Raw genomic sequence first — 288,358 nt, 5'->3', positions numbered from 1 at the left:
AAGGGAAATCATGCCTCACGAATCTACTAGAATTCTTTCAGGGAGTCAACAAGCATGTGGATAAAGGTGATCCAGAGCATATAGTGTACTTAGATTTTCAGAAAGCCTTTGCCAAGGTCCCTCACCAAAAGCTCTGAAGCAAAATGGGATAAGATGGAAGGTCCTCTCTGGGATAGGTAACTGGTTAAAAGGCAAGAAAGAAAGGGTCTGACTAAATGGTCAGTTTTCAGAATGGAGAGAGGTAAATAGTGGTGTCCCCCAGGGGTCTGTACTGGGACCAGTACTGTTCATCATACTCCTATGTGATCTGGAAAAAGGGGTAAACAGTGAGGTGGCAACATTTGCAGATGATACAAACCAACTCAAGTTACAGAGTGGTAGCCATGTTAAGCTGTATCAGCAAAAAAAATGTGGAGTCCTTGTGGCACCTTAGAGACTAACGAATTTATTTGGGCATAAGCTTTCATGGGCTAAAACCCACATCCGATGAAGTGGGTTTCAGCCCATGAAAGCTTATGCCCAAATAAATGTGTTAATCTCTAAGGTGCCACAAGTAAACCAACTCAAGTTAGTTAATGCCAAAAGAGACTGCAAAGTGTGGCAAAGGGATCTCACCAAACTAGGTGACTGGGCAACAAAATGGCAGATGAAATTCAATGTTGATAAATGCAAATTAATGCACATTGAGAAACATGATCCCAACTCTACATCTAAAATGATGGGGTCTAAATTAGCTCTTACAACTTAAGAAGGAGATCTTGGAGTCATTGTGGATAGTTCTCTGAAAACATCCACTCAATGTGCATCGGCAGTCAAAAAAGCAAACAAAATGTTGGGAAATCATTAGGAAAGGGAAAGGGATTGTTACCCCAAAATCTCTGTGTGGAATAATAAGGAGGTGACATATACAACAGGTTCAACTCCTACCAGCATCTATCAGCTGGGAGAATTAGAAATCTGTGTGCCTCCCGCCCATGTTGCATTGAAATAAAGGATAGAAAGAATATAACCTTAAACAGAAAGCAGATTTATTAAGGGATAGATACAACTGGGGGGAAAGTCACTATGGGGAACACTACAAATACCCATGAATAGATTCCAGCAAGGGGGCATAAAGCCCAGGCCCTTAAACTGTCCCTTGGCTAAACTAAGAAATGTCCGAAAAATAATTACTGTCTCTCTTCTAGCTGCAGGTGGAGGACACCGGCAACGGATGGTCGGTCTCAGGATCTCTGGAACATCGGAGGATCTGGCTCTCTACTGCCCAAGCAGGAGATCAACAGATCTGAGCGGATAGCACAGCCTTCACTGGACCCTTTGGTGGATTACAGGAGTCAGGTAAGTATCAGAGTCCTTGACAGATGTTAGTAAGCGAAGTCTTGATCTAATGCCGCACAAAGAACCTGGACATGGCTGCCTCGATGGTGGACAGCACCTGCATCACCACTAACAGTCCCTTATACGCTCTCTGAGGCGCGCATTCCTGAGGCACACTCTGACAGGCACCGCTCCCAACCGGTTCCTGCCAGTTCTCTGTCCCTCAGGTTCCGTGAGGAAAACAGAGTTTTGGCGGGAAAATACCATGAAGAAAGGGTACCATAACGGCGTTCAAACCCTTCCTATCATATGCGTCATCTTGAATTTCTAAACTCCATTTTGAATTGCAGCAACATTCATAACAGAATATGACCATGTACCAAAATCACCTTACAGGATAGGTAAGAAGACAGAAATGTAATATTGCCTCTCAATAAATCCATGGTATGCCCCATCTTGAATACTGGAGCTGGTCTGAAAAAGATATCCTGGAATTGGAAAAGGTACAGAAAAGGGCAACCAAAATTATTAGGGATATGGAACAGCTTCCGTATGAGATGAAATTAATAAGACTGGGTGGAGTTTTCAGCTTGGAAAAGAGGTGACTAAGGGGGGATATGATAGAGGTCTATAAAATGGTGACTGGTATGGAGAAAGTAAATAAGGAAGTGTTATTTACTCCATCTCATAACACAAGAACTAGGGGTCACTAAATGAAATGAATAGGCAGCAGGTTTAAAACAAAAAAAGGGAGTATTTCATCACAGAACACACAGTCAACCTGGGGAAACTCTTTGCTAGAGGATGTTGTGAAGGCCAAGACTATAACAGAGTTCAACAAAGAACTAAATAAGTTCATGGAGGATAGGTCCATCATTGGCTATTAGCCAGGATGGGCAGGGATACAAAACCATGCTCTTGAAGTGTCCCTAGCCTCTGTTTGCCAGAAGCTGGGAATGGGCGACAGGGGATGGATTGCTTGATGATTACCTGTTCTGTCGATTCCCTCTGGGGCACCTGGCATTGGCCACTGTGGGAGGATAGGATTCTGGGCTGGATGGACCATTGGTCTGATCCAGTATGGCTGTTCTTATGACCAACAGAGGGCAGACCCAACCAGCAATATGTATATTTGGTGCACTGAAAGGGTTAACTTTCCAAAGCTGACCAAAATGATTAGTGAAAGTGTTTTGGAGCAAAAGAATTAAACAGAACAATGTGAATGAAAATTGGGAGCTATTGTTTAAGGAGCTTGTTAGATGGGGCATAACCCCCGTTACATAATTAGCTGAACTTGCAATGGCCTTCCACTCAACTCGCTGACATTTCTCTGTCTGTAAATGTGGTAACCGTTTTTAAATCTAGATCCAATCAATTACAACATGTCAGGGAACATTTTAGGCATCAATGGTCTGATCATTGGGTTGATGGCGGTAAACAAGAGATTCCCATACGGCTCCCACCCTCCCTCTCTCTCTCTCTCTCTCTCTCTCTCAATGTCTCCCCCCGCCCCGCCAACAGCCACCCTCATCCTCTCTCCCCTTTCTGCCCCTGCATCCTCTGCAAACTTTCAAAGACGGATGCCTCGTGCTGGCATTCGCTCGTGGGGATGTTGCCTAGTGGTCAGGGTTTCAGCCCTTCGACATGCGGAGAGGAAGGGCGCGGCAGATGGTGGGGGAGCCCAGGGCCTCCCACAAGGTCTCACCCAGGCCACTCTGAGGGCAACACAAGGGTGTGACACTTCCTACCAGCCAGTTATTGTCCAAAGTTCAGAGTTTATCACAGGAGGCTCTGAAGGGTGTCAGCTCACTGCTTGGCACCTCTTCACAGCTGGGCATGGCATGGCAGCTCTCTCCCTCTTGGGGTGGCAGCTGCCTCTGTAATGCTGACAGACCCTGGTTGTTGGGACCTCTGGAGCTTAGTGCATGAGCCTCTACAGCATGAGCTAAAAGCCAACTGGCTGTTAGCTAAGACTGTAGAGCAGACTCATTTTATCTTTCTCTCTAAGTGGTATCGGTGCCACTAGATGGGACACACCACCACACCCAGAAGGTGTGTGGGTTACATACTTCCCCTAGCTGAGGAAGCGCGTCCTGAGCTTCAGAGACTTCCCAGTTGAAATCCCAGATGACCCCTGTAATGATGCGGCCTCTGGTGGGACACTACTGAGAGTATCAATTCAGGACAAATTGCTTGGAGCAGGACAGTCACAGCCCAAGGCTGGGTGTCCTTTACTATTAAGGCACGCCAAACCAGCCAAACAGAAAGGACTTTGTTTTTACCCCACTGGCTAACGAGAAGTCATACAAGCAATTCCCTCAGATACCCCAGTTCCCTTGTATCACCACCAGCACCACTCCTTATGAGGATGAATGGTTATGAAAACCAATACCAATGCAGAAAAGGACCTAGGGGTTACAATGGACGAGAAGCTGGATATGAGTCAACAGTGTGCCCTTGTTGCCAAGAAGGCTAACGGCATTTTGGGCTGTATAAGTAGGGGCATTGCCAGCAGATCGAGGGACGTGATCATTCCCCTCTATTCGACATTGGTGAGGCCTCATCTGGAGTACTGTGTCCAGTTTTGGGCCTCACACTACAAGAAGGATGTGGAAAAACTGGAGAGAGTCCAGCGGAGGGCAACAAAAATGATTAGGGGGCTGGAGCACATGACTTATGAGGAGAGGCTGAGGGAACTAGGATTGTTTAGTCTGAAGAAGAGAAGAATGAGGGGGGATTTGATAGCTGCTTTCAACTACCTGAAAGGGGGTTCCAAAGAGGATGGCTCTAGACTGTTCTCAGTGGGAGCAGATGACAGAACAAGGAGTAATGGTCTCAAGTTGCAGTGGGGAGGTTTAGGTTGGATATTAGGAAAAACTTTTTCACTGGGAGGGTGGTGAAGCACTGGAATGGGTTACCTAGGGAGGTGGTGGAATCTCTTTCCTTAGAGATTTGTAAGGTCAGGCTTGGCAAAGCCGTGGCTGGGATGATTTAGTTGGGGATTGGTCCTGCTTTGAGCAGAGGGTTGGACTAGATGACTTGGTGAGGTCTCTCCCAACCCTGATATTCTATGATTCTATGATTCTAATACTCCAGTAAAAGAAAAAGGTTCTCCCGATCCCAAAGGACCAAGCCCCAGACCCAGGTCAATAGACGAGTCAGATCTTACCCACAAATCACGCTGTTGCCAATCCTTTCGAATCTAAAATGTAAAGGTTTATTCATAAAAAGAAAGAAATATAGATGAGAGTTAACATTGTTAAAGGAACAGTTACATACAGCAATGGCAAAGTTCTTGTTTCAGGCTTGTAGCAATGATGGAATAAACTGCAGGCACAAATCACGTCTCTGGAGTACATCCACAGATTTGGATGGGTCATTCAGTCCATTGTTCAGAGCTTCAGTTTGTAGCAAAGTTCCTCCAGAGGTAAGAAGCAGGACTGAAGACAAAATGGAGGTGTTTCCCGGGCCTTTTCTATCCTGTGCCATGTGGAAGGACCCCTTTGTTCTTACTGTGGAAAATCACAGCAGCGAGGTGGATTTTGGAGTCACATGGGCAAGTCACGTGTCCATGCAGGGCTCAGTTCTTTACAGGTAGAACAACCATTGCTCACATGCTACCTTGAACGTTCCCAGGAAGGCTTCTCATATGTGGATTGGAGTCTCCCAAGGTCCATTGTCAGTTAAGTGTTTCTTGATTGGGCACTTAATCTGAAAATTCCTTTCTCAAGAAGCTGACCAAATGCTTCACTAATGCTACTTAGAATCAAACACAGTGAGATACAAATACATAACCAATACTCTTAACTTCAAATACAAAATGATACACACATACAGACAGCATAATCATAACCAGCAAATTACAACCTTTTCATAGACACCTCGTTTGACCTCCCTTGTACAAGATTTGGTGCAACTATAGGACCTTGGTTGCAACAATGATCTATACGGTAACAGTTCATGTCAGTAACGTCACAACCCCCCACTTGTAACACTGACAGACCCCAGTCATCAGCGGGCAAGATCAAACTTGGGACCTCTAGAGCTTAGTGCATGAGCCTCTATAGCATATGCTAAAAGCCATCTAGCTATTAGTTAAGGTTATAGAGCAGACTCATTTAACTCTCTCTCTAAGTGGTCTCAGTGCCATTAGATGGGACAGAACACCACACCCTGGTGCAACAGGAACAGGTCCTCCCTTCCCTCAGGGAGAGGGACCTTCAGGCAGTTGCTGAGGGAATGATCCTGCCTTCCTTCAGGGCCTGCAACGTAGAGGTCCTTCCTCTTGCCTGGTCTGCCCACAAGTCCTCGTCCAGTCTGTGCACCCCCTGCAGGTGTGATGGAGCTGGGCTGGCTGAGGCCAGAGCAGCTCCTTAACCCCTTGTTCCCCAGTGTGGGGTTTGTATTCCCAATCACAAGTCCAAAGAGAGGGGAAAAAACCTTGAAGATATAGCTTTCCATACTCTTATTAGCTAACAGGCCTAGCAGGGCCTGAGGGCGTATTTTTCCAAGGAGAGCTTTTTGTTATCTTGGGTATGCTGATCTAATGCTGCAGATGGCGACTTTAGATGATGCTTCATGCAGCAGGGCATTCTTTTGCCCTGTGTTGTCCGGGCTTTTCTGTTGCTGGATTCAGGAGGAGGGTTGATGAGATTCCACTCTGCTGCCTGCAGAACACTGCATTCTAATCAAAAGTATGTTACTTTGGGTCCTGTTTTCCTTCTGTTCCTGGAAGGTGATGTTTGGAAGTTTTTCATGGAGCATGAAACAAAGTCCGAGTCAGTATTGGTAAATGTCCCCAAAACACGACTTCAGCCTACCCTGCATCAGCGAGATCCAGCCTCTTAATTTCTTTGGTATTGATTTAAAGTAAAATCAGTGTTACTCACACACCTGCATAGGATGTGCATGTGTGAATCCTCCAAGGGCAGAAGTGAGATGGAGTGTACATGAGACTTTATGAGTGATATCGAAGCATTCCACAATGTTGGAAATCATGGCCTTGTGGACAGACAGAAACCAAAGTGGGGGATTCTTTCTCCCTCCCACCATGGCAATACAATGAACATACCCTCTGTTTCATTTCATTGGAAGACACTTCCACACCTGCGGGGTCAAGCCTGCTGCCTTGGACTGCGGGTGCTGCAAGTGGCCAGCAGTGGGCCAGAAGGAGGAGGACCATGCAGGAGCTTTTGGAGATAGGGGCAAGGAGGAACAAGGAGCACGTTGCTTTCAAAAGTTCCAAGGAGGAAAGGGACACGGTCCAGGAAGAGAGGAAGAGCAGGGAGCAGGACTGATTGCTCAGAGAGAGAATGCAGGATATGGGGGCCAGCAGGGTGGTTCATCCAGGTCATGTCACAGCGCCAGCACCAGTGCATGTGCCAGCTGCTATGTCTGCAGGTGTGCAGGTACATGTAACTATGACAGTGGAATGGTGTTCCTGGTCCTGGCTCAGAATGGTTAGAAGATGGAGTTTGTGGCAGAGCTAGTGAGCAAAATTACAGATGGGGTTTCGGTTCCCAACTATTGACAGTTGTGTGTCTCAGAGAAAGATCCTCTAACCCCTCTCTCCAAGAGACGTACCCTTGTCTCCAAAACCAGTGAGGTGGCAGAGCGCCTACTGGTTTATGCCATATACTACAGATTTTCTGGCCAGCCTTGAACTCTCCAATTCCCTGATGAATGTTCTTCTGACACTTAATGGCTTTTATATTTTTGCTCTAGCAATTATTCAGACACTCAGCCCAATAGGCCAGATCCTGCTTCCATGTGGAGCCTCACTTTCCTCCTCTCTGAAGTGGGGATAATCCTAACCAACAATTAGACAGTGTTTGATCCTCAGATCTTGCTTCCCAAATCCCTGCCCTCCTGGTCCAACACCGGCCTCTTCCCCATTTCCCCAAACTTCCATATCTATGCTAGTGCCTGTCTCATCCCCCAACTGCAAGGTCTCATACACGGTCTCCTTCCAGCAAGCTGAAGCTGCCCCTGGCTCTGGAGCTGGAATCGCATGTCCTGAGAGCTTCCCTTGCATGGTGGATTCACCGTGGGCATGAGAAAGGACAATACCCATATGCAGGTAGAACATCAACCTCCACCTCCATCCCAGCAGCAGGATGGCCTCTGGTCCCTGCTCCCTCGGACAGCTGGAGCTACTGAGAGGTGGGGTTGGAAGAGCATGAGAACAGCCCATGAGGTTAAAAAATGGCAGGGAGAGCCTCTTCCCTCCATGGGACATTACGTTGTCCCTCCGTGGGCAGTCCTTTCTTTCTGCAGGCTGTGCTTTGGTTCCTGGACTCTGCCCAGAGGCCCAGCTCCCATCCCTAGCAGCTTGGCTGTTCCCTACCCTGCTGTGCACCAGGCCCTCTGCAGAGAGCTGCTCTGGGCAAGGACTGCAGAGCCAGCTGTCATCCTTGCAGGTGTAGCCCCAGGTTCCATAACCCTGACCCATGATCTCCCTCCGCTGACAGGCTCTGAGCAAGGCCTGCCCAGAGAACATGGATGACGAGTTCTAGATCCTGCTGACAGCAGCCCCCAGCACAGACAAACTCCAGCACATCTTGGAGGTGAGCAGAATGGGGAGGGGCAGCAGGGGTTTTACCTTAGCGCTGGGGACTCCTAGAAAGAAGAGACTGGAAAATCCATGTTTCTATTGGATCCTTCCGAGTATGCATTCGTGATATAAACTCACTGGGTGACCTTGGGGTTAACTCACTTCTCCCTTACGGCATCAGTCTTCTGCCCTATCAAATCTACCCTGGGGAATAAGGACAGAAGACCCGACAATCACCTTCACCTGTGGGTGTCTGGCCCAGGGAGCCTAAACCAACTGGACTATCTGCCCCATCACCTAAACTGCCCTGTATTTTCCTCCTAGGGCCTTAAATGCTCAGCCTGACCCCTTCCCGGCTTGTCCCTGACCTTTAAAGGACTATCCAAGGCCCCCCCCCCATACCTGCTCCCCTTGGGGTCTCTCTCCTGGCTGAGCACAGGCTGCCCTTATATCTCTCAGCAGGCCTGGGTCCTAGTCACATGCTGATTCTTGTCACGTGACCCCCACACTTATTCCCTTCACCCTAGGGAGCTGCATAACCTGGGCTAGGTGCAGTTGAGCACCAACCCCTTTCCTGGCCATCTCACCCAGGGACAGGTTGAAACTGGAAACCTGTGGGCTAACAGTAACTGTTTGCTCCCAAAGGTGCTGAAGACACAATGGAAGAGGAAATCCTTTGGCCTGGATTTAAATTATTCCAACTGAAAGTGAATGAGAGAAAATAGATGCAGAGTTATCTTCCTAGCAGCAGAAAATGTGGAGATTGATAGACGTTAAGGTCAGAAAGGACCATTATGTGCATCTAGTCGCACCTCCTGTATAACTCAGGCCCTAGAATGTCACCAAGTGGTTCCTTCAGCCAACCATAGCATGGGACTGAGCCAGAGCATGTCTTTTGGAACGACGTCCACATGCATTAGAGGCAGCTGGCTAACAGAAAATCTTTCTTCTGCAGTGACGTGGGATTAAGGGGCATGGAGGAAAAGACATGGAGGCTGTGATTAAAGTTAGGGCAGCGAGGCCAGGATAACTGGGACTAGGTCCCAGGACTGGCTATCACAAGACCTGCCATTTTCTATTCCTGGCTTTGGGACCATGAGCGAGTCTCTTCACCGCTGGGTGCCTCGGTTTCCCCAACTATCAACCAGAGCTAATCAAGGTTTTGTTTGTTGTCCCCATTTTACAGGGTGGGAAACTGAGACACAGTTGGGACCTGGCTACACTACAGGTCTGTAGTGCATTTGTAAGCTGCTGACCCCCACATGTTGATCAGAGCCTATGGACAAGACAGCTCCTAAAGGTGTGTTTGTTCTGTGCTTATCCCCTATGTACCAGCAGGGCTGGACGGCCTTTTCTCACTGTGCTGTGGGGAGCAGGTCCTGGGTACTAACGGTCTGAAGAAGCTCTCAAGGACTAATTTTTTAACATAATTTTTATCAATGAATTGGGAGAAAACATACAATCACTGCTGCTAAGACTGGTGGGTGAAAAAATACTGGCAGAGTGGTAATTACTGATGAGGAGAGGGCAGTGATACAGATCAATCTGGGTCATTCAGCAATTGGACCCATTCAAAGAAAACAAGTTTGACCAGAGCCAAATGCAAGGTCCTATACCAAGCAAGAAGGCATGCCGGGCACACCTACAGAATGGGGAAGTGTATCCAGGAAAGCAGTGACTCTGAAAAGGATTTAGAAGCCATAGTGGAGAAGCCACTCAACATGAGCTCCCAGTGTGATGCTGTGGTGAACAGGGCTAGAGCCATCATTAGACGTATGAGCAGAGCCGTGAGTACTATAGGGAGATGATACAGCATCAGGGAGGCTGATACTGGAATACGGCATCCGGTTTTGGTGTCCTCGTTTGGAAAAGATGTTGAGAAATTGGAGCTGGGGCAGCAAAGAGCCACCAAATGTTCTGAGGGCTGGAGAAAAATGCCTTCTAGAGCGCTATTGAAAGATCTCAACCTGTTTAGCTTATCAAAGGAAGATTGAAAGTTGACTTCATTGAAATGTTGAAGTGCCTTAATGGAGAGAAAATATTGGGTATTAAAGGGCGCTTTAATCTAGCACAGAAAGTCATAACAAGACCCAATGGCTGGAAGGTGAAAAGAGACAAATTCCTATTACAAATAAGGCACAACTATTCAACAGCAAGGATGATTCACCACAGGAACAAGCTACCGAGGAAAGTGGTGGATTCTCCATCTCTTGATGTCATTTAATGAAGACTAGACGCCTTTCTGGAATGTGTTTGCCCAAAAGTAGCTATTGTGGTATGCAGGAGGCCTGTGATATGCAGGGGGTAAGATTAGATGCTCTAAAGGTCTCTTCTGTCCATAAAGTCTACTAATTTCGGAAAAACTGAGAGTAGCATTGGGAGCAGCCTCTGATGTTTTACTGTCTAGCCAGCTTGCTTCCTAGTATGAACACTCATTGAGTGGGGTGATCCACAGGGAGTAACTCAAACCTCCAACGTGTCTGGTCAGCGGCAGGACATTAGCACTGCAGGGGAGGGGTGTGTGTGTGGCAGTGACATCACAAAGGCCTTTTGCAGGACCTCAGCCTATCGGTCAAAGGTGGTGGGGAGGTGGTGACCTCACAGAGAGATGCTGACATCAGCCAGGCAGGACAGGGGTGCAGGGCCAGGGACACCTTGGAGACCCCTGTAGCTTTGCTTCAGCAAGTCTCCTTCTCGAGGTCTCTCTTTAAGGACTGAGAGAGTATTAAGGTTCACATATGTGAGCGCGAGGAGGAACCTCTTTCGAGTTTTCTCCTTTCCTTTTACTGATTTTACTAGAAAACAGACATTCCTGTTTAGAAGGTAAGAGCCTCCGAGTGGTTTGGAACCTGTTCAGTCTGATCCACCTGGTGCCAGCTGAATTCTAGGCATGGAAAACACTAGTTTAAGGTGGCAGAATTTTATTCCTCACCTGGGATTTTTTCCCTTAGAATCACTGGGGACATTAGGGTTTCTCCTTTTTGTTTTACCTTTTCCTAGATCTCTCCCTCCTTTCTCTTCATCTCTTACTTCTTTTCTCCTTTCCCCTGTTCCCCTCCCACCACCAGGAGGTGTAGAGTCTGTGTGTGTGTGTCGCGGGGTGTGTGTGCTCTGCAGCTCCCATTGTGGGAGCTCCACCCAACAAAGTGGGGCTGAAAGTCCTCTGACAGTGATCCCCACCGGTGACCTGGGCCAACCTTTGGGCTCTCTGGTAAGAACCCTCAGCCTCCCGCCCCTCAGTGGCTGCCTCCATCCTGGGGCCACTAGATGGAGACGCTGTTCTAGCCCCAGGAGTTGGAGCCTGCCTCTGGGCAATCTGCTAATGCCTCACATCCTGTTGGTTTTAGGTCTTCGGAAAGTTCTTCTAGGAGGGACAGAGAAGATTCTTCCTCCGGACGGCAGTGCTGGCCATCCACGACCCCCTGCTGCGTGTCAGCCAGGTTGGGCTGGTCCTGGCCTACTCCCTCTTGGGGGAAGCTCAGCAGCTGATGGGGGACAAGGTAAGCAGCTGCATTAGACTCAGGAGATTGGGGCAGGGCCCAGGCCTCATTCCCATCCTATCGCCATTCGCTGGCCTGGCAGCAAGGAGCCTGGTGGGGAATGAGAGCGAGAGCAGGTGCTACTGGGAAGGGAGATGAATTCACCTCCATGAGCAGGAGGGAACCAGCTTGTCCCCGGAGCAGCTCCAACACAGCTCTTTAGCAAGGCTAATTAATGACAAGCATTACCACATCACAGACTTATTTTCTTTGGAAACGGTGCTTTTGCTCTTGGGAAGAGCAGACGAGTCCCCTAAGTGCCATCTGCGAGCCTCTCCTGTCCAACAGGGCCTCACCGAGCTCCCGGTGACCTAATGTGTGTGTCAACCAAGCCACCACCTAGAGAGAACGGGAGGATTGAGTCAGCAGGGGCTGCTGATCTGCCCCATTCACCAGGGCTGCCATCCTGTAGCTTCAGCATTAGTGTCTGGGATGACTTGGGGCAAGATCTCGACCTCCCTGCAACCCACTTCACTGCTGCCAGAATCCCTCCTCCCCACCCTGCTAGAGCCCCCTCCCTGCCCAACCTGGGTGGGGGTGGAGGAGAGGGTTCTGGTAACTCGATCTGTGTTTTGGAGGTGGAACAGCTGTCAAGGGCACTGAGGGGGAGGTGGCAGGAGCTCACCCCAGAAGGAGGGGGGTTGGCACTGGAGGTTACTAGAAAGGACAAGAAGACTCCATTCTGGGGTTCAGGAGGTAAATCCATCCCTCAGTGGTGGGCAGGTGCTGGGTGGAAATACTGCTGGTTCCAGGTGCCCTTAATTCCCCATGATTCCTCGGGGCGTTTGAGTCTCTGACAGGTTCTCGTTCCCTTGCAGCAGGAGGACGTCACGGCCAAAGTGATGCACCAGCTCCGCATCATCCGGCTCTTGCGCCAGGTGCCTGAGGCACTGCAGGGGCTGTGCCTCTGAGGCCACCAGCAACTCCCGCTCCCTGCTGCAGGTACTGCTCTGGCTCACTGTAAATGGGGAGCTAGTGGAAGGGGAAATGGAGCCCCCTGACACTCACTAAAAGGGAAAGTGGTGGATTCTCCATCTCTTGATGTCATTGAATGAAGACTAGATGCCTATCTGGAATGTGTGTGCCCAAAAAGTAACTATTGTACTATACAGGAAGCCCGTGACCATGCAGGGCGTTAGAATAGATGCTCTAAAGGTCTCTTCTGGCCATAAAGTCTACTAGTTTTGGAAAAACTGAGTGTAGCATTGGGAGCAGCCTCTGATTTTTTACTGTCTAGCCGGCTTGCTTCCTAGAATGAACACGCATTGAGCGGGGTGATCCACAGAGAGTAGCTGAAACCTTCAAAGTGTCAGGCCAGCAGCAGGACATTAGCACTTCAGGGGATGGGTGGGTGTGGCAGTGACATCACAAAGGCCTTTTGCAGGACCTCAACCTATTGGTCCAAGGTGGTAGGGAGGTGGTAACCTCACAGAGAGATGCTGACATCAGCCAGGCAGGACGGGGCGCAGGGCCAGGGAAACCTCAGAGACCCCTGTGGCTTTGCTTCAGCAAGTCTCCTTCTCGAGGTCTCTCTTTGAGGACTGAGAGAGTATTAGGGTTCACGTACGTGAGCGCGAGGAGGAGCCTATTTCGAGTTGTCTCCTTTCCTTTTACTGATTTTACTAGAAAACAGACGTCCCTGTTTAGAAGGTCAGAGCCTCCAAGAGGTTTTGGAACCTGCTCAGTCTGATCCATCTGGTGCCAGCTGAATTCTAGGCATGGAAAACACTAGTTCAAGGTGGCAGAATTTTATTCCCCACCTGGGATTTTGTCCCGTAGAATCACTGGGGACATTAGGGTTTGTCCTTTTCGTTTGACCTTTTCCTCCATCCCTCCTCCCTTTCTCTTCATCTCTTACTTCTTTTGTCCTTTCTCTTGTTCCCCTCCCACCACCAGGAGTGGTGTGTGTGTTTGTGTGTGTGTTGCTGGGGGTGCTCTTCACCTCCCCTTGTGGGAAGTTCATCCAAAACTGTGGGGTTGAAATAGTGCTTGGACTCCATTGACACTAGATGCTGCCATCCTGTGGCTTAGCATTAGTGTCTGGGATGACTTGGGTCAAGATCTCAACCTCCCCGCAACCCACTTCACTGCTGCCAGAATCCCTCCTGCCCCCCCGCTAGAGCCGCCTCCCTGCCCAACCTGGGTGGGGATGGAGAAGAGGGTTCTGAGAACTTGAGCTGTGGTTTGGAGGTGGAACAGCTGTCAAGGGCACTTTTTGAGGGGGAGGTAGCAGGAGCTCACCCTACAAGGAGGGGGTTTGGCACTGGACGTTACTAGAAAGGACAAGAAGACTCCATTCTGGGGTTCAGGAGGTGAATCCATCCCTCATCTGGTGCCAGCTGAATTCTAGGTTCCATAACCCTGACCCATGGTCTCCCTCCGCTGACAGGCTCTGAAGAAGGCCTGCCCAGAGACATGTATTCCGTGCTGAAGAGCTTGCTGATAGCAACCCCCAGTACAGACAATCTCCAGCACATCTTGGAGGTGAGCATAATGGTCAGGGGGAGCAGGAATTTTACCTTAGCCCTGGGGAGGCCTGGAAATGAGAGACTGGATGAGCCACGTTTCCATTGTGTTCTGCTACCTGAGAGCCATCCGTGGTCAGGGCAGTCAGTGCAGGGCAGTGTTGGGGCCCTTCCAGCTTCAGGGATAGAGGGAAGGCGCTGGTACTCGACAACAGGGCTCTGCCTGGTTCTGTTGAGCACTAACTCCAAGGCCCCAGGCAGGCTTGTGGAGTGAGAGCATCAGACCCCTGTGAGGTCCAGGAGAAGGCCCTCTGAGAAGAGCACTGGCTCCTTCCTAGGAAGCTGCTGAGATTCTCAAGGAGGGATTCATCCCTTCTCTCCCATGGACACAGAGGATTGTAAGGAGCAGGGCGTTGTCCTTTATCCAACAGAGACCTGTCCTAGCTCTCACCCACAAACCTGGGAGAGAGCTGGGCACTTGACCGGATCCTACCCCTGCACTTGCCCTGATACACTTTCTTCTCCCCTTCTGCCTTGGCTATTAGGCTATGGCTCTATGAACATGAAACAAACAGGAACTTCTTCTCTATCTCTAAGCCAAACTGGTTTATCAAGTCTGACCCCTCAACATATTTCAGGGGGCGTATTTGCAGTACATGTATAGAACTCATTATTCCCCACTCAGACCTGGTCACGCGGATTCGACGGCGTTTCTGCGGGTGATCTGACGGTCCCGTGCCTTTGACGTAGCTGCCGCCGAATTGCCACCGAAAACTGTCTGCGCTTGCTGCGCTGGTGCCTGGAGCCGCCCCTGCAGGGCAGGCAGCCCTATGAAGTGGTGCAGCAGCTGGCATACTCCCCTGCATGTGCTCTAACCCAGCCAATATCCGCCCACCTCCAGAGCTCTCTGCCCTGGCTTCTAATCAGAATGGCCCTGTCTGGCTCCCGGGTACAAGAGAAGGGACCAGCCCCTTCACCAGAGCCTAACAGGTCCTTCTTCATTTGATAGAGTTACAGGGGAGGGTTGAGGGTTGTTCCTGGGCGGCTAGCGGGGCTGTTTTGGAGCTTTGATTTATTGCCTTCTTTTAATGTTTTATCTTATCCAGAGTATCTGGAGAGACATTTCCCTCCGTGCTTTACATACAATTTTATTGTAAACCCTCAGTTGAAGAGTGTCATGTTCAGGGTCATATTCAGGGAAGGGCAGAGGCTGGTGGCGGAGGAAGGTCTCCCAGCTTCAGAACGGCCAGGTCTGCTTTTCAAGTGAACGTATCAGTATTTACGACTGCATTGCCCCCTAGACACGTGTGATAAATGAAGGCGGGGGTAGCTCCCTTTTATGGACACCCAGCCAGCCAGTTAGCTATAAAATCCCTGTTAGTAGCTGTTCTCTACTTGCTTTATCTGTAAAGGGTTAAAAAGTCCATAGGTAAAAGGAAGAGAGTTAGCACCTGACCAAAAGAGCCCATGGGAAGGCTAGAACTTTTTAAAATTGGGGAAAAAACTTTCCCTTTGTCTGTCTGTGTTTGTTCTCCCGGAAAGCAGGGACAGGGCTGGAACTAGGCTGTAAAAGCTTGTGCCAGGTATGAAAATCATCAGATCATACCTAGAAACTACTCTTTTGAAACCCCAGATATGTAAGTAGATCAGGAAATGTCTAGGAAGACGTGATTAGGTTTATCTCTTTTGTTTCTTTATGGCTTGTGGACTCCTCTGTGTTAACCCCAGGTGCTTTTGTTTTGCTTGTAACCCTTAAGCTGGACCTCAAGACGCTATCTTGATGCTTAATCCTTGTAATTGTTTTTTTTTAAACCTAGCAAAAAGCGTAAGTTCCAGATGTATTTTTCTTTCTTTTTCTTTTTAATAAAATTTACCTTTTTTTAAGACCAGGATTGGATGTTTGTGTCCCTAAGAGGTTTGTGCGTATGTTGTTTAATTAGCTGGTGGCAACAGCTGATTTCCTTTGTTTTTTTTTTCTCAGCTCTTCCCTGGGGAAGGGGGGTGAAAGGGCCTGAGGGTACCCTACCGGAAGGAATTCCCAAGTGTGCCTTTCTGGACTCTCAGAAGGGGTTTTTTTTGCATTTGGGTGGTGGCAGCATCTACCCATCCAAGTTCAGAGAGAAGCTGTAACCTTGGGAGTTTAATACAAGTTTGGCGTGGCCAGTATTAATTTTTAGAATCCTCACGGCCCCCCACCTTCTGCACTTGAAGTGCCAGAGTGGGGAATCAGCCTTGACATGGTGGCAGAGCGGTGGGATCATTTTGAACCAGAAGCACAGACCTCAGGATTTTAAAAGGACACATTTTTTCTTTTGGCAGCCTGCAAAGCCAGGGAGGTTTCTTTTCTTTTCTTTTCTTTTCTTTTCTTTTCTTTTCTTTTCTGCCTGAGGGGGAACAGGCACAAAAAGGGTTCAGCCTGCAAAGCCAGGGAGTCCAACATGCATTTTTTTTTCTAGCTTCGTGGCAACAAAATAGCCAGGCTAGAGTAGGGCAGCCCTGTGCATGAGGTTGAGGTCGGGCACCAAAACTCTAGAGCAACCAGTCTTCCCAAAGCGGCATGCCATGGAGAAGACAGACCCAGACCAAGCCCAGACATCCAGCTCCATGATGGAAATTCAGGGAGGGGATGGGGGAATGGAGAATTCCCAACTGAGAGCCTGGTGTCAGGACGGAGGGATGCAATGAGGTGGGAGGGGCAATGGCAGAAACCCATCCCAAGGTGGCTCTTTGGGAGGAAGAGGAGCCAGAGGGGTTGGCAGAGAGCCCAGGGCTGGGAATACATGAACGGACCCCTCAGATCGCCTCCTGTTGCAGCAAGCAGGGGTCACTGCACAGATCTGCCCTGATGTCACCTCACCTACTGCCATGGATCCATATGATTAGTGCTACACTCTGGCTTTGGAACAGTCTCTCAGGAAGCCCTTTGATGTGCCAGACCCCCTAGAGGTCTCACTCTTCCTGCAGGGTAAGACCCATGGCTTCACTGCCTCCTGTGACTGGACCTCTGGGCCTTCAGCACTCCTGCTTCACACCAGGAGCAGTGTTCAGCGAATCCAGCTGAGATAGACTCCTGATGGAGACTTGTGTACACTTCAGGGATTAAAGCACCTCACCAAGCATTTGCAGTGACATTCAGAGCATTGACTAATTAACCAGGGTGACGGCCTGTCCCAAATTGGGCGGGACAGTCCCGAAATGCAGAGTTCAAGTCCCGGTCCCGGGCTGAATGACTCCAGGACAGCATCTCCCTCTGGGTCATTTGTTGCTAGTTGTCAATGCCCGGGCAATTGGGTTTGCCATCTTCAGTTCAGCAGGGGTGCAGGGTGCGGCAGGGGGCTTAAGGCAGGGGGTTGGGCTGCAAGAGGGGTGCAGGGTGCGGCAGGGGGTTGGGGTGCAGGGTGCGGCAGGGGGCTCGTCGGGGTCAGGGAGCGGGGTGCAGCAGGGGGTTGGGATGCAGAAGGGGTGCGACAGGGGACTCAGGGCAGGGGGGCGGGTTGCAGGGTGTGGCAGGGGGCTCAGGGCAGGGGGGCGGGTGCAGGAGGGGGGCGGGGTGCAGCAGGGGCTCAGGGCAGGGGGTCAGGATGCAGGAGGGGTGCACGGTGTGGCGGGGGTTCAGGGCAGGGGGTTGGGGTGCAAAAGGGATTCAGGGGGCGGGCTCTAGCCCAGTGCGTACCGGGGGCAGGGCAGGCTCCCTGCCGCACCGCGCCGCTCCGGAAGTGGCCGGAACCTGGGGGAGGCGGGGCACAAGGGTCTGTGTGTTGCTGTTGCTTCAGGCACCGTCCCCAGCAGCCCCATTGGCCGGGAACGGGGAACTGCGGCCAATGGGAGCTGCAGGGGGCGCTGCCTGAAGCAAGAGCAACACACAGACCCCTGTGTCCCCCCTTCCCCAAGTTCTGGACACTTCCCAGGGTGGCGCGGGGGCAGGGAGCCTGCTCTTCCCCTGGTGCGCGTCAGGCCGGAGACGCTCTAGGTAAATGTTGGGGGAGGGTGGGGGGGCCACGAGGACCTTGCGGTACGCAGAAAATACCCGGCCCACGGGCCGCGTGTTTGAGACCCCTGGATTACAGCATGACGGTGCAAAACTCATTGGTCCCAATGAAGAAAGATCACTGTATAAACAGGGTGTCTTGCCATGAAACTTTGGGTTTGTCCTGCCAAGACTTCCCTGGGGCATCGTGTCATGACCAACAGAACCTGGCTCCTACCTCCCCGTGACCAACCTAGCTGGCCACTAGATTGATCCAGACTCTGGACTGGTAACTATAACATCACCTGGCGGTGTGTGTGTGTGTGTGTGTGTGTGTGTGTGTGTGTGTGTGTGTGTGTGTGTGTGTGTGTGTGTGTGTGTGTGTGTGTGTGTGTGTGTGTGTGTGTGTGTGTGTGTGTGTGTGGTGATTAAATACATATGCTAATTGTTGTATCTTTAATAAATGTGGCGTATTGCCTTTTCCCCTGAAACAGATCCCATGTGCTTCTTATAAGCATAACAGGGTGGGGTGCCTTACCCTTAGCAACCCTAATCATAACTCCAAGTGGCCTACCTACAGGAACCCTAATGCTAGGTCAGGGAGCCATACCCATAGGAATACTAAAACGGGGCAGAGAGCCCTAGCCATAGGAACCCTAACCCTAGGTCAGAGAGTCCGAAACACAAGAACCCTAACACTAGGGAGGGGAGCCCTAGCCAGAGAAACCCTAACCCTAGCCTGGAGAGCCCAAACCGTAGGAACCCTAACACTATAGTGGGGACCCCTACTCACAGGAACCCTAATCCTAGTGTGGGAAGCCATACCCATAGGAACCCTAACCCAAACTCCAACTGGCCTATCCATAGGAACCCTAACCCTAGGTCAGGGAGCCATACCCCCAATGGGTATGGCTCCCCACCCTAGTTTTAGGGTTCTTTTCTGTAGGGATCCCAGTCCTTGGGTTAGGGTTCCTATGGGTATGGTTCCCCAGTTTAGGGGTAGGGTATCTATGGATAGGTCACTTGGAGTTAGGATTACGGTTCCTATGAGTAGGCTACTTGGAGTTAGGGTTAGAGTTCCTATGGGTTGAGCTCCCCTCCGTATGATTAGGGTTGGTATGGGTTGTGCTCCCCGCCTAGAATTAGGGTTCCTGTTGAAAGTGTTGGGGTCCACTAGGCATAGCTACCAGGTAACTCGGGAGAGTGGAAGGCCAAAAGTGCCGATGAAGCTCTTTTGCTCTGGGCCTACCTGAACCACAAGACTCCATCTTGTGAACTCTCACCTACTTCTGTGCTAACTGCTTACATGTTGAAGCAGAAATGTATTGGTCAGCTTTTCTAGCAGACAGCTGCACTAGCAAACATAGGGGGAGGAAAAGGCCTGCTTTGTCTTAGCTTGCAAGCCTACTACGTAGAGTCTACAAGGTCAAAGATAAGCATGGGAACTTTTCTAACTGTAACTGCTTAAGGAGGGAGGGGTAAGGGGGAAAAGCCAGAACAAAGGCTTACACAGAAACTGCTTGGAATATAAAATGGGACACATGCATGTATGTGTTGCACTTGATTTGAGACATGCTGGTCTCCTAGTGCCATTTCAGAGCTCTGAAATAAACTTGGCTTGCTTTCTCCCCTCGGTGTCTTTATTGGTGCCAAGCACACCGGGCGACAAACCCTGTTTGCCATCTCGAGGCCCATCTGGGCAGGCAACAAAAGGGCTCTCCACCCCAGGGTTAGGGTTTATATGGGTAGGACTCCCCACCCTATAGTTAGGTTTCTTGTGGGTAGGGCTCCCTGCCCTAGGGTTAGGGTACCTATGGGTAGGCCACTTGGAGTTAGGGTTTGGGTTCATATGTGTAAGCCACCCCAGAGTTAGGGTAGCGCTGGTGGCATTTTACAGTGCTGAGAATGAGGGTCCTATCTTTAATTTCATGGCCTCCTTCACCACAAAGAAGATCTTTCTTTTCTTTGCAGTGTGGGGTCCCAGAGACAAGCTCAGGCTGGCTCCCCCAGATCCAGAGTAACCTGCGGCCAGCACTCCGTACACCAGCATGTATTTAGCCCCATCCAGCCCTTGTACCATTCCCCTCCCATCTGAAGAAACAGGGCCAGCAGGTTAGTGCATCGGGGCCACGCAGGACTGAGGGGGGAGAGCATTTGGGGGGGTTGGGGAGCTGCCGGCAGCTCCAGTGCCTCTGATGAACCTGGCATTGCTTGTAGCTAGGAACAGAGGCCCCTACCCTGCTGATGCCAAGCACAGCATCCCAGAGGTTCAGCCATGCCGGTCGCCCTGAGCATATCGCCCTGGTGCTCCCTGCTCTGCACTGGATCCCCCAGAACGCAGTCTGTGCTGATGCTCCCAGACCCCATGGGACGGGATCTGGCTCGCTGAGATACACCTCTCCCTCACCCACCTTGGGGTGCCTGCTGCCAGAGCTGTGAAACCACCAACCAGCAATGGGCACTACTGATCAGTGACCACAGCAGCCAGGCCCAGCCTGGGGAGCTCACCATGGTGAGAGACACGAGACCTCGGATCTTATGGAGCTCAGAATTAAAGCCAGACGCTGCTTCTCTCGGCAATAGACGCACCCGTACTCATATGCTCACACGTTCACACACACGCTCACACTGACCTGCCCCCAAACACACACATTAAGGACTGGTCAACATCTAACCGAGTGATTGAGTCCTGCATGCCAGATGAGCGGAGAGTGATATTACTGTGATAAGAACATAAGAACGGCCATACGGGGTCAGACCAATGGTCCATCTAGCCCAGTGTCCTGTCTTCCAACAGTGACTGGTGCCAGATACCTCAGAGGGAATAAACAGAACAGGACAATTATCAAGTGATCCATCCCCTGTCATCCAGTCCCAGTGTGTTGTGCTACCTTAACAGTCTATCAATGTAGGATTTTAATGAATGGTCTGTTTTGGGGGGTTTGTTTGTTTGATTGATTGTTTGTTTTAGTGCCTCAATTCAGTGGGGAGAATTAAATAATTGTCGCAAAACTTGTATGTATCTTTAAAATGAGCTAGTAAGAGACCTTAAGGAGAAGGGAAACTGATCCTTGGTTTAAATGCATGAATCTTAGATTGCAGAGAATAAACATGTTTTTGAAAATTCATTCTCATGATGTCAGGCACTTTTCTAAATATATTATCTAATTCCAGGCTCTATCATGAGTCCGCAAAGATGTACAAGATGGAGCAATTCTATTGGAAAAAGGCAAATATAGTGCCCATCTTTAAAAAAGGGAAGAAGGAGAATGTGGGAGACTACAGACTGATCAGCCTCACCTCAATCCCTGGAAAAATCATGGAACAGGTCCTCAAGAAATCCACTTTGAAGCACTTGGAGGAGAGGAAGGTGATCAGGAACAGTCAACATGGATTCACCAAGGGAAAGTCATGCCTGACCAACCTGATTGCCTTCTATGATGAGATAACTGGCTCTGTGGATATGAGGAAAGTGGTGAACATGATATATCTTGACTTTAGCAAAGCTTTTGATACGATTTCCCACAGTATTCTTGCCAGCAAATTAAAAAAATGTGGATTGGATGAATGGACTATAAGGTGGAAAGAAAGCTGGCTAGATTGTTGGGCTCAACAGGTAGTGATCAACGGCTCGATGTCTAGTTGGCAGCTGGTATCAAGCAGAGTGCCACAGGGGTCGGTCCTGGGGCTGGTCTTGTTCAACATCTTCATTAATGATCTGGATGATCGGATTGATTGCACCCTCAGCAAGTTCGCAGATGACACTAAGCAGGGAGGGAGAGGTGGATATGCCGGAGTGACCTAGACAAATTGGAGGATTGGGCCAAAAGAAATCTGATGAGGTTCAACAAGGACAAGTGCAGAGTCCTGCACTTAGGACGGAAGAATCCCATGCACCGCTACAGGCTGGGGACCAACTGGCTAAGCAGCAGTTCTGCAGAAAAGGACCTGGGGATTACAGTGGACGAGAAGCTGGATATGAGTCAGCAGTGTGCCCTTGTTGCCAAGAAGGTTGGATATTAGGAAACACTCTTTCACTAAGAGGGTGGTGAAGCACTGGAATGGGCTACCTAGGGAGGTGGTGGAATCTCCATCCTTAGAGGTTTTTAAGGCCCAGCTTGACAAAGCCTTGGCTGGGATGATTTAGTTGGGGTTGGTCCTGCTTTGAGCAGGGGGTTGGACTAGATGACCTCTTGAGGTCTCTTCCAATCCTAATCTTCTATGATTCTATAACTATTGCTTTCCCCAGACTTGTGGCCACTTAGCATAGGATTTTGGTGTGCCACAGAAGAAGCATTCAGAGGTGGAGTAAAAGCTCCTGGCAAAGTCATGTTGCACGAGTTGTACCCTGGTATGAAGGCCATTTAACTAGACCTGCCTGTTGAGGTCTTACTAGACAATGTCAACATTCAACTCCAACAAGAAGCTAGTCCTTACTTTTGCAAAAGAATCTTTCGTCTGTTATACAGTTTGTCCTTCCATTCTCCCTCTCCAATTCAAACCATGCCCTGCTAGTTAAAACCCCAGAAAACAGTGTCTCCCATATTTCTGTGTAGGAAGTCTTCATTTCAGGCCCACTGAGAGAATATTGTGGCCTCTCATGATGCTACTAAAGTACTCTTTGAAAGGAGTCATGCCAGTCTTCTGGGAGAGCATGAGTAGTGATAACATCTTGGTGCAGCTGCTCTGTCAGAGATGCAAACAAACAAACAAACAAACAAAAAAGAATCAAAACAAAAACAAACAAAACCCTGACCTTTCTCATAAAAATAGTGGGTTTCCCGAGTGCCCCAGCTAAAATGTCCCCACCTTTCACTTTTAGGTGAATGAGTGTGTTGGCTGTTGTCTTCCACCCCAGAAGTGGCTGCATTTCAGAGGTACTTTCCTCTTCTTCTAGAAAGGATGGTGTTATACTTTGAATATTGTATGGTAAAGAGCACTTGGATGGGTGTGGCACTCTGTACCCCAAAGCAACACCCTGGAACCCCCATATTCACCAATGTCAGGTAATTATGATAGGTTTCATACAAAGCATGCCATATAAGGTATCATATAAAAAGTCATGATCTGCTGATACCCATTGTTCTGTCCAAATCTGTATATCATTAGTGTGTATAAGTTATAAGATGATAAGATTTTTCTGTATGGTTGTTACCAAAATACGTTACAAGCTGAAGAGTCTCTGCGGCCAGGTGGGTGTTGACCGCCCATTAATCAACTGTGTGATGCAACTACACAACGGAAACTGCTCGATCACTGTGATTTGGGGACTGCTTGATCACTGGGACTCAGCAAAGCCCATCAGGACGTGCCTGGGCTAGTGTCTGTGAGGCCCGTGGGCCAAGGGTATAAAACAAGGGCAATAGCATCATGTCTTGGCCTTTCTCCCACCCCCACTTACGCTGGAAGCAATGAAAATGCTGGAAAGGCAGAAGACTTGAACTGAAGGAGATTGATCCCCAGTGAAGCTTGTGTATTAAGAACTGTAACATCCAGTTGGGTGAGAAAACTACTTGATCTAAATATTGCCTAGTGTTATAAGGTTTAAGATTTAGATTGTGCACTTACCTTTTATTTTCTTTGGTAACCATCTCTAACTTTTTATGCCTACCACTTATAATTACTTAAAATCTATCTTTCTGTAGTTCTGTTTTCTATTTTACCTAAAACAGTGTATTTTGCTTGAAATGCTTAGGAGTTCTCAGCTGAGTTACACAGGCATATGCATGTCCTCTCCACATTGAGGAAGGAGCGGACTGGGTAGTAAACATACATTGGTCAGGCTTCTGACCAGGTCTAGACGGTACAGCTCTGGAGTTCAAGGCTGGGGAGAGGGGGGGAGTTGGCTGGTGCCTTTCTGTGATTCATAAGTGTCTCTCTGAGGATTCATGCAATCTAACTGGGTGTGGAACTCCATATACCGGTGGCTGAGTGGGGCAAGGAGGGGTTTGCTGCTTGTCACTAGCAAAGCGTTGTGAGAGACAGATCAGGCTGGAGAGTATCCCAGCTCCAGGCTGTACCCTGGGGATCATGTCACAGTGGGATCCTTTATCAGTGATATTTGGAAGAGAGGCAACAGACAACAACAGTCATTCTGCTGATGCTGCAGTGATTTTGGGGTAATGGGATAGTTTGTCAGCCATGCACCTATTCCCCTGGCTGTCAGGCCAGTAGGCCAGCCATAAAATGCACAGGGTAGGGAGGAAATTATCAGGGGGTAGCCGTGTTAGTCTGTATCCACAAAAACAAGGAGTCCGGTGGAACCTTAAAGACTAACAGATTTATTTGGGCATAAGCTTTCGTGGGTAAAAAACCCACTTCTTCAGATGCATGGAGTGAAAATTACAGGGTAGGGAGGAATCTCTTTATCTCTTGATTTATAAAATGCGCTTCCCAAGCAGCTTTTTGGAGCTGGGCAATGTCTGCTTGTATGTCTGGGAAGCACCTAGCACATTGTGGCCTCTAAATAAATAATACTCTGGGTGTATGTATGAAGATTAAAACATACGCTGCTCACTGTCTGCTGCTTTCTGCAAAATGCTGCTAATTGCTGCCTTCCTCTCGCTCATTGACTAGATGAGCCTTATGCACTTCCTGAAGGTCAGCGGAACAATTCTCCCTAATCTAAGGCACCCTAGCTCTGTGCGCATTTGTAACCAAAGTCCACTTCTGAGGCAAAACGTTCATTGACTCTGTGGGCTCAGTTTAGAACCGATTCCTAATGACTTAGCAGGGAAGACGTCCTGTGGTAGCTGGTAATGAGACTTAAAACTGCTTCTCTGTTTCTGCAGATCTCTGTACTTCAGCTCCCTGATGTTTATATGCAGGGAAAGATCTTCCTGCAACCAGACTCCTTGTGTGCTGATGCCGTCGAGGTGGGCTCCCCATCCCAGATCCGACACATCGGAGACCAAGGTCACTGAGGGACACAGGCCTGAGAATGGGATCCCCTCCAACACCGATCGGGGTTCCGTCTTCCACATCAAGGATGCCAGGATGTGTGATGGCTCTGTGACCACCTGGTCCAAGTCGTGCCTGCCTGGCACATAGACCGAAGCCAGCCATACCTGCAGCGGTCTGAGACGCAGGCGCGCATGCTGGACACGTAATACATGAACCCCAGACCGTTCACGCAGGCCAGCAGGTGGCTGAGTAGGGCTGGCGGCTGGGACCCTGGCTGGCAGCGGGATGAACAGGCTGAGCGGGGCCGGCGGCCAGGACTCTGGCTGGCAGGAGCCGGCAGACGGAAGGTGGCACGTGAGCCGATTTTTTTTTTAATGGCAGCTGCCGCTGAGCCCGCTGCTGGTCTGGGGTTCCGGCCACCAGCACCTGCCAGCCAGGGTCCCGGTCGCCGGCCTGCTGCCGGCCCCGCTCAGCCCACTGCCGGCTGAGTGAATGGAACCCCAGGCCGGCAGCGGGCTCAGCGGCGGCTGGGACCCACAGTCTGCCATTAAAAAAAAAAATCGGCTCACGTGCCATCTTTGGCACGCGTGGTGTAGGTTGAGGACCCCTGTTCTAGTGTATACTGTGTGTACTGTACTTTATGGAAATTTTCACTATATGCGATTTTCCTCTTTCGCGCTCACTTTAGAACCTAACCCCTGCGTAAGATGTGACTCCGCTGTAGTGTAAAAAAATTTTTTTAGGCACTGCTTTTTAGCGCCCCCAAATCTTGGCGCCCTAGGTGGTCGCCTAGTTCGCCTAGTGGTTCCACCGGCCCTGCTGAGCGTGAGCCCTAGTTCCAGTTCTTTCTTGCCGAGAGCAAGGAGGCAGGAAATGGGGTGGGAGAAGGAGACTTTGTGCTGTTTCTTTTCACCTGTGTTTGCTGAAATGCCGATTTTCTGTGTGTTCTTTTTCCCCTCACTTGTCCTCCAGGGACTCTGGTTACAACTCATATGTGTGATGAAGTGGGGAGTTTGCATAAAGTTTTGTATGAATGCTCCATGTGCCCCTCACCAGGGTCTCTAAGCAGCTTCTCATTGCTGCCCATTAAAGCTCCTTCCCCTTTTGGTCTCTATGTTCTGGGGCAGCTGCTCTCCTCAGGGACACTGCGCCGGCTTAGGACAGGTGCATGGCAAGATGGAGATTGTAACTTCTTCATCCCAAATGTAAATAAAATTGATCTGTGACAACCAGTGGCATTGGGCTTGTTTCTTAAAGTGCAGAATAACACATGGACACACTCCACCACACTCAGTGGGGGTGTGCCATGGTGCAATGCCCCCTGGTGACCAGGTTGGGCAGTACATGGTGAATAACTCTCCCATTGGGACAGTGACCCTTGCTGGCCAAGTGGGATAGTGCCCTTTGTGTATCTCCATGTGGTGTCCAGGTGTGGCAGTGTCCTATGTGCATCCCCACCACCCCCACTGCAGGACATGGATCAGCGGGCATGTCACACGCCCCGTGAGTGCCCAGCCCGGACCAGGGAATCTAATGATCCAACCACCGGACCAAATTCAGTGATGAATCCTGGTCATGTGCCACCTGAGGCAGGTTGCGCATATGCTAAGAACCACAACCACTGTGACAGTGACCCCTGGTGGCCTGGCAAGCAAGTGCCCTGGAGGTGCCTCCCTGTTGGAGCAGTGACCCCTGGTGGCCAGATGGGGCAACGCCCTGTATATATTACCCCCACCCACACCCCACCATTTCTGCAGCGACCCCTGGTGGCCACTGAGGGCAATTACCTGTTTGATCCACCCCCACAATTGTGGCAGTGACCCCTGGTGTCCAGGTGAGGCAGTGTCCTGTGTATATCTCACCCACTGGGGCGGTGCCCTCTGTGTATCCCACCCTCAACTCAGGGACTCCTGTTGGCCAGGTGGGGTAGTGCCTTAGGTGTATTCCCCAACCCACCCCAAGGTGGCAGTGATCCTAGGTGGTCAGGTCGGGCAGTACCCTGGGTAATGTGGCAGTGACCCTTGTTCCCGGTGTGTATCACCGCTCCGCAATGGGGACTTGTCCACTGATGCCAAAATGGGGCAGTACCCTGTGTATATGCCCCCAAAGGAGGCAGTGACCATTGCTGGCCAGCTGGGACAGGGCACTGTGTGTTTCTCCTCCATTTGGGCAGTGACCCCTGGTGGCTAAGTGAGGCAGTGCCCTCCGGTTATTACCCCCCACACACAGATAGTGACCTCTGCTGGCCAGCTGGGGCACTGCTCTCTGTGTATCTCCATCAATTGGAGGACTGTCCCCCCAAGTGGCATGGTTTGGCAGTGCCCTATATGTATCTGCCCCACACCATTGTGGCACTGCCACCTAGTGGCCAGGAGAGGCAGAGCCTGCATGTATTCCCACCCCATCATTGCAGTAGTGACCCCCTGGGAGCCGGACAAAACAGTCCATGCTATGTGGCCTCTGGTGGCCACTAAGGGCACTGGCCTGTGTGAACGCCACCACCACCACCACCGTGGCAGTGCCCTGCATGGATTCCCATCCCACCACTGCATTAGTGACCCCTGGTAGATAACATAGTGCATGCTGTGTGACCTCTGGTGCCAGGTAGGGCAGTGGCCTGTGTGAATTACCTCCCCCGACAACCATTGCGGCAGTGCCCCCTGGTGGCCAGGCAAGGCAGTGCCCTGAACATATTCCCCACCACCGCTGCAGTGCTCTCAGGCGGTCAGTTGTGGTAGTGACCTGTGTGTACCCCACCTGTTGGGCTGTGACATCTGGTGGCCAAATAACACAGTGCACTCTGTGTGACCCCTGGTGGTCATTTAGGGCAGTGGCCTGTGTAAACCCCCACCACTGTGGCAGTGCCCCCTGGTGGCACCACCTCTGGGTTAGGCACTAGGGTTGGTAATACGGGTGCGGATGGGTCCACGCTGTACCCAGAAGCACTGGAATGGCTGGTGTTCTGGGTAGAGGACTCCACCTGGTATTTAGCTGTGACACTCTGAGCACCTTTACCAGTCCTTTAGAAGAGCTCTGCCTGGCTCAAAAGCTTGTCTCTCTCCCCAAAAGAATTTATTCCAATAATAGATATTACGTCCCCGTCCTGTCCCTCGGCATTCTGGGAACATGTGAGTGGCCACCTTCACTGCCTTGGTTGCTGCAGCTCTCCAGCCCCCCTCCACCCGCCAATCCTCCCATCTTCCCCTGACCCCAATCTCCCAGGGCACCCCACCCAGGGTCGGCTCTAGGCACCAGCAAAGCAAGCAGTTGCTTGGGGCGGCAAATTTGCAGGGGCACAAGAATCCAGCATGGGAGCTGAGAACCAACAGGGGGCCCTGGGAGCTGTAGTTCCTTAGTTAGCTCCCTGCCTATAGAGCCAGCCCTGGAGCAGGGAAAGAACTACATTTCCCAGCATTCCCTCAGCCGCAATTAACAGGAAAGGGAGGGGGAAGGAGTGTGGAACTGAAACCTCACGCTGCAGCTTGCTGTGAATGGTAGGGGCAGAGCCAGCTCTAGGTTTTTTGCTGCCCCCCAACCCCAGCGCTCCCCCCGCACCCCCATGTTGCCCCCGCCCTGGACTCTCCCCCGCCCACACCCCCTGCTGCCCCAGCTCTGGCCCCCATCTGCACCCCCCTGCTGCCCCAGCCCTGGGCTCTCCCCCCACCTGCATCTCCTGCCACCCCAGCCCTGGGCTCTTCCCCCCCCCCTGCACCCACACCTCCTGCCGCCCCAGCACTGGCCCCCATCCACATCTGCTGCCGCCCCAGCCCTGGGCTCTTCCCCCCCACACCCGCACCCTCTGCTGCCCCAGCTCTGGTCCCCACCTGCACCTCCTGCTGCCCCAGCCCTGGGCTCTCCCCCCCCCCGCACCTCCTGCTGCCCCAGCCCTGGGCTTCCCCCCCCCCCGCACCTCCTGCCACCCCAGCCCTGGGCTCTCCCCCAAAGAAAGAATTGGGTGGACTAAATGGACAGTGCACCTCTCTATCTGAAGCCTAGCAAGGGAGGTACGTGGATCCCACTAGAATTTAAACGGAAAAGTAAGGGAGGGGAGGCTCTACTAGGACCTGGGCAGCTTTAGATACAGTACCAGGCACGTAGGAGGATTTACACTTCTGAGCCATGGAAGCAGAAATTGACTTTTCTTTTCCAGATATAGCTAATATTCAGAAAGGGAATCTAGCACCTGCCTTCCAGATTTGAACACCCTCAAAATTCAGGAGTGCTCAAGCGCAGTTTGGGCAGCTGTTACTTCATTTCTCCCAAATCAAATATACTGATCCACTGTAACTTGCTATAGAAAAAGTAGAATAAATTGAGCAAGAAATGCTTCCCAGTGGTTATTAGGACTGAAATTGCTATTTTCAACAGCCATTGCTTGTTTTTTTAGTTTTTTTTTTTTTAGTTTTAGTTTTATTTCTTTGAAAGGAAAACAGTAATATTGCATTGGCAAATTCCCCATAGAAACAAAGAATGGAACAAAAGAATAATAAAGGCACCTCAACTTTTCCTCATTTATGTAGGACAGTCTTATAATATGCATCCAGATATCCTCCAGTCACACAAGCTGAAAATTGTTCCACTTTACTGCAGTTCTGTTACCATATGGGAACCAATCCTGTCTGTGTTCTGTGCACATCCAAAATTCCTGCTGAATGACCCGCCCTGGGAGCGAGTTACCAGTGACCCAGGGCTGGGGCGGCAGGAGGGTGCAGTGGTGGGGGGGGAGGGGAGAGAGAGAGAGAGAGAGCTCAGGGCTGGTGAGGGGGGTGGGGGTTGGCAGCCAAAAATTTTTTTGCTTGGGGCAGCAAAAAATCTAGAGCCGGCCCTGACCCCACCTGCAAACCCTACGGAGCCTGGGGTTGGGGGGCTCTAGGCAGGGGAGGGGAAATCCCAGGGCCATAGCTCGATAACCCTGTGAGGCTACCCCTGCAAGAAGCAGCAGGGTGGGGAGTGAGGCAATGCATCATGGGAGATGTAGTGTCTCCCCTGCCTCCATCTCCCATCAGCCACTGCGGGCCCCATGGCACCATGGGAGATGTAGTGTCTCCCATGCCTCCATCTCCCATTAGCTGCTGCCAAGCCGGGCCCCGCCTTCCCATTTCTAGAGCGAGGGGCCGGTGGTGCGAGGCCGAAAGCGAAAGCTACTGTGACGCTGGGGAGGGGCCACCCTTGCTGGGAAGCCCCCCCCCCGGGAGATGTCTCCCTGTCCCGAGCGCCGCTCTGCACCATCCCCAGTGCGCGCGGGGGTGCAGGGTCCAGCTTGCTGCACTGCAGCACGGACCCCCCCACGCCGCCCCTCCTCACTCCCCCCACGCCCCAATACCTGCCAGGTGCCCCCCGTCTCAATGCCGCCAGGCCTCCCCCTCTCCACTAGCTCCCAATCCCCCAGGTATGGAAGAGGAGCAACCTCCGCCCACTGTTCCCGTTGGGAATCTGTTAGAGGGGTTACTGAGTGCTGTCACTTCCGGTCACTGTTCCCAGTTGGACTCTAATATTGAGCGCACTGGGGCAACATAACTTCCGGTCACTGTTCCAGGTTAGACTCTAATAGAGAGAGCACCGGAGCAATATAACCTCTAGTTCCCCCTGCGAGCTCCGTTTGCGGCTCTTGGGGGATCGGCGGCGCCCTAGACCCCGCAGCTGCGGCCTGGCAGTGCCAGGGAGCCACCCCGTGGGCTCATCTGGCTGTACTGCCTGCGCTGCCCGTTCCCCAGGGGCTGGGCCAGGCCCTGGCCTGGGAACACCCAGCGCCTGTGTGGGGCCCTGCTCGAGTGCACCAGGGCTTGCACCAGCCCAGCCAGACCCTCTAGGGCAGGGGTCCTCAAACTGGGGGTCGGGAGGTTATTATATGGGGGGTTGGAAGCTGTCAGCCTCCACCCCAAACCCTGCTTTGCCTCCAGCATTTATAATAGTGTTAAATGTATACAAACGTTTTTAATTTATAATGGGCGTCGCACTCAGAGGCTTGCGATGTGAAAGGGGTCACTAGTACAAAAGTTTGAGAACCACTGCTCTATGGGCCCAGTCATGTACAGGCCACGCTGCTGCCCTCTGAGCCCAGAGCCCTTGGGAATCACTCTCCACAAAGTCTGCAGCACAAACAAGTGTCCGGGCGCTGTTCATTAGCAGTTGAGGCTCCTAAGGGCACCAAAACAAGCAGCCATCAAAGCTGTGCAGGGAATTGGGGTCAAGTGTTGGCACCATCAGCATGACCGGTTGAGCCCCTCTGCAGGGCTTTTCCTTCACAGGTTCAAAGGCAGGAGTGTGTTGTCATCCCTGGATTACAAACTGGGAAACCAAGAACTCTTTCTAACAGCCCTTGACTAGCATGTGCTGTGTGTGATGGAGGCTTTACAGAGCAGGAAGCTACTTCACTGCCTCACCCTGTTTGCTTTTCTTTTTCATTAGCCTTCTCCCTAGGGCAAAGCATAGAGGTTCTCAATAAAGACAGAAAATCGCTTGTTTCATAGTAAATCTGCAAATATGTGACCAAAAATCCTCCTTATTTAGAATAATATGGAAACTGACCCTTGAAATTAAAATGAAGACACTGGGTTTGATTGTTAATTATTCCTGCCCCCAGTAATAAAACTTTCAGGGAAGCTCCATATTAATCAATTGTTTATAAAGGACACATTTGGGGGTTAGGCAGGGGAGAGGCATCTGGAAACCTAGAGGGAGGCAGCAGAGCACATGCATGGAGGCAAAGACTTAGGCACGTAGGGAATTTGTGCTGCAGAAACTTAGGCACTAAGCAGCCAAGTGAGCTAAGGCACCTACAGGGTTGGGCAGCAGCCAAGCAGCAGTTTTGTGGGTCTCAGCAGTGCCTAAAAATGGGACTCAGGCACCGAAGTACCTTTGTGAATACCACCCCATGTCCCTATCCTAGGAGGCCAACAAGTACCGTTCTCCCACTTCTAACAGAGGCGGTAACTGAGGACCAGAGACACTGCTCAAGCTCACTTCCAGCAGAGTTAGGAAGAGAAGGTCAGTCTCTCCTGGGGCAGACCCAAGTCACTCCCACTTAGCCATTGCCTTTTGGAATGACTGTGCCAAATCTATGTGCTTAGCTATGCTGTCTGTGCAATGGAGCTACCCCTGCCCAGCCACGTGAACGGGGCAAGAGGCTGCAGGAAGAGCCGAGCATTGGGCAAGTCTCGTAAAGCAGAATGTTCAGAGGGTTAGGGCGCTGGGCCAGGGATCGCATATGTGGGGCAGCCCCTGAACCTCTGCTGTAGAGGGGCCAGGGAGCAGAGGGGCCAGGGAGCCATAAGAAAATGGGTGGTTGTGTTTGTTCTTTATGCTTTAAAGCAGCAAAAAAGATTTTTAACTTTGGTGACCCCTCCTTTCCAGGGTGTTATAATTCAGCAACCACTTGTCCAATTCACATCAAATTTGGTAGAAATAGTTTACTTCAGCCCCAGATTTAAGGTTCCAATTTTGAGGCTGATAGGATCTTCCTGTAGTTTATAGATGTAGGGTCAAAAATCAGGGTTATAAAGGAAACTATTAGAGTCTTAAACTATGGAGTGACTATCATCACTCCATCATACTGGGATGAAGCAGCCTCTTCCACAGTGGGAATGACTCTGCTCCAACCGGGATGTGTATGAGGCTAAGCCGGCTGGGTCTGAGAGGATAAGCACATTGCTGTGTGCAGATTTCCATAAGGACTCTTTAATTTCATATCACCAGCTAAATGCTAATGGTGGCTTTCTGCTTTACAATTTCACTTGCATCTTCAGCCTTGCTACATGCAGGAGAAAAGAGTAAATTCTGCTGCTGTTTAAAAAACATCACCATAAAAGTGCACAAGGACAGATGATACTGAACTGATTCTCTTTTCCTAAATTATTTTTGCTTTATACTATAACTTGAATTCTTTCATTGTAAGGCACCTCCCGGACTAAGGGTCCATTTCACTGACTGTGAGAAGCTAGAAATGTCCCAGTGATCCTGTAACTGCTGGGAAGTTTCTCCTGGGCTCATGAGGTACGTGGCAGGAAGTTCTCATCCTTTAATTTGTTTTTAAAATGCTCCTTTTTCCACTTGAAAAGCTTCACTAATGACTTTAGATGCTCTGTATTTATCCACGTGACCCAGACCCAGAAATTGCAATGCCTTTTCTCACACTGCATTATAAAAACAGATACAAAATACATTTGTTCTTCTTGGCTACTTTCTCTTTGTAATTTTACAACCAAAAAGTTAGTGATTTTTGTGATATTTTTCAATGAATTTTGCAAATGCTAGTATTAAGGCCTTTGTCCAGAATATTGGACTGTAATTTGAGATGGTGAACAGTGAAGCCGAGTTTTGCTATGTCTTGTAACCTGTCTTTTGACAAAAACAGTAGCAAACACGCACATTTTGATGCAATTATTAATTAGCACATGTCCTAGGGTTCACATTGTGCTCAATGAATTTGTATCCCAAATTACAGCACGTTGCTCACTTGGAATTTGTTTTTTCTTTTCCTTTCTTGTGTGTGAATCAAGTTACAATGAAGATGAGGATTTCCTTCCACTCGCATTGTGCCATGGGCAACCCCTCTCTGTCCAGTTACCTCCTTTTCTTTTTTACGGTCCATGTTTCTACATTGGAATCAGGTAGGAAGCCTCTTGTCACAGAGTGTCTTCTACTTTCTCTCAACAGTTTTAATACCATTGATCTTTTGTTATTTTGAAACAATTCATAATAAGAGCATTTTATGTAAATTTGAGAAAGAAAATCTTTTTGGGGGGGGCAGGGGAAGATATTGATTTTTCTCCCTTTTTACTCCCCTTGGTCTCAGTGTAACCTGTACTCAGTGGACTTTTACATCATATTTCACCTTAAACTTTCCTCCTGTCTCATCTTAATCTTTTGCGACTCTACCTATCACTATTGAATATTTTTATTAATGACTTGGATAATGAACTGGAGCGTATGCTGATAAAATTTGCAGATGACACCAAGCTGGGAGAGGTTGCTACAACTCTGGAAGACAGGATAAGAATTCCAAATGACCTGGACAAATTGGAGAATTGGTCCGAAATCAACGGGATGGATTTCAATAAAGACAAGTTCAAAGCACTTCACCAAGGAAGGAAAAATCAAACGCACAGCTACAAAATGGCAAATAAATGACTAGATGGTAACACTGCTGAAAAGGATCCGGGGCTTACAGTGGATCACCGATTGAATATGAATAAGGCTATGAGTCAGTCATGGAGGTCATGGATTCCATGATTTTATGGGACCTCCATGACTTCCTGAAAATTATGATTCAGCTCCGGGCGGCAGAGCTAAGGCTTCAGCCCTGGGAGGTGGAGCTCAGGCTCCAGCCCCATATAGCGGGGCTTGGGCTTCCATGATTTATTGTTTATTGCCCACAGCCTGCCCGTGACTTTTAGTAAAATACCCATACCAAAATCTTAGCCTTAAATATGAGTCAACAATGTGATGGAGATGCAAAAAAGGCTAACTACGATTTTAAGTGATTATAAGTAGCAGGCATAGAAATCAAAGTTGGTTACCTAAGTAATAAATATAGAAATGCAGTCTAAATTTTAACTTTAACAGACTAAGTAAGATTTGAATCAAGTTGTCTCTCACCCTAACAGATCCTACAGGTAGCTTACAGTTCCTTAATACACGGACTGGACACCCTTCCAGCCTGGGACCATTCTCTTCCAGACGATCTTCCAGGTGTTGAGATGGAGGTGGCGGGGAGAGAGGCCAAGAGATGATGTCACTGTCTCTCTTTTATGCTTTCTTCAGGATGCTAGAAAGATCCTTGCTGTAACGTGAGTTAGGTTGCCCCATTGCATATGTGCCTTCTACAAGAAGTCTCTGAGATAGAAGGCTGGGTGTTGATGAGCCATTAACACCTGTCTGGCCAGCGATGGCGGCTTCTTTGTCCCTACTGAAAGTCCAGCTGTGGGCATCTCTCAACCTCATAACATATTTCAGTAACATGTATAGCAATACTTCATAACTTCACATACAATGATAGTACATAAAATCCACAGCATATTAAGGTCCAACAGATCCACACTTTTAAAATGATACTTCACAAGGCATACTTTTTACAAAACAAACCATAATCACATGATAATAGTGAATATGAGGGGTCCAGTGTGCTAATTTGAGGTAAAGAGTGTCACACTGATCCATCCCATCTTCCATTCCTTGTTGGTTTTTTGCTTTCTCTTAATAGTTTGAGATGCTTGCTCATCCAACTTGGTCTGTAACCCTTCCCTACAAATGTTTCCCCTTGCTTGAGATTCAGGCTTCAGATAGTTTCTGCAACTTTGACTTAAAGTAATTCCAAGCCTCCTCCACAGTCAGATCCTTGAGTTCCTCAGTCTAGTCCAGTTCCCTAATTCCCTTACTTTTTTTAATTTGCTCTTTTGAAATTAAGAACCCTAATTGCAGATCTATTTTTTATCTTTCCATTTAGTTTAAACTGAATTAGCTAATGATCACTTGAACCAAGGTTGTCTCCTACAACTAGCTGTTCTAAGAGGTCCTCACTACTCATGAATGCCAAATCTAAAATAGCATCAGCTCTTTTGGTTTGGTGGCTATTTGGTGAAGAAATCCATCAGCTATCACATCCAGGAAAATCTGGGCCCCACTATTATTAGTAGCACTTGTCCTCCAATCTATATCTGGGAAGTTAAAGTCTCCCATAATCATAAAAAGGTCTCTATCCATATCCAAATCAGATGTGTGGGGGGAGGGGGTCTCTAGCATACCCCAAGCACTATCCAGGGGAGCCTCTGGTAGCTTTCTTCTCCAAAGTGATTTTGACCCAAACAGACTCTGTTTTATGCATTCCATCACTTCTGATTTCTGTACAGTTTAACTCCTTATTAATATACGATTCTACTCCACCACCTTTGCCTTTATTTCTGTCTTTCCTGAACGGCACGTACCCTTCAGTTCCTGTACTCGACTCATGACTACTATTCCATCATGTTTCTGTTAACCCTATAATATCTGGTTTCACTTCCTGCACTGGTAGTTCTAGTTCCTCTATTTTGTTACCCAGGCTCCTTGCATTGGTGTACAAACATCTTAACTGTTGCTGCTTGGCTTCACTCAGATTCCTCACCCGATTGAGTACAATTATTCTACTTACAGTATTGCCTACCTTACTGTTAGCTTCATTGGTATTGGCACTATCTTTCCTCTTACTGTCCATTCTCCTACATACTGCTCTTCCTTTCCCCACTGGAGTATTCTCTCTTGACTTTCCTGCCGGTCAATATTAGAATAAGGCATGAGGATTACATGAGCATCTCCCAGCAGTCTCCCCCCGAGGTCCTAGTTTAAAGCTCTTTTAATCAGCTGTGCCATCCTCCAGTCTATTTCCCTCCCTATTCAGGTGGAGTCCATCCCATGAGAACAGTCCTCTGTCCGTGAATGCATCCCAGTCATGAAATATCCCCAAACCCTCCTTGTAGCACCACTGCCTGAGCCATCTGTTGATCATCATAATCTTGTCTTGCCTTCACTCTCCTCCTCTAGGGCCAGGCAGAATCCCACTGAAGATCACCTGAGCCTCCATTTCTTTAAGTGTCTTCCCCAGCTTGGCCTAGTCTCCTTTGGTGCATTTCAGTGAGAATCTAGCAGTATCATTTGTTCCCCATGTGAAGGACAATCAGTTAATTCTTTACTGCTTCCATTAGAATTCTTTTCAGCCTCCGGTCCACATTCTGTAACTTAACTCCTGGCAGACAGCACATTCGTCTGTTCTCCGGATCAGCTCTGGTGACAGGCCTGTCTGTTCTTCTTAGTAGGGAGTCCCCAGTCATGTAGACCTTGCTTTTCTTGGTTTTGTTGTGATTTTCTGGCCTTCCTCCCAGGGCCAGCTCCAGGGTTTTTGCCACCCTAAGCGGCGGGAAAAAAAAAAAAAAAAGCCGCGATCACGATTGGCGGCACTTCGGCGGCAGCCCCACCGCGCCGCTTCATTCTTCGGCGGCAATTCGGCGGCAGGTCCTTCCCTCCAAGAGGGACTGAGGGACCTGCCGCTGAATTGCCGCTGAAGAGCCGGACGTGCCACCCCCTTCCATGAGCCGCCCCAAGCACCAGCTTGCTGTGCTGGTGCCTGGAGCCGGCCCTGCTTCCTCCTGTTCCTTCTGATTGCAAGTCCTCTTGTCTTTTGTTCACACTTGCAATCTTTTGTGAGTCATCCTGTATCCTTCCCCTCTTCTTATAGGACTAGCCGTTCTTCTCTTCTTCCTTGACCTCCCACCTTCTGTGACTGCCTGCTGTGCCCCTTCTTCATTTTCCAACTCAGCAAACCTATTCCTGAGCTCTATTTCTCCTTCATTAGCCAGTCTTTCCCTCTGCCTGGTTCTCATAGTCACATGCTTCCAGTGGCCGCATTCCTCACCCAGCAGTTTCCCCTCAGAGTTCATCAGTGCAGCTTGCATCTGCCTGTCTTGACTTTTCCCTTCAGCCTTCTCTTGTTTTCCCTCCACCATCTGCTTGAATCCCCGTCAAAACTCAACAACCATAGTTTCCACTTGCATCTCCAAGCCTCTGATCTTCTCTTCAATCTAGTCTAACAGGCGGCACTTCATACAAACCAAGCTCTTTTTGTGTACCCGCTTCCGGATAATTTACATCCTGCAGCTTCCACATCTGATTGTCTTCATTGTCTCACCCATTCCTTGTCTCATTACCATTGCTGCCTCTGTATCTGTCACAGCCTTCCCGCCTAAGCTCCTGTCAAGGAGAAAATAACAAATCCCCAAACAACCCCCCCCCCCCCAAATAAACACCAAAGCAAAAACAGACCACTACACACTCCCTTCCCCAACCTCCCACTCAAACGCCCCTGTTTTCAGCTCTGTTTGCTGGTTCCTGTGCCACTGGATGGCTGCTTGGGTGCCTTTATAGACCCCCAATCAGAGAAGCCCCACTGCCTAATCAGGGAAACCCTGCCCCCTAATCTGAACTCTGCTTCTCTCACAAAAAACTATGCCCTACCAGCCTCTGCAAACTGAAGAAAAAAGAAGAAAAAAAAAAGAAAAAAACCCACACAAAACTACAAAAACTCACTCACTGTTCCCTATGGAATAGGTGCTTGCCTCCTTCCTTCTCCTCCCACTGAACTCCCACTCAAACTCCCCTGTTTTCACCTCTTATTTATTTATTTACTTATTTTTGCTGGCTCCTGTACCAGCCATTGGATTGTGTTATAGCTTTCTCTGCTAAATTGAGCTCATTATCAAGTCATTCCTTAATCTTCTCATAGCTCTTCTCTGAACCCGCTCCAATTTATCAACATCCTTCTTGAATTGTGAGAACCAGGACTGGACACAGAATTCCAGCAGGGGTGTCACCAGTGTGAAATACAAGGAAGTTCTGTGACCTGTGTTACACAGGAGATCAGACTAGATGATCACTTCTGGCCTTGGAATCTATGAATCTATGATGCAAAAGTTTGAATTGCACATTACACAAATAAGTCAAATATATGAAACAGAGTGATTTGAACTGAATGTGACTGACACATGCTGTAAATTCATTTTGTGTGATGTGCTACCAAGCAGAGAATGTCATAAGTGGAAGGGGTAAAGAAGGATTTTGTACTATATTTTATTGTTTTTCAAATATCTATATTTGAAAGGATACATAGCAAGTTACAAATATAAAACAAAGTACTTTTTTTTTTTCAGTTTAGCTTGTCACTGGGGAAGGGGTTTAAGGCAAACTGAAAAAGGTCACTATTATACCAGAATAAGGGGGTCCACATAGGAGTTATACCAGTATAATTACACCTGCATAACCAGTAAAACTTTCCCATGTAGACCAGGCCTTAAGCTCCACAGCATGTCACAGACACAGCCTCTCCTTTCAGGTGTTCTGTATCATCCTTCTCTCTAGAGGCCACCTGCCTCGGTTCCAGTCTAGCAAACAGTCTTCCACAGGTTAATTGTTCTGGTTTCAGCCATTAACCAGCTCACAACATTTAGAGACAGAGATCACCCATTTTTTAATTCTCTCTGGATTGGTATTGACTAGGAAAAGTGGCTGAGTTTAGCTCAAGGGTTAGCTAACATGTGCTAGCTAAGCCTGTCCTAACTTGACCTGTTTTCCAGTGCAGATACAGTGAGACACCATTAGCTCAGTTTTAGCTGGTCAAGTTGCAGCCTAGGCAGTTGTGAGAGATCACCATTCATTACCTATGAAAGCAATCCAGCTCCCCTCTGGTCTAATTTTCTGTGTGTCTTGGTTCCTTTAACAGTGAATTTCAAGGTGATTGGACCTGATCATCCCATCATGGTCTCTGCAGGTGAAGATGCCCTGTTACCCTGTCACCTCTTCCGTAACACAAGTGCTCAGGAGATGGAGGTGCGCTGGTACCGATCCAAGTTCTCTGAACCTGTCCATCTGTATCAGGATGGAAAAGATCAGGCTGAGCAGCAAATACCAAATTATCAGGGAAGAACAGAGCTGCTGAAGGATGGTATTGTGGATGGAAGCGTTGTCCTGCGTATACGCAACATCACCCCCTCTGACCCTGGGCAGTTTAACTGTTTCTTCCGATCAAGCAGATTTTATGCGGAAGCCACTCTGGAACTGAAGGTGACAGGTCAGTAACTTGGGCTGCTAATTTGAATTCCCAGCAGAATAATAATTAATTTTGATGTGGAACTTGATGTGTCTCATTTTCATGCGAGTATCCAGAATTCACTTCTATCTGCCAGTTATTTCCCATCAGTTGTTCAGGAGCCTATGCCCTGGGCATAAGCTGACAGATTTCAATGTGTGTCTCTCCACACTCTGGGTGTTCTTTTCACATCTTTGTTGTGCAAGAACTGTGAGAAAATCTATAAGTACCTACATGGGAACAAATATTTGATAATGGCTCTTCAGTCTAGCAGAGAAAGGTGTAACACAAGCTAATGGCAGGAAGTCGAAGCTAGAGAAATTCAGACTGGAAATAAGGCATAATTTTTTAATAGTGAGAGTAATTAACTATTGCAGTGGTTCTCAAATTGTGGTCCGCGAGCTCCATTCAGGTGGTCCACAGATAGTTCCCTCTAAGGCCGCACATGAGAGAATGAAGGGCCACCCACCCAGGCGTGACTCCACTAATTAGGTGCCTGGACCCTGGAGAAGACACACATGTAAGGTGAGGTTGTGGCCTTGGGGGGAATAGGGGGTAAGTGGGAGGGGGGCAGTGGGGTGAGAAGAGGAGGTGGGAGGAATTTGGGACGTACAGGGCTGCAGCGGCCAGAGAAAGGCGACTTTCCCCAGCTCCAGGGCTGCGGCTGCTGGGGAGGGAAGGCCCTCCTTCCCAGCCTCAGCTCTCTGGCTGCTGGGGCCGGGGAGAGACCCCCCTCCTTCCCAGTCCCAGCTCTGTGGCTGCTGTGGTGCGGGAGAGACCCCACTCCTTCCCAGCCTCAGCTCTGTGTCGGCTGTGGTGGGGGAGAGAGGCACATCCATCGCATTAGAAAGGTAACAATACTGATATTAAAATATGAGTTGTGTGCTTTTATTTGTAGAACAAAAAAAATGTTAATTATTATTAAGGTGTTTTTTTATCCAACGCACTTTACAATAGTTAGTTAATGGTACAACAACTTTTGGAAAGATTGTTAAGTGGTCCGCTGAGACCCTCAGCAATTTTCAAGTGGTCCCCAAACAAAAAAGTTTGAGAACTATTGGAACAACTTACCAAGGGTTGTGGTGGTGTCTCCTTCACTGGCAATTTTAAAATCAAGATTGGCTGTTTTTCTAAAAGATCTGCTGTCAGAATCATAATGGTCCCTTCTGGCCTTGGAATCTATGAATCTGTGAATGAACCTATGAAAGACTTTTAAAGACTATTAGACCTTTAATTTTGGAGAAAACAGCAAGAGGAGATAAAAAGGTGAAGAAAAATGCTTGAAAATCAGCTCTTGTTTCTTGCCACACAACTTCTAAGGGTGTGTGCAGGAGAAAGAGAAACATCCTTTTCTGATGACTTGAAGTGTCCATCCTAGAAAGGGCTGGAAACTACAGAGAGAGCAGCATCTACATCAGCAGGACCAGATCTTTTATTTCTTCTTTTGATTATGTTTCTTTGTCTTTGACCTACACTGACTGAGATCCAAATCCACTTTGGGACTCGTGTGAAGTGAGGGGTTTCCCCTGGAAAAATACTCAGGGCTCAGAGAGGGGGTAGCTCCAGGTTATTACAACAAAGGCAATGCAGATTCTTTGATTAGAGAATGAATTGTCAGTTGCCTCCCTGCCATGCTTTGTGGGGACATTCTATGAATACTTGAGAGTCCCCAACCCAACTCCCCCCAGTGTGCAAACAAGGCCTAGCAGAGCCCCGTATGATATTGCTAGATACAGTATTGATTTCTGGGAGCTGTAGTCTTTGAGGTTAGAGAACTAGCAGGAAGGGTAAGCGCATCTGTATGTGCTGAGGCCAGGGGCTGCTGCAGCAGCTGCTTCTGGAGCTGTTTGATGTTGGATTTCACTTTTTTGGTCTCGGCCTCCACTGCTCAACAAAGTGGTGACTAGGATGGCTCTCCTGCCCCTGAATCCACCTGTACCCTTTCTTCAATGCCTTGGAGAGCTTCCAATTGCTTTTAATGCTTGGATAATAGTATCTGAGTATGATGTCCTTGCAGTTAATGACAGAGAACTCTCTGAAGTAAGAAAATGTGCTTTGCTTATTTAAGTGCCTTGGAGCAGAAGGGCAGCTATATGTTACACTCTTCCCTTCTGAATAATAAATATGATACAGCACTCTCTGCATTAATTTTTGTGTGTGTCTAAAGTGAATGTGGTAGCTGCATGCTATAAATTCCACCAGCGTGGAAACCAGGGGAATTGACAGATCAGTATATTGCTGCTTTAAGGGAACTGATTGTCACATGTGATCTTTGGCAACATGGCAGATGAAATTATTTGAGATCGGCTCATGGAGAAAACAGCAGTGCCTCGTATTAGAGAACATCTACTGCTTGAACCAGAATTGAAATGGCAGAAAGCTGTAACCCATTGCTAATCACATCGAGTCAGCAATGGTGGAGGTGAAAATAATGAGCTCAGGAACAGCAGGTGCGATGCAAGCTGTGCAACCACTACATCTGGACTACAACAAGGCAGCTAAAAAATTACAAGGGCAATGTAAATGAGAAGTAACATGCCCAGTGATTTCAAAACACACAAGGAAAAGAATGTCACCACTGTGAATGTAACACCCCACTACAGACTACACAGGGATCGGCAACTTTTGGCACGTGGCCTGCCAGGGAAAGCCCCTAGCAGGCTGGGCCAGTTTGTTTACCTGCCGCGTCCGCTGCTTTGGCCGATCGCAGCTCCCACTGGCCGCGGTTCACTGTCCAAGGCCAATGGGGGCTGCGGGAAGGGTGGCCAGCATATCCCTCGGGCTGCGCCGCTTCCTGCAGCCCCCATTGGCCTGGGACAGTGAACCGCAGCCAGTGGGAGCCGCGATCAGCCGAACCTGTGGACGTGGCAGGTAAACAAACCAGCCCAGCCAGGCCCGCCAGGGGCTTACCCTGGCAGGCTGTGTGCCAAAGGTTGCCGATCCCTGGACTATAGTGGAAAGCTTGCAGAGGGAGCTCAGTGGCCTGCAAAAAGAGCGGACATTTCCCTAAGGTGTGCTAAAGCAACCCATCCTAATCAACAAGTACGTGCGGTTACCATGCCAGAGGTTACTGCATTGGGTGTGGATGGAAGCAGCTCCACAGACACTGTGGATAAAATAACGTGTGCTGTTCATGTCTCTGCTGCAGCAGGAGTGAAGCCCCAGGTGGTGGAATGAATGTTGAACACTGGCTCAGCAGTTTCTATACTACCTGAATTGATTTGCTTGCAATACTTTGGACATGTATCAGTTACTGAACTGAGCTTACACCTAGTGTGCTACTTGATGAACCGCATCCCTGTGCTTGGTTGACTACCTGCAACCCTGACATTTGATACATAATGTGTACCGGCAGAATTCTGTCCTATGCCTAGGGGTACTGCTATCCTAAACAGTGATTTGTTTCCCTCACTAAACATGTAGGCAGGCAATGGGCACATTGCTTTTACCCCACCTGGCTCCACTACAGCACAAACTCTGTTCTCTGCTCTTAACGAGGATGGTACAGAGGAGCCCCAGTGGCTGTGCATTTGGATTTGCTCACGAAATTAAATTTTGACCTCAAGTGACAGCTGTATGACAGAATTTCCCTCTCTACCATTCTCCGTCAGGGATGCTGTAGCACAAGAGGTTAAAAAATTAGTACAAAATGGTGTTATTGAAGAGATTGCATCATCTGAATGAGTCTCACCAATAGTAGTGATAAAGAGAAAGACTGGAGGTATTTGTCTTAGCATAGATTTAAGGGAGCCTAATAAAGCCATTGTGATTGACAGCTATCCACTCACACATAGAAGAAGCATTGGTGGATCTTTGTGACACAAAGACATTTTCTACTCTCGATCTACAGAATGCATATTACCAAGTTATACTACAGGAGGACAGAGAGATCTCACAGCATTATTACGCTTGAGGATCTATTCCACTTGAAACATGCACCATATACGGACTTGTATTGGCACCCAGCATTTTCCAAAGAATAATGTCAGTGATTCTGAAGATTCAGCCTGGAATATTATTTGGATGAAATTATTGTGTTTGGGAAGACTTGCGAGGAACATGAAAAACATTTCCATGCAGTACTAAATAGGGTGACCAGACAGCAAGTGTGAAAAATCAGGACAGGGGGTGGGGGTTAATAGGAGCCTATATAAGAAAAAGACCCAAAAATCGGGACGGTCCCTATAAAATCGGGACATCTGGTCACCCTAGTACTAAACCACATCAAAACTGCAGGGCTGAAACTGAATTTCGCCAAATGCCAATTCTGACAAACAGAGTTGTTATTTCTGGGGCACATAATTTTGGAGACCGGATTGAAACCTGACCTGGACCACATCATGGTGGTTAAAAACCACCACCTCCAAGAGACACATAAACCTTACATGCTTTCTTAGTTTTTATGTCATGGTGTTTATTCTGAACAACACTTCAGTCACCGTTACAAACATACTCCAGGGAATCTCGAGCTTGGCCTGGATGCCTGTTGCACAAGTTGTTTTGAAACAGTGAAAGATTTGATTGAAAATAGTCCAGCACTTGCATTGTTTGACCCTGCCTCAGACTACAGACTGGGAGCAACACTTACTCAAATCCAGGATGACAACATGGAGGACACTGTTGCATTTGCTTGAAGAACACTTACAGAAGCTGAGAGGAAGTATTCATCTGTTGAAAAGAAAGCACTTGCTTGCTATGGACTATGGAAAAATGGAGAACTTAGCTCTGGGGCCAGACTTTCAAGTCGCATACAGATCATAGCTCTTTGACGACACCGTTAACTTCTAAAGGACTTGGATGAGTGGGAGGCCAGATTGCTAGATGGTCAGCAAGACTACTGTCTTTCATGTATGTCACAGAATAAAGGCTGGGAATTCAAAATGTGATGCTTGTCCTGCCTGCCCTTGCCGACAGATGGTGACAATGTAGTTGCACTTATAGCAGGCACCCCCACATCCGTTACACAAGAATAATTCAAAGCTGCTTACTTAGCATGCCCCATTCAACAAAGATTGCAGGAACAGCTGATAACAAAATGGCTACACAACCCCAAATGCTTGATCCAGCTTTGCCCCTTTACTGTAGCGTACTCAAAACAATTCTGTACTAGATGGATGGGTATTATGAGGTACTGACTGGTTGATTGTACCCGACACACTGCAGACAAAATTCATACGTCTGGCACATGATACATATCAAGGGACTGACAGAATGAAAGAGTGTCTATGTGACCTGTATTGGGGCCAAGAATGCATGCTCAGGTTGAAGCAGCTGTAAAAACATGCATTACTAGCCAGTTACATGACAAAATGGTGGTGATCATGTGCCACCATTACAGCCTGTTCTTCTTCCAGATGCCACATGGGAAAAGCTTGCCATTGATATTATATGTCCATTATTATATTTATATGTCATCTCTGTTACACTCATCAAGTTCATGTCGATTGTCTTTAGCAGGGAAGGGAACCTGAAAAATTTGTGTTGGACAATGGAACACAATTTTCTTCACTGGAATTTGAAACCTTTCTGGCAGAAGGGAACATAAGTGGCTCTGTGGATATGGGGAAAGTCGTGGACGTGATATAGCTTGACTTTAGCAAAGCAGTCTCACACATTCTTGCCAGCAAGTTCAAGAAGTATGGATTGGATGAATAGACTATAAGGTGGATAGAAAGCTGGCTAGATCGTCGGGCTCAATGGGTAGTGATCAACGGCTTGATGTCTAGTTGGCACCCGGCAACAAGCGGAGTGCCCCAGGGGTCGGTCCAGTTTTGGGCACCCCCACTACAGAAAGGATGTGGACAAATTGGAGAGAGTCCAGCGGAGGGCAACAAAAATGATTAGGGGGATAGGGCGCATGACTTACGAGGAGCGGCTGAGGGAACTGGGGTTATTTAGTCTGCAGAAGAGACGAGTGAAGGAGGATTTGATAGCAGCCTTCAACTACCTGAAGGGGGGTTCCAAAGAGGATGGAGCTCGGCTGTTCTCAGTGGTGGCATGTGACAGAACAAGGAGCAATCATCTCATGTTGCAGTGGGGAGGTTTGGTTGGATATTAGGAAAAACTATTTCACTAGGAGGGTGGTGAAGCACTGGAATGCATTACCTAGGGAGGTGGTAGAATCTCCATCCATAGAGGTTTGTAAGGACCAGCTTGACAAAGCCCTGGCTGGGATGATTTAGTTGGGGATTGGTCCTGCTTTGAGCAGGGGGTTGGACTAGATGACCTTCTGAAGTCTCTTCCAACCCTAATCTTCTACGATTCTATGACACTTTAACATTACATGTAGAAAATAATCATGTATTACAATCAAATTGATTGAGAAATTGAACAATTCCATAGAAGTTTGAAAGACAGTCTGGAGACAGCTATGCTGGAAAGAAAAGTGTGGACAACCTTCACTACGATTACTTTTAAATCTACAGGGCTACATGCCATGCCACAACACAAAAGTCACCTGCTGAATTATTGCACGGTAGAGAGATGCATACTAAATTAAACATTGCTGGATTACACGGGCCTATATCTGATATATCATTGCTGCCGGATATCAGACAAACAGTTCAATGAAAACCACAAAAATATAAGATGCAGATAAATGCTGTGGGGTCAGGGAACTGAAATTCAAATGTGGCTTGTTTATAGAAGTATGAAAACCTGGAATGTTAGGAAAAGGAGAACCCAGGTTCACTTCCCCACTGAAAATTGTTTCTAAAAAGGACTATGACACTCTGTACCTCAGAGTAGCACTCTGGAACTCCCATATTCATCACTGTCATAGAATTATGATACGTTTTGTACAAAGTTTGTAAAGTCTTGATCTGTTGAACATTAATATCCTGTTGGATTGTATGTGCTATCATGGTATAGGAAGTTATGAAGTTTTTCTATGTATGTGTTACTGAAATATGTTGTGAGGTTGGGAACACTCACAACCAACCTTTCAGGTGCAACAATGGAGGAGGCAGACAGGGGTTAATGGCTCATCAACACCCATCAAGGAAAGGATCTCAGAAACTGTATACAATGGAAACTTCTCAGAGAGAACACGTAGACAATGGAGACTGCTTGACCAATGGAGACTACCTGATCCCCACACCACAGCAAAGGATTTTTCCAACAAGCTGGAAGAAACTATAAAAGAGGGGAAGTGACATCATCACTTGGCCTCACTCCCCCCCACAACTCAACACCTGGAAACATGTTTGGAGGACAAAGACTTTGTATGTGGGAGGGCGGTTTCAGGCTGGAAAAGAGTCCCAGCCTGTGTATTGAGGAACTATACTATCCTGTTTAGTTTATAGAACTCAGATTGTGAATTTACTTTTATTTCTTAGGTAACCAACTTTGATCTCTACATTCGCTACCTATAATCACTTAAAATATATCTTTCTGTAGTTTATATTTTACCTAAAACAGTGTGGTTTGGTTGAAGTGCTTGGGAAATCTCAGCTCAGTTTACATCGAAGCAGGGGCAGTCTGGGTAATGAACTTATTCTGGTTAGGCTTCTGACCAGGGCAAGATGGTACAGCTCTGGGGTGCAAGGCTGGGGAGCTGGGGGGAATTGGCTGGGGAGCTGGGGGGGAATTGGCTGGAGCCTCCCTATTGTTGGTTCATGAATGACTGGGAGAAGCATTCATGTAACTCAGCTGGGTGTGTTGCTGTCTATGGATGGCTGTGTAAGGGTAGTGCCTGCCAGGGGTATGTGGCTTGACACAGCATCACAGTGTGAGGGGCACCCCATGTTGGAGGGACAGAGGGCTCAGTGGTCCCACAGTCCATGTTGCACCCCAGGGACCCCGTCACAAGGACCTCACGCTTACAAGCTGTCAGATGGTCAGTCTGGAGCACTATTCATCTTGCCCCTGCTTACTAAGACATAGTGCAATGTTTCAGACTATCTAACTAGCCCTTTGCTGCTGACAATACAGGATAACTGACAGGATATTGGGCCTGACGAACATGCTGTCAGAGTCTGACAGCATGCTGTATTGGCTAGAGACTGTGTTCTGTAATTATTAAAGGAACAGTCTTCTATTATAACTAGAATTCTAATTACAGTTACATAACTACTTCTTAGTTATTGTTTATTTGCTAATTACATAATTTATGTTTATTATAGTAGCAGGTTATTGGATTAGTATTACTGCCGTAAGATTGAGTTTGTTCTAAGACGAGGGAAATGTGGTGTTGCTAGATCCAGCATTGATTGCTGAGAGCTGTAGTCTTTGTTTAGAAGCCAACAGGAAACAGGAAGTGAAAATATGGGTGTTGCTTCATTGTTGTCTTAATAAACCTTGTTGGATTTCACCCTTTTGGTCTCAGCTTCCACTGCTCACCAAAGAATGAGATAATATTCAGTTAGGTAATAAATACACCATGATCTCCCCAGGCAGAGCTGCCAAGCAGCTCCTGGTGCCTTTTCACAACGAGGCTGCCAGAATGTGACTTAGGGCTTTCCTACACTAGGGGGGCTACAGTGGCACTCTAGCTATGTCGCTGCAACCCCATAGTGCAGATGCAGACTAAAGCGATGGCAGGGTTTCCCATTGCTGTAGGTAATCCACCTTCCCAAGCAACAGGAGCTAGCTCAATAGAAGCACTCTATTGTAATTCTTCACACCCCTGAGTGACATAGCTGTGTCAATCTACATTTTAAGTGTAGACCAGGCCTTAGAGCCTCTGGCCTTCTCTGCATGGGAAAGTTGTATCAGTTTAAATTAAATTGGTTTTTAATCCAGTTTATTTAGATGAGTGCGAACTCCTATGTGGACGCTCCTACATCCGTTTAAAGCAGGGGTCTCAAACTCAATTTACCTTAGGGCCAGTGCCAGTCCTCAAATCCTCCCAGTGGGCCACTAGTGTCACTGAAGATGGTGTTCAGAAAAGAAAACGTTTATATTGTATTTTTTTATTTTGAGTTTCTTAGAAATAATAAAACTGTTATGCAACTTTAGACAATTCTTCGCCTGCCAGAGAGTTTTTAGTGTTTGCCAGACACCTGGCAATGCTTCAGTTCTGTCAGTTTGCTGATGTTTGGCCTCAGTGACTGTGCAGTTGAAACCTTCAGGATTACAGCAAGGTGTGCATCAGATAGTTGTGTTCGGTATTTTGACTTGTTTATATTCATTGTGGAAAAACGTGATGCTGCCTCGATGGCTGACTCTGCCCGGCAACTAATGATGCTGCCTCCATGGCTGATTCTGCCCGGCAACTAATGATGCTGCCTCCATGGCTGACTCTGCCCAGCCATTAGTGATGGTATCTCTGTCCCTCTCCCCCAGCCAATGGAAGCTGCAGGGGCCGCGCCTGCAGCAAACATTGCTGGCAGCGTGTCTGCATGCGTTTCTCCTCCACAGGCCGCAGTGGGGAGGTTCTTGGGCCACAGATGGCCCGCAGGCCGGGACCTTGAGACCCCTGGTTTAAAGGCAGCTATCACTGGTTTAGTTAAACCTGTTCCAAACTGAGTTAAAATAAACAATAAAACAAAAGGCCTCTCTTACACAAAAATCAGTTTCATGTGGCTTTTTGCACCAGTTTAACTAGATGGTTTTCAACTTACACCTTGTGTTAAATCACTGCAGCTTCACAAGGTCTTTGTTTAGCAACGTAGTCACGAAAACCTGCAGCAGCCCATGGTGCTACAGCCCAGGTCTACCCTAGGAGTTTGTTCCTAGTAGCTATGCCAGAGTACACTGTCTTCAGATGTTGATAGATATTTGGCTGTGTGTGTGTTCTTTCAGCGTGCTTTCCAGTTCTGCGCAGATAGCAGAGACAGCAGGCTGTGATTGAACCACCCAATAAATTCACAGACTCGGTTTTCAGCAAAGGAACTTGGTCAGGTTTATTGCTGACGAGGCATGGTACTATTGCCCTGGCTCAATGGTTACAGGTAAACTAACACATGTATGCCTGTGACAATGGACCAGCTCAGTGAATGGCCCCGACTTTCCATTTTCCCCTCGGCCAGACAAAGACACCCCCTCTGAGATACATCTTTATACACATGTTGCCTGCCCAGAGCTGGGCCCCGAGATGGCAAACAGGGTTCGTTGCCCGGTGTGCTTGGCACCAATAAAGACACCGAGGGGAGAAAGCAAGCCAAGTTTATTTCAGAGCTCTGAAATGGCACTAGGAGACCAGCATGTCTCAAATCCAGTGCAGCACATACAAATAAAATTTTCCCTTTTATATTCCAAGCTGTTTCTGTGTAAGCCTTTGTCTGTTACTCCCTCTTACCCCTCCCACCCCTCCCTTCTCTAGCAGTTACAATTAGAAAAATTCCCATTCGTCTGCTTATCTTTTGGCCTTGCAAGGCCTGTTTACAACAGTCTGAGCAAAACAGCAGCTGTATGCTAGAGAAAAGCTGACCAGTACATTTCTGCTTCAACATGTAAGCAGTTAGCATAGAAGTAGGTGAGAGTTCACAAGATGGAGTTTTGTGGTTCAGGTAGGCCCAGAGCAGAAGAGCTTCATCGGCTCTTTTGGCCTTCCACTCCCCTGAGTTACCTGGTAGCTATGCCTAGTGACACCAACACACAGATACAAACAAGTTACTCATTACTCCTGATGTACCAGGGTGCCACCCTCTGACGTATTAGGGTGCCACCCATTGATGTATCCAGGAGCCACCCATTACCTTGTACATGTTGGTTCGATCAAAAAATCTCTATCCATCATGCTGTCATCTTGACTTTTTCCTTAAGATGGGTCAGCGTGTTCCTGTTCTCTTTGGGGAACGTGCTTGCTATCGAGGTGTTCTGGTGCCACCTTTCTGGAATGTGTTTGCATATATTTGTGCCTAACACTACTTAGGAATGTGTGTTTCTGCAATATCAGCCCTATTCGTGCCAGATTCTGTCTGCTTGCAAGCAGGCAAAACCCGACTTTGCTTCTTTGCTTTATATCAACAAAACTACTTTAGTTCAGGCTAGGATGACCAGACAGTGAAAAATCGGGATGGGGTGGGGTGTAATAGGAGCCTATATCAGAAAAAGACCCAAAAATCGGGACTGTCCCTATAAAATCGGGACATCTGGTCACCCTAGTTCAGGCCTCAGGCCTCACACCAGGCCTCTGATACAAGGGCTTATGTTTCAGGCCCTCTTCCTACTACATAAACTATACCAGCAAAACGGTCCTGGTGGTTTATACCGGCAAAGTGACTTTGTACCACCTTATTTCACCCACCCTGAGCAAATCAAGTTTTACGGGGAATGGTCACAGCTTTGCCAGTATAACCGTATTTACACTAGGGGTATCTTGCTTTCTAGCATTGCCAGGCAACTGAGAGTATCTTCCTTATGAGTGTGCTACAGAATTCAGGAAACAGAGCAGGACCAGGGATATAAAGTTTAAACCAGAACTCTCGTTATAACATGACAAGATGGCTCCTACAAACTTTCAGCATACAGCATCTGCGTGTATCTCCTTCATGTGAGAGACCCCTGATAATGGGAGGCCTTCTGGTGATTAAACAACTAATTTTAAAGAGACTATAAATACAATATACTGCTGCATCACCCTTGCTTCATTCTTTAAACTTGTCCCAATAAATAACTGAACTTCTCAAACAAACAGGCCAGAGGCATGAGTAGAGAATTACAGCACTGATTGCTGTTAAATCTTCACCTGTATGGGTCTGAGACTGTTAATGCTTAACCTGCTGGCACTTATTTTTACCACTGGCGCAATCTGTCATCTCTGTATGGGGGGAGGGATAGCTCAGTGGTTTGAGCATTGGCCTGTAAACCCAGGGTTATGAGTTCAATCCTTGAGGGGGCCACTTAGGGATCTGGGGCAAAATCAGTACTTGGTCCTGCTAGTGAAGGCAGGGGGTTGGACTCAATGACCTTTTAAGGTCCCTTCCAGTTCTAGGAGATAGGATATCTCCATTAATTTATTTTATTTTAATTTATTTATGTCATCTCTGTAGACAATTGTCATACGAATCCTGGTCGCAAATGTGTGTGTGAGAGAGAGAGCGCGGGGGGGGGGGGGGGGGGGGGGGGGAGGCAATAGGCCACATGTCCTCCCCTTCCTTACTAAGGCTGTGGAGTAACTGCTCACCTGCTACTGCAACTTGGCACTTAAGGTTTCTAATCCTCAGCCCCTCATACATTCCATAGAGTCATAGATGTTAAGGCCAGAAGGCACTTTTATGATCATTTAATCTGACCCTCTGTATGACACAGGCCAGAGAATTTCTCCCAGTGATTCCTGCATCCAGCCCAGTAACTTATGGGTGAGCTAGAGCAATTATTTATTAATTTATTTATTTTTAAGGAAGAGACTTACAATTCTGATTGAAGGACTACAGGAGATGGAGACTCCACCATGTCCCTTGTTCCAGTGATTTAAGTACACACATTGTGAAAAATTTCCACCATATTTTGTCTGGCTTCAACTTCCTGCCACTGGAATTATTTCCTGGAGCTCACAGCCAGTTTAGTTGGGCTGCTCGCTCTGTTCAATGATACGCCTTATCATTTTATCCTGGAGGTCTGGAATGTGTTTTCCAAAAAAGTAACTGTTGTGCTATAAAGGAAGCCCATGATATGCAGGGGGTTAGATTAGATGCTCTAAAGGTCTCTTCTGGCCATAAAGTCTACTAATTTTGGAAAAACTGAGTGTAGCATTGGGAGCAGCCTCTGATGTTTTACTGTCTAGCCGGCTTGCTTCCTAGAATGAACACGCATTGAGTGGGGTGATCCACAGAGAGCAGCTCAAACCTTCAAAGTGTCAGGCCAGCAGCAGGACATTAGCACTTCAGGGGATGGGTGGGTGTGGCAGTGACATCACAAAGGCCTTTTGCAGGACCTCAGCCTATTGGTCAAAGGTGGTGGGGAGGTGGTGACCTCACAGAGAGATGCTGACATCAGCCAGGCAGGATGGGTCTCAGAGCCAGGGAAACCTCAGAGACCCCTGTGGCTTTGCTTCAGCAAGTCTCCTTCTCGAGGTCTCTCTTTGAGGACTGAGAGAGAATTAGGGTTCACGTACGTGAGCGCGAGGAGGAGCCTTTTTCGAGTTGTCTCCTTTCCTTTTACTGATTTTACTAGAAAACAGACGTCCCTGTTTAGAAGGTAAGAGCCTCCAAGCGGTTTTGGAACCTGTTCAGTCTGATCCATCTGGTGCCAGCTGAATTCTAGGCATGGAAAACACTAGTTTAAGGTGGCAGAATTTTATTCCCCCCCTGGGATTTTGTCCCGTAGAATCACTGGGGACATTAGGGTTTGTCCTTTTCGATTTACCTTTTCCTCCATCCCTCCTTCCTTTCTCTTCATCTCTTACTTCTTTTGTCCTTTCTCTTGTTCCCCTCCCACCACCAGGAGTGGTGTGTGTGTGTGTGTGTGCGTGTGTGTTGCTGGGGGTGCTCTTCACCTCCCCTTGTGGGAAGTTCATCCAAAACTGTGGGGTTGAAATAGTCCTCGGACAGTGATCCCTACCGGTGACCTGGGCCTTCCTTTGGGCTCTCTGGTGAGAACTCTCTGCCTCCCGCCCCTCAGTCTCTACCCTGATTGGTTGAGCAGGGGGTTATTGACAGGGAGGAGACTCAGGTCCTTTTTGTTCTCTTTTAAGAACAAGTAAATAAGTCATAACCAGTCATCTGTTTGACGAATTTTGCTGCTTCTCTACATTAATTGTCTCGGCACTGTTCATGAACTGTTGTTGGTCTGGAGCTCATTTGAGAGCACTTTATTCAGGCTCTGGCTTCGGCAGGGATGGGGAGGGACCAAAAAGGCTGGTTAGTGAGAGGCTGCCTTGACCCCAGACTCACGCCTGCTCCCCGCTCGGTTCCAGGCTGTCCAGGCTCCTGAGGAGGTTCAGGAAGAAGGCTCTGCAGGTGGCCCCAGAGCCTGAGGGAAAATGCTGCCATCTTCCCCAGGAGCAAAGCGGCTTCTCCATCCCTGCTGGCGGGGAAGGAGCTCCCGGCCGAGCGAGGAGGTGGAAGTGCCCAGCCTTCTGGCAGAGGAAAGCCGCTCCTGGCGCAGGCGCTGAGGTGAGAGAGCCACCAGCCAGGCCGAAATGGAGCTGGCCCAGGATGCGGCTGGGCAGGCAGGACCCAGCCCAGAAGGGGAGCCGGGCAGGGTGGCTCTGTGGCTTGTTGTGTGGGAAGCACCGGCCCCAAGAGCCAAGCCCTGATTCTCAGCAGGAGGCATCGCCCTGCCTAGTCCCTCAGGACCTTCCAGCCTCCCCAGGGCAGGAGGTGGAGGATCCCTGTCGCAGCACCAGCAGCTCGGCCCACTCCCCAGGGGACAGCAGCAGCACCTGGGACTCAGGCAGTAGTGAGGCCGATGGGCGCTGCTGCTTTGTTCCAGGTGAGGAGCCAGGCTGGGCTCAGGGAGGGTTGAGGAGGAGGCTGTGAACACCCTGGGCCATGCACTCGACCAGTACTATGGGGGCGGGTCCCCAGCCCAGGTGTCTGGTCTGAGCCACGTGAACCCCACTGACATAGATGCTGCGATCCTGTGGCTTAGCATTAGTGTCTGGGATGACTTGGGGCAAGATCTCAACCTCCCTGCAACCCACTTCACTGCTGCCAGAATCCCTCCTGCCCCCCCTGCAAGAGTCCCCTCCCTGCCCTACCTGGGTGGGGCTGGAGGAGAGGGTTCTGAGAACTTGAGCTATGGTTTGGAGGTGGATCAGCTGTCAAGGGCACTGAGGGGGAGGTGGCAGGAGCTCACCCTACAAGGAGGGGGTGTTACCAGATGTGCCCATTTCTTTGGGGTATGCTCATTTATTCGGGTTACTCTTCTGGGGAAGGGGGTTCTGTAATTCTATCAATGTACTGCTTGTGTCACTTGTGTTTTCATATGAAGCTCTACTTCTCCCTTCTGCAAGTCCCCTCCCAGTGGAGCTATCCTGCAGGACCTAGGCTCCCTAGGGCTGGGTTACTCCAGCCCCAGAACCGGATGAACACCCACACACCCACACATACATTAACAGAGCAAGTGTGAGCGGACCGGGTCAATCAGCACTGTCTAGCTGACCCCTATATGTCTCTGGACTCACTGGGCTGGATGAAGCAGCACTTTCAAGCTACCTCTCCTTATATGCCCCTGGGCTCCACGGACTGGGTCAAGCAGCACTTTCAAGCTGTTACCCTTATGCGTCCCAGATTCAGCACGTCCCTATCCCAACTCCCCCAACACAATTGTACTGGCAGTAACCTACTTGATGAGCAAACCCCACAGTATTTTGGGCGCTGCCGGGATCTGTAGCTTAGGTAAAAGAAGCGTTGCTGTAGAGTGAATGGGGGAAGCTAAAAACACAAAAGAGTAAAGTTCAGCAACAGAGAAAGAAGCAACCAAGTTAACCATAAAAGTTATTTATTGAATAATAGTGATAACTACACAAGGAGAGCTAAACCAACATAACATACATTATTAAAGGTTAATACCTAAGGTAGAAAGGAAAACACAGAGAGAGAAAGAGGGGGGATCTCACCCACTCCATGAGGCTTGAACTGGTTGGGGTTCCCAGGTGATGGTGGTCGCAGAGGGTCCTGAATGCTGGAGACAGGCAGAGCCGCCAGCACGATCAGTCAGGAGAAGATGGAGTTCCAGTGGAACTGATGCATAGTTTGGATCTAAGCATCAGAACCCTGACTACAGGGTGAGTAGGGATTTTTGTAGAGAAATTGCAATTGTTCAAGGGAGAACACTAGATTTGTTTATAGGTAAACTGATGACTCAAGGGTTTTCTTTAGACTAGACAATAGGAACTGATCACTCTTGGCTATGGGTGGTGTTTTCTTCCAGGGAGCTCACAATGCAACTAGGCTACTTCAGTATTTGCATATCAATTAAGGATTCATTACTAGAATTGGTCTGATAATTGCTGAGCCGGGTGTGTGCAGCCATAGGTTCATTAGCATCTGGAGCAGAGATTCCCATGATGCAGTGCTTCCCTGCTTTTTCTGGTCCCAGAGTTCAGTGTGGTTCTCTGTTCTCCATTCTGTATGTAAATTGAGATGTCTTCCTGTCTCATCTTTCATGCAGATGAGGCTAGGGGAGTTGTCTCTGCTCTCCATTCTGTATGCTAATGGAGATGTCTTAGGCTATGTCTACACTACAAAATTAGGTCGAATTTATAGAAGCCGGTTTTATAGAAACCGGTTGTATGCAGCCGATTGTGTGTGTCCCCACATAAAATGCTCTAAGTGCATGAAGTCGGCGGACCGCGTCCACAGTACCGAGGCTAGCGTCGACTTCCGGCGCATTGCACTATGGGTAGCTATCCCACAGTTCCCGCAGTCTCCGGCGCCCATTGGAATTATGGGTTGAGATCGCAATGCCCGAATGATGCAAAACAGTGCCGCGGGGGGTTCTGGGTACATTGCGTCAGGCCCCTCCCCCTCCGTCACAGCAACGGCAGACAATAGATTTCCGCCTTTTTACCTGGGTTACCTGTGCAGACAACATACCACGGCTAGCATGGAGCCCGCTCAGCTCAGCTCACCGTCACCATATGTCATCCGGGTGCCGGCAGACGTGGGACTGCATTGCTACACAGCAGCAGCAGCTAACTGCCTTTTGGCGGTAGACGGTGCAGCATGACTGGTAGCCTTCATCGGCGATCGGGATGCTGGTAGCTGTGGGGCTGGCAGCCGTAGGGCTGCATTGCACCAGTCCCTTGCCTTTTGGCAGTAGATGGTTTATTACGACTGGTAACCGTCCTCGTCGGACAATCATGGCTATCAGTCATAGTATATTATTTTCTGCCAAGTATTGTCTGCTAAGCACCCAGAAGAGGCCGAGGGCGATCTGGGTGCTGGCAGACATGTGGCTGGCACACGTGGGGCTACATTGCTACACAGCAGCAACCCCTTGCCTTTAACCGTCCTCTTTGGACAATGATGGCTATCAGTCGTAGTATACTATTTTCTGCCAAGTATTGTCTGCTAAGCACCCAGAAGAGGCCGAGGGCAATCTGGGTGCTGGCAGACATGTGGCTGGCACACGTGGGGCTACATTGCTACACAGCAGCAACCCCTTGTCTTTTGGCAGTAAATAGTATATTATGATTGGTATCCGTCATCATCATACTGGTAAGCACCCAGTATTTGCTGCCAAGCACCCAGAAAATGCCGAGGGCTATCAGTCATGCTGCACTGTCGTCTTAAGATGTAAAAAATAGATTTGTTCTGTATTCATTTCCTTCCCCCCTCCCTCCGTCAAATCAACGGCCCGCTAAACCCAGGCTTAGGAGTTCAATCTCTGGGGGGGGGCGGGGCATTCTGTGTGACAGTTGTTTGTATTTCTCCCTGATGCACAGCCACCTTTCTTGATTTTAATTCCCTGTACCTGTACGCCATGTCGTCACTCGCCCCTCCCTCCCTCCCTCCCTCCTTCCCCTGGTCTTTCAGATACTAGTTTCGCGCCTTTTTTCAGACCAGACGCCATAGCTAGCACTGGGATCATGGAGCCCGCTCAGATCACCGCGGCAATTATGAGCACTATGAACACCACGCGCATTGTCCTGGAGTATATGCAGAGCCAGGACATGCCAAAGCAAAACCGGGACCAGCCGAGGAGGAGGCGATTGCAGCACGGTGACGAGAGTGATGAGGAAATGGACATGGACCTAGACCTCTCACAAGGCACAGGCCCCAGCAATGTGGAAATCATGGTGTTACTGGGGCAGGTTCATGCCGTGGAACGCCGATTCTGGGCCCGGGAAACAAGCACAGACTGGTGGGACCGCATCGTGTTGCAGGTCTGGGACGATGCCCAGTGGCTGCGAAACTTTCGCATGCGTAAGGGCACTTTCATGGAACTTTGTGACTTGCTTTCCCCTGCCCTGAAGCGCCAGAATACCAGGATGAGAGCAGCCCTCACAGTTGAGAAGCGAGTGGCGATAGCCCTGTGGAAGCTTGCAACGCCAGACAGCTACCGGTCAGTCGGGAATCAATTTGGAGTGGGCAAATCTACTGTGGGGGCTGCTGTGATCCAAGTTGCCAGGGCAATGAGAGACCTGGTGATATCAAGGGAAATGTGCAGGACATAGTGGATGGCTTTGCTGCAATGGGATTCCCAAACTGTGGTGGGGCGATAGACGGAACCCATATCCCTATCTTGGCACCGGCGCACCAAGCCACCGAGTACATAAACCGCAAGGGGTACTTTTCAATGCTGCTGCAAGCCCTGGTGGATCACAAGGGACGTTTCACCGACATCAACGTGGGCTGGCCGGGAAGGGTACATGATGCTCGCGTCTTCAGGCACTCTGTTCTGTTTCGAAAGCTGGAGGAAGGGACTTTCTTCCCGGACCAGAAAATAACCGTTGGGGATGTTGAAATGCCTATCGTGATCCTTGGGGACCCAGCCTACCCCTTAATGCCATGGCTCATGAAGCCGTACACAGGCAGCCTGGACAGGAGTCAGGACCTGTTCAACTACAGGCTGAGCAAGTGCCGAATGGTGGTGGAATGTGCATTTGGGCATTTAAAAGCGCGCTGGCGCAGCTTACTGTCTCGCTCAGACCTTAGCGAAAAGAATATCCCCATTGTTATTGCTGCTTGCTGTGCGCTCCACAATATCTGTGAGAGTAAGGGGGAGACATTTATGGCGGGGTGGGAGGTAGAGGCAAATCGCCTGGCCGCTGATTACGCGCAACCAGACACCAGGTCAGTTAGAGCAGCACAGCAGGGCGCGGTGCGCATCAGAGAAGCTTTGAAAACTAGTTTTGTGACTGGCCAGGCTACGGTGTGAAACTTCTGTTTGTTTCTCCTTGATGAAATATCCGCCCCCCCACCCACCCGGTTAACTCTACTTCCCTGTAAACCAAACACCCCACCCTCCCCTACCCTCCCCCCTTCAAGCACCACTTGCAGAGGCAATAAAGTCATTGTTACTTCACATTCATGCATTCTTTATTAATTCAGCACACAACTAGGGGGATAATTGCAAAGGTAGCCCGGGATGGGTGGGGGAGGAGGGAAGGAAAAGGACACACTGCACTTTAAAACTTTAAAACTTATTGCTCTGGAAATCATCTAGGGTGGAGTGACTGGGTGGCCGGAGGCCCCCCCACCGTGTTCTTGGGCGTCTGGGTGAGGAGGCAATGGGACTTGGGGAGGAGGGCTGTTGGTTACACAGGGGCTGTAGCGGCGGTCTCTGCTCCTGCTGCCTTTCCTGCAGCTCAACCATACGCAGGAGCATATCAGTTTGATGCTCCAGCAGCCGGAGCATCGACTCTTGCTTTCTGTTTACAAGCTGACGCCACTTCTCCTCTTCAGCCCGCGATTCAGCACGCAACCTCTGCTCTTCAGCCCGCGATTCAGCACGCCACCTCTCCTCTCGCTCATATTGGGCTTTTCTAAAATCAGTAATTGACTGCCTCCACGCATTCTGCTGTGCTCTGTCAGCGTGGGAGGCAGTCTGTAGTTCAGTAAACATTTCGTCACGCGTCCTTCGCTTCTGCTTTCGAATATTCACTAGCCTCTGTGAAGGAGAAACATTTGCAGCTGGTGGAGGAGAAGGGAGAGGTGGTTAAAAAAGATACATTTTAGAGAACAATGGGTACACTCTTTCACGTTAGATTTTGCTGTTCACATCACACAGCACATGTGCTTTCGTTACAAGGTCGCATTTTTCCTCTTATATTGAGAGCCTGCAGGTTTGGTGTGAGAGATCACTCACGCAGTGCCAGGCCACAGATTTCAGCTTGCAGGCAGCCATGGTAAGACACAGTCTTTTGGCTTTTTTAACCTTGTTAACAAGTGGGGATGGTTTAAAACAGTACTGCTCTCATTAACCATACCAAGCACCCGTTGGGTTGGCCATTTAAAATGGGTTTGCAATGTAAAAGGAGGGGCTGCGGTTTCAGGGTTAACATGCAGCACAAACCCAACTAACTCCCCTCCCCCACACACCCAATTCTCTGGGATGGTCACTTCACCCCTCCCCCCCACCGCGTGGTTAACAGCGGGGAATATTTCTGTTCAGCAGAGCAGGAAGGGGCACCTCTGAATGTCCCCTTAATAAAATCGCCCCATTTCAACCAGGTGACCGTGAATGATATCACTCTCCTGAGGATAACAAAGAGCGATAAGGAATGGATGTTGTCTGCATGCCAGCAAACACCGGGACCATACGCTGCCATGCTTTGTTATGCAATGATTCCAGACTACGTGCTACTGACCTGGCGTGGTAAAGTGTCCTACCATGGCGGACGGGATAAGGCAGCCCTCCCCAGAAACCTTTTGCAAAGGCTTTGGGAGTACATGAAGGAGAGCTTTCTGGAGATGTCCCTGGAGGATTTCCGCTCCATCCCCATACACGTTAACAGACTTTTCCAGTAGCTGTACTGGCCGCGATTGCCAGGGCAAATTAATCATTAATCATTAAACACGCTTGCTTTTAAACCATGTGTAATATTTACAAAGGTACACTCACCAGAGGTCCCCTGTGTGCCCACAGGGTCTTGGGTGAGTTCGGGGGTTACTGGTTCCAGGTCCAGGGTGATAAACATATCCTGGCTGTTGGGGAAACCGGTTTCTCCGCTTCCTTGCTGCTGTGAGCTATCTATGTTATCTCCATCCTCATCTTCCTCGTCCCCCGAACCCGCTTCCCTGTGTCTTTCTCCAGTGAGGGACTCATAGCACACGGTTGGGGTAGTGGTGGCTGCACCCCCTAGAATGGCATGCAGCTCCGCGTAGAAGCGGCATGTTTGCGGCTCAGCCCCGGACCTTCCGTTTGCTTCTCTGGATTTGTGGTAGGCTTGCCTTAGCTCCTTAATTTTCACGCGGCACTGCTGTGCGTCCCTGTTATGGCCTCTGTCCTTCCTGGCCTTGGAGACCTTTTCTAATATTTTGCCATTTCGTTTACTGCTTCGGAGTTCGGCCAGCACAGATTCATCTCCCCATATGGCGAGCAGATCCCGTACCTCCCGTTCGGTCCAGGCTGGAGCTCTTTAGCGATCCTAGGACTCCATCACGGTTACCTGTGCTGATGAGCTCTGCATGGTCACCTGTGCTCTCCACGCTGAGCAAACAGGAAGTGAAATTCAAACGTTCGCGGGGCTTTTCCTGTCTACCTGGCCAGTGCATCTGAGTTGAGAGTGCTGTCCAGAGCGGTCACAATGAAGCACTGTGGGATAGCTCCCGGAGGCCAATAACGTCGAATTCCGTCCACACTAACCCAATTCCGACCCCCTAAGGCCGATTTTATCGCTAATCCCCTCGTCAGAGGTGGTGTAAAGAAACCGGTTTAAAGGGCCCTTTAAGTCGAAAGAAAGGGCTTCGTTGTGTGAACGTGTCCAGGCTTAATTCGATTTAACGCGGCTAAAGTCGACCTAAACTCGTAGTGTAGACCAGGCCTTAATCTTGTCACCCTTGTCAGGAGGGGGTCTAGGTGTGTCACCCAATGCCCTTCACTGCTCTCTGCAAGTTTTTTCCTCTGATGGGTTTTAGTTTAAGCAGAGGTGGTGGGGGGGGTGTCTTTCATGAGTCAGGCTGGATACTGCACCCTGGTTCCCCAAGAACACAGAGGTGTCTGGTATCAGGGGGTTGGCACTGGAGGTTACTAGAAAGGACAACAAGACTCCATTCTGGGGGTCAGAAGGTGAATCCATCCCTCAGTGGTGGGCAGGTGCTGGGTGGAAATGCTGCTGGTTGCAGGTGCCCTTAATTCCCCCTGATTCCTCGGGGCTTTTGAGTCTCTGACAGGTTCTCGTTCCCTTGCAGCAGGAGGACGTATGGCCAAAGTGATGCACCAGCTCCGCATCATCCGGCTCTTGCGCCAGGTGCCTGAGGCACTGCAGGGGCTGTGCCTCTGAGGCCACCAGCAACTCCCGCTCCCTGCTGCAGGTACTGCTCTGGCTCACTGTAAATGGGGAGCTAGTGGAAGGGGAAATGGAGCCCCCTGGCACTCACTAAAAGGGAAAATGGTGGATTCTCCATCTCTTGATGTCATTGAATGAAGACTAGATGCCTTTCTGGAATGTGTGTGCCCAAAAAGTAACTATTGTACTATACAGGAAGCCTATGATATGCAGGGGGTTAGATTAGATGCTCTAAAGGTCTCTTCTGGCCATAAAGTCTACTAGTTTTGGAAAAACTGAGTGTAGCATTGGGAGCAGCCTCTGATGTTTTACTGTCTAGCCGGCTTGCTTCCTAGAATGAACACTCATTGAGTGGGGTGATCTGCAGAGAGTAGCTCAAACCTTCAAAGTGTCAGGCCAGCAGCAGGATATTAGTACTTCAGGGGATGGGTGTGTGTGGCAGTGACATCACAAAGGCCTTTTGCAGAACCTCAGCCTATTGGTCAAAGGTGGTGGGGAGGTGGTGACCTCACAGAGAGATGCTGACATCAGCCAGGCAGGACAGGGGCGCAGGGCCAGGGAAACCTCAGAGACCTCTGTGGCTTTGCTTCAGCAAGTCTCCATCTCGAGGTCTCTCTTTGAGGACTGAGAGAGTATTAGGGTTCATGTATGTGAGTGCGAGGAGGAGCCTCTTTCGAGTTGTCTCCTTTCCTTTTACTGATTTTACTAGAAAACAGACGTCCCTGTTTAGAAGGTAAGAGCCTCCGAGAGGTTTGGAACCTGTTCAGTCTGGTGCCAGCTGAATTCTAGGCATGGAAAACACTAGTTTAAGGTGGCAGAATTTTATTCCCCACCTGGGATTTTGTCCCGTAGAATCCCTGGGGACACTAGGGTTTGTCTTTTTTGTTTGACCTTTTCCTCCATCCCTCCTTCCTTTCTCTTCATCTCTTACTTCTTTTGTCCTTTCTCCTGTTCCCTTCCCACCACCAGGAGGTAGGTGTGTGTGTGTGTGTGTGTTTGTGTGTGTGTGTGTGTGTGTGGTGTGTGTGTTGCTGGGGGTGCTCTGCATCTCCCATTGTGGGAGGTCCATCCAAAAATGTGGGGCTGAAATAGTGCTTGGACCCCACTGACGCTAGATGCTGCCACTTTGGTCGTTGATGCTCCAGTTGGGTGGGGGGTGGGGAAGGCACCTCCTAGGGGGTCCAGGACAGTGTGTCTGGGTCTCTTTGCTATGAGCTGCTGAAGGAGTTGGGGGCTGAAGTCATCAGTGAGAGGGGGGAGTGTGGGCCCAATCTGCCCTGGGTCCCGGAGGTGGGAAGGGGGCACATTGCCCCACCATGCTCCTGTCCTTTCCCCAAGTGGCGGCACGCGTCACCCTGTCCCCTTCGCTCCCTGGTGCAGGGACCCCCAGGGACTCAGAGGAGGAGGAGGAGGAATGGGTGGACGTGGCCACAGAGGAGTCTGCTCTCAAAAACATCCGAGAGCAGCTCCAGGGCCGAGAAAAGGTGCAAAGGTTCCCCAGCTGTGCTGGAACCGAGATTGTCCTGCCCCTTCCCAGCACCCTGACCCCCTTCAGAAGGTCTTGTCTCTGATGATCCACCCAGCCCTAATGGGGACCTTTCTCTACCATGATCTGGGACACCCAAGATGGGGGTATTTGTCACAAACCAGCTGGGTCTCCTCCCCCCACAGGTACTGTCCCAGGTCCTGACCCTGCTTGTGTAGGAGTTGTGGGTGATTTGGACAATGGGCGGGTCCCCACTATCCCCCATTCAGGCCTGAGTCCTGCAGCTGGTGTGGGTGGGGCAGGGAGGTCCCTGGCTAATTGACTCTCTCTCCCCTAACCCCACTCCTGGTGGGTGCAGGATGAGGCCTAGCAGCTCATGTTCCTGCACGCCATCCACCTGAGTGTCTCCCTGCACAGCAGAGAGGGCAGGACACATTGGAGCCGCACTGCTGCAAGGCGGCTGTGGTGGAGAGGATTGTGGTGAGTGAGACGCGGTGCCCAGCAGCTGGAGGGAGGACAGAGACATGGGAGGGGCAGGGGTCTCCCCGGGCCAATGGATGGGGGATGGCTGGTGCTGGAGGGGCAGCTGAGGGCAGGGATTGCTGGGGTGAAGATTGGGGAGAAGAGACAGGAGAAATTCTGAGATTGGTCACTAGTGGGCAGGAATCGGAGGAGCGGGAGGCAGGTGGGGGGATCCTGCTGGCTGTGTGGGGTGCTGCCTGTATAATCTCCTCACTGGCAAGTGTCAGTGAGGCCAGAATGTCACATGCTACTTTGTCTCCTTTAGGTCTCACAGGAGCTCATTGAGGCGCTGCCTGATAACTCTCCACCCAGCGGCGTCCTCGCTAACTCCCTGATTGCTGTGGGCAACCTCAGGTACCGAGACCCTCCCGCCCGGTTCCCCTAACCCTGGTGCTGCTCAGGCCCGGGGCTGGGAGTCACTGCCACTCCCACTCCCAGCTCACCTCCCAAGGGTGACACCTGTGGCAGAGGTGGTGGGAAGGTGCACTCTCTCCTGGCTGGGCTGTTCTTTTCACTCCAGTAACATTGCAATGGCTTTGGGGAGAGGCTCACTCCCAGGATCAGATACAGGAGGGGCAGCAGGGTCCAGGGAACAGGCGCTATTCCTGCCCTGCCACTGTCTGTCTGGGAAACCTTGGCCCTATCATTGGTGGCTCAGTTTCCATTTTCGACAGCCTCTGCCTAGTTCCCTGCAGCTTCGCGGCCATGTTGGTGCCAGTCCCACCCCCGCACTGCACAGTCTAATACCAGCTCCTCTCTCTTCCCAGCACCATGACACCTGCCCTTGAGCCAGAGCTAGAGACCCATCTCCTTCGAGCTGCCCTGCATGCCGTCTTCATCCCTGGGCACGCAGAAGGACACCACCCAAGTCCAGGTAGATCATGCTAAAGTCATGGATTGAAGAGCCAGCTGTCATCCTGCCATGAATCCTGGCTAATTGCCAGCAGTGGGATGTGAATGCGAGAGGCCAGGATATGTTTTTGGGGGTCTCACCAGTGCTTCCCAGGGACCCCTCTTCCCATCCCATGGCAGGTGTAGCCCTACTTTCCCTAACTCTGACCCATGGCTCTCCCTTGCTTTGCAGGATCTGCATAGGGTCTTGCTACACCTTGTGGATGCCATGCTGGGGAACCTGCTGGCAGAGTCCCCAGACACCGACAGGCTCCACTGCATCTTGGAGGTGAGCCCGATGAGAGGGGTGGGGGCAATTTTTCCTTCACTCTTATATCCATTTTACAGTCTGTCCTCCTAGCTGGGTCCCCAGTAGCCCGTCCTCGGTCAGGGCAGTCAGTGCAATGCAGTGTCAGGCCCTTCCTCCTTGAAGGTCAGGGGAAGAAGCTGGGACTTCAAGCCAGATCTCTGACTGGTTCTGTTGAGCACTAGCCACAGGGCCCCTGGCTGGCTTGGGGAGTGAGAGTCTGAACCCCTCCTGTGAGATCCAGAAGATGGTCCTCAGAGAAGAGTCACAGGCTCCTTCCTAGAGAAACAGAAGGACCCCAGAGAATCAGCCCTTCTCTCTGACGGGCCCTGAGATTCCTGGGGGGATTGTGCTGACACTCAGTCCCTTCACCCAACCAAGGACTCGAGAGGCAAGGAGGGGTGGGGATCTGTCTCCTTCCTGGTGAGCTGTTCAGGAATCAGGCGTTCAGGGAGGATGGGACCAGCCCCGACACCGAACATTGTTCCAGTCTACAGAGACAATGACAAGTTGTGACCTGCAGGATACAAGCATCATCCTGGGGGCAACAATGCCCTTCTAAAGCTCTGCAATCAACGAATCAGATAGGTCACCCTGCGCACAATATCTCAGCTCCCTGGAGATTGGGGTGGGGGGGGGGTTCATTTGCACAACACGTGCACCTGCCCATTGATCCTGAGCTGCCTCCTTTCCCCGCAGCACATAACTACTGGATGGTGTCCAGGGTGTCGCAGGAGAGAGCCAAGGCCATTAGGAGCAGCACGGCCCTGCTCCGACTCACCATCACCCTCCCTGAGTTTGACGTAAGTGACCTCTGACCCCAGCTTCCTGACTCCAGGTGTAGGCGGGCTGTCTCCAACTGGCTGTAGGATCTGCTGCTGAAGGGGCTGTGGGTTAAGATTGTTCCTCTTGGGGAGGCAGAGGCAGAGCAGAGCTTGGCTGGAGTCAAGTTCTTCTTGTCCTGGTTAAGTGGTGACTGGGCTTTTAAGGGGACCATGCTCCAGGTTCATGCCTTCCTGTCATCCTGGAGCAGCTGGGGAAGCAAGTCCTCATGGAGGGCCTTGCCCATATCCCTGTTCTCCAGGCTCCCTTGGGGGCAGAGGAAATTAAGGGTCTAACTCTAGCTTCTATCCTCTAGCATCTCCTGCAGAGGGCCTGAGGGGAAAAAGAGAGTCCTGGCCCACGGGGGACTGGGAGCTGACAGGAAAATGCTGATGGAGTCCCCTCTCCCTCTCCCTTCCATTAGAACTCAGCAGAATTCCCCAGGATGGGTCACCACGTGGCACAGCTGGCTGTGTTGATCAGTGACCCAGCCCAGGACATCAGCCGGCAGGCCAGGGAGGGGGTTTACCGGCTCTACCAGCTGCTGCTGCACCAGAGGGGTAAGGAACCCAGCTGGGAAATGGCACCCGATAGAAGAGTGAGACTGGGACCCCAGCCAATTTCTCTCAGACTGACCCCGGCTGGAGGATGAGTCTCTGTCTGTCTCTTTCTCTGTTCTACACCCCTCCCCTGCAATTCTGTTGGGCCAGGCACGCAGCGAGGACTCTGCCCACTGTGCAGCCACCAATGGGATTGGAAGGACACAAGCACTGCAACCAGAATGACAAATGTGTGTGTGTCTCTCTTTCCCAGGGCTGAGCATCCATGAGGCCGAAGACCTGTGGTGCTGGGACTGGCACCAGGACAGCAGGCTCCTGGGCTACAGGAACAGAGCCAGGATGGGGTAGGTAAGGACACTCTGCCAGGGCATGAGACAGCTCAGGAAGTGGGGGTGGCTGGGTCCCCTGCAGTGGCTGCCTCCTGGGGCCACTAGATGGAGATGCCGTTCTAGCCCCAGGAGTTGGAGCCTGGCTCTGGGCAATCTGCTAATGCCTCACATCCTGTTGGTTTTAGGTCTTCGGAAAGTTCTTCTCGGAAGGGCAGAGAAGATTCTTGCTCCGGACGGCAGTGCTGGCCATCCACAACCCCCTGCTGCGTGTCAGCCAGGCAGGGCTGGTCCTGGCCTACTCCTTCCTGGGGGAAGCCCAAGAGCTGATGGGGGACAAGGTAAGCAGCTGCATCAGGAGATTAGGGCTGTGCCCAGGCCTCATTCCCATCCTATCACCATTCCCTGCTCTGGCAGCAAGGAGCCTGGTGGGGAATGAGAGTGAGAGCAGGTGCTACTGGGAAGGGAGATGAATTCACCTCCATGAGCAGGAGGGAACCAGCTTGTCCCCGGAGCAGCTCCAACACAGCTCTTTAGCAAGGCTAATTAATGACAAGCATTAACTCATCATGGACTTATGTTCTTAGGGAACGGTGCGTTCACTGTCGGGAAGAGTAGACAAGTCCCCTAAGTGCCCTCTGCGAGCCTCTCCTGTCCCAGAGGTCATCACCTAGTTCCCAGTGGCCTAGTGTCCATGTCAACCAAGCCACCACCTATGGAGAACAGCAGAATTCAGTCAGCAGGGGCTGCTAATCTGCCCCATTCACCAGGGCTGCCATCCTGTGGCTTCAGCATTAGTGTCTGGGATGACTTGGGGCAAGATCTCAACCTCCCTGCAACCCACTTCACTGCTGCCAGAATCCCTCCTGCCCCCCCTGCTAGAGCCCCCTCCCTGCCCAACCTGGGTGGGGGTGGGAGGAGAGGGTTCTGAGAACTTGAGCTGTGGTTTGGAGGTCGATCAGCTGTCAAGGGCACTGAGGCGGAGATGGCAGGAGCTCACCCTACAAGGAGAGGGGTTGCAACTGGAGGTTACTAGAAAGGAGAACAAGACTCCATTCTGGGGGTCAGGAGGTGAATCCATCCCTCAGAGGTGGGCAGGAGCTGGGTGGAAATGCTGCTGGTTCCAGATGCCCTTAATTCCCCCTGATTCCTCTCTGACAGGTTCTCGTTCCCTTGCAGCAGGAGGACGTCACGGCCAAGTGATGCACCAGCTCCGCATCATCCGGCTCTTGCGCCAGGTGCCTGAGGGGCTGTGCATCTGAGGCGACCAGCAACTCCCGCTCCCTGATGCAGGTACTGCTCTGGCTCATTGTAAATGGGGAGCTAGTGGAAGGGGAAATGGAGCCCCCTGACACTCACTAAAAGGGAAAGTGGTGGATTCCCCATCTCTTGATGGCATTCAATGAAGACTAGATGCCTTTCTGGAATGTGTGTGCCCAAAAAGTAACTATTGTACTATACAGGAAGCCTGTGACCATGCAGGGGGTTAGTTTAGATGTTCTAAAGGTCTCTTCTGGCCATAAAGTCTACTAGTTTTGGAAAAACTTAGTGTAGCATTGGGAGCAGCCTCTGATGTTTTCCTGTCTAGCTGGCTTGCTTCCTAGAATGAACATGCATTGAGTGGGGTGATCCACAGAGAGCAGCTCAAACCTTCAAAGTGTCAGGCCAGCAGCAGGACATGAGCACTTCAGGGGATGGGTGGGTGTGGCAGTGACATCACAAAGGCCTTTTGCAGGACCTCAGCCTATTGGTCAAAGGTGGTGGGGAGGTGGTGACCTCACAGTGAGATGCGGACATCAGCCAGGCAGGATGGGGCGCAGGGCCAGGGAAACCTTGGAGACCGCTGTGGCTTAGCTTCAGCAAGTCTCCTTCTTGAGGTCTCTCTTTGAGGACTGAGAGAGTATTAGAGTTCACGTAGGTGAGTGCGAGGAGGAATCGCTTTTGAGTTTTCTCCTTTCCCTTTACTGATTTTACTAGAAAACAGACGTCCCTGTTGAGAAGGTAAGAGCCTCGGAGAGGTTTGGAACCTGTTCAGTCTGATCCACCTGGTGCCAGCTGAATTCTAGGCATGGAAAACACTAGTTTAACGTGGCAGAATTTTATAGCCCACCTGGGATTTTGTCCCGTGGAATCACTGGGGACATTAGTGTTTGTCCTTTTCGTTTTACCCTTTCCTCCATCCCTCCTTCCTTTCTCTTCATCTCTTACTTCTTTTGTCCTTTCTCCTATTCCCCTCCCACCACCAGGAGGTGTGAGTGTGTGTGTGTGTGGGTGGGTGTGTGTGTTGCGTGTTGCGGGGGGTGCTCTGCATCTCCCATTGTGGGAGGTCCACCCAACAAAGTGAGGCTGAAATAGTCCTCGGACAGTGATCCCTACTGGTGACCTGGGCCTTCCTTTGGGCTCTCTGGTGAGAATCTCAGCCTCCTGCCCCTCAGTCTCTACCCTGATTGGCTGAGCAGGGGGTTATTGACAGGGAGGAGACTCAGGTCCTTTTTGTTCTCTTTTAAGAACAAGTAAATAAGTCATAAGCAGTCATCTGTTTGACGAATTTTGCTGCTTCTCTGCATTAATTGTCTCTGCGCAGTTCATGAACTGTTGTTGGTCTGGAGCTCATTTGAGAGCACTTTATTCAGGTTATTCAATGTATGAAATTCAAGATCCGATGGTTAGATTGAAAGTCTGGGCTCTTGGGTCCTATTCCCAACTCTGCCACTGACTGGCTGTGTGACCTAAGACAAGTCAATTCTCCTTTCTCAGCCTTAGCTTCTCCCCCTTTCAAGTAGGGATAACAATCCGCTTCTATCTACCTCAGCGTAGGTGGAGGATGGGGATCCATTGGAAAGTGTCACTAGGAGCACTGCATAATATGAGGTGTCCTATCCCGTTTATTCAGATCAGATTATGACAGAATAGAATAGCTGAAATATTTTATTTTTTTTGTATTTTATTATTTTGAAATTGTTAAGTGCAGCAGGCTCCAGGAAGGTGTGTAAAGTGGTGGGATGTCAGGAGCTGGGATGCGCTGTCACCCCCGCACTAGGGCAGTGTTCTGCACCCCCTGCTGCTGGCTGAATTTCTCTGTCCCTTGGCAATAAGACAGATGCTTGTTTTCACAGCCAGTCGATCGCCCAGTGTCATCACCCTGCCTGCTGGCTGGGCAGGGTAACTCCTTAGGTCACCACACTCTGCAGCCTGCCTTGGGCTTGGAGAGTGAGGAGGAGGGCATGGGACAGCTGGCGACCCTGAACATCCACCATCCATCGCTCCATCACCCAGAGCAAGTGAGTGGCATTAGGGTTCCTCTGTGGCGTCCCCTGTCTGTCTGGGGAGAGGCAGAAAGAGGGGGAGAGAATCTCTCCCAAAGGAGATTGGATTTGCAATCCATGGGAGCAGATCATGCAATGAACTCCTGCCAGTGTGTGTAGATTGCACTCCCTGCACCCCTATGGGGGGAGAAGGAGCTGCTCTGGCTGGGGCAGGGATGGGGAGGGACCAAAAAGGCTGGTTAGTGAGAGGCTGCCTTGACCCCAGACTCACGCCTGCTCCCCGCTCGGTTCCAGGCTGTCCAGGCTCCTTAGGAGGTTGAGGAAGAAGGCTCTGCAGGTGGCCCCAGAGCCTGAGGGAAGCAGCTGCCATCTTCCCCAGGAGCAGAGCAGCCTCTCCGTCCCTGCTGGCGGGGAAGGAGCTCCCGGCCGAGCGAGGAGGTGGAAGTGCCCAGCCTTCTGGCAGAGGAAAGCCGCTCCCGGCGCAGGCGCTGAGGTGAGAGAGCCACCGGCCAGGCCAAAATGGAGCTGGCCCAGGATGCGGCTGGGCAGGCAGGACCCAGCCCAGAAGGGGAGCCGGGCAGGGTGGCTCTGGGGCTTGTTGTGTGGGAAGCACCGGCCCCAAGATCCCAGCCCTGATTCCCAGCAGGAGAATCGCCCTGCCCGGTCCCTGAGGACCTTCCAGCCTCCCCACGGCAGGAGGTGGAGGATCCCTGTCGCAGCACCAGCAGCTCGGCCCGCTCCCCATGGGACAGCAGCAGCACCTGGGACTCAGGCAGCAGCGAGGCCGATTGGCGCTGCTGCTTTGTTCTAGGTGAGGAGCCAGGCTGGGCTCAGGGAGGGTTGAGGAGGAGGCTGTGAACACCCTGGGCCACGCACTCGACCAGTGCTATGGGGGTGAGTCCCCTGCCCAGGTGTCTGGCCTGAGCCACGTGAACCCCACTGACACTAGATGCTGCCACTTTGGTGGTTGATGCTCCAGTTGGGTGGCGGGAGGGGAAGGCATCCCAGGGAGTCCAGGAGAGTGTGGGGGGTCTCTTTCCTATGGGCTCCTGAAGGAGTTGGCGGCTGAAGGCATCACTGAGAGGGGGGAGTGTGGGGCCCAATCTGCCCTGGGTCCCGGACGTGGGAAGGGGTCACATTGCCCCACCATGCCCCTGTCCTTCCCCCGAGTGGCAGCAGGCGTCACCTTGTCCACTTCTCTCCCTGGTGCAGGGACCCCCAGGGACTCAGAGGACGAGGAGGAGGAATGGGTGGACGTGGCCACAGAGGAGGCTTCTCTCAAAAACATCTGAGAGCAGCTCCAGAGCACGAGAAAGAACCTCTTTTGAGTTTTCTCCTCTCTTTTACTAGTTTTACTAGAAAACACACGTCCCTGTTTAGAAGGTAAGAGCCTCCGAGAGGTTTGGAACCTATCCTTTTTGTTTTATCTTTTCCTCCATCCCTCCTTCCTTTCTCTTCATCTCTTACTTCTTTTGTCCTTTCTCCTGTTCCCCTCCCACCACCAGGAGGGGTGTGTGTGTGTGTGTTGCTGGCGGTACTCTTCATCTCCCATTGTGGGAGGTCCATCCAAAAATGTGGGGTTGAAATAGTGCTTGGACCCCACTGACACTAGATGCTGCCATGCTGTGGCTTAGCATTAGTGTCTGGGATGACTTGGGGCAAGATCTCCACCTCCCTGCAACCCACTTCACTGCTGCCAGAATCCCTCCTGCCCCCCCTGCTAGAGCCCCCTCCCTGCCCAACCTGGGTGGGGGTGGGAGGAGAGGGTTCTGAAGACTCAAGTTGTTGTTTGGAGGTCGATCAGCTGTCAAGGGCACTGAGGCGGAGATGGCAGGAGCTCACCCTACAAGGAGAGGGGTTGCAACTGGAGGTTACTAGAAAGGAGAACAAGACTCCATTCTGGGGGTCAGGAGGTGAATCCATCCCTCAGAGGTGGGCAGGAGCTTGGTGGAAATGCTGCTGGTTCCAGATGCCCTTAATTCCCCCTGATTCCTCTCTGACAGGTTCTCGTTCCCTTGCAGCAGGAGGACGTCATGGCCAAAGTGATGCACCAGCTCCGCATCATCCGGCTCTTGCGCCAGGTGCCTGAGGCACTGCAGGGGCTGTGCCTCTGAGGCCACCAGCAACTCCCGCTCCCTGCTGCAGGTACTGCTCTGGCTCACTGTAAATGGGGAGCTAGTGGAAGGGGAAATGGAGCCCCCTGGCACTCACTAAAAGGGAAAGTGGTGGATTCTCCATCTCTTGATGTCATTGAATGAAGACTAGATGCCTTTCTGGAATGTGTGTGCCCAAAAAGTAACTGGTGTGCTATACAGGAAGCCTATGATATGCAGGGGGTTAGATTAGATGCTCTAAAGGTCTCTTCTGGCCATAAAGTCTACCAATTTTGGAAAAACTGAGTGTAGCATTGGGAGCAGCCTCTGATGTTTTCCTGTCTAGCCGGCTTGCTTCCTAGAATGAACACGCATTGAGTGGGGTGATCCACAGAGAGTAGCTCAAACCTTCAAAGTGTCTGGCCAGCAGCAGGACATTAGCACTTCAGGGGAGGGGTGTGTGTGGCAGTGACATCACAAAGGCCTTTTGCAGGACCTCAGCCTATTGGTCAAAGGTGGTTGGGAGGTGGTGACCTCACAGAGAGATGCTGATATCAGCCAGGCAGGATAGGGGCGCAGGGCCAGGGAAACCTCAGAGACCTCTGTGGCTTTGCTTCAGCAAGTCTCCTTCTTGAGGTCTCTCTTTGAGGACAGAGAGAGTATTAGGGTTCACGTAGGTGAGTGCGAGGAGGAATCGCTTTTGAGTTTTCTCCTTTCCCTTTACTGATTTTACTAGAAAACAGATGTCCCTGTTGAGAAGGTAAGAGCCTCGGAGAGGTTTGGAACCTGTTCAGTCTGATCCACCTGGTGCCAGCTGAATTCTAGGCATGGAAAACACTAGTTTAACGTGGCAGAATTTTATAGCCCACCTGGGATTTTGTCCCGTGGAATCACTGGGGACATTAGTGTTTGTCCTTTTCGTTTTACCCTTTCCTCCATCCCTCCTTCCTTTCTCTTCATCTCTTACTTCTTTTGTCCTTTCTCCTATTCCCCTCCCACCACCAGGAGGTGTGAGTGTGTGTGTGTGTGGGTGTGTGTGTTGCGTGTTGCGGGGGGTGCTCTGCATCTCCCATTGTGGGAGGTCCACCCAACAAAGTGAGGCTGAAATAGTCCTCGGACAGTGATCCCTACTGGTGACCTGGGCCTTCCTTTGGGCTCTCTGGTGAGAATCTCAGCCTCCTGCCCCTCAGTCTCTACCCTGATTGGCTGAGCAGGGGGTTATTGACAGGGAGGAGACTCAGGTCCTTTTTGTTCTCTTTTAAGAACAAGTAAATAAGTCATAAGCAGTCATCTGTTTGACGAATTTTGCTGCTTCTCTGCATTAATTGTCTCTGCGCAGTTCATGAACTGTTGTTGGTCTGGAGCTCATTTGAGAGCACTTTATTCAGGTTATTCAATGTATGAAATTCAAGATCCGATGGTTAGATTGAAAGTCTGGGCTCTTGGGTCCTATTCCCAACTCTGCCACTGACTGGCTGTGTGACCTAAGACAAGTCAATTCTCCTTTCTCAGCCTTAGCTTCTCCCCCTTTCAAGTAGGGATAACAATCCGCTTCTATCTACCTCAGCGTAGGTGGAGGATGGGGATCCATTGGAAAGTGTCACTAGGAGCACTGCATAATATGAGGTGTCCTATCCCGTTTATTCAGATCAGATTATGACAGAATAGAATAGCTGAAATATTTTATTTTTTTTGTATTTTATTATTTTGACATTGTTAAGTGCAGCAGGCTCCAGGAAGGTGTGTAAAGTGGTGGGATGTCAGGAGCTGGGATGCGCTGTCACCCCCGCACTAGGGCAGTGTTCTGCACCCCCTGCTGCTGGCTGAATTTCTCTGTCCCTTGGCAATAAGACAGATGCTTGTTTTCACAGCCAGTCGATCGCCCAGTGTCATCACCCTGCCTGCTGGCTGGGCAGGGTAACTCCTTAGGTCACCACACTCTGCAGCCTGCCTTGGGCTTGGAGAGTGAGGAGGAGGGCATGGGACAGCTGGCGACCCTGAACATCCACCATCCATCGCTCCATCACCCAGAGCAAGTGAGTGGCATTAGGGTTCCTCTGTGGCGTCCCCTGTCTGTCTGGGGAGAGGCAGAAAGAGGGGGAGAGAATCTCTCCCAAAGGAGATTGGATTTGCAATCCATGGGAGCAGATCATGCAATGAACTCCTGCCAGTGTGTGTAGATTGCACTCCCTGCACCCCTATGGGGGGAGAAGGAGCTGCTCTGGCTGGGGCAGGGATGGGGAGGGACCAAAAAGGCTGGTTAGTGAGAGGCTGCCTTGACCCCAGACTCACGCCTGCTCCCCGCTCGGTTCCAGGCTGTCCAGGCTCCTTAGGAGGTTGAGGAAGAAGGCTCTGCAGGTGGCCCCAGAGCCTGAGGGAAGCAGCTGCCATCTTCCCCAGGAGCAGAGCAGCCTCTCCGTCCCTGCTGGCGGGGAAGGAGCTCCCGGCCGAGCGAGGAGGTGGAAGTGCCCAGCCTTCTGGCAGAGGAAAGCCGCTCCCGGCGCAGGCGCTGAGGTGAGAGAGCCACCGGCCAGGCCAAAATGGAGCTGGCCCAGGATGCGGCTGGGCAGGCAGGACCCAGCCCAGAAGGGGAGCCGGGCAGGGTGGCTCTGGGGCTTGTTGTGTGGGAAGCACCGGCCCCAAGATCCCAGCCCTGATTCCCAGCAGGAGAATCACCCTGCCCGGTCCCTGAGGACCTTCCAGCCTCCCCACGGCAGGAGGTGGAGGATCCCTGTCGCAGCACCAGCAGCTCAGCCCGCTCCCCATGGGACAGCAGCAGCACCTGGGACTCAGGCAGCAGCGAGGCCGATGGGCGCTGCTGCTTTGTTCTAGGTGAGGAGCCAGGCTGGGCTCAGGGAGGGTTGAGGAGGAGGCTGTGAACACCCTGGGCCACGCACTCGACCAGTGCTATGGGGGTGAGTCCCCTGCCCAGGTGTCTGGCCTGAGCCACGTGAACCCCACTGACACTAGATGCTGCCACTTTGGTGGTTGATGCTCCAGTTGGGTGGCGGGAGGGGAAGGCATCCCAGGGAGTCCAGGAGAGTGTGGGGGGTCTCTTTCCTATGGGCTCCTGAAGGAGTTGGCGGCTGAAGGCATCACTGAGAGGGGGGAGTGTGGGGCCCAATCTGCCCTGGGTCCCGGACGTGGGAAGGGGTCACATTGCCCCACCATGCCCCTGTCCTTCCCCCGAGTGGCAGCAGGCGTCACCTTGTCCACTTCTCTCCCTGGTGCAGGGACCCCCAGGGACTCAGAGGACGAGGAGGAGGAATGGGTGGACATGGCCACAGAGGAGGCTTCTCTCAAAAACATCTGAGAGCAGCTCCAGAGCACGAGAAAGAACCTCTTTTGAGTTTTCTCCTCTCTTTTACTAGTTTTACTAGAAAACACACGTCCCTGTTTAGAAGGTAAGAGCCTCCGAGAGGTTTGGAACCTATCCTTTTTGTTTTATCTTTTCCTCCATCCCTCCTTCCTTTCTCTTCATCTCTTACTTCTTTTGTCCTTTCTCCTGTTCCCCTCCCACCACCAGGAGGGGTGTGTGTGTGTGTGTTGCTGGGGGTACTCTTCATCTCCCATTGTGGGAGGTCCATCCAAAAATGTGGGGTTGAAATAGTGCTTGGACCCCACTGACACTAGATGCTGCCATGCTGTGGCTTAGCATTAGTGTCTGGGATGACTTGGGGCAAGATCTCAACCTCCCTGCAACCCACTTCACTGCTGCCAGAATCCCTCCTGCCCCCCCTGCTAGAGCCCCCTCCCTGCCCAACCTGGGTGGGGGTGGGAGGAGAGGGTTCTGAAGACTCAAGCTGTTGTTTGGAGGTCGATCAGCTGTCAAGGGCACTGAGGCGGAGATGGCAGGAGCTCACCCTACAAGGAGAGGGGTTGCAACTGGAGGTTACTAGAAAGGAGAACAAGACTCCATTCTGGGGGTCAGGAGGTGAATCCATCCCTCAGAGGTGGGCAGGAGCTTGGTGGAAATGCTGCTGGTTCCAGATGCCCTTAATTCCCCCTGATTCCTCTCTGACAGGTTCTCGTTCCCTTGCAGCAGGAGGACGTCATGGCCAAAGTGATGCACCAGCTCCGCATCATCCGGCTCTTGCGCCAGGTGCCTGAGGCACTGCAGGGGCTGTGCCTCTGAGGCCACCAGCAACTCCCGCTCCCTGCTGCAGGTACTGCTCTGGCTCACTGTAAATGGGGAGCTAGTGGAAGGGGAAATGGAGCCCCCTGGCACTCACTAAAAGGGAAAGTGGTGGATTCTCCATCTCTTGATGTCATTGAATGAAGACTAGATGCCTTTCTGGAATGTGTGTGCCCAAAAAGTAACTGGTGTGCTATACAGGAAGCCTATGATATGCAGGGGGTTAGATTAGATGCTCTAAAGGTCTCTTCTGGCCATAAAGTCTACCAATTTTGGAAAAACTGAGTGTAGCATTGGGAGCAGCCTCTGATGTTTTCCTGTCTAGCTGGCTTGCTTCCTAGAATGAACACGCATTGAGTGGGGTTTTCCACAGAGAGTAGCTCAAACCTTCAAAGTGTCTGGCCAGCAGCAGGACATTAGCACTTCAGGGGAGGGGTGTGTGTGGCAGTGACATCACAAAGGCCTTTTGCAGGACCTCAGCCTATTGGTCAAAGGTGGTTGGGAGGTGGTGACCTCACAGAGAGATGCTGATATCAGCCAGGCAGGATAGGGGCGCAGGGCCAGGGAAACCTCAGAGACCTCTGTGGCTTTGCTTCAGCAAGTCTCCTTCTTGAGGTCTCTCTTTGAGGACAGAGAGAGTATTAGGGTTCACGTAGGTGAGTGCGAGGAGGAATCGCTTTTGAGTTTTCTCCTTTCCCTTTACTGATTTTACTAGAAAACAGACGTCCCTGTTGAGAAGGTAAGAGCCTCGGAGAGGTTTGGAACCTGTTCAGTCTGATCCACCTGGTGCCAGCTGAATTCTAGGCATGGAAAACACTAGTTTAACGTGGCAGAATTTTATAGCCCACCTGGGATTTTGTCCCGTGGAATCACTGGGGACATTAGTGTTTGTCCTTTTCGTTTTACCCTTTCCTCCATCCCTCCTTCCTTTCTCTTCATCTCTTACTTCTTTTGTCCTTTCTCCTATTCCCCTCCCACCACCAGGAGGTGTGAGTGTGTGTGTGTGTGGGTGTGTGTGTTGCGTGTTGCGGGGGGTGCTCTGCATCTCCCATTGTGGGAGGTCCACCCAACAAAGTGAGGCTGAAATAGTCCTCGGACAGTGATCCCTACTGGTGACCTGGGCCTTCCTTTGGGCTCTCTGGTGAGAATCTCAGCCTCCTGCCCCTCAGTCTCTACCCTGATTGGCTGAGCAGGGGGTTATTGACAGGGAGGAGACTCAGGTCCTTTTTGTTCTCTTTTAAGAACAAGTAAATAAGTCATAAGCAGTCATCTGTTTGACGAATTTTGCTGCTTCTCTGCATTAATTGTCTCTGCGCAGTTCATGAACTGTTGTTGGTCTGGAGCTCATTTGAGAGCACTTTATTCAGGTTATTCAATGTATGAAATTCAAGATCCGATGGTTAGATTGAAAGTCTGGGCTCTTGGGTCCTATTCCCAACTCTGCCACTGACTGGCTGTGTGACCTAAGACAAGTCAATTCTCCTTTCTCAGCCTTAGCTTCTCCCCCTTTCAAGTAGGGATAACAATCCGCTTCTATCTACCTCAGCGTAGGTGGAGGATGGGGATCCATTGGAAAGTGTCACTAGGAGCACTGCATAATATGAGGTGTCCTATCCCGTTTATTCAGATCAGATTATGACAGAATAGAATAGCTGAAATATTTTATTTTTTTTGTATTTTATTATTTTGAAATTGTTAAGTGCAGCAGGCTCCAGGAAGGTGTGTAAAGTGGTGGGATGTCAGGAGCTGGGATGCGCTGTCACCCCCGCACTAGGGCAGTGTTCTGCACCCCCTGCTGCTGGCTGAATTTCTCTGTCCCTTGGCAATAAGACAGATGCTTGTTTTCACAGCCAGTCGATCGCCCAGTGTCATCACCCTGCCTGCTGGCTGGGCAGGGTAACTCCTTAGGTCACCACACTCTGCAGCCTGCCTTGGGCTTGGAGAGTGAGGAGGAGGGCAAGGGACAGCTGGCGACCCTGAACATCCACCATCCATCGCTCCATCACCCAGAGCAAGTGAGTGGCATTAGGGTTCCTCTGTGGCGTCCCCTGTCTGTCTGGGGAGAGGCAGAAAGAGGGGGAGAGAATCTCTCCCAAAGGAGATTGGATTTGCAATCCATGGGAGCAGATCATGCAATGAACTCCTGCCAGTGTGTGTAGATTGCACTCCCTGCACCCCTATGGGGGGAGAAGGAGCTGCTCTGGCTGGGGCAGGGATGGGGAGGGACCAGAAAGGCTGGTTAGTGAGAGGCTGCCTTGACCCCAGACTCACGCCTGCTCCCCGCTCGGTTCCAGGCTGTCCAGGCTCCTTAGGAGGTTGAGGAAGAAGGCTCTGCAGGTGGCCCCAGAGCCTGAGGGAAGCAGCTGCCATCTTCCCCAGGAGCAGAGCAGCCTCTCCGTCCCTGCTGGCGGGGAAGGAGCTCCCGGCCGAGCGAGGAGGTGGAAGTGCCCAGCCTTCTGGCAGAGGAAAGCCGCTCCCGGCGCAGGCGCTGAGGTGAGAGAGCCACCGGCCAGGCCAAAATGGAGCTGGCCCAGGATGCGGCTGGGCAGGCAGGACCCAGCCCAGAAGGGGAGCCGGGCAGGGTGGCTCTGGGGCTTGTTGTGTGGGAAGCACCGGCCCCAGGATCCCAGCCCTGATTCCCAGCAGGAGAATCGCCCTGCCCGGTCCCTGAGGACCTTCCAGCCTCCCCACGGCAGGAGGTGGAGGATCCCTGTCGCAGCACCAGCAGCTCGGCCCGCTCCCCATGGGACAGCAGCAGCACCTGGGACTCAGGCAGGAGCGAGGCCGATTGGCGCTGGGCCACGCACTCGACCAGTGCTATGGGGGTGAGTCCCCTGCCCAGGTGTCTGGCCTGAGCCACGTGAACCCCACTGACACTAGATGCTGCCACTTTGGTGGTTGATGCTCCAGTTGGGTGGCTGGAGGGGAAGGCATCCCAGTGAGTCCAGGAGAGTGTGGGGGGTCTCTTTCCTATGGGCTCCTGAAGGAGTTGGCGGCTGAAGGCATCACTGAGAGGGGGGAGTGTGGGGCCCAATCTGCCCTGGGTCCCGGACGTGGGAAGGGGTCACATTGCCCCACCATGCCCCTGTCCTTCCCCCGAGTGGCAGCAGGCGTCACCTTGTCCACTTCTCTCCCTGGTGCAGGGACCCCCAGGGACTCAGAGGACGAGGAGGAGGAATGGGTGGACGTGGCCACAGAGGAGGCTTCTCTCAAAAACATCTGAGAGCAGCTCCAGAGCACGAGAAAGAACCTCTTTTGAGTTTTCTCCTCTCTTTTACTAGTTTTACTAGAAAACACACGTCCCTGTTTAGAAGGTAAGAGCCTCCGAGAGGTTTGGAACCTATCCTTTTTGTTTTATCTTTTCCTCCATCCCTCCTTCCTTTCTCTTCATCTCTTACTTCTTTTGTCCTTTCTCCTGTTCCCCTCCCACCACCAGGAGGGGTGTGTGTGTGTGTGTTGCTGGGGGTACTCTTCATCTCCCATTGTGGGAGGTCCATCCAAAAATGTGGGGTTGAAATAGTGCTTGGACCCCACTGACACTAGATGCTGCCATGCTGTGGCTTAGCATTAGTGTCTGGGATGACTTGGGGCAAGATCTCCACCTCCCTGCAACCCACTTCACTGCTGCCAGAATCCCTCCTGCCCCCCCTGCTAGAGCCCCCTCCCTGCCCAACCTGGGTGGGGGTGGGAGGAGAGGGTTCTGAAGACTCAAGTTGTTGTTTGGAGGTCGATCAGCTGTCAAGGGCACTGAGGCGGAGATGGCAGGAGCTCACCCTACAAGGAGAGGGGTTGCAACTGGAGGTTACTAGAAAGGAGAACAAGACTCCATTCTGGGGGTCAGGAGGTGAATCCATCCCTCAGAGGTGGGCAGGAGCTTGGTGGAAATGCTGCTGGTTCCAGATGCCCTTAATTCCCCCTGATTCCTCTCTGACAGGTTCTCGTTCCCTTGCAGCAGGAGGACGTCATGGCCAAAGTGATGCACCAGCTCCGCATCATCCGGCTCTTGCGCCAGGTGCCTGAGGCACTGCAGGGGCTGTGCCTCTGAGGCCACCAGCAACTCCCGCTCCCTGCTGCAGGTACTGCTCTGGCTCACTGTAAATGGGGAGCTAGTGGAAGGGGAAATGGAGCCCCCTGGCACTCACTAAAAGGGAAAGTGGTGGATTCTCCATCTCTTGATGTCATTGAATGAAGACTAGATGCCTTTCTGGAATGTGTGTGCCCAAAAAGTAACTATTGTACTATACAGGAAGCCTATGATATGCAGGTGGTTAGATTAGATGCTCTAAAGGTCTCTTCTGGCCATAAAGTCTACTAATTTTGGAAAAACTGAGTGTAGCATTGGGAGCAGCCTCTGATGTTTTCCTGTCTAGCCGGCTTGCTTCCTAGAATGAACACTCATTGAGTGGGGTGATCTGCAGAGAGTAGCTCAAACCTTCAAAGTGTCAGGCCAGCAGCAGGATATTAGTACTTCAGGGGATGGGTGTGTGTGGCAGTGACATCACAAAGGCCTTTTGCAGAACCTCAGCCTATTGGTCAAAGGTGGTGGGGAGGTGGTGACCTCACAGAGAGATGCTGACATCAGCCAGGCAGGACAGGGGCGCAGGGCCAGGGAAACCTCAGAGACCTCTGTGGCTTTGCTTCAGCAAGTCTCCATCTCGAGGTCTCTCTTTGAGGACTGAGAGAGTATTAGGGTTCACTTATGTGAGTGCGAGGAGGAGCCTCTTTCGAGTTTTCTCCTTTCCTTTTACTGATTTTACTAGAAAACAGACGTCCCTGTTTAGAAGGTAAGAGCCTCCGAGAGGTTTGGAACCTGTTCAGTCTGATCCATCTGGTGCCAGCTGAATTCTAGGCATGGAAAACACTAGTTTAAGGTGGCAGAATTTTATTCCCCACCTGGGATTTTGTCCCGTAGAATCCCTGGGGACATTAGGGTTTGTCTTTTTTGTTTGACCTTTTCCTCCATCCCTCCTTCCTTTCTCTTCATCTCTTACTTCTTTTGTCCTTTCTCCTGTTCCCTTCCCACCACCAGGAGGTAGGTGTGTGTGTGTGTTTGTGTGTGTGTGTGTTTGTGTGTGTGTGTGTTTGTGTGTGTGTGGTGTGTGTGTTGCTGGGGGTGCTCTGCATCTCCCATTGTGGGAGGTCCATCCAAAAATGTGGGGCTGAAATAGTGCTTGGACCCCACTGACGCTAGATGCTGCCACTTTGGTCGTTGATGCTCCAGTTGGGTGGGGGGTGGGGAAGGCACCTCCTAGGGAGTCCAGGACAGTGTGTCTGGGTCTCTTTGCTATGAGCTGCTGAAGGAGTTGGGGGCTGAAGTCATCAGTGAGAGGGGGGAGTGTGGGCCCAATCTGCCCTGGGTCCCGGAGGTGGGAAGGGGGCACATTGCCCCACCATGCTCCTGTCCTTTCCCCAAGTGGCAGCACGCGTCACCCTGTCCCCTTCGCTCCCTGGTGCAGGGACCCCCAGGGACTCAGAGGAAGAGGAGGAGGAATGGGTGGACGTGGCCACAGAGGAGTCTGCTCTCAAAAACATCCGAGAGCAGCTCCAGGGCCGAGAAAAGGTGCAAAGGTTCCCCAGCTGTGCTGGAACCGAGATTGTCCTGCCCCTTCCCAGCACCCTGACCCCCTTCAGAAGGTCTTGTCTCTGATGATCCACCCAGCCCTAATGGGGACCTTTCGCTACCATGATCTGGGACCCCCAAGATGGGGGTATTTGTCACAAACCAGCTGGGTCTCCTCCCCCCACAGGTACTGTCCCAGGTCCTGACCCTGCTTGTGTAGGAGTTGTGGGTGATTTGGACAATGGGCGGGTCCCCACTATCCCCCATTCAGGCCTGAGTCCTGCAGCTGGTGTGGGTGGGGCAGGGAGGTCCCTGGCTAATTGACTCTCTCTCCCCTAACCCCACTCCTGGTGGGTGCAGGATGAGGCCTAGCAGCTTATGTTCCTGCACGACATCCACCTGAGTGTCTCCCTGCACAGCAGAGAGGGCAGGACACATTGGATTCGCACTGCTGCAAGGCGGCTGTGGTGGAGAGGATTGTGGTGAGTGAGACACGGTGCCCAGCAGCTGGAGGGAGGACAGAGACATGGGAGGGGCAGGGGTCTCCCCGGGCCAATGGATGGGGGATGGCTGGTGCTGGAGGGGCAGCTGAGGGCAGGGATTGCTGGGGTGAAGATTGGGGAGAAGAGACAGGAGAAATTCTGAGATTGGTCACTAGTGGGCAGGAATCGGAGGAGCGGGAGGCAGGTGGGGGGATCCTGCTGGCTGTGTGGGGTGCTGCCTGTATAATCTCCTCACTGGCAAGTGTCAGTGAGGCCAGAATGTCACATGCTACTTTGTCTCCTTTAGGTCTCACAGGAGCTCATTGAGGCGCTGCCTGATAACTCTCCACCCAGCGGCGTCCTCGCTAACTCCCTGATTGCTGTGGGCAACCTCAGGTACCGAGACCCTCCCGCCCGGTTCCCCTAACCCTGGTGCTGCTCAGGCCCGGGGCTGGGAGTCACTGCCACTCCCACTCCCAGCTCACCTCCCAAGGGTGACACCTGTGGCAGAGGTGGTGGGAAGGTGCACTCTCTCCTGGCTGGGCTGTTCTTTTCACTCCAGTAACATTGCAATGGCTTTGGGGAGAGGCTCACTCCCAGGATCAGATACAGGAGGGGCAGCAGGGTCCAGGGAACAGGCGCTATTCCTGCCCTGCCACTGTCTGTCTGGGAAACCTTGGCCCTATCATTGGTGGCTCAGTTTCCATTTTCGACAGCCTCTGCCTAGTTCCCTGCAGCTTCGCGGCCATGTTGGTGCCAGTCCCACCCCCGCACTGCACAGTCTAATACCAGCTCCTCTCTCTTCCCAGCACCATGACACCTGCCCTTGAGCCAGAGCTAGAGACCCATCTCCTTCGAGCTGCCCTGCATGCCGTCTTCATCCTGGGCACGCAGAAGGACACCACCCAAGTCCAGGTAGATCATGCTAAAGTCATGGATTGAAGAGCCAGCTGTCATCCTGCCATGAATCCTGGCTAATTGCCAGCAGTGGGATGTGAATGCGAGAGGCCAGGATATGTTTTTGGAGGTCTCACCAGTGCTTCCCAGGGACCCCTCTTCCCATCCCATGGCAGGTGTAGCCCTACTTTCCCTAACTCTGACCCATGGCTCTCCCTTGCTTTGCAGGATCTGCATAGGGTCTTGCTACACCTTGTGGATGCCATGCTGGGGAACCTGCTGGCAGAGTCCCCAGACACCGACAGGCTCCACTGCATCTTGGAGGTGAGCCCGATGAGAGGGGTGGGGGCAATTTTTCCTTCACTCTTATATCCATTTTCCAGTCTGTCCTCCTAGCTGGGTCCCCAGTAGCCCGTCCTCGGTCAGGGCAGTCAGTGCAATGCAGTGTCAGGCCCTTCCTCCTTGAAGGTCAGGGGAAGAAGCTGGGACTTCAAGCCAGATCTCTGACTGGTTCTGTTGAGCACTAGCCACAGGGCCCCTGGCTGGCTTGGGGAGTGAGAGTCTGAACCCCTCCTGTGAGATCCAGAAGATGGTCCTCAGAGAAGAGTCACAGGCTCCTTCCTAGAGAAACAGAAGGACCCCAGAGAATCAGCCCTTCTCTCTGACGGGCCCTGAGATTCCTGGGGGGATTGTGCTGACACTCAGTCCCTTCACCCAACCAAGGACTCGAGAGGCAAGGAGGGGTGGGGATCTGTCTCCTTCCTGGTGAGCTGTTCAGGAATCAGGCATTCAGGGAGGATGGGACCAGCCCCGACACCGAACATTGTTCCAGTCTACAGAGACAATGACAAGTTGTGACCTGCAGGATACAAGCATCATCCTGGGGGCAACAATGCCCTTCTAAAGCTCTGCAATCAACGAATCAGATAGGTCACCCTGCGCACAATATCTCAGCCCCCTGGAGATTGGGGTGGGGGGGGTTTCATTTGCACAACACGTGCACTTGCCCATTGATCCTGAGCTGCCTCCTTTCCCCGCAGCACATAACTACTGGATGGTGTCCAGGGTGTCGCAGGAGAGAGCCAAGGCCATTAGGAGCAGCACGGCCCTGCTCCGACTCACCATCACCCTCCCTGAGTTTGACGTAAGTGACCTCTGACCCCAGCTTCCTGACTCCAGGTGTAGGCGGGCTGTCTCCAACTGGCTGTAGGATCTGCTGCTGAAGGGGCTGTGGGTTAAGATTGTTCCTCTTGGGGAGGCAGAGCAGAGCTTGGCTGGAGTCAAGTTCTTCTTGTCCTGGTTAAGTGGTGACTGGGCTTTTAAGGGGACCATGCTCCAGGTTCATGCCTTCCTGTCATCCTGGAGCAGCTGGGGAAGCAAGTCCTCATGGAGGGCCTTGCCCATATCCCTGTTCTCCAGGCTCCCTTGGGGGCAGAGGAAATTAAGGGTCTAACTCTAGCTTCTATCCTCTAGCATCTCCTGCAGAGGGCCTGAGGGGAAAAAGAGAGTCCTGGCCCACGGGGGACTGGGAGCTGACAGGAAAATGCTGATGGAGTCCCCTCTCCCTCTCCCTTCCATTAGAACTCAGCAGAATTCCCCAGGATGGGTCACCACGTGGCACAGCTGGCTGTGTTGATCAGTGACCCAGCCCAGGACATCAGCCGGCAGGCCAGGGAGGGGGTTTACCGGCTCTACCAGCTGCTGCTGCACCAGAGGGGTAAGGAACCCAGCTGGGAAATGGCACCTGATAGAAGAGTGAGACTGGGACCCCAGCCAATTTCTCTCAGACTGACCCCGGCTGGAGGATGAGTCTCTGTCTGTCTCTTTCTCTGTTCTACACCCCTCCCCTGCAATTCTGTTGGGCCAGGCACGCAGCGAGGACTCTGCCCACTGTGCAGCCACCAATGGGATTGGAAGGACACAAGCACTGCAACCAGAATGACAAATGTGTGTGTGTCTCTCTTTCCCAGGGCTGAGCATCCATGAGGCCGAAGACCTGTGGTGCTGGGACTGGCACCAGGACAGCAGGCTCCTGGGCTACAGGAACAGAGCCAGGATGGGGTAGGTAAGGACACTCTGCCAGGGCATGAGACAGCTCAGGAAGTGGGGGTGGCTGGGTCCCCTGCAGTGGCTGCCTCCTGGGGCCACTAGATGGAGATGCCGTTCTAGCCCCAGGAGTTGGAGCCTGGCTCTGGGCAATCTGCTAATGCCTCACATCCTGTTGGTTTTAGGTCTTCGGAAAGTTCTTCTCGGAAGGGCAGAGAAGATTCTTGCTCCGGACGGCAGTGCTGGCCATCCACAACCCCCTGCTGCGTGTCAGCCAGGCAGGGCTGGTCCTGGCCTACTCCTTCCTGGGGGAAGCCCAAGAGCTGATGGGGGACAAGGTAAGCAGCTGCATCAGGAGATTAGGGCTGTGCCCAGGCCTCATTCCCATCCTATCGCCATTCCCTGGTCTGGCAGCAAGGAGCCTGGTGGGGAATGAGAGTGAGAGCAGGTGCTACTGGGAAGGGAGATGAATTCACCTCCATGAGCAGGAGGGAACCAGCTTGTCCCCGGAGCAGCTCCAACACAGCTCTTTAGCAAGGCTAATTAATGACAAGCATTAACTCATCATGGACTTATGTTCTTAGGGAACGGTGCGTTCACTGTCGGGAAGAGTAGACAAGTCCCCTAAGTGCCCTCTGCGAGCCTCTCCTGTCCCAGAGGTCATCACCTAGTTCCCAGTGGCCTAGTGTCCATGTCAACCAAGCCACCACCTATGGAGAACAGCAGAATTCAGTCAGCAGGGGCTGCTAATCTGCCCCATTCACCAGGGCTGCCATCCTGTGGCTTCAGCATTAGTGTCTGGGATGACTTGGGGCAAGATCTCCACCTCCCCGCAACCCACTTCATTGCTGACAGAATCCCTCCTGACCCCCCTGCTAGAGCCCCCTCCCTGCCCAACCTGGGTGGGGCTGGAGGAGAGGGTTCTGAAGACTCAAGTTGTTGTTTGGAGGTCGATCAGCTGTCAAGGGCACTGAGGCGGAGATGGCAGGAGCTCACCCTACAAGGAGAGGGGTTGCAACTGGAGGTTACTAGAAAGGAGAACAAGACTCCATTCTGGGGGTCAGGAGGTGAATCCATCCCTCAGAGGTGGGCAGGAGCTTGGTGGAAATGCTGCTGGTTCCAGATGCCCTTAATTCCCCCTGATTCCTCTCTGACAGGTTCTCGTTCCCTTGCAGCAGGAGGACGTCATGGCCAAAGTGATGCACCAGCTCCGCATCATCCGGCTCTTGCGCCAGGTGCCTGAGGCACTGCAGGGGCTGTGCCTCTGAGGCCACCAGCAACTCCCGCTCCCTGCTGCAGGTACTGCTCTGGCTCACTGTAAATGGGGAGCTAGTGGAAGGGGAAATGGAGCCCCCTGGCACTCACTAAAAGGGAAAGTGGTGGATTCTCCATCTCTTGATGTCATTGAATGAAGACTAGATGCCTTTCTGGAATGTGTGTGCCCAAAAAGTAACTGGTGTGCTATACAGGAAGCCTATGATATGCAGGGGGTTAGATTAGATGCTCTAAAGGTCTCTTCTGGCCATAAAGTCTACTAATTTTGGAAAAACTGAGTGTAGCATTGGGAGCAGCCTCTGATGTTTTCCTGTCTAGCCGGCTTGCTTCCTAGAATGAACACTCATTGAGTGGGGTGATCTGCAGAGAGTAGCTCAAACCTTCAAAGTGTCAGGCCAGCAGCAGGATATTAGTACTTCAGGGGATGGGTGTGTGTGGCAGTGACATCACAAAGGCCTTTTGCAGAACCTCAGCCTATTGGTCAAAGGTGGTGGGGAGGTGGTGACCTCACAGAGAGATGCTGACATCAGCCAGGCAGGACAGGGGCGCAGGGCCAGGGAAACCTCAGAGACCTCTGTGGCTTTGCTTCAGCAAGTCTCCATCTCGAGGTCTCTCTTTGAGGACTGAGAGAGTATTAGGGTTCACGTCTGTGAGTGCGAGGAGGAGCCTCTTTCGAGTTTTCTCCTTTCCTTTTACTGATTTTACTAGAAAACAGACGTCCCTGTTTAGAAGGTAAGAGCCTCCGAGAGGTTTGGAACCTGTTCAGTCTGATCCATCTGGTGCCAGCTGAATTCTAGGCATGGAAAACACTAGTTTAAGGTGGCAAAATTTTATTCCCCACCTGGGATTTTGTCCCGTAGAATCCCTGGGGACATTAGGGTTTGTCTTTTTTGTTTGACCTTTTCCTCCATCCCTCCTTCCTTTCTCTTCATCTCTTACTTCTTTTGTCCTTTCTCCTGTTCACTTCCCACCACCAGGAGGTAGGTGTGTGTGTGTGTTTGTGTGTGTGTGGTGTGTGTGTTGCTGGGGGTGCTCTGCATCTCCCATTGTGGGAGGTCCATCCAAAAATGTGGGGCTGAAATAGTGCTTGGACCCCACTGACGCTAGATGCTGCCACTTTGGTCGTTGATGCTCCAGTTGGGTGGGGGGTGGGGAAGGCACCTCCTAGGGAGTCCAGGACAGTGTGTCTGGGTCTCTTTGCTATGAGCTGCTGAAGGAGTTGGGGGCTGAAGTCATCAGTGAGAGGGGGGAGTGTGGGCCCAATCTGCCCTGGGTCCCGGAGGTGGGAAGGGGGCACATTGCCCCACCATGCTCCTGTCCTTTCCCCAAGTGGCAGCACGCGTCACCCTGTCCCCTTCGCTCCCTGGTGCAGGGACCCCCAGGGACTCAGAGGAGGAGGAGGAGGAATGGGTGGACGTGGCCACAGAGGAGTCTGCTCTCAAAAACATCCGAGAGCAGCTCCAGGGCCGAGAAAAGGTGCAAAGGTTCCCCAGCTGTGCTGGAACCGAGATTGTCCTGCCCCTTCCCAGCACCCTGACCCCCTTCAGAAGGTCTTGTCTCTGATGATCCACCCAGCCCTAATGGGGACCTTTCGCTACCATGATCTGGGACCCCCAAGATGGGGGTATTTGTCACAAACCAGCTGGGTCTCCTCCCCCCACAGGTACTGTCCCAGGTCCTGACCCTGCTTGTGTAGGAGTTGTGGGTGATTTGGACAATGGGCGGGTCCCCACTATCCCCCATTCAGGCCTGAGTCCTGCAGCTGGTGTGGGTGGGGCAGGGAGGTCCCTGGCTAATTGACTCTCTCTCCCCTAACCCCACTCCTGGTGGGTGCAGGATGAGGCCTAGCAGCTTATGTTCCTGCACGCCATCCACCTGAGTGTCTCCCTGCACAGCAAAGAGGGCAGGACACATTGGAGCCGCACTGCTGCAAGGCGGCTGTGGTGGAGAGGATTGTGGTGAGTGAGACACGGTGCCCAGCAGCTGGAGGGAGGACAGAGACATGGGAGGGGCAGGGGTCTCCCCGGGCCAATGGATGGGGGATGGCTGGTGCTGGAGGGGCAGCTGAGGGCAGGGATTGCTGGGGTGAAGATTGGGGAGAAGAGACAGGAGAAATTCTGAGATTGGTCACTAGTGGGCAGGAATCGGAGGAGCGGGAGGCAGGTGGGGGGATCCTGCTGGCTGTGTGGGGTGCTGCCTGTATAATCTCCTCACTGGCAAGTGTCAGTGAGGCCAGAATGTCACATGCTACTTTGTCTCCTTTAGGTCTCACAGGAGCTCATTGAGGCGCTGCCTGATAACTCTCCACCCAGCGGCGTCCTCGCTAACTCCCTGATTGCTGTGGGCAACCTCAGGTACCGAGACCCTCCCGCCCGGTTCCCCTAACCCTGGTGCTGCTCAGGCCCGGGGCTGGGAGTCACTGCCACTCCCACTCCCAGCTCACCTCCCAAGGGTGACACCTGTGGCAGAGGTGGTGGGAAGGTGCACTCTCTCCTGGCTGGGCTGTTCTTTTCACTCCAGTAACATTGCAATGGCTTTGGGGAGAGGCTCACTCCCAGGATCAGATACAGGAGGGGCAGCAGGGTCCAGGGAACAGGCGCTATTCCTGCCCTGCCACTGTCTGTCTGGGAAACCTTGGCTCTATCATTGGTGGCTCAGTTTCCATTTTCGACAGCCTCTGCCTAGTTCCCTGCAGCTTCGCGGCCATGTTGGTGCCAGTCCCACCCCCGCACTGCACAGTCTAATACCAGCTCCTCTCTCTTCCCAGCACCATGACACCTGCCCTTGAGCCAGAGCTAGAGACCCATCTCCTTCGAGCTGCCCTGCATGCCGTCTTCATCCTGGGCACGCAGAAGGACACCACCCAAGTCCAGGTAGATCATGCTAAAGTCATGGATTGAAGAGCCAGCTGTCATCCTGCCATGAATCCTGGCTAATTGCCAGCAGTGGGATGTGAATGCGAGAGGCCAGGATATGTTTTTGGGGGTCTCACCAGTGCTTCCCAGGGACCCCTCTTCCCATCCCATGGCAGGTGTAGCCCTACTTTCCCTAACTCTGACCCATGGCTCTCCCTTGCTTTGCAGGATCTGCATAGGGTCTTGCTACACCTTGTGGATGCCATGCTGGGGAACCTGCTGGCAGAGTCCCCAGACACCGACAGGCTCCACTGCATCTTGGAGGTGAGCCCGATGAGAGGGGTGGGGGCAATTTTTCCTTCACTCTTATATCCATTTTCCAGTCTGTCCTCCTAGCTGGGTCCCCAGTAGCCCGTCCTCGGTCAGGGCAGTCAGTGCAATGCAGTGTCAGGCCCTTCCTCCTTGAAGGTCAGGGGAAGAAGCTGGGACTTCAAGCCAGATCTCTGACTGGTTCTGTTGAGCACTAGCCACAGGGCCCCTGGCTGGCTTGGGGAGTGAGAGTCTGAACCCCTCCTGTGAGATCCAGAAGATGGTCCTCAGAGAAGAGTCACAGGCTCCTTCCTAGAGAAACAGAAGGACCCCAGAGAATCAGCCCTTCTCTCTGACGGGCCCTGAGATTCCTGGGGGGATTGTGCTGACACTCAGTCCCTTCACCCAACCAAGGACTCGAGAGGCAAGGAGGGGTGGGGATCTGTCTCCTTCCTGGTGAGCTGTTCAGGAATCAGGCATTCAGGGAGGATGGGACCAGCCCCGACACCGAACATTGTTCCAGTCTACAGAGACAATGACAAGTTGTGACCTGCAGGATACAAGCATCATCCTGGGGGCAACAATGCCCTTCTAATGCTCTGCAATCAACGAATCAGATAGGTCACCCTGCGCACAATATCTCAGCCCCCTGGAGATTGGGGTGGGGGGGGTTTCATTTGCACAACACGTGCACTTGCCCATTGATCCTGAGCTGCCTCCTTTCCCCGCAGCACATAACTACTGGATGGTGTCCAGGGTGTCGCAGGAGAGAGCCAAGGCCATTAGGAGCAGCACGGCCCTGCTCCGACTCACCATCACCCTCCCTGAGTTTGACGTAAGTGACCTCTGACCCCAGCTTCCTGACTCCAGGTGTAGGCGGGCTGTCTCCAACTGGCTGTAGGATCTGCTGCTGAAGGGGCTGTGGGTTAAGATTGTTCCTCTTGGGGAGGCAGAGGCAGAGCAGAGCTTGGCTGGAGTCAAGTTCTTCTTGTCCTGGTTAAGTGGTGACTGGGCTTTTAAGGGGACCATGCTCCAGGTTCATGCCTTCCTGTCATCCTGGAGCAGCTGGGGAAGCAAGTCCTCATGGAGGGCCTTGCCCATATCCCTGTTCTCCAGGCTCCCTTGGGGGCAGAGGAAATTAAGGGTCTAACTCTAGCTTCTATCCTCTAGCATCTCCTGCAGAGGGCCTGAGGGGAAAAAGAGAGTCCTGGCCCACGGGGGACTGGGAGCTGACAGGAAAATGCTGATGGAGTCCCCTCTCCCTCTCCCTTTCATTAGAACTCAGCAGAATTCCCCAGGATGGATCACCACGTGGCACAGCTGGCTCTGTTGATCAGTGACCCAGCCCAGGACATCAGCCGGCAGGCCAGGGAGGGGGTTTACCGGCTCTACCAGCTGCTGCTGCACCAGAGGGGTAAGGAACCCAGCTGGGAAATGGCACCCGATAGAAGAGTGAGACTGGGACCCCAGCCAATTTCTCTCAGACTGACCCCGGCTGGAGGATGAGTCTCTGTCTGTCTCTTTCTCTGTTCTACACCCCTCCCCTGCAATTCTGTTGGGCCAGGCACGCAGCGAGGACTCTGCCCACTGTGCAGCCACCAATGGGATTGGAAGGACACAAGCACTGCAACCAGAATGACAAATGTGTGTGTGTCTCTCTTTCCCAGGGCTGAGCATCCATGAGGCCGAAGACCTGTGGTGTCTAGTTTACAGTGGCAAAATTTTATTCCCCACCTGGGATTTTGTCCCGTAGAATCCCTGTGGACATTAGGGTTTGTCTTTTTTGTTTGACCTTTTCCTCCATCCCTCCTTCCTTTCTCTTCATCTCTTACTTCTTTTGTCCTTTCTCCTGTTCACTTCCCACCACCAGGAGGTAGGTGTGTGTGTGTGTTTGTGTGTGTGTGGTGTGTGTGTTGCTGGGGGTGCTCTGCATCTCCCATTGTGGGAGGTCCATCCAAAAATGTGGGGCTGAAATAGTGCTTGGACCCCACTGACGCTAGATGCTGCCACTTTGGTCGTTGATGCTCCAGTTGGGTGGGGGGTGGGGAAGGCACCTCCTAGGGAGTCCAGGACAGTGTGTCTGGGTCTCTTTGCTATGAGCTGCTGAAGGAGTTGGGGGCTGAAGTGAGAGGGGGGAGTGTGGGCCCAATCTGCCCTGGGTCCCGGAGGTGGGAAGGGGGCACATTGCCCCACCATGCTCCTGTCCTTTCCCCAAGTGGCAGCACGCGTCACCCTGTCCCCTTCGCTCCCTGGTGCAGGGACCCCCAGGGACTCAGAGGAGGAGGAGGAGGAATGGGTGGACGTGGCCACAGAGGAGTCTGCTCTCAAAAACATCCGAGAGCAGCTCCAGGGCCGAGAAAAGGTGCAAAGGTTCCCCAGCTGTGCTGGAACCGAGATTGTCCTGCCCCTTCCCAGCACCCTGACCCCCTTCAGAAGGTCTTGTCTCTGATGATCCACCCAGCCCTAATGGGGACCTTTCGCTACCATGATCTGGGACCCCCAAGATGGGGGTATTTGTCACAAACCAGCTGGGTCTCCTCCCCCCACAGGTACTGTCCCAGGTCCTGACCCTGCTTGTGTAGGAGTTGTGGGTGATTTGGACAATGGGCGGGTCCCCACTATCCCCCATTCAGGCCTGAGTCCTGCAGCTGGTGTGGGTGGGGCAGGGAGGTCCCTGGCTAATTGACTCTCTCTCCCCTAACCCCACTCCTGGTGGGTGCAGGATGAGGCCTAGCAGCTTATGTTCCTGCACGCCATCCACCTGAGTGTCTCCCTGCACAGCAAAGAGGGCAGGACACATTGGAGCCGCACTGCTGCAAGGCGGCTGTGGTGGAGAGGATTGTGGTGAGTGAGACACGGTGCCCAGCAGCTGGAGGGAGGACAGAGACATGGGAGGGGCAGGGGTCTCCCCGGGCCAATGGATGGGGGATGGCTGGTGCTGGAGGGGCAGCTGAGGGCAGGGATTGCTGGGGTGAAGATTGGGGAGAAGAGACAGGAGAAATTCTGAGATTGGTCACTAGTGGGCAGGAATCGGAGGAGCGGGAGGCAGGTGGGGGGATCCTGCTGGCTGTGTGGGGTGCTGCCTGTATAATCTCCTCACTGGCAAGTGTCAGTGAGGCCAGAATGTCACATGCTACTTTGTCTCCTTTAGGTCTCACAGGAGCTCATTGAGGCGCTGCCTGATAACTCTCCACCCAGCGGCGTCCTCGCTAACTCCCTGATTGCTGTGGGCAACCTCAGGTACCGAGACCCTCCCGCCCGGTTCCCCTAACCCTGGTGCTGCTCAGGCCCGGGGCTGGGAGTCACTGCCACTCCCACTCCCAGCTCACCTCCCAAGGGTGACACCTGTGGCAGAGGTGGTGGGAAGGTGCACTCTCTCCTGGCTGGGCTGTTCTTTTCACTCCAGTAACATTGCAATGGCTTTGGGGAGAGGCTCACTCCCAGGATCAGATACAGGAGGGGCAGCAGGGTCCAGGGAACAGGCGCTATTCCTGCCCTGCCACTGTCTGTCTGGGAAACCTTGGCTCTATCATTGGTGGCTCAGTTTCCATTTTCGACAGCCTCTGCCTAGTTCCCTGCAGCTTCGCGGCCATGTTGGTGCCAGTCCCACCCCCGCACTGCACAGTCTAATACCAGCTCCTCTCTCTTCCCAGCACCATGACACCTGCCCTTGAGCCAGAGCTAGAGACCCATCTCCTTCGAGCTGCCCTGCATGCCGTCTTCATCCTGGGCACGCAGAAGGACACCACCCAAGTCCAGGTAGATCATGCTAAAGTCATGGATTGAAGAGCCAGCTGTCATCCTGCCATGAATCCTGGCTAATTGCCAGCAGTGGGATGTGAATGCGAGAGGCCAGGATATGTTTTTGGGGGTCTCACCAGTGCTTCCCAGGGACCCCTCTTCCCATCCCATGGCAGGTGTAGCCCTACTTTCCCTAACTCTGACCCATGGCTCTCCCTTGCTTTGCAGGATCTGCATAGGGTCTTGCTACACCTTGTGGATGCCATGCTGGGGAACCTGCTGGCAGAGTCCCCAGACACCGACAGGCTCCACTGCATCTTGGAGGTGAGCCCGATGAGAGGGGTGGGGGCAATTTTTCCTTCACTCTTATATCCATTTTCCAGTCTGTCCTCCTAGCTGGGTCCCCAGTAGCCCGTCCTCGGTCAGGGCAGTCAGTGCAATGCAGTGTCAGGCCCTTCCTCCTTGAAGGTCAGGGGAAGAAGCTGGGACTTCAAGCCAGATCTCTGACTGGTTCTGTTGAGCACTAGCCACAGGGCCCCTGGCTGGCTTGGGGAGTGAGAGTCTGAACCCCTCCTGTGAGATCCAGAAGATGGTCCTCAGAGAAGAGTCACAGGCTCCTTCCTAGAGAAACAGAAGGACCCCAGAGAATCAGCCCTTCTCTCTGACGGGCCCTGAGATTCCTGGGGGGATTGTGCTGACACTCAGTCCCTTCACCCAACCAAGGACTCGAGAGGCAAGGAGGGGTGGGGATCTGTCTCCTTCCTGGTGAGCTGTTCAGGAATCAGGCATTCAGGGAGGATGGGACCAGCCCCGACACCGAACATTGTTCCAGTCTACAGAGACAATGACAAGTTGTGACCTGCAGGATACAAGCATCATCCTGGGGGCAACAATGCCCTTCTAATGCTCTGCAATCAACGAATCAGATAGGTCACCCTGCGCACAATATCTCAGCCCCCTGGAGATTGGGGTGGGGGGGGTTTCATTTGCACAACACGTGCACTTGCCCATTGATCCTGAGCTGCCTCCTTTCCCCGCAGCACATAACTACTGGATGGTGTCCAGGGTGTCGCAGGAGAGAGCCAAGGCCATTAGGAGCAGCACGGCCCTGCTCCGACTCACCATCACCCTCCCTGAGTTTGACGTAAGTGACCTCTGACCCCAGCTTCCTGACTCCAGGTGTAGGCGGGCTGTCTCCAACTGGCTGTAGGATCTGCTGCTGAAGGGGCTGTGGGTTAAGATTGTTCCTCTTGGGGAGGCAGAGGCAGAGCAGAGCTTGGCTGGAGTCAAGTTCTTCTTGTCCTGGTTAAGTGGTGACTGGGCTTTTAAGGGGACCATGCTCCAGGTTCATGCCTTCCTGTCATCCTGGAGCAGCTGGGGAAGCAAGTCCTCATGGAGGGCCTTGCCCATATCCCTGTTCTCCAGGCTCCCTTGGGGGCAGAGGAAATTAAGGGTCTAACTCTAGCTTCTATCCTCTAGCATCTCCTGCAGAGGGCCTGAGGGGAAAAAGAGAGTCCTGGCCCACGGGGGACTGGGAGCTGACAGGAAAATGCTGATGGAGTCCCCTCTCCCTCTCCCTTTCATTAGAACTCAGCAGAATTCCCCAGGATGGATCACCACGTGGCACAGCTGGCTCTGTTGATCAGTGACCCAGCCCAGGACATCAGCCGGCAGGCCAGGGAGGGGGTTTACCGGCTCTACCAGCTGCTGCTGCACCAGAGGGGTAAGGAACCCAGCTGGGAAATGGCACCCGATAGAAGAGTGAGACTGGGACCCCAGCCAATTTCTCTCAGACTGACCCCGGCTGGAGGATGAGTCTCTGTCTGTCTCTTTCTCTGTTCTACACCCCTCCCCTGCAATTCTGTTGGGCCAGGCACGCAGCGAGGACTCTGCCCACTGTGCAGCCACCAATGGGATTGGAAGGACACAAGCACTGCAACCAGAATGACAAATGTGTGTGTGTCTCTCTTTCCCAGGGCTGAGCATCCATGAGGCCGAAGACCTGTGGTGCTGGGACTGGCACCAGGACAGCAGGCTCCTGGGCTACAGGAACAGAGCCAGGATGGGGTAGGTAAGGACACTCTGCCAGGGCATGAGACAGCTCAGGAAGTGGGGGTGGCTGGGTCCCCTGCAGTGGCTGCCTCCTGGGGCCACTAGATGGAGATGCCGTTCTAGCCCCAGGAGTTGGAGCCTGGCTCTGGGCAATCTGCTAATGCCTCACATCCTGTTGGTTTTAGGTCTTCGGAAAGTTCTTCTCGGAAGGGCAGAGAAGATTCTTGCTCCGGACGGCAGTGCTGGCCATCCACAACCCCCTGCTGCGTGTCAGCCAGGCAGGGCTGGTCCTGGCCTACTCCTTCCTGGGGGAAGCCCAAGAGCTGATGGGGGACAAGGTAAGCAGCTGCATCAGGAGATTAGGGCTGTGCCCAGGCCTCATTCCCATCCTATCGCCATTCCCTGGTCTGGCAGCAAGGAGCCTGGTGGGGAATGAGAGTGAGAGCAGGTGCTACTGGGAAGGGAGATGAATTCACCTCCATGAGCAGGAGGGAACCAGCTTGTCCCCGGAGCAGCTCCAACACAGCTCTTTAGCAAGGCTAATTAATGACAAGCATTAACTCATCATGGACTTATGTTCTTAGGGAACGGTGCGTTCACTGTCGGGAAGAGTAGACAAGTCCCCTAAGTGCCCTCTGCGAGCCTCTCCTGTCCCAGAGGTCATCACCTAGTTCCCAGTGGCCTAGTGTCCATGTCAACCAAGCCACCACCTATGGAGAACAGCAGAATTCAGTCAGCAGGGGCTGCTAATCTGCCCCATTCACCAGGGCTGCCATCCTGTGGCTTCAGCATTAGTGTCTGGGATGACTTGGGGCAAGATCTCCACCTCCCCGCAACCCACTTCATTGCTGACAGAATCCCTCCTGACCCTCCTGCTAGAGCCCCCTCCCTGTCCAACCTGGGTGGGGCTGGAGGAGAGGGTTCTGAGAACTTGAGCTGTGGTTTGGAGGTGGAACAGCTGTCAAGGGCACTTTTTGAGGGGGAGGTAGCAGGAGCTCACCCTACAAAGAGGGGGGTTGGCACTGGAGGTTACTAGAAAGGACAACAAGACTCCATTCTGGGGGTCAGGAGGTGAATCCATCCCTCAGTGGTAGGCAGGTGCTGGGTGGAAATGCTGTTGGTTCCAGGTGCCCTTAATTCCCCCTGATTCCTCGGGGCGTTTGAGTCTCTGACAGGTTCTCGTTCCCTTGCAGCAGGAGGACGTCACGGCCAAGTGATGCACCAGCTCCGCATCATCCGGCTCTTGCGCCAGGTGCCTGAGGGGCTGTGCATCTGAGGCCACCAGCAACTCCCGCTCCCTGCTGCAGGTACTGCTCTGGCTCACTGTAAATGGGGAGCTAGTGGAAGGGGAAATGGAGCCCCCTGGCACTCACTAAAAGGGAAAGTGGTGGATTCCCCATCTCTTGATGGCATTTAATGAAGACTAGATGCCTTTCTGGAATGTGTGTGCCCAAAAAGGAACTATTGTACTATACAGGAAGCCTGTGACCATGCAGGGGGTTAGTTTAGATGCTCTAAAGGTCTCTTCTGGCCATAAAGTCTACTAGTTTTGGAAAAACTGAGTGTAGCATTGGGAGCAGCCTCTGATGTTTTACTGTCTAGCCGGCTTGCTTCCTAGAATGAACATGCATTGAGTGGGGTGATCCACAGAAAGCAGCTCAAACCTTCAAAGTGTCAGGCCAGCAGCAGGACATTAGCACTTCAGGGGATGGGTGGGTGTGGCAGTGACATCACAAAGGCCTTTTGCAGGACCTCAGCCTATTGGTCAAAGGTGGTGGGGAGGTGGTGACCTCACAGTGAGATGCGAACATCAGCCAGGCAGGATGGGGCGCAGGGCCAGGGAAACCTTGGAGACCGCTGTGGCTTAGCTTCAGCAAGTCTCCTTCTCGAGGTCTCTCTTTGAGGACTGAGAGAGTATTAGAGTTCACGTAGGTGAGTGCGAGGAAGAATCGCTTTTGAGTTTTCTCCTTTCCCTTTACTGATTTTACTAGAAAACAGACGTCCCTGTTGAGAAGGTAAGAGCCTCGGAGAGGTTTGGAACCTGTTCAGTCTGATCCACCTGGTGCCAGCTGAATTCTAGGCATGGAAAACACTAGTTTAACGTGGCAGAATTTTATAGCCCACCTGGGATTTTGTCCCGTGGAATCACTGGGGACATTAGTGTTTGTCCTTTTCGTTTTACCCTTTCCTCCATCCCTCCTTCCTTTCTCTTCATCTCTTACTTCTTTTGTCCTTTCTCCTATTCCCCTCCCACCACCAGGAGGTGTGAGTGTGTGTGTGTGTGGGTGTGTGGGTGTGTGTGTTGCGTGTTGCGGGGGGTGCTCTGCATCTCCCATTGTGGGAGGTCCACCCAACAAAGTGAGGCTGAAATAGTCCTCGGACAGTGATCCCTACTGGTGACCTGGGCCTTCCTTTGGGCTCTCTGGTGAGAATCTCAGCCTCCTGCCCCTCAGTCTCTACCCTGATTGGCTGAGCAGGGGGTTATTGACAGGGAGGAGACTCAGGTCCTTTTTGTTCTCTTTTAAGAACAAGTAAATAAGTCATAAGCAGTCATCTGTTTGACGAATTTTGCTGCTTCTCTGCATTAATTGTCTCTGCGCAGTTCATGAACTGTTGTTGGTCTGGAGCTCATTTGAGAGCACTTTATTCAGGTTATTCAATGTATGAAATTCAAGATCCGATGGTTAGATTGAAAGTCTGGGCTCTTGGGTCCTATTCCCAACTCTGCCACTGACTGGCTGTGTGACCTAAGACAAGTCAATTCTCCTTTCTCAGCCTTAGCTTCTCCCCCTTTCAAGTAGGGATAACAATCCGCTTCTATCTACCTCAGCGTAGGTGGAGGATGGGGATCCATTGGAAAGTGTCACTAGGAGCACTGCATAATATGAGGTGTCCTATCCCGTTTATTCAGATCAGATTATGACAGAATAGAATAGCTGAAATATTTTATTTTTTTTGTATTTTATTATTTTGACATTGTTAAGTGCAGCAGGCTCCAGGAAGGTGTGTAAAGTGGTGGGATGTCAGGAGCTGGGATGCGCTGTCACCCCCGCACTAGGGCAGTGTTCTGCACCCCCTGCTGCTGGCTGAATTTCTCTGTCCCTTGGCAATAAGACAGATGCTTGTTTTCACAGCCAGTCGATCGCCCAGTGTCATCACCCTGCCTGCTGGCTGGGCAGGGTAACTCCTTAGGTCACCACACTCTGCAGCCTGCCTTGGGCTTGGAGAGTGAGGAGGAGGGCAAGGGACAGCTGGCGACCCTGAACATCCACCATCCATCGCTCCATCACCCAGAGCAAGTGAGTGGCATTAGGGTTCCTCTGTGGCGTCCCCTGTCTGTCTGGGGAGAGGCAGAAAGAGGGGGAGAGAATCTCTCCCAAAGGAGATTGGATTTGCAATCCATGGGAGCAGATCATGCAATGAACTCCTGCCCGTGTGTGTAGATTGCACTCCCTGCACCCCTATGGGGGGAGAAGGAGCTGCTCTGGCTGGGGCAGGGATGGGGAGGGACCAAAAAGGCTGGTTAGTGAGAGGCTGCCTTGACCCCAGACTCACGCCTGCTCCCCGCTCGGTTCCAGGCTGTCCAGGCTCCTTAGGAGGTTGAGGAAGAAGGCTCTGCAGGTGGCCCCAGAGCCTGAGGGAAGCAGCTGCCATCTTCCCCAGGAGCAGAGCAGCCTCTCCGTCCCTGCTGGCGGGGAAGGAGCTCCCGGCCGAGCGAGGAGGTGGAAGTGCCCAGCCTTCTGGCAGAGGAAAGCCGCTCCCGGCGCAGGCGCTGAGGTGAGAGAGCCACCGGCCAGGCCGAAATGGAGCTGGCCCAGGATGCGGCTGGGCAGGCAGGACCCAGCCCAGAAGGGGAGCCGGGCAGGGTGGCTCTGGGGCTTGTTGTGTGGGAAGCACCAGCCCCAAGATCCCAGCCCTGATTCCCAGCAGGAGAATCGCCCTGCCCGGTCCCTGAGGACCTTCCAGCCTCCCCAGGGCAGGAGGTGGAGGATCCCTGTCGCAGCACCAGCAGCTCGGCCCGCTCCCCAGGGGACAGCAGCAGCACCTGGGACTCAGGCAGCAGCGAGGCCGATTGGCGCTGCTGCTTTGTTCTAGGTGAGGAGCCAGGCTGGGCTCAGGGAGGGTTGAGGAGGAGGCTGTGAACACCCTGGGCCACGCACTCGACCAGTGCTATGGGGGTGAGTCCCCTGCCCAGGTGTCTGGCCTGAGCCACGTGAACCCCACTGACACTAGATGCTGCCACTTTGGTGGTTGATGCTCCAGTTGGGTGGCGGGAGGGGAAGGCATCCCAGGGAGTCCAGGAGAGTGTGGGGGGTCTCTTTCCTATGGGCTCCTGAAGGAGTTGGCGGCTGAAGGCATCACTGAGAGGGGGGAGTGTGGGGCCCAATCTGCCCTGGGTCCCGGACGTGGGAAGGGGTCACATTGCCCCACCATGCCCCTGTCCTTCCCCCGAGTGGCAGCAGGCGTCACCTTGTCCACTTCTCTCCCTGGTGCAGGGACCCCCAGGGACTCAGAGGACGAAGAGGAGGAATGGGTGGACGTGGCCACAGAGGAGGCTTCTCTCAAAAACATCTGAGAGCAGCTCCAGAGCACGAGAAAGAACCTCTTTTGAGTTTTCTCCTCTCTTTTACTAGTTTTACTAGAAAACACACGTCCCTGTTTAGAAGGTAAGAGCCTCCGAGAGGTTTGGAACCTATCCTTTTTGTTTTATCTTTTCCTCCATCCCTCCTTCCTTTCTCTTCATCTCTTACTTCTTTTGTCCTTTCTCCTGTTCCCCTCCCACCACCAGGAGGGGTGTGTGTGTGTGTGTTGCTGGGGGTACTCTTCATCTCCCATTGTGGGAGGTCCATCCAAAAATGTGGGGTTGAAATAGTGCTTGGACCCCACTGACACTAGATGCTGCCATGCTGTGGCTTAGCATTAGTGTCTGGGATGACTTGGGGCAAGATCTCAACCTCCCTGCAACCCACTTCACTGCTGCCAGAATCCCTCCTTCCCCCCCTGCTAGAGCCCCCTCCCTGCCCAACCTGGGTGGGGGTTGGAGGAGAGGGTTCTGAAGACTCAAGCTGTTGTTTGGAGGTCGATCAGCTGTCAAGGGCACTGAGGCGGAGATGGCAGGAGCTCACCCTACAAGGAGAGGGGTTGCAACTGGAGGTTACTAGAAAGGAGAACAAGACTCCATTCTGGGGGTCAGGAGGTGAATCCATCCCTCAGAGGTGGGCAGGAGCTTGGTGGAAATGCTGCTGGTTCCAGATGCCCTTAATTCCCCCTGATTCCTCTCTGACAGGTTCTCGTTCCCTTGCAGCAGGAGGACGTCATGGCCAAAGTGATGCACCAGCTCCGCATCATCCGGCTCTTGCGCCAGGTGCCTGAGGCACTGCAGGGGCTGTGCCTCTGAGGCCATCAGCAACTCCCGCTCCCTGCTGCAGGTACTGCTCTGGCTCACTGTAAATGGGGAGCTAGTGGAAGGGGAAATGGAGCCCCCTGACACTCACTAAAAGGGAAAGTGGTGGATTCTCCATCTCTTGATGTCATTGAATGAAGACTAGATGCCTTTCTGGAATGTGTGTGCCCAAAAAGTAACTATTGTACTATACAGGAAGCCTATGATATGCAGGGGGTTAGATTAGATGCTCTAAAGGTCTCTTCTGGCCATAAAGTCTACTAATTTTGGAAAAACTGAGTGTAGCATTGGGAGCAGCCTCTGATGTTTTCCTGTCTAGCCGGCTTGCTTCCTAGAATGAACACTCATTGAGTGGGGTGATCTGCAGAGAGTAGCTCAAACCTTCAAAGTGTCAGGCCAGCAGCAGGATATTAGTACTTCAGGGGATGGGTGTGTGTGGCAGTGACATCACAAAGGCCTTTTGCAGAACCTCAGCCTATTGGTCAAAGGTGGTGGGGAGGTGGTGACCTCACAGAGAGATGCTGACATCAGCCAGGCAGGACAGGGGCGCAGGGCCAGGGAAACCTCAGAGACCTCTGTGGCTTTGCTTCAGCAAGTCTCCATCTCGAGGTCTCTCTTTGAGGACTGAGAGAGTATTAGGGTTCACGTATGTGAGTGCGAGGAGGAGCCTCTTTCGAGTTTTCTCCTTTCCTTTTACTGATTTTACTAGAAAACAGACGTCCCTGTTTAGAAGGTAAGAGCCTCCGAGAGGTTTGGAACCTGTTCAGTCTGATCCATCTGGTGCCAGCTGAATTCTAGGCATGGAAAACACTAGTTTAAGGTGGCAGAATTTTATTCCCCACCTGGGATTTTGTCCCGTAGAATCCCTGGGGACATTAGGGTTTGTCTTTTTTGTTTGACCTTTTCCTCCATCCCTCCTTCCTTTCTCTTCATCTCTTACTTCTTTTGTCCTTTCTCCTGTTCCCTTCCCACCACCAGGAGGTAGGTGTGTGTGTGTTTGTGTGTGTGTGTTTGTGTGTGTGTGGTGTGTGTGTTGCTGGGGGTGCTCTGCATCTCCCATTGTGGGAGGTCCATCCAAAAATGTGGGGCTGAAATAGTGCTTGGACCCCACTGACGCTAGATGCTGCCACTTTGGTCGTTGATGCTCCAGTTGGGTGGGGGGTGGGGAAGGCACCTCCTAGGGAGTCCAGGACAGTGTGTCTGGGTCTCTTTGCTATGAGCTGCTGAAGGAGTTGGGGGCTGAAGTCATCAGTGAGAGGGGGGAGTGTGGGCCCAATCTGCCCTGGGTCCCGGAGGTGGGAAGGGGGCACATTGCCCCACCATGCTCCTGTCCTTTCCCCAAGTGGCAGCACGCGTCACCCTGTCCCCTTCGCTCCCTGGTGCAGGGACCCCCAGGGACTCAGAGGAGGAGGAGGAGGAATGGGTGGACGTGGCCACAGAGGAGTCTGCTCTCAAAAACATCCGAGAGCAGCTCCAGGGCCGAGAAAAGGTGCAAAGGTTCCCCAGCTGTGCTGGAACCGAGATTGTCCTGCCCCTTCCCAGCACCCTGACCCCCTTCAGAAGGTCTTGTCTCTGATGATCCACCCAGCCCTAATGGGGACCTTTCTCTACCATGATCTGGGACCCCCAAGATGGGGGTATTTGTCACAAACCAGCTGGGTCTCCTCCCCCCACAGGTACTGTCCCAGGTCCTGACCCTGCTTGTGTAGGAGTTGTGGGTGATTTGGACAATGGGCGGGTCCCCACTATCCCCCATTCAGGCCTGAGTCCTGCAGCTGGTGTGGGTGGGGCAGGGAGGTCCCTGGCTAATTGACTCTCTCTCCCCTAACCCCACTCCTGGTGGGTGCAGGATGAGGCCTAGCAGCTTATGTTCCTGCACGCCATCCACCTGAGTGTCTCCCTGCACAGCAGAGAGGGCAGGACACATTGGAGCCGCACTGCTGCAAGGCGGCTGTGGTGGAGAGGATTGTGGTGAGTGAGACGCGGTGCCCAGCAGCTGGAGGGAGGACAGAGACATGGGAGGGGCAGGGGTCTCCCCGGGCCAATGGATGGGGGATGGCTGGTGCTGGAGGGGCAGCTGAGGGCAGGGATTGCTGGGGTGAAGATTGGGGAGAAGAGACAGGAGAAATTCTGAGATTGGTCACTAGTGGGCAGGAATCGGAGGAGCGGGAGGCAGGTGGGGGGATCCTGCTGGCTGTGTGGGGTGCTGCCTGTATAATCTCCTCACTGGCAAGTGTCAGTGAGGCCAGAATGTCACATGCTACTTTGTCTCCTTTAGGTCTCACAGGAGCTCATTGAGGCGCTGCCTGATAACTCTCCACCCAGCGGCGTCCTCGCTAACTCCCTGATTGCTGTGGGCAACCTCAGGTACCGAGACCCTCCCGCCCGGTTCCCCTAACCCTGGTGCTGCTCAGGCCCGGGGCTGGGAGTCACTGCCACTCCCACTCCCAGCTCACCTCCCAAGGGTGACACCTGTGGCAGAGGTGGTGGGAAGGTGCACTCTCTCCTGGCTGGGCTGTTCTTTTCACTCCAGTAACATTGCAATGGCTTTGGGGAGAGGCTCACTCCCAGGATCAGATACAGGAGGGGCAGCAGGGTCCAGGGAACAGGCGCTATTCCTGCCCTGCCACTGTCTGTCTGGGAAACCTTGGCCCTATCATTGGTGGCTCAGTTTCCATTTTCGACAGCCTCTGCCTAGTTCCCTGCAGCTTCGCGGCCATGTTGGTGCCAGTCCCACCCCCGCACTGCACAGTCTAATACCAGCTCCTCTCTCTTCCCAGCACCATGACACCTGCCCTTGAGCCAGAGCTAGAGACCCATCTCCTTCGAGCTGCCCTGCATGCCGTCTTCATCCTGGGCACGCAGAAGGACACCACCCAAGTCCAGGTAGATCATGCTAAAGTCATGGATTGAAGAGCCAGCTGTCATCCTGCCATGAATCCTGGCTAATTGCCAGCAGTGGGATGTGAATGCGAGAGGCCAGGATATGTTTTTGGGGGTCTCACCAGTGCTTCCCAGGGACCCCTCTTCCCATCCCATGGCAGGTGTAGCCCTACTTTCCCTAACTCTGACCCATGGCTCTCCCTTGCTTTGCAGGATCTGCATAGGGTCTTGCTACACCTTGTGGATGCCATGCTGGGGAACCTGCTGGCAGAGTCCCCAGACACCGACAGGCTCCACTGCATCTTGGAGGTGAGCCCGATGAGAGGGGTGGGGCAATTTTTCCTTCACTCTTATATCCATTTTCCAGTCTGTCCTCCTAGCTGGGTCCCCAGTAGCCCGTCCTCGGTCAGGGCAGTCAGTGCAATGCAGTGTCAGGCCCTTCCTCCTTGAAGGTCAGGGGAAGAAGCTGGGACTTCAAGCCAGATCTCTGACTGGTTCTGTTGAGCACTAGCCACAGGGCCCCTGGCTGGCTTGGGGAGTGAGAGTCTGAACCCCTCCTGTGAGATCCAGAAGATGGTCCTCAGAGAAGAGTCACAGGCTCCTTCCTAGAGAAACAGAAGGACCCCAGAGAATCAGCCCTTCTCTCTGACGGGCCCTGAGATTCCTGGGGGGATTGTGCTGACACTCAGTCCCTTCACCCAACCAAGGACTCGAGAGGCAAGGAGGGGTGGGGATCTGTCTCCTTCCTGGTGAGCTGTTCAGGAATCAGGCATTCAGGGAGGATGGGACCAGCCCCGACACCGAACATTGTTCCAGTCTACAGAGACAATGACAAGTTGTGACCTGCAGGATACAAGCATCATCCTGGGGGCAACAATGCCCTTCTAATGCTCTGCAATCAACGAATCAGATAGGTCACCCTGCGCACAATATCTCAGCCCCCTGGAGATTGGGGTGGGGGGGGTTTCATTTGCACAACACGTGCACTTGCCCATTGATCCTGAGCTGCCTCCTTTCCCCGCAGCACATAACTACTGGATGGTGTCCAGGGTGTCGCAGGAGAGAGCCAAGGCCATTAGGAGCAGCACGGCCCTGCTCCGACTCACCATCACCCTCCCTGAGTTTGACGTAAGTGACCTCTGACCCCAGCTTCCTGACTCCAGGTGTAGGCGGGCTGTCTCCAACTGGCTGTAGGATCTGCTGCTGAAGGGGCTGTGGGTTAAGATTGTTCCTCTTGGGGAGGCAGAGGCAGAGCAGAGCTTGGCTGGAGTCAAGTTCTTCTTGTCCTGGTTAAGTGGTGACTGGGCTTTTAAGGGGACCATGCTCCAGGTTCATGCCTTCCTGTCATCCTGGAGCAGCTGGGGAAGCAAGTCCTCATGGAGGGCCTTGCCCATATCCCTGTTCTCCAGGCTCCCTTGGGGGCAGAGGAAATTAAGGGTCTAACTCTAGCTTCTATCCTCTAGCATCTCCTGCAGAGGGCCTGAGGGGAAAAAGAGAGTCCTGGCCCACGGGGGACTGGGAGCTGACAGGAAAATGCTGATGGAGTCCCCTCTCCCTCTCCCTTCCATTAGAACTCAGCAGAATTCCCCAGGATGGGTCACCACGTGGCACAGCTGGCTGTGTTGATCAGTGACCCAGCCCAGGACATCAGCCGGCAGGCCAGGGAGGGGGTTTACCGGCTCTACCAGCTGCTGCTGCACCAGAGGGGTAAGGAACCCAGCTGGGAAATGGCACCCGATAGAAGAGTGAGACTGGGACCCCAGCCAATTTCTCTCAGACTGACCCCGGCTGGAGGATGAGTCTCTGTCTGTCTCTTTCTCTGTTCTACACCCCTCCCCTGCAATTCTGTTGGGCCAGGCACGCAGCGAGGACTCTGCCCACTGTGCAGCCACCAATGGGATTGGAAGGACACAAGCACTGCAACCAGAATGACAAATGTGTGTGTGTCTCTCTTTCCCAGGGCTGAGCATCCATGAGGCCGAAGACCTGTGGTGCTGGGACTGGCACCAGGACAGCAGGCTCCTGGGCTACAGGAACAGAGCCAGGATGGGGTAGGTAAGGACACTCTGCCAGGGCATGAGACAGCTCAGGAAGTGGGGGTGGCTGGGTCCCCTGCAGTGGCTGCCTCCTGGGGCCACTAGATGGAGATGCCGTTCTAGCCCCAGGAGTTGGAGCCTGGCTCTGGGCAATCTGCTAATGCCTCACATCCTGTTGGTTTTAGGTCTTCGGAAAGTTCTTCTCGGAAGGGCAGAGAAGATTCTTGCTCCGGACGGCAGTGCTGGCCATCCACAACCCCCTGCTGCGTGTCAGCCAGGCAGGGCTGGTCCTGGCCTACTCCTTCCTGGGGGAAGCCCAAGAGCTGATGGGGGACAAGGTAAGCAGCTGCATCAGGAGATTAGGGCTGTGCCCAGGCCTCATTCCCATCCTATCGCCATTCCCTGGTCTGGCAGCAAGGAGCCTGGTGGGGAATGAGAGTGAGAGCAGGTGCTACTGGGAAGGGAGATGAATTCACCTCCATGAGCAGGAGGGAACCAGCTTGTCCCCGGAGCAGCTCCAACACAGCTCTTTAGCAAGGCTAATTAATGACAAGCATTAACTCATCATGGACTTATGTTCTTAGGGAACGGTGCGTTCACTGTCGGGAAGAGTAGACAAGTCCCCTAAGTGCCCTCTGCGAGCCTCTCCTGTCCCAGAGGTCATCACCTAGTTCCCAGTGGCCTAGTGTCCATGTCAACCAAGCCACCACCTATGGAGAACAGCAGAATTCAGTCAGCAGGGGCTGCTAATCTGCCCCATTCACCAGGGCTGCCATCCTGTGGCTTCAGCATTAGTGTCTGGGATGACTTGGGGCAAGATCTCCACCTCCCCGCAACCCACTTCATTGCTGACAGAATCCCTCCTGACCCTCCTGCTAGAGCCCCCTCCCTGTCCAACCTGGGTGGGGCTGGAGGAGAGGGTTCTGAGAACTTGAGCTGTGGTTTGGAGGTGGAACAGCTGTCAAGGGCACTTTTTGAGGGGGAGGTAGCAGGAGCTCACCCTACAAAGAGGGGGGTTGGCACTGGAGGTTACTAGAAAGGACAACAAGACTCCATTCTGGGGGTCAGGAGGTGAATCCATCCCTCAGTGGTAGGCAGGTGCTGGGTGGAAATGCTGTTGGTTCCAGGTGCCCTTAATTCCCCCTGATTCCTCGGGACGTTTGAGTCTCTGACAGGTTCTCGTTCCCTTGCAGCAGGAGGACGTCACGGCCAAGTGATGCACCAGCTCCGCATCATCCGGCTCTTGCGCCAGGTGCCTGAGGGGCTGTGCATCTGAGGCCACCAGCAACTCCCGCTCCCTGCTGCAGGTACTGCTCTGGCTCACTGTAAATGGGGAGCTAGTGGAAGGGGAAATGGAGCCCCCTGGCACTCACTAAAAGGGAAAGTGGTGGATTCCCCATCTCTTGATGGCATTTAATGAAGACTAGATGCCTTTCTGGAATGTGTGTGCCCAAAAAGGAACTATTGTACTATACAGGAAGCCTGTGACCATGCAGGGGGTTAGTTTAGATGCTCTAAAGGTCTCTTCTGGCCATAAAGTCTACTAGTTTTGGAAAAACTGAGTGTAGCATTGGGAGCAGCCTCTGATGTTTTACTGTCTAGCCGGCTTGCTTCCTAGAATGAACATGCATTGAGTGGGGTGATCCACAGAGAGCAGCTCAAACCTTCAAAGTGTCAGGCCAGCAGCAGGACATTAGCACTTCAGGGGATGGGTGGGTGTGGCAGTGACATCACAAAGGCCTTTTGCAGGACCTCAGCCTATTGGTCAAAGGTGGTGGGGAGGTGGTGACCTCACAGTGAGATGCGGACATCAGCCAGGCAGGATGGGGCGCAGGGCCAGGGAAACCTTGGAGACCGCTGTGGCTTAGCTTCAGCAAGTCTCCTTGTCGAGGTCTCTCTTTGAGGACTGAGAGAGTATTAGAGTTCACGTAGGTGAGTGCGAGGAGGAATCGCTTTTGAGTTTTCTCCTTTCCCTTTACTGATTTTACTAGAAAACAGACGTCCCTGTTGAGAAGGTAAGAGCCTCGGAGAGGTTTGGAACCTGTTCAGTCTGATCCACCTGGTGCCAGCTGAATTCTAGGCATGGAAAACACTAGTTTAATGTGGCAGAATTTTATAGCCCACCTGGGATTTTGTCCCGTGGAATCACTGGGGACATTAGTGTTTGTCCTTTTCGTTTTACCCTTTCCTCCATCCCTCCTTCCTTTCTCTTCATCTCTTACTTCTTTTGTCCTTTCTCCTATTCCCCTCCCACCACCAGGAGGTGTGAGTGTGTGTGTGTGTGGGTGTGTGGGTGTGTGTGTTGCGTGTTGCGGGGGGTGCTCTGCATCTCCCATTGTGGGAGGTCCACCCAACAAAGTGAGGCTGAAATAGTCCTCGGACAGTGATCCCTACTGGTGACCTGGGCCTTCCTTTGGGCTCTCTGGTGAGAATCTCAGCCTCCTGCCCCTCAGTCTCTACCCTGATTGGCTGAGCAGGGGGTTATTGACAGGGAGGAGACTCAGGTCCTTTTTGTTCTCTTTTAAGAACAAGTAAATAAGTCATAAGCAGTCATCTGTTTGACGAATTTTGCTGCTTCTCTGCATTAATTGTCTCTGCGCAGTTCATGAACTGTTGTTGGTCTGGAGCTCATTTGAGAGCACTTTATTCAGGTTATTCAATGTATGAAATTCAAGATCCGATGGTTAGATTGAAAGTCTGGGCTCTTGGGTCCTATTCCCAACTCTGCCACTGACTGGCTGTGTGACCTAAGACAAGTCAATTCTCCTTTCTCAGCCTTAGCTTCTCCCCCTTTCAAGTAGGGATAACAATCCGCTTCTATCTACCTCAGCGTAGGTGGAGGATGGGGATCCATTGGAAAGTGTCACTAGGAGCACTGCATAATATGAGGTGTCCTATCCCGTTTATTCAGATCAGATTATGACAGAATAGAATAGCTGAAATATTTTATTTTTTTTGTATTTTATTATTTTGACATTGTTAAGTGCAGCAGGCTCCAGGAAGGTGTGTAAAGTGGTGGGATGTCAGGAGCTGGGATGCGCTGTCATCCCCGCACTAGGGCAGTGTTCTGCACCCCCTGCTGCTGGCTGAATTTCTCTGTCCCTTGGCAATAAGACAGATGCTTGTTTTCACAGCCAGTCGATCGCCCAGTGTCATCACCCTGCCTGCTGGCTGGGCAGGGTAACTCCTTAGGTCACCACACTCTGCAGCCTGCCTTGGGCTTGGAGAGTGAGGAGGAGGGCAAGGGACAGCTGGCGACCCTGAACATCCACCATCCATCGCTCCATCACCCAGAGCAAGTGAGTGGCATTAGGGTTCCTCTGTGGCGTCCCCTGTCTGTCTGGGGAGAGGCAGAAAGAGGGGGAGAGAATCTCTCCCAAAGGAGATTGGATTTGCAATCCATGGGAGCAGATCATGCAATGAACTCCTGCCAGTGTGTGTAGATTGCACTCCCTGCACCCCTATGGGGGGAGAAGGAGCTGCTCTGGCTGGGGCAGGGACGGGGAGGGACCAAAAAGGCTGGTTAGTGAGAGGCTGCCTTGACCCCAGACTCACGCCTGCTCCCCGCTCGGTTCCAGGCTGTCCAGGCTCCTTAGGAGGTTGAGGAAGAAGGCTCTGCAGGTGGCCCCAGAGCCTGAGGGAAGCAGCTGCCATCTTCCCCAGGAGCAGAGCAGCCTCTCCGTCCCTGCTGGCGGGGAAGGAGCTCCCGGCCGAGCGAGGAGGTGGAAGTGCCCAGCCTTCTGGCAGAGGAAAGCCGCTCCCGGCGCAGGCGCTGAGGTGAGAGAGCCACCGGCCAGGCTGAAATGGAGCTGGCCCAGGATGTGGCTGGGCAGGCAGGACCCAGCCCAGAAGGGGAGCCGGGCAGGGTGGCTCTGGGGCTTGTTGTGTGGGAAGCACCAGCCCCAAGATCCCAGCCCTGATTCCCAGCAGGAGAATCGCCCTGCCCGGTCCCTGAGGACCTTCCAGCCTCCCCAGGGCAGGAGGTGGAGGATCCCTGTCGCAGCACCAGCAGCTCGGCCCGCTCCCCAGGGGACAGCAGCAGCACCTGGGACTCAGGCAGCAGCGAGGCCGATTGGCGCTGCTGCTTTGTTCTAGGTGAGGAGCCAGGCTGGGCTCAGGGAGGGTTGAGGAGGAGGCTGTGAACACCCTGGGCCACGCACTCGACCAGTGCTATGGGGGTGAGTCCCCTGCCCAGGTGTCTGGCCTGAGCCACGTGAACCCCACTGACACTAGATGCTGCCACTTTGGTGGTTGATGCTCCAGTTGGGTGGCGGGAGGGGAAGGCATCCCAGGGAGTCCAGGAGAGTGTGGGGGGTCTCTTTCCTATGGGCTCCTGAAGGAGTTGGCGGCTGAAGGCATCACTGAGAGGGGGGAGTGTGGGGCCCAATCTGCCCTGGGTCCCGGACGTGGGAAGGGGTCACATTGCCCCACCATGCCCCTGTCCTTCCCCCGAGTGGCAGCAGGCGTCACCTTGTCCACTTCTCTCCCTGGTGCAGGGACCCCCAGGGACTCAGAGGACGAAGAGGAGGAATGGGTGGACGGGGCCACAGAGGAGGCTTCTCTCAAAAACATCTGAGAGCAGCTCCAGAGCACGAGAAAGAACCTCTTTTGAGTTTTCTCCTCTCTTTTACTAGTTTTACTAGAAAACACACGTCCCTGTTTAGAAGGTAAGAGCCTCCGAGAGGTTTGGAACCTATCCTTTTTGTTTTATCTTTTCCTCCATCCCTCCTTCCTTTCTCTTCATCTCTTACTTCTTTTGTCCTTTCTCCTGTTCCCCTCCCACCACCAGGAGGGGTGTGTGTGTGTGTGTTGCTGGCGGTACTCTTCATCTCCCATTGTGGGAGGTCCATCCAAAAATGTGGGGTTGAAATAGTGCTTGGACCCCACTGATACTAGATGCTGCCATGCTGTGGCTTAGCATTAGTGTCTGGGATGACTTGGGGCAAGATCTCAACCTCCCTGCAACCCACTTCACTGCTGCCAGAATCCCTCCTGCCCCCCCTGCTAGAGCCCTCTCCCTGCCCAACCTGGGTGGGGGTTGGAGCAGAGGGTTCTGAAGACTCAAGCTGTTGTTTGGAGGTCGATCAGCTGTCAAGGGCACTGAGGCGGAGATGGCAGGAGCTCACCCTACAAGGAGAGGGGTTGCAACTGGAGGTTACTAGAAAGGAGAACAAGACTCCATTCTGGGGGTCAGGAGGTGAATCCATCCCTCAGAGGTGGGCAGGAGCTTGGTGGAAATGCTGCTGGTTCCAGATGCCCTTAATTCCCCCTGATTCCTCTCTGACAGGTTCTCGTTCCCTTGCAGCAGGAGGACGTCATGGCCAAAGTGATGCACCAGCTCCGCATCATCCGGCTCTTGCGCCAGGTGCCTGAGGCACTGCAGGGGCTGTGCCTCTGAGGCCATCAGCAACTCCCGCTCCCTGCTGCAGGTACTGCTCTGGCTCACTGTAAATGGGGAGCTAGTGGAAGGGGAAATGGAGCCCCCTGGCACTCACTAAAAGGGAAAGTGGTGGATTCTCCATCTCTTGATGTCATTGAATGAAGACTAGATGCCTTTCTGGAATGTGTGTGCCCAAAAAGTAACTGGTGTGCTATACAGGAAGCCTATGATATGCAGGGGGTTAGATTAGATGCTCTAAAGGTCTCTTCTGGCCATAAAGTCTACCAATTTTGGAAAAACTGAGTGTAGCATTGGGAGCAGCCTCTGATGTTTTCCTGTCTAGCCGGCTTGCTTCCTAGAATGAACACACATTGAGTGGGGTGATCCACAGAGAGTAGCTCAAACCTTCAAAGTGTCTGGCCAGCAGCAGGACATTAGCACTTCAGGGGAGGGGTGTGTGTGGCAGTGACATCACAAAGGCCTTTTGCAGGACCTCAGCCTATTGGTCAAAGGTGGTTGGGAGGTGGTGACCTCACAGAGAGATGCTGATATCAGCCAGGCAGGATAGGGGCGCAGGGCCAGGGAAACCTCAGAGACCTCTGTGGCTTTGCTTCAGCAAGTCTCCTTCTTGAGGTCTCTCTTTGAGGACAGAGAGAGTATTAGGGTTCACGTACGTGATTGCGAGGAGGAGCCTCTTTTGAGTTTTCTCCTTTCCTTTTACTGATTTTACTAGAAAACAGACGTCCCTGTTTAGAAGGTAAGAGCCTCCGAGAGGTTTGGAACCTGTTCAGTCTGATCCACCTGGTGCCAGCTGAATTCTAGGCATGGAAAACACTAGTTTAAGGTGGCAGAATTTTATTCCCCACCTGGGATTTTGTCCCGTGCAATCACTGGGGACATTAGGGTTTGTCCTTTTCGTTTTACCTTTTCCTCCATCCCTCCTTCCTTTCTCTTCATCTCTTACTTCTTTTGTCCTTTCTCCTGTTCCCCTCCCACCACCAGGAGGGTTTTGGCGGGCTGGCTCCAACTGGCTGTAGGATCTGCTGCTGCAGGGGCTGTGGGTTAGGAGTGTTCCTCTTGGGGAGGCAGAGGCAGAGCAGAGAATGAGCTTTGCTGGAGTCAAGTTCCTCTTGTCCTGGTTAAGTGGTGACTGGGCTTTTAAGGGGACCATGCTGACCCTCCACACACACACCCTGTCGGGTGCTGCAGGGAGGTGAAGGAGGAAACGGTTGGCACAGAGATGAAGCAGACTGAAGTAGGGACAAACACAAGGGTGGAGTAGTCCATGGTGAGTTCCTGTGCACTGCCCTGAAGGGAGTATAGAGCATGGGCCTGGGGAATGCCAAAATTCACATCCAGGTAGATCATCAACATACTCCTCTATCCGAAGGGCCAGGAAGGCCTCTGGTTTTTGCTCTCTTCGGTAGCTGGAGCTGCTCTGATTTAGGGGTGGGGTGGGCAGAGGTGGGAACAGGCCATAGGATTTAATCAAGTGTCAGGGGCAGACTCCCCCTCTGCGGGAGATTATGTTGTCCCTCTGTGGGGAATCCCTTCCTTGCAGATGCTGGAGTCTGCCAGGAAGCCCAGCTCCCATCCCTAGCAGCTTGGCTGTTCCCTACCTGCTGTGCACCAGGCCCTCTGCAGAGAGCTGCTCTGGGCAAGGACTGCAGAGCCAGCTGTCATCCTGGTAGGTGTAGCCCCAGGTTCCATAACCCTGACCCATGGTCTCCCTCCGCTGGCAGGCTCTGAAGAAGGCCTGCCCAGAGACATGGATGAAGAGCTTGTTGACAGCAACCCCCCGCACAGACAATCTCCAGCACATCTTGGAGGTGAGCATAATGGTCAGGGGGAGCAGGAATTTTACCTTAGCCCTGGGGAGGCCTGGAAATGAGAGACTGGATGATCCACGTTTCCATTGTGTCCTGCTACCTGAGAGCCATCCGTGGTCAGAGCAGTGAGTGCAGGGCAGTGTTGGGGCCCTTCCACCTTCCGGGATAGAGGGAAGGCGCTGGTACTCGACAACAGGGCTCTGCCTGGTTCTGTTGAGCACTAACTCCAAGGCCCCAGGCAGGCTTGTGGAGTGAGAGCATCAGACCCCTGTGAGGTCCAGGAGAAGGCCCTCCGAGAAGAGCACTGGCTCCTTCGTAGGAAGCTGCTGAGATTCTCAAGGAGGGATTCATCCCTTCTCTCCCATGGACACAGAGGATTGTAAGGAGCAGGGCGTTGTCCTTTATCCAACAGAGACCTGTCCTAGCTCTCACCCACAAACCTGGGAGAGAGCTGGGCACTTGACCGGATCCTACCCCTGCACTTGCCCTGGTACACTTTCTTCTCCCCTTCTGCCTTGGCTATTAGGCTATGGCTCTATGAACATGAAACAAACAGGAACTTCTTCTCTATCTCTAAGCCAAACTGATTTATCAAGTCTGACCCCTCAACATATTTCAGGGGGCGTATTTCCAGTACATGTATAGAACTCATTATACCCCACTCAGACCTACATCATACAAGGATATTCATCACCAGAATGTTGTCAGGTACCTGTATGGTACAATAATTCTGCATTGAATCATAGAATCATAGAATATCAGGGTTGGAAGGGACCTCAGGAGGTCATCTAGTCCAACCCCCTGCTCAAAGCAGGATCAATTCCCAACTAAATCATCCCAGCCAGGGCTTTGTCAAGCCTGACCAATCCATGAGAGGACCTTATTAGGTACCTGTATGGTACAATAATTCTGCACTGAATCAGTTGATTCAATTGCTTATTCTTTGTGGTGCAGAGACCCTCTGTTCTCCCCCTGGGGTGACAGAACCCTGATTGTCACATCTGTCTTTCAGGCTCTGACCCAGCCTCTCACAGAGATGTATCCTGCAGCCAACCCAGCTCAGGGAGCAGTGGGGACAGGTGATCTCATCCTGTCAACCCAAGCAACATGGGTCTCATTGAGGCTCAGATGGAAGATCCCATGCATCTCCTGGAGGTAAGAACCGTTGACTCTTCCTGCCACTTGGGGCTTTTGCAACAAACGGGGCCACTGCTACATACCCTGGTTGGAAGCTTTCCCTGTCCCTGGATCCCAGCCCTGGTACAGAGACCTATTTCTCATCATGATATCCTCCTTTTATTCTCAGAGGATCCAGGATCCTGGATAATGTTTTCTGCAGGAGGTTTGAACGGGGAGAGATCAGTCACTGTCACGACCCAGAGGTCTTCAACCCGGGGCTGTAGGGTTCATGGAAGCAGCCACACTCCAGTCCTCCACCTGGAAGCCTGCTGAAAATTGCTTACCTGGGACCTATGAAGTTCAGCCCCAGTTTCAGGCGCCACTCCTGAGGTCCTATTGGAGGAGTCCCAGAGAAGCTAATTGGCCCTCTGGCCCTGCTTAAGGCAGCAGCAGGAAAACGAAGCTGACTGAACACCAGGGCTGTTCCCTGTTCTGGACCATGTGCTGCCTGTTTCTGCCGCCGCTCCCCTGGCTTGATTTCATGGCATCTGATTTGTGGTTGTGATCGCAAGTTTCTCTTGTGCTTCTGATCTTCCACAATCCTGACCCAGCTGACTCTCAACTCCTGTCATGTGAGTTTGGACTCTGGCTCTGACCAGTAGGTCTGGCTGCCCTTGACCCAGCCATGACATTGACTTTGGTACAATTTCTCCAATGCTCTTGTTTGCTGTCCAGCAAGATACACCAGTACCTTGGCTCCCAAAGTCCTGGTTGCCTGCTATTCAAGGGCTGAGGGGTAGTGCTTGTATTGCCCCCACCCCCACCCCAGCTGCTTTTCCTACGGGAATCTCCCTAGAGCAGAGGAGAAATCTGCTCTTCTCTTAGGATCAGTCCCAGCAGTAATTCCACCCACCCTGGCCTCAGCTCAGCTACTTTGTTGACCTGGGATCAGGGACCACTTTTGAAGCCCTTAGTGTGTGGGTGGAGGTGGGAGCAGCGGCTGAAGCTCCAGCAGTTTCCACCAAAGAACACTACCTTGTCTTTCTATGGTCTGACTAGGGCTCACAATCCATCTTGGAGCTGAACACCAGATGGGAGCTGATAGATTGTCCTTGGTGGGCCATGTTCTTGTGTGTGATGGAGCTGTGTGCCAGAGTGGGCCAGGAGAAGATGCACCACGCATGGCCAGGACCGGGCTAAACAGTCTGTAATAGTAGGTGAGTCAAACCATGGCCACATATAGATATCTTGGGCATCCATGGGGACTGAATCTGGGCCTTTCGCTGCCAAGAGCACAACTCACTCCAATTTGAGTCATTACGGTAGTGACCCCTACCAGCCCCTCTGAGGGGGTCAGTATTATCTCTGTTAGCTGGCGCACAGGGATGGAAAGCAACTGTCTGCAAGGTCACACACAACATCACTGCCAGAGACAGGAAGGAAGCATGGTACTGATACCAGTCCAGCTCCAACCACTAGACCCCACCCACTTCCAAAGCCAGAGAACCCCTGACTCTGACAGCTAGGCCTTAAATGACAAGACCAACATCCCTCCCAATCAGAAAGCCATCGAAGGGACCATCTGCTGAGCTCCCCTTTGCAATGCCACTGTCAGAGACCATTGCTAGTGGGTGCTAAGTGACTGAGCATGGAACTCCTTGAGAGACACCTAGAGACTTGCAGGTGTTTCACTGTGACCCTCTGGGGTCCGTGGAAAGAGAGCTGCCTTGAAGAGACTCTCCTGCTCTAACAAAGGGTTTCTATGCTCCTAGAGAGTCAGCCAGTGAGGGCAGTTTTCAGAATGTGGAAGAGCTGTTTGACGATGGATTGGAGGATTCACCATGTAGGTGGCAGCAGCTGCAGTGCCTGGGGTCCCCATGGGCCAAGCCTCCACTCCTGACACACCAAGCTAATTTCCCACTGCTCTCAGTGGGGCTTTGGCTTTAGCTGCTGGGCCTGCGTGCCTAGACAGAGGACTCAGGTATTTCCATCATGCTGCTCAATGGCAAATGCAGCCATCCACAGAAGTGAAGAATTGAAGTGAAAGAGTAAAGCTGGAGCATCCGCTGAGCTGCTGCAATCAAGTGAGCAGAGCTGGGGAGAGAAGAGGGAGAACACGAAGGTGGCTGGTGGCAGTAAGGAGGAAAAGCAGTTTGGGAGCCAGGAGCGTAGAAATAAATAGTTAATCATGAATACTGCGGGCTTTGTCTTGTGTGGTGAAGGGTTGAAAATGGGTCTCTTTACTATCACACTCAACTTTAAAATAGCCTTGTACGATGAAAGAGCAGGTCTATAAAGGTAAGAGGTCACTCTAGGGGCTTGACATCCCAGTTTATGTCACTATTGCATGCTTCTATCAACATGATCTCAAGCCAACAAATCCCTGAGGTGGTAGCAGTAGTGAGCTCTTGTCCTCTTTTTCTGGACTAGCCACCAATAAAAGGACACGATACATGTGGCCAAGGAAATAGAGAGGCATGGGCGTCACTCGCAGTGTTGCCTGTTAATATGGCTCTTGTCAGGGAGCACGGCAGGTTACTTTGGACTAGGTAGGAGCCACATGTCTCCAAACCTGCACATCCCGAGGCTCCAGAGACCTCTCTTCAGATCCCAGAGCTTATGTTATGTGTTCTCTCCTGCCACACTCACCTGTTGGTGACTAATGCAGTCACAGAGTTCAGGCTCAGTGTCATGCATTCCTCTGGGCTGCAACAAGCAGGAGGACTTGAGCTTCAATGGATCCTCCTGTGCATGGGCTGAGTGGGCAACCTCCCTAATGCCATATCTGGTTTCCAGCCCATCTACACTAAGGAGGAGGTGATGGACTTACCCCAAAGGTGGGTGTGGAAAGAAGCTGAGTGAAGCGGTGATCAGAAAGCCATCCCATAGCATTCCACCTAGAGTCATTCCAACAACCACCTGGCTCCTTCCTGCTGTAGGCCGCAGCCCCTAGGTTCCATAGGGAATTTTTGAATGAACCCTCTAGAAAGCTGCCTCTGGCTCTCTACAAGCTCTCACACAGCCCTATCATGAGAGGTAAGGAATAAGGTCCTGCCTCCCGCAACTGCTCAGGGGAATCTTCTCAGAGAAATCACTACAGGGCGTTATGCATCTCTACAAACAGATCACTTTGCATTGTGTAGTCAAGAAGCTGCACCACTCTTTTTAGAGCAACATTAACTCCCACAGGGATTTCTGCTCTCAATACTCCGGGCCTGAGGGAAGGATTCTGTGGGAAAAGAGGCCGTTCCCTTGCTCCAATCCAGGCTCTGCTGTTCTGATGCTGCAGAGCAGATAGGGAAGGTTTGAGGGTTCCTGGAGAGCATGCTGCAATGCCAGCAATCCCATGCTGCAATGCCAGCAATCCCATTCTGCCTCAGCCCTTGGGACACGTTCTCTTTCTCTCCCGGCACCTTCCAACGGAGGGAAGAAAGCAACACGTAAGATGAACTCTCTCCCTGGCTTACAGATAACCCAACCTGCAGTAACCTAAGTGTGGACTCAGAAGAATGCTGTGGTGCAGTGTATGTGCCCTTCAAGACATCACTCATGAAGGGAAGCAACACTGCTCTTGGCACTGGGATCTGGGCAATAAGGAAGAAGAGCTGGAAATTCTCCCTGGGGTGGGGAAATGGGGAAACCCGGTGGGACGATGTGTATGACTGGAATGTTAATGTCACTGGTTACAACCCATTGAGGTAGGGGAGAGGGGATAAAAGTGGTGGGCAGGGTGGCACTTTAGATTAGACCAGCGGTTCTCAAACTGTGGGTCAGGACCCCAAAGTGGGTTGCAACCCCATTTTAATGGGGTCACCAGGGCTAGCTTAGATTTGCTGGGGTCTGGGGCCAAAGCTGAACCCCAAGCTCCACTGCCTGAGGTTGAATCCAAAGCTTGAGGGCTTCAGCCCTAGACAGTCAGGCTCAGGTTGCAGGCCCCACGTCTGGGGCTCAAGCCCTTGGGCTTCGATTTTGGCCTCCCCACGCAGGGTGATGGAGCTCGGGCTTTGGCCTTCCCCCCACACCTGGAGCGGTGGGGCTTGGGAGGGCTCAGGCTTTGGTCTCCCCTCCTGGGGTTGTTTAGTAATTTTTGTTGTCAGAAGGGAGTCGGAGTGCAGTGAAGTTTGAGAATCCCCGCATTAGACACATCATTACCTGTTTTATGTTCTTGGTTATTGAGAACCCCAGGACCTCGAATGGATAGGGATCAATCTGCTAACTAACACAGCCCAGCAGATGAACCGGTGGGGAGCTGGCACAGTTCACTGAATCCAAACCAGAGAGCAGGAAACGTTTCTCCTTTTGCACCAGTCTGTAACTTGTGGGAAGAAATTAGGTCAGCACGGGGGACTTCCTACTGGGAGACAGACGGGGAGGTCTCCCGTAGCCAGGAGTAAATCATCCTTGGAGATTTTGAAAAATTATAGATACTTTTCTAATGCAAAGTTTTGTACCCAACTAGGGGTGACTGTATTATGGGCCTCCTTCTGGTGGATAAAGATGAACTGATCACTGGACTGGATGTTCATGGTTGCTCTGGGGCCACTCTTCATGACTTGACTGTATTCAGTAAGGACCAGTAAGGAGGTTTTGGAACAAATTGATAAATTAAACAGCAATAAGTCACCAGAACCAGATGGTATTCACCCAAGAGTTGTGAAGAAACTCAAATGTGAAATTGCAGTACTACTAACTAACTGTGGTAGGTAACCTATCCTTTAGATCAGCTTCCGTACCAGATGACTGGAGTATAGCTAATATGACACCAATGTTTAAAAAAGGCTCCAAAGATGCTCCCGGCAATTACAGGCCACTAAGGCTAACTTCAGTACCAGGCAAATTGGGTGAAATGATAGTAAAGAGCAGAATTATTAGACACATAGATAAACACAATTTGTTGGGGAAGAGTGAACATGGTTTTTGTAAGGGGAAATCATGCCTCATGAATTTACTAGAATTCTTTGAGGGAGTCAACAAGCATGTGGATGAAGGTGATCCAGTGGATATAGTGTACTTAGATTTTCAGAAAGCCTTTGACAAGGTCCCTCACCAAAAGCTCTGAAGCAAAATGGGATAAGATGGAAGGTCCTCTCTGGGATAGGTAACTGGTTAAAAGGCAAGAAAGAAAGGGTCTGACTAAATGGTCAGTTTTCAGAATGGAGAGAGGTAAATAGTGGTGTCCCCCAGGGGTCTGTACTGGGACCAGTACTGTTCAACATACTCCTAAGTGATCTGGAAAAAGGGGTAAACAGTGAGGTGGCAACATTTGCAGATGATACAAACCAACTCAAGTTAGTTTGCAGTCTCTTTTGGACTTAACTGTGACAAAGGGATCTCACCAAATTGGGTGACTGGGCAACAAAATGACAGATGAAATTCAATGTTGATAAATGCAAAGTAATGCACATTGAAAATCATGATCCCAACTCTACATCTAAAATGACGGGGTCTAAATTAGCTCTTACAACTTAAGAAAGAGATCTTGGAGTCATTGTGGATAGTTCTCTGAAAACATCCATTCAATGTGCATCGGCAGTCAAAAAAGCGAACAAAATGTTGGGAAATCATTAGGAAAGGGATCGATAATAAGACAGAAATGTAATATTGCCTCTTTATAAATCCATGGTATGCCCACATCTTGAATACTGGAGCTGGTCTCCACATCTCAAAAAGATATATTGGAATTGGAAAAGGTACAGAAAAGGGCAACCGTGGGGGGAGGGGGGAACAAAGGGAGGGGCAAAACCAAGAGGGAAGAAAGAACATGATAAAAGGGAGAGACGTTAGCCATGCTCTCTCTCTTCCCCCTTCATCTACAGACACCACCACCAAGCGATTGAAGCGCTGATCAAAGGTAAGAACCTGGCTTAAGGGCAACCAGCCAGCCTGGGGTGAGAAGCATTTAAGTTTGTAAGGGCACCAAAAGTGTTAAGATCAGTTTAGAATGCGTTTTGCTTTCAAAACAACAGGGGCCCTGATCTCAGTCGGGGTCTGTGCAGCTCTCAGTACAACGGGGACCTGATCTCGGTCGGGGTTCCTGCAGCGCCCGGCATAGTGGGGTCCCTGATCTCTCTTGGGGTCTGTGCAGCATCCGGCACAATGGGGTCCTGATCTCGGTCGGGGTCTGGGCAGCACCTGTCACAATGGGGGCCCTGAACTTGGTCAGGGTCTGGGCAGCACCTGGCACAACATGGCTCTGATCACGGTCGGCGTCTGGGCAGCACCTGCCACAAAGAGGGCTCTGAACTCGGTCTGGGTCTGTCCAGAACAACGGGGCTCTGAACTCAGTCAGGATCTGTGGAGCACCTGGCACAATGGGGCCCTGATCTCAGTCAGGGTCTGTACAGAACCTTGCAGAACGGGGCCCTGATTTCGGTCGGGAACTGTACAGCACCTGGCACAATGGGGGCCCTAATCTCGGTTGGGGTAATGAGGCTTTAGGGGTAGAATGGGCTGGCAGGGGGAGGTGTTTGGGATCAGGAGGTTTTATGAAGGAGGAAGATCCCCACCCTGTGCTCAGCGCTGTCTGCATCCATCTCCCTCTCCCCACTGCAGGTCTATCCAGTGACAGACACGGCTATGGCCCCAAGCGAACCCTGCCCCTTGCTTTTCCTGACCCTCATCCTGCTGGCTGCTGGCCTGACCCAGTTCAGACCATGTGACACCTATGAGCGGTTTGTGAGAGAACATGTTGATTTCCCCAACACCAGTGCCACTAATGACCATCGGTGCTACAACCTCCTGATGCTAAACTGGAATCTGACTAGCCCTTTCTGCAAACCCACCCACACCTTCATCCTTGCCCCCGCCAGCCGGCTCTGAGCCATCTGCAGCCACGGTGTGATGTGTGATAGATGCCATCACTGTGACAGTAACGCAGCCTACCCCATGACAACCTGCCGGATGGTGCCTGGTTCCCGCCCGGGGTGTTGTTTGTATGTACCGAGGCAGAGCCCAGACCAGCAGGATCCACGTGACCTGTGGCCAAGGAAGGCCCGTGCGCTTTGACAGAGTCCTGTAGAGCCCAGGCACTGGCCATGGTCTGGGAGCAGGGGTTCCCCTGCTCCCCACTTTTGCTCCTGGGCAGTCCCCTGTTGCTTGGGCCTCTCCTGCCCCATCCCTGCCCCTCCCGGGCAGTGCCCGCCATGACTCTCCACAGGGACATTCAGTGTCTCCCCTCATCCCACAGGCCGGCAGCTTGGGGCCTGTGGGGGGATTTCCCATGCTGGGTGCTCAGTTCCCATCCACATGAGTGAAAATCTGGGTGCCCAGCCCCCCAGCTGGCACTGATACCCTCAGCCTGAGCCCAGTGGCCACCTCACTGGGTGCCCAACATACAGTTCTGTCACCTCCTCCCCCCTCCACATCCATGGTATCGGGGACATGTTGTCGGGAGAAGATTGTCCCAGAGGCGGGGCCTGAAAGCTGTCACTGAGTTTTGTTTCCTTGCTGCTTCCTGCAATAAAACACTTTCCTGCCAATGCAGAATGAGACAGTGTGTTTGGGGGGCTGGGGGCATTTTAGGGCTCTCAAGGTTACTCTGAAGTAGAAGGGGGAACACACATGGAGCTTGGAGGGAGAACGGGGAGATGCGAGGAGCCCCTGGCAGGTGCCCTTATCTTGCCAGGACACATAGCTCTACACCCAGACACATTCTGCTGGGACATTTCCCATCACATCGCTCAGCTCTAAAGCACCTTGGGTGGAAAATTTTCCCACCTACAGTCACACACACCCAGCCCCGTCCCTCTGCCAGTTTCTCCAGCCACAGTCCATGGGCCCTGGGGTTGTGAAACTGCCCCTGGGTGTGTAGGGTTCCCCCCCACGTATCTTGGGGAGAGCAACCTGCCCCAGGCCACAGGGAGGGATCCAGCAACGGCCCAACCACCAACCGACACCGGGGGAGCCAGCGGGGCTGGGCAGAGTTGGACAGGCCCTGGGGCCTTGCTCCCTGCCTGGGATGGGGTGGGGCCGGTCCAGGCTAACAGGGTTGTGGGCAGCCCCGTTAGGGCCAGATCTGGACCTGCCCCAGGACTGTTGTGGTGTCAAACACTGAGCCCGTGAGCACCAGGGGACACTGCAGGGTGAATGGGATCCCCCTGGTCCCAGCCAGCCCGGCCTGCCGCAGATCCCTCTTGGCTCAGCCAACCCAGCCTGTCCCAGATCCCCCTGGGCCCAGGCCATCCCTACTCCAACAGGACACACCTGGGGATCAGACTGTGACAAGATCAGCTGATGAGAAAGCCCCAGATCAGACACACACAGGGACAAATTCCCCCATGAGCACAGTGACACGTACATGCTGACAGAGCGCACACCCGAACACACTCCCTACCCAGATGCATACCCTTGCACTTTGCACACACACACATTGCTCATACACAATGAGCACACACACACACACTCTGATTCTTTCTCACACACAGCAGGGGCAGGACACACACCCAAGAGAGACGACTGTACCTCACGTCCTCTCCAGCCCTTGCCTTTCCCCCAGACCCTGAGACTCAGGTGTTGCTGGGGGCGGGAGGGGAAGGACACAGTTCCCACTGACTTGGTTGGACATGGACATCTCCAGAAGCCAGGCCTTCCCCTCCCCTGGCTGGGTCGCTGCCCCTCATAATATTCAGGGACCTGGGCAGGGAACCTGAGCAGGGACTGGCTGGGACAGGGGGTTGTGATTATGGGGTATCCAGGGCACCCATTAAGCGGGTAGATTCACTGGGACACCAGGGCCGTGTGGTTAGAGGGTCTGGGATTCAGGACTTCTGGGTTCTATCCCTGTCTCTGGGAGAGGAGTGGTATCTAGTGGTTAGAGCAGCGGGGCTGGGACCAGAACTCCTGGGTTCCATTCCCATCCTTGGGGAAATACTGGGTTGAGCATTGCAGGGAGAGGTGCGCCAGGCACGGGGGCTGTGCGGCTCTCAGTGTCTCAGCTTACTCCCTGCCCCACCCAGCATCTTTGGGCCTCTCAGTGGGAGGAGCTGCCCCCACCCCAAACCCAACTTCCAAGTCGGGATCCATATAACAACACTGGAAGGGGAAGGAGACTCAGGGACGCTCAGCTCAGCTGGATCCATCTCTGAGGGGAGCCCCAGGAGTCACGTGAGCCAAGAACAGACCCCAGACAGCAGGGAAATGCAGAGGGAAGGTCAGTGTAGATTGAACCCAGGGGGGTGGGAGCAGAATTGAGCCCTGACCCCATTGCACACAGGGGATGACTCCGCATTGACGCTGGGAATAAAGATCAGAAACTTCGCAAGAGAGTGAATGCCTAATCCTAAAACCTAACCCTCCACCTCAACCTAACCCTCACCCTAACTGTAACGCTAACCCTAAATCCTAACCCTAACTCTTAACCTCACCCTAACCCTTATTCTAACCATAATCCTAAACCTCAACCTAACGTCTAAACCTCACCTACAACCTCATCCTAATGCTAACCCCCAACCTTAACTCTAACCCTAACCCTACCCCAATCCCTAACCCTCACCCTAACCTTAACCCTAAACTTCACCCTCACCCTAACCTCTAACACTCACCTGCAACCTCTTCCTAACCCTCACCCTAAATCCTAACCCAAACCCAACTCTCAACCTCACCCTAACCTTCACCCTAACCCTTATTCTAACCATAACCCTCATCCTAAGCCTCATCCTCACCCCTAACTTTAACTCTAACACTAACCTTAACCCAAAACCTCACCCTAGCCTCTCTCACCCGCAACCTCATCCTAACCCTCAACCTCACTCTAATGCTAACCCTAATGCTATCTCTAACCCTAACCCAATCCCTAACTCTAATCCTAACCCTCAGCCTTACCATAACAACTAACCCAAACCCTCACCCTAACCCCTAAACCTAACCCTTACTCTAATCCTAACCCCTAACCCTAACTCTAAAGGTAACACTAACCCTAACCTCTAACCCTCACCTTAACCCTAACCCTATCTCCAAATCCTAACCCTAGCCCTTAACACTAACTCTCAACCTTACCCTAACCTTCACCCTAACCCTAATCTCTAACCCTCACCCTAATTCTAATCCTAAACCTAACTTTAACCTTACCCAAACCCTAACCGCTAACATTGAACCTCAACCTAACCCTCACCCTAATCCTAACCGTTAACCTCAGCCTAACCCTCACACTAACCCTAAACTCTAACCCATAACCTTAACTCTAACCCTAACCCAACCCCAATCCCTAACTCTAATCCTAACCCCAACCCTCACCCTAACTCTACCCCAACCCCTAACCCTCACTATAACCCTAACCCTGAACTTAACCCTAACCCCTAAACCTAACACAAACACTAACCCTAACTGTAACCCTAACCCTAACACAAACTCTCCCAAACCCTCACCCTAAACCTTACATTAACCCTAACCCTCAACCATTAACCCTAACCCTCACTCTAACCCTAGCTAAAAACCCTAAACCTTAACGCTAACCATAACCCAAACCCTAACGCTCACCCTAACCTTAACCTCTAACCCTCACCCTAACCCCAACACAAACCCTAATGCTCACACGAACTCTAACCCTAATCCTTACTCTAACCACTAACCTTCACCCCCATCCTAACCCTAACTCTCTATTGCCTCCTCTCTATATTACGTTCTCTGTCCAGCTCTCTTCTCTTCCTTCTGAGACAACTTCTCTTAAACCTCACCCATCAGTTTGCTTGGTTCTCATTGTAAAACATTTTACAATACATTGTATGGAAGATGCTCTGACAGGGCTTGTCTAAACATCATTCTATCGGTTTAAAACCTATGTAAATTAGTATGACCCCTCCTCCCCTCAGTGTGGATGCAATTATAAGCACCTTTATAACTGTGTCCACAATAGAGGTTGTGTCAACTGAACGATTTCAGTTAAAAAGAAAATCAAATTTTATATCACTACAAAAACTGTGTATAGACCAGGCCTACAAAATGAGCGTAAGAGGAGGTGGTTTATTGTACCAGGCTGCTGTTTTCTCACTGCTCTTCTGTACAATCCCTTTTGTTTTCCATTCTCCCACTACTGCTTCCCTTCCATGAATTCATCTACCCTTTTCCTGAACCCACCTGTACAATGTCCTCTGACCTTCCTGATTTGCTCTTCCCCTGAAGAGTTCTCTAACACATCCCCTTATTACAAAGGCTGGACTCAAGCCCTCAAAAGTGAAGTGATATGTAGAAATCTCTTTGTCCCAGAAGCAAAGAGGAGGAGGTGTCAACTAGCTGGAGGTTGGGTGCGGGTAAGAGGATGACTGAATTCCCTTCCTATTGTATGTGAGGTTTCAACTCTAGATTTAAAGAGGTTTATTGGGGAAACGTAACCCTTATTTCCATTTCAAGGAGAGCTCTACTATAAAACTTAATGTAACCTGAATTAAGTCAAAGTATATCCAGCTCAGTTACCCATAGTAGTTTCTGCAGTAGTAAAAGATACAACTTAACTGCTGATTTTTGTTGCTGTGATTGAATACACACTAGGAGCAGGTCAGTGGACTAAGAAGGAGGCACTACTACAGTCACTCTTCTGACCATAACTGTACTTCAAGTAGAACCTGATGGTAAAGAGGGCCAGCCTGAAGGAGTTCATACCCAGTGGCTTTGATGCTTATACGGTAGTCAATCCCCTCCATTTCCCATGCCTGTGGTCTCATGTTTCTGCTTCATACGAATTTCAAGTGGGAAAAAAAAAAAACCTATTTTTTTCCTATTTTTTCAAAAAGTGCCTAATGAAAAGTCAGTCCAAGACTTAACATCTGTTTAACAGTACAGCAGATCTTTAAAAATAATAACATTGTATAGTTTATATCTCATTTAGGGTTTTTACAACAAGCTGTTCGGATAAAGTGCAAAATAAAAATAAACTCTGTATTTATACATTTTTTCCAGTGAAGTTTCTACTACATATTTGCAAATGTCACTGGTGTGAATGGCTAAATATTTACAGTAAAAACAGTCAGTTCTGTGCCATTTCTTCCTATATAAGATCCATGTCTGGTTTCTTATCTCTCCAGTTCTGCTTCCAGTATTTCTCCCCATGTATCAGCATCCATGGGATACATGCTTTTTTCTGGTAAGCCACAGCGTGAGTGAATGTTGCTATATTTTCCACTTAGCCATTCATGCTTCACTTTGCTCTTCCAGTAGTTTCTCAGTAGAGTGACCTGATACAGAGTAAACAGTTAAAAAGCCTTGAAAAACTTGAATAAACTAAGCAGAAGCCAATGTAAACATTGGAAGTTGGGAGAACTAAAGTTTTACACCAGAAGAAGCATCTACATTATAACACATTTGGGTGTCTGGGCCCTCAATGCAATACATAGGTGTACAAATGCCCTCTAGTGGACCAGGGCTTTAACTTCACATTTTTCAGAGTAACATGAGGATCATTCTCACTTCTCAAATCTTCTGCCTCTCATCCCCACCCTTTCAAGCTAAATCCCTACCCTAAAGTAAATTTTTTTTTAAATCTTTCTATTTCTCTTCCCTATTCTGCAGGCCCCAAAATAATACAAACTCTCTTGTGTACTCTAGCAACAGGGTGGTTGGGTTCCTCTGTTGGGATGTTCCCTGCTCATGCAGGGAGGTACTAACTTATTGACTTTTTGACACATGTAGCTTGTTACCTCAACCCTGGACATTAGGAGGTAGAAGTAGCTGTCTGGGAGAAGGATCTAGGGCAGAGAAGGCCTATGGGAGGAGACATGGAAATGGCCATATAACTGGAGAAAGTCTGGACTAGGATTTGTGATGTTTGCTTTGTTAATGAAGTCAGATGCCAGGAAGGTGTTGAGTTTGGATTTCAGTGTGTCCACTATCTTCAGAGTAGCATGAGTACTCCATCTGCTCACAGCCTTGCCTCCTTGTGAGCTCTTGCCTCGTACTGAACTACTAAAACACTTCCTCAGAGAGGAAATGAGTCTAAAACTGTGTAACTCGGAGTTCCACTGACCAGTGATCTATGCAGAGGTAGACTTAAAGCCCCAAAAGAGGTGGCTGTACTTTCTTTCAAACTAGTGCTGGTTGAGGGTGGTGGTTGCAATGTCTGAATCCATTCCCTGTCTGAGCTGCTAAGTCCTGCGGGCTGGATTCTATAAGTATGATGCTATAGCTGTCATAAGAACGGCCATACTGGGTTAGACCAGTGGTCCATCTAGCCCAGTACCCTATCTTCTGATAGTGGCCAATGCCAGGTGCTTCAGAGGGAATGAACAGAACAGGTAATCATCAAGTGATCCATCCCCTGTCACCCATTCCAGGTTTCTGGCAAACAGAGGCTAGGGAAACTTCAGAGCATGGTTTTGAATCCCTGCCCATCCTGGCTAATAGGTCCATCAATGGCTATCCTCCATGAACATAGCTAGTTCTTTTTGAACGCTGTTATAGTCTTGGCCTTCACAATATCCTCTGGTAAAGAGTTCCACAGGTTGACTGTGTGTCGTGTGAAGAAATACTTCCTTTTGTTTGTTTTAAATTTGCTGCCTATTAATTTCATTTGGTGACCCTGAGTTCTTGTGTTAGAGTAAATAACATCTTCTCCTATTTTATTTACTTTCTCCACACCAGTCATGATTTTCTAGACCTCTATCATAACCTTAGTAGTCTCTTTTCCAAGCTGAAAAATCCATTTTATTAATCTCTCCTCATATGGAAGCTGTTCCATACTTCTAATCATGTTTGATGCTCTTTTCTGTACTTTTCCCAATTCCAATATATCTTTTTTGAGATGGGATGACATATCTGCACGCAGTATTCAAAATGTGGGCATACCATGGATTTATACAGAGGCAATATGATATTTTCTGTCTTATTATCTATCCCCTTTCTTGAGTGGTAACAGCTAATTTAGATCCCATCATTTTACATGTATAGTTGGGATTGTTTTCCAATGTGCATTACTTTGCATTTATCTACATTGAATTTCATCTGCCATTTTGTTGCCAAGTCACCTAGTTTTGTAAGATCCTTTTGTAGCTCTTTGCAGTCTGCCTGGGACTTAATTATCTTGCGTAGTTTTGTATCATCTACAAATTTTGCCACCTCACTGTTGACCCCTTTTTCCAGCTCATTTATGAATATGTTAAACAGTACTGGTCCCAGTACAGACCTTGGGGGACACCACTATTTACCTCTCTCCAGTCTGAAAACTGACCATTTATTCCTACCCTTTGTTTCCTATCTTGTAACCAGTTACCGATCCAGGAGAGGACCTTCTTATCCCATGAGTAGGGCCCTACCAAATTCACGGCCATGAAAAACGCATCACAGACCATGAAAGCTGGTCTCCCCTGTGAAATCTGGTCTTTTGTGTGCTTGTACCCTATACTATAGAGATTTCATGGGGGAGACCAACATTTCTCAAATTGGGGGGGTCACAAGGTTATTTTAAGGAGTCTGTGGTATTGCCACCCTTACTTCTGCGCTGCCTTCAGAGCTGGGCGGCTGGAGAGTGGCAGCTGTTGGCCAGGTGCCCAGCTCCGAAGACAGCACCCTGCCAGCAGCAGTGCAGAAGTAAGGGCGGCAGTACCATACCATACCACCCTTACTTCTGCATTGCTTCCTTCAGAGCGGGGTGGCTGGAGAGAGGCCGCTACTGACTGATGGCCCAGCTCTGCAGGCAGCAGCGCAGAAGTAAGGGTGGCAATACCATACCATGGCATCCTTACTTCTGTGCTGCTGCAGACAGCAGCTCTGCCTTCAGAGCTGGGCTCCCAACCAGCAGCCACCACTCTCCAGCTGCTCAGCTCTGAAGGCAGAGCCGCTGCCAGCACCAGTACAGAAGTACGGGTAGCAGTACAGCAACCACCCTACAATAAACTTGCAACCCCCTACAACTTCTTTTTGGGTCAGGACCCCATCAATTACAACACTGTGAAATTTCAGATTTAAATCATGAAATTTACGATTTAAAAAATCCTATCATCGTGAAATTGACCAAAATGGACAGTGAATTTGGTAGGACCCTACCCATGAGAACTTACTTTGCTCAAGAGCCTTTGATGAGGAACCTTGTCAAAGACTTTCTGAAGATCTCAGTACACTATATCCACTGGATCACCCTTGTCCACATGCTTGTTGATGGCCTCAAAGAATTCTAGTAGATTGCTGAGGCATGATTTCCCTTAACACCTTTTGTAGACTCTTCCTCCACAAATCATGTGTCTGATCATTCTTTTCTTTATGATAGTTTCAACCAATTTGCCTGGTACTGAAGTTAGGCTTACTGATCCTTAATTACCAGGATCGCCTCTGGAGCCCTTTGTCAAAAATTAGGATCACATTAGCTGTCCTCCAGTCATCTGGTACAGAAGCTGATTTAAATGATAAATTTAGTAGTTCTGTAACTTCATATTTTAGTTCCTTCTGAATTCTTGGGTGAATACCATCTGGTCCTGGTGACTTATTACTGTTTATTAATTTGTTCCAAAACCTCTTCTAATGACACCTCAGTCTGGGACATTCCTCAGATTTGTCACCTATAAAGACTGGCTCAGGTTTGGGAATCTGGCCCCACTGGTTGTTTAGCAGGCTTCCTGCTTCTGATATACTTAAAAATGTTTTTGTTATTACTCTGAGTCTTTCGTTGGCTGTTCTTCAAATTCTTTTTTGGCCTTCCTAATTATATTTTAACACTTAAGTTGCCAGAGTTCATGCTTTCTCTATTCCTCAATAGGATTTCACTCAACATGTTCAGCTCCTCCTCACTGTTTTGAGTAGCAGCTGCAATGGTGCTGGGTAAGGGGGTTCTAAAGCAGCTGGTTCTTTGACCCCTAGCTGTATCTGGCTTAAGAGGTGTGTAGGGGCAAAAACTTCTCTAGATCAGCAGATTCCAGGAACCCCTTCTCTCCCAGCAGGAGTATTCCACTGAAGTAAAATTATGGGGAACATGTATGTAAAACCGTGTCCCTTTCGCAATGTGTTCCATTCCAGAGCTGGACTAATCATTTCTCAGGGACCAGGTAGTTCACTATCTCTATGGTACTCTTATTTTTTGGCATCTCTGCACAGACTGCCAGTTGTGATGATGTTTGTGATACTATTTCACTACGGCCTGGTCTACACTACAGAGCTAGGTTGATGCAAGGTGGCGTATTATGACCTAATTATGTCAGTGTCTACATTAGAATGCTGCTTCTGATGAAGGAAGTCACCTGCTACGCTGACATAATTCCATCTCCATGAGAGGTGTAGCGCTTATGTTGATGCAGTTAGACAGTGATTAACTGACATAGCCTGTTGGCTGTCAGCCCCAAGTGGGGGCTGTCAGCTGGAGTCCTTCTACTCTCTGGTGGGGATAGCCTGAGCTGTCAGTTGTGGGTGCTTGCTCGCAGCTGGGGCCCCCATGCCCTGGTGCTGACAGCTGGGTGAGCCCTGCACCGCACTGACAGCTTGGGCTGCTAGGCTCCAGATCTGTGTCCTATAATGCCCCACTTCAGTTGGTGGAAGCACTCCTGGTGAGGACGCGCACTGCCGACCGAAGGAGTAAGTGTGGCTGTGAACTACCACTTTTAATTACTGTGGTGGCTGTACTTCGACTTAAGTCAACTTAATTTTGTAGTATAAACAAGCCCTGAGATCTCACAGGCTGTAGCTATTAGATGGTAACAACTTTGAATTGCTCTTGACCTTGGATGGATCAGAAATACTGATCAGGAGAGAACCTCACATATCTTAATACTCATCCTGAAAGCTACCCAGTTTCCCAAAGCTAGACAGTCCATGTTCTTAAATTTACCTTCCATGAATATCCATTTCCTCGATCACAGTCTATCTCTCGCTGACAGACAGCTCTTACAGTTAAACAGTGATGTTTCCACAAATGGTCACTGTTCTCAATTGCACGATTCCAGCTCTTGCATGTCATTGCAGCTTTGCATAAACTCTGAATATCCAGTTCACTGAAAATTTTAAAACTGACTTCTGGAGGCAGCAGCTCTACAAAGTCCTCCCGATTTTCCTCTTTTTTCTTGGCTGGAGGAAGGATGGTCAGTTCTTTACAGGAAGCAAGTGCCTGTTTGTTCTTCTTTGAGGCTTTCTGCATAATTTAAGGCCTCAATACATCCACCATGAGTAACCCTGGGGGTGAGGAAGTACAGTGGTCACTAAACAGCCTCACATGTAGCTGGTTGCATGCCCTGATCACTGATCTCAATTACAGAATACATGGAGTTAACTTTCACCAAGTTAACTCTAATTTTGAAGGTTATGTTAAAGTGCCTCATGTATTAAACAGCGTGCTATGCCTCGTGCCCTGGCTGGCCCAGCCTGAGCCCTCAAACAGTGCAGGATGGGTCACCAGTGACCCTCGTGTTTGCCCAGCCCTCGGCAATCACTCCACCCTTGTACGTGCCCTGTGCTAAGGCTAGGCTAGCCCAGCCTCCAGGCGTTAGGCAAGAGATAGACGGTGCCCTGCTTGTGCTCAACCATCAGGCGCCCGAGCCCGGCCCCGCCTCGGAGCTCGCCTGGCCAAGCCGTGGCTGGAGCCCGCTCTCATCCCCCAGCCGCCCGCGGCGAAGACAGGTGGAGGGAAATTCCAGCCCCGCAGGCCGCCCCCTACCTGGCCCCGCGCTGCTGCCCCCAAGGTGACGGTTTAAACGTCTCCCCCATTCGAACGTGTTTGTTTACACCGCCGCCCACTGGCTTCCCGAGGCAATGCGCATGCGGCGGGGGCTGTTGAGGCGGGGCACGCCGGGATTTGTAGTTTCCCCGCGGCGACGCTCAAGAGCGGCCGGGCGGGGAGGGTGTGAGTTGGGAACTACCGTTTCCGGGATGGCCGGCCAAGCTGTGGGCGGTGGTGCGGGGATTTAAACACAAACAGCGGTTACCTGCCCCGCCTCCTAGCACGGAGGGAAACGGAAGGGAGAGGAACCTCCCTGCGTGGCGCGAGTTTCCGGAGGGGACAGCGGGGCCTGGTCCCTGTCCGCTGGCGGAGAGCCCCCCAGCGATGCCCATGCCGGGGTTCGAGCTAGCGCCCGCGGACGGGGGCTGCCCGGTGGCGCTGCAGCCCGGCCAGACAGTGCTGGGAAGAGGCCCCCTGCTGGGAGTAAGTCTGGCTCCTCGGCAGGGGGGTGGGGGGCTCCCTGACCCCGCTGCCCAGCGCGGCCGCTGCAGCCCCCAGCCCAGTGCCAGCGAGCCCAGGAGCCGCCTCGGGGGAGGCCTGGCGCGGGCCTGCCCGTAGCCCCAGGCTGGGCCGGGCGCTGCGCACCCCGCAAGTTCCACTTGGGGCTGGAAGGGCCCATGGGCTCATCAGAGCCTCCGGCAGAGCTAAGGCTCTCCGACTTCATCCACAGCCTTGCGGGGGGGACTTCTGGCCCCGGGAACCAACTGAAGATGGGGGCGACTAAGGAATAACAGGGTCAGGAGTGACGGTCACAGGTTCAGAACTAGGGCTCTAGAGGGGGACACTGAGCAGAGAACCCCGGACAGTGCCCACTGTGCCTCAAACCTGTTTAGGGAGCCAGCGGGTGCTGCCCAAAGGAACTCTGCCCGGATGCGGGAGACTAGGGAGGAGCAGAAATGGGCCCCGCAGTCGCAGAGCACTCCCTCATCTAACATCCTCCTCCTGGTGTTGTAGAGGCTACTTTGGCCAGGGCGAGGAGGAGGTTGATGAGGCGGGCTCGTGACTTGGTGGGGCCATGGACAGGGTGTGCAAATATAAACAGGTGTGGGGAAAAGTGCAGCCAGGACGTCAGCAGGAGGTTCTGGAGGAGCTGCAAGAGGGGCTGCAACCTGACGCATTCGAGATAAGCATGCACCAGGTTCTCCCTCCTACCACAAAAGGGGCGGGTGTCAGGGACGGGGGTGAACTGTGCCAGGTACATACCCGTGCTCACAGCTCCACGGATGAACTACTAACCAATATCCCCGTCAGGCCATGGGACCAGGGTGGAATAGAGGCTGGCCCCCCATACGGAGGAAGGTGGAATCAGAGCCCTCCAGCTCCTTTCAAGCGTTTCTCCGTAATCTGGAGCGATAGGAAACTTGTGTTAACAAAAACAGAGATTCTCCTTTAACGTGACTCTAGGAGCTGGGGCTTTAAGAGAAATTCTAAACGTTATGAGACTAACAAATCGTATGGGTTGGCGACGCTGACTTATTTTCCTGTTTGCATAAACATCGCTTTCCCGATTCTCTCCCAAATCAGAGGAAATTAGGGGTTGAACAGGGGAGAGGGAATAGCATCAGTCTCCCAAACTTTCTGCCAACACAAACTAAGTTCTGCTCTGAGACATCAAAGCAAGACTTCACTTACAGGAAACTTGAATAATAACACAATATTGTCTCATGCTCTTGTGTGCTTTCATCAACCGTGAAATAACTAATAATGTTAACATATCCTTAACAGTAGCCTTCAGAGTTCCCAACCCATTGAAATGTATAGGGACAATGCACATTTTTCTCAGAGCTCTTTTTTCAGACTTCCTTGTGCCAATTTCACTGCATCCATTAAATTTAATAATGTGAGAAGTGTAATCTTTGCAGCCATATGGGCAAAAGTCTCCTCCCTTTTTATTTTATTTATTTATTTTTTGAGTGAAATCTTAAGATTTAGAGCAGTGGTTCCCAAATTTTTTATGAAGGTGACTCACCAATTGCATTTTCTCTCCTTCTTTGTGTGTGTGTGTGATCCACCCAGGGTCCAAATGTGCATGTTTGTGGGGCCCACTTCATAGGCTGGTGGTGTTCTCCACCGCCTCTTTGCTCCACTGAGGGGGCATTGACCACCTGCAGCAGTACCTTCTGCCCTGACACTTCAACCTTAATCCCAGCCCAGTGCAGAGGGGAGGCCCTGCCCCGGGAGGAAGTTGGAGAGCAAACCTGCCTCACACTCACCTAGCAGCAGTGGTTTCAGTCCTACAGGGCAGGGCCTGGCTCGCTGCTCTGGGTATTGTGACCTGGCGCACTGGGTCTCAGCACCACTCGGGTTTGTCCTGATGGCTGGGTGAAACCTGAGTGGGGATGTGACCTGTGTGCCAGGTCACAATGCCCGGAGTGGGGAGGCAGGCTCACCCCTGTGGGGCAGGAGCTGCTACTGGTAGTGAGAGCAGGACAGGCATACTTTTCAAGCCTGCCACTCCTTCCTGTGGCTTCCTCTCTGCACTGGGCCTGCAGCCCACCATTCAGGAAACACTGCTTTAGAGCACAAGATGGCATCCTCCAGAAAAATCACCTCTTCTCCTGAAGCACTGTGTACAAATTTAAAGTGAAACAATTTTCTCAATAGTAACTTCAGGTATACTTGTAACAATAGGTTGGTAATAACATTTCAGAAAGATGTGACTTAAGTTGGCAGTGTCTCTTCCAACAAAACTTTTTTTGCAGATAGTTTCGAGGTATGTCTACACTATTGGTGCTACAGTGACAGCTGTACAGCTTTAGCACCATAGCATAGATCCTTCCTATATCTAGGAAAGGGATTTTTCCATTGGTGTAGGTATTCCACATCCCTGAGCGGCAGTAGCTGGGCCAGCAGAAGAATTCTTAACTTGGAATTCTTAAGGTTGGCTTAACTATGGCACTCAAGGGTGTGAATTTCTTACACCCCTGAGCGATGTAGTTATGTCAGTCTAAATGTTCAGTGTAGACCAAGGCTTGCACTCACTTCACTCAGCCATATCAACGCTTAGTGCCTAATTGCTATGGTATCTTTCTCTAGTTGGCAAATGTGGCTGCATTCACCAAAAGCTTATATACGAGTCTGTTAAGTAGTTTTAGATTTGGGGGAGAGAGTTCAAGATAATCTAATACAAATGGTGTTAGTATTTTTAAACTCATTTAAAACAGTAGGATACATTTTTGCCCTTAGTTACACCCTGTACAAACCAGTGGATTTAACTAGGGGCAGAATTTGATCAGCTGTTTTCTGTGTTTAATTTACTCTTCAGTAATGCTAGTGCCCACAGTCAGAATAGTGTGCATGAGAAAAGTGAGATTGACTAGAAAAGCTTGTGAAACTGATCAGTGTGGATTCATTATACTAGATGTGGAATGCAAAAACGAAACTGTATATGTAGTAATTAGTTGTAATAAGTTGGTAATTTTCACTCCATGCATCTGAAGAAGTGGGTTTTTTACCCACGAAAGCTTATGCCCAAATAAATCTGTTAGTCTTTAAGGTGCCACTTGACTCCTTGTTGTTTTTGTGGATACAGACTAACACAGTTACCCCCTGATACTTGTATAAGTAGTGGAAAATAAATACAACTTTCAGTGTTCTACACATTCTAATATACTAAATTACTTAACATTCCATCTTTTTTTCCAGCTCTTAGGTAGACACATGTCTGCATAATCCCAGCCCAGAGGGCTAAGCACCATATTAAATACCCGGATTAATATATCCCATTTATGCTGTTAAAGAATCCATCTGCTGTAGTTTGTAGTGGTAGGAAAGGTGTAGTAAGGGGAGGGAGCCAGTCTTTTTAAAAGAAATTCTTCTGGTTGCATTCAAATTGGGCCCTTTTCACATTTAGATATCCTTTATTGCCTAGGGTTTTTGCACTAAACCATTATTTTGTGTTTGTCCCTTTGACTGATCTTCCTCTGAAGAGGGCAGGTACATTTTTCCAATTGGCATGATGGCTCATACACAGTCAGCATAATTAGCATTACATTAAAAACAACAAGCTGTCCTGTTCTAGGCTTCTCTCTAGTAATATAGCTATATAATAAATAAATGGAACTTCCTGAAGTACGTATTCAGATTGTCCAACTTTGCTGACCAAGCTTCAAAGTTTTCCTGGAGAAAATCAAGCACTTGTTGCAATATTAATGCATAGTAAATGAAATACTGTGAGTGGAACAGGTAGACAGATCAGCACAGGGGTCAAATAGTTATGAAAGTGTGTGTGTGTGAGGGGCATAAGCAATCTGACTGGTTTAAAAGCTACATAGTCTTCATGTGCATAGACTGGAAGCCTTTTCAGCTAGTCAGATTATTCCAGGGTGGATTTGATTTAAATCAAATTGATTTAAATCATGATTTACATCAAATTGATTTAAATCATGATTTAAATCACTAATCAGGAAAACTCGATTTAATCATGGATTTCTACATAAAAGGGCATTCTTGTTGGTTGTTATAACCTTAATACATATTCTTCACAACTCAGAGATAGATGTAGGTTTCATTTTTAGAAGGTACACACTATACATTTTTTAAGTGATTTATTTGGAAAACTTTTCAGATGAGTTTTACAGCTATATCAGAAAATCAATGATTGGTTATTTCATTTACCAAAGGTAATTGAAGCAGATATTTATGAAGTCATTGGGAGGTGAACTATCTCCAATTCAACGGGTTAATCATTAATATTTGGAGGATTTTCTTGCCATGCTGTATTAGGAGGAGAACATCACCAGACAGACATTGAAATTGTTTTATTTAATTAAAACAACAATGTTATGTATTCTGGATTTTTTTCTTCAACAGCAAACATATACTATTTTAACAAAACAAGCATATGATTTTTTGAATTTAGTTAAACATTCAAGTTTTTTAAAATCAGGTTTGTTTTTGTTAAAATTGTTTTTAACTAAAATAGTTAAATATTTAAAAACAAAAAAACAACAATTAAATTGACTCTGTCAGCCAGGTCAACATGAGAAACTTAAAATATTGGCTTCTGCAGCTAACTCAGTCATCTTCCCCTTCATTTTCCTGTTTGTTCATAATCTGGAAATGAAAAACAAGCTTTCCTGCTTTTTCAGGTCCCAAACGATTTCTCAGTTTGGAATGAATTAGTCCAAAGGAAGAAAATATTCTTTCTACACCGGCAGAAGAAGCTACTGCTATTAAAAGTGAGATTATCACTTCAACAGTCTCTGAATCCAAGAGCTTAAGTGACTTCCACCAGTTCACTGGTGTAACTTTCTTTAAAACATATCAGCAAACATATTTCTTGAATGGTTCTTATTCCTAAACTGGGTCTCTTTTACAGCTTGCTGACATTATAGGTTTTCCTTTCTAGTGAGAGAATGGTATGGTAGATCTCAAATCAGTGAAGGCTACACTCAGAAAGACTTCAAGACTTCTGGAATATGCTGCTCAAACAGTTTCACTTTTGTTTCTACTGCCTGTCCCTCCCTTCTCACATTTATCTCCAGACTTCTTCTCCTTGTCCAGATCTATTCCGCCCCCAACAATCTTCTATTCATTGAACTTTTTGAAACTTTGCACTTTTAGAGAGAGGTAAGGGATTGACTCTGTATACATACATTTGCAGAGGGACGATAGGGTTGAGGTCTGTTATTTCTGACCTTTATATACACCTCTACTCTGATATAATGCTGTCCTCAGGAGCCAAAAAATCTTACCGTGTTATAGGTGAAATCGCATTATATCGAACTTGCTTTGATCTGCTGGAGTGTGCAGTCCCGCCCCCCTGGAGCGCTGCTTTACCGCGTTATATCCGAATTCGTGTTATATCGGGTCGCGTTATATCGGGGTAGAGGTGCATTATTTATTTATTTATTTTAAAAACATTTTTTGCTGTTAATAAGCATATTATCTCTGAAGATACAAATCCACAGTTTGAGAACTGCAAAACTAAGCATCTCTGATGGTATCTTCTAGACTGAGCACTGAGTCCCATTGGGTAGATAGAAAGATTAACTTGAATAATCTATACAGAAGCCCCTGGAACTGCATAAGATTGGATCCCTAATCCATGAATTATTGGAACTCATTTACAAAACTTTTCTTAAACATTACATGAATATATTGTCTCATACTCTAGAATTAGAATTTATAATCCCTATTCCATGATGAGATATTTTTGAGCTATAATGTATCTTAATTAAAACTATCTTTAGATAGGTTTTTTCCTCAAAAAGCATTTTATCAAAAAAATCTGATTTAAATAAAATTCTGTTTTTTATTGTTTTTTTTTTTTAAATCATTAATTTTTATCCACCCTGGATTATTCTCATTTAAGTTACTTTCTGCTATTAGATGGCCATTTGTTGTTTCTCATGTATACCTGGGTTCACTTTTGTATTTGTATTTTAAGAGCATATATAATGTAGTTTTAAGATGAGTTTGTGGTTGGTTCAAAGAGTTGTGCACAGGGAAATGTTGCTTCTTCATGGGCTGTATTTCAGAATTGGACCACTAGGCTGTTTCTGATCTGTGCTGTTGAATTATATTTGACTTTAGTTTAACTGAGGCATTTTTTCATTTTCTAATGTTTTATGGCTTGAATGTATTCCTTGCTAATACATAGAATACCTGCTAGCTGACTTCTAATATACACCGCTAGCTTGATATAACGCGACCCGATATAACATGAATTTGGTTATAACGTGGTAAAGCAGTGCTCCGGGGTGGGGGGTGGGGCTGTGCAGTCCAGTGGATCCAAGCAAGTTCAATATAACGCGGTTTCACCTATAACGCAGTAAGATTTTTTGGCTCCCGAGGACAGCATTAAATCGAGGTAGAGGTGTATTTTACTTTGTCAGCATTTGCTTTAATGAGAACTGCTTTAGTTGCTTGTCTGCATGCTTAATTGATTTTCAAAGGCTAAGCTGGTAGCTAAAGAATGGAGGAGGACCGCTTCATGAGGCTCCCAGACCTGCTGTTGTAATATGTTAGACTTAACTGCTCTACGATCTTCGGATTTCTGAAGAGCTGAGGATGTCAGTTGAGGAAGGCTTTACTTGGGGGAGGCTGCTGATAAAATCTTTGCAGGCAATGTTTCCCCTATTTAATGTGGGGATGTGTGAAAGATTTGTTTGGATCACTTTCTCTGGCACTGGAAATGTCAGTGGATATGAGCAGGCCATTGGCAGTGGGAACACTTCTTCCCATATTAACTACATTGTCCTTCTGTGGAAAGAGATGAAATCATGTCCACTATGTCAAAACCTCATTTGTAGAACTGGAGTAGGGCTGAAAAAATGTAAGACACCTACTAGCAAGAGACCAGTAGGAAAGATGAGCAGTGGTGGGGAAGTTTGAGAGATCCAAAGGCAACACACTGAGAATTCCAGCCCTCACACCCAACTGTTGGTAGAGGGGCTGGTGCTGGGTTTCTTGTCAGTGGACTTGGCTCAGATCATGCTCCAGTTTTCATATTGGTTTCTGCCTAGTGGGTGTTTGAAAATCGAAAGCCATACCAGCAGCCTCTGGCTGATAAAAAGAAAGAACTCTCTCTCAGCTTGCTCTCTCAGAACCTCCTGATTGCTGCAGAGCCATGCTGGCTTGGGTGCCTTTGTTGCTTTACCCTGCCTTCAGTCTCCTGGCAGCAATCAAAATGGTGCTGGGAAGGATCTATAGATTGAGGTGGATCTCTGTTACTCTCCCCAAGCTTCTGTGTTTTGTTTTATTCTAATGCTTACATCTGCTGGTGTTCATAGCTTTCTAAAACAGCAGAATGTAACTGATCTATCAGTTGTTTGCAGATGAAGAGCTCTGTGTAGCTTGAAAGCTTGTTTCTCTTACCAACTGAAGTTTGTCCAATAAAAGATATTCCCTCATCCACCTTGTCACTGTTATCCATTTAATTGACCACACATTCTTAATAGCAGGAGTGAAACCACTCTGAGTCCTTTTGATTTCTCTCTGTCATCTGGCAAAACTAAGAGCAGCAGAGATATGAGAACAGTATCTTCTAACTCAGTGTAGTTCCTTTATCTCTATCTATGAACATTGTATCAGTGTTGGCGAAAACCATGGAAGCTGCAGACCCCAGCTCAGATAATAGCCACTACTAATAGACAGAAGTGGAAAGGGGAAGTGCCCCACAATGACTCTCCCAAATATCAATGCAAGTCCCATGATCACATGTGCTTGGCTTCCTCACTGACATGTAGCAGACATACACTGGGACCTCCCCCCCCCCCACACACACATTCTGTTATGATGGTGATGTAGTCTGCTACCATCTTTGTTCATGGAGTGTGTTGGTTCTTATTCGCTTACCTCAGATTGGCATGTAGAATGCTTGGCAGTCTGGCAGAATCATGGACGCTTATGTGCTACTGCACACCTTCCAAGCACTGACCTTGAGGTTATTGTGTGTACAAGGGTCTATGGCCATTAGCCATTAATTAGGATCCTGTGGTATCATGGGCTTGTTCTTGCCACAATAGCAGCTTGATGGATTATTTTACTAGTTAATTATCTTGTTCTAAAATTGGACTTTGATTCCTAATAAGGATAGTAAATTTTGTTGTTCCTGGCCAACAACAGTACTCATTCTTATTGTCATGGGGTTTCTAGTGACTTGGACCTAATAGGGTGTTCTCAGTAATCATACAGCACTTTGTTTCTTACAACACTGCTATATATACACCATTCACATGCTTACTGTATTCCCTCTCTGGCTTGGAACATTTCACACAACATGCCACCTCTTAATTTATGCTGCTTTTGCCATTAAGGGTGTGAATTTCTCCTGGACTAGTACCTATTCCCCTTCTCCCATCTGTGACACTCCCTTTATGTCCAAATTCAGTGGGCTCTAAACTGTTTCATCTTCCTTCTTAAGATAATAGGTTAGAACCCTGTCCTGAAGTAGCACATTTATGCTTATCCTGTGCAAGCTTTGTTTCTTTCCCTAGCTTTGCTCTTGCAGCACTTGTTTAATATTTTGCATGCAATGTTTGTTTGTAGTAAGTGCCTACAATGAGAGAAAAAGTCTAATTTTTTCAATTGAATTTTTACTGGTCAAATTTAACACGTTTTACCTTCAGTAATCTTTCAGATGTATTTTCTTGTCTAATAATCTCATATAGAGCGACTGTGTTTTCTCTTATGAACTTATTTGGTTAAGTGAAGTAACATAGTTCCTCACTAGAGGTCACAACATACACTTGTAATTCTGGTAGCAGTTTTCTGCCAGTTTGAATACACATCTTTAAACCTAATAAACATTGAGAGAAATGAATTATAGTTTCCTACAAAGATGTAATTGGATCTTTTTGCTGTCTTGAATGTCACACTTAAAGGAAATGTGTGAACAGGAAAAACTTTCCTTGCAAATAGCAGCAGGTTTCTAGTTAACCCATCAATATTAGTTTTGCTGCATATACAGAAGAGAGAGCTCTCTCACTGTAATGAATAATATTAAAACAAATGACTCTGGCAAAATCTCATTAGAGCTCCAAACTTCTCCAAATGAAAAAACAGGAGAATTAGCATCTGTTACACTGGATTAAAAATTATCTCAATTTTTTAAAACAGCGTGTTCCTCACAAAATGTTCTTGTAATGCCAGTTCTTAGGAAATAATAACTTTTTTCCTGAGTTTTGTAAGCCCCGGGTACTGTCTCTACTTCAGTTTTTGTGTCAGTGTTTCTAGGATTAACTGTTTGTCTGCTGTGGTGGTGGTGGTGGTGGTGGAATTTACTGGAGTTACCCTGAAACTTTCTTTCTTCTTCGAGTGCTTGTTCACGTCCATTCCACATTAGGTGTACGCGCGCCGCGTGCACGAACGTCGGAAACTTTTCCCCTCAGCGGCTCCCGTCGGGCCCGCAGGGTCTCCCTTCCCGCCAGAGCGGCGCCCCGCCCCAGCGTATATATACCCCTGCTGGCCCGACCCTCCCTCAGTTCCTTCTTACCGCCCGTGGCGACGTTGGAACAGCTCTTCTCTCAACTCGAGAGTGTCCCTTAGCATAGTCATTAGCAGTAGTTATCAGTTCTTTGTTTAGTAAGTGTTAGAGTTAAGTAGTTATTTAGTTGTTACAAAGACCAACCAAACTCTTGGTGATAGGGCTTTGGTCGACCCAGGCACCGGCCCTGGGCGGCGGGGCATGCCGCACGCCCAAGGCTTCAAGGCTTGTGCCACGTGCCGCAGGCCCATGCCAGTGAGCGACCCGCACGAGTCGTGTCTCCGTTGCCTGGGGGAAGCTCACCAGAAGGAGCGCTGTAAGATTTGTAAGGCTTTCAAGCCCAGGACTCAAAAAGAGAGAGACTTTCGCCTGAAACAGCTCCTCATGGAGATGGCGTTACAGCCCTCCGCTCCCACGGCACCGTCGGCTTCGGTGCGAAGTGCCCCGGCATCGGTCCGCGACCCGACACAAGCGGTGCAGACTAAACCTACGGTGCCGCCTCGGCGAGATCACGCCCGGCACCGGTCTGCTTCGCCGGCCAAGCCCAAGAGCCAGCCCAAGGCCCGGGGTCGCTCCCCGCACAAGAAGGCGGCACCTACGAAGACTGCTAGTGCGCCCAAGGCCGTGCCGACCCCGGCACAGGTCCCGGTACCAGTGGCTCCGGCGCCGAAAGGCCCGTCGAGCCCCGGGACAAGCGCGTCGAGTGAGGAGGAGGGGCTGGAGGAACTGTTGGAACAGCCCTCCACCCCGGACACATTTGAGGCGGCGAAGGACCTCATTGAATTGTCCTCCGTCAGCACACTCCGCGCCAAAGACATTCCGCCGAGACTGCCTTCCAAGGGCAAGCCGGCGATGATGCGCCCATCGCGGTCGCCATCTCGGCACCGCTCCCGGCGCCGGTCCCGGTCGAGCTCCGCCTCGGTGGACTCCCGGCTTCCCGCCGCGCAACGGGCCTCCACGCAGACGGGCCCCGGCGCGAGCGAGGCACCGTCCCAGCAACCCGGCCCGAGCAGGCACCGGGGCGCTTCGACGGTGAGGACCCCAAGACCGTCCTCCCGCAGCCGTTCCCGGTCCCGCGGTCAACGGTACCGTTCCAGATCCAGATCGGTACGGCGCTACTCACGGTCCCGGTCCCGACGGCACCGCTCCCCGACACCGGACCGGCACCGCTCCACGGCACCGCCGTGGCCCTCCAGGTCACCGTCGCTTGCGTCGGAAGAGAGCTTGGGGCTGTCGAGATACGATCGCAGAGGGCATGCCGCTGCACGGCACGAGGCCTCTTGGCAACCGCACTGGAGCCATCCGGGACAGTGGCCGTTCTGGACCCCGTGGGCCTATCACCAGCAAGGCCCGCCATCCAGAACTTCGAGGTCGGGCCCTTCGGGGGACCGGTCCCGCTCCCCACGGTGCCGCCCCACCTCCCGTGCGGAGGCTACGGTCTCCAGACCACCTGAGGCCGAGAGGGCGGACTCGGCACCGAGCCAGGCACCGTCCGTGACCCAGGGCAGGGGACGCACCCCGGAGGGTCAGCCCGCTGAGGAGGACTTACAGGAGGATGAGGACGCTCAAAAAGCCATGACCTCCTCCTCCTCACCAGATGAAGCCGTGGCGGGCACAACAGTGTCCGGCCCTCCCCCAATTGACCACCGGGCACACCAGGACCTGCTCCGCCGGGTGGCCCTCAACTTGGGGTTGCAGGGGGAGGAGACGGTCGAGCAGGAGGACACCATGGTAGACATTCTCAGCCCGGAGGGTCCCTCCAGGATTGCTCTTCCGTTGATAAAGACCGTACAGTCGAACTATAAGACTGTGTGGCAGACGCCAGCCTCCTCTGCGCCGACCGCACGGGGCGTCGAGAGGAAGTACTTTGCCCCATCCAGGGGGTTTGACTTCCTCTTCTCCCATCCGGCCCCATGTTCGCTGGTAGTTTCGGGGGTCAACGAGAAGGAGCGGCATGGCCAGCAGGCCCCGGCCCCCAAGGCCAAGGAGGCGAAACGATTAGACCTCTTCGGCAGGAAGGTCTACTCGTCGGGAGGCCTCCAGTTGCGGATCGCGAACCAGCAGGCGATCCTCAACAGGCATAACTTTAACTCCTGGGCGTCGGTGTCAAAATTCAAGGAGGCCCTACCTCAGGGGTCGCAGCCCGAGTTTGCGGCCATTGTGGACGAGGGAAAGGCGGTGGCCAAGACTTCTTTACAGGCCTCGCTCGACTCGGCCGATGCAGCCGCCAGGACTATCGCGTCCGGCGTGGTAATGAGACGCTCAGCGTGGTTGCAAGCGTCTGGTCTTCCTCCAGAGGTGCAAAACACCCTCCAAGACCTTCCGTTTGAAGGGACGGGGTTGTTTTCGGAGCAGACTGATGCCAGGCTCCATGGCCTCAAAGATTCGCAGGCTACCCTCAAGTCCTTGGGGATGCATACCCCCGTGATGCAGAGAAAACCCTTTAAGCCACAGCCTCCACAGAGGCAGTACCAGCCTCGCCCTCGACACGAGCCTTACCGTAGGCGGGGCAGAGACAATAGGCGTAGGCGCAACAATGCGCCTAACCAGGGTCAAGGCCAGGGCAATAACAACGGCAAGCCGCAGCCGGGCAATAAACAAGGATTTTGAAGACGCGATCGAGGACAGCGTACCGATCTCTTCCCCGGATCCTCCCCTGTGTTTCAGGGACCGCCTATCCCGTTTTTTCCGTGCCTGGTCCCATATAACATCAGACCATTGGGTCCGCCGCACGGTAGAGTCAGGATATGCCCTCCAGTTTTCCTCGCCCCCCCCCTCCCACCCACCCCCCCCCGTCCCTCTTCAGGGACCCCTCTCACGAGCAACTCCTTATGCAGGAGGTACGGACCCTCCTCGCTGTAGGGGCGGTGGAAGAGGTTCCTCCAGACCTCAGAGGGAAAGGGTTCTATTCCAGATACTTCCTCATTCCCAAGGCAAAAGGGGGCCTCCGTCCTATCCTGGACCTTCGCAAGCTGAACAAGTACTTGCAAAAACCACGTTTCCGTATGGTCTCCCTCGGTACCATCATTCCTTCCCTGGATCCGGGGGATTGGTACGCTGCCCTCGATATGAAAGACGCGTACTTTCACATCGCTATCCGCCCGGCTCACCGGCGGTTCCTGCGCTTCACTATCCAGCAACGCCATTTTCAGTTTGCGGTCTTGCCCTTCGGCCTCGCAACGGCCCCACGTGTCTTCACGAAATGCATGTCCGTGGTGGCGGCCTTCCTTCGGAAGCGACGGATGCGCGTCTACCCATACCTAGACGACTGGCTCCTAGCGGGCCGGTCAGAGGCAGAGGTTCACGCCCACGTGACTTTGGCGCTACAAGTGTTCCGCGATCTCGGCCTGTTGGTCAATGTGCCCAAGTCCTCACTAGTCCCCACACAGAGACTGGAATTCATAGGGGCAGTCCTGGACTCGGTGGCGGCGAGGGCGAGCCTTCCCGTATCGCGTTTCCGGGCAATCCAGGAGGCCGTGACCTCCATCCAGAGATTCCCCACGACCACGGCCAGACGTTGCTTACAGCTCTTGGGGCACATGGCAGCATGCACCCACGTGGTTGGACACGCCCGCCTCCGGCTCTGGCCTCTGCAGCTGTGGTTGGCCCAAGTATATCGCCCCAACAGCGACCCATTAGACATGGTTGTCACGATCCCGGCTCGGGTCTCGAACGCCCTCTGTTGGTGGCTCGACCAACAGCAGGTCTGTGCGGGGGTCCCATTCGCCGCCCCACAACCAGTTCTGACGTTGGTGACAGACGCGTCGGACCTGGGTTGGGGGGCGCACCTAGGGGACCTACGCACTCAGGGCTTGTGGTCCAGGGAGGAACAGTCGCTTCACATCAACCTGAAGGAGCTGAGGGCGGTTCGCCTCGCCTGCCAGACCTTTCACGCCACCATAAGAGGGCACGGCGTGTCAGTTCTGACGGACAACACTACCGCTATGTTCTACATAAACAAGCAGGGCGGGTCCCGGTCCTCTCCCCTCTGTCGCGAGGCGCTCCTCCTCTGGGACTTCTGCATAGCCCAGTCAGTACACCTCCGGGCTGCATATCTCCCCGGGGTCCAGAACGGATTGGCGGACCGTCTCAGCCGGTCCTATCTCACACACGAGTGGAGGCTGAGGCGGGACATCCTCCGTTCAATCTTCCTGAGGTGGGGGTTTCCCCAGGTGGATCTGTTTGCCACCATGGACAACAGCCAGTGCCCACAGTTTTGCTCCTTCCAGAACCGCAGTCCGGGTTCTCTGGTGGACGCCTTTGCAATCCCGTGGGGAGGGAGCCTGCGATATGCCTTCCCCCCGTTCCCACTCATCCACAGGGTCCTTCTAAAGACCCGCAGGGACAGGGCGAAGGTCATTCTCATCGCCCCGGCGTGGCCTCGCCAACACTGGTTCACAACTCTCTTAGAGCTGTCCGTGGCCTCTCCGATAACCCTCCCCCTCCATCACGACCTCATAACACAAGATCGAGGTCGCCTACTTCACCCGAACCTGCCATCGCTGCATCTCACGGCATGGCTGCTCTCTGGCTAAATGAGGCGGAGCACAGATGCTCCCGGGAGGTCCAGCAAATCCTCCTGGGTAGTAGGAAACCCTCCACACGGGCAGCCTACCTGGCCAAGTGGAAGCGCTTCTCCCTCTGGTGTGAGTCTCAGCGCGCCCCGCCCTTGCGGGCCTCGATACCGATGATCCTGGATTACGTGCTGAGCCTTAGGCGCCAGGGCCTGGCCCCCGCCTCTATTAAGGTGCATCTAGCCGCCATATCGGCGTTTCACCCGGGGGAATTGGGGCTGTCCGTGTTTTCCAACCCCACGGTGGTCCGATTCCTCAAGGGGCTGGATAGGATGTTCCCCTACACTCGCCCACCTATACCCCCGTGGGACCTCAACCTGGTCCTCACTAAACTCATGGGGCCCCCCTTTGAACCCCTGGCCTCTTGCTCCCTCATGCACCTTTCCTGGAAGGTCGCGTTCCTCGTGGCTGTCACCTCGGCTAGGAGGGTGTCGGAGCTGAGGGCCCTCACCTCGGAACCTCCTTATACTGTTTTTTATAAGGATAAGGTGCAACTTAGGCCCCACCCTAAGTTCCTCCCTAAGGTGGTCACGAGTTTTCACATGGGGCAGGACATCTGTTTGCCGGTGTTCTTCCCCAAGCCCCATACGGACCCTCGCCATCGTAGCCTGCATACCCTCGATGTGCGGCGGGCGTTGGCTTTCTATCTGGACCGTACCGGGCCTTTCCGCAAATCGACTCAGCTATTCGTGGCCGTTGCGGAACGGATGAAGGGCCAGCCTATTTCAACGCAACGCCTGTCGGCGTGGATCGTGCTTTGCATACGCACGTGCTACGAGCTCGCCAACGTGCCTGCACCTCCGATCCGGGCTCACTCTACTAGGGCCCAAGCGTCCTCGACGGCCTTCTTGGCGCAGGTCCCGCTTCAGGAGATCTGCAAGGCAGCCTCCTGGTCGTCGGTTCATACCTTCACAGCCCACTACGCGATCCACCATCAGACCAGAGATGACGCGATGGTCGGCAGGGCGGTGCTTCAATCTGTTATTCCTTGACTCCTACCCTCCTCCAATGGTAAGCTTGTGAGTCACCTAATGTGGAATGGACGTGAACAAGCACTCGAAGAAGAAAAGACGGTTACTTACCTTCTGTAACTGTTGTTCTTCGAGATGTGTTGTTCACGTCCATTACACTTCCCACCCTCCTTCCCCTCTGTCGGAGTCACCGGCAAGAAGGAACTGAGGGAGGGTCGGGCCAGCAGGGGTATATATACGCTGGGGCGGGGCGCCGCTCTGGCGGGAAGGGAGACCCTGCGGGCCCGACGGGAGCCGCTGAGGGAAAAAGTTTCCGACGTTCGTGCACGCGGCGCGCGTACACCTAATGTGTAATGGACGTGAACAACACATCTCGAAGAACAACAGTTACAGAAGGTAAGTAACCGTCTTTTATAGAAAACATGAATTCCTGCTCTCTGTATGCTAGTAGCTTTGAGACAAGCACAGCACTCTATAACATTTCAAGACACATTACTGTCTCTTCTAAGTAGCACTGTCAGACCTTGAAAAATCATGAGATTTTGACAAATGGTAAATTCTGGGGTTTTTTGCTTGCCTTTGGATATTTGAGCTGGCAGGGCTCATATTCTCAAGCTTTTCTCCACACTGAGGCTAGAAAGTTAATTTCTGTATTTAAAATAGTAACTTCAGGCACCCAATTCTGAAAATCTTGATGTTAATGTTTTAATCTAGTTCTAATACAGAATTTTTCTTTATTTTTTTAAACTAATTGTGTTATGTGGAACTACTTACAGGGCATCAGAAACCTACAGCCTGCATGAACTGTACTCAATGAGACCTTGTAATCTGCTTATTGGTTTATCTTGATTTGATTTTTGTTTGCTTGTTTGCTATAATGATTCGAGATATGAGTGCCATAATCTGCTCTTATCTCAACTGCCTGTCGTTTTTTCAGATTACAGATAAGAGAGTATCCCGAAAACATGCCATATTGGAAGTGGTGGGTGACCAGCTTCGCATCAAACCGGTAACTTGACTTTTTTTTTGATTCTGTAACAGTCAAACTACACCAGAAAAAAGCTACTTTGATATTCGATACAAATGGATCTAAGTAATTCATAATGAAAAGCTATGTTAGAAGTAGAAATTGATCAGGAATGTCTGAAAATAAAGCTACTGAATTAAAGTGGTGACCCATAGAATCAACACTGCTTTTTCTAAAAGGTGATCGTGGAGTGAAACTGGCATTCTCCAAGGATGGGAACATGCTTTACAAACATCAGTATGCTCATTATACCTGTCCGGTTATATCCCAATTTTTTCGAGACTGTGAGTTGCCTCAGTTCACAGAGGAAAAATAAAGGGATGGTAGAGTAATGAACAAGAGCCAGTTCACCTGACACCTCACCCCCACTCCCCATTATGTATAGACCACCCCTTTTTTCATTGGCATATCTGTATTCTGCCATCAGATGATTTCCAATAATTTGCTTTTATTTTTATCTGTTACAACAGTGTAGCACTGGATATACCTAAGAAATATAGAACATAATTATGGAAATGCTGATTGTGACTCCATAGTTAGTTCAGTTTTTCACTTAAAGCAGGGATAAATCCTCCTTTGTATGAAAAATAGTGTATCCTCACTAAGTTTACAGCACTTACTGTGTACAGAATGAATTTTCTGAAAATTTGTAAGAAAATCTGATAATTTGTTGAAGTGAAAATTAAATTGAGTCCTTTAAGAAAATTCGCTTTTATCAGTCTTTTCTTTTGACCTGAATGATCTTAATGGAATAATGCAGATTCTTAAGAACATAAAGTTAAGAATGGCCATACTGGATCAGACATGTGGTCCATCTAGTTCAATATCCTGTCTTCTCACATTGGCTGGTGCCAGATACTTTAGAGATTATGAACAGAACAGGGTAGTTCATTGAGTGATCCATCCGGTCCCAGTGTCTGGCAGTCAGAGGTTTAGGGACACCCAGAGCATGGGATTGAGTCCTTGACCATCTTGGCTAATAGCCATTGATGGAAATATCCTCTGTAAAGTTATCTAACTCTTTTTTGAACCCAGTTATACTTCTGTCCTTCACAGTATCCCCAGCAACAAGTTACACAGGCTGACTCTGTTGTCTGAAGAAGTACTTCCTTTTATGTGTTTTGAACCTGCTGCCTGTTAATTTTATTGGGTGACCCCTGGATCGTATGTTATGTGAAGGGGTCAATAACACTTCCTTATTCACTTTCTCCATGCCATTAATGATTTTATAGTCCTGTCAGATCCTCCCTCAGTCATCTCTTTTCCAAGACGAGCAATCCCAATCTTTTTAATCTCTTCTCATATGGAAGCTATTCCATACCCTTATCATTTTTGTTGCTCTTTTCTGTACTTTTTCCAATTCTAGTAGATCTTTTTGAGCTGGGGCGAACAGAACTGCATGCAGTATTCAAGGTGTGGGCGTACCATGGATTTATATAGTGGCATTATGATATATTCTGTCTTGTTATTTATCCCTTTCCTACTAGTTTCTAAAATTCTGTTAGCTTTTTTGACTGTTGCTGCTTATTGAGCGGATGTTTTCAGAGAACTATACATGATGACTCCAAGATCTTTCTTGAGTGGTAACAGCTAATTTAGACCTTATCATTTTGTGTGTATAGTTGGGTTTGTGTTTTCCAATGTGCATTACTTCACATTTATCAAAACTGAATTTCATCTGTCATTTTGTTATCCAGTCATGCAGTTTTGTGAGATCCCTTTGTAACGCTTCACAGTCAGCTTTGGACTTAACTAGTCTTTGGACAAAACTTAACTTTGAGTAGTTTTGGATTGTCTGCAGACTTTGCCACCTCACTTTTGCCCTTTTCCAGATCATTTATGAATATGTTGAACAGCGCTGGTTCCAGTACAGATCCTTGGAGGACCCTGTTCTTTACCTCTCTCAACTGTGAAAACGGATCATTTATTGCTATCCTTTGTTTCCTATCTTTTAACCAGTTACTGATCCATGGAGAGGAGCTTCCCTCTTATCCTAAGACTGCTTAGTTTGCATAGGAGTCTTTGGTGAGGGACCTTGTCAAAGGCTTTCTAGAAGTTCAAGTACATTATATTCACTGGATCGCCCTTGTCCACATGTTTGACTCCCACTTCTAATAGATTGGTGCGGTGTGATTTCCCTTTACAAAAGCCATGTTGACTCTTCCCAAACATATCGTATTAATCTGTGTGTCTGATAATTTTGTTCTTTATTATAATTTCAACCGATTTGCCTGGTATGGAAGTTAGGCTTACTGGCTTGTAATTGCCAGGATCGCCTCTGGAGTCATCTGGTACAGAGGCTGATTTAAGCCTCCTTCAGGACTTGCTGCTCCAACAAGCAGTCATTAATGGTGCTGAGAAATTTTACTTCTGCCTCCTGTCCTGAGGTGACATGTTCCCAGTCAACATGGGGATAGGTGAAATCCCTCATTATTGTTGGGTTTTCTGTTTCTGTAGCCTCTCTAATCCCCTGAGTATTTCACAATCGCTGTCCCCATCCTGGGCAGGGAGTCGGTAGTGTAATCCTACTGCTATACTCTTTTTATCAAGCATGTAATTTTGATTCATGTAAATTTTTTACTACATTTTACTTCTGTTTTCTTTCATGTATAGTGTCACTCCCCTACCAGCGCAACCTACTCTGTCATTCCTATATATTGTGTACTCTGGTATTACTGTGTTCCATTGATTATCGTCATTCCACCAAGTTTCTGTGATGTTCATTTTATCAATATCCTCATTTAATGCCAGGCTCTCAAGTTCACCCATCTTAATATTTAGACTTCTTGCATTTGTATACAACCAGGTGTCAATATTTATTTGTTTGCCTTCAGGTGATCTAACTTTTTTTTTTTTTTAAATGTGACTGTTTTGGTTCCTTCCTGTACTTTTTATCAACTTCTATCCTCTTTTCTTTACTAGGATATAGAGCGGGGATTGGCAGCCTTTGCCCTGTGGCCTGCCAAGGAAAGCCGCTGGCAGGCCGGGACGGTTTGTTTACCTGCAGCGTCTGCAGGTTCGGCCAATCGCAGCTCCCACTGGCCGCGGTTCACCGTCCCTGGCCAATGGGGGCTGCGGGAAGGGCAGCCAGCACATCCCTCTGCCTGTGCCGCTTCCCGCAGCCACCATTGGCCTGGGATGGCGAACCGTGGCCAGTGGGAGCTGCGATTGGCTGAACATGCAGATGCTGCAGGTAAACAAACCATCCTGGCCCGCCAGCAGATTTCCCTGGCGGGCCGCTTGCCAAAGGTTGCCGATCCCTGATATAGAGTATCCCCTTTAAACTTTCCAGATGGCTAAATTTAATTGAAATATAGCATAGACTTTATTTGAAGAAACGGATTGTGATTAACAATTATACGTAATTGCTGTAAATATAGACTAGTGATGGACTCAGGGCAACAGTGTTGGTAACTTTTAAGTGGGGCCATTGTGACAGAGGTAACTCAGCCAATCACCATTTTTCCTTTATGCAATTTGCATACAGCTGTTCTATTGGTTGTAATGACTCCGTGGTATGAGGGAGACAGGGCATGTTTCAAGAGTTCAGTAGATGATTACTTGGCCCTGTGCTCTTTGAAGATTCTGTGGCTATATAATAGCTTGGACATGAGTGCTTAAAAGGCTCCTCATGGCCTCATTAGGCAATGCTGCTGGAGGTACTGAGACTGGAACATGGAGGAAACCTCAAAGCACAGAGACAGTGGTTCTTGGGCTGTCTCTGTCCATGCTTCACATAGTGCCAGTTTCAGTAATGGAGCCCTCTAAATTAAGAAGTCAATTGCAATTAAGGAACAAATTCACTAATATGTGTCAGCTGCTTTGTGCTGCTCTTGCATTGCTAGGCAGCTGTAAACATAATGTAACTGTGGCTGCTTTTGCTTTGATGTACTGGTGATTCTGCTCTTAAAAGTTAAAATAATAACAAAAGTTGATACTAGATATCAAATCATTAGAAGCGTTGTTTGGTAGCATTCTCTTTGGATTTCTTGTTCAGTGTTAGTGTGTGAAGTGTTAGCATTTAAATTAAGGAAACTCCCAGATAAAAAACCCTAAATAAATATGGAGTTAAGGTTGAATGTATGTATCAGTAATTTAAGGGTAAAAAAGCAAAAGCAAAGGGATGTTGTAATTATCCCCAATTCCAAGCATTATAAGCGCAGGAAATTGGAAGTTAAGGTTAAATTTAAAAGAAATCTGAATATATTAAAGTAAGAACTGTAACACTGCCCTACCACAAGGGAAGGGAGGGGGAATTTAGATTTTTTTCATGTCTTTATTCTTATCTGCGACTACAAAAACTAAAATGGTGTCACCATAATCATATGATTATTACATGATGTTGCTACAGGGCAGAGTTAAGGTTGTTTGAGTGCCTTAATTGTGTATTTCTTAAAATAATCCAAGCATATTAAGGTAACTTTGATTCTGGGTTTATAATGCTTGGCTTTGGGATAATTACAACATCCTTGTAATGTTTTCTACCTTTAAATTATTGATACTTGGTTTCAACCTTACATAATTTTTTGTTTGGGAAAATAAATGATACCAACTAATTCATCCCATTTCTTAAAATAAGATGTAATTACTTTTCATTGTCATTATCCTCTAGCTCACTGGTATTATTTATACAGTTTAATTTTTGTCTGTTGTACTGTTGAACCATGCTCTGGCTACTTTTACTTATTTTTGGAATGACAATTTTATTAAGTCCCCTTTAAAAATGACACCAGGTTTGTGTTTTTCAGTTAGGTTCATATAACATATGAAAAGAATTCTGTATAGAATTCTTGCTGAATTACAATAAATTAACTATAATTACAAAACAATTATTTTAGCTATCTTAATATGGGAGTTCCATTGGATTTATTGGCAAATAGGTAAACTAGCAAATCTTTTGTTGCTTAGTGTGGTAACTAGTCAAAAGGGGAAAAATGAATTACCATGGTCATAGTGTTTCCTAAGAGCATCTATTTATCAGGAAAAGAAAATGGCTGGCCAAGTTCTAATGAATATTTTTCTGCCTGGATGGTTGCTAATAAATTACTTATTGATTGCTACAATAAGTATTATATAATAAAGTGCTCCAGCCACTTTATTTTCAAGAACGTTCTTAAATTTCCTACACTCAAACATAATTTATATTCCAGGTAAAGCTGCAAGCTTCAGTTCTTTCAGATTCATAAACATATCGCTGGATAAAGTAGATCTTGTTAACCCAAATGATAGCAGAATGGGGACCTTTAGGATCCTCCAGTGGAATCAGCCTTTATGGCCATTAGCCCACAGACGCGCCAGACATCTGTGACAAAGTCTTCAGCCTCCATGGTTGCAGTCTCAAGTGTCACTCTCTCTTCTTCTCCTTGGTAGTAGCTGCGTAGTAGTAGTAGTAGACATCCTTCAGTCTCGAGAGACCATGGGTATCACCCCTGAGAGGTAAAGAATTTACTCAGTTGGTTTTATGGTAGCTGTAGCTGTGGCTGAAGAGACCCACTCAAGAGAGATCATCTCTGCCACATCTATCACATTTAAAGGTGATGTTTCAACCCTTTGGGCTCTGCCTCCTGCAAGCTCTTTTCTCCTCAGCAAAGCTTGACTACTTCCTCTTGTAACTCTGGAGACCTTTTTTAAGCTCTTGTTTCCAAAGGCTGTGGTCTTGAGTGTGATCTTCCCAGTTGTCCACATCAATGTCCATTTCTTTGAGGTCTTGCTTGCATACATCCTTGAAATGCAATTTTGGGCGTCCTTTGGGTCTTTTTCCAGATGCCAATTTGCTGTAGAGGATGTCCTTTGGCATTTGCCCATCATTCATTTGGCACACGTGCCCAAGCCACCGGAGGCATCTCTGTTTGAGGACTGTTTGCATGCTGGGAATACTGGCTTGCTTGAGCACCTCAGTGTTGGTGACTCTGTCCCTCCAGGAGATTCCAAAAATTCGACGAAGGCAACGCATGTGAAAGTTGTTGAGCCTCTTTTCCTGATGAGAATATAAGGTTAGTGTCTCACTCCCATACAAAAGTGTGCTGATAACATATGCACACAGATCTCTTTGTGTGTTTTGTCAGTTTGTTGTTTTGCCAGTGTAGACGTTGTTGTGGCAGGTTTTCCAATGCGGATGTTGAATTCCGTTTCAAGTGAAAGGTTGACTGCGATAGTGGACCTCAGGTATGTGCATCACTTCAAGTTCATAGTTGTTGATCTTGCTTCCTCAACTCCTTGGAACATTATGCTCCTCTTTTTTAGGCTTAGGGGTAAGCCCAATGTCTTGGCAGGCTTTGGAAAAACTGTCCATAAGGTTTGGAGATGAGCTCTGTGGGTTGTCTCTGCTGCGTCATGAGCAAATAGGAGGTTGGATAAGGGCCTCCTGAGTCTTGGGTTTAGATCTGAGTCTTGCAAGATTGAACAGCTTTCCATCAGATCTTGTGTGCAAGTAGATTCCCTCAGTTGAGGAACCAAAAGCTATTTTAGTAGTAAGGAGAAGATCACAAACAGAGTTGTGGCAAGTACACAGCCTTGCTTAATTCTGCTACGAATCTGGAAGGCCTCAGAGACTGAGCTGTTGTATTGAACTATGCCATCCATGTTTTCAAGGAAGAATTGAATCATGCTTATAAGTTTGGGGGGACATCCAGTCTTTTCTAGAAGTGCAAATAGTCCACTTTTACTGACAAGGTCAAAAGCCTTTGTGAGATCATCAAAGGCTATGTAAAGGGGCTTTTTTTTTTTTTTTTGTTCTCTGCATTTCTCTTGTAGTTGTCTCAGTGAGAGGATTGTCACATGAAGAGAAGGGAGTTACCTTACAAGTGGAGAACCAATGTTGAAGGCCAATTCAGTCAGGGTGGATGTGGTCCACTCCCAATAACTGATGAGGAAGTGTCAATACCAAGAGAAGGGAAATTGCTTTTGTAGTGAGCCAGCCACTCCCAGTCCCTATTCAAGCCCAAATTAATGGTGTTAAGTTTGCAAATGAATTGTAGCTCTGCAGTTTCTCTTTGAAGTCTGTTTTTGAAGTTTTTTTGTTGAAGTATGGCTACTTTTAAATCTGTTATAGAATGTCCAGGGAGATTGAAGTGTTCTCCTACTGGCTTTTGTATGTTACCATTCCTGATGTCTGATTTGTGTCCATTTATCCTTTTACATAGAGACTGTCCGGTTTGGCCAATGTACATGGCAGAAGGGCATTGCTGGCACATGATGGCATATATTATATTAGTAGATGTGCAGGTGAATGAGTGGTTGGGTCCTTTGATGGTGTTGCTAGAGTAGATATGGGGACAGAGAAGGCAACGGGATTTGTTACAGGGATTGGTTCCTGGGTTAGTGTTTCTGTTGTGTGGTGTGTAGTTGCTGGTGAATATTTGCTTCAGGTTGGGGGGGCTGTCTGTAAGCGAGGATTGGCCTGCCTCCGAAGGCCTGTGAGAGTGGGGGATCGTTTTCCAGGATAGATTGTAGATCGTTGACGATGCACCGGAGAGGTTTTAGCTGAGGGCTGTACGTGATGGCCAGTGGTGTTCTGTTATTTTCCTTGTTGGGCTTGTCCTCTAGTAGGTGACTTGTGGGTTCCCGTCTCGCTCTGTCAATCTGATTCCTCACTTCCCCAGGTAGGTATTGTAGTTTTAAGAATGCTTGATAGAGATCATGTAGGTGTTTGTGTCTGTCTGAGGGATTAGAGCAAATGTGGTTGTATCTTAGGGCTTGGCTGTAAACAATGGATCGTGTGATGTGTCCAGGATGGAAGCTGGAGGCATGTAGGTAAATCTAGTGGTCAGTAGGTTTCCGGTATAGGGTGGTGTTTATGTGACCATCACTTGTTTGCACTGTAGTGTCCAGGAAGTGGATCTCTTGTGTGGACTGGTCCAGGCTGAGGTTGATGGTGGGGTGGAAATTGTTGAAATCCAGGTGGAATTCTTCAAGGGCCTCCTTCCCATGGGTCCATATGATGAAGATGTCATCAATATAGCATAAGTAGAGGAGGGGCACTAGGGGATGAGAGCTGAGGAAGCGTTGTTCTAAGTCAGAAACTTCAAAGAGAAACTGCAGAGCTACAATTCATTTGCAAACTTAACACCATCAATTTGGGCGTGAATAGGGACTGGGAATGGCTGGCTCACTACAAAAGCAATTTCCCTTCTCTTGGTATTGACACTTCCTCATCAGTTATTGGGAGTGGACCACATCCACCCTGACTGTATTGGCCTTCAACATTGGTTCTCCACTTGTAAAGTAACTCCCTTCTCTTCATTTGCCAATATATATTTATTCCTGTATCTGTAATTTTCACTCCATGCATCTGAAGAAGTGGGTTTTTTACCCAAGAAAACTTATGCCCAAATAAATCTGTTAGTCTTTAAGGTGCCACCGGAGTCCTCATTGTTTTTGTGGATACAGACTAACACAGCTACCCCTCTGATATTTGAGAAGATTGTGTTGATAATAGACCTTTCAGCTCTGAAGCTACACTGTGATTCAGGATAGATTCTGTCTGCAAGGGTCTGAACATTGTTTAGGGCAACTCAGGCAAAGGGTTTTCCCATAAGGCTAAGAAGGGACATGTCACGGTAGTTGTTAGTCACTCCTGTCACCATTGTTTTTATAAAAAGAACAGGAGTACTTGTGGCATCTTAGAGATTAACAAATTTATTTGAGCATCAGCTTTCGTGGGCTACAGCCCACTTCTTTGCATCTGAAGAAGTGGGCTGTAGCCCACGAAAGCTTATGCTCAAATAAATTTGTTAGTCTCTAAGGTGCCACAAGCACTCCTGTTCTTTTTGCGGATACAGACTAACATGGCTGCTACTCTGAAACTTGTTTTTATAGAGAGTGATGATGATGGCATCTCTCATTTCTTGAGGCACTTAGCCTTCTTTCCAGCACAGGCTGAGCAATTTGTGAAGATTTTGCTGTAGAATAGGTGTTCTGCATTTTATGATCTCTGATGGTATGCAGTCTTTTCCAGGGGCCTTTCCATTGGGGAGCCATCTATGACAAGGCTAAGCTCTTCAACAGTTGCTTCATCATTGAGTTGGTTCATAATAGGCAGGCTTTCAATGGTGTTGATGGCTGTGTCCCTAACAATATTTTCACAAGAGTAAAGCTCGAAGTAGTGTTCTACCCAGCGATTCATCTGCTTGGTGTGGTCGCTGATTGTTTCCACTGTTGTTGATTTCAGTGGGGCTGTCTTCTTTGAAGTTGGCCCCAATACTTTCTTGATTCCATCATACATGTTTCTGACATGCATAACACTGTTTAAAACTGCCCTATTGATAAGACTGGCATCAGCTCTCACCTGTTCCAAATACTATATAAGCATATATATAATGTAGCCATGGGAATGATTATAGGACACGCCATCATGTCTGGTATGCCTATGTTCTCTAAGACTTTGTGTGAGGAATAAGAGGGAGCAGATGAAGTTCTAAGCAGAAGTTACTAGTAACTACTGTCCCAAATTACGTGGAAGCTTCTTCAACCAAATCACAAACTCAGTATTGACAAACAGCTATGAGCCTCTAATGTGTATTATATGAATATCTACGCATCACTGACTGAACTCCAAATGTCCTGATCTAGCAATCAATGTCCTTGGAGTAGACTCTCAAATGGAGTTCAAGGGGCAGTCTTTTCCTTCTGTTCCAAAAGTCCAGGCCAGATTTCTAGCCAGAATATTTCTAGGATATTACTGTCTAGTCTAGATATTAGAATATACTATATTTTATAAATTATTTCTACAGTACCTTTCAGCATAGTGTCTTCATTATATCAATAAATAGGGAAAGGAAAAAAAAAATATCAATAGGTCTGTCAGTTTTCCCGCAAGTCATCTGCGTGTTCGCATGTCGAATTTTTTAATTCTTATGCATAACAGGAGGTTCTCTTTAGCTAATGTTGTTTTACTTTTAAGGTCAAATCCGTTCATATAGCTGGTAAAATGTTGATGCTAATACACTTTTGCAAAGTGGGAACAGCTGCTGTTGCAGTTAATGCTCACCCTTATTTTCACTAAGATAATCAAACTTTAAACCTACTATTAAAACTGAAATCTAATGCTAAAAATTAAAGGTAGATTCTGAATCCGATTTTAAACTTCACATCTAGGGAGTGAGAGAAACCAAATAGAATCTAATAGTTTCTTTTCAGCTGAAGATATTCTATTTAAATGTACCATCTGAACGATGTAGCAAAGGCTTGTCCAGCAGTGCAGAGATTTCTAGGGCAAGTGCTTTACCATTTACCAGTGCAGTATTCTAAACATGACTGAATGAAAGCCTTTTCAAGAGGCTCAACATACTGTGGTTGGTGTTACTGCACATAGGATTAAATATATGTTTTTACACTAAATGCTGGCCAAACAGTTGGGATGTATCCAAAGAAAAATGTCTTGTGTATTGGCACAGCAGAGATTCCACTCAGTTTTAAGTGACCGTCTCTCCACAGCTTTGCATTCAATAATATAAAATAGCTTTTGAACTGAGGGAATGGTGTTGGTTCCTAAACTGCATATTATACCGTTTAGGTAGTATATAATTTCAGGACTGACTTTTTGTTTCTAAAGCAGTGTGGTATTGTGGGACAGTGTTTTATTTCAAGTCTGTTCGGCTGTTGAGTAGAGGCAAAATATTTCTCAAAGTAAGATAAGTGACTGAATTTTGGTGTGCTGACTTGCTAGCAGTAAACAAATTACTGTGACATCAGGATATTATGATTAATGGCTTTATTGAAAATGGGCGATTTGGGAAATAAAATTCAAAGAGCAGGATGTATAAATATCTTTCCCAACTATTCCCAGGGTAATAGCCATATGAACTAGGACAGCTTTTAACATTTGTTAAAATGAAAGAATCAAACGGTGGATGTCTTTTGACAAGGCTATTTGTTGATGGGTTGCTGTTCTGCGGGAGCATTAGAATCTCTAACTCACTCCCATACATCTGAGGTCATAACCTAGAGCAGGGGTTCTTAAACTGGGGCTCGGGACCCCTCAAGGGGTCACAGGGCTATTACATGGGGGGGTCACGAGCGGTCATCCTCCACCCCAAACCCCGCTTTGCCTCCAACATTTATAATGGTTTTAAATATATAAACACGTGTTTTTAATTTATAAGGTCGAACTCAGAGGCTTGCTGTGTGAAAGGGGTCACCAGTAAAAAAGTTTAGGAACCACTGACCTAGAGACATAACTGTCCAATTTTGTGCAGCTCTGTATGACTGTGACATTACCCAGCGTACAATCTGGACTGATGAACAGCTATGTCCCCTCAGTTCTCTCACCTGGGGTGCCTTTTACACTGCTTTGCTGAGAGCTACCATTCTTAGTCTGCTCTCTCTCAACCTCCAGCATGTAAATTACTCCCAGTTATACTCCAAGAGTGCTACCATCAGCCACTCTTGAATTACACTGCATAGCAACACCAGCAAATTCCCAGTCTTTCCCTCAGAAATGTACATCTTGTACTGCCCAGCTCTCTCCTGGACAATACAAGCTCATAAGGTCTGTCACTTTATTAATAGAAAATAATATGCACAAATCCTGTTATCCGAAATGGAGTTTCCGAAACACTTCAATCTAAACACACTGGTTTAGATAAAACAAGTTTAATTAACTACAAAAGAGAGATTTTAAGTGATTACAAGCATAAAAGTCAAATTCGTTACAATATGAGTTTAGATAAAGCAGCATAATTTATGGACAAGCAGGATGTACAAAATAATGGCGCCGTGGGCTCAGAGAGTACATATGTCAGCTGTTGTTACTGAGGATGAGAAACAGGGTTTATCAGACCTGCAGCAAGCACAAAACGACTTTGTTTTGTAGAAATAACACACATTACAAACTAATTATATAAGGTAACTCAACTTAATTTGCAATAAAGTAAATAGTTCACTTTTTAAACAAACACAAGTAACCATTGTGTGAATAAGCTGAAAATGTATCTTGTAAATTATTTTTCACTTCTGAAGTGTAGAGGAGAAGATAATTCCTGTGGAAACAGACTGTGACATCACCACATGTTTTAACTTTCAAGAAAAGCTCTTTGGAAATCAGTAGAAAGCATACATGTAGGTCTCAAATCATTTTAATGAAGAGGTCTTACCACAGTGGTCTTAGTCATGTGTAAAGATATGGAAAACAAATTAAAGTGTGGATTGATTATATTTGCATGAAAATGTAAGAATTTTATTAACAGTCCTTCTTCTTTCTTGCTGCTTTCATATCCAGGGTCAGCGTAACTACGGAGAGAAAACAAAACCAAGAATTCATTCAGAAAAAAAATCCTGGTGTAATACCCACATGTTTCATTTTCTAACAGTATTTCATGATTACTGAATAATTAATAGTGGGCATAGGTTCTAAGAGGTATCACCAGGCCCTGACCTTTCCATTGTTCTGAGATGCAGCAAAAGTAATGTGGTTTTTCAGTGTAGGGGTGGGAAGGATTAGGGAACACGTGCAGGGAATGGGCACCACTGTTTGTCATGAAGCGCACTTCTGTGAGCCTCGTATGTACTGTTTGAGTACAGAGTAGGAGCAAGTAAGATGAAAGACTAGGATGTCCAGAGGCTGCTCCAGGCAATCTGCCACCCTAGACAACACTACAATGTGCTGCCTCCGCCATGCCACTCAAATTTGGTCTGGCTGCCCCTCTATCATGATGGAGGGGTGGCTGGGCCAAATCTGCCACCCTAGGCAGTTACCTAGCTTGCCTATCGTGAGAATGGCCTCTTGAGTATGTGGATAGACCTGCTGCTCTCTGGACCCAGCAGCAATTGTCCTTGTGGATTAGGGACACTGGAATTATAAGTGCTGAGTGGCTCTGGTGCTTCTTTGTGACCCCGGGAAAGGATTCTACTGAATTTTACTCCTGAGAGCATTCTGCGCAAAAAAACAAAAAACAAATTCTGCACACAGTATTTTAAAATTCTGCAAATTTCTGCCAATTTTATTTGTCAAATAAATGTGGACGTTCCAGCATGGCATTGGGGAGCACAGGCCACTGGCTGCACAGAGGTGGGAGATCACTGTGCAGCCCCCCCAGCTCCCCTCGGGCATGGACTCAGTGGCGAGGCTGCACCCATCCCTGACACAGCTCAGGGACCAGGCCTGCCCCAGAAACACCCCAGGCCCCTGCCCCTCCATGCCAGTTGAACCCCAGGTGGGCCAGGCAGGGTCAGCAAGACAGGATCCAAGTGTGGAGGGGCTCGGTGTGGGGGGATCCAAGTGTGGGTTGAGAGTGTTCTGTGTGGGGCAATCTGGGTGTGGGCAGCTCAGTTGGGGATCCAGGTGGAGGGGGGATCTGGGTGAACGGGGGCTTGTTGGGTGGGTTCTGGGTGCAATGGTAATGGGACTCTGCAGGGGGGTCCAGGTGAAGGTGGTTTGGGCTCAGCCTGGGGGGGGGGGTCTTGGTGTGGGGGGGATAGAGCTCGGCAGGGGGGTCTGGGTGTGGGGGGTCAGTGGGGGTTCCAGATGCTGGTGGAGTGGTGCCCAGTGGGGTGGGGAACCAGGTGCATCTGGTTGGCGCTTGGTGGGATGGGGATCTGGGTGTGGGTGGCTCGTCAGGGTGGTCCAGGTGCAGGGGGAGGGGGCTCACTAGGGTGGGGGGGCTCTGGTTGCGAGGGGGGTGAGGCTTCATGAGGCATGCGGGGGTCTAGATGCACAGGGGTTGGGTGGATGGGGGAGCAGCTCCCTATACAAGGATCCCTCCCCCTGCAGCTGAGGAGCGATGGACTTAGGAAACAAGTGTGTGGGGGGGAATTTGCAGAGCTTCCTGCAGCCGGGGAAGAAATCTGGGAGTGGGTCTGACCTAACCTCGGATACCATGCAGGGAAAGAGGAAGTCCCGTGCTCCCCAGCCAAACTTGGGACTACCAGCTGATCCTGGCACAGGATAGGAGCCACTGCCCAGGTCTTCCCTAGTGCCGCCCCCTGCCCCACAGTAATTTACCTCTCTGCCGGCTGCCTGGGCACCTGAAACATAGTGCTGTGGAGAGTCACATGACCGCTCTTGTGGCTTCCCTTTGCTTCCCCGTCAGAAAGTCATTCTTCTGCAGGGAAGCAAAGAAATCTGCAGGGACATAAATTCTGCGCATGTGCAGTGGTGCAGAATCCCCCCAGAAGTAGAATTTGCAAGCTTCTGAAAGTTGTTACATAGCCTATTCTGGCTTGTCTGGAAAATTAAACTACTGTTTGCCTTTCTTGCACGGCTAACAACTTGACTGTAACTGAAAAACTTAGATCCAATTTCATGGCTTCCGAGTCATCACAGACCTCCGATCAGACTGCACATTTGAACAAGTTCTACCTCAGACCTTCTTTGCTGTCTTCTTCTCCCAAAGCATTAGTTGTGTGGCTGACACACAGTAGGCCCATATTTTCCCATCTCGGACTGGCGGTTAATTACTACTGTTCTTTTCTGCCACTCTTCCTTCAGCCTCTTCTTTCCTCTGATTGGTAGCTCAGTGCTGCTGTGCTTGATGTCACTCAGGGTTTGTTTACACTGCAGTAAAATAGGAAGAACAGAGGTGTTAAATAACTTTATTTTAAAAATGGTCAGAAGTTTCAGGAGTTGTCTTCAAGCAGGATAATCGTGGAGGGTCAATAATAGTTGAAGAAGGATAGAGTACAACTATTTTTTTTTTCAATTTCCTAGACACATCAAAGACAAATAATTACTTTAGCTTTTACATTTATCCTGAAGAGCACGCTACCTTTTCTCTTGACAGAGTTAATAGGTATTTTAAAAAAAATGTTTACAGTTAGAGGATTATGGAACAGATCAGAAGATAAGATAAATGTGTCATGCTTCTGAAATTTAACCCTGTGCTTTTTATATTGCAGGAATAGAATCTTATTGTGATGTGTATATGCTGTAAGAACAGGGAAGTTTTCAGAGATCTTCACTTATTTTCTTGTCTAAATAAATTAAACAAAGTTCATACTGTTATCTTACTCCCCATCACTGAATTATTAATTTTAATTATTCTCTGTGAATGTGAATAAATGTCATCTGTCAACCAGTTAGAAATGCAAATAAATAGTGATTGCAATCTTTGCAAATACAGCTTGCAGAATTGAACGGAGAAGCTGAGAAGTTGACCTAGGTGACTTTATTCTATAGGGAACAATTATAATGCCGAGGTCACCTAAAATTGCTTGTTTCACCGATTAGTAGTACCCATGTGCTTAATTTTATGCACTGGGAACAGTTCCATTGATTCCAGTTGGACTGTTAGTGTGTGATGCACAGTACATAGTAAGTTTTTTGCAGGATACAGGCCTAGCTCTTCCTAGCTGCAGACGCTCCTAGTCCATTGGACAGTAGTTCTTATGTAAGCAAGCCCATAGCAGACATCAGTTTCTGTAAGCTTTCTCCATGAAAATCAAAGTAGTTTTGATAGCTAATAGAATTAACTGCATTAATTCATATACTTCATCTAATGTATCCTATGCCTAAAATCTTAGATATTCACAAAGGTGGGTAGTTTTGAAGTCTGACTGTTGAGACTAGAGAGTTCAATAAAAAGTTAGTCTACAATCCGTAGGCCCTAGGGAAACATACACTTCTGGGATCCTGCCTTCTAATCTGAATATCAACAACCACCTTCGGTTCCTTTTTTTATTCTTTGCTGGTCCCAAAAGAGGCATTGTTTGCTATAATAGTCACAAAATGATGGGAAATGCAAGCATAAATGGGGGAAGGACACAGAGGAGAAGAGATGGAAGGAAGGGAAAAATACACTTCAGTGATGTTCCCTCCCATACATGCCACTGCAGTAAATTCCCATCCCAGACTGTACACTTACTACTGTTGGAGAAGGAAGTGGCTTCTTTACCCAGTGCCACCCTCCTCTCCTTTACTATGTTGGGAATGGAAAAGTGAGTCTCCATTGCATGGTGGAAGGGTGAGGACTATCTCTTCCCACTCATCCACTGGTGCAGATGTGTGCGTGAACTGAAAAAACTTCACTCACTTGAGTGAGTGGTGGCATTACCTAGCACATGGGGTCACAATACCCCTCAAGTGAAGTTCTTTCAGTTCACGCACAAATCTGCATTGGCCAAAACAAAATGTTGGTCGTTCTCCCCCTGCCCTCAAAATTGGGGTCCTACTAGGAACATGCCTAGTTTGCCAGTGAGTTGCTCTGGTCCTATCTACAAGGTCTAATTTATCAAATGAGTCATTTAAATGGTTTAGAACACTGAAAATATTGAATTTTTTTCAACATTTTCCCCGGAATTAAATCTTACCTAGACCTCTGGTGTAAAATTGGAACAGGAATTATTTCATCTTCATAAAAATAACAGGAGTACTTGTGGCACCTTAGAGACTAACAAATTTATTAGAGCATAAGCTTTCGTGGGCTACAACCCACTTCTTCTTTGAACCACTTAAATCCTACTGTCTGTATTTAATAAAATCACTTTTTATTTAGTAATTTACTCAGAGTATGTATTAATACCTGGGGGAGCAAACAACTGTGCATATCTCTCTATCAGTGTTATAGAGGGCGAACAATTTATGAGTTTGCCCTGCATAAACTTTATGCAGGGTAAAACGGATTTATCTGGGTTTAGACCCCATTGGGAGTTGGGCATCTGAGTGCTAAAGACAAGCACACTCCTGTGAGCTGGTTTTCAGGTAAACTTGCAGCTTTGGGACAAGTGATTCAGACCCTGAGTCTTTGTTAGAGCAGACTGGAGTGTCTGGCTCAGCAAGACAGGGTGCTGGAATCCTGAGCTGGCAGGGAAAACAGAAGCAGGGGTAGTCTTGGCACATTGGGTGGCAGCTCCCAAGGGGGTTTCTGTGATCCAACCCGTCACAGTTGTTCCCCCAGGTATTAATACATACTCTGAGTAAATTACTAAATAAAAAGTGATTTTATTAAATACAGACAGTAGGATTTAAGTGGTTTAAAGTAGTAACAGACAGAACAAAGTAAGTCACAAGCAAAAAAAAAAAAATCTTCATAGAAACCAAACAAAATTTAAATGGAAATGGAAATATCAACTCAGCCCTATAGCTTCTATTGAGCAGCTACCAGTACACACATAATATCGATATAAAAAAGTTTATAAGTGGGAATCAGTTGTTTTTTCTAATACTGTACTTTATTTCTGTTTAACATGCTAACAACTATTCAAAGGTTGCAGCAATATGTGGAATTGTGTTAGTAACTGAGTCAATGCTTCACTGTGTAATGTAAGCTACTAGGATTCCTACAGCATAGCATATGGTGTACCAATGTTCTTTTTTTAAATTGACAGGTCCATGTAAATCCTTGTTTTTATCAATCACCCGAGAATAGCCATCTATTACCATTGGAAACAGATGAATGGCACTCTTTGAGCCCAGGTGACAGCTTTTCCCTGTTAATAGACAAATACATTTTCAAGGTCCTCTCTACACACTCAGATGTGGAAAGCACACTAAGGTAACGCTATCCGATGTGGAAAAACCTATAGTAATACTATTTGTAATATAAACTTGTTAATTATAGTTTTCTAAGGCACAACAGACCTTGAATGAACAAAAAATAAATCCAAATAAACATCTGCTTAAAGTCAAGTTTAAATTATTGTATCTCTTCCTTAAGAACATAGAGGGAAAGCATGAAGTAACTAGATCAATCCATATCCGATATACACTGCAATCCCAATCCTGGAGCCGCAGTGAGTGGTTTATTGTAATATCTGGCGGGGAGGTTGTGGGGAATGAGAAACATGTACCTGCTTTATCATTCTTACCTGTCAATGTTTTAATAAATAGAATCAAAAGTGCTTTTGTATCTCACAGGTGAGATTTTCAAAGGCATGGCACCCAACTCCCATTGAAAACTTGTGTTTTAGAAATTGTGGGGGAAACGGAACTTTACTTAAATAGGTAGTATAATGTTTAATGTAATTTTAATTTAAAAAATAAGCTTTGGTTAGCAACCAATAAAAGGATTCTACTTCCATACATCCTGATCTCATAAGTAGGAATCTTGTTTTTAAAACATTTTAGATGCAACCCTTTAGATCTAACTTTTTTTTCTGGTAAGTGAGTTACCAAAATATTTATTGCTGGAGGAGCAGAAAAATGACCACGAACACCACTCTCAGGGGACAACTGATTTGAAAGACTAAAACAATTACATTGCTCATAGACACTGTACTTCAGATAGTTCCTATAGTAACCAAAAACTACTGCATACCTTAAATTTTCAATTCACTGTGTGTTTTCTTTGATACTACATACTTTCCAAGTTGTGAAGAGGAGAGAGCTAGTAGACGGGCAAATGTTAAAGTACAGTTGAAGATCCTGAATCATATTTTAAACTCTTAGAAATTTTTAAACTTTAGAATTTTTTTTAAAATGCACTGACTTCTAGTTTTCCCAAGGGCATTATGGTTGTCCACAAGCCTCAGTGGAACAGCCAAGAAGATTTCTATTTTTGTTAAAAAGCAAAAATCTGTGTAAAGATTGAAAAACATAAATAGATGAGTGTCAAATTTCAGCCTAGTGCAAATGTTTATCAATTACCTGCTATTTTTTGACAAAACAATGTATGTTGAATTATACAAGTATGTAAGTAGAAGTTAGACCTATGCGCAAGTACCGTGCTGAATTAGGCCCCAAATGAAGAAGTGCATTTAATCTATTATTTATAGTTTTGTTTACTATTTCTAATTTGTAAAGCAACAACAATCTGTACTCTCTACTTGGAAATAAGGTAGTATAACAGAATGAAAAATGAGCTACTGCTACAGAGAATGGAAAATGAATGTTTGTTTGAGATATGAAAGCTGGGAATGAAAGTTTGCTTTTCTATCTGTTCTATTTTAGGATTTTATGCTGCTGATTACTACTGTAATATTTGTATCTTTTAGAATTTGAATAACACACTTCAAAAACTGTATTCATTTTATGGTAAAAATGATCATTTTCAATAACGCAGTAGTAGTATTGTAAGTTAACTGCTCCTACAGTTAAATGAAGGCAGAAACCAGTTTATTTTATGGTCAGTAATGGAAATCTGGTTTCACCTTGTCATATTGGGGTTTTGTATGGTCTTACTCTTAACCTTGGATCTTAAGCGGTGCTGACTGATGATTTGGTTGCTTTTAGGCAACCATGTAGTTTGTTCCCTAGATACATCATAGTAAAAAATTGCCAACAGACTTAAGAGAGAGTTATTCTAGCACCATTAATATGTATGGTAGATGCAATACCGCAGAGGTTTTTTGTTGGTCTCTTAATATCTGAAACTGAGGTTTGCTTCTACATTATGACATTTGAGTGAAAATAGACATTTAGAGCGGAAATAAACTTGTGTTCAGTTCAAATAGATAAAGGAAGTTTTTGAGATTTTTTTTTTCCCACTAAAAGATGCATTTTAATATACTATAGGAAAAATAGCAAGATTGCTGCAGATGAAACAGCAAATAAATCCTCTTCAAGTGGTCATCCTATCAAGATGTCTTGTGATCCATCTTTAGTAGAATTAACTTCATGTTCCAATAACAACATACAAGTGAAAGCACATTCTCTATTGGAAAGGACAGCAGAAATTCCAAAAAATGAGACTTCTTCCAAGAGTTCGGTGGGTGTTAATATCTGATTAAATATTGCAACATGTCTGTATTTTTGGAAGGGTGGGCTGAAAATTGGGTAAAATGAAAATTGTTTTTGTTCTTGTCTCTGTACCTTTTTAAAGCCCTTCATGGGGGAGTAGGTTCTTTGACAAATCGAGGCTGTTTGAGAATACATTATCTTGATTTTATTTACTATAATAGAATTTCCAAAAAAATTGTGGCTGTCACAAAAGCCTTAAGCTGACGTTCCTGAGCTTTTTCTTATACTTGCAGCACTATAAACAGGTGCAAAGCAGTAAAAGATTTCTTCAGAACAAAGAATGGCTTTGTTAGTGAGTGATAGCAGAAATAAAATTTGTATTTTGTGGGAGAAACAAGTGTTGAGTTCTGCTTATGTCCTTACAAAACCTGTTGTTTTCCAAAGCAGTGTGATATACTGGAAAAAAGTGTAAGGTCAGGGCTCTGACTATGAAGAGGGACGTGCCCCAAAAGCCATTGCTTAGGGGAATGTACAACACAACACAGTGCTTGTACCCTGCTGAAAAGCCTCTGAAGTTCACACTCCTCATGTGCACTGCATCTAGAACCGTGGACACACAGTTCTGGGGCTAGGTCAGGGAATAAGATCCACATGTCCTGTTCACACAGCTTCTTCCACTTGGTTACAGCTCTGGAGTTCTGTGTTCAGGGTCAGACAGAATACAAAAAAAAGGTTCATATTACCCTGCTTTTGTAATGTTAATGTTTCCTTATGTTTGTGGTAAAGAGGCTTAGAGCCAGAATTTGCAAACAACAGAATTTTCAGAACTCTGTCTTATCTTACTGTGGCTGAGTAAAATGGCTTTCAGATAGTGTAATTATTGAGATGCCAATTTTATTTTATTTTTACTACTGTTGCTTTTCTAATGGAGAAAGCAATGTCATGCAAAGACAGACACGCAGGACAATTGCTCTTTGATAACATACTATAGCTGATATTTGTCTTTATAAGTACAATTGAAATGCCAGCCTTCATCACACTTACAAGACTTCCAAAATATATTTTATCCCTTCTTAAAAGCAGAGTCCGTATATTTTTCTTGTTTCTCTAGCCCAGTTCTGGAGTCTTTGTTTCTGAGCATAACTTAGCAGGGAGTGAAATAGCCACTTGAAAAATGCTGAACTTTTTTGCATCTCCCATTCTACATAGTAATTCAGTGTTCCTTACTCTCACTGTCTCCAGGCTTTCTGATGCTTCAGTGGGCACAAGCCATGTGGCATCAGTGGCAAGGTATCAGTGAGATCTTTTATGAACCTTTTGGTCTGTAAATGAACATAGGCTTTCTTCCGAGGGTTAAGGAGTAAAGAGAGGCTTCTTTAAATACTGATTGGCTGAGAGAGTAGGCGGTGCCAAAATGTTCAGCATTATGATTGGCTTTTGCTTGTGTTAAGCTGTACCTACAAGCTTAGGTAAGAAAACCAGATCCATTCAGGCTCTTTATGAAGACAAAGCTGCTTACAAATGTCTTTTGAACCAAGTCTTTTTTTCATAGTTTCTGTATCCTAAAACTAGAAAAAAAAAGTACTGTGGTACTAATCAACAAACATTATTTCAGTTGTTTTCTGCTAGTTGTAATGAAAGTGAGGAGCTAAAGCCTGTCTGGAGGAAAAGAATGCTTCCATCTTGGATGTTGCAAGGAGACCTCATGGTTCAAAGTCTTTCAACTCCAGTCCCTAAAAGAGGTAGGTTAGTAATGAATACAAAGTACTTCCCTTATGACAATATGCATATTCTCTGCTTTGATCTCGTCTGACCATCAATATGGTAAAGTGGGGGTATAAACTGATTATTTTTCCTCCATGGAATCCTCTTTACATTCCTCTTTATAGTTTGACAGATGACTGAACATATTCGCTTCTATTGCTTCCCTTGTCTCACATGTTATGGTCTCTGGTGTTTGCAGCATGCATCCGAAGAAGTGAGGTTTTTACCCACGAAAGCTTATGCCCAAATAAATCTGTTAGTCTTTAAGGTGCCACCAGACTCCTTGTTGTTTTTATCCAAAGAGAGGGTGAGCTAACAATAACCTGATGTTTTAGCACTTTTATTCTGACCTGTAAGCCTGACACAGAGGGCACATTTGCCTTCCTAAAAGCTTGTTGACAATTTCTTTCTTTTACATGTTTGGTTTTGTTAATGTTTTTTCTTGATAGATTACACCTTGATGACAAGTTTACCTGTGTAACAATACTGATTAGTTTTATAGTGCCTGTAGTTCCAAAAAAACGTGTCTTGAAGTTTTTTCCCCAAATTTCAGCAGCATCAGCAATACTGTAGCAATCTTTCTGCAATTTGTCCAAGGCTATGGAAATAGGTTTCAGTGTATTTAGCACATCTTCTACATTTCTCTTTAGTTTGTTTTTGTCTACTTTTATCATTCTCTAGTATACAGAATGGGCAAGGTAATATATTTTATTGAACCAACTTCTGAGCTACACACCTTGTCTCCCTAATATCCTGGGACCAACAGGGTTACAACAACTCTGCAATTTACCAGTATAGGAAGACATGGTTGGCAGCCCATAAGAATGGTGCAAAAATGAGTTCACTATCCAGTTCATCCAGATTGTTCAGACATGTCCGCAGCAGCATCTTCAAAGTCATTGCCTTCTGAGAAGCATGTTTCATAATATTTCATTCTGAGAACCAGACCTTGCATCTCTTTGCTGCACTGTTTATATTTGGCACATGTTCCTTTTTTTTAACCCTGAGGTACAGGGATTTGTTGGAGATTCCCGAATGGGGTCTTTTTTTTATGACTTGCAGCCAGTGCTGTTTTTTCCCCCACCAGTTCTCAGATGTTGAAATCAACACAGGCTGCACTCTGAAGAATGTTGTCCCTTCTTCCCACAATGTCTTGCACTCTGACACCAGCGTTGCTTCTTTCTGGTTGCACACATTGCTCCTTCTCTCTTGTTACATAACTCCCCTGTTTGTTTGTATCTCCGTCTGTGTACGCATGCAAGGAGCTACAGGAAGGTCATTAATTTGAAGTGCCTTGAAGCAAGGGCTGCTAGTTAGTGGGCAGATCAGTGTTTTTCCACGAGCTAGAGATAAGTTTTCATGGTTGGTGGAGTCATAAATATTCAGAATTTGAGAACTGAGCCAAGAAGAGCTCAGATTGGGAGAAGAGTATGAGACCTTGCAGATGGGCTCAGTGGATGATCCTGATGAGGTGCATGATAACGTCTCCTGGCATCAGAAGCCAGGTCCCAATGCCAGGGATAAGTTTGCCAGCCCCTGCGTCCCCCACAAGTTCAAGCCCAAGTACATGACTTATTGTGCCATATTTATGAACTTTGACGTCAAAAGTTAGATGCTGTCCCACTTATTCTTTCTTTATATAGAAAAGCAGTTTTTAACTCAAAGTTTTTGATAGAGGTTCATGCATATTGCATATTGATAGAGGCTTCAGCATATTTGTTTTTTATTTAAAAGTTTTAGGAGATTATAATAAGTTGGGTCTTACCATATTTTGTATTAAATTCAGATTTCATTTTAAACAGCTTTATTTTTAAAATGAAAAACGTATAATTTAAATAAAATTAAAAAAAAATCAGATTTCAATTTAAAAAAAGACCACTTTTTTTTTCAAAAAAATCATCAATTTTTATCCATCCTGGGTGAGAGGTAGCAATGCAAGTCCATCTGTACGGTGGATGAGACTACTAGGGTAGCTTCTTCCTAGAGTTGTTACTACTTGCTACCCTCACAAGAATCTGGGATTTGCTTGAAGGAGCAAGGAAGGCTGTTAATCAGAGACAGGAGTTCAGAATAGTACTTTTGCCAATATATTAGTTCCAATTTTTGAAGTACAAACTTCTTTGGAAAAGTTAGTCTTTTTTTGTGTGAAGACTATCATTATTTTACAGTTAGTCATGATAACTTACCATTGTTTTGATGTTTGTAAATAGAAGTTACTGGAGAGATTCACAACTATGATGGTGAATGACACTTAGGTGCTGATTACCTCATTTAAAATTGTTCAGTCATCCACCCCATCCGATCATATAAAAGCCTCTAGAATTTTTCACGGGTAATGTTAAATCCTGCCACTTTCCTATAAATGGATAGTAACAAAACCATTCCATATTCGTCATGTATTGTCCTATTTATGATTCAGATACGAGTATTAATATCATTTAGTATCTCTGAGGGGGAAGCATATTAAAATGTGGTCTGTTAGTTTAATTCAATATGACACAGGGTACAGATTCAGTCTATTGATATTTGACAAGGAAAAGGATGAAGCTGTCATTGTCTTCAGCTTTAAAAAAATGTAACACGTAGGCTTCTGGTGTACTGGGACCACTGCCTATCAAACTGAGCAATATGGTCTCACCGTTTCTTTGTGCTCCCTCTCTGTATTGATCTGTCCTCTGTCTTCTACTTAGATTGTAAGCTCTTTGGGGCAGGGGCTGTCTTTTTGTTCTGTTTGTACAGTGCTAGCACAGTGGGGTCTTGGTGCGTGACTGGGGCTCCTAGGGGATACGGTAATACAAATAATAAATGAATCTGACTTTAAAATGCTAACAACAATCCAGGGAAAGAGGCTGTTTGGGTGCTGATTGCTGAGAATTTTCCTCTTTAGTGGTTTGTATGCATAAACTGAGTGGTGTTCTTTGAGTAGTGTTCCTGTGGGTGCTCCACTCTAGGTTTATTCACGCCCCTGCACCTCAGTTCCGAGATTTTTAGGTAGCAGTGTCTGCTCGGTCCACACATGTGCTCTCTCCATCTCATGCTCTGGTGGGCCACGAGACAGTTTGTTTACATTGACCGTCCGCAGGCACGGCCGCCCGCAGCTCCCAGTGGCCGTGGTTCGCCGTTCCCGGCCAATGGGAGCTGCGGGAAGCGGCATGGGCCACAGGGATGTGCTGGCTGCTGCTTCCCGCAGCTCCCATTGGCAAGGAACGGTGAGCTGCGGCCACTGGGAGCTGCGAGCGGCCGTGCCTGCAGACGGTCAATGTAACAAACTGTCTCGTGGCCCACCAGCGGATTACCCTGACGGGCCGCTGGTTACCCACCACTGCCTTATGGCAAAGTACAATCATACCGACTACTCTAAGTTAAATGCCTTCATCAGACATCTCCCAACTGATCAAAGAGAACACTTTCCGGCACTCATTGCTGAGGGTCAGCTCCTCGTGAGGACATTGTTGCAGGCCTCTCTGGATGCTATTGATACAGCTGCTTGCTCCATCTCAGCAACAGTGGTTATGTGGAGAGCTCCATGGCTTCACCTTTCTCTCTTTCCAAAGGAGGTACAATCCATAGTGGAAGCCCTCCCATTCGAGGGATCCAAATTATTTGCAGAAAAAACAGGCGAATCCCTCCACACATTAAGACTCTAGAGCAACGTTGCATTCCCTGGTAATTTATACACCTTCACAAAAAAGGAGATACAGTAAGTCCCAGATGGCACAGAGATCCCGGCCAGCTCAATTTCCTCCTCCCCAGTGGCATTATGAACCCCAACGGAAATGACAAAGACTACAAAAACGGAAACTAGCTGCTCTACAATCATCAACATCACAGCCATCAACATCTAAACACCAATGTTGATCGGTTGGTCGAGGCCCCGAGTTACCACTGCCACTTTTATTTGCTGCAACAATCAACATCTGCATTCATTTGGTGACCACCTTATTCTTTCATCAAAACTGGGAGCACATAATCACAGACAAGTGGGTATTGGAGATCATCTCCCTGGGATATTCAGTCCACTTTTACCTCCCTCTCCCCTGCCCACCCCTGCCTGTTCCTCTTTGGGGACCCTGCCCATGAGCACCTTTTATGTCAGGAAACAAACTATCTTCTGGACCTAGGTGCTATAGAACCAGATATTAGACTTTAAGATTGTGACCTAGAGCCAGTTGAAAAAATTCCCTTTTTATTTCCATGAAGATTTTAAATAAAACATTTTTTGTTCATTTTTTTTCAAAAATATTTAGATTTTTTTCAATGATTCAATATAAAATGAATTTGAAATTTTTCATTTATCTTCCATTCTCCAAAAAACCCACCTTTCTCTTTCTCTCATTTACTTCCTCCCCCTGTTTTTCCTAGCTTGCTCCACTTGCTGCACTGTTCCCACATTGTGTGCTGGTGCATCAGGAGTGGGACTATAGCCCTGGCTTCCTCTCTTCCTCTTCCCTCTCTCCTTTAGGGCACTGTATACCCCAGAAGAAGTAGACACGCAGTGGGAGGGACTGTAGATTTTGCCTGGTTTGTGCAGGCTGCAAGAGGAGCAGGGGATTCTCTATTCACTTTCCCATTCACTGCTGCCTGGTGTAATGGCTAAGCAGAAAGTGTCTCTCAAATAACTCCTATAAATAGGCCTACCAAATTCACGGCCATGAAAAACGCATTATGGGCTGTGAAATCTGGTCTCCCCTAGTGAAATCTGGTCTTTTGTGTGCTTTTCCCCTATACTATACAGATTTCATGGGGGAGACCAGCGTTTCTCAAATTGGTGGTCCTGACCCAAAAGGGAGTTATGGGGGGGGTCACAAGGTTATTTTAGGGGGTCATGGTATTGCCACCCTTACTTCTGCGCTGCCTTCAGAGCTGGGCAGCCCGAGAGTGGCAGCGGCTGGCCAGGTGCCCAGTTCTGAAGGCAGCGCCCCGCCAGCAGCAGCACAGAAGTAAGTGACAATACTATACTATGTCACCCTTACTTCTGCGCTGCGGCCTTCAGAAGCTGGAGGGTGGCGACTGCTGACCGAGGGCCCAGCTTTGCAGGCAACACCACAGAAGTAAGGGTGGCAGTACCATACCATGTCATCCTTATTTCTGAACTGCTGCTGACGGCAGCTCTGCCTTCGGAGCTGGGCTCCCTGCCAGCAACCCCTGCTCTCCATCTGCCCAGCTCTGAGGGCAGTGCTGCCATGAGCAGCAGTGCAGAAGTAAGGGTAGCAGTACCGCAATCCCCTACAATAACCTTGGGACCCCGCATAACTCCTTTTTGGGTCAGGACCCTTACAATTACAACACTGTGAAATTTCAGATTTAAATAGCTGAAATCATTAAATTTACAATTTTTATTATCCTATGACTGTGAAATTGACCAAAATGGACAGTGAATTTGGTAGGGCCCTAACTATAAAGCAGTATATTTAGCAGAATCAGGTTTACTATAGTAACTTGCTTGTGTAAACTTTAATGATCTGCAATGTTTCATGATACTCTTGTGTGAAAGACACTACATAAAAGACACATTGTACAAGCCATTTACCTTACTATTTTGCCATTACATAGTTAATAAGCTACAATATCAGCCAAATAAGAGAGTCCAGTATGTCCTCTGCCATACACTGAATCTCTCTCCCTTAATCATTCTTATGAAGCCCCCTTCTCAAATCATCTATTCATAGCGGTTAATTTTGTATATTCAAATTTAACAGGGAGAATAGCAAGTAAAGACTACTGTATTCAATTGAAACTGCAGCGGAAGTATAGATAGTCAGTATGTAACTACCTGACTTGGCCAAGATAACTCAGCTCAACACCCCTTATCTTAGGAAAACTGTTGATTCTTAATATGGCCAGGATTTGTCATCTTAGAATCAGAGAATCATAGAACCGTAGATTTAGAAGGGACCATAAGGGTCATTTAGTCTACCCCACTGCCAAGATGCAGGATTTGTTGTGTCTAAACCATCCAAGGCCGATGGCTACCAAGCCTCCTTTTGAAAACCTCCAGTGAAGGAGCTTCCATGACCACCCAAGGCTGTCTGTTCCATTGTCCTACTTATTACAGTTAGGAAGGTTTTCCTGAGATTTAATCTAAATCTGCTGTGCTGTAGTTTGAACCCATTGCCTCTTGTCCTGCCCTCTGTGGCAAGAGAAAACAACTTTTCTCCATCCTTTTTATGGCAGCCTTTCAAGTATCTGAAGACTGCTATCATATCTCCCCCCACCCCCTTATTCTCCTCTTTTCCAAACTAAACATACCCAGTTCCTTCAGCCCTTGTTCGTATGGCTTGCATTCCATCACTTTGATCATCTTTGTCGCTCACTCCTTTCCAGTTTCTCTACATCCTTTCTATATGTTGGTGACCAAAACTGGACACAGTACTCCAGCTGAGGTGTAACCAGCGCAGAACAGAGTGGCACTATCACTTCTTCTTCGAGTGCTTGCTCATATCCATTCCAGTCAGGTGTGCGCGCGCCGCGTGCACGATCGTCGGAAAACTTTTACCCTAGCAACACCCGGTGGGTCGGCTGTGGAGCCCCCTGGAGTGGCGCCCTCATGGCGCCGGATATATACCGCAGCCGACCCAGCGCCCCCTCAGTTCCTTCTTACCGCCCCTGACGGTCGTTGGAACTACGGAGCACAGCTTAGCTGGTCTCCACACTCCCTAGCGTCTAGCTTATTTCTGTAGATAGTTTAGATAGTTGTATAGTAGTTAGAGTCTTTAGATAGTTGTTATTTAGCTGGTAGCTGTTATAAATTGTGAGCGGGGGTTAAGGGGGTTGTTCTCCCCCCTTTTTTTCCCCCCGGTGCATACCGGGCTCATGCCCAAGGCTCCTGGCTTTAAGCCGTGCGCGTCCTGCGCGAAGCCGATGCCAACAAGTGACCCGCACGCCTCCTGCTTGAAGTGCCTCGGGGAAGCCCATCACGCAGATAAGTGCCCAATCTGCAAGGCCTTCAAGCCTCGAACGAGGAAGGAGCGGGACTTTCGGCTTCGGCAGCTCCTCATGGAGGCGGCGCTCAGCCCGGATCCTCCCTCGGCGCGCCCGACCCCGGCACCGAGCGCGTCGGTGCGCAGCGCCCCAGCGGCTCCGACCGGCGCCGCGGACAAGTCCTCCCGGCACCGGCAGACTTCGGCACCGCGCCCACCTCAGGGGACTCGGCGCCGATCCCTCTCTCCAGGCCATAAGAAGGCCCGCAAGGCTCAGGACACTGCTGCCCTGAAGACGCCGGCTCCCCCTGTGCCGGGGGTAGAGCCGCGTCCGCCTTTGGACCGCCAAAAGCAGGCGGCCACACCGTCGACTCCGGCACCGAGGCCGTTGAGTCCGGTACGGACTGCTTCCCCACCTAGGCTGGTGGTGGAACCTTGTCTCCCCTCGACTCCGGAGACGTTTAATACCGCGAGGGACCTGATCGCACTCACGGAGCCGGCACCGTCGCAGCTCCCGGCACCGGTGGCTCCGCGCATTGTGCAGTCGAGAGGCAAGCCTGCACTGGTGCGCCCACCGTCTCCAACCGTGGACTCTCGGCACCGCTCCAGGTCTCGGAGCAGGTCCCGACGCCGCTCGGAGTCCCGGCGCCGACTATCACCTCGGCGCCGGTCGTACTCGCGGTCGAGATCCTCTTCGCGACGCCGCTCTACATCTCGGCACCGTCGCGACCGCCGGCGCCGATCGGACTCGAGGCGCACCTCCCGGTACCGGTATGAGCGCCGATCGAGGGACCGCTCCCGGCACCGGGTGTCGTCGCGATCGTCGTCCCGCTCCAGATCCGGATCGCGGCACCGGCGGGGCTACCGGCACCGATCCCGATCCAGGCACCATTCTCCGGCACGCTGGGACAGATCGTCCTACGACCGGCACCGACCGGCACCGCACCAGCCGGGGACGGATGCTTCGCGTTCGGCACCGCCATGGCCGTCAAGATCCGCGTCCCACTCCTCTGAAGGGGCCTCTAGATCGGCCTACCCTCCACAGGGACAGGCGGCTTCGGCGGACTTCGGGCACTCGCAGGACATGGCAGAGGACCCTACGCAGGGACCTGCTCACTGGTCCTTTTGGACCCCATGGGCCTATCACCAAGCCCAAGGGGCCCCACCGTCTGCCTCCCGCTCGGCACGCTCTGAGCCCAGAGCCCCGGAGGCCACCATCTCCCGCCCCCCGCCAGGGGGCATGGAGGCTCCAGTGCCCACGCCGGCGCAGGCCATAGACACTGGGACGAGCGAGGCCCAGCTCCAGGAGCACCTGGAGCAAGACTTGCCTTTGGACCCCTTGCCACCGGGCGTATCCTCCTCCTCCTCGCCTGATGAGGCGGTAGCGGGGACATCCGCCATGGGTCCGCCCCCCATAGACCTCCGGGCCCACCAGGACCTGTTGCGCCGGGTGGCGCGCAATATGGACCTTCAGATGGAGGAGATCGTGGAGGTTCACGACCCGATCGTGAACATCCTTTCAGCGGACACCCCATCCAGGGTCGCGTTACCGCTGATTCGCTCCATTCAGACCAATGCCACCTCCATCTGGCAAACCCCGGCCTCTATTCCCCCCACGGCCAAGGGCGTGGAGAGGAAGTACTTTGTACCCTCCAAGGACCATGAGTACTTGTACACTCACCCTCAACCGTGCTCGCTGGTGGTCTCATCAGTAAATGCACGGGAGCGCCATGGTCAGCAGGCGGCAGCGCCGAAATCGAAGGACGCTAAGCGCTTCGATTTGTTCGGGCGCAAGGTCTATTCCGCGGGGGGGCTTCAGCTTAGGGCGGCCAACCAGCAGGCGCTCCTAAGCCGATATAGTTTTAACACCTGGTCCTCCATGGAGAAGTTCAAGGAACTGGTTCCCCAGGAATCTAGGGAAGAGTTCGGAACTTTGGTAGAGGAGGGTAAGCGGGTGGCACGCACCTCCCTACAGACCTCACTGGATATAGCCGACTCGGCCGCTAGGACCCTAGCGTCGGGTATAGCTATGAGGCGAACCTCCTGGCTCCAGGTGTCGGGCCTGCCACCTGAACTGCAGCAGACCCTCCAGGACTTGCCCTTTGAGGGTCAGGGCCTGTTTTCGGAAAAGACAGACTCGAGGCTCCAAAACCTTAAGGACTCTCGAACAATGATGCGCTCTCTGGGGATGCACGTCCCGGGTCCACAACGCAGACCCTTCAGGCCCCAGCCTCAGAGGTTCTACCCTCCCCCGCCTCGCCCGAGACAGGACTTTGCCAGGAGGCGGGGTCGAGGCGGTAGGCGACGGTCGACCGGCCCTCAACCCGGTCAGAACCAGGGCCAGCCGAGACCACCTTCAGGGCCTAGACAAGCCTTTTGAAGGTGCGGTCGAGGACGGCACCAGAACCAGCACCCAGGATTCATCTCCCCCCTTCCGGGATCGCCTTTCCCGTTTCCACCGTGCTTGGTCCCTTATAACATCAGACCGTTGGGTCCTTCGCACGGTGGAGAAGGGATACGCCCTCCAATTTTCCTCGCCCCCCCCCTCCCACTCCCCCTCCCCGTCCCTCTTCAGGGACCCTTCTCACGAGCAACTCCTTTCACAGGAGGTTTTTGGGCTCCTCTCTATGGGAGCCATAGAGGAGGTTCCGCAGGAGTTAAGGGGCAGGGGGTTTTATTCCCGCTACTTCCTGATCCCCAAATCGAAAGGGGGTCTACGTCCCATCTTAGACCTGCGCGGACTCAACAAATTCATAGTAAAGTTGAAGTTCCGCATGGTATCATTGGGGACCATTATTCCCTCGCTGGATCCTGGAGACTGGTTCGCCGCCCTCGACATGAAGGACGCTTACTTCCATATAGCTATTTATCCGCCTCACAGGCGCTTCCTGCGATTTGTAGTGAACAAGGTGCACTACCAATTCGCAGTCCTTCCCTTCGGCTTGTCCTCGGCTCCCAGAGTGTTCACGAAATGTCTGGCAGTCGTCGCGGCATACCTTCGCCGACGAGGGGTACAGCTGTTCCCGTATTTGGACGACTGGCTGGTGCGCGGCCGCACCAGGGACCAAGTTCAAGCTCACGTCCACATGGTGACACAGACTTTCCACGAACTGGGCATTCTACTCAACAGGGAGAAGTCCACTCTGGTGCCAACACAGAGAATAGAGTTCATTGGAGCGATCCTGGACTCCAGAAGCGCACGAGCCATTCTGCCAGAAGGTCGCTTTCAGTCCATCGCACGCGTCATTCATGGACTGCGGGCATCTCCGTTCACCATCATAAGAACATGCCTTACCCTGTTGGGTCACATGGCCTCGTGCACCTACGTAACCAGCCACGCCAGACTGCGGCTTCGCCCACTGCAGGCTTGGGTGTCATCGGTGTACCGTCCTCACCGGGACGACCTGAACATGCTGGTCACGGTCCCGCCCTCGGTCTTGACCTCCCTCACCTGGTGGTTGGATCGCGCAGTGGTCTGTGCAGGAGTGCCTTTTCACGCCCCACAACCTTCCCTCCACCTAGTCACGGACGCTTCATCTCTAGGATGGGGCGCTCACCTCGGGGAGCGTCATACCCAGGGTCTGTGGTCCGCTTCCGAATTAGCCCTACACATCAACGTCCGGGAACTGATGGCGGTGCGCCTAGCCTGCCAGGCATTCCTCAACTTCCTACAGGGCCGTTGCGTGCTGGTCCTCACCGACAACACCACGGCCATGTTTTACATCAACAAGCAAGGCGGAGCCCACTCATCGCTCCTATGCCAAGAGGCCATTCGCTTGTGGGACTTCTGCATCGCCCACTCGATCTATCTCACCGCATCATTCCTGCCTGGAGTCCAGAATACGCTGGCGGACCGTCTCAGCAGGTCCTTCCAGACGCACGAGTGGTCGATTCGCCCGGATGTCATCTATTCCGTCTTCCGGAGGTGGGGATTTCCCCAGATCGACCTATTCGCATCCCGGGCCAACAGGAAGTGCCACGCATTCTGCTCCCTTTACGGACGAGCTCCAGGCTCTCTGTCGGACGCATTCCTTCTAACGTGGAAGGGTCACCTGTTCTACGCCTTTCCCCCATTTCCGCTTGTCCACAGGGTGCTGCTCAAGATCCGCACCGACCAGGCACGAGTAATTCTAGTGGCTCCCGCTTGGCCGAGGCAGCACTGGTACACCACACTGCTAGAGCTGTCGGTTCAAGCGCCGATCACGCTCCCCTTGAGTCCGGATCTCATCTCTCAGGACCACGGCCGTCTGTGTCACCCCGACCTACAATCGCTCCACCTCACAGCGTGGATGCTCCATGGCTGAGTCAGACGGAGCAACAATGTTCGCAGTCCGTCCAGCAGATCCTGCTGGGAAGTAGGAAGCCCTCTACACGGTCCACTTACTTAGCCAAGTGGAAGCGGTTCTCCTGTTGGTGTCAGCAACGGGCTACGTCCCCCTTGCAGGCACCTATCCCTCTCATACTGGACTATCTCCTGTCACTAAGACAGCAAGGCTTGGCGGTATCTTCAATCAGGGTTCACCTCGCCGCCATTTCGGCATTCCACCCAGGAGAACTCTCGTCATCGGTCTTCTCTAACCCGATGGTCGTTAGATTCCTCAAGGGCTTGGACCGGCTGTACCCACAAATACGCCAGCCGGTTCCAACGTGGGACCTCAACCTTGTTCTCTCCAGGCTCACAGGGCCCCCGTTTGAACCATTAGCGACCTGTTCGCTCCTGTACTTATCCTGGAAGACGGCCTTCCTCGTAGCCATTACCTCAGCACGGCGTGTTTCTGAACTCAGAGCGCTGACGTCCGAGCCCCCATACACGGTGTTCCACAAGGACAAGGTGCAGCTTCGCCCCCACCCTGCCTTTCTTCCGAAGGTGGTTTCACCTTTCCACGTAAACCAGGACATCTTTCTCCCGGTCTTCCATCCAAAGCCACACGCTACTCGTCAAGACCAGCGTCTGCATTCTTTGGACGTACGCAGGGCCCTGGCTTTCTACATTGACCGTACAAAGCCGTTTAGAAAGACGACGCAACTCTTCGTTGCGGTGGCCGACCGGATGAAGGGCTCACCGGTCTCCTCACAGTGCCTGTCCTCTTGGATCACGTCCTGCATTCGTGCTTGTTACGACCTGGCCGGTGTCCCGACGCCACGCCTCACCGCTCACTCCACGAGGGCCCAGGCCTCCTCGACTGCCTTCCTGGCTCAAGTCCCGATCCAGGACATTTGTAGAGCTGCAGTGTGGTCTTCGGTGCACACGTTCGCAGCGCACTATGCGCTGGTGCAACAATCCAGAGACGATGCTGCTTTCGGGTCAGCGGTTCTGCACACAGCAATGTCTCACTCCGACCCCGCCACCTAGGTGGGGCTTGGGAGTCACCTGACTGGAATGGATATGAGCAAGCACTCGAAGAAGAAAAGACGGTTACTCACCGTTGTAACTGTTGTTCTTCGAGATGTGTTGCTCATATCCATTCCAAACCCGCCCCCCTTCCCCACTGTCGGAGTAGCCGGCAAGAAGGAACTGAGGGGGCGCTGGGTCGGCTGCGGTATATATCCGGCGCCATGAGGGCGCCACTCCAGGGGGCTCCACAGCCGACCCACCGGGTGTTGCTAGGGTAAAAGTTTTCCGACGATCGTGCACGCGGCGCGCGCACACCTGACTGGAATGGATATGAGCAACACATCTCGAAGAACAACAGTTACAACGGTGAGTAACCGTCTTTTCCTGTGACTTGCATGCTATACTTCTGTTAATGCAACCAAACATTGCATTGGCTTTTTTTTTTTTTTTTTTTTTTTTTGGAACAGCGTCGGATTGGTGACTCATGTTGAGGTTGTGATCCACCACAGCTCCCAGATTATTCTCAGCTGTCCTGCTGCTAAGCCAGTTTCCCCCCACTCTGTATTTGTACATTTGGTTTTTCTTCCCTAAGTGTAGCACCTTACATTTGTCTTTGTTGAATTTCATTTTTTCTATAGCCCAGTTCTCCAATTTATCAAGATACCTTTGAATTTTAGCTCTATCCTCCAAAGTGTTTGCAAGCCCCGGGTTTGTGTCATCTGCAAATCAGATCAGTTTGCTCTCTATTCCTACATCCAGGTCATTAATAAAGATGTTAACACCAAACCCTGAACAGATCCCTGTAGAACCCCACTTGCGACCTCCCTCCAAGCTGACATCATTCCATTAATAGTTACTGTTTGTTCGTGGTTGTTTAATCAATTATGTATCTATTTAATGGTGGTACTGCTGAGCCTGCATTTCTCCAGCTGACTTATCAGAATGTCATGTGGGACTGTGTCAAAGCCTTGCTGAAGTCCAGGTATATTATGTCCACTGCATTTCCCCCTATCCACCAAAACAGTTACTGTATCAAAGAAGGAAATCGAGCTGGTTTGGTATGATTTGTTCTTAGTAAATCCATGGTGGCTGCTAGTGATTACCACTTCATCATCCAGGTATTTTCAAATTGAATGTTTTATACATTGGTCTAGTAGCTTCCCAGATATCGAAGTCAGGCTGACTGGTCTATAGTTTCCCAGCTCCTTTTCCCCCCTTTTTACGTTAGCCTTTCTCCAGTCTTCTGGGACGTCTCCTGAGATCTTGAAGGTTGCATTCAAGGTTGGATCCCATAAATGTCCTCTTTTTCTTTTTCTTTAAGGTGGTGGAGTAACAAGAGGCAGAGGGAGAGGAAAAAGCGATATGGAACCATCAAAGTCAAGAGCAAATGTGCAGGGGAGAAAACGGTTAGCTTCTGAAGAGCATTTAGGGGATTTCAAAGAGATGGAACAGGATCAGGGAAAAAAGAGCAAAACTACTGAAGAGGAAGCTACTGTCCCCCCATCATGGGTAATGTTTTTTGTATGTTGCTGAGCCCCATTATTTCAAGTATTATTGAAGTGCAGTTAGCAATGTTAGAGCTTTAAAATTGGTTCATCTCTTGCATTATAACTATCTTCAGCTTTTTATCTCATGATAAAATGTTTATTCCAGATAAAACAGGAATTACTATGTTTAACGTAAAACAAGGAACCTAGGATATAAAGTACTGTTAAGGTTCTTCTATCAATAAGCTGCCACCCCTAGTGCTAACTGTGCTACCCGTATCTGTGTTTTGGGGTTCAAAAACTGAAATATACCATAGGACAATCTGAAGGCTTTTAAAAATTAGTGGTGATAATTTTGTAGTATTTTATGTTTTAATCACATTTATTAATGGCTGTTTTCCAACATATGTTAGAAGTTAACAGATTTTGGCTTGATGGTGTAGTTTTAGAAAAGATGAAAAAACCTCCATGTCTTTATTTTCTGTAATTTTTCCTCTTATTGATAGTTACATTTTTTCTGATACTTTTACCTTCTGTGAATTTGCTCAGGTTTTTGTGGGTTTTTTGTTTGTTTGTTTTATTTTGTTTTTTGGTCGGTAGCACCATTTACAAGATTAGTTCAGGGAAGAGTGGAAGGGGATTTATTTTTAATAGCAGTGATTTATTGTAAGATACAGTTTTCTTGTCCTCATGTATGTTTTTGTGGGTTGTATGATCACCTGCTGAAATGTTATTTACCTCAGTCTGTAGTTCTAAGACTTCTTTATGGCTTCCGCTCCACTATCATAAAAATTCCATAAATTTTCTCTAGCTTATAGAGGAGGCAGGATGTGGTCTCCATTATCTAATTTCTCCATTGCTTCGCATGCTGAATCCATTGCTGTGCAATCTGAGTAACTTAATATATTAGTGAGCACAAGAAGATCTCTGTATTTTTTCCCTTCCTCTATATTGTGTAAAGTTTTTGTTGTAGGGTATCTTGGTTTTTAGATTTTAATAAGTGATTTTGGTGGAGGTTCCGGTAGTGTGGGAAAGTTAGGTCAGGAAACTGGGCTTTACATTTTCTTTGGAAGGCACACAGATTTGTAGTCATTCTGATCTCTTCCAGAAGTGAGTTCCACAGTTGTTGACTAGTTGCCAAGAAAGCTGTCTCCTGTCTACGGATCTCAGTCTTCGGGTTGCCAGTTCCATTGTTTCAATGGAATTCATCTGTTGTGGGATGTCATGATCAGTGACTGGCCCCTAAGGTAACTTGGGCAAATTTAATAGGAGTGCTTTAAAAATTAAGACAAAAATCTTGAATTTGACTTAGTGTTCAACAGGAAGCTAGTGAAGAAAACCGAGCATGGTGATCTGGGAGATGAGGGGAATGGACACCTCTGTTTTAGCCTCAGTGGCTATGTTTAATGAGTGGTCATAGTGTCATTTATTTCATGTCTTTTTTTGTGGGATGGAATTTCCTAAAAAGGTGTTCTGAGATTAGACTAAATCATGACCTTTTGTGAGTAGGCCATTTTAGTAGCTTCTTGTTGATGGGGCATGGGGAACTTTCTGATCTCAGTCCAAAGCAGGTGCCTGTTGGTCAATAAGCTTTTCCTACCTTATCTGTATCCATGTTCTAGGCAAAAACTAGCTCGTGTGTAAGCTGTTTTTTGTTTGTTTGTTTGTTTGTTTTTTTAATACTACTTGGATGACAAGCTGAGAAGTAAAATGATAATGAGTTAACAAACGCTGGTGAAAGAACTTTTGTTTTCTGGCAGCGGAAGTCATCATTTTATTGTCAAAATAGTGGCTGTTTGAGTTTTCATAAACACAGAGTGTGACATACAGTATGTGCATTAGTTTTGTTTTGCTACACAGAGGAAACAAGAATTCACATTGCAACTTCTGCAATATGTTGTCACCATTCTTCCTGCTAGTATTGTAAACATAATTACTGGCAACTAATTACGAAAAAGCCACATTTTGTGATAAGATAATGAGGCTTTCCCTGAAAAATGTTTGCCTTTGAAGTTCTATTTAAAAAAAAAATCTTAAAAAGAAAGTCTTCTACCAGTCACTTTATTTTATTTTAATGGTTTAAAGATCTTTCTAACATCAAAATTAACATGTGAATTTATCATCGTGGGCCTGTCAAAGATTTTTTTTTAATTATGCATTTTCAGCCATTAAACTAAACTGTGATCAGTTTACACTGCGAAGACTGCCCACGTTATTTTACCTTTAATGTGTTTACCTTGGAATGAGCTCATCATGAAGAGCTTAAACCTTATGGATTGTTTCTTGTCTCTTGATGTAAAAATATTCAGTTTGCCAGTCTTAGTATTTTAAATGTGGACTTAGAAGTGTTAACAACACCCTCTGGTGAGGAGAAAGATCGCATGGAGCATTCCTTATAAGGACCACCAGGCCTAGTGGAAAAGTTAGTTCCTAGTACTGTCGGAGAATTAGAACAGAAAGTCCCTTCTCTTTAAATAGAGAGTAAATGGTGGAGAATGTACTGTCAAAGTACAACCCCTGCATTAGGCAGAGAAGACATGGCTTATACCCTCCCAGGACTTGAAAAATTAACCATGCACCTACTAGTTGGAGAATGAAGCCTATTATCCAGACAGAACCAATCATAGGAAGTGAAATTTCACTCTGCTACAGTAAGTTTGGAAATTATGTGTACGTACCTTGAGCTCTGTATTTATGTAACAATTTGAAAAGGCCTTTCAATATTAATTTAAAATATTCATGTAACCCTATCAATATTAACTTAAAATATTACATTTTACAACACCTTAAAGCTAGGGCTGCCAGCTTTGGTTGGACGAATTCCGGGAGGTTTCATCACATGACATAATCTTCAATTAAAGATTAATCTTTAATTCCTGGAGACTCCCGGACAATCCTGGAGGGTTGACAACCCTACTTAAAGCATGCATGGGGCTTCACAGGCATGAGACAAAGACTCCAAGGAGCTTATAATGTAAGGGCCTGCTCCTATAAATGTTTACTGCAGAGCATAGTGCTTAACATGGTAAGCTTCCCTACTAAGTAGTGTACCCTAAAAAGTACACTTTCCTCATGACAAATTATATAGTGAGTGAGTTATAGGGTTGATAATGGAACTCTGGTTGCAGCTCTAAATATGAAGCTGTACTGAGTGGTTCCATATTCAAAGTATCTTTTAATTATCTTTAACTCAAACACAGCATGACCAGTTTTCTTCAGACTCTGCAGAAAAAAATTAGCTGGTTGAATGGCATTCTGCAATTAATTCATTGCTTCAAACAAGGAAACACTAATTACTAGATAAGCCATAAAACCCTGGTGCTTCAGTCTCAGAGCATTATTCCTCTATTACCATACTTAGCTAAGGGAAAAAATCTCGTATAGAGTTGAAATATAGATGTACTTCTGATTCACTCTAAGCTGCAGCCAGCCAACAGATAGCGCACATTTGACCCGATTGCCATGACCATTACAAGTAACAAAACTGTTGTCCATAACTTTACTTAATTGCTCTTTTCTTCGGTGAGAATACTGTGCTTGGAAGTAAGTGTTTGTAGCTTAATTAGACATAATATAGACAAAGGAATGGATGAAGGGTTGCTGTGGGGGAAGAAATCATACAAAATAGAGGGGGAAGTTAGTTGGGCCATTCAGTCAATCTCCCTGCAAATGCAGGATTATTACCTAGTGCACTTTTTGTGTTTTGTGCAGTCTAGTTTTAAGTCTCAGACAATGAGGGTGGTCAATAGGTGGACCGTGGGCCAAATCCAGACTGCCAGATGCTTTTGAACAGACAGCAAAATCTTTTTATTTACTTATTATTATCATTGTTAGTTTTGTATTTTCTCTGGAGTCTGGACCCTGACTATACCTTGACCAAGAAATTTGGACTTTGACAAAAAATAATTGATTACCCCTGTTTTAACTGCTCCTCTAGTGAGACTATACAGCAGGGGTGGGCAAAATACGGCCCGTCTAACATTTCTGTCCAGCCCGCCATGACTAACATTTTTGTCCTCGCAATCTCTGGGCTGCTAAAAGTCCCGCAGCGCAGCAGGGCACTCAGGCAGGCTGCCTCCTGCTGTGGCCCCATGCTGCTCCTGTAAGCAGCCGGCTGCTGCTGGCATGTCTCTGCGTGCCCCTGGTAGGGGAAGGGGAGGCAGATCCGCGCGCTGCCCCCTCCCCCAGCACCATCCTCACAGCTCCCATTGGCTGGAAACTGGCCAATGGGAGCTGTAGGGGCGGTGCTTGCGGGCCCGGGCAGCACATAGAGACCCGCTGCTCCCCTCCCCCTCCAAGGGGCGCACAGAGACGTGCCAGCAGCCAGCTGCTTCCGGGAGCGGTATGGGGCCACGGCATGCAGGCAACCTGTTGAGCCCTGCTGCGCCGCCGGCTGGGAGCTGCCTGTGGTACACGCCTCCTAGCCAGAGCCTGCACCTCGCACCCACTCCCGCACCCTAACCCCCTGCTCCAGGTCAGAACCCTCCTGCACCCAAACTCCTTCCCAGAACCCGCACCCTCTCCTGCACCCTCAATTTTTGCGCGAATTATTTTATTAGGTGGCACTGCAGTGGAGGGGTAGAATTAAAATATGTCATTAATATAGTAGAAATGTGTGGCCCGTGACGACTTACCAAAATTTGTGGGGTGGTCTCCCTGCAAAAACTACTGCACACCCCTACTATATAGTATATCTAATTGTCAGGAAGGCTTACTTGATATTGAATACATTTTATCCCACTACTCATATCATTGTTTATTTTTGACATTCATTTGGTTAGTTCCAGAATTTTAAAAGAACGTGCACGCACACACAAAAAGAGGCCAAGCCACTAAATCAGAGAAATACCACAAACTTCTCAAAATTCATATTAATATGAACTGAAATAAATGTATTGGAGGGGAGCCTTTCTACAGTTAACACTGGAAAGTGTAGATCTCATAACAGTTTTGTAGTATATTAAAGCATTATAATCTGTATATACAGTCTGTAGCATTTGTGTTTCTAGATTAGAGCTGCATGAATAACTGATTTTTCGTTCACTGGCAGTTCCAAAAAATTGTGGAAAACTTCATATTGGGTGAACCCAAAACTGAAATTTTCTTGAATTTTTCTTAAATCGAAAAATCTGAAAAAAATAGTTTTGTGTTGAGTGAAACCTTTTATTTGAAACGTTTTGTTTGCTTCAGGCATTTTTAACCGTTTCTAATTAATGCAAAGGAAATTTTGGAAATGAGCTAGAATGACAAGGGGATTTAGGTGTCGTTCACAAAACTGAGGAAGTGCCTGTGTCCCCCATTTATACTTAACAGTCAAATTGCTAGAGCACTCACCTGGGATGTGGGAGCCCCAGATTTGAATCCACACTCTAAAGCAGGGACTGAATGCAGGTGTCCCCCTTTTAGGTTAGTGCCCTGACTACCAGGCTTTAGTGTCTATCTCTCTCTGTGTTTGTGTCTCTCTCATCCAGTGAACATGGGAGGGGGGCGATTTGGGTTAAAGTCCCTTCCCCAGAGCAGGGATTCAGACCTGGGTTTTCTGCATCCTATGTGAGGGCTCTAATCACAGGGCTATTGGTTTTGTGACTGGTGCCTAAATCCCCTTCTGAATCTAGCCCAAGAAATACAAAAGTTTAATTTTGGAAATGTTGAAAAATATAGTTTCAGCATTTCTAATTTTTTCCCACCTGAAACAAATTGCCAAAATCTACATGAATTTGCAGATTGTTTTGATTTGACCTGAATCTGAATTTTGGACTGAAGGAAGTTTCAGCCCAAAAATTTTGCCCAGCTCTGGTCTCAGATAGTAAATAAGGGAGCACATGCCTTATAGAAAGCATCTTACACAAGTTATTGAGATAGAGGCTATACTATGTGTATACGTATGTGTGTATTTATATCTGAGAGAGACCTCACAAAATTAAAAGGAAGAATTTGTTAGCCAAAGATTCTAGCTCTGACCACAATACCTTTTGACAAACTCTAATCTGTTTCTTGATAAAAGTAGAGTCCTGAACTCAAGCTTCTGATTTAAATTTTATTATAAACACAGAAAAGATTTTTTTTTAAATCGTATTTGATTGTATCATCTCCTCTGTAGGAACATATGTCCTGAATGCTTATGATGACAGAAACTGAAACCTGCTTACATTCAGAAGTGCATTACTCCATGAGTGATCCATAGAACTATTTGCACAGTAAGGCACTCTAAAGATTGTTGTGATCTTTTATTTTCTATTTCACAGGATGCATCGGGAATACCTCTTGCCAGGGCTATGAGGAAAGTGGAAGAGAATGATAACAAGACTGTGTCACAAAAGATTGAAAGTTCTGTGGCGAAAAGTGATTGTCAGCTCCACAGCAAGAGGTCTGAACACAGGCTAGATGCAAAAAGCCAGCTCTCCACTGACACAAATAAAATGAATAAAAGGGAAAACAACGATGAGGTTATCCATTCTGCAAGCCAACAGATTCACCAGGACAAGCCATCCCACTCTCATGTTCCCCTAGCTGAGACTCAAGAGCTTGATTTAAATCAGGATCCTGAAGCTGAAGAATTTAACTCAGCCAGAAGCACAGATGCTCTAAAGAGTTCTAAACAAACCAAGCAGAACAGGGCACCCTGCATGTATGGGTCAGGTTGCTACAGGTAAAGTGGAATTGTAAATAAGCTAGCTTCAAATTACTGCTAGCAAGTCACTACTTACCCCAAATGGGAGATAATGGTAGAATCATTAGTCTCCTTTTTCAAAATATTGTAAGCAAAGGATTAGAAAAGATCAGATAGAGTAGCAATCTTCTTAGAAACATAAAAAGGGATATTCTGGAAATGTTACTGACCAATCAATATAACCTCAGCAGGGGGTGAAATAGTTCAGCAAATTAGAAACCACAGTTCAATAAGCAATAGAACAGCTTGCACCAGGCAGTTACAAGTACAGTAGAGAAAAGAAATTGAATTGGAGAGAATGGCCAGCGTGTGTGTATTTTATTAACAGACAAAGATTTTATTAGAAAATGTGATTTTATGTATGTGCATTTATTGAAGCAATTGCATGTTCTATCTTCTCCCAACAGTTAATTCTTCTTCAAGTAATGTCCCTCTGGGTACTCCACTCTAGGCGCGCTTATGCACCCTGCCAGAGATTTCTCATAGCCCTGTCTGTTCGGCCTGTGCATGCATGGTAGTCAGCTTAGTGCGCGCGCCATTGTTATATAGCCCTGCGCAGGTGAACTGCCCTCACTTGCTTTCCAACTGCCTCAGCCCGAGATGGATCTCTGGCAGTTGTTCCCATTGAGGTTATCTCAACTGTGTCCCAGTTTTTGTTCCAGTTCGTAGTATCAGTGTAATTGGTTAGTAAGTAGTAGTAGCTTTAGCTTCCTAGTTTAAAAAAAAATTATTTACAGTAACTCCTCCCTTAACGTTGTAGTTATGTTCCTGAAAAATACGACTTTAAGCAAGATGATGTTAAGCGAATCCAGTTTCCCCTTAAGAATTAATGTAAATGGGGGGTGTTAGGTTCCAGGGAAAATTTTTTCACCAGGCAAAAGTCTATATTATATATATATACACACACCGTATAAGTTTTAAATAAACAATTTAATACTGGTACCCAGCAATGATGATTGTGAAGCTTGGTTGAGGTGGTGGAGTCAGAGGGTGGGATATTTCCCAGGGTATGCCTTACTGCTAAATGATGAACTAGCAATTGTCTGAGCCCTCCATGGTTAACTCGTTGTTAATGTAGCCTCACACTCTACAAGGCAGCACGAATGGAGGGAGTGGAGACAGCATGGCAGACAGAGACACAACGTGTGTGTGTGAGAGAGATGCTCATTGCCCCTTTAAGTACACTGACCCCATTCTGAGTACACTGCCTTGTTAAGTAGATCAGCAAGCTGAGACGGCAGCTGCTGCCAGGAAGCTCCCTCTGTCCTGTGCCCTGTCGTGTGTCCCCCCTGCTCTTTGGAAGATGGGGGTAAGCGGGGTGCAGTGGCAGGGGGGAGGGGGCCACGTGGACATTAGCTCCTCTCTTCCCTCCCCTGCACAGCACAAGCAGGAAGCTCCGGAGAGCAGTTCCAAGGCAGAGGGCAAGAGCAGCACATGGCAGTGGGGGAGGGACAGCTGAACTGCTGGCAATTGATAGCCTAGGGTTACCATAAGTCCGGTTTTTCCCGGACATGTCCGGCTTTTTGGTAATCAAACCCCCGTCCGGGGGGAATTGCCAAAAAGCCGAACATGTCCGGGAAAAATACCGCCGGCCGGGCACTTCCCCTCCCCGGCTCCGGCTGCTGTGCTCCCTACCTTGACTCTTCGGCTCTGTTTAAGAGCCGAGCTGCCCGAGCGCTACCGGCTTCGGGCAGCCCCCATGGTTCCGGACCCTGAGCCGCCGGCTGGGCACTTCCCCTCCCGGGCTCCGGGGGCGCAGGGTCCAGAGGCATGGGGGCTGCCCGAAGCCGGTAGCGCTCGGGCAGCTCGGCTCTTAAACAGAGCCGAAGAGTCAGGGGAAGAGCACAGCAGCCGGAGCCCGGGAGGGGAAGTGCCCGGACGGGGGCGCAGGGTCCGGAGGCATGGGGGCTGCCCGAAGCCCGAGCGCTACCGGCTTCACGGTTTGCTGGGCAGCCTCCAGACCCTGCGACCCCAGCTGGGCGCTTCCTCTCCCGGGCTCCAGCTGCGCTGGGGAAGCGCCGGCCGGGGGCGCAGGGTCTGGAGGCTGACCGGCAAACTGTGAAGCCGGTAGCGCTAGGGCAGCCCTTTTCGCGTGGCTGGGAGGGAGGAGGGGGAGTTAGGGCGGGGACTTTGGGGAATGGGTGGAGTTGGGGCGGGGCCGGGGTGGGAAAGGGGCGGGGCGAGGGCCCCGTGGAGTGTCCTCTTTTTTTATTTTTTAAATATGGTAACCCTAGATAGCCTGCTGGGCGGCTGCCGCACAGGGAACTTAGGGGAATGGGGAGCTGATGGGGGGCTGCCGGTCCACCCTGGTTCCAAGCCCCCACCAGCTAGCTGCAATGGGCTGCTCTTCCTGCAAGCAGTGGACAAAGCAGGCGGCTGCCAAACAACGTTATAAGGAAGCATTGCGCAACTTTAAATGAGCATGTTCTCTGATCAGCAACGTAACAACGAAACAACATTAACTGAGATGACTTTAAGTGAGGAGTTACTGTATTTATTTTCATATATATTATATAGATATTACTTAGTAGATAGTTCTTGTTCACTGGGAGGTTATCATATGCCCAGTACTCCCAGTTTCAAACGTTGATCTGTCATGCCAAGAAGCAGTTCTGGTAACCAACAGGCACTCCTGGTGCATCTGTTGTCTTGGGGAATTGCACGTGGTTCTGCCTGGCATTAAAATCTAGAGCCAGAAATAACAGGGAGATCAAACTTCCTCTCCACATGATGGAGAGCTCTCTGTGCCCGGCTTTTGACCCAGGCCAAGGGTCCTCTCTCCCCATCCCTCCGGGTACATTGGTCTCCGAGCAAGTCTGCTGCCTCCACTATCTCTGAGCCACACTCCTCGAGGGCATCTAAGAGGAAGACCCAAGGCTCCTCTCATAAATCTTCCAAAGAACATGCTCAGAGTTCTCCAGGTCAGGAATCTACCTCAAAAAACCCATTGTCATCCGTACTGAAGTAGCTGAAGACACCATCTGCTCTCCAGTCCAGTACCCATGAGGCTGCTGGTTCCTCAGGTATCGAGGGCACTGCTAGACCAAAAACCAGCAAAACCTCAGGCTTGGAAAGATCATCAGTACTGTCAGCAGACTGGGAAAGATCATCAGTACTGTCAGCAGATCGAGGTGGCAAGAAGAGCTCTTCCTCTGCTGCCTCGGTACTGAAGAAGCCTGCTCGGGCTCTTACTGCACTTCCCTTGGAGCGACCGAGACTCACTGTACTTTCAGCTCCCTTGGCCACTATTACCTCAGTGCAGACCACAGACTCGGTACAGCAGGAGTTTTTGTTTTCCCCGGGACCTGGCTGTATCTGAGATGCTCGAATCTCTGCTTTTCGGCTCCAGCATATTTTCAGTACCAAGATCACCGGAAATTCACCTAATACCGATAGTTCTTCTTCGAGTGCTTGCTCATATCCATTCCAGTCAGGTGTGCGCGCGCCGCGTGCACGATCGTCGGAAAACTTTTACCCTAGCAACACCCGGTGGGTCGGCTGTGGAGCCCCCTGGAGTGGCGCCCTCATGGCGCCGGATATATACCGCAGCCGACCCAGCGCCCCCTCAGTTCCTTCTTACCGCCCCTGACGGTCGTTGGAACTACGGAGCACAGCTTAGCTGGTCTCCACACTCCCTAGCGTCTAGCTTATTTCTGTAGATAGTTTAGATAGTTGTATAGTAGTTAGAGTCTTTAGATAGTTGTTATTTAGCTGGTAGCTGTTATAAATTGTGAGCGGGGGTTAAGGGGGTTGTTCTCCCCCCTTTTTTTCCCCCCGGTGCATACCGGGCTCATGCCCAAGGCTCCTGGCTTTAAGCCGTGCGCGTCCTGCGCGAAGCCGATGCCAACAAGTGACCCGCACGCCTCCTGCTTGAAGTGCCTCGGGGAAGCCCATCACGCAGATAAGTGCCCAATCTGCAAGGCCTTCAAGCCTCGAACGAGGAAGGAGCGGGACTTTCGGCTTCGGCAGCTCCTCATGGAGGCGGCGCTCAGCCCGGATCCTCCCTCGGCGCGCCCGACCCCGGCACCGAGCGCGTCGGTGCGCAGCGCCCCAGCGGCTCCGACCGGCGCCGCGGACAAGTCCTCCCGGCACCGGCAGACTTCGGCACCGCGCCCACCTCAGGGGACTCGGCGCCGATCCCTCTCTCCAGGCCATAAGAAGGCCCGCAAGGCTCAGGACACTGCTGCCCTGAAGACGCCGGCTCCCCCTGTGCCGGGGGTAGAGCCGCGTCCGCCTTTGGACCGCCAAAAGCAGGCGGCCACACCGTCGACTCCGGCACCGAGGCCGTTGAGTCCGGTACGGACTGCTTCCCCACCTAGGCTGGTGGTGGAACCTTGTCTCCCCTCGACTCCGGAGACGTTTAATACCGCGAGGGACCTGATCGCACTCACGGAGCCGGCACCGTCGCAGCTCCCGGCACCGGTGGCTCCGCGCATTGTGCAGTCGAGAGGCAAGCCTGCACTGGTGCGCCCACCGTCTCCAACCGTGGACTCTCGGCACCGCTCCAGGTCTCGGAGCAGGTCCCGACGCCGCTCGGAGTCCCGGCGCCGACTATCACCTCGGCGCCGGTCGTACTCGCGGTCGAGATCCTCTTCGCGACGCCGCTCTACATCTCGGCACCGTCGCGACCGCCGGCGCCGATCGGACTCGAGGCGCACCTCCCGGTACCGGTATGAGCGCCGATCGAGGGACCGCTCCCGGCACCGGGTGTCGTCGCGATCGTCGTCCCGCTCCAGATCCGGATCGCGGCACCGGCGGGGCTACCGGCACCGATCCCGATCCAGGCACCATTCTCCGGCACGCTGGGACAGATCGTCCTACGACCGGCACCGACCGGCACCGCACCAGCCGGGGACGGATGCTTCGCGTTCGGCACCGCCATGGCCGTCAAGATCCGCGTCCCACTCCTCTGAAGGGGCCTCTAGATCGGCCTACCCTCCACAGGGACAGGCGGCTTCGGCGGACTTCGGGCACTCGCAGGACATGGCAGAGGACCCTACGCAGGGACCTGCTCACTGGTCCTTTTGGACCCCATGGGCCTATCACCAAGCCCAAGGGGCCCCACCGTCTGCCTCCCGCTCGGCACGCTCTGAGCCCAGAGCCCCGGAGGCCACCATCTCCCGCCCCCCGCCAGGGGGCATGGAGGCTCCAGTGCCCACGCCGGCGCAGGCCATAGACACTGGGACGAGCGAGGCCCAGCTCCAGGAGCACCTGGAGCAAGACTTGCCTTTGGACCCCTTGCCACCGGGCGTATCCTCCTCCTCCTCGCCTGATGAGGCGGTAGCGGGGACATCCGCCATGGGTCCGCCCCCCATAGACCTCCGGGCCCACCAGGACCTGTTGCGCCGGGTGGCGCGCAATATGGACCTTCAGATGGAGGAGATCGTGGAGGTTCACGACCCGATCGTGAACATCCTTTCAGCGGACACCCCATCCAGGGTCGCGTTACCGCTGATTCGCTCCATTCAGACCAATGCCACCTCCATCTGGCAAACCCCGGCCTCTATTCCCCCCACGGCCAAGGGCGTGGAGAGGAAGTACTTTGTACCCTCCAAGGACCATGAGTACTTGTACACTCACCCTCAACCGTGCTCGCTGGTGGTCTCATCAGTAAATGCACGGGAGCGCCATGGTCAGCAGGCGGCAGCGCCGAAATCGAAGGACGCTAAGCGCTTCGATTTGTTCGGGCGCAAGGTCTATTCCGCGGGGGGGCTTCAGCTTAGGGCGGCCAACCAGCAGGCGCTCCTAAGCCGATATAGTTTTAACACCTGGTCCTCCATGGAGAAGTTCAAGGAACTGGTTCCCCAGGAATCTAGGGAAGAGTTCGGAACTTTGGTAGAGGAGGGTAAGCGGGTGGCACGCACCTCCCTACAGACCTCACTGGATATAGCCGACTCGGCCGCTAGGACCCTAGCGTCGGGTATAGCTATGAGGCGAACCTCCTGGCTCCAGGTGTCGGGCCTGCCACCTGAACTGCAGCAGACCCTCCAGGACTTGCCCTTTGAGGGTCAGGGCCTGTTTTCGGAAAAGACAGACTCGAGGCTCCAAAACCTTAAGGACTCTCGAACAATGATGCGCTCTCTGGGGATGCACGTCCCGGGTCCACAACGCAGACCCTTCAGGCCCCAGCCTCAGAGGTTCTACCCTCCCCCGCCTCGCCCGAGACAGGACTTTGCCAGGAGGCGGGGTCGAGGCGGTAGGCGACGGTCGACCGGCCCTCAACCCGGTCAGAACCAGGGCCAGCCGAGACCACCTTCAGGGCCTAGACAAGCCTTTTGAAGGTGCGGTCGAGGACGGCACCAGAACCAGCACCCAGGATTCATCTCCCCCCTTCCGGGATCGCCTTTCCCGTTTCCACCGTGCTTGGTCCCTTATAACATCAGACCGTTGGGTCCTTCGCACGGTGGAGAAGGGATACGCCCTCCAATTTTCCTCGCCCCCCCCCTCCCACTCCCCCTCCCCGTCCCTCTTCAGGGACCCTTCTCACGAGCAACTCCTTTCACAGGAGGTTTTTGGGCTCCTCTCTATGGGAGCCATAGAGGAGGTTCCGCAGGAGTTAAGGGGCAGGGGGTTTTATTCCCGCTACTTCCTGATCCCCAAATCGAAAGGGGGTCTACGTCCCATCTTAGACCTGCGCGGACTCAACAAATTCATAGTAAAGTTGAAGTTCCGCATGGTATCATTGGGGACCATTATTCCCTCGCTGGATCCTGGAGACTGGTTCGCCGCCCTCGACATGAAGGACGCTTACTTCCATATAGCTATTTATCCGCCTCACAGGCGCTTCCTGCGATTTGTAGTGAACAAGGTGCACTACCAATTCGCAGTCCTTCCCTTCGGCTTGTCCTCGGCTCCCAGAGTGTTCACGAAATGTCTGGCAGTCGTCGCGGCATACCTTCGCCGACGAGGGGTACAGCTGTTCCCGTATTTGGACGACTGGCTGGTGCGCGGCCGCACCAGGGACCAAGTTCAAGCTCACGTCCACATGGTGACACAGACTTTCCACGAACTGGGCATTCTACTCAACAGGGAGAAGTCCACTCTGGTGCCAACACAGAGAATAGAGTTCATTGGAGCGATCCTGGACTCCAGAAGCGCACGAGCCATTCTGCCAGAAGGTCGCTTTCAGTCCATCGCACGCGTCATTCATGGACTGCGGGCATCTCCGTTCACCATCATAAGAACATGCCTTACCCTGTTGGGTCACATGGCCTCGTGCACCTACGTAACCAGCCACGCCAGACTGCGGCTTCGCCCACTGCAGGCTTGGGTGTCATCGGTGTACCGTCCTCACCGGGACGACCTGAACATGCTGGTCACGGTCCCGCCCTCGGTCTTGACCTCCCTCACCTGGTGGTTGGATCGCGCAGTGGTCTGTGCAGGAGTGCCTTTTCACGCCCCACAACCTTCCCTCCACCTAGTCACGGACGCTTCATCTCTAGGATGGGGCGCTCACCTCGGGGAGCGTCATACCCAGGGTCTGTGGTCCGCTTCCGAATTAGCCCTACACATCAACGTCCGGGAACTGATGGCGGTGCGCCTAGCCTGCCAGGCATTCCTCAACTTCCTACAGGGCCGTTGCGTGCTGGTCCTCACCGACAACACCACGGCCATGTTTTACATCAACAAGCAAGGCGGAGCCCACTCATCGCTCCTATGCCAAGAGGCCATTCGCTTGTGGGACTTCTGCATCGCCCACTCGATCTATCTCACCGCATCATTCCTGCCTGGAGTCCAGAATACGCTGGCGGACCGTCTCAGCAGGTCCTTCCAGACGCACGAGTGGTCGATTCGCCCGGATGTCATCTATTCCGTCTTCCGGAGGTGGGGATTTCCCCAGATCGACCTATTCGCATCCCGGGCCAACAGGAAGTGCCACGCATTCTGCTCCCTTTACGGACGAGCTCCAGGCTCTCTGTCGGACGCATTCCTTCTAACGTGGAAGGGTCACCTGTTCTACGCCTTTCCCCCATTTCCGCTTGTCCACAGGGTGCTGCTCAAGATCCGCACCGACCAGGCACGAGTAATTCTAGTGGCTCCCGCTTGGCCGAGGCAGCACTGGTACACCACACTGCTAGAGCTGTCGGTTCAAGCGCCGATCACGCTCCCCTTGAGTCCGGATCTCATCTCTCAGGACCACGGCCGTCTGTGTCACCCCGACCTACAATCGCTCCACCTCACAGCGTGGATGCTCCATGGCTGAGTCAGACGGAGCAACAATGTTCGCAGTCCGTCCAGCAGATCCTGCTGGGAAGTAGGAAGCCCTCTACACGGTCCACTTACTTAGCCAAGTGGAAGCGGTTCTCCTGTTGGTGTCAGCAACGGGCTACGTCCCCCTTGCAGGCACCTATCCCTCTCATACTGGACTATCTCCTGTCACTAAGACAGCAAGGCTTGGCGGTATCTTCAATCAGGGTTCACCTCGCCGCCATTTCGGCATTCCACCCAGGAGAACTCTCGTCATCGGTCTTCTCTAACCCGATGGTCGTTAGATTCCTCAAGGGCTTGGACCGGCTGTACCCACAAATACGCCAGCCGGTTCCAACGTGGGACCTCAACCTTGTTCTCTCCAGGCTCACAGGGCCCCCGTTTGAACCATTAGCGACCTGTTCGCTCCTGTACTTATCCTGGAAGACGGCCTTCCTCGTAGCCATTACCTCAGCACGGCGTGTTTCTGAACTCAGAGCGCTGACGTCCGAGCCCCCATACACGGTGTTCCACAAGGACAAGGTGCAGCTTCGCCCCCACCCTGCCTTTCTTCCGAAGGTGGTTTCACCTTTCCACGTAAACCAGGACATCTTTCTCCCGGTCTTCCATCCAAAGCCACACGCTACTCGTCAAGACCAGCGTCTGCATTCTTTGGACGTACGCAGGGCCCTGGCTTTCTACATTGACCGTACAAAGCCGTTTAGAAAGACGACGCAACTCTTCGTTGCGGTGGCCGACCGGATGAAGGGCTCACCGGTCTCCTCACAGTGCCTGTCCTCTTGGATCACGTCCTGCATTCGTGCTTGTTACGACCTGGCCGGTGTCCCGACGCCACGCCTCACCGCTCACTCCACGAGGGCCCAGGCCTCCTCGACTGCCTTCCTGGCTCAAGTCCCGATCCAGGACATTTGTAGAGCTGCAGTGTGGTCTTCGGTGCACACGTTCGCAGCGCACTATGCGCTGGTGCAACAATCCAGAGACGATGCTGCTTTCGGGTCAGCGGTTCTGCACACAGCAATGTCTCACTCCGACCCCGCCACCTAGGTGGGGCTTGGGAGTCACCTGACTGGAATGGATATGAGCAAGCACTCGAAGAAGAAAAGACGGTTACTCACCGTTGTAACTGTTGTTCTTCGAGATGTGTTGCTCATATCCATTCCAAACCCGCCCCCCTTCCCCACTGTCGGAGTAGCCGGCAAGAAGGAACTGAGGGGGCGCTGGGTCGGCTGCGGTATATATCCGGCGCCATGAGGGCGCCACTCCAGGGGGCTCCACAGCCGACCCACCGGGTGTTGCTAGGGTAAAAGTTTTCCGACGATCGTGCACGCGGCGCGCGCACACCTGACTGGAATGGATATGAGCAACACATCTCGAAGAACAACAGTTACAACGGTGAGTAACCGTCTTTTTCACCTCATTTCTCTGGGTGCTCCATCATTCTATAGCGAGTTTAAGGAAGAAGATTCTGATGAAGAGCTTGCCCCAGTTTCCCAAATATTGGTCCAGGGCTCTCTTCCTCACCCTTATAGAGGCCCCTTTCCAGAAGTCTCTGAGCCTATGACCACTCGTGGCCCAAGGTTGCAGCCGCCATCTCGCTCGTTTGAACACCCATGGGTGCCCCCTCTATACCACCTTCTTGGCTATACAGGGATCCTTGGGTGGCCTATTGCCAGCAATTCTCTAGGACTTCAAGCACCACCCATCGGGGAGAGAGGCAGCCTTCATTGCCTGCCCTCTCTAGGAGTCCTGATCCTCAAGAAGAAACCTCTGAGAAACTGTAAGTTAAAGCCCATGAAGAGATCTCTCTTCCAGCCAAGATCGCCGGATGAAGCAGTTTTGCCTCCTCCTCCATCCTTGGTAGATGATTTTAAGCAGTTTCAGGATCTGGTCAAGAGAATTGCTGACTCTCCCTGCAGATACCTCTCGAGGAAGTTAAAGAACCTCCTCATAAGCTGCTTGACATCCTTCATAAAGCTTCATCTGCCTGCATAGCCTTAACTGTCAATAAGGCCCTTCTGGACCCTGCAAAGATCGTTCAACACATCTGAGCTTCAATTCCACCTACACACAAAAGAGTGGATAAGAAATACTACATTCCAGCAAAGGACTGAGTTTTTATTTTCTCATCACTTTTCTAATTCTTTGGTGGTTAATGTAGTTAACAAATGTGGAAGGCAGCATCATGCTAAATCCATGCCCCATGACAAAGATCATAAGCGTCTAGACCTACTTGGTAGAAAATCTTATTTGTCAGCCTCCTGACAATTTAGAATCGTGAACTACAAGATATTAATGGTGAAATATAATCATATAAATTACACCAAACTGAACTCTTTTGTTGACCACCTACTGGCGGAGCATGGAGAGCCATTCCTGGCAGTTATTGGGTAAGGCCAGCTGCTTGACAGAACATCACCACAAGCAGCTCTCTTGATGCTGTTGATACTGCCACCTGGTTGATTTCTACAGTGGCAGTTCTGAGAAGGGCTTCCTGGCTCCAGCTCTCCAGATTTCCGAAAGAGGTCATTAATACAGTGGAAGACCTCCCTTTTGATGGGTCTAAACTTTCTGCAGATAGCACAGATGATTCTCTGTGCATGTAAAAGAATTCCAGGGCTACTTTGCATTCTCTTGGGATTTCTACACCTGCCTACAAAAGACTGTTTAGCAAGTCCCCGACAGCTGAGAGATCCCATACTGCCCAGTTCCCAACCTCCCAGAGGTGGTATGAACCACATCAGAAAAGAGAGAAATTCCAGAGAAGGAAACCATCCACCTCTCAGCTTTGACCTCTCACCCTTTCATCTCCAAACAGTAATTTTGATTGACTGGTCCAGGGTCTGAATTACCATCCTCATCCTTACCAGCTGTACCAATTCACCTGCCTTCCTCTCTTTGGCGCCTGCCTTTACCACTTCAGGCAGGCTTGGAGTCTATCACTACAGATAAGTGGGTTTTGGAGGTCATCTCCACAGGGTACATCAGCCACGTTTTTACTCTTCCATCGACCAACACCTCTTTTCCATCCCTCTTCAGGGACCCCTCTCACAAGAACTTGCTTTGTTAAGAAATAGACTTTCTCCTACACTTGGGTGCTACAAAACAGTTCCCATGCAGCACAGAGGAAAGGGGATATGTTCCAGGTTCATTCTGGTAACAAAAATAATGGCCATTGGATACCCACCACATATTCTATATTCGATAAACAAGAGCTGTGCCCTGCTCCAGAGGCAGTCTGGGTCACCGATCCCGGGGATATGCCTTTCACCTTCATTGGTTGTCGGATCTACTGTATGCATTCCCACCGACTCCTCAAATAGCCAAAGTTCTACTCCAAAATAAAAAAGAACAGAGCCAGAGTCATCCTGATAGTCCTGACCTGTCCCAGACAAACATAGTTTCTTTACTTGTTACAGCTGACCATTTGCTCACCGATCACTCTCCAGGCCGCTCCTCATCTCCTCTACTGGGAAGATCCTTTGCCCCAATCTCCTTGAGTGCTTCGTCTCAAAACATGGTTGGTCGATGGCTCTCGGGATTAGAGACAACCTGATCAGAGGAGGTTAAAAAGTACTATTACCTAGCAGAAAACAGTCTACTCGCTACACATACTTTCAAAAATGGACAAGATTTGTCTGTTGGTGTGACCTCAAACATATTCCATTGACGACCTCATTGCTGCCAGCTGTACTGGACTATATCCTAACACTAAAAAGTTTGGGGCTATTGCTGAGCTCCATTAGAGTCCATCATTGCTTTTCATTCTCAAATAGAGGGTTATTCCGTTTTTGCCCACTCAACAACAGTGAAGTCCCTCAGGGGGTTCAGAAATCTCTTTCCACCAGTCAAGCATCCTGCTCCGGTTTGGGATCTCAGTCTGGTTCTTAAATGCCTTACAAGACCACCATTTGAACCGATGGCTACCTGTTCACTCCTCCATTTATCAATGAAAACTGCATTCCTGACAGCCATCATGTCGGCAAGCCCCCCCTTTTACAGTATTTTTAAAGGACAAGGTCACGTTGTGATCATGCCCCACATTTTTATCTAAAATCTCTGAGTTCCATATTAACCAACCCATTCACCTGCCGGTCTTCCTCCCTAAACCTCACCTAGATAAACAAGAGATACTGTTGCACACCCTTAATGTCAAGAGAGCCCTAGCCTTCTGTCTGGTTAGGACTAAACCCTTCAGAAAGATTCCCTAATTGTTTCTCTTCATTCACTGTTCTCCACTTCAGCAATAGTTGAATGGCCTTGAGAGCTTCACTTTCAATCTGGCAAACTCCTGCCAGAAGGGCCTGTTTGTTGGATGTGACCTTGGAATATTAACACAAAGCCAATTAAAATAGCATTCAACCTTCTACTCCATATGTACTAAGTTTACAGTAACCAGCAGATCCTTCTAAGAGAGATCCTGGGCCACAAGTGAACTTTTTGCAAACATAATGGTTCTTCCCTATTGTGTGTGTCTATCCGAGGAACCCCCTCAGTCAAGTCTTTTAAAATTGTAGCTGACAATAAGAACTAAGAAAAATTGACCTCTGCAACACACTTATTCCCCCTGTACCTTCAGGCATTCCTTTTTATAAATCACAAACAGGCAGTTTCTTCCCATACAGAGCTGGAGGCACTTCAGCTAGAGGAGAAAGCCTGGTGATCAGCTCTCATACCATGATCCTATCACCGGGCTTTGAGAGAATGTCTGGAGATTCAAATTCAGTGATACCGCATCACCTTTGCTCCAAGGATAAGATGGTGTCACTAATGGCTACTTGACCGTTTCCATTATCCCAAATCACAACAACCACAGTTTTGCTTGAGAATGAAATAAATTGGATCAATGTTCAATTCAGTTGTTAACCAACCAACCAGTTGTAAACCAACCCCATTGTCTAGGCTCGCTCATGACAATAGTAAAGGCTAAATTCTTACATGCTGGTTTGTTTTTCATGTGTTTTTGTTCCAGCCCAAATAGTTCTCCCTGTCAGTAGAAGGTTGGTTGTTTGCACTGCATTAATGCCTAGAGGTGGCAACCAAGATCAGGCTCCTTCTGTACAAGGTGCTGTATATACATAGTACGAAACTGTCCCTGTTTCATGGTACTTACGGTGTAAATAGACAAAGGGTGGTGGAAGGACTGTATATCCCCATTTTCCAGATGGGGAACGAGGCCCAGAAAGATCAAGTGATTTGTCCAGGGTTTTAAAGGTAGTGTGTGGTACAGCCAACAACTGAACTCTGATCTCCAGAGTCCCAAGCCAGTGCTTTAACCACAATACCATCCTTTATCTCAAGTAGTCTCATCTGTTAATTTACTCAGTGGGAGTCTGGAAGCCGTTGCACCCTTTATAGAGGGACAGCGAACTCACCAAAGCCCTGGTGTTTCATGTCTGCTCTTCTTAGAAGGGACAGATATAGAACCTAGTGTCTGATCTGGCAGGACAGGACCCATAGGAACTCTTGGCTTCACATACACATCTTTTTCTAAATATTTTACATTTTATTCCCTTCTGAAAATGGGATATCTTTAGTTTTCGTTAATATTAAACTTAGCCCAGCATTTGATAAGCCTCTCTGAATTCTCTCTTCCAGTAAACTTAATGATGGAGGATGTTACTATAGAGCAGTGGTTCCCAAATTGGGGTTCGGGAAATGTTACAGGGGGTTCTCGGGAAAAAATTCCCTAATGGCTGACAGAGCAGTCCTTAGGGACCCCGGGCAGCACGGGACCAGCAGCCTCTGAGCCCCTGGACTTCCAAGAGCTAAGCAGATCAAAGCAAGCACATCTATCACACTGAGGAGATTTAAACTTCAAGACTCCTTATAAGAAATGGAAAGGGAGGTGGATATTTTTTGCTGTTTTTAAAATTAAATAGGCAGCTAGTATTGTTTTTAAAATTATTATGAAGAACAAGTTTAAGCTTTGTTGTAACGTGTGTTGTTTGCTTGAACTGCTCAAGACCTGAATGCTTGTATAAGAGGAACTCTTTGAGTTGGCTTCTTAGATACCTTCATTCTGTTTCACATCTGATACTTTTTGATGAAACATAGGAGCCTTGTCTTATAACAAGCTTATTCAAAGTGATACAAGCTACGAAAGTGAGATCTTGGAAGAGTGTTGCCATTTTTATAATGTAATAAAAATACTGTAATGATAAATAATAATTAATAATAGTATGTAATAAGCATGTCATAAAAGCAAATTGTATATTTCCAAGATCACTGCTTTTATAATTTATACTCAGGTAAAGGAGAAAATCCCTGGAAATATTCTTTTTTAGGAGGGGGTTCGTGAGACTTGACATTTTGGTGAAAGGGGTTCACAGGTTGTTAAAGTTTGGGAACCACTGCTATAGACACATCCTAGCATGTCAAAACTTTAGATTAAAACTCTTCAGGTTTACAATCAATACTATAATAGCTATGGCTTGTGACTGCATTTTTGTTAATGGGACTCCAATGGTGGTGATACTGTAGCAGCAAAGTCGTCTTTAAAAAAAAAAAATTGATATTCCAAATGAGTTTGTTGCTTGTATACCTATGAAAAGCCTTCTAGGAAATAAATGAGAATTAAAATCCAATCTATTGATTCGAATCAACTAGACTGCCTTTGTAACTGGTTTGATTAAAGATCCTTTAGCTAGTCAGGAATCTTAAAAAACGGTAGTAAATAGCTCGTTGTCACAGCAGGAAGATTTTTGGTAACTGTTATTTTTTGTTCAAATGTTTTATTTAGCAGCAAGTTGGGTATATAATAACTAAAATTTTCTATAAATTACTGTGAAGCTGCAGGTATTAAGTAAGTCAGATATATCAAGTATAATTTAAAGCTTTTATTTTACAAAGCCGCATAGCTTGTGAATCTTTATAGGCATATAAAATACTTTTCTAAGTAATGTGTTGAACTTACGGTACTTACACAAGAAAAACCATGTTGTTCTGGTCAACTGAACATTAGAGTTCCCTACTGTCCAAGAGTTTATTATAGAATTCAGCCATTTCAACAGTGTCGCCTACGGGTCATTCCCTAGTGTAATGCATGTGGTGTTCCTTTACTTTTGTCTGAATTTTTTTGTGCCTTAGAAAAGTAGAAAGCTAACTGTAAGTAAAGCAATGGGAAGAATGAGTAGGTTGTTCTTCTGCTGTCAAGAAGGGAAACATTGGCTTATCTATGGCATATAATTTGATGCTTTTACTATGCATGCTGGGTAACATTGAGCAGAGCATGAAATGAAAGCAGAACAGCTAGGACTTCATCAGACAGGACAGCATAGAGTATAATATTTTATTTGCCCTGATGACCATTTAAGCTACTTCACACACAGTATGCAATTTGACAGTTAACTAATTCAGTCAGTGTCCCCAAGAAATCTATATGCTTGATTGAACAAAAAATTATTAGAAAGACCTCCTCTGGTGAAGGGCACATTATTCAGTAATCTTCATGTTTTGTATAAAGTATCCCTAAAAAGAAAACTGACATATAAAATACTGTAACTTCTAGAAATGTCTGCTGTTGGACTTGAGGCATTAGATAGAAATCTACTGCTGTCTGAATCTTGGAGTGGAAATTAACATAAAAATAAATTCAAGAGCGTTATTTTCTTTTGGAGTGTTATGGAAGCTGTGTTAGTTAATCTTGGTGGTCTGTTCTCCTTGCTTATCTAGGTAATATTTCATTACCTCTAGAAAACTAATTGAACCAACTGACTCTAGAAAGGTTTGGTTTCATCTTGATGACTATTCTTAAACAAAAAAGGTCAGTTGATTCCCCAAGACATCATTAATTTTGTTGCTCTTAATCTGACGGAAGGAAGTGATGATGATCTCTAAAGGGTTTGGTGATAGTTTAAAAAGATAAAATGTTAAATGCAACCTTAGAGTGTCTTTTTGCAGTTAGTGCATACAACTTCAAGTGTGGCAGTGTTGCCGAGTGGGTTGAGCAGTCTGGATTCCAGTGGTATAGTTGACAATAACTTGCTGTGTGACTTTTGACAAATCACTTACCTTATCATCAGTTAACCCATCTATAAATTGGTATATTTGTATAGTGCTTTGAAATCCTTGTACTACATAAAAGTAATATGCTGTTAATAGTTTTAGTATCTGGTCTCAGATGTAGCAGGAGCTTACCTGCTTCAAAATTTTGAGTTTCTGCTAATGCATGAGTCCCAGGATTGGAGTAAGATGAGCTTAATATGATTGTATAGAGCACTTTGCAGAAGCTATAGCTGAAATCCCCAGATTTCTCACTGTGGTGGCACTGATGTGCTGAGGCTGATAGTACTCAGTGGCTTTAGTGGTCGTATAGAAATTCTTCTTAGGAGTTCATGGCCACTATGACAATCATGGAGTTGTCCCACGTGGCTTCTGGCTTCATGTATAGCAATCCTACTGTCTGAACTAGTGTCTGGAATGGGATTGTAATTTATGGATGTAATGATCGCACCTTACATGTCATGGTCCAATAATTATATCTTGCAGTCTGAGATTCGGGCACTCCTTTTTTTGTCAGAGAAAAGAGACTATTTTCGTGGTCTGTTCAAGTAGACTGAGGAAGATGCATTTTGGCATCTTGTACTCCTGTCAGCGAGAGAAAGACAAAGAATCATGTGAATACGCCTATAGGTGTTTGTATTTATTTATGGGTTTTAAAAGATAAAAGTTGCAAATACAAAAGAGGCTGCAGTTTAACTATTTAAGTAGGGCAAGAAAAACAGCAATCATTAATGTGTATATTGTATGGAAATAGTTAATTGAAACATGCTTTGCAAGATGATCACTAAGGGGAGATTCTGTACTGTAGTAGGGTAGTTTACAGTTGTAGGAACTGATCTGAAGGGTTGGGTGTCAGGAAAATAAGACCCAGCTATTCCTACAACTGGGTTATCATGACTTTGGTCAAAGTATTGCAGGTATTTTGTAATAGGGTTTTACCTGCTATAGAAAGACTTTTTTCCGCATGTTCCATCTTGTACAGAAGTACTGAAAAAAGCACGTGAAGTTTGTATCAGGCCATTAGTTACCATATACTATTTCAATTTGAAGTCAATGGAGAAAACTCCTCTTTAACTTTTATCGGAGCACAATCAAGTCCCGTGAGCTAAGACAAAGAAACTGAAAACGTCTATATGATTTGCTGTGAAAATAGGTCTTAAATGACTAACATTACAGAATTGAAGCTTGCCACTACATACATAGCCACAAACAGATGAATAACTATGCATTGTTGAATATAAACTTGCTTGTATTAGCTGCACAGCATTCCCCATCCCTGTATGCACATAAGTGGTGAATGTCATATTGTTTACTTTTACTTACATATGTTCCTTAATATCACAGGAAGAATCCACTTCATTTTCAGCAGTTCAGTCACCCTGGTGACTGCGATTATCATGACGTGGAGGTTGTAAGTCAAGATGACGATGACAGGCCTGAATGTCCATATGGAACTACTTGTTATAGGTAAGAAACATAATCCAATACAGTTGTCTGTCTATATTTGTAAAGCAAGACATATTTTGACTGGGAGCTATGCAAGCAAAGTAATGATACAGCAATGAGTAATTCTTGAAATTAAATCTTGGATATAGCTTACTGTTGTGGCATTTTTTTTTTTTGACAGGGTTATGTTTTATTGCCATCTGAAGCTTGCCTTGAACAATCATATTGTATTTTTGTCACTAATATTATTTGTTGCAAAGGTACCTCTGATAGTGACCTGATCTAACAGGCATGTCAAAAAAGATAAACATTACATGCACAATGGGAATGTCAGTGAATAGGTTTCCAAAGTTATGGAGGTTGAAGATCTATCTACCCTTTATATCTTTTACTTGAAAGAGAGAATGATTTACTCATTCACTACAGCTTATCTGACAAGTACTTTTTTTTTTGTATGCCATGTTGTTGCAGCCATGTTGGTCCCAGGATATTAGAAAAGATGGGTGAGGTAACATTTTTTATTAGCTCGAGTTCTTTTGGTGAGAGAGAGACAAGCTTTCAAGTTTACAGAACTCTTCTTCAAGTCTACAGAAAAAAGTACACATTCTTTCTGGGCTAGCATTTTTAGTGTCCTGACTTCTTATACACACATCTTACATCTAATCAGTCACAACAAATATAAATATTTTAATATTCAACACTTTGATTTCTTAGAATAACATGCACAAAATTTTGTTCACTTTCAAAGTATATCTTGTTAAGTAATAAAGTCCCCCTCATGGTGTGAAAGTTCTGCATTTTCTTTTAATGTATATTTAGAATTTGGATAATTGATTGTTTGGAAAGATATCAGCAAGTTTCATTTCACTCCTCAATATACACATTTAGAGATTGATCCAGCTGAAATTAATGGCTGCTAGATTTACTGGGCAAAGTCATGCCTTGAAAAGTTGTCAGAATTTCTGTTGGGACGTATTGATGCATGAACAACTTCCTTTAACATTACTGACCTCTGTACACACAAGTCTAAAAAAAAAAATTCCCCATAGTTTGGCTGGAAACTGGTGACTCTAAAGATGTTCTTAAAATGCAGTTCTCATTTGAAAAATGACAGAACCAACACAGCTTTGAGAGAGCGTTGGATGCTGTTTTGGTTTGTACATCAATGTAATTTTTATAGTTGCTTTTCAGGTCAGAAATGTTTTGGATGAAAAATCTATGGTATACCCATGTGATATAACTTCCCAGTGCACCTTTGTCAGGAGCAGAATGAATACCTAATGTTGAAGAATAATGTAGAGACAATATTTTGTGCTGCGAAACAATCATTCCTTAATCTGTGTTTTGTTTTTGTTTGCTTATAAAGTGATAACCTGATTGAAGGATGCAACTTGGAAAGATCTGGGGGGAAAGGGCTAACTCAAGGGTGGGCAAACTTTTTGGCTTGAGGGCCACATCTGGGTGGGAAAATTGTATGCAGGGCCATGAATGTAGGGCTGGGACAGGGGGTTGGGGTGCGGGAGGGAGAGCAGGGTGTGGGAGGGGGTGCGGTGTGCAGGAAGGGGCTCAGGACAAGGGGTTGGGGTGCAGGAGAGGGGCGGCAGGGGGTTGGAGTGCAGGAGGGGTGCAGCAGGGGGCTCAGGGCAGGGGGGTTGGGTGCAGAAGGGGTGCAGCAGGAGGCTCAGGGCAGGGGGTTGGGGGCTCAGGGCAGGGGGTTTGGGTGCAGAAGGGGTGCGGCAGGAGGCTCAAGGCAGGGGGTTAGGGGCTCAGGGCAGGGGGTTGGGGTGCGGGGTGCAGGAGGGGTTCGAGGGTGCGGGCTCCAGCCCCAACACTGCTTACTTCGAGGGGCTCCGGGGTGTTAGCGGCGCACAGCGTGGCTAAAGCAGGCTCCCCCTTAGTGCCCCGCGCCACTCCCAGAAGTGGCCAGCATGTCCAGCAGTAGCTCCTGGGGGTGGGGTGGGGCAGGTGGCTCTGCTGCGCACTGCCCTCGCCTGTGGGTACCACCCCTGAACCTCCCATTGGCCACGGTTCCCCATTCCTGGCCAATGGGAGCTGCAGGGGGAGGTGCCTGCAGGCGAGGGCAGCTCATGGAGCCCTCTGCCCCCTCCGCCCCCAGGGGCCACAAGGATGTGGTGCCGGCCGCTTCTGGGAGTGGCGTGGGGACAGGGCAGGCAGGAAGCACCATGGAACTGGCAATCCTGCGGGCCAGATTGAAAGCCCCGACAGGCCAGATCCAGCCCACGAGCCGTCGTTTGCCCTTCCCTGGGCTAACTACTTTTTAAGAACCATTATCTGTCTGTAAATTGATATTTAGAATAAAAAGGACCTGGCTGATGTTTTGAATGCTTTGCTCTGATTAGGACAGGATTTTTGAAGCAGCCTGATGCTTCAGTATTTTATCACTATACTCAGCAGATGATTTTTCTTAAACCTTTGAGCTCCAGCTCAGATTGTGTTCTCCTGTTGGGTTTGAAACTAGAACTAATTAGAATATCAATCCACCAATCAAAGGGAAATGTCACCTGAAATGAAAGAAGAAATGTAACCTAGACCACTGCTTCTCAAAGCCGGTCCATTGCTTGTGCAGGGAAAGCTCCTGGCGGTCCGGGCTGGTTCGTTTACCTGCTGCGTCCGCAGGTTTGGCCAATTGTGGCTCCCACTGGCCGTAGTTTGCCGTTCCACGCCAATGGGGGCTGCGGGAAGCGGCGTGGGCCGAGGGACGTGCTGGCTGCCCTTCCTGCAGCCCCATTGGCGTGGAACAGCAAACTGCGGCCAGTGGGAGCCGTGATCGGCCGAACCTGCAGACGCAGCAGGGCAACAAACCGGCCCGGACCGCCAGGGGCTTTCCCTGCACAAGCGGCAGCCCGACTTTGAGAAGCACTGACCTAGACATTTGAATTGGATTAAAAGAATAAGCAAGAAAAGATATTTTTTAAATCCATTACCCAAAACAATATTTACGATTATAATAAAAATGGTAGTTTAACATGAGACTAAAACATTTGCTTATGTTTACCTTGAAGTGTAACTGAGGCTTTTCATAATAAAGCTCTTTCTATATTGAACTGAAAAACCTACCACTGAAGTCTCCTTTGTAAATTAGTGATCTATTACTCTTGCACTTAGTGTCTGTTCTGTTAAGCTTTGGTCACATGATGAACCACAAGCCAATGTAACAAGGGATCCAACTCCTAAAGTCCTCTCTTTATTAGGAGTTGTTTGGATGGAATTTTATAAAAATAGAAGGAAACTGAAAGGACAGCTCTTACTTGTAATTTCCAATGCTGTTGCCGAAGTACATTTTCTTCTAGCCCTATCCCCAAAACAAGTCTATTTTTCTTTACCCTGGTGTTGGGGTTCTTAGAGGCAATCTTCAAATGCAGAAGTTGCCTCTGTTTTCCACTCTTCTTCCCTCAGTGGCCTCCTCTGGTTGTCAAGGTCTACAATACAATTAGCTTTTCCTAAAGTTCAAAATAAGCAGTTGCAATGATGGAGAGGTTAGCTGGTGACTGAGGCCAGGTCTACACTACAGACCTATAGCAGTATAAACTACATTGCCCAAGGGTGTGAAAAATCCACACCCCGTGGTAACGTAGTTATACTGACCTAACCCACTGCATAGACAGTGCTGTGTCAACATAGCTACCCCCTCTTGGGAAAGTGGATTAACTACGCCGACAGGAGAAGCTCTCCCGTCTGTGTAGGAGTGTCTTCACTTAAGCGCTAGTGGCTGTACTAAGCCCTCAGGAATTAAGTGTGTTAACTCTGCTGCAGCTCAGGACATGCATTTCCCACTCCACTATCTTTGTGTGGAACTCCACTGTCTGGCCAGCCCAAGAGTCATAGTTATCCATCTAAACCAGTGATTCTCAACCCGTGGGCTGCTTGCGGCCCAATCAGCGCACAGCTGCAGCTCATGTGACCTCCTCAGGGCTGTAACTAGAGCTGGGTGGGAGGGACACCTGCCCCGGGTGCAGAGCTGCTCGTGGGGGTGTAAAATGGGGCGGTGCAGGATCGGGCCCAGCAGCAATAGCAGGAGGCTAGGGAGCTCAGTGCCCCCTCCCACTCCCCTGCGGGATTGTGGGTCCAGTGACCCCGGCTGGAGCTAACTTCCCGGTACTAGGATCACTGGGGCAGGGTGGGCTGCATGGCTGAGCTATGTGCAGCCAAGGTAGGAGACCAATGGGGAAGGGGTGCAGGGAGTGGGTGCAGGGGGCCAGGGCCACAGGGAGGGGGGTTCAGCTGGTGCATGGGGGGACAGACTCTAGGTGGGGGGACTGGTGGCTGGGGGCAGTCCCTGGATGGGGGGCTAGATACTGGGGCATAGTCCCTGGATGGGAGGGGTTGAGTTCTGGGGGGGACTCCTCGGGGGGGGGGAGGAGTTGCTGGGTGCTGCTGGGGGCAGTTCCTAAGTGGGGGCTATGTGCATAGGGGACAGTTCCTAGGTGGGGGCTGTGTGCATGGGGGACAGTTCCTAGGTGGGGGCTGTGTGCATGGAGGGCAGTCCCTCAGGGGGCCGTTCTGCCCTGGACAGGGCACCCTGTCTCTGCAGGGCAGGCACGAGTGTTAGCCCAGTGTTGGGGGTTGGGGGATGCTGGGGGTACAGTCCCAGGGGTTTTGGATGATGCGGGGGGGGGACATTTCCTGGCTTGGGGAGGCAGTCATTTGGTGGAGGAGCTGGGTGCGTGGGGGGCAGTCCCTGGCTGGGGGTCGGGTGCATGGGGGCAGTCCCTAGCTGGGGGGCAGGGCTCCCCATCTTTTCAGGCAGGCTCAGCAGCCGTACTCTCCAGGTGCTCAGCCCAGCTGCATCGCCAGCAGCAGTGCGGAAGTGAGGGTGGCGATACACCATGTCATGCCTCCCTTACAGTAAATTAATTTTAACAGTTAATATTTTGACTTATTTTGCTAATTTAAAATGCTCTTGGCAGACATTTGCCAGTGTTGAAATGAAAGGTGCTGTATCGATTTGAATTGTATTGCTGTCATGTAACAAATACGAAACTTTTTTTTTTGTAGATGTACAGGTAGTGTATATATTGTGTGGATGAGGCCCAAATAGAGAGCTGCACATGTGGCCCGCAACAGTAAATAGTTTCAGAACCACTGATCTAAAACATTTTACCAATCTAACACAAATCAATGGCAAAAGTGCTGCTGAGTAATATTAACTGGTAGTATTGTGGTGATCCTGCTTGTCATAGTAGCTAGTATCAGCCTGCCATGTAACAAATTTAAATTGTTTGTAATCCTCATGCGACTGGGGACGGAAATAAAGGTATTTTACCAGCAGTCCTGTGTTTGTCTGTTGTAGTGCTAGAGGGGTGTTAATTCCCAGGTCAATGGGGGTGCTAGAATCATAGGCCTTTGGGATATACACCTCTACCCCGATATAACGATGTCCTTGGGAGCCAAAAATCTTACTGCGTTATAGGTGAAACCGCGTTATATCAAACTTGCTTTGATCCGCCGGAGTGTGCAGCCCCGCCCCCTCGGAGCACTGCTTTACCGCGTTATATCCGAATTCACGTTATATCGGGTCGTGTTATATCGGGGTAGAGGTGTATTACTTTCTCATACTGCTAGTGCTTTCTGTTAGTTTCTGTTAAACCATAAAGTTGTAGTTTTAATTGTACACATAATATTGTTGCCTAAACTAGAGTAAAACAATTGATGGGAAGATGTAGCCATCTGTTCAAGCTTCTTTTTAGAAGAATCTGAAAACTAATTTGTGTGTTTATGGTTATATATAGACCTTTTTAGTACTTTACCATATGAGTATAATATATTAGAATGATCAAATGTGTTTTATAGTAATTTATTTTCACTTTAAATTGGTTTAGACAAAAGCGATTTTTCAAGTTCATGCCTAAAATGATTAGTAATTAATTCAGCTGTTAGCTGAATTTCTTTTTTTTTCAGACTACTGGGATATAATTTAATAAATGTATTTTTACAAGTAGTGTAATATATATTGACCTGTTAATGAGCAAAATAAGTCGCTAATGTGTGCTAATAATGCCAAAACCCAAAAATCTTTTCAGTTATTTATGACTGGATATAACAACAGCTTTAAAAAGGGTTTCCAATTATTTTTTTCACCTTTCTCTTGTTTGTAATATGTTAGATGCATACAATATTTGTTTCCTGGTTTTGTACTTTAACCCTTGGTAAACTTCAGTTATTTTAGTGTTTTATCTGCATTTTTTATGGAGTACAAACTAATTTAGCTCTGCTGAGTGGACTTTCTTGTCTGTGGTGTAAACACACTTCTAGGAGTGTGGTGCTTTTTGCCATCTCTTCTGTGCACACTAAAAATATTGTGAAATTATGATTGAATGTTAGCTATTTGGGATTTTGGTTCACTTTTAATTTCTTAGCAGTAATGTACAGTTAAAGAAACCTAGAATCCATAGGTTTCAGAGTAGCAGCCGTGTTAGTCTGTATCCGCAAAAAGAACAGGAGTACTTGTGGCACCTTAGAGACTAACAAATTTATTAGTTAGTCCGAAGAAGTGGGTTGTAGCCCACGAAAGCTTATGCTCTAATAAATTTGTTAGTCTCTAAGGTGCCACAAGTACTCCTGTTCTTTTTTCTAGAATCCATATATTTCCCATCAGATTATAACAATCTGAACTCAAGTCAGATTTGGTGTGGCAGTCACTGTAAAAATTGAGGGTTGGAATATTTTTGAGTTTCGGTCTGCCTTAAGTCCAGATAGATTTTCCTGACTGAATGAAATGTCATCAGTTTGCTCCCTTCCAAATTCCTGTACCCTCTAAGTCAGGGGTGGGCAAACTTTTTGGCCCGAGGGCCACATCTGGGTGGGGAAATTGCATGCAGGGCCATGAATGTAGGGCAGGGGTTGGGGTGCGGGTATGTGTGTGTGCAGGAAGGGGCTCAGGGCAAGGGGTTGGCGCACAGGAGGGGTGCGGGGTGTACGAGGGTGCTTAGGGCAGGGGGTTGGGGTGCAGGAGGGGTGCAGCAGGGGGCTCAGGGCAGGGGGTTGGGGCATTTACTTGGAGCGGCTCCGGGGTGGCAGTGGGGCTAAGGCAGGCTCCTTGTCTGCCCCAGCCCCACGCAGCTCCCGGAAGTGGCCGGCATCACGTCCCTGCGGCCCCTGGGAGAGAGAGGAGGAAGAGGGCTCCGTGCGCTGCCCTCCCCTGCAGATACCTCCCCTGAAGCTGTTAGGGGATTGTTTGGGCTTTTGACATTCAGAAAGATGTGGTGATCTTTTGTTGCTGTTTTTTGGTGACCGAGAGACAGTTGAGGCTCTGGGGAGTGGATGCAACTCCTTTTTCCTTCCTCCTTTTGAGCAAAGCTGTTAGGTGACTTTAAATTTTGGAAGATGAAGAAAGTTTTTAATAGTAACTAACTGTCTGCCCCAATATCTGCTACCATATCCAGCAATGGAGCACATTAGCTTGCTCTCCCTCCTCAAATAACTCGTAGTTCAATACTTTAAAATGTCAACATTGTTATCCATCCTCTTAGTCTTCATTAATAATACCTGGAGTTGAATTGGGCATGTGACATTTCATTTGTTTCAAGCTGTCTGCAGAATCAGGCAGACCTCATTTCAGCTTGTATTCAGTTCACATTTTGAAGGTTATTTTCACAGCTACAAAGACTCCTGCTTCCACATGAACGTGTGAAAAGCAGTGCTGAAAATGCTTCTTACAGGGCCGGCTCTAGGTTTTTTGCCGCCCCAAGCAAAAAAATTTTTGGCTGCCCCCCGTCCCAGCCCTGGGCTCCTTGCCGCACCCCCCTGCTGCCCCAACCCTGGGCTCTCTTCCACCACCCGCACCACCCGCCCTGGGCTCTCCCCCCCCCCCCGACCCGCACCCCCCCTGCCGCCCCAGCCCTGGGCTCTCACCCCCCCACTCGCACCCCCCTGCCGCCCCAGCCCTGGGCTCTCCCCCCCACACACACCCTGCCACCTCAGCTCTGAGCTCCCCCCTACCCCCCCACCATTGCCCCCCCCACACACCCCCTTCCACCCCAGCCCTGGGCTCTCCCCCCCCCGCCCTGCACCCTCCTTCCGCCGCAGCCCTGGGTCACTGGTAACTCGCTCCCAGGGCCGGTCATTCAGCAGGAATTTTGGATGTGCACAGAACACAGACAGGATTGATTCCCATATGGTTACAGAACTGCAGTAAAGTGGAACAATTTTCAGCTTGTGTGACTGGAGGATATCTGGATGCATATTATAAGACTGTCCTACATAAATGAGGAAAAGTTGAGGTGCCTTTATTATTCTTTTGTTCCACTCTTTCTTTCTATGGGGAATTTGCCAATGCAATATCACTGTCTTCCTTTTAAACAAACAAAAGGCAATGGCTGTTGAAAATAGCAATTCCAGTCCTAATAACCACTGGGAAGCATTTCTTGCTCAATTTTATCCTATTTTTTCTACAGCAAGTTACAGTGATCAGTGTATTTGATTTGGGAGAAATGAAGGAACAGCTGACCAAACTGAGCTTGAGCACTCCTGAATTTTGAGGTGTTCAAATCTGGAAGGCAGGTGCTGGGAGGGGGGGGGGGGGTTGGGGGGCTGGCTGTGGCTCCGCAGGGGAGCACGGCAACATGTATGCAGCAGCATGTCTGGTGCTCTGTGAAGCCAGACACGCTGGTCTGAGTGGCACGGTAAGGGGGCTGGGGGCTTGGAGAAGGGGTAGGGGGTTCCGGGGGGGGCAGTCAAGGGACAAGGAGAAAGGGGGGTTAGATGGGTCAGGGGTTGGGGGGGCAGTCAGGGGACAGGCAGCAGTTGGATATCATTTGTTTCATACTTTGTGGTTTCACACTGTTTTAGTTCCATTATTAAAGGTAAACACTGTCATCTAAGTACAGGGTCCCCTGTGATTCATGGTGCAGGCTTTCAGGATCTTGCATTATTATTATTAATTTTTGCAGTGTTTTTATGACTCTAGAAGCTTTGTGACATCTGTAATAAAAATTCCAGTCAATTGCATGTGATTGCCACTCTGTTTCCTGTTTCTCAGTGTGCAAGTTGAGTAAACAATTATCCCTTCTCACAGCTTCTATAAAGACCACTAATTATAGCAAAAGATTTAAGATGCAGGAGGGGAAGAAAATTAATCTTGATATTTTTTTTCTTGTGAAGTGGGAGGTGATTTTATTTTTATCTACCACCATATTTCTACATAGAGCTAACGAACCATCTTCTTCCTCCCTTGCATTGATCTCTGCTATTAACACACTAAGTTATTTCTTATTGATGTTAATGAGATTTGAAAACAACCTCAAGGGAAAGTTGAGAGCACTGCTGTGACATTAAATTCTAAACAAAATATAATTCTTAATATTGGTTTACTAATTAAGGTTCATTCCTGCACGATGCGGAGTACTCTAGCTCTGATCCAGCAAAGTACATGAACACAAGTGATCCCATTGACTTCAAGTGCTGTATTGCTGGTGATTAGAAAAAACAAACAAAAACTTATTTTGGGTGCCTGCTTGACTGATTCTTGGAGCTGGTAATTGAGAGGAAAAATAGTTTTTACTTGTAAATGGAGCATATTTGCATAGAAATCTGTGACAGATGATAAACAAAAAACTCTGCCATAGTGTTTTTAGAGTCTGTTTCCAGCATACAAATCCACTTTATGGGGGATTTTTTTCAGTGTGTACACTTCCTGCAGAATATTCAGCACATAAACACAGTCTACAATGGCATTTGAAGTTGAATCCTCTTTGACATGTGTGAAACTTAAATGTAATAAGTAATTAAAATGTAAAATGATTAACTTGTTTAAAAATAACTGTGCCTATTCCTTGCTGAAGTCAGACATTTATAGTATTATATGGCTAGCTTTAGCCTTTTAAAAATATATTTCCTGCCCCTTTTGTAGGGTATGTGCATGGGTTGGGCATTGGAACTCATGTAAAAGAGTCTGGGAAATGCATAACCAATGATGGTTCTTAATAAATCAACATTGTGATGGGTCTTCGGAGCCCTCCAAACCCACCAGTCTGGGCTGTCTCTCACACTATGATGCGAATGTCAAGCTACAAGCCTCTGACAGGGACTGCACTTACATAGACATCCACAGTACACAGACATCTCAGTACCACATATAGCGACACTTCATAACTTCACATACAATGATAGTACATACAATCCAACAGGATATTAATGTTTAGCAAATCAAATGATTTGAAAATGACTTTTAAAATGATACCTCACAAGGCATGCATTGTGCAAAACATATAATTATATCACAGTGATGAATATGGGGGTTTCAGAGTGCTATTTTGAGGTACAGAGTGTCACAAACATGGACCTATTCTGCTTCTGAAAATGGTGAACAAGCTGTGCTGAACAAATGAGGCGTGTAGGGGAAGGATGGTGCCGTGATTAGGACACTAGCTTGGGAGGCCTGGGTTCAGTTTCCTGCTCTGTCACAGACTTCCTGTGTGACTTTGGGCAAGTCACTTATTCTCTGTGTGCCTCAGATCTCCATCTGTAAAGTGCAGGTGATGAGAACATAAAAATAGCCATACTGGATCAGACCAAAGGTCCATCTAGCCCAGTGTCCTGTCTTCTGACAGTGGCCAATGCCAGGTGCCCCAGAAGGAATGAACAGAACAGGTAATCATCAAGTGATCCATCCCGTCACCCATTTCCAGCTTCTGGAAGACAGAGGCTAGGGCACCATCCCTGTCCATCCTGGCTAATAGTCATTGATGGACCTATCCTCCATGAATTTATCTAGTTCTTTTTTGAAAGACCATATGAAATAGGAAATACTAAGATGAATATATTAAAGCAGGGGTCGGCAACGTTTGGCACGCGGCTCGCCAGGGTAAGCACCCTGGCGGGCCGGGCCAGTTTATTTACCTGCTGACACGGCAGGTTCGGCCGATCGCGGCCCCCACTGGCCACGGTTCGCCATCCCGGGCCAATGGAGGCGGCGAGAAGCGGCACGGGCGAGGGATGTGCTGGCCGCGGCTTCCCGCCGCCCCCATTGGCCCGGTATGGTGAACCGCGGCCAGTGGGGGCCGCGATCGGCCGAACCTGCCGCGTCAGCAGGTAAATAAACTGGCCCGGCCCGCCAGGGTGCTTACCCTGTCAAGCCGCGTGCCAAACGTTGCCGACCCCTGTATTAAAGTTTTAAAGTTTGAGGCACAGTAATGGGGGTCTATAAGTGCCATAGATAAATACATATGAGAATGCTGATTCTAGAGAGCTAAAGTCAGTTATATTGATTACTGTAACATAAAAGGTTTTGGGGGGGCTGTTTCTTTTTACTATTATATTGAGAGAGCTGCAGATAAGTGATTTGAAACTACATAGTGATTAATTTAAATTTCATTCACATCCCCTAAAGTTTGATGATTACTTCCATTGTGCAGTGAATAATTCTTGAATGAAGAAAGGTGGGATGCAAGGGCCGGAAAGGATTTTATTGTATTGGTTTTCATTCTTTGCAGGAAGAATCCACAGCACAAGCTTGAATACAAGCACACTGCACCTCCAGGTAAAGACTCTTGTTCAAAACTTTTAAAAATAAAAACAGTGATACACACTTAAAAAGGCGTATGAAATTGTTTATGCTTCTGTTAAGCTTTACTCGTTTGTATTTGTCACTTACTATACAACTCTGCAATGTTGCCATTCCTAATGCTTTAATTCTTTCCCTGCAGTTGTCCGCAGTAAAGATTATTGCTTTTCTACTCCACTTAAGATTTGTTTCACTGCTAACTATTTTAGATGTCTTTTGATCTGAGTAACCTCACCAGGTGGTTCAAATGCTAACAGTATGACATGTACATGCATGGTTTTTATACCATACAGACAAACACCAAGAAGTAGTAGATATTTGAATCAGTTGGTGGCTTTTACTCCAAACACTTAATGGAACAAAAATTCCATAATTTGAGAGACTCTGATTTTTAAGATAGGGCAATCTCAATAAAAGGTTTTGTTTTTTTTTGTTTCTGGCAGGGGATCTGAGGAAAGTAGCACAATGAGATAAGGGGTTAAAAATGTAGACTATAGTGCTTGTGATGTTTGTTTAAAAAAAAGTTTGTCTCTTTTCTAGACTAGTGGTTCTCTGCATCTAAGATACCAAGTAGTTCCATATTTTCTTTGGGGGACTTGGACAGAGTTTAATCAGGATGGAATCTAAGCATTCATTGAAAAGCTATTTTTCTAGCATTTCAGGTTGAAGTAATTAGAATTATTGAACACTTAGCATTGGAAAATATTGCAGTTCGACATTTTTCTCTAAGAATGTTATCACATTTATTTTTTGGTTTTTTTTAAGTGTACTAGGCTTTTTAAAAAAATATATAAATCCATCCATCAACCATACAAACATTGCACGATTTTTAATTTAATACAACTATGCAAATGTAAAGCCACTCTGTTCAGAGTTTCCCAAGAGTTAGGGATCATGGCAACGTTATCGCTGCAGGAGAAATTGCAGTTATTTCAATGACCCAGACCTGAAAAATTAGCTCTGTGTAACTCAAAAGCTTGTCTTTCACCAACAGAAGGTGGTCCAATAAAAGATATTACCTCAACCACCTGTATCTTATTTCAGTAACACAATAATCTAAAAAAGTAATGTAAACATACAAGCGTATTGCTATATTTGCAACTTTTTAAAATGTTCAGCTATTGTGTCCCTGAAGGATAAACAATAAACCAACATGCCCACAGGGTTGGAGCTCTGGGAAGGAGTGTACTCAAGCAACGGTAGAGTTATGGGGTGCTGGCACTAGTCGTGGAGTCCTGCCAGGTGGATTGCAGGGTCTCAGCTCTCTGAAACGGCTGTTGGACAGAGGATCTGTATCCTGAGGGTGTGCCCAGAAACCCTCAGCCAGAAGCCGTGCCTGGCCTCTGTTCAGACTCAGGAAGCTTAAAGCTCACAGGATCCAGTGAAGTGAGACCCAAACACAGCAGCCTAGTGCAGTGCTTCTCAACCAGGGGTCCAGGGTCCCCTGGGGGATCCCAAGCAGGTTTCAGGGGATCTGCCAAGTAGGGCCAGTGTGAGATTTGCTGTGGCCCAGGGCAGAAAGCCGAAGTCCCACCTCATGGGTCTGAAGCCCAGGGCCCAGAGCCCTGCCTCAGGGGCCAAAGCATGAGCAATGCAGCTTCACAGGGGCCCCTGTGGCATGGGGCCCCAGGCAGTTGCCCTGCTTGCTACCCCCTAATGCCGACCCCAGCTTTTATATGCAGAAAACCAGTTATTGTGGCACAGGTGGGCCATGGAGTTTTTATAGCATATGGGGGAGGGAGGCGGCTCAGAAAGAAAAAGATTGAGAACCCCTGGCCTAGTGAGCTCTACCAGGGCAGTGTGAAATTATAGATATGCTTTGCTGGCACAGAAAAGGTGTGGGATCAAACCTGGAAAAGGTGTTCATGAGAGGGTTACTATCTTGGGAAGTGGTCAGTCATCTGAAAAAGACCAGTCTCATAAATACATAAATATACATAGTAAATACAGTCACCATGGCTGTTATGTTAAAATGTGGGAATGTCCTCTTTATTTCTGCAGTCTCAATTACTGATATGTCACAGATTTCTGCTAGATTGTAGTTTCCCTGGTAATTGCTTTTTTTTTTTCCATTTAGAAACTGAAACAAGAAGAACTAGACAGAAAACTACTAAAAGCGGTTAGAAAGTTCTAATTTTCTTAATGGACCTGTTATTGTTGTGGTGGTGGTGGTGGGTTTTTTTAAATCATGCACATGAAAGACAAAGCAGGTTAGATGTATTGGTTTCAGTTAAGGATGGTGTAATATTGAAGCACTTTATCGTGAATGGTACTTGCTAGGTCTCTAGTTGGGGAAAGTGCATTATTTTCTTTCAGTGAATACCCCACTTTGTACTGCATGTGACAGTCCTTAAATTGGGTGTTCTATGCAAATGTGTTCCAGATAAGCAGACTTAGTTTTACTCTGGAAACTGCAAAGCATCTTTTAACTTTAAAGATGAACACTGAGTGACTTAAACCAATTAGTTCCCTAATATTGCCCAGAGGTAAAAGGCAATAAGATAAAAGGAATCAGTATTTCAGCTACAACTGTTTAAAGTCTGTCCAGTAAAGGCTGACTGCCCAAAACATTGATGTATTCCTTTTTGCCTTAAGCCATGTTCTAAAGAACATGAAGGTAATTCGCTTTGTGTGCATGTATACATGTGCCATTGAGCTTTTCTTAAGTTTAATTTTGTATCTGAAATATTGATGCCTCATAAGGTGTTCTGAATTAGAGGTTCACTAAAATGCTTACCAAATGGAACACTGCTTTATCATTTTTCATCTCTATGTGAAATATTAACATTCTCTTATAAGGCTGTCACTAAAGATGTGTTGATTTGTTTTAAATTGTTTATCCCTTGTTTTGAACAAAGGTCACTAACCAAAAGATACAAAACATATGTTTATATTTCTTAAAACAATAGAGCTACTGTCAAGTGCAGCTTCTTTGAATAGTGTCCCTCTGGGTGCTCCACTGTAGGTGTATTTATGCCCCTTCACCTCTAATTGGAGGATCCTAACGGGAGCAGGAAAGAATCCACTGATTGTCCTTCTTGTGGGAACAAATGATACGGCTAGATTCTCGCTGGAACGTATCAAGGGAGACTATGCCAGGCTGGGGAAACGCTTAAGGAAATCGAGGCTCAGGTGATCTTCAGTGGGATTCTGCCTGTTCCTAGAGAAGGGCAACAAAGGTGTGACAAGATTATGACAATCAACAGATGGCTCAGGCACTGGTGCTATAAGGAGGGCTTTGGAATGTATGGCCACTGGGAGGCATTCATGGACAGAGGACTGTTCTCTTGGGATGGACTTCACCTGAGCAGGGAGGGAAATAGACTTCTAGGATGGAGTCTGGCACAACTGATTAAGAGAGCTTTAAACTAGGAATTTGGGAAAGATGGTTGGAAGATGTCCAGGTAATCTTCACGCTGGATTTTAACATTGAGAGGAAAAAAAACGAAGCAAGAAAGGATACTGTCATGGGTAGGAGAATTGACATACGGAGGAAGGGTAGTGTAGATATCAGTCTAATAGGTGATACTGGCGGTAGAATGTCTGGGCCTAATTGGGTAAAGAATGTGAGCAAAGCCAAACAGCAAAAATTAAGATGTTTGTACACCAATGCGAGGAGCCTAGGTAACAAAATGGAGGAACTAGAGTTACTGGTGCAGGAAGTGAAACCAGATATTATAGGGATAACAGAAACATGGTGGAATAGTAGTCATGAGTGGGGTACAGGTATTGAAGGATATGTGCTGTTTAGGAAAGACAGAAATAAAGGCAAAGGTGGTGGAGTAGCATTGTATATCAATGATGAGGTAGACGGTAAAGAAATAAGGGATGGAATGGATAAGACAGAGTCTGTCTGGGCAAAAATCACATTGGGGAAGAAAGCTACTAGAGCCTCTCCTGAGATAGTGCTTGGGGTGAGCTATAGACCACCGGGATCTGATTTGGATATGGATAGAGACCTCTTTAATGTTTTTAATGAAGTAAATACTAATGGGAATTGTGTGATCATGGGAGACTTTAACTTCCCAGATATAGACTGGAGGACAAGTGCTAGTAATGATTTTCCTGGATGCGATAGCTGATGGATTCCTTCATCAAGTAGTTACTGAACCAACAAGAGGGGATGCCATTTTAGATTTGGTTTTGGTGAGTAGTGAGGACCTCATAGAAGAAATGGTTGTAGGGGACAACCTTGGTTCGAGCGATCATGAGCTAATTCAGTTTAAACTAAATGGAAGGATAAACAAAAATAGATCTGTAACTAGGGTTTTTGATTTCAAAAGGGCTAACTTTAAAAAATTAAGGAAATTAGTTAGGGAAGTGGATTGGACTGAACAACTTGTGGATCTAAAGGCGGAGGAGGCCTGGAATTACTTCAAGTCAAAGTTGCAGAAACTATCAGAAGCCTGCATCCCAGAAAGGGGAAAAAATTCATAGGCAGGAATTGTAGACCAAGCTGGATGAGCAAGCATCTCAGAGAGGTGATTAAGAAAAAGCAGAAAGCCTACAAGGAGTGGAAGATGGGAGGGATTAGCAAGGAAAGCTACCTTATTGAGGTCATGTAGGGATAAAGTGAGAAAGGCCAAAAGCCATGTAGAGTTGGACCTTGCATAGGGAATTAAAACCAATAGTAAAAGGTTCTATAGCCATATAAATAAGAAGAAAGCAAAGAAAGAAGAAGTCGGACCACTAAGCACTGAGGATGGAGTGGAGGTTAAGGATAATCTAGGCATGGCCCAATATCTAAACAAATAGTTTGCCTCAGTCTTTAATGAGGCTAATGAGGAACTTAGGGATAATGGTAGGATGACAAATGGGAATGAGGATATGGAGGTAGATATTACCACATCCGAGGTAGAAGCCAAACTCGAACAGCTTAATGGGACTAAATCAGGGGGCCCAGATAATCTTCATCCAAGATTATTAAAGGAACTGGCCCATGAAATTGCAAGCCCATTAGCAAGCATTTTTAATGAATCTGTAAACTCAGGGGTTGTACCGAATGACTGGAGAATTGCTAACATAATTCCTGTTTTTAAGAAAGGGAAAAAAAGTGATCCGGGTAACTACAGGCCTGTCAGTTTGACATCTGTAGTATGCAAGGTCTTGGGGAAAAAATTGAAGGAGAAAGTAGTTAAGGACATTGAAGTCAATGGTAATTGGGACAAAATACAACATGGTTTTACAAAAGGTAGATCGTGCCAAACCAACCTGAACTCCTTCTTTGAGAAGGTAACAGATTTTTTAGACAAAGGAAATGCAGTGGATCTAATTTACCTCAATTTCAGTACGGCATTTGATACAGTTCCACATGGGGAATTATTAGCTAAATTGGAAAAGATGGGATCAATATGAAAATTGGAAGGTGGATAAGGAACTGGTTAAAGGGGAGACTACAACGGGTCGTACTGAAAGGTGAACTGTGAGGCTGGAGGGAGGTTACTAGTGGAGTTCCTCAGGGATCGGTTTTGGGACCAATCTTATTTAATCTTTTTATTACTGACCTTGGCACAAAAAGTGGGAATGTGCTAATAAAGTTTGCGGATGACACAAAGCTGGGAGGTATTGCCAATACAGAGGAGGACCGGGATATCATACAGGATGATCTGGATGACCTTGTAAACTGGAGTAATAGTAATGGGATGAAATTTAATAGTGAAAAGTGCAAGGTCATGCATTTAGGGATTAATAACAAAAAATTTTGTTATAAGCTGGGGACGCATCAGTTGGAAGTAACAGAGGAGGAGAAGGACCTTGGTGTATTGGTTGATCACAGGATGACTATGAGCCGCCAATGTGATATGACCGTGAAAAAAGCTAATGCGGTCTTGGGATGCATCAGGTGAGGTATTTCCAGTAAAGATAAGGAGGTGTTAGTACCGTTATACAAGGCACTGGTGAGACCTCATCTGGAATACTGTGTGCAGTTCTGGTCTCCCATGTTTAAGAAGGATGAATTCAAACTGGAACAGGTACAGAGAAGGGCTACTAGGATGATCCGAGGAATGGAAAACCTGTCTTATGAAAGGAGACTCAAAGAGCTTGGCTTGTTTAGCCTAACCAAAAGAAGGGGAGATATGATTCCTCTCTGTAAATGTATCAGAGGAATAAATACCAGGGAGGGAGAGGAATTATTTAAGTTCAGTACCAATGTGGACACAAGAACAAATGGATATAAACTGGCCATCAGGAAGTTTAGACTTGAAATTAGACGAAGGTTTCTAACCATCAGAGGAGTGAAGTTCTGGAACAGCCTTCCAAGGGGAGCAGTGGGGGCAAAAGACATATCTGGCTTCAAGACTAAACTTGATAAGTTTATGGAGGAGATGGTATGATGGGATTAGCCTAATTTTGGCAATTAATTGATCTTTGTCTGTTAGTGGTAAATATGCCCAATGGCCTGTGATGGGATGTTAGATGGGGTGGGATCTGAGTTACTACAGAGAATTCTTTCCTGGGTGCTGGCTGGTGAGTCTTGCCCACATGCTCAGGGTTTAGCTGATCGCTATATTTGGGATCGGGAAATAATTTTCCTCCAGGGCAGATTGGTAGAGACCCTGGGGGTTTTTCACCTTCCTCTACAGCGTGGGGCACGGGTCACTTGCTGGAGGATTCTCTGCACCTTGAAGTCTTTAAACCATGATTTGAAGACTTTAGTAGCTCAGACATAGGTTAGGGATTTGATACAGGAGTGGGTGTGTGAGATTTTGTGGTCTGCGTTGTGCAGGAGGTAAGACTAGACTATCATAATGGTCCCTTCTGACCTTAAAGTCTATGATTCTATGATTTTAGGTAGCAGTGTCCGTTCAGCTTGCACATGCTGTCCCTCTCTGATGGTCTGCCTAGAGGCTATCTACTGCTGTGCTGGGGAACACCTTCATTTCCTTCTCAACATCTTTGGCCTTCAAGGGAGCAAGAGTTGTCCCTTCCTTATCTGCATCATTAGCATAGGTAGTAGTTGGTTTTGGTGCTTTTGTTCTTTCGTTGTTCTTAATAGTTAGTGTTTTATTGCCCTGTTGGATTAAAAAAAAAAAGAGAGAGAGAGAGAAGAAAAAGAGCTTCACTTTTCATTTTCCCTTTTTTGGGGGGGTCCCCCCTTTGTTCCCTTAAGGGTGTTTAGAAGACATTCTAACTTCTTGCAGTTTAAAAAGAAAAAGGAGAAAGAGGAAGAAAAGGCAAGACTATCTCTCTTCTGTATTCTTCACTGCTAGAGGGCGATACCACCCTCCCACCAGCTGCGGTATACTGGCTCTCCCCTGCTTCAAGAGGTGCCTGTCCTGCAAGGAGTCGATTCCAGTAACAGACAGACATTCTCACTGTGTCCGGTGCCTGGGGGAGGTCTTATATCCCTCAAAGCGCTCCCTCTGCCAGCAGCTAAAACAGAGGTCTTGTAAAAAACAGGAGCTGAAGTTAAAACTCCTCCTTGTGGAGAAGGCACTTCAGCTACCAGAGGACTCCGGTGCTGACCCCACATCATCCCTGAAGCTTTCAACTTCAAAGGGGAGGTAGAGTCATAAAAAAATCCAGCAGATTCCCCCGTAAAGGCTTGAGAAAAAGGGCTCCAAGACCTCCAACCGAGTTGTTGGCCAGCCAGAGGGGTTCCCCAGCGCGATCAGCCACCTAGGTACCGGCAGCAACATTGTGTGGTACCCAGAAGGGGCCTCTGCTATGAGCTCAGCTGCACTGCCTAGAGACACCAAGGTCTCAGGCTCTCAGACAGGAGTGCTACCCACTAAGGAGAAAGACAGTTACCGTACTGTCTCTAAAAGCGGCACCAAGTAAACCTTCAGTACTAAGTGTGACAAAGCTCCTGTCTATAAAGCGCTCTGCATATTTACAACCATCGGTCCTGACAATGTACCACAGACACTCCTCTGTGGTACCGAGTGGGCCAACAGTACAGCAAGAGTTCTGATGCCCTAGAGTCCTGACAGTGAGGGAAAAACCACAATCCCCATTGCTTGGTACCCCTGGAACCCTGTTATAGTCTTGGCCTTCACAACATCTTTTGGCAAAGAGTTCCACAGGTTGACTGTGCGTTGTGTGAAAAATAGATATAAAAATAGAGAGAAAATGTAGTGTGAGAATGCAAATTTATAACATGTATGGCTGTTAAAGCAGTGGATAATGGTGGTAAATATTGAAGGAAAGTAGATGGATGGGAGAGCCAGGCCTGATCCTACAAAGGGATCTATGAGAGATCCTTATATCTGCATAGTATGTGAATTTGCATCTCATTTTTTCAGAGACAGTCAATGAGGGGTCAGAGTGATAGATTCTTTCTTCTTGATAGCTGTATGGCAGTAGCAAAGAATCAGCCAAGGAGTAGGTGGGAGACTGAATTGGCAGAGAGAGAGAGATCGTGGGTGTGTGTGTGTGTGTAGGAAGAGGTGATTTAATAGAAGTAGTTTGTAGAATACTCTTGAAATGAAGAGATTGATCTTTATAGTGGATACAGAAGTGAAGTGTTTCTCCTTTGCTCATGTTTCAGTGGGCTGTGCTGTAGATTAGAATTCTGATGTGTTAGTAATCAATGTCCCCTGCCGATGCAAATTGTAGTAATCTCCATTTTGCCACTGATGTTGCTGACAGATGCCCTACCACTGCCAGTGACAGGTAACTCTGCCACTGATGATGCTGACGGATGCATTGCATCTGCACAGAGACCCATTTAAAACCCTTTGACTCTGCCCCGTGAAGCCCATTGGGATCATGGCCAAAGAAAGCAATTTGTGTGTAATGCTTCAACCTGGTTTTAAACACTTACATGTGCAAAACTTTTATTTTTAAAACCATGTATTTACTTTACAAAATGGACATTTTCCTAACAAAAGAGCTGTATTTGTTCCTGCGCCTAACTTATTGTGAAGAAGCTAAATTTGAGCTGCCAGGATCATTACAAAATTGATGACAAGTATCAGAGGGGTAGCCGTGTTAGTCTGGATCTGTAAAAAGCAACAGAGAGTCCTGTGGCACCTTTAAGACTAACAGATGTATTGGAGCATAAGCTTTCGTGGGTGAATACCCACTTCATCAGACCCAACATTGATGTAATGGAAGCTTACTATAAACTTATTGGATCTCTAATATTGCACAATTTGTCTATATTTGAAACCTCCGTTTTCTGCAATAGGCAATGCTTGCACCCTGCTTCTTTTGCTAATGGATCAAAAATCATCTCATTATCCTCTTCTTAAATGCATTGAACGCTTTATGCATCGGTGGAGATGGTGTCAAATCTTCATAGTTTATTTACCACATTTTTTTCCCTCTTCCTTGAATTAGATTACTGGTTACTCTGGTTCACCTCCTATACGCAGGTGATATTACTTTATTACTCAGCTGACTGTCTGGTATTGTCGTGTAGTGCTGGTCTCCTCTGCTACTTAATGAAGCTAGTTTTCTTTGGGTCAATGTTTATTTGTCAAAGCAATTACTTAATGATTACTGGTACTGCTATACGGTCAAGCAGCAAGTGGAACAGGGAAGTTGCATTTATTTTCCCCATCTCAGTTGTTGCATTTTTATCCCCTCCCCCCCCCAAGACCCATTTAGTCTCACCCGAATCTCTTAGCATGTTGATACTGCTGCTTCACTGGCCAAAAGTTTATTTTATGGAGTCTGGTTATGTTACTAAGATATCAGAGGCTGTAACATTAAAAGTTTTTACTCAGCTGGTCAATGGGATTTGAGCACTTTTTTGAAAATCTGGCCCCGTGCACCCTAAAAATTCCCAGTGGCCTGAGGCTCACCAGTACTTTAGCAGTTTACTTTTCTAGAGGGCTCCCACTCGAACATTGAAGACTGAAATGGATATCATGTTACCTCCCAATAGTTCTGTGGGTTTTGCTCTGTCAACAGATCTTTGAGAAAAGAGAGCAGTTAATTTTCCATAGAACACATAAGCGATAAGTGAATCTGTAATCCTTCAAACCCCGAACAAAAAAGGAAAGACACGTCCATCTCAGGGCGCTCCTCATGGAGTTGGCACTAGCACCGGAGCAGAGGTCCAACTCGGCCCTGAGTACCGCAGCATTGGTGTGGAGTGGAGCGCCCTGCTGGCACTGTCTTTCAGCCAGCATCCATCCCCCTCCCCGGCTCCACTCAAGAAGCCGAAGAGAAGCACGAGGGGACGATCCCGCACTTCCCGTAAGGGAAAGGACAGGGCTGGAGGAGCGCCAAGACCCGTGCCGGGCGGCTCGACGTCTCCATCAGGGAGTCGGGCTTCAGCTCAAGTTGAGCGGTCCAGCCCATCCCACACTATGCCTGCCACCCCAGACAGCGACGAGGGCCTCCGTTATCTAGACGTCCTGTCGACACCGGAGGCCTTGCAGGCAGTGCAGGAGATCCTGTCGCTACTGGTGCCGCCCACACCGGCTTTGGGTAAACTTCCCTTGGGACCTTACCATGTGTCCCCACCTCAGCGGCACCGCTCCCCATTATGGGGGACGTCCCGCCAGCACTTGCCCACTCAGAGCCATCACGCCTGGGAGTCAGGCTCAACGAAGCCCTTTTCGATCTCCAGACCCTGGGCACCAACAGCGGGATTCTAGGTGCGGCTTGCTGGTAACCTGGTGCAGACCTACCAACGCACGCCCCTGGCAAGAGCATCAAGATCAGCCTTTGGTGTCCCAACGGCCTCGGCACCAGTCATGCGAACCATTGTTGAATGCGGCCACCGGTCCCCAACCCACTGTCGCCAGTCCCCGCATTTGGGGAGATCCTTGCAGCAACAAGCCTGTTCCCGGTTCCGTTCCAGGTACTGGTACCAGTCAAGCAGCATGAGGCACGGATCGCCAGTATGCCGACGGTCCGAGTTCCCACACGAGGGACTCATCTCAGTCGGTCAGGTCGACATCGAGGCGTAGCGCCCGGCACCGCATGGAGAAGGAACGCTGGTCTGCTCGATCATGGTCGCCTGGGAGTGACCAGTCCAGCTCTGGAACTGAGTCCTTGATTGTGGGGCAAGCTCCGGCACCGGCGGTACCGTCCACATCGTCAGCACCGCAACTAACCCCGTGGACCCAACGCCAGTGGCCACCGGCGGCCTGGAACCCATGAGGGTTTCCCCAGCCCTCGCAGACAGTCCGCTCAGTGGTGGGGGCCTCAGATAGGCCATCAGCCTCAGCATCCCGCCCTCCACCAGAGATGGAGGCCCCAGAAGTCAGGAGCCCCCCAGGCCCATGTGCAGACAGTGGAACAGCCTGCTGGACCACCAGGGAATGTGGTAGTGTCCACAGCATCAGCGTCGTCCTCATCGTCACCAGATGAAGCCATCACGGGTCCCCCTCACCCAGTTCCACAAGATAATGCTAAGGCTCATCAGGAACTATTGAAGAGGCGACCCTCTGGAGCCAACCTGGAGCTCCAGGCAGAGGAGCTATAGGAGCCATCGGACTCCCGATTTGACGTCCTCTGGTCCACGGCACCTGCTAAGGTGGCTTTGCCCCTGCACAAAGGGGTATAAAAAATTATTAATGCCCTATGGCAAACCCCCTCCTCCCTGCCTCCCATTTCGAAAAGGGTGGAATACTTCATGCCAGCTAAAGACCACGAGTAACTCTACACCCACTCGGCCCCAGACTCTCTCGAAGTTGAGGCTGTTAATCAAAGGGAGAGGCAGGGGCAACCTGGGCCTATGCCCAAAAATAAAAACTTGAAGAGACTGGATCTGTTTGGGCAAAAGATTTATTCATCTTCTAGCCTTCAATCGAGAGTGGCCAACCACCAAGCCCTCGTCGGCCACTACGATTACAACATGTGGCAGGCCATGGCCAAGTTCGAGGCTTCGCTTCCCGAAGGGTCCAGGAAGGAATTCCAGGCGATCCTCGAGGAGGGCACTGCTGTGGTGAGGGTGGCCCTCCAGGCAGCTTCAGATGCGGCAAACTCCACGGCTTGCACCATGGTCTCAGCCATCTCCATGCGCTGGGCATCCTGGCTGCTCCTCTCTGGCCTGTTGACAGTGGCTCAGCAGTCTATGCAGGACCTTCCCTTCGACAGCCAGGCCCTGTTTGCAGAACAGACTGATAGTAAGCTGCATGGGCTCAAGGACTCCTGCACTATCCTGAAAACTCTAGGGCTGTATGTCCCCTGTCCAGCCCATAAGCGGTTCAAACCACAGCCAGCTCAGGGCCAAGGGAGCCAGTCCCAACAGGAGCTGCCCCACAAAAAGAGCAGGGGCTACAAACGCCACCCAAGCCACCCATCCCCTCCCTCCGCCCAATCAGGCTCGACCTGCAATAAGCAGGGGAGCAAATGGGCGTTTTGAGGGTGCGCCTGAGGGCGACCTACCAGATTATACCCCAGATATATCTTTCCCGCCTTTCTCCAACCGCCTTTCTTTTTTCCTCCTGGCATGGACCACCATAACCTCAGACCACTGGGTGCTCAGTACAGTGGTGCAGCGTTATACCCTACAGTTTCAACCTCCCTACCCCCCTTCCCCATCCCTCTTCAGGGACCCCTCTCACAAGAGTCTCCTCATGCAGGAGGTAGAAGGGTTGCTGCAGCTGGGTGCAATGGAAGAGATTCCCCGCGAGTACACGAATGAGGAGTTCTATTCTCAGTACTTCTTATGCCAAAGGCCAAGGGTGGTCTACAGCCCATCCTGGACCCATGAGACCTCAACAAATACCTAAAGAAGTTGAGGTTCCGAATGGTCTCCCTGCCCTCCATCACCCCCTCTCTGGATGCGGGAGACTGGTATGCCACCCTTGACTTGAAGGACGCATATTTTCATATAGCGATCTTCCAAGAATACAGGTGCTTCCTATGCTTCATGGTTGGATCAGACCTCTGCCAGTTTGCAGTTCTCCCTTTCGGCCTACTGACAGCACCAAGGATGTTTACGAAGTGCATGTCGGTAGTAGCAGCTTACCTCAGGCATTGGGGTATTCAGATCTACCCGTACGTCGATGACTGGCTGGTCAAAGGTCGATCCAGATCCCAAGCCCAAAGGGATATCGCAGTGTTGCAGGCCACATGCCGATCCCTCGGCCTGCTGGTAAACGACAAAAAGTTGACGTTAGTTCCAGTGCAGAGGATAGAGTTCGTCAGAGCGGTGCTCGACTTCACCTGCGCCAGAGCGTTTCTGCCACAGGAAAGGTTCCAAGCATTGGTGGACCTCATCGCGGGAGTCTCCGCATTCCCCCTGACCACCACCAGAGTTTGTCTGCGCCTGCTGGGACACATGGCAGCATGTACGGATGTCATCCACTATGCCAGTCTGCAGATGCAGCCCTTATAGCAGTGGCTGACAATGGTCTATTCCCAGTCCAGAGGTAACCTGGAAAAGTTGTTACCATCCCGCCGTCAATACTTACCTCGCTGCAATGGTGGACCAACCCAATGTCGGCCCTGGAAGGAGTTCCGTTTGACAGCCCTTGTCACTCCATCGAGCTGATATTGGATGCCTCGGACCTAGGCTGGGGAGCGCATCTTGGCGACCTTCAGTCCCAGGGCATTTGATCCCCGGAGGAGATGACGTTGCACATAAACGTCAAAGAGCTCAGAGCGGTACGGTTGGCCTGCGGAGTCTTTCTACCACACCTGGCGGGCAAGGGGGTGAGAGTGTTCATGGACAATACGGCCTCTATGTTCTACATCAACAGGCAAGGGGGAGCATGCTCATTGGCTCTCTGTCAAGAGGCTGTCCGATTGTGGGATTTCTGCATCAAGCACGGGATCCACTTGGAGGCCTATCACCTCCCCGGTGTCAGGAACATGCTGGCAGATCACCTCAGCAGTTCCTTTTTCTCTCACCACGAGTGGTTGCTCCATCCGGAAGTAGCCTGGACTCTCTTCCAGAGGTGGGGGACTTCCCAAGTGGACCTGTTTGCCATCAGACAGAACAGGAAATGCCATCGCTTCTGTTCCCTGCAGGGTCTGGGCAAGTACTCCCTCTCCGATGCCTTCCTCCTGTCATAGTCGGGGGGACTGATGTACACGTTCCCGCCAATCCCGCTCATCAGCAGAGTCCTGTCAAAGATCAAGAGAGACGAGCCCCAAGTCATCATGATCACCCTGGCGTGGCCGCGCCAACATTGGTTTCGCACACATTGGTCCCGTCCAACCAGATCTGCTGTCGCAAGATCGCAGGCGTCTCTTACACCCCAATCTCTCCCCCCTCCACCTCACGGCGTGGCTGCTGCGTGGTTGAACTCAGAAGAGCGGGCCTGCTCTAGCGAGGTCCAGCTAATCCTTCTGGAAAGCAGGAAGCCTTCCACTAGAGCGACCTCCCTGGCCAAGTGGATGAGGTTCTCCCACTGGGCATCTGAGCATAGTATTTCTCCATCGCGCTCCTCCTTACAATCTATCTTAGATTACCTGCTCCATTTTAAGAACCAGGGGCTGACCCAGTCCTCTGTCAGGGTGCACCTTGTGGCTATCTCCGCTTCCCACCCACTGATCCAAGGTCAGACTGTATTTTCACATGACATGTCAGTCCGATTCCTGAGAGGCCTCAAGAGGCTCTTTCCATCGGCCCGAGCCCCTGTCCCACAGTGGGACCTTAACTTGGTTCTTTCTAGGCTTACAGGCCTGCCTTTTGAGCCTATGGGCTCCTGCTCCCTCTCCCACCTGTCATGGAAGGTCGCTTTCCTTGTAGCCATAACATCCGCGAGTCGAGTGTCGGAGATTAAAGCTCTGACATTGGAACCACCGTATAGTGTTCTATAAGGGCAAAGTTCAACTGCGATCCCATCCGGCCTTTCTGCCGAAGGTGGTGTCTTCCTTCCATGTTAACCTGGACATCTTCCTCCCGGTGTTTTATCCCACGCCGCACTCCACTAGTGAGGAAAGGAGGCTGCACGCCCTGGACGTCAGACGTGCCCTTGCATTTTATCTAAAGCATACCAACCCCTTCCGCAGGTCGACCCAGCTCTTCATCATGACAGCGGAGAGGATGAAGGACCTTCCAGTGTCCTCGCAGAGAATTTCCAACTGGATCACCTCCTGCATCTGGACCTGTTACGAGTTGGCACAGGTCCCACCGCCACTGATTGTGACTGAGCTCAGGCGTCCTCGACGGCCTTCATGGCGCACGTTCCTATCCAGGACATTTGCAGACCCGTGACGTGGTCTTCAGTTCACACGTTCATGGCGCACTACGCCATCACTCAGCAAGCCGGATGACGCTGGGTTCGGCAGAGCTGTGTTGCAGTCTACACGTCCGTGAACTCCTACCCGCCTCGGTTGGCACTGCTTGGGAGTCACCTAATATGGAACGGACATGAGCAAGCACTCGAAGAAGAAAAGACAGTTACCCTTTCCATAACTGGTGTTCTTTGAGATGTGTTGCTCATGTCCATTCCATGACCAGCCCTCCTTTCTGGGAAGAAGGAACTGAGGGTGGGGGGAGCCGGCAGCGCCCCTTATAACACGGCATGTGCGTGCCGCTCCAGGGGGCGCCAGAGCCAGTCCCCTGTGGTTACCACTGAGAGAAAAACTTCTGGCACCGGTGCATGTGGTGAGAATACACACTAATATGGAATGGACATGAGCAACACATCTCAAAGAACACCTTTTTACGGAAAAGGTAACTGTCTTTTCCTCAGAGGCCATGAGTAGCTTTGAAAAGCTTTAATTGAAGATCTTTCTGAGACCATCAGTGCGTGATCAAATTTCCTCACATTATTTGTGCTTACTTCTGCTATTACTGAAATACTTAGTCTGGCTGTTACTACTCGCCATGCTTTTTTGAGACACGTTTGCATACAGTATCTAGTTCCACAGCAACTGATTTTAGGTGCCACCACTCTGGCACTGCTGCTTCAGAGGTAGCGAATGCAGTTGTTATGCAGTCCAGTTTGGGTCATTCTGCATAGTGAAGTCCTATCGGTTAATACTTTAAGTCCCTCTTACATTAAAAATAAGTCTGAGTTTTTTTATGGCATGTACAGCTACAAGAAATACAATTTAAGTAACATGTCCCTTGTCAGCTGTAGCAGGGGTGTGTGTGTGTGTGTACACAGGCAGGTGGCAGCTGAACATGAATATCTGGCAGGGTGATGGTATAACTGTGGCTACATCCTCACTACAGGGGGGGGTCGATTTAAGATACGCAAATTCAGCTACGCGAATAGCGTAGCTGAATTCGACGTATCAGATCCGACTTACCCTGTTGTGAGGACGGCGGCAAAATCGACTGCCGCGGCTCCCAGTCGACGGCGCTTACTCCCACCTCCGCTGGTGGAGTAAGCGCGTCGATTCGGGGATTGATTGTCACGTCCTGATGAGACGTGATAAGTCGATCCCCAAGAGATCGATTTCTACCCGCCGATTCAGGCGGGTAGTGTAGACCTAGCCTCCGTTATTTTAGAGAGTCTACTTATTAAAGATGCAAGGCACTTTCAGTGAGAGTAAACTCACATTTTGTTTCTTTGTGCTCAGATGTCTCTTTCTTCCTGTTGATTTTAGGTAACTTAGATTAATTAAAGTGTTCTTAATTGTTGTTAGAGACTAGGTGGGTGAGATAATACATTTTATTGGATTAACTGCTGTTGCTGTGAAGCTTGGAAGCTTGTCCCTTGCACCTGCTAATTGGTCCAATAAAAGATATTACCTTGCTTGGCTTGTCTCTCTCATACCCTGGGACCAACACAGCTGCAATACTACAAACAGCAATGGTTAATATTTGCTGACTCTTTCTAAAAATGCCCTATCTGCTGGTTCCAGTGGTTGCTCCCAAAGGTCAAAGCTTGTAAAAGGCTAGGATCAGCAAGTTCACATTTGAGACAGTCCTAGTCAGCTGTGAAGACTGTATCTTGCAGACAGATAGGATTCCATTAACCTTTAGTACATGCTGCGTGGCACAGCTGCAGTGTTAAGCAGAGTAGAGCTGATATTTCCATATAAATATATTTCAACTCTAGCAACCAAGAGGAGAAGGGTACTGACTAGATGACATTTGACATGTTTAGTTCTTAGTCATTATCCTAATTGCCACCAGAGGGACTGCTAATTGCTTAGTGCCTATAGAGAATAAGAGGCCAGGGTTTGAAACATTATCTAAGGGTAGAACCGTGAGGATAAGAGCAGAGGGGATCAATAAAGCTTCATGTAGTCACTGATTCTGTTCTTATCACTGTGTTGCAAATTTGTGCCTGTCCATTCTACAGCTACCCAGATGAGTGGTCTGCTTTGGCTCTCAGCTATATGGAATCCTCTTACGAACAGCTTTCATATCTCTAGCAAGCAAATTATCTAGTTCCCAAGAATAGCTTTTTTAAAGAGGATGTGCTGCATCCTCTTGGAGCTTCTTTTGTGTAAACACATTTTAAATAAAAGAGCCTCATGGTCATCTTGATAAATGTGGTGCCACTACAAGAGACTGTTTTGTCAGAACTGCTTGCTTAATAAGCTGCCTTAAGAGCCATGGGCTTGAATAAACTTCGTCGGGAACAATAAAAACACCTACGCTGTTCTTTGCTGGAGTCTGAAAACCAAGCAAGAAAAATGTGGCTTCTTTTTTTTTTTTACCATTTTAACTGTTTGTAGGACAGTGGCACCATATCAACAGGCTGATGAAAATAGCCAGCAGCTCCACACAACAGTTCACTTAAAATAAAGATGATACAAGCAGTGCTCTGGAAGTGAAGGGGGATTTTTTGTAAAGGTTCTGGGCTTACTGTACTCAAGAGGGCCAATCTGCCATCTTTACTCAGATTGAGCAATACACTACTCTGCAAAGATCCCATATGTTTCAGTGGGCCTACTTGATGAGTAAAGTGCTATTCAACAGGTTTAAGAGGTCCAGAATGTGGTCTATAGTAGGTCCAATATCATATAATCATCAACCTGTATTTTCGTTCTTGCCAAATACTCTTGAAGCAGGTAGTGGGTTTTTTTCTTAACTGGGTGGGGTTGGGGGGTGATTAATAGACAATTGTGGGAGACTTTTCAGAAGTGCTTGAGCACCTGCAGCTGTTATTAAAATAATTGGAAGCTGCAGGTACTTGGTACTTACGAAAATCACTCTCATATGAGAAGATTCGATCCTTTCAAAGAGAGGAACACAGTGGAATCAATATATTCTTTTCTTCAGTTTTCTTTTTTCTTCTTCTCCACCCTCCCCTTTGTTCAATCCTGTATGTCTCCTTATTTCCAATTTTTCCTTCCTTTCTCTTGCAACTTTACTGTATTTTTACACCTTCTCTAATTGTTTGGTTTGAAATGGTGGGGATTTTGTTTTTACCATATCTAGGACACCTGCCATTTCTCCGTTCCTTAATGAATCTGCTGTTCCATACGCTGTCCGTGACTTTTGTAACAAACAATACCATTTTCAGCAGTGAAGTTAGTGACGTTGGGTGGAAATTATTAGTTGATCCTTTTAGAGCTGATGGTAGGTGGTAAAACAGCAAGCAAGATGGTAGATTACAGCCCAGATTGGCAGAGTTGGCAAGTATTTGATTCCTTTTTAGGCACGTGCATCATAACTGGATTGTCCAAAGCAAGTAGTTAGATCCAGAGGACTGTGGACTAGGTTTTCTTGGATTGTACTCTTGTCTCCTCCACAGATTGCTGTGTGTCTTCCAGCAAATCTTTTAACTTCCCTGTGCCATCGTTCACCCATCTGAAAAATGGAAGTAATATTTTATAGTGGTGGTTGTGACATTCCCCAGGGTGCAACTTGAACTGCTGTGTCCCCTTATCTCTCTAGACTGGGATGCCTTTTACACTGCTTTGCTAGTGAACAGCAAACCCTCTAGGCTCTGTTCATTCACAGCCACCAGCATGTTAAAACACTCCCAGCTGAATGCATGAATGCTATGCCCAGCCATCTATGAATAGATACAGGGCAACACCCACATATCCCTCAATCCCAGCCTTGACCAAGAAATGTGCGTCTTGTTCAGTAGCCCACTGGACTGTACAAGCTCATAAATTAGTCTGTCATTCCAACAAAGGATAATGAATATGCACCAGCCCTGTTGACCTGAGTAGAGATTTCCCAAACACTTCAATCAAACACGCTGGTTTAGATAAAACAAGTTTATTAACTAGAGAAAGATTTAAAGTGATTATAAGTGATAAGGTATATGAGTTAGAATTGGTTACAAAAGAAATAAAAGGATAAACACACAAGCTAATTCCTAAACTTTACCATGGCCAATAAGTTTAAAAGCAAAAAGATTTCTCTCACCCAGAAGCTTTCAGCAGACCATACTAGCTGGAAAAACCTCCAGGCCAGGACCACTTCCCCAGTTCAATGATGCACCTTTGTCTTTCAAGCAATCTTGCTGCCGTGAGTAGAGATGGGGAAGGAGAGGTATCTAGAGGCATTTTTCCCACTTCTTTTACTCTAACCCTTTGTACTGGAAAAGTCGTTCCTGGGTCATGAGGTTAGGCAGTTCCATGGCATATCTGAGCTGCCAGCTGTCCTTCAGATGAATTGTAAATTTCTTGTTTACAACTCCCCTGCTGGTGAATCTCTGATCTTAGCACCGAGCTTTTAGCACCTAGCTGGCCTGCCAGTGTGCCTTTGTCTTTGAGAAAATGGTCTGAGGGTGTTACCCAGAACTACAGCATATTTCAGTAACACTCATGTAGCAAGATCTTGTAACTCCATATACAGTGTTGATACACACATTTTAGCAGGACAGTTATGTTCAGTGGATTATGAGTTTTCAAATGATACCTCACAAGGCATACTTTGTACAAAATATATCATAATCATATAAATTGGTAAACATGGGGTACATGATGTCAGATGGGGTACAATGTGTCACAGTGATGAGAAGCTTACTTAATATTTATAAATGCTTTGGTATCCTTGGGTGCAAAGTGCTATAAATATAACTAAGTGCAAAGTATTCTATTAATAGAACAGCTAAATAATCCCATAAATAGTTTTGTAATAGTTGTAATAATTTCTGGTAAAAAAAAAAAATGAAATTGCTGTAACTCTTGAGCTAACGGCATTATAATAAGCACCTCGTAGATCTAGATTTTTCCACAGCGCTTGAGGTCTATACTTTAATCTCTCTACATTTTGCCCTGTACAGGAAAAAGTGTTTTGGAGGAGGACAGCGATAATGATGGTGAACCGAATGAATATGACCTGAATGACAGCTTTCTAGATGATGAGGAGAAAGAGGAGTATGACCCTACTGATGAAGATTCCGATTGGGAGCCAGATCCTGAAGACAAAGATAACGAAGATGTTGAAACACTTTTGAAAGAAGCACAAAAATTTATTAAAACCAAAAAGTAGTTTTGTCCAAATGATGTGAAGTACTTACAACGTACCTGTTTACAGGATTGGTGGCGGTTTGGGGAATGACTTTGAAAGCCAACTTTACCCATGCTTGAGACACTACAAACAAGGATTTTTAATGAGGAAAAAATGAGCAACAGCTTCCTTTTCTTTTGATACACATTGTTTTGCCTTCGATTTTTTAGCTGATGAAGTCAAATCATAAAGTCTGGGATTATATTGTGGTTTAATTGAAGATTTTTTTAAAAAAAGTCTCTTTTCTGAGTCTTTTCCAACTTCTTCACAGCTCATATTGTCAGAGGGAGGATTAATGGATTGGAATGTAGCTATTAACATTCCTCATGAATATCTTTCTATGCTTGCAAAAAAATAAGGATTGTAGACCTACCTTAGGGAGGTGTATAGTTTTGCTAAGGTGTAATATATTCCATGCTAAATAAAGAAAAAGTACCATTGCACAACTTTTTTTTTATGGCAGATCAAATCATTCTCAGTTCAATAGGGAGTCTTTGTTAAACCAGTTATTTTGATTAGTTTGTTATTCAGCTATCCTACACTGTCATATTAAGTTTTAACAGGCTGTTAATAGTGAATGTCTTCACCTTATAATTGCACTTATTTCTTTCCCATCTCCTAGAACTGGAAGGGACCTTGAAAGGTCATCGAGTCCAGCCCCCTGCCTTCACTAGCAGGACCAAGTACTGATTTTGCCCCAGATCCCCAAGTGGCCCCCTCAAGGATTGAACTCACAACCCTGGGTTTAGCAGGCCAATGCTCAAACCACTGAGCTATCCCTCCTTTTCTTTGACATTCCTGGTGTAAATTGCTAATTTTGAAAACTGTCTAACTTGGGGAAAACACATTTTTTAAAATTTATGCTAAATTTCAAATTATGTCCCCAAATCAATTCTAGTACATCTTTTTTTCCAGTCAATGTACATTGATGATACTTTCCATTTATATTGAAATTGAAACCTTAATGGCTGGTTCTACAAACTGATTTTAAATTATGCTGAGCTTATTTAAGTGAAGCTTGTAGTTTGTTTGCCTAATGCTTCCCATTAAGGCCCTGTTTTCAATTGGCTTTTAACTTTCCCTAACTTTTAACCTTTTCAGACTGAATGTTTTTGGAAAGTTTCAGCAAAAATGGTTTAGCCGTTACTGAATACAAGGTTAGGAGAAAACGCATTGTTTTGCCTGGATTTAAAAAATATCTTAAAACCATTTTGTTGAGAAGATCTAGCACATCCATGCTTTGGAGCAGGGATTTGAAATTTAGCAGAGGGGGGTCTCCCTGGTTTCAGGGATATGCCTTTTGCTGTCCCTGTGAAAATCTGCCCAGATTTAGTAAAGACCCTCCAAACATCACACTTTGCTCACTAGAAGCTCGTTAGAGTTTGGCAGCTGACTTCTCTGAAGATTGTGTCTGTACTGAGTATGCTCCATCCCCTCACAGCTCCTGCATTTGATCAGGCTGCACAAGCACCATCACCGCAGAATGACTGAGCATGCTCTTCTCCAGGGGCTCTGTAGCACTTTCTCTGCAGTTTTTTCTCCCAGAGGCCATGAGTCACTGTGGTGCTGGGTACAGGAATTGAGAGCAGTGATCTTCCTGCTCACAGTGATCTTCCTGGTGATGCCTAGGCAGTGAGGAGGAGGAGGAAGGGACTTGATTGGAATTCTGAGGGGTGAGGCACAAAGGGCGTTGAGGGGCGGCATTGTGGAGGTCAACATGGTTCCACATGTTAGGATTGGTTTTTGTTTCCTTTTTTTAAAAAATGAAGCTATGACAGAGGAAAAAATAGCATGTGATCATGTAATTAAAGATTGTATCATAGCATGTATGCACAAGGAGGCTGAATTAAGGTGGTGTGGGCATTCTTTATGCAGGCATTTACTAACTTTTGAAGGCTTGACTTTGCAAATATAACATTCTTGTAACATCAGGGAGTTTTGTATGTAATAGTACGTATACTGGCTTGTATCTCCCTGTCTGCAAAGGCACTAACGGTTGTCAGAAATGTTCTCAGGCATTAAGATTTGTAATTTGACAATTATTTAATTTTTTGAAAGGGCTTCAGAGAAGGAGTTCAAACAACCTGCTAGTGTCTAAATCTGTATTGAGCTGTATTTGGGAGCAATATAATATTTTCAAAAATTGTGCATCAGAAATCTGGCTCAGACTTTTGAAGTATGAATGATCACTCATGATCTTGTTCTGCATGTTGAGAATATGGGAATAATTTGTTTACTGTCAGAGTTGTTTCACTTGAAAATAATTCTAGTCAGAGATGAGTTTTATCTGATTTCATATGTGACCTTAGCAACCTTCAGCAAGCAGAAACATTCTATTCAGTAGTGTCACAATATGAATGTCCATCTAAGCTGCTCCAAAGAGTTGAATTAGAATTTTCTATTAAAATAAAAGTAGCGATTTTCATCTGTGGAGGTTATCAAGGTCATACATATAATCACAAAAACAAATCACATGTAGCTTTACATAATATATTAGCTTTTGTTATTAAATATAATCCTCCCAGGATTGAAATAAAAATTATATGGAGAGTGTAACTGACCATCTGTCATCAAGAGCCCGCCACAGTTGTTATAATAGTATGCTCCAGTATTGTCTGCTTAAGTCAAGCCTGAGTTCCAATATTTTTCCTTTCTGTCTCCCCCTCTCAAAAGCAACATAACTTTTCCATGCTTCCAGTCTGAAATGTGATGGATTTGTTGACTTCAAAGGGTACGTCTATACTTACCTCCGGGTCCGGCGGTAAGCAATCGATCTTCTGGGATCGATCCCGGAAGTGCTCGCCGTCGACGCCGGTACTCCTGCTCCACGAGAGGAGTACGCGGAGTCGACGGGGGAGCCTGCCTGCCGCGTGTGAACCCGCGGTAAGTTCGAACTAAGATAGTTCGACTTCAGCTACATGAATAACGTAGCTGAAGTTGCGTATCTTAGTTCGAAGTGGGGGGTTAGTGTGGACCAGCCCAAAGTGTCCAAAAATCAATCTGATACTTTCTTCCCAAAATTTCTGAGGTGTAAATGAGATTCCCCAAAGTATTTGTATTCCTTTTTTTCCCAAGCTTCCCACACATTGCCTGCTAGTGAGCCAGATCTGGCCAGTAAGGTGGAGGCCTTCCGAGGCTAATAACTTTTGGTCACTGTTCACCTAGACCACATTAGACTGGCCAGCTAGGGGTCAGTTGCTCTTTATCTCATTACCATCCCCTGAGTGCCCTCCTATTATTTCAGATTTAAAATCACTGGCAGAAGTTGAGTGCTTGTGCAGTGGTGGGAGCCGAACTCAAAGTTTGTATCTAATTTCCTGACTCTCATCTTAATTTTTTTTAGACTTTTTTTGGGGGGGGAAGCCTGGGAGGAAAGTGGGAGAATGTTCTAAAAACATAAGTCATTTAATTTCCAGAGTAAATATATGTAGCTAACATGCAATATGCCAGTGCATATAGATCTACATGAGTTGAGCATATAAGGGAAGATTATGCCTCCTAAAAAGTAGTGAGATCCTAGGAGCAAATACATTACCCACGTAGCAGTGTCTGGAATTACTAAAATTCTACTTTGAAAATGCTGACTAGGAATCCTCAAATATACAGCTCCATTTTCTCCTTACATCTCCTTTTCTGTCTGCTCTTCTAGGCAGAGGGAGACTAAAGAAAGGAGTAGAAAAGTAGGCAGAATCTGATTATGTGAGAAGAGACAAAAAAAATTATTCCCATTGGTTGCCAATCTGCTTAATTAGCATATGGGGAAGAGCTAATGGATCTCCAGGCATGACAAAGCTGGACCCAGAAAATTAGTTTAGAACATAAGAACGGCCAGACCGGGTCAGACCAAAAGCCCATCTAGCCCAGTATCCTGTCTTCCGACAGTGGCCAATGCCGGGTGCTTCAGAGGGAATGAACAGAACAGGGCAATCATCAAGTGATCCATCCCCTGTCACCCATTCCCAACTTCTGGGAAACAGAGGCTAGGGACACAAAGATCCAAAATTAAAACAGGAAGTGGTAACAAATGTAATTTTTGACTTCTAAAACTTTAAACAACAAAACCTTTTGTCACCATATGAAACTGATGACAGACTGATTTGCTGTCAAACTTTACGGGTCAAAAGTTTTGTCATCTGAAACTTCATCTAATAGTTTTTATGGCAAATACACTTGGCTTCAGGCACAGCTGGCAACAAGTACACAATACCATCCCTGATGTACAATGTGCTGATGTCTTCTCAGCACTAGCCTGGTGTGTAGGCTGTGCCGTGTTGTGACTGCCCGTTGAACAGATGAGCACAAGGGCTATAGAGGAGGCTTCTAGCAACACCTTTCATGCCAGCCAGGACCTAGTCCTTTCATACGTAAGGACTCGTGTTTAATTGTGACCTCTCCAGCTATCCAATGAGCTACACTCTGGGAGTTGATTGATTCTGAAAACAAAACTTGTTGTGTGTAATGTTATGCTAGCAGTTGGACTCTTATTGTGTCATGTCCATTAGCTTCTCAGAAAAATCATAATAGGAAAAAAGTTAAGGTTCCTAGGTAAGTACACTGTACTCATGACCAGGAACACCGGAAGATTGATATATCCCCTATTAGATCTTGTACTGCAATGTACACTGTGACAAAGTTCCTCCTCTATCTTGGTGGGTCCTGCGCTTATTGGTGGATTTTCTTGCCTCAGAGATTCACCATGTGGGTTGGGAAACAGCCCAGAGACCTTCCCCTCTGGAAGAACCCACAGTCCAGGTCAATTGGGAGGTTTGGGGGGAACCCGGGCCTGCCCTCTACTCCGGGTTCCAGCCCAGGGCCCTGTGGACTGCAGCTGTCTATAGTGCTTCCTGTAACAGCTGCATGACAGCTACAACTCCCTGGGCTACTTCCCATGGCCTCCTCCAAACACCTTCCTTATTCTCACCACAGGACCTTCCTCCTGGTATCTGATAAAGCTTGTACTCCTCCAGCAGCACACCCTCTCACTCTCAGCTCCTTGCGCCTCTTGCTCCCAGCTCCTCACACTCGCACCACAAACTGAAGTGAGCGCCTTTTAAAATCCAGGTGCCCTGATTAGCCTGCCTTAATTGATTCTAGCAGCTTCTTCTTAATTGGCTCCAGGTGTCCTAATTAGCATGCCTGCCTTAACTGGTTCTAGCAGGTTCCTGATTCCTCTAGTGCAGCCCCTGCTCTGGTCACTCAGGGAACAGAAAACTACTCATCCAGTGACCAGAATATTTGCCCTCTACCAGACTCCTGTACCCCACTGGTCTGGGTCTGTCGCAACACTTTCTGACTGTATTGTGACTTAATTGCCCATAACATGAGACCTTGGAAATGAGTCACTCTCAACCCAAACTGAATGTATGGTAGGAATAAAACACAAATTAAATCTTATGAATGGAGATGGCTTGGCATCAAAGGCTTTAGTCCTAGGTTATCAATTTGTCACATTTTAAAGTTAAATCTATAGGCTAGCACAATCAATGTTGCACTGAAAACTACTGGCATACTTCTACAAGGTTTTGCTTGCCTGTATGAGATACAAAAGAATAACTCACATAAGTAATGAAATAATTCTTTATTAAAATTAATGGAGATGATAATGACCTGCATTTCTGAAATAGCATTTGTGATTAGAAATAGACTTAACAGGGAGCATGGGTTACAGCACATGTGATGGCTTGAAATCTTTTCTCTGCTGCCTTCGCTGTCACCGGATGACTGGACGATAGCTAATATAATGCTGATTTTTTTAAAAAGTCTCCAGAGGTGATCTTGGCAATTTCAGGCAATTTATGGGCCAGTGAGCCTAACTTCAGTACCAGGCAAATTAGTTGAAACTTGTGATGTTCCCCTGGTGCTATCTGGGTCGGTGATCTGCTAGATCACTCCAATCCCCGACTCTGGGAGCCAGTCTTACCCTGCTCCGCTGTGAGAACCCCCACTCCCGGGCTGTTCACGCACAGCCTCTAGCATGTAAGCTGCTCCCAGCTACGCGAGTGAGCACTTTTGGCCAGCCACTGCTTGGATTGTGCAACCAAATGACACTGGCCAATATCTCCGGTCCCAGACACAACCCTAGGAACCTCTGTCTTGCAGTGTCCAGTTATGCCTGCTGGACGCTGCAAGCTTATATGAGTTCATCAATTTACAAAGAAATTGATATGTACCAGGCTTGTTATCCCAAGGGGAGTCTCTGACACGCTTCAAACCAAACACACTGCTTCAGGTAGAATAAAACAAACAAATTTATTAACTCAAAAGATAGATTTTAAGCGATTATAAATCAAAGCACAAGAAGTCAGATTTGGTCAAATGAAATAAAAGCAAAACACATTCTAACCTGCTCTTAACACTTTCAGTGCCCTTACCAACTTAGATGCTTCTCACCACAGGCTGCCTGGCTGCCCTTCAGCCAGGCTCTCCCCTTTAATCAGCACTTCAGTCGCTTGGTGGTGGTGTTTGTAGATGGAGGTGGAAGAGAGAGAGCATGGCAAACATCTCTCCCTTTTATCCTGTTCTTTCTTCCCTTTTGGCTTTGGCTCCCCTTTCAGAGTCAGGTGAGCATTACCTCATCGCAGTCCCAAACTGACCAAGGGAAGGGGGGTGACTCACTCGAGAGTACAACAGATCCTTTGTTACTGCCTAGGCCAGTGTCCTTTGTTCCTGTGAGGCTGGGCTGGGTTTGTCCCATACATGCCCTGATGAGGTGTGAACTGCCCCTCTGCTCCTGGAGAGTTTTGCCTGGTTTTAGGCCATGAGGACACATTTTCAGCCTCATGACTATATACAAATAATTACAACCTATAACATTACTATAACAACAATGCTCAGTGCATCATGAGCCTTCTGAAGACACCCGACATGACAAACTTTGCATGGGATACCACATAATCATAAGGATGAACATGGGGATGCAGGGTGTTCCCCTGAGGTACAGAGTGTCACAAAACTATAGTAAAGAACAGTTATCAGACACATAGGTGGACACAATATGTTGGAGAAGAATTAGAATGGCTTTTGTAAAGGGAAATCATGCCTCACAAATCTATTAGAATTCTTTGAGGGGGTCAACAAACATGTGGACAAAGGTGATCCAATGGATATAGTGTACTTGGACTTTCAGAAAGCCTTTGACAAGGTCCCTCACCAAAGGCTCTTAAGCAAAGTAAGGGGTCATAGGAGGGAAGGTCCTCTCCTGGATCAGTAACTGGTTAAAAGATAGGAAACAAAGGGTAGGAATAAATGGTCAGTTTTCAGAAAAGAGAGAGATAAATAGTGGGGTCCCCCAGGGGTCTGTACTGGGACCAGTGCTGTTCAACATAGTCATAAGTGATCTGGAAAAAGGGGTAAACTGAGGTCGCAAAATTTGCAGATGTTACAAAATTACTCAAGATAGTTAAGTCCAAAGCAGATTGGGAAGAGTTACAAAGGGATCTCACAAAACTGGGTGACTGGATGACAAAATGGCAGATGAAATTCAGTGTTGATAAATGCAAAGTAATGCACATTTGAAAACATAATCCCAACTCTACATATAAAATGATGGAACCTAAATTAGCTGTTACCACTCAGGAAAGAGATCTTGGAGTCATTGTGAATAGTTCTCTGAAAACTTCTGCTCAATTTGTATTGGATCAGTGTTCACATCATGTCCCCCATCAGTACCTGGCTAACCCTTGGGAAGCTAATGATCCAGCTTAGCAGACCAAATTCAATTAATCCTGGCCACTTGCCAGCCATCATCCCTGATGTGGTGCCAGACCCTTGGCTTTCTACTCATCGGCCCGGCTTTTAGAGTCCTCCAACTCAACATCGAGGATTTGGATGCTGATAAAGCTGCTGTCGAGTGGCTTGGCAAGCATTGCAAATGCTAGAAGAAAAATGTGCAGTCGCAGTCAAAAAGGCTAATAGAATGTTAGGAACCCTTAGGAAAGGGATTGATGATAATACAGACAATATCATAGTACCATTGTACAAATCCATGGTATGCCCACTTCTTGAATACTGCGTGCAGTTCTGATTGCCCCATCTCAAAAAAGATCTATTAGATTTGGAAAAAGTACAGAGAAGGGCAACAAAAATGATTATGCAACAACTTCCATATGAGGATAGATTAAAAAAGACTGGGACTGTTCATCTTGGAAAAGAGATGATTGAGGGGGATCTGATAGACATCTATAAAATCATGAATGTTGTGAAAAAAGTGAATAAAGAAGGTTGTTTATCCCTTCAGATAACACATGAACCAGGGTCACTCAATGAAATGAATAGGCAGCAGGTTTATAACAAAACAAGGAAATACTTCACACAACACACAGTCCACCTATGGAACTTGTTGCCAGGGGATGTTGTGAGAGCTAAAATTATAACTGGGTTAAAAAAAGAATTAGATAAATTCATGGTGGATATTTCCATCAAAAGATTGTCAGGGGTACAACTCATGCTCTGGATGTTGCTAAATCTCTAACTGCCAGAAGCTGGGACTGGATAACTGCCCTGTTCTCTCCATTCCTTCTGAACCATCTGGCTCCAGCCACTGTCAGACAGGATCCTGGATTTGATGGGCCATTGGTTGACCCAGTATGGCCATTATGCTCATGAAGAATGATTTAGAATGGGACCCACAAAGTGCTGACTTTAAATAGTCAAGGAAATCCTAACCATGTCAGTAATAGCCACTATATCCATTGGTCTGGTTGTCTTCTCAATAGTGCTTGTAAATTCTGTCTTATAGCTGTGGCTTTCTAGGGTAGTTCACTGCGTTCTTTGGCCACAGATAGCATAGAATGTCAAAACCAGGGGCTGGACTGTTGGATCTGTCATGAGATAGGCATTGGCTATGTTTGAAGCTTGTTCTTACCACTTAGTATGCCATCTGCAAATGATATTGAGGTTCTTTAGAGGAATTGTCCAAATGAGTTGTCTTGAGCTAAGATTGTAGATCTGTGGATTAGACACAACTTCAAATGAGTAGATGTGGCATGTCTTGAACCTTGAGCAGATTGTGCAAGGTGATTTGTCCCCTGATGCAGAAGGAGCAATGTTGGAGAGGACCGGAAGCAGGCCAGGTTGATTGGTCTCATGGCACCAGTTATTATAATCATAATGGGAGTTTTGTGAGGGAGTTCTCTAGGTGAAGGAGGAGAGACTACATGATCCTTGGGGTGAGTTTGTCTGTTAGTTGTATGCTTGCTAAATCTGGGGTACCTTTGTGGATTGGGACCTAAATCAATTGCTGACGGAGTCAGGAGTCATTGTAGCAGTGAAGATGAACTTGAGGGTTCCTGCCTCCCTGTCCTATGTTTAGAATGCTAGACCTGGAATTAGAATTCAAGAAAATAGCCGAATGTTTTCTAATGACTGAATTCCATTCCTCTCTTCTGGATCCAGGGCTCTTCAGACAAGAGAAAGTTGAGGGGGGCGGGGAGGGGAGTGTGTGTGTCTGTCTGTAAATGTTTAGGGGGGAGAAATGGGAGCATTTAGGAGGAAATAAACAGAAAGATGGAAACAAGAATTTGGTGATATGAAGTGATGGGAAGAGACGGAAAACATGGATAATAGAGCAGATATCTAAAGGGAAAAGATGGGGGCCTAACTATGTACATGGAAAAGGGAATATTAAAGATGAAAAGGATGGAGCTTCTTGGTAAACTGAGAAAATATAAAAAAAACCAAACTAAGACTAGTTGGGTGGAAAAGCTTTACTTTCTAGCATTCTCAGAGTGTCACGCTTCAGAGGCAGGAGACGTCATAGCTTAAATATTGAAGGACAGATACCTAGTACCTGGAATTTCCAGTTCAGTTCAGGACGAGAAGCAGCTTTTTCCTTTGATTCTATACATTTACTTGGATTCCTCTAGATTATATTACTCCCACATGCATGAGATTATATCCAGATGGGCTGGTGTAGCTGAGCCTTTAGGGGTGGGGGACTGTCTTTGTTTTTTTTTTAGGGCTCCTAGCACTATGATGATATGAATAATAATAAGTGGCAGACTGGATATGATGCTTCAGCATCTTTCTGGCCTCTCTGGCCCCAACGAAGGTACAAATTGTAGAGCAATAATTATTGCTAATCTTCTTTTAATATATATTCACAGAATATAAAGGTAGAATAATTCTCTTATGTATGTCCAAGAAATGTCCAAGGAAGGAGGACTTTTATTTAGGGCTAGATTCTGCTACAATTGGTCATGTTTCGTAGATTTTAAGCTGAAAAGGGATCACTAGGATAATCTCATCTGATCTTTTGTACAACACAGGCCACACCAAGTGATTCCTGTATTTAGTCCAACAACTTGTGGTTGAGCTAGAGCATATCTTCTAGAAAGATCTTTTATGCCATCTTAATGGAAAGATTCCAGTTTATGGAGAATCTACCATACTCCTTGGTGAGTTGTCCTAGCCACTTATCCTCTCTGTTAAAAATGTGTATTTTATTTTCAGTTTAAACTCTAATCAAGCCAATGCTGGCAAATAAATAAATAAAATGGCTCAAGTACATTGGCAGTTCTTCTTACAGAAACGTAATGACAAGACTAGGAAGCAATATGGACAAAAAGCAATACTGTATTTATGATTCAAATAATTGAACAACAAGATAATTGTTTGTCTAATGCCTGGTACAATGAGGCCCCAGTCTTGGTTGGGGCCACAAATACAATATAAATAACAATAATTGAAGATAGTGGATAAAACTCATACAGTTGACCATGCCTCAGGGAAACTTTAGTGAAATGCATAAATAGAAGTATTACAGTCCATTTTCCTAGTATGTAGAGCTATGAGACCATTTAGGTTACTGTAAGAATGACATAAGCAGACAGACTTCTGATTAGGTCAGTCAGTCAACTATTGGTAGCTAACAGTCAGGGACACAACCCCATGTCCTGGGTTCTCCTAAACCTCTGACTTCCATAAGATGGGACTGGACAACAGGGGATGGATCACCTGATAAATTGTCCTCTTCTGTTCAATCTCTCCAAAGCATTTGGCACTGACTGATGGCAGAAGAGAGGATCCTGTGCTAGCTGGACCACTGGTCTGACCCAGTATGGCCATTCTTATGTTCTTAACATCATCTTATGCTCCATCAGCAGGTGACAACATAGGTAACACACAGTACTTCAGTCACCTCAGATACTATAGACATTGAGAAGATCTGGCAGACAGGTAGTAGGTTAGTATAGATGTGCTGGGATCCGACTTTTGCAGAAAGTTTAGAGAAAATCTGTATTCCTGAGCAGTAAAAATGAGATTAGGGAAGGACTCTATTACCCATTTTTGAAGAATAGATGCTTATAAAATGGGATTTGAACTAATGGAGAAAATATAAGAATATGGGGCCAAAAAGTAAGATGTGGGAAAGAAATTTGCTTGCACAACTTTCTACAGCCCTCACTCATGATGAATGAAGCTTGAATGGGAAATACTAACACATGCACTGAAGTCCATGTGACTGCTTGTGAAGGTGTTACTCAGCATGAGAAGATTGCCAGATTTCATCCTCTGAGAAGGTTTAACATATGGAATACCTTACTGGGCACAATAGAAGTAGCGAGTTGAAAACCGTATCAGTAGGCAACCATTTGGAAAATAACAAAGAGCTAAATCTGGAGGTTTTGTCTTAGGGTCACACTTTGGCCACTGCATGCGCATGGGTGTGCGAGACCCTCCTTGTACCCTGGTGCAGCTGCCCATCAACCTCCCACAATTGCAGTCCCCGAATAGTGTCTGACCCTGTGGAGCATGATGCCAACAAAGAAGCAAGGGGAGGAGGCGCTTGCTAAAGTCAATGGCAAATTTTACCTGAGAAAGAAATGGCTAAATATGGCCCAAATATTTTGAACTTCAAACTGGTAACTCAAACAGAAGGAATATGGGGTGAAATCCTAGCCCCAGTGAAGCCAATGGAAGTTTTGCCATTGTCTGTAATGAAGGCCCTAGATTACCACACATAAAAAGGTATTTGGGGCATCTTCTTTAGTGTGTTCAGTAATTGGGAAACCACCAGCAAAATGTGTAAATGACACGTTACCGTGGAATAGGATTAAATAGGTTTTCTGGATTGTCAACTCATGTTCAGTTCATCTGCTTAATTTTGTAACTGTGAATAAAAAGCTAATTAAAATGAAAAGATTTTATTCCCTCTTAAAACTTTCTGTTTTCTTCAGCTTCGATTGAAGTTTTATATTCCGTCCCCACCGCAACCGAAGAGCTGACCGTTTTAATTAGTTTGGCTAGATACACAGACATTTTGATAAGGAAACCATGAAAAGGCTAAGCAATAACCTGAAATAAATAGATATTACAGTAAATGGAAAACCATTTACACTAATGGATTTTATTATTAACCAAACCTCAGAAAGCAATTACTAATTCATATCTGAATGACTGAATCAGTGACACTTTTTTATGGGAGCTGTTGGCAGTCACTTCTCCTGAATTTAGGGGGAAATGAGAAATTAATAACTGTAAATTAGTTTCAATGTTTAAATAAATGAGCCTGCACGCATTAGTTTGGTGAGCAGGGTTTGTCTGTAACTCAGTAAATAACACACATTAACCCCAATGGCCAGTGGCAAAACCAATATTAGACACTTCTTGTAATCACCCCACTTTGCTGCAGCTTTTAGAAGCAGACACACAATTTTCTTATTGAAGGACTTTGCATAAGCAACGGGGGTATTGGTATTGTCGAGAGAGAGAGTCAGCAGCAATCATCCAGTCTGGCTCAACAATATGACCATGCAAAGAAAACACAGAAACAAATCCATGTGCTCTTTGGGCCAGAAGAAAGATTCACAGCCCTCTGCTGATCTCTAAACCATTTTAGACATACCTTGCTGTATGTATTTAGAACTAAATCTTCAGCCTGGCCTTACATGTGCCTCCTTGTTTAGAAACGCAATTTTGGGTGGTAGTGTTTTGATTGCATAGATGTCTATATTCCTGACTTTGCCTGAAAATCGGGCACTTAGTGCACAGTACTCTAAGGCCTTGTCTATACTGGCAAGTTTCTGTGCAGTAAAGCAGCTTTGAACACTGTAACTCCCAAGGTGTACACAGCCAAGCCACTTAGTGCGCGGAAACTGCGCAGTTGCAGTGCTGTAAAAAACCCACCCCAATGAGATGGGTACAGCTTTCTGTGCCGGGGATACAGCACTGCGGTGCCAGTGTAGACACCCTGGTCCATTACAGCACTGTGATTGGCCTCCGGGAGGTGTCCCACAATGCCTGTTCTCACCTCTCTGGTCATCGGTTTGAACTCTACTGCCCTGCCCTCAGGTGACCAACCATCATCTCCACCCCTTAAATTCCTTGGGAATTTTGAAAGTTCCCTTCCTGTTTGCTCGGTGATGCGTGTAGTAGTCTCAGCGCATCTTTCCAGGTGACCATGCCTGCTCCACGCACCAGGCGATCCCCCTCTAGGAGCAATGCTGAGCTGCTGGACCTCATCAGCATTTGGGGAGAGGAGGCTGTTCAATCCCAGCTGAGCTCCAGCCGTAGGAATTTTGATACCTACAGACAGATTTCACAATGCATGACAGAAAGGGGCCAGGACTGGGACACACTGCAGTGCAGGCTCCAAGTGAAGGAGCTGCGGAACACCTACCACAAGGCGCGGGAGGCAAACCGCCGCTCCGGTGCTGCACCCATGAGGTACTGGTTCCTCAAAGAGCTGGACACAATACTCAGTGGCGACCCCACCTCTGCTGCGAAGGCCACTGTGGATACTTTGGTGGCTCAGGTGCCAGTCGAGAGTGGACTGAGCCAGGAGGAGGAAATCTTGGATGAGGATGTGGAGGGGGAGGGGGTCAGAGATGCATGCAGCCCGGAGCTCTTCTCTACCCTGGAGGAGGCTAGCCAGTCACAGCTGTTGGATCTTGGCAAAGTGAAAACAGGAGAGGAGGCCCCTGGTAAGTGGCTTTGATTTTGGGAATCGCTGAAGCAGGAGGGTTGGGGGCAGGAGGGTTGCAGAAAGCAGGCTTGTGTTTGTATGATGCATGTACCACTACATGCCTAGTCTGAGCAGCAGAACAGGGTGTTGATTGACTCCCTCACTTCACGGGAAACCGCCTCAGAGATCTCCAGGAAACTCTCATGGAGATACTGGGCAATCCGCTGCCATAGGTTCTTTGGCAGAGCTGCTTTGTTTCTTGCCCCATTAAGGGTAACTTTCCCGCGCCACTCTGCCGTCATTGGGATGGGGACCATTGCTGCACACAGGCGAGCTGCATAAGGGCCAGGGTGGAAGCCGCTATCTTGGAGAAGACCCTCCCTTGATTCCCTGCTAACCCCTCAGCAGCGAGATATCTTCCATCATGAACACAGCCTGTGAAAAGTGTGGGGACAGGAATGATTATAAGACACCCCCCCCGCAGTGCTGGCTCTCCCCAAGAGCCACGTGCCCAGAGTACAGTACGGTCCAGGAACACTGATTTCCTCTGCCCCTGCATTTACTCACCATTTTGGGGGTCTTGTGGCTCACGTGTGCTTGCCTGGGGTCTGCCAGTTAGTGATACGTATGTGAATAGTGGCTGTGTTTTAAATCAGTGGCCTGTGTGTTGCAAACAATACTGCTTCTGTAAAATGTTGCATTTTGGCTTCACAGATATGACCTTGGGAGCCCAGCCTCCCTCTTTGTTATCGCCGGCTGAACAGCTGTGCAGAGTTAGAAGGCAGCCATGAAGAGCTAAAGAGGACTTTCTGCGTGAGGTCATGATGCCAAAAAACAAGAATTGAAGGAGTGGCGGGACAGCGAGAGGAGGGCCCGAAAGGAGAACGCGGCGCGCCAGAATGAAGCCATGGAGCAGCTCTTAAACGTTATGGAGCACCAAGTGGACACGCTCCAGGTGCTACTAGTGCTGCAAACCGAGCAGCTCCACGCCTGCCCTCCCCTGCAGCCGCTGTCGCAAAACTCTTTCCCATGCGCCCCCCAGACACCGCCAACACATTCTTATCAACCTCCTGGCTCCAGTCTGTACCTGCTGCATTCCACTCATCCCCCATCACAGTCCAGCACTGCAGACTCCCAGTACGCACTGCACTCAACACCCATCCCTCTGCAGTTTAGCCCTGCTGAAGTACAGTACTTCCTGCACTGTACTCCAAAGGAGAAGGTTGGAATGGATACCTGGACATACACAAATCTTTAACCGTCCCAGGACCCTACCTCCTCCTGGGACCCTCCCTTCCCCCATCCCCCTCGGTGCTGATGTGTTCTTTTGTTTGTTGTTATTTTTTAATAAAAGGACATGATCTACAACCTTAGTTACAAATGGAGAAGGTCAGCGATCTGTCTTTCTTTACATTACAAAGGAGCACAGTTTGTGGCTGGCACTTGTGAAAGTAATGGCTTAGCTGAGCTCTCATGATCTGCACACAGTATCTAACATATTTATCAGACCGCTTCCCCCTTTACTTCTCTGCAAATTCCTGCCTAGTCAGTTTTGGGGTCAGGCACATGGGCCCCATTTACCCACCCCTAGCACAAGCTGAGACTCAAGATAGCACTTAGTTCAATAGCAGCTGCTGCCAGGCAGGACTGAATTCATCACTAGTGTTACTACATTGATGTCTGTTCTTCATGTTACTTCACTGATGTGCAAGGATTCGACTCTGCGGGTAGGACATGGGAGCAAAGCTAATCTCCTCTGCCAGGAATGTACAGGTAATAGACTGGAGTCATTATTTTTGATACCCTCTCTTTTTATTAGAAAGTGTTCCAAGAAAACTCCCTTTTGAGAAGCTGCATATTCACTGTAACCTTCATTGCATGGATCAGAGTGAGAAGAGAGCTGCCACAGTTACCAGTGACCTCAGCACATGCAAAAGGCACATTTCTGTTTTGATGATCTAAATGCCAACTTTAATCAAGCACCATTTGTATCACCCTCAGGTAGATTCTTCAATAATTTAATTTCCTGGAAATCACTGATGATTCAACAAAGCTGCCTACACAGTCCTGGCACTTCAGCTAACAGAACAGGGTGTGCAGCAATGGAAACACTCTGCTCATGATGACCTTGCCCTCGTCGCTAGAGCCACGATTCTCAAAAGTGACTCATGATTTGGGTACCTCCGTTTTGTGGTGCCCAGTAGCCTGAATTTCAGAAAGTGTTGAACTTCAGGCTCCATGAAAGTATCCACTCCACTTGGGCAGTTGAGGTACTCAAAATCACCTGTCAGTTATGAAAAGCTTGGCCTGAGTTCACCACTTGCTTTCTTGTGTTTGGAAAGGGTAAAATGCTGCACTGACTTTTAGCTGACATGTAACCCTCTCCAACAGAGGCAACGTCTTATTCAAACTCATCCCTTGTACACCGAATGCCAGTGCACTTTGGATTTCGGAATTAGTGTCTTAAAATTATTTGATGAATAATTTATGCAAACATTTCAACCTATCAGTTAGTTTTCAACTATTCACCCACAACTATGGCTTTGGGTATTTGCAATTTGCCGCTCATCTGGGTTTCAGTCATTGAAGTCACATTGTTCTTACTCTCTGAAAGTATTGCTCTAAAATCCACAAAAAACTTCAAAGATGATTGTGTTAACATTCCTGGTCCATGCTCATTCACAAGGGTATTCACTATACTTTCTCTTTCTGTGAATATGCTGGACTAACATTTTCCTGAATTGCATGGACTACAAGTACCATCTCAAATATATGCACAAATACACTTTTTTGAGAACTCTGTTTATACACCAATGCAGAATGTGTCTTTTGGGACAAATCCCAGGCTGACCGCCACAACATTAGCCCCACTCACTTCATGCATAGAAAGCTAGGTGAAAAAAAGAGTATGTTACATAAGCGGAAACTGATCAGAAAAATGGATGTAAGCGATGGGCAGTGTAACCTACCCACATTAAATGGATGTTCACTACCATGTAACATCTGTTTTATGATGGCGTAGTTCCATTGATTTGAGTTACATTGGCATAAAATGTAAATTTTGGTGAATCAGGCCCAATGTGTGTAACTTGCAGACTCAAGGGATGGAAGATGGAAAAGTAGAAAAAGCAAATACCATTTACATTAGTGCAAGTTACTTTGGTGACTGGGTTCCTATAATATATATATATAGGACAGGCTTGGGGATCTGGCCATGCATCTGTTTTCTGACATATTTACCTCCTATATGCAACTCCCACAGCTACTTATATCACTGCTCAAAGCACGCTGACTTACCCTAGGTTGAATCTGGCAAGCTTACACCATTTAAAAAAATTGTGAATATGTGCAGCAGCAAACACTTTGTGCCAAATCACTATGCATAACATAGCGGGCCGGATTCTGTTTTCTGCTACACCCAGTGTAAATCTGGAATAATTCTGCTGACTTAAATGAAGTTACTATGGGCTTATACTTGGGTAGCAACTCCATTTAAATCAATAGAATGACTCCAGATTTACACTTGGTGTAGCACAGAGTAGAATCTGATCCATTCAATTTACCAAAAAGATAACTGTTTAGAAAAAATGTATAATGCAGATTTCTTTAGCTGGGCAACACAACTCATATGTTCCACAATGGGTGTGTCACTTTCTTTCTTGTCAGCTAGCATGACCAACTGCCATGAGCTGAAGAAATATCACCCAGAGCGTTAGTGTTTTTACAGGGAATTGGGCCATAATCCTCAGTGTAAATTGGGGTAGCTCCATTGATTTACGCTAGCTGAAGAACTGGTCTAGTTAAATTCTTACGCTCGTTTTCATGGTAATAACTTCTATTGCTTGCAATGTTTGTTGTAACTGCATATTACAAGACACAATTTCTTCATTGTGTTTTATTTTACTTTTTTTTAGACAAAGAAACTATGACTCAGTGGCTATTTTGTTGCCACCAGTAGATTGCATTATTGAATAGGAGATGCTCCACTAATGATATGTCTGTAATGGAAAGTGAAATCTTAAGAGCTTCTTTTAATGATATACGCTAGAAATCAATTGTTCTTTGAATAGAACAAAGAAGGAAATCACTACTGGTCTGTCAGTGTAGCCATTTAGTGCTAGGGGGTTCCAGCAGGTAGCCAGCAGTTTGAATCTTAGCCATTTCTTTTCTTTTAGTCCATTAAAAGGCCAGTCTCTTGCGTTATGATTTGTCAGGCAGTCACCACAGCTGGAAACAGCAGAATATGCTGCCATTTTATACTTCACTGAACGTGTGAAGGCTGATTCTCTACTACTTACGACAGCTGCCACTGCTGTCTGTGAAACACGGGCTTGTGTGCTGTTGCTGATCTTTAAAAGCTGTCTAATAAATGCTCCCTCCATTAGTTCAGAACAGAAGTACGTGGGCTGTGTATTCACCCATACCGGTTGGTAGTGTGGATAAATACAGAGCAAACATAAAGGGCACATGCAGAGTCCTGACTCATAATGAGTCTCATAAATCATCATGCCAGTCACATCCCTACCCATTTTAACTTCGCTTCCAGATGTATTGATATTAGCATCCATAGTTATCAATGTCTGCTCTCAGGCCTTTATTAAAAACTCAGCCCATGTGCACTGAAAAGGTAATTTGAGTGAACTTGGGTTCAGCTTAGAATGAAAGAGGTCCTAGGTTCAGGCAAACCTGGGTTGATTTATGGTTTTAATTTCCAAACCGTTTGAAATTCACAGTTTCACTTTCAATGCAAATTAAGATCATAGAATCATAGAATATTAGGGTTGGAAGAGACCTCAGAAGGTCATCTAGTCCAATCCCCTGCTCAAAGCAGGACCAACATCAACTAAATCATCCCAGCCAGGGCTTTGTCAAGCCAGGCCTTAAACAATCTCCATCCTTAAACATCTAAGGATGGAGATTCCACCACCTCCCTAGGTAACCCATTCTAGTGCTTCACCACCCTCCTAGTGAAATAGTGTTTCCTAATATCCAACCTAGACCTCCCCCACTGCAACTTGAGACCATTGCTCCTTGTTCTGTCATCTGCCACCACTGAGAACAGCCGAGCTCCATCCTCTTTGAAACCCCCTTTCAGATAGTTGCTATCAAATCCCCCCTCACTCTTCTCTTCTGCAGACTAAACAAGCCCAGTTCCCTCACCATCTCATAAGTCATGTGCCCCAGCCCCCTGATCATTTTCGTTGCCCTCCACTGGACTCTCTCCAATTTGTCCACATCCCTTCTGTAGTGGGGCGGACCAAAACTGGACGCAATACTCCAAGTGTGGCCTCACCAGTGCCGAATAATCAGAGGGGAATAATCACCTCCATCGATCTGCTGGCAATGCTCCTACTAATACAGCCCAATATGCCGTTGGCCTTCTTGGCAACAAGGACACACTGCTGACTCATATCCAGCTTCTTATCCACTGTAATCCCCAGGTCCTTTTCTGCAGAACTGCTGCTTAGCCAGTCGGTCCCCAGCCTGAAGTGGTGCATTGGATTCTTCCTTCCTACATGCAGGACTTTGCACTTGTCCTTGTTGAGCCTCATCAGATTTCTTTTGGCCCAATCCTCCAATTTGTCTAGGTCACTCTGGACCCTATCCCTACCCTCCAGGGTATCTACCTCTCCCCACAGCTTAGTGTCATCTGCAAACTTGCTGAGGGTGCAATTCATCCCATCATCCAGATCATTAATAAAGATGTTGAACAAAACCGGCCCCAGGACAGACCCCTGGGCATTCCGCTTGATACCAGCTGCCAACTAGACATCGAGCCGTTGATCACTACCCGTTGAGCCCAACAATCTAGCCAGCTTTCTATCCACCTTATAGTCCATTCATCCAATCCATACTTTTTTAACTTGCTGGCAAGAATACTGTGGGAGACCATATCAAAAGCTTTGCGAAAGTCAAGATATATCACATCCACCATTTTTCCTATATCCACAGAGCCAGTTATCTCATCATAGATGCAGTTGCTTTAGCCGAGTTTGGCTTTAAGTTTTGAGGTCTTTTGGAACTTGAAACTCAGGGGTGTGGGAATCTTTGTGGAGCAGTCAAAGATGTGGTTTGTACCTAGTCAATAAACTGCTGAGTTTCACACATAGATCTGAGTGAATGATTAGTATTTTGGCTTGGTGGCTAAATTGAAAAGTTAAAAAAATAGTTCATATCAAAAAGAAACTGAACTTTTTTGTTAGGGTCAAACCAAATGTTCTGAATGTCTGTTTGAATTGACATCTCTGAAATGGTTTCACATTTCTCATTTGTTGTTGTTCAGGGTTTCCCCCCCCCCCCCTCTGAAACTATTCACTGAATTGACTTGAATTTCTGAATAGTTTTGATGCCCCTTCTCCTCCCTCCCCCAATGAAGCTTTTGGTAAATTTATTATTCACAGAACAAAAAATTGCTTGGCTCTAGTCACATAGCTTCACTAAAAATGCAAACTGGACAGATGTCAGCTGTTCCTTTGAGGCCCTGGAAGGCCCCTGAGGTAGGAGAATTGGGTGGAGTCAGGTGGTTTCTGATAGACAGGGAGTAGATCTGGGGACTGTGCACAGGGATCCTGCACTTCCTGCATCATGTGAAGACCAATTCCATGGGGGCCTCCTGTGCATCCCAATTCAGCAGAACTTGGGGACTGGATGGCGGATAGGAAAGGATCTTATCAGGTGCAGTGGGTCCACTGCTATATAGACCCTCCAGCCTGTACAACATGGGTGTGGCAGCACAACGGCGGTGGCAACTTCAAGGTTGTGCAAGTGGCTATGCAGCAGCTGTTTGGCCTGGTGGTGAGTGAAGATTCCTTCCCCCATCCCCGCAGAAATCCCTTGCACCATCGCCAGCATGATGCAGGGGGATTAAGTGCACTGCAATGCATGTTATGCAGGGACGTTTTCAATGTGCACTGACAACTCACTAATGTGCACTCAGTCAAAGAATCTACTGACTAATGAATGGAACACTAAAAACACACTTGATGCCCACTGGAAATTATTCTCTTTCTTGCCATCTCTACCTTTCTCTTGTGACTATACTACAGTCTTAAGTGCAGAGACAAAGCCCATGTTTGTTACCTGCACTCGTCATGGGCCTGAGCTGCTGTTTGTGTCTAGATTAGGATCTGATTCTGAGTTTCACCACAGCTGAGGTGGTTTGGGTACAACGTACCACTCTGCATAGCCAAAACCCTGTAAAAGAAATTTCAGTGGGATTTGTGCATGATCTCTGTGGGCAGAATTAGGCTGAAAGAGGGGGACCTGTACTAATAAATAGAAAATTATTTGTATGTTTTCAAGGAACCAGATCACAGATGGATGCTAGTTAGTCTGGGAATCGATGATGTACAATTATTGTGTCTAAACATATAGTGTGTCCCTAATACCGATGAACTATAGTCCTTGCTAATAGGTTGCCCAGAATATTAGACCTTGACACCTGGGTTGGGTCACTAGACAGACTACCGTTGCTTTTCCCTAAGGCCCTGATCCAGCAAAGTACTTAAATATATGCATAACCACATGAGTAGTCCCAGTGAAATCAGTGAGATTAATTCACATGCTCAAATATATACTTAAGGGCTTTGCTGAACTGGAATCTTTGTGAAAGAATCCTGCGGGGGGAAATGAATGTGTGTACTCATGACATTTATATTATCCTGTCAGAAGAGATTATACTTCTTTTTTCCTGCTGGTACAATCATATTTATGATTAGATTTATTCTACTATCCAAAAGAAATAAGATTGTAAATGATTAATGACTGTTTCTTACTGGGTATGTAGCAGTGTATTTATTAAAGTTCTTATAGAAGATGAAAGACAGTGTCTCTCACATTGAAGGGTGACTGTGGGGTGTTTAGTAACAACAATTTGGAAACAAAACTAAAAAGCCAGTAGAAAGGAACTTTTGATATGATTGAGAGCTCTCTGTAACCTCAGCAAACTGGTGTAACTAGGGTTGTTCCATTGACCTCAATGGTGTCATACCAACTTACATATCAACTTACAGGCTGAGGTTGTTGATGGCTTTGAAACCATGTGTATGGGTCAAGTTAATTTCATTTCCACCCCATTAACAAAGGGAAGAGAGCCTGACTATGCAGTCAGAGTATAAAGATGAGAGACATAAACATGTTATGAAAAACAACCTATTCAGCTTGAATTTGTATAGGGATATTAAATGAGAACTGCTATAAATATGAATTTAGCAAAATAATAGTGGAAGAAATGGGCAGTATTTTCTAGGGAACTAGAGCTCTGTTTTAATGAAGTAATTTAGTATATTCATAACTTAAAGGATATCCTCAAGAGGCTTAGCAATATTTTTAAAGGATAAGAGATTCTCTAAGTATATTGTACAATCACTGATCAGAATAATATATTGTAATCCACTCCAAATGGGAATAAAGATGATTAATAGGACTTAAAGCTGCCAAATTTTCAAATGTTGACATCCTGCTCTCAGTACAGCATGGTGGAGAATTTTGGCATTTAAAAATATTACAAGGAAGGACAAATCAGCATAGGCCTGGGAAGTAGGGGTGCGGGGGGTGCTGTAGCACCCCCAGATTTTATGCGGGGTCCCAGCTGCACACCCAGGATCCCAGCGGCCGGCCCTGCTCCGCGCGGGGTTCCAGCGGCCGGCCCTGCTCCTGACCATGTACATGGGGGCCTGCATCACGGCTGCTGGCCCCGTGCCTGGAGGTCCCGGCTGCCAGCCCCGCTCCTGGCCGCACACGCAGGGTCTCAGCTGCCAGTCCCATGTGGGGCTCCACTACTGGCCCGTGCCTGCCCCCCAGCTTTGGCCCCCTTATCCCTGTCCTTGTCCCCCTCTCCTGGAGACACGGCCCTGCTCCCAGCCTCAGCTCTGGAAAGGATGGGGGAGGGGAATGAGGTAAAAAGTTAGGGGATAGTTTTGCTGGCTTTCAGCACCCCCACTATAAAAAGCGTTCCAGCGCCACTGCAAATCAGTACTTCAAGGAAAAGCCTTGTAAGCTGTTAGGATTCTGGCTGAGTTCAATGCCTGTTTTTGGAGGTATTTATTGAAGTACATTGGACACTTTAATGGTAAGATGATATAGTGGGAACTATATGTCTGAGGCAATTATTCCATTTGCTATAAAAACTGATTGACTTTGATTTGGAGAAAATGTAACTGTTTATTTGAGGGAAATACAGGCAGATTCTTAAACATAATACAAAATAAAGACTACTGTTTCTTAGGCAAAAACATGGCTCTTTTATTGTTACCTCATCTTCCCCCTCCTATTCTCATTTATCTGTTTCATCCATCCACTGTCTCTTGTCATAAGAATATAAGAACGGCCATACTTGGTCAGACCAATGATCCATCTAGCCTAGTATCCTGTCTTCCAACAGTGGCCAATGCCAGGTGCCCCAGAGGGCAATCATTGAGTGATCCATCCCCTGTCATCCATGCCCAGCTTCCTGCAATCAGAGGCCAGGGACACCCAGAGCATGGAGTTGCATCCCTGACCTTGTTGGCTAATAGCCATTGATGGACCTACCCTCCATGAACTTATAAATTTCTTTTTTGAACCTCACTATAGTTTGGCCTTCACAGCATCCTCTGGCAATGAGTTCCACAGGCCGACTGCGTGCTGTGTGAAGAAGTACTTCCTTTTGTTTGTTTAACCTGCTGCCTATTCATTTCATTGGTTCTTGTGGTATGCGAAGGAATAAATAACAGTTACTTTCTCCACAACATTCACGATTTTATAGACCTCTATCATATCCCCTTTTAGTAGTCGCTTTTCCAACCTGAAAAGTTCCAGTCTTTTAAATCTCTCCGTATACAGAAGCTGTTCCATACCCTCAAACTTTTTTGTTGTCCTTCTCTGTATCTTTTCCAATTCTAATGTATCCTTTTTTTTAGATGGGGTGATCAGAACTGCATACAGTATTGAAGATGTGAGTGTACCATGGATTTATATAATGGCATTATGATTAAGGCTGCGTGTCTGTCACGGATTCCATGACTTTCTGTGACTGCTGTGACTTCTGCAGTGGCTGGTGCTGGCTCAGTGGCTGGCCAAGCCGGGAAACCCCTGGGCCAGCAGCAGCAGTTTGGGGGAGTGGGAGGGGGCTTAGGGCTGGGACAGTGGGTTGGGCTCTGGGGGCAGTGCTTACCTGGGGGGTGGGGCTCCCCGGCTCCCACCGGCATGTCCCTGCAGCTCCTACGCTGAGCAGCCAGGGGGACTCCATGCACTACCTGCGCCCGCAGGTGCCGCCCCCGCAGCTCCCATTGGTGCGTGGAGTCCCCCTGGAGCTGCAGGGACATGCCGGTCGGAGCTGGGTAGGGAGCCTGGCAGCCCCGCCAACCCTCCCCCTCCTTCCCCCCGGACCAGCAGGGGTCCCAGGCTGCACACTGCTGCCTGGCCCCCCTCCCAGCACCAGCAGGGGTCCTGGGCTGCGCGCTGCCACCTGGCCCCCCTCCCAGCACCAGCAGAGCTCCCGGTTAGCCCCCCCCCCCACAGCACCAGCGGTCTCCTGGCCCAAGTTTTAGTTAGAAGTATATAGTAAAAATCATGGACAGGTCACAGGATGTGAATATTTGTTTACTGCCCAGGACCTGTTCATGACTTTTACTAAAAATACCTGTGACTAAAATGTAGCCTTAATTATGATATTTACTAGCTTCCTATCTATCCCTTTCCTAATGGTTCCTAACATACTGTTTTCAGAGAACTATCCACAATGGCTCCAAGATCTTTCTTGGGATCTAAATTATCTGTTACATGTTACCACTCGTCATTTTGTATGTACAGTTGAGATTGTTTTCCAATGTGCATTACTTTGCATTTATCAACATTGAATTTCATCTGCCATTTTGTCACCCAGTCATCCAGTTATGTGAGGCTCCATTGTAACTCTTCTCAGTCTGCTTCAGACTTAACTATCTTGAGTAATTTTGTAACATCTGCAAATTTTGCCACCTCACTGTTTACCCCTTTCTCCAGATCATTTATGAATATGTTAAACAGTATTGGTCCCAGTACAGATCCCTGGGGGACACAACTGTTTACCTCTCTCCTTTCTGAAAACAAACCATTTATTCCTATCCTTTCTTTCCTATCTTTTAACCAATTATCGATCCATAAGAGGACTTTCCCTTCCATGACTCCTTACTTTTCTTAAGAACCTTTGGTGAGGGACTGTGTCAAAGGCTTTCTGAAAATCTAAGTACACTATATCCACTGGATCACCCTTGTCCACATGTGTTTGACCTCCTCAAAGAATTCTAATAGATTGGTGAGGCATGATTTACCTTTACAAAAGCAGTGTTGATATTCCCTAACAAATCGTGTTCATCTATGTGTCTCATAATTCTGTTCTTTATTATAGTTTGAATGAATTTGCCTGATACTGAAATCAGGCTTACCGGCCTGTAATTGCCAGGATAGCCTCTGGAGCCTTTTTAAAAAATTGGCATCACATTAGCTATCTTTCAGTCATCTTGTACAGAAGCTGATTTAAATGATAGGTTACAAACTACAGTTAGTAGTTCTGCAATTGCACATTTGAGTTCCTTCAGAACTCTTGGGTGAATGCCATCTGGTCTTGGTGACTTATTACTGTTTAATTTATCAATTTGTTCCAAAACTTCTGCTATTGACACTTCAATCTGGGACAGTTCCTCAGATTTGTCACGTAAAAAGAATGGCTTATCTCAATTGTCCAGTGGCCCCACTGATTGTATGGCAGGCTTCCTGCTTCTGATTTACTTTAAAAAAAAATTGGTGTTAATTTTTGAGTCTTTGGCTAATTGCTCTTCATATTCTTTTTTGGCCTGCCTAATTATACTTTTACACTTGACTTGCCAGAGTGTATACTTCTTTCTATTTTCCTCAGTAGGATTTAACTTCCAATTTTTAAAGGATGCCTATTTTCCACTAGCCACTTCTTTTACTTTGTTCTTTAGACATGGTGGCACGTTTTTGTTCCTCTTACTATGTTTTTTAATTTGGGGTGTACATTTAATTTGAGCCTCTATTATGGTGTTTTTAAAAAAGTTTCCATGCAGCTTGCAGGCATTTTACTTTTGTGACTGTATCTTTTCATTTCCATTTAACTAGCTTGATCATTTTTGTGTAGTTCCCCTTTCTGAAGTTAAATGCTACTGTGGTGGGCTTCTTTGGCATCCTCTCCCCCCTGCCCCCCGCAGGATGTTACATTTAATTATATTATGGTTGATATTACTAAGCAGTTCAGCTATATTCACCTCTTGAGTCATAGACATGTAACTGACTTTATGCCAGTAGACCAGTACTGGAGTAGGGTGACCAGATGATATCTCGAAAATATTGGGACCGCCGCAGGGGGAGCGCCTTTTCAATTGTTACACTCACCCGTCCGAGACTTCGGCGGCAGGTCCTTCAGTCGCTGACGGTCTTCGGCGGCATTTCAGCGGCGGGTAATAAACCTTGCCGCCAAAGAAAGAAGTACCCACCGCCGAAGACTGTCAGCGACTGAAGGACCCGCCACCGAAGTGCTGCCGAGACCCGAACGTGCCGGGTCAGTGTAACAATTCAAAAGGCGCTCCCCCTGCCTGTCACTTCCGCAAAAAGGAAAAAAAAAAGGGGGGGGGGGAAGCGCCCGAAACAAAATATCGGGACAAATGGCATCCCGGCCGTACTTTGGTCACGACGTGGGACAAACTGCTCCATATCGGGACAGTCCCGATTTTATCAGGACGTCTGGTCATCCTAGTACTGGAGTCACTGTTCTGTTCTTGTTGCAAGGTTGGAGCCTAAGCTTATGATAAATTGTGACAGCTGAAGAATGATATTATAACATCAGGGGTATCCTAAGCAATGAGGTGAGACCATGTAATTGAAGCTTGGCAGAATTCAATATTTATTTTTAAAATTCCTTCCATGGATAAAATCAATGTTTATTTTATCTTTGTTTTGACTTTTCTTGATAGAAATTTCATAGACATGCAAAGTTATGGGGTTTATGCACTTCTTTTATTTAAAAAAAAAATCTATTTAAAATTACACAGTTGCGGGAAATTATGGGGAAGGGTTAGAGAGTGGTGCGTTCAGACAATCAGTATTTCATTACAGTAGACACAGATTCAAAAAGTTAAAGCTTTTTACCTGTTAAAACATAAATTGTCAAAAGATACAAAAGATACAAAGTAAATAGCCTTAAATCAAACTCTAATAAGTTCTTAAATCACATTTTTCTTTCTTTGCATATCTGTAAATTTCAATTATCGATAGAAATATTTGTTCATTGATTCTTGTGTGTACAGTGAAATTGACATTTATCAACATTTATCAATAAATATACAATCCTTCGAAACCTAATGTTCAAAAATCCAACATACTTTAATGCATCCAGAATCCCCCACAGCCTCCTGCCTCCCTCAGAGCTGGCAACAGGTAGTGGCACCCACCATAAGAACATCTTGTTTCAATTCCCATTCCCCCAGCCTCTCTCTCAAACTACAGCCTCCTGCAACCCAGCCAGTGGGGGAGGGGAAGCCAATTACAATAGAGACAAGTAGAGATGGATGTAATGGTAAAAAGGATCATATTTGTTCATGCAAGGCAGTAATCTGTTCTTTATTTTAATAATCTGTCTTTAGTCCCCACTCAGCAAACAGAAGAGCTAGTTGCAGGATTAAGGCACTAGATTCTTCTTTGTGTGAAAGTGACACCAACTTAGGCTGGTTGGAAAATTTCCCCTCAGAACTGCTTTTTAAAGGAAAATCGTTTTTTTAACAAACCAGAATTTTTTGCTGTCTCCTTTCTGTAGATTTGTTTCATTGAGAAAAATTGAACTCTCTAAAACTGAAAAATCTCTATTTGGAAATGCCTTCATGGTGCCCTGGGGGATCTATAGTTCAGGTGCCTCATGCCCCCATTCTCCTCTATGGGCTGGATTTCCAGGCAGGACTACATCTCCCTTGAAGCACTGCAGTGGCTCAGCAACAGGGAACACTGGTGTATCATGGAAGATGCAGTCCAGCCAGGGAACCGGCCCATACAGGAGAATTTGCCCTTTGGGCACCTGAACTACAAGCTCCTATGATGCACTGTGATATTTCCTAATTGATGTTTTGTTTTTTCTCTATAAAGTCCAATTTTTCCATGGAGAAGAGCATCATTTTCTGACCGGCTCTGTTGTACACATCATAGAATAGATGTAAATATATCTAAATGGATTCCAAGTTAGTGTAAGGTGTTTTTTACTTTTCTGTGCACATTGCTTGTGAATTTGATGGGTAATATGTACAGAGGTGTCTGCAAGTTACATGTTGATACATGGATATGAGTCAAGTAATACATTAATGGAGACTCCCAGACTGACTTATTTATTATATATGGTGTGGTTCCAGAAGAAGGTATAAATCACACCTGCTAAGACTCCATTTAGAATTAGGACTGATTTTCTGCTGTTATACACCACTTTTAAGCAGTAGAGAAATAGTCCCCAGATCAGTTAAACCCACCTTTGGGTCTGTCCCACCAGCTTTTTTCCCCCCCTTTAAAATTAACTCTTGCCTGCCTGGTGAGTACTGGCAGGTATGATCATTCACCTGCATGAAGGTGAGAAATTAGCATATTGACAAGAAGATCTTTTTACATTTTATACTATCGTGGTTGATATTATAGTTCCCCGGTACATTCTCTTAATAAGGGAGTTGATTTTTCTAGCTGGTTTCTAGTTGGATATTGGCTCAGTCTTTCTGGAGGACCTTGTAGTTCTTGAGATGAGCACATGGTATTACATTGTGGCACTGTCTCTTTAAAATTAGTCAAGCATAATCACCAGTGGGATCCCTCCTTGTCAGGGGTCTCTCACTTGATGCAGACACACTTGATCTACATCCTCAGAGTCTGTAGGAGCCATCGTGTCATATAACTAATAAAGAGAGTCCTGGTTTAAACTTTATATCCTTGGTCTCGCTCAAGTTCCTGCAGCATACTCATGAGGAAGATACTCTTGGCTGCCTGACTGTACTAGACAGCATGACACAAATAGGGGATACGAGGGGAGGAGGCTGCAGGATGTACTTACCAGGCACAGCACTGCGGGATTTAAAATTAAACCAGAAAATTGTCAACTGCTGTTACAATGTGTGACATTATTGGGCCATGTTATATTTATCAGCAGGGACAGCCACCAACCTTGCAGAAACATAGCGCAAACTTGACCCAGCTAATCTGATGAAGTTAAGTAGATTTCTCTCTATGGGCTGTTGTTTCTTCAGATTGCTGAAAAGCGTTGCTGAAATTTCAGAAGCTCTTGCCCTGCATGGAGAAGAGAAGGCAAAATTTTCAAACAGAATTGAGTGCAAATCTTTTAATAACTTTTCACAAGTGTCTTTGCAACTTTAATGCCCAGTTTTGGTACCAGTCCATCCCATATTGGAGAAAGATTTTATATTGGTACGTGGAACAAATATTCTCTTATCTCCTGTTATTCAAACCTTAATGAAAGCAGGCAGAAGATATAAAGGAAATGTTGCTAGACTCCATACAGTATGTGGTAATAAACACATTTGACATTACCAGTGCAGCTCTTATTAATAATTGAAAATCACCTACCACCCTATGCTTAACAACAACCTTCACAGAATTTGGCCAGCTGCTCAGCAGCTCGTCAGAGCAATTAGATATGTTTTATAAATGCGATATGCATTTAATAGGGAAACTTGAGGTAAAGGGTGTTCTCTTAATGACCTGGTTTAAAGTATGGTCTTTACATGATAGAGGCATTTCTGTAGTGATCACCAGCAATGGAAAGCCATTTGGCACCTATCAAAAAGGTATTATTATGCAAGAATCACTGGGTGAAATTCTGTGGCCTGTATTATTCAGGAAGTCACAGCTGATGATCACAATATTTCCTTTAATAGTGTAACTGTTTCCATTATAAGCTCAATTTCACCTCTGATCCCTGCTCCTAGAATCCACACACACACAAAAAAAGTCAGATTGGCCTCAAAATTTCATAGATTCATAGACTCTAAGACTGGAAGGGACCTCGAGAGGTCATCGACTCCAGTCCCCTGCCCTCATGGCAGGACCAAATACTGTCTAGACCATCCCTGATAGACATTTATCTAACCTACTCTTAAATATCTCCAGAGATGGAGATTCCACAACCTCCCTAGGCAGTTTATTCCAATGTTTAACCACCCTGACAGTTAGGAACTTTTTCCTAATGTCCAACCTAAACCTCCCTTGCTGCAGTTTAAGCCCATTGCTTCTTGTTCTATCCTTAGAGGCTAAGATGAACAAGTTTTCTCCCACCTCCTTATGACACCTTTTTAGATACCTGAAAACTGCTATCATGTCCCCTCTCAGTCTTCTCTTTTCCAAACTAAACAAACCCAATTCTTTCAGCCTTCCTTCATAGGTCATGTTCTCTAGACCTTTAATCATTCTTGTTGCTCTTCTCTGGACCCTCTCCAATTTCTCCACATCTTGCTTGAAATGCGGTGCCCCGAACTGGACACAATACTCCAGCTGAGGCCTAACCAGCGCAGAGTAGAGCAGAAAATGACTTCTCGTGTCTTGCTCACAACACACCTGTTAATGCATCCCAGAATCATGTTTGCTTTTTTTGCAACAGCATCACACTGTTGACTCATATTTAGCTTGTGGTCCACTATAACCCCTAGATCCCTTTCTGCCGTACTCCTTCCTAGACAGTCTCTTCCCATTCTGTATGTGTGAAACTGATTGTTCCTTCCTAAGTGGAGCACTTTGCATTTGTCTTTATTAAACTTCATCCTGTTTACCTCAGACCATTTCTCCAATTTGTCCAGATCATTTTGAATTATGACCCTATCCTCCAAAGCAGTTGCAATCCCTCCCAGTTTGGTATCATCTGCAAACTTAATAAGCATACTTTCTATGCCAATATCTAAGTCATTGATGAAGATTTTGAACTGAGCCGGTCCCAAAACAGATCCCTGCAGAACCCCACTCGTTATACCTTTCCAGCAGGATTGGGAACCATTAATAACTACTCTCTGAGTACGGTTATCCAGACAGTTATGCACCCACCTTATAGTAGCCCCATCTAAATTGTATTTGCCTAGTTTATCGATAAGAATATCATGCGAGACCGTATCAAACGCCTTACTAAAGTCTAGGTATACCACATCCACCGCTTCTCCCTTATCCACAAGACTCGTTATCCTATCAAAGAAAGCTATCAGATTAGTTTGAAATGATTTGTTCTTTACAAATCCATGCTGGCTATTCTCTATCACCTTACCACCTTCCAAGTGTTTGCAGATGATTTCCTTAATTACTTGCTCCATTATCTTTGCTGGCACGGAAGTTAAACTAACTGGTCTGTAGTTCCCTGGGTTGGTTTTATTTCCCTTTTTGTAGATGGGCACTATGTTTGCCCTTTTCCAGTCTTCTGGAATCTCTCCTGTCTCCCATGATTTTCCAAAGATAATAGCTAGAGGCTCAGATACCTCCTCTATTAGCTCCTTGAGTATTCTAGGATGCATTTCATCAGGCCCTGGTGACTTACAGGCATCTAACTTTTCTAAGAGATTTTTAACTTGTTCTTTTTTTATTTTCCTCTTCTAAACCTACCCCCTTCCCATTAGCATTCACTATGTTAGGCATTCCTTCAGACTTCTCGGTGAAGACCGAAACAAAAAAGTCATTAAGCATCTCTGCCATTTCCAAGTTTCCTGTTACTGTTTCTCCCTCCTCACTGAGCAGTGGGCCTACCCTGTGTTTGGTCTTCCTCTTGCTTCTAATATATTGATAAAAAGTCTTCTTGTTTCCCTTTATTCCCGTAGCTAGTTGGAGCTCATTTTGTGCCTTTGCCTTTCTAATCTTGCCCCTGCATTCCTGTGCTGTTTGCCTATATTCATCCTTTGTAATTTGTCCTGGTTTCCATTTTTTATATGACTCCTTTTTATTTTTTAGAACATGCAAGATCTCGTGGTTAAGCCAACGTGGTCTTTTGCCACATTTTCTATCTTTCCTACCCAGCAGAATAGCTTGCTTTTGGGCCCTTAATAGTGTCCCTTTGAAAAACTGCCAACTCTCCTCAGTCGTTTTTCCCCTCAGTCTTGATTCCCATGGGACCTTACCTATCAGCTCTCTGAGCTTACCAAAATCTGCCTTCCTGAAATTCATTGTCTCTATTTTGCTGTAGTCCCTTCTACCCTTCCTTAGAATTGTGAACTCTATGATTTCATGATCACTTTCACCCAAGCTACCTTCCACTTTCAAATTCTCAACGAGTTCCTCCCTATTTGTTAAAATCAAATCTAGAACAGCTTCCCCCCAGTAGCTTTTTCAACCTTCTGAAATAAAAAGTTGTCTGCAATGCAGTCCAAGAACTTATTGGATAGTCTGTGCCCCGCTGTGTTATTTTCCCAACATATATCTGGATAGTTGAAGTCCCCCATCACCACCAGATCTTGGGCTTTGGATGGTTTTGTTAGTTGTTTAAAAAAAGCCTCATCCACCTCTTCCACCTGGTTAAGTGGCCTGTAGTAGACCCCTAGCATGACATCACCCCTGCTTTTTACCCCTTTTAGCCTAACCCAGAGACTCTCAACACTTCCGTCTCCTATGTCCATCTCCACCTCAGTCCAAGTGTGTACATTTTTAATATACAAGGCAACACCTCCTCCCTTTTCCCCCTGTCTATCCTTCCTGAGCAAGCTGTATCCATCCACACCAACATTTCAATCATGTGTATTATCCCAGCACGTTTCGGTGATGCCAACAATGTCATAGTTGTACTTATTTATTATCACTTCCAGTTTTTCCTGCTTATTACCCATACTTCTCGCATTTGTATATAGGCGTCTAAGATCCTGATTTGATCTTGCCTCCCACTTTTGCCCTGACCCTCCTTTCTCTCTGCCATTATAGCGCACACTCCCTCCTATTTCCGACCCATCTCCCAGGTCTCCATGTTCTCCACTTACCTGTGGGCTTTGCTCACCTGTTCCTGTCAAACCTAGTTTAAAGCCCTCCTCACTAGGTTAGTCAGTCTGTGTCCAAATAGGGTCTTTCCCCTCCTTGAAAGGTGAACGCCATCTCTGCCTAGCAGTCCTTCCTGTAATAGCATCCTGTGGTCGAGGAAGCCAAAGCCCTCCTGGTGACACCATCTTCGCAGCCAGGCATTCACCTCCACGATGCACCTGTCTCTGCCCGGGCCCCTACCATTGACAGGAAGGATGGAAGAGAATACCACCTGCACTCCAAACTCCTTTACCCGTACTCCCAGAGCCCTGTAGTCACTCTTGATCCGCTCAGTGTCACACCTCGCAGTATCATTTGTGCCCACATGGATAGGTAGCATGGGGTAGTAGTCAGAGGGCTGGATAATCCTCAACAATGCCTCTGTAACGTCTCGGATACGGGCCCCCGGCAGGCAGCATACCTCCTGAGATTAAATGTCAGGGCAACAGATGGGTGCCTCCGTTCCCCTCAGAAGAGAGTCTCCGACCACCACTATCCTATGTTTCCTATTTGCAGTGGTGGCAGCAGACCTCCCAGCGTTAGGGGTACGAGGCTTCTCCTCCTCTGCTGTAGGGGGTGATTCCTTCTCTCCTGTATCAAGAAGAGCATAACGGTTACCTATTACCATGGCGGGAGGGTTTGGAGCAGGGGTGGAGCACTGCCTGCTGCCAGAAGTAACCAGCTGCCAGTGTCCACCCTGAGCCATCCCCTCCTCCACCAGTGGTGTATCAGCAGTCCTGTGTACTGGGACAGCTACCTCAGCTGTCTCCACATGGAGACTGTCCAGGAATTGCTCGTGGATTCGGATGCTCCTCAACCTAGCCACCTCCTCCTGTAGCTCTCCCACCTGCTGCCTGAGAGATTCCACCAGCAGGCACCTTTCATATTGGATGGTTCCCCCAGCCTGGGTATCAGTAAGTGGGAATTGCAAGTCACAGTCCCTGCAAAATGACACCAGGATCTGGGTAGAAGCATCCATGCTCAGGCGCTCTGTCTGGCTACAGGCGCAGGTGGAGGAGACAGAAGCAGTGCTGGCACAGGTGTTGCAGGTCTTCCTAACCATCGTAGGGCTCCCTCTGTCAAACTCCCTTGTCTGCAGCCCCCTGTCCACTCCGCTCCCCTGGTCACTCTGCCTCTGGCTTTTAAAGCCTGCTTGCCTAGGTCAGTCCTACCCCCTCATGAATCACACTGGGGAAGGCTGGTAGCCTGTTCAGCAGCGGGATCTCTTGCTCTCCCTCTCAAACTCCCTTGTCTGCCTTAAAAATATGGAGATATCCCTATCTCATAGAGCTGGAAGGGACCCCAAAAGGTCATTGAGTCCATCCCCCTGCCTTCACTAGCAGGACCAAGTACTGATTTTGCCCCAGATCCCTAAGTGGCCCCCTCAAGGATTGAGCTCGCTCACAACCCTGGGTTTAGCAGGCCAATGCTCAAACCACTGAGCTATCCCTCTTCCCCCTTACCAGGAAACAAACTTCCCTTCTATGGGTACTAGGAAATGTTCATTGACACCCCCTTCCTGCAGACATTAAGAAGGTGGTAGGGGCGTCCGCACCCTTCCCCAGGCTTATTTTCCTTCCCAAGCTCATCTTGTGACTATTTAATAATTTAAAAAAAAAAAAAAAAGGGGAGGGGGGATTTCTCCTTCCTCCCTCACAATCACTGAGATTAAATGAAGGTTCAGTGGTGTGTCTCCTTTAAGAATATTAGAATTGCGAGAAAGAAGCACCAGTTTTTAACCACCCAGAAAATGCAGAAGGCCAGAGAATGAATGGGTATGGAGAATGAATTTCCTACTCCTCCCCAGAGGTGGTCCCTCCAGGCAGGGCAAGGTTAAGGCACATTCGCAGGCCATTGTGAGGTAGCCTGCATGCTGATGCCTGCGCTATATCTGTTCTGTGGCTATACTAGTAGTGCTCAACCCAGTGTGTCATGACCATCCTGATCTTCCCATATCACTAAATGGCAGAGTCCCAGCTAGATCCTGTCTAGATGGGAGAAGAATTCTGGAGGAAGAATATGGGAATAAAATGAATTTGGGGTCCTGGTATGGGAAAAATTGAGACCCACTGAACAAGAGGACTTCCCTCTCCAAGGATGTCAGGCTAGTAATTTTCAGGAGTGTTAAATTCAGATGGAAAAAAATTAGAAACAAACTTTTAAAAGAAACAAATCTAAATAGTTGAAATATGAAGCATCTCCAGGTAGAGCAGTCTTTTCTGACTAACTCCATCAACACAAGAAGTATCCTAATCATCCAAACTGCCTAATCAATAAAATCATGTTTGTGGCAAATTGTTTGTTACGTGCAGTATTTGGGAACACACAATTTCAGGAGGCAGGGGGCTTTGATTACATTTTGTAGCAGCGAGTGGATCTCCTGTGGAGCAATCCAAAGCTGAGAAATTACTGAGGCCACCTCTCAAACTGTGCATCAGCAATATCTCACCCACTGAGCCAACAAGAGATGCTTTTCTCATTTTCCTATATTATTTGCTCAAGAATAGTTTTTATTTTTTGGTTGTTTCTTTAAATGTCTGGATTGCTGCACAAGTTCAGAGAGGCTGACGCTTTGTCCATTACTTCCTCAGGTCACATGTCCTCTTATTTATCACTGTCAGTTACTGTATGTGACCGTTCTGCCAGGCTTTGACAACAGCAGAAAGAGCTGGGTTCAATTTTCTAGGGGTTTCCTTAAAGACTTCATTAACGCTGGCTCAAGCCCCTACCCAGGAAACTATATCTACCATCCTGGTTGCCTTTGATGGCAATGCTTCCCCACCCGCAAGCACTGAATCCAGGGATTTAAAAGTAAGAACTTCATTAAGGGGTGGGAGGGAACAACCAAAAAGACTTGGGAAAACCAGCAATTAATAAATCAACACGTCTATGAGGTAAAACATGGGAGGGATAGCTCAGTGGTTTGAGCATTGGTTTGCTAAACCCAGGGTTGTGAGTTCAATCCTTGAGGGGGCCGTTTAGGGATCTGGGGCAAAAATCTGTTTGGGGATTGGTCCTGCTTTGAGCAGGGGATTGGACTAGATGACCTCCTGAGGTCCCTTCCAACCCTGATATTCTATGAAGACTCCCACCCATGTCCTGGGCTGGAGAAATCCAAGGCCTGTGCTGCTCTGGGAGCTCTATCCCCTAATCTAGCTGGAGTATTTCAGCTTTAATTGCTGGGTAGGGCAGCTCACACCAGAGTCTGTTAGGTAGCTGCTGCTTCAGCCCAAGCTTCCTCAGCTTTGCTCCAGCTGCTGCTTGGCACCATCCATCACCTCAGAGCTGCCACCATCGCTCTGTGCCGTCCATTGCCTTGACGCTACCACCGCGGCTGTGCTCTGTCTGTAGCCTTGAAGCCGCCCCCATCAGCTCTCCACTGTTGGCTTGTGACGGTATTGGGACTCACCACCTGGCACCTCCTGCTGGTTGCCTCTGGGAATTAGCTCTGTCCAGTGGAGCACCCCCTCCTGGTGGTGTCCTGTCTGTTGTCTCGCCCTCGGTTGGCGTCTGAGCCCGCGTCGCTCTCCGGCTTGCGGCGCCCTCTTCCGGACCACTGCCCTCCGGCAGTGCCCCTTAGTCCATCCACACACCCTTCCGGGGAGGGGAGGGGAGGGAGGGGGGTTGATCAGCAGTCTCTCTACGCTCCAGTCACCATGTCCAACCACACACCCCAAAGTCTAATCCCTCTTGTCAGGGATCTGGCATAGTCTATGATGGCCGCTCCCTATGGCCGATGGCTGGGTGTACTGCAAGGGAGGAAGGGGGGGGACCCAGGCCCACCCTCTACTCTGGGTCCCGGCCCAGGGACCCTCTGGCACCAGCCTCGCTGTCCTCCTTCTCTCCCCTTGTCTGTCCGCTTCCCTGGGCCGCTTCCCCTACGGCCCCTTGCACCTGCTAGGCCCTTCCCTTCAGGGCCTGCAGGCCTCAGGCTAGAGCTCCTTTCTGCTCCCCGAGCCTGGCCAGCACTGTGCTGTCCACAGTGCTAGTCTCCCACCTCTGGAGACAGACCTTCCCCTATCAAATGCCTGGGACAGACTGACTGCTCTCTCCCTGAGCAGCCTTTTTATAGGGCTGAGCCTGGCCCTGATTGGCTGCCTCCAATCTGGGCTCTGATTGGCTCACAACAAGCCCTTTTCTGATTGGCTGCCTGTTTGCGCAGGGCCACTGGCCTGCTGCAGCCTAAATTCTCAGGGAGTGGGGCAGTCCGCCCCACTACATGGCTGCTTCCCAGAAGTCTCATCTCTTTAGAGAGGAATAAGTGGAATCTAGGATAAGTGGAATTTACAGGGTCTTCACCACTAGAAAGGCATGCTCAGCAGAAGACAAGAGCCTTTTTACCTCCTCCCTCCTTTCTTTAGTTCTGTCCAGACTCCCTTACCCAATGGTGCATACAGGTGCACCCCCCCTCAACAAAAAAATTAACTGTATTTTAAACTGATTTAGTTGGGGATTGGTCCTGCTTTGAGCAGGGGGTTGGACTAGATACTTCCTGAGGTCCCTTCCAACCCTGATATGCATCCGAAGAAGTGGGTTGTAGCCCACGAAAGCTTATGCTCTAATAAATTTGTTAGTCTCTAAGGTGCCACAAGTACTCCTGTTCTTTTTATGATTCTATGATGATTCTAAACAAAACTCCTCAAAATGTCACATAACACCAATGCAAATGAGGCATGGCCCATTTAGTCAGTTCCCCTTGCTCTCCAACAGATGCCAGCAGAGAGCTCCCTCGCCAATGGAGCCCTGCCCCACCTGCAATTCTTAAGCATCTTGGAGCTGCTCTTCTCCGATTTCACCAGCAGGTAACAATAGAGAGCTCTTCACTTTCTCTAAGGCTTCAGGCCACAGGACTTACATGTATGTATATTGACAGCTAGGTCATGAATTCTTAGCCTTGGTGTAATGATCCTTAATTTCAAAGCTTTTTACAGAAGAGCTCAGACTCACTATTGGTGTAAATCAACAGACCTCCATTGTCTCAGTTGACTTCATCCATTCATTGCAGTGATGCTGATTTACTCCAGCCAAAATTTGGCCCTGAATCTTTTTACGAGGAGGGCAGTCCTGTGCAGAAGTCCAGCATCCCTCTTTGGAGAATGGCAAAAGTGGTGCTTATTTAAGCACATTCAGACTAGAAAAATGAAGAGAAAACAAGGAACCATATTTACTCCAGGGTCCAGCAGGCCCTACTTCAGGATCTCCGGGGCAAAGAAAGCATCAGGAGGGCTGTTGTGGCATCACAACCTCTCTTTTGCTGGGTGTTCAAAAAGGCACTTAGCATAGGTCCTATCTTCCAAAAGTGGGCAGTACAGGTAAAATAAGTGTACTATGCTGAAGGTTGGGTGAAACTTCATTGATACAGTGTTTACAATAAATGTAAAAAGCAATTAAGCTCCATTGTGAAATAGATAGCTAAAACTATAGGCACGACATGCCAGGCTGTAATCAGGGGTGCCAGAAGGTGGGGGGCAGGGGCCACTTTTAAAAGTGATGGGGCCTCCCCCTTTTTACCAGTTGTAAGGGCAAGCTATGGGAGGGAGGGGGTGGAGAGGAGTGAGCAGGGGATGGGATTTTGGGGCAAAGAGGCAGTTTGGACACCGGTGCCCCCCTCCCACTTTTAGGGACCTTCCGTTGCCCCTGGCTGGAGTAGGAGTTGAGCAGTCTGAGGGATTTTCCCCAGGGGTGGTTGTAGTGTTGACTTGTTCTATGACAATCTTATCAAGCCATAAAGTCTGAGAATGAATGTGGCGACTCTTACAGGGTCCTTTTGTCAGGGCTTGATCCAAGATGTCAAATCAGAAGAGCAGCACTTTCCTTACAATATTACATTCAGAAGCATGGGCAGGTGTTAAAGCCTGTTCCTGACACGTCTTGCAGAGTGGATATATCTTGGTCCCATCTCTGCTGATTTTCATTCCTGCAGGGTCCCTCTAACAAGAGTTGATGTTATTTTCTGAGCTGCTTTGAGATCAATCAGAGGATCTTTTATCTTTTTGACCATTTATTTCTGCTAATATTTTTCTTGATAGGCAGTCAATTGCCTCAATCATTGTCACTCCAACCCAAGTTTCTGATCTTCCAACTTTGGCCAGATCATCAGCTACCTCACTCCATATACACTAATGTGTGATGGAATCCATTGAAAAGTCAGTTTATTGCCTCGCTCTCTGAGTGTCCTTATGGATTCCATTGATGATAGCCCTCTGGTTTCTTCATAAAGAACTGAGGATCACATCCTGCGAGTCAACAAACATCACATCATCCACCTTTATTTCTGCTCTGTTTATTGCTTGCAGTGCAGTGAGAATAGCTTTCATTTCATCAATGTAATTTGAGCTAATATAGCCTGAGCTAATGAGCTTTCTTGTACTCTTTCCTTAGGCCACTAGATGAAGATACCATAACCACCATTCTTGAAGGATTTATCTGATGAACCATAAGTGTACACAAGAATGTGTTTGCTTTGTACACAAGAATGCTATTGGGTGGTCTTTTCTGCAATTTTCCTTAGTGTGGCCAAGCCTCTGTGTTCCTCAAAGTTCAGAAAGGGAGAGAGATTTACTAAAGTAAATAGGTTCACGTGGAGGAATTACTGGACATACAAGCTTCTTCATGCACTCTACCCTCCTAACATCATCAAATCTGCCATTTCTTCAGGAGCTTTTACACATCTGTCAGAACAAGGTGATTGTTTCAACCTTGATTTGGTTTTCCAGTTTCTGAACAGACCCTAACAGTGGTGACATTCAGGTAGGGAATGGAGACCATTTCCATACTGCAGTTGCTGTTCTTTCCTATGATCCCTCTGTGGTTGAACATCAGACTATTGTTCACAAACTGCTGTTGGAGTGGCTCTTACAGCTCCAATTATCATGTGAACTACAGGTGACTGCACAATGTTGATCTTGGCATGGTTACTGGAAGCAGTATGTGACCAGATATGTGAGGCATATTCAAGTATTGGGCAAACTATTGAGCAGTATGTTGTTTTCAGTGTCCTAACACATGAACCCCAGTGTGTTCTGGCAATACATTGTAGAAGATTGTCTGTTATTGCTTTGGCTGCCATCTTTCTAACTTTATGGTCTAAACCTTAGTTCTGTATCCCAGGTCACTCCAGATATACCGATTCCTCTCAACGTCAATATCTTCTCCACACAGTGTCAATTTTGAACAGTAGTTGAACCTCTTATGATTTGTGGCAAAGCAGGTAGACTTTGTTTTTGCTGGATTCAGCTGGAATACAATGTATATACAGATGATTTCAAGTGGCTTGGTAGTCCAGAAAAGTATAACTGGAAAAGGAGAGGACTTAAAACTGAGCCCATGAGAAATTCCCACTCTGAGTGGCCTTGTCTTAAAAAAAAAATAGCATTTAGTCTTACTATTGTTGTCCTCTACCATAGGAAATCTCTTATCCAGTGGTACTTTTTGCCACAGATTTCCATCTCACTGAGTTTCACTAACAGCTGATCATGCCAGACTGTCTCAAATGCCATGCTGAGATCCAAAAAGATTCCTATTGATGACTATGGTGGCTTTTGTTGGAGTGCATTGATAACAAGCTGACAGAAGTCCATCAGTAGATTCATAATTGAGTACAAGAGCCTGTATGCCTTTTGGGTAGGTTCTATCTTCCCTTCTTTTAGAAACCACCATAGTGGCCTTGATTGTACTGTTCTTTCCATTATTTTGTACAGGTGATTGGTTTAGGGTGACCAGACAGGAAATGTGAAAAATCGGGACCGGGGGTGGGGGGTAATAGGTGCCTATATAAGAAAAAGACCCAAAAATCGGGACTGTCCCTATAAAATCGGGACATCTGGTCACCCTAGATTGGTTAAAGATACAGGCTGATAGCTGCCTAGAGAAGAGGGACTCTTGCCAGTCTTAAGAAGAGGAACCATAACTGCTAATTTCCACTGATTAGGTAGCTTCCCTTTTTATCCACTATTCATTTATGATGTTCAGCAAACTTGACTTTAGCCTTCTTCCCAAAGAACTTTATCATATGACCACAGATGAAGCCTAACCCAAGGGATTTGCTTCATCCAAGCTTCTCTGTTGCATCTTCTAATCTAGCTCATGTATACAAAGATTTTTCTGAAGCCCGGGTACTCAGTTGGATCTGTGCACACATTTTTAGATTCTCTTTATCTTTCCATTTGAATGCTCCCGGGGGTCTGAATGCAAACACAGGGGGCTGGATATTTTTTGGTGTGTGTGTGTGTGTGAGAGAGAGAGAGAGAGAGAGAGAGAGAAAGAGAGAGACGCAGCAGAAACGCCACAGAAGCTGATGGAAAAGGCATCAAGGAAGCCTCAGAGACATCCAGGAAAGTGTTACCTTGAGAAAAAGCTAAGAGAGAGCATTTGAGCAGAGTGCTGGCTGGAAAGAGGCTTGGTACTGTGAGCAAAGAAACTATCCTCCTGTTTGGTTCCTACTCTGTTCAGGGAAACAGAATTTTGTGTACGTTCTTTGTAAATAACAGAATTGCATGAAAGAAATACCTGACTCCATCATCAGTTTCTCCTCCTAACAGAAACAACCCTGAATATTGGCTAACCACTCAGGTCAAAATAGGTAATAGGTGGGTGTTGAGGTGTTTAGTACTGTTTGTTAAAAGAATTCTATGCCAGGAAAAAAATGAAATGTTAATTTGTCAGTGGGATAAGTGTAGTGGGTTAAACGCCAAAGGGCCTGTTCCTCAGAAGCATTAAGTGTAGGTAATTTCTGTTACTACCATTGGAAGTTAGAGGGGCTGAACACAGAGCAGGTCCTGAGTATTCCTTCTAATAAATAAGTACTGAGTTCATTGTGCAGCTGCTGCTCGCACTTGTCTCTCTTGCTACCAATTGCTCAAGACTAGTGCCTGGATACCCTGCAACCAATAAACTATTCCACAACCCCTTCCATTCCTGATTGTGCGGCCTCCTCCCTTACCACTGACAATTGAAAAACATCACAGTGGTAACTACAGCAGGGGCTTACATGGGAAAGTGATGTTAGGTAAGTATTTAATGCATGCTTAGCTTCTTTTGGTGCAGCAGCTGGAAACAAGGGGAAGGAGCAAGCACCAGCCAGTTCTCAGCAGACCACCAGCTAGAACTCCACGAACCACAATTTAAGAACCATTGGATTAGATGGCTAGAGGGTTTCCCCAGGAAATGGTTGTCATGTTTTCTTTCTCTCTCTGAATATTCTATTCTTCCACGGAGTGGGCCAGATCTTCAGCTAGTGTAAATTGATAGAGCTCCAGGGAGCTGAACAGAAGTAGGCCGATTTGCAGCAGCTGACTCTGTGTCATAAACATACAGCTAAGGGTAGCATAAAATCCCTCTTTACCCTGTAAAGGGTTAATTCCTCTTTTATCTGTAAAGGGTTAAGAAGCTCAAGTACCTGGCTGGCACCTGACCCAAAGGACCAATAAGGGGACAAGATACTTTCAAATCTGGGGAGGCTTTTGTTCTGTCTGTTCTGTGGGCTTTGGCCGGAGCAAAGATCAAAGAAGCAAGCAATCCAACTCCTATAGAATTAGTAAGTATTTAGCAAGGAAATGCGTTAGATTTACTTTTATTTTGGCTTGTGATTGTCTCTGTGCTGAGAGGGAGGGTATTCCTGGTTTTCTTTTTGTAACTTTAAAGTTTTGCCCAATGGGAAACCCTTTGCATTTTGAATCTGATTGCCTGTGAGATTATCTTCCATTCTAATCTTACAGTGGTACTCCTTTCACCTTTTTTCTTTAATTAAAATTCTTCTTTTAAGAACCTGATTGATTTTTTCATTGTTTTAAGATCCAAGGGTTTGGGTCTGTGTTCACCTGTACCAATTGGTGAGGATATATTCTCAAACCTCCCCAGGAAAAGAGGTGTAGGGGCTTGGGGGATTATTCTCAAGCCTGCCCAGCAAAAGGGGTGTAGGGGTTTGGGGGGATATTTGGGGAAGGTAGGACTCCAAGTGGCCCTCCCTAAATGTTTGTTTAAATCACTTGGTGGTGGTAGTGTTACCTAATCCAAGGTACAAGGAAGGATTTGTGCCTTGGGGAGTTTTTAACCTAAGCTGGTAGAAATAAGTTTAGGCGGTCTTTCATGCTGGTCCCCACGTCTGTACCCTAGAGTTCAGAGTGGGGAGGGAACCTTGACACTCTGTGAGATTGGGAATTGTAACACTGGAATAACTATATTTGTGCTACAAAAGCCGTGTATTCTCTTTAGTTATATACCTTTCCTTTAAAGTGTTTGTTTGATTCCTCCTATGAGGATCATGGGAGTTATTAAGGGCATGTTCTTCTCTTTCATCTTGTAGTGGAACACAGGCGCAATAATTCAGGAAAAGAGGTGGTTTCCTTAGTAACTTTCATCTTTCTCCTTGTGGGCTCTTTCCTTACCGACAACAAGCCATTTACTGCCAGATTAAGCTCTGATTAGACAGTGGCTGGACTCAACATGTAAACTGTTTTAATAGAAGACCTCATCTTTGCCCCACTCACTGTTTGTTTTGGCTCTCTAGCATAGTGTTTACGTAAGTCTCTGTAACAGCAGATGCAAAAAGAATGGCTTGTCTATATTAGGGAAATTGGAATCAGTAGAGCTACATCTGTATAACTACCTTGGTGCAAAACCCTAATGGAGACACATTGCACCAATGCAAAATGATGCTTTGTACTGACATGACTTAACCTGCTAATTTTCCAGGGTAAAATGTGCTAGTTCCAGCCCTCTCTTAGGGCTTGTCTTCACTACCGGGGTAAGTAGACCTAAGTTACACTACTACAGCTATGTGAATAACGTAGCTGGAGTTGATGTACCTTAGGTTGACTTACTCCAGTGTCTTCACTGCACTGCGTTTCTGGCAGATGCTCTCCGGTCGACTTCTCTTACTCTTCTCGGAGAGCTGGAGCACTGGGGTCGACCGGAGAGCGCACTGCCATCGATTTAGTAGGTCTTCACTAGATCCACTAAATCGATCTCTGCTGCATTGATTGCAACAGCGTCAATCTCCCCACATTGGAGACCAACCCTTCCGCAGGTGCAGTGCATACTAGCGGTTTGCAGCAGCTTAGCTATGCAGATGCAAAGAACCCCCTTGTGGACAAGGTGTTAGAGGAAAAGAGATGCAGAGGCTTCCTGACTGGTGGTTAGAGGAGAGGAGTAAGCGTTTCACACTCATATTATGTATAAGCCTGTCATGTCTCATTAAAATTCAGGTAGGGGTGCAATTTACAGCCACCAGTGAACTGCAGAGAAAAAAGGGGAACTGAGCACTTGAACAGCTCTGCTCTCAGGGACAGAGGAACATTTCAAGCGCTGCATAGGCATGGGAATGGGTTAAACAATGAATCCAGCATCTTCCCATGCAGCCTCTCCACTTTCGTTTGATATGAATCAAACGAAGGGACCAACAAGCTCACCTGACTTCCCACTAGCATATCAAAGCAGGGACTTAGCTAGACTTCAGTACCTGGGCCAAAACCACAAACCTTCTCCCACTTTCATTAGCTTCCTAGGCTTTTTGTGATGAATTTTATAACTAGCCAAACAACATATATGGCCGGATCCTCAGCGGGTGTAAACTCGCACTGCACCATTGATTTCGATTATGGCTCTGACCCATAAAGTTTATAGGCTTTTAAAACTTCCACTTGTGCTAGTTTTATAGTTGTGTAAATAATAACAATACTCAGATTTTAAAGCTCAAAGTTAGTTTCTGATCAGTCTTCCTGAGTCCTGGTGGACTGGAAACCCATTATTAAAATTTCCAACATGCTGTAATCCGATTGATTTACTTTACTGGAGATTTTAAAGAGGCTCAGACATTGCTGGAGAAAGATCTGAAGAGAGAGAGAAAGAGTCTCAGTGGTACAGCCACAAATGTAAGATTCAAAGCCAGAATGACGCTAGCTTGAACTGAGCACCTTGGGCCAAAGACAGGGGTGAGGATGGAAGGCAAGGTAAGTTAGATTCCCTGGGCCAGGTCCTCTGCTACTTTAATTTCTACAGCTTTATTGGCTCCACTGAAGCAATGCAGACTTATGCCACCGGAGGATGTGGCCGTAGGTGAAAAGGCATTTTGAGCTGGTTCATTAGGCATGCTCCCTCTGGCATGTCCTATAATGATATTGGTGGTGGCTGTGATTAATGAATGAAGAAGATGATGATGAGGAATATACATTCAGACTTTGGACACTTGCATTGAGTGTATTCTGATAGTTAATTTCCTGTTTTTCACTTCCCCTGTTCCTTTGCACTGTTGCTCGGCTTGGAGATGATTAATAGTTGAGCTGTGATGTGCTGCCAACACTTTCACAGGGGGCACTAAAATTCTTCTTCCTTAGCTGGTCTCCCTCCCACTCTGGTGAATGGCCCACCACACATTTTCCCCTTGGCCTCCCCAGCCCACCACCCTCTCTCTCCTCAGTGTAGGCACCCACCACATTACCTTCTCCCACCATGTCATTCCCACCTCAGCACCTGTCTCTCCCTCATTATCTTAGAGCCTTCACCACTGCTCAGCCACCCACACACCTATGCTCCAGTGTAACCCCTCAGCATCACACAGAGGATCCTGTTCCTCACAGCAGCAATAGTGGCAGGAGGTCCATCTGTGACTTCTGGCTCTGGGGAAACCCTCAGGCAGGCAGGGAGGAACAGAGCCCCATAGCATCAGGTGGTCAGACAAGTAACATGACCATTGTGCTGGGGGTTGGGTGTGCTGGGGTTCGGAAGTGTGTGCTCCCTGGGTATTTTTTCATGGGGAAAGGAAGCTGAGTAGAGATGATGGTTTTGATTTTTCCTAGTCCCCACAAAACAGCTCACAAAAGTTTTATGAAATGAAACCCAAAGGATTTCACTCTTTTTCTGTGTAGTCCCATGTGTAAAATGCATGCTACGCTTTGATCAGCATTTGTATGGTACATGGACGCATATGTAGAGAAAGGTTTCAGCGTGGTATCCATGTTAGTCTGTATCAGCAAAAACAATGAGGCGACCTTGTGGCATCTTAGAAACTAACACATTTATTTGGGCATAAGCTTTCGTGGGCTAAAACCCACTTAAGCAGATGCATGGAGTAGAAAAAAACAGTAGGCAGGTATATATCCACAGTACATGAAAAGATGGGAGTTGCCTTATGAAGTGGGTCAGTGCTAACGAGACAATTCAGTTAAAGTGGAAGTTAGAAAGATGGCAGTCAAAGCAGCAACAATCTTCTACAATGTATTGCCAGAACACACTGGGGTTCGTGTGTTAGTGTTCATGTGGGGTTCATCTGAAAACTGCAGAACTGGAATTCATTTGCAAACTGGACACCATCAAATTAGGCCTGAATAAAGACTGGGAATGGATGGATCACTACAAAAACTAATTTCCCCATACTAATTTCCCCCAACTGTTACTCACACCTTCTTGTCGATTGTTTGAAATGGGTCACCCTGTTTACATTGGCCTCATTACCACTACAAAAGTGATTTTTCCTCCCTTGGTATTCTACTGTTGAGAATAGCCCACTTCCACTTTAATTGAATTGTCTCGTTAGCACTGACGCCCCCCACTTGGTAAGGCAACTCCCATCTTTTCATGTACTGTGTATATATACCTGCCTACTGTTTTTTCTACTCCATGCATCTGATGAAGTGGGTTTCAGCCCTCGAAAGCTTATGACCAAATAAATTTGTTAGTCTCTAAGGTGCCACAAGTACTCCTTGTTGTTTTTTATGTAGATAAAGAGAGTCTTCTTCACAGTTCCATCCTGTGGCAGGAGAAAGCTGGGGTGTCCATCCTTATTTTTCAATCAACTAACGTTGAGGCTGATTGTGGTTCCAGAAGAACAGTGTGCTTTAGGATTGTGTTGGGTGGTATTTTCTTCACAAGGAAGTCTAAATGGGGTGCACCCGTTATTTGGGCAAAAGGCAAAGACTTCATTATCATACCTGTCTCTGCATTCTCGGATGGCACTTTCAGCAATTTGTACCCAATCTGCAGTTTTCCTTTTCAGCCATAGAATTGAAAATATTAAGTAGGAACACACTTTTCCTGGGTGCTCATAGTTTTTGGTGGGTCATTTCTTGTATTTGAATAGCCGTCTTGCATTCACGTCAATATTGATTCTAGTTCTGCCTTTATTCCCCCCACCTCCACCACTCATTCTTTACAGCATCTAGTAGTAGACTTACAGCAGCAAGGAGAAGTGGGGACTAGAGGAGCATCCTCTCACGCCCAGTGCATGAGGGACTGCTGGGAAAACCTGGAGACTTTCTCTTGTAGGTGCTGCCGCAGCTGGAGCAGTCAGACACCATGCTGGAAGTATTAATAGTCACCCTTCAATAGATCGGTGCACTTTCATATGAATTTTGCTTTTCTTAGCAAGACAGATCAAAAACCATTTTTGCAGATTTAAAATCTGAAAAGTGTCTTTTGTTTCCAGCAAAATACAACATTCCCTTTGCTTTTCCCATTCTGTACCTTGCTATAAGCCTCTTTCACTACCTTAGAATCTACCAAATTGTTTGTAGCTTCTAGACTGGAGATTATCATTAAACCACATGATTAAAATCAATAATGAAAAAAGCTTGTTTTTCTCTGTGAAACTCTGCCATGTGCACTCTCTTCTTGCCCCAGTGATTTCTCTAGCACTTTTATGTATCTGATGACAAATGGGTATATGTACTATGTTATCATGTGCATGCTAGCTATGCTATTTATTCCCTTTCATAGTTTTTCCCCACTGGTGATTAAAGGGAGCTTTAAGTGAATTACTGAGAAGAATAGAGATAGGAGACAAAACCTTTTATTCTTCTCTATTTTTAGATTTAATCCACTGGAGAGGGAACATAATCAGAATAATTTTTGTGCTGTTTCTGCTGCTGGGCAAATCTTCCAAATGAAAACAAGGAAGAAGTAACCTTTCAGGTCCCAGCTCTTATAAGGACCATTATTCTTGGAAATTACATCCAGTAATTAATTATACACTGGGAACCTTAACACCTACCAAGAGTGTCTCTATGGAATTAGAGAGACCCTCCACCTGCCAAATTAAAAATGAGCTAACGCTGTTTTTAAAGTAGCAAAAGTACTAGGGGTTCAATAAGAGCCTGATCCAAAGCCCACTGACGTCAATGGGAGTTGGGAGATTTTAGCGGTGTAAGCAGAAGAATGTACATGGAGCTGAATTTAAAGAGGCCCATAATATAAGGGGGACCCAGTTATGCAGCCTTTGATTCACAGCCAGCAGAACGCTGTGGGTACGTCTACACTGCATCTGGGAATGAGTCTCCCAGCCTGGGCCCACAGATTTGGGTTGGTGGGGCTTGCGCTAGTGTGCTCCAAGTAGTTTTGTAGCTATTGAGGCTTGGGCTCCCAGCCTGGGAGAGGCTCACTCCCAGATGCAGTGTAGACATACCCTAAAGCATTAACTGATTTTTGCCTAACATTTGGACTACATTTGCCAACTTTAGAGGATTCAGATTCACTGGTATAATAATAACAGGAGTACTTGTGGCACCTTAGAGACTAACAAATTTATTAGAGCATAAGCTTTCGTGGGCTACAACCCACTTCTTCGGATGCATCTAATAATCCGAAAGCTTATGCTCTAATAAATTTGTTAGTCTCTAAGGTGCCACAAGTACTCCTGTTATTTTTGCGGATACAGACTAACACGGCTGCTACTCTGAAACCTGGTATAATAATGATGATACCCAGCTGTTATATAGTGCTATAATAGATCTCTAAGTGCTTTGCAAAGGAGGTAAGTGTCATATAATTTGAATAGATCATCAGATCAATAGATGAATAATGAATATGATTTTCTTCTAATCTAGCTATATAATTTGTATCAGTGGGGCCATTAAGGATATAGGCCATGTAGTTAGTTGTTGGCTGCGTGTATGTTCTCTCTGCATGCTGCACTGGCTCTGGCCAGATAGCCCGTACAGCAGGCTCCGATCATGCCCAATAAGACCACAAGACTTGGTTTAGTAGTGAAGGCACCCGGCCAGGTTTATTGTCGACCAAGCACGGTAACAGCACCTGGCAGACTCTACGAGGAAACCAAGACAGGTATGTCTGTGACAGTGGACTCAGCTCAGTGAATGGCAGGACTTTCCATTCCCCCCTCAGCTGGCCAAAGATGTTCCCTTTTTACACACCGATGCAAACAAGTTACATATGTGGTTAGTTACCATCCCTTTACCTGACATGTTGGTTCGATCAAAACATCTCTATTCATCACCCTGACATCCTAACCTTATCTTTAAGAGGGGGGTCAATGTGTCCCTGTTATCTCTTGGGCAGGTGTTTATACCATACTTGGTATCGGGGTGTTCTGGTACCACCCTTCTGGAATGTGTACCATGAGTGTCCTCTGTCTAGTACCTCTTAGGAATGTGTGTTTTTGCAGTACCAGCCCTGTTCTTGACAGGTTCTGTGAGCTGCACTGAGGCAGAGCCTGACTTCTGGTCACGGCCTGACTTTTGCTAACTTTGCTTTATATTAGCAGCGCCTGACTACTACTCTAGTTCAGGCCTCAGGCCTTATACTGGGCCTCATGTCTCAGGCTCTCTCTTTCTACTACAGGCCACATTTCTGAGTTAGGTGCCTGAAGTCAGTCTGCTCAATCACTATTTAAGCCCTTAAATAAAAGTGACCTGATTTTCAGAATGCTGAGTGCCAGTAGCTTCTACTGAAGCCAATGGAGATACACCAGCATAAAATCAGCATAAGTGAGGGGAGAATCAGGACCATATACTTTAACTATATGGTGTGACACTCTAAGTACCTTTCCCAGATCTGAA

At 48.2% G+C, this 288,358-nt stretch overlaps 2 protein-coding genes across 2 annotated transcripts; one reads left to right on the top strand and one right to left on the bottom strand.

The window, feature by feature from the left end:
* Positions 1-125,164: 125,164 nt before the first annotated feature.
* Positions 125,165-131,064, bottom strand: FBXO48 (F-box protein 48). The gene is made up of 3 exons (XM_065401621.1): positions 130,976-131,064; positions 130,154-130,494; positions 125,165-125,582 (listed from the first exon to the last, which is right to left on the bottom strand). The coding sequence occupies exons 2-3, from the start codon at positions 130,457-130,459 to the stop codon at positions 125,421-125,423; spliced, it is 468 nt and encodes a 155-aa protein (XP_065257693.1). The 5' UTR covers positions 130,460-130,494; positions 130,976-131,064; the 3' UTR covers positions 125,165-125,420.
* A 304-nt stretch (positions 131,065-131,368) lies between these two features.
* APLF (aprataxin and PNKP like factor) lies at positions 131,369-239,097 on the top strand. The gene is made up of 11 exons (XM_065401553.1): positions 131,369-131,461; positions 147,452-147,523; positions 164,801-164,967; positions 166,926-167,118; positions 168,706-168,832; positions 182,431-182,618; positions 188,842-189,245; positions 206,820-206,942; positions 218,372-218,418; positions 220,520-220,561; positions 238,449-239,097. The coding sequence occupies exons 1-11, from the start codon at positions 131,369-131,371 to the stop codon at positions 238,655-238,657; spliced, it is 1,665 nt and encodes a 554-aa protein (XP_065257625.1). The 3' UTR covers positions 238,658-239,097.
* Positions 239,098-288,358: the final 49,261 nt, after the last annotated feature.

The sequence above is a fragment of the Emys orbicularis genome, chromosome 3, assembly GCF_028017835.1.
Source record: "Emys orbicularis isolate rEmyOrb1 chromosome 3, rEmyOrb1.hap1, whole genome shotgun sequence".
Lineage (NCBI taxonomy): Eukaryota > Metazoa > Chordata > Testudines > Emydidae > Emys > Emys orbicularis.
This window is presented reverse-complemented; position numbering and strand designations above follow the sequence as displayed.

Excerpts from the sequence above, each read along its gene's own strand:
- FBXO48 (XM_065401621.1), bottom strand. The coding sequence starts at position 130,459 with ATGCAGAAAGCCTCAAAGAAGAACAAACAGGCACTTGCTTCCTGTAAA. Across the intron at positions 125,583-130,153 it reads GAAATGGATATTCATGGAAG|GTCACTCTACTGAGAAACTA; the intron begins GTAAATTTAAGA and ends ACTCTGTATCAG.
- APLF (XM_065401553.1), top strand. The coding sequence starts at position 131,369 with ATGCCGGGGTTCGAGCTAGCGCCCGCGGACGGGGGCTGCCCGGTGGCG. Across the intron at positions 147,524-164,800 it reads ACCAGCTTCGCATCAAACCG|GTCCATGTAAATCCTTGTTT; the intron begins GTAACTTGACTT and ends TTAAATTGACAG. Across the intron at positions 168,833-182,430 it reads AACTCCAGTCCCTAAAAGAG|GTGGTGGAGTAACAAGAGGC; the intron begins GTAGGTTAGTAA and ends TTTTTCTTTAAG.